Genomic DNA, 279,153 nt, shown 5'->3' with positions numbered 1-279,153 from the left:
CATGCATATGTCTCTATGAAATAAGGTCCTTAAAGTTTTCAGAATAATTCAAGAATAATTTATAAAACTGTCTTGTTCATGTCACATTAGACACTTATTCATCCTTTATTTTTGCTTCATTACAAACAGGTGAGGCTATCAAACACATCAATCATCTCTTTTGGGCATTTACCTTTATGGGTATTCCTAAACAGATAAAATAGACAATATCCCTACTTATATTAGTAATACATTCTCATCCTTTTGTTTCTTCTATAACATTATTTTAATTACAAGAATCCCCTATAACTCCATGGATCAGGCTCTTGTTGAACAAAAAATAAATATATTAAAACTATTCTTTTTAAACAAAAAGGGGTACCTTGACTACCATCCTTTAGACAACAGGCTAGAAAATTGACTATTGCATTATATACTCTAAATTCTTTGAATCTCAATAAGAATGTTAAAATGTCTTTCAGCAGGGGTTTGTCCAAACATAAAAAGCCAAAAACCCAAGTAAGGTGGCTAAATCCCATGACAAGAAAATGGGAGGGTCCAGATCTGTTACTAACCTGGGGAAGAGGATATGCTTATGTTTTTCCAGAAAATTTCAACAAATCTATGTGGATCCCAAAGAAACATGTCCAAGCATTTTCTACAACTTGCCACCCAGATGCAGAAACTAAGAATTCAGAGAAAGAGGACAGTGAAATCCTGTGCACCAAGATGGACCCAAGAAGTCTACATCTCTACAAGCCCATTGCCATCTTTCTTAATAATCTTTCTGTTTCTTTAGAAAGTAAGATACAAACTGCTCAATTAGCAAATTAATTTGGAAAAAAAAAAGTTAGCCTGGCTTTACAAACCCAATAATCCATAATAACAGTTTATAAAATCAATCTGTTGGAACAGTCAGTTCTTAGGGATGATTTAAAACCAGACTTCTTTGATGTGATTATAGATATACCTATATATGTGTGACTCCTTTGCTTAAGATTCTGTTTTCTGGGACAAAAATATATACTTGGCTTTTTGGTATCTGGCACAATTCAAATGTAACTCTTGACTTAAAAACCCTTCATGATTTAACAGAATTTATAGAAAATAGCCCACATCCAAATATTGATCCAAACCCTGATAAAATTGCTGATACTATATGGTCTACATTTTGACAATTGTCTTCTTTTAATGTATAATCCATGATTTTTCATTTCTTGCCTTTTGTAATTGGATTATTATGTTTATGCTTTTATTTTCTCCTGCTTTCTCAAATACTAGTAGTCACAATTAAACCTATCATTACTCGGCTTCATGAAATAAAACTACATAATAAAAAGGGCAAGGGGAATGTGGAAGACCATGTCTGAGAATCCTTGAGCTCAGCTTGGATACGAGGAAAATGCAAGGTCTTTTCCCCACAGACATAAGTCCTTGGACACTCTCCCAAATACATAGCAAATAATAACCAAGGTTCAGAAGAGTAAGTACGTACATACATTGTAACTGCCAGTACTAAGAAAAGTACAGGAATCAGTCAAAATAATATGAAACATTAACTATCTTTGCACTACAGCTTTTCCCATGTGAAAGAGCAAGTTCTCTGTGATATAAGGACCTTACTTGCTTGAATAAACTAGTCAAGTCTAGTATTGCATCGTGACTCACCTACCCTGAGCTTTTTCTTTATTCTACTAGTTTTTCCTCACTGCTTCACCCTATACCCCGTGCCAGTTGCTGGCACATACAGAAAGCTATCAAGAACCGTAGAATTTAAGGATTATTTGGGCCAGCCCATACATAGGCATGGTTGGGTTGCTGTCCATGAGATTTAATTCCAAGCAAATTCTCTTCTTTGAAAGCTTGAATTCCATGATGTCTCTGTTGGTAGTGCTTGTTTACAAGTAAATGTATAAGTCATCAGAGAGTCAAGAATTTGGTTACATGCAGAGGCCATTCATGTTTTAAAAGTCACAAGATCCTTTCACATATTATGCCATGAACTGGCTGTGAACTTCAGAAAGAATTGAGTTCAAATCCAGACATAACTAGATGAGTGATCCTGACTTACTTCACCCCTGTAAATCACTTAGCACATAGTAAATGCTATATAAATATTAGATGATTATTGAGGTCCTATCCCACTCTGAACTGTTACAACTATCATTTTACAATAACTTTCAGTCTAGGTATTTTGCATAAGTTTGAAGTGAGAAGGCAGCTATTGTGTTTATATTTTAAAGGTGACGAAACTGAAGTTCACAGAGAGTAGGTAAAGTGATAGGTAAAGTGATGACTGCTGGGATTGGGACTTGAATTCAAGCTCTACATTTTCTACTGCACAATGGTAAAAATATAAGTATGCCTTTGCTGGCCAATTCACTGAAACTAAAAATTCAGTGGGTTAAGTATTGACAATGTCGCCCCACCAAAGCAAACTCTGCTCTTAGAGATGGTCTGTTCCAGCTTCCCACAATCAGCTATTTGGCCCAAAGTATATTAGTTAGACACGTATCTTTTTTTCAACTGTATTTTATTTTTCTAAATTCATGCAGATAGCCAAGGGAAAATCAGAAACTTTATGAGCAAAATTACAGACCACTTTTAACACAAATTAAGTCTGATCTAACCAATTGGAAAAATATTAAATGCTCTTGGATAGGGCGAGCAAATATAATAAAGATGACAATATTACCTAAACTAATCTATTTATTTAGCGCTATACCAATCAGACTCCCAAAAAACTATTTTAATGACCTAGAAAAAATAACAACAAAGTTCATATGGAAAAACAAAAGGTCAAGAATTTCAAGGGAATTAATGAAAAAAAAATCAAATGATGGTGGCTTAGCTGTACCAGATCTAAAATTATACTATAGAGCAGCAGTTACCAAAACTATTTGGTATTGGCTAAGGAATAGATTAGTTGATCAGTGGAATAGATTAGGTTCAAGGGATAAAACAGTCAACAAATATAGCAACCTAGTCTTTGACAAACCCAAAGATCCCAGCTTTTGGGATAAGAACTTACTGTTTGATAAAAATTGCTGGGAAAATTGGAAACTAATATGGCAGAAACTAGGCATTGATCCATACTTAACGCCGTACACCAAGATAAGGTCAAAATGGGTTCATGACCTAGGCATAAAGAATGAAATTATTAATAAATTAGAGGAACATAGGATAGTTTACCTCTCAGACCTGTGGAAGGGGAAGGTCTTTATGACCAAAGCAGAACTAGAGATCATTACTGATCACAAAATAGAAAATTTCGATTATACCAAACTGAAAAGTTTTTGTACAAACAAAACTAATGCAGACAAGATTAGAAGGGAAGCAATAAACTGGGAAAATATTTTTACAGTCAAAGGTTCTGATAAAGGCCTCATTTCCAAAATATATAGAGAATTAACTCTAATTTATAAAAAATCAAGCCATTCTCCAATTGAAAAATGGTCAAAGGATATGAACAGACAATTCTCAGATGAAGAAATTGAAACTATTTCTAGTCATATGAAAAGATGCTTCAAGTCATTATTAATCAGAGAAATGCAAATTAAGACAACTCTAAGATACCACTACACACCTGTCAGATTGGCTAAGATGACAGGAAAAAATAATGATGATTGTTGGAGGGGATGTGGGAAAACTGGGACATTGATGCATTGTTGGTGGAGTTGTGAACGAATCCAACCATTTTGGAGAGTAGTTTGGAACTATGCTCAAAAAGTTATCAAACTGTGCATACCCTTTGATCCAGCAGTGTTACTACTGGGATTATATCCCAAAGAGATTATAAAGAAGGGAAAGGGACCTGTATGTGCACGAATGTTTGTGGCAGCCCTTTTTGTAGTGGCTAGAAACTGGAAACTGAATGGATGTCCATCAGTTGGAGAATGGCTGAATAAATTGTGGTATATGAAAATTATGGAATATTACTGTTCTGTAAGAAATGACCAACAGGATGATTTCAGAAAGGCCTGGAGAGACTTACACGAACAGATGCTGAGTGAAATGAGCAGGACCAGGAGATCATTATATACTTCAACAACAATACTAGATGATGACTAGTCCTGATGGATCAGGCCATCCTCAGCAACAAGATCAACCAAATCATTTCTAATGGAGCAGTAATGAACTGAACTAACTATACCCAGAAAAAGAACTCTGGGAGATGACTAAAAACCATTACATTGAATTCCCAGTCCCTATATTTATGCACACCTGCATCTTTGATTTCCTTCACAAGCTAATTGTACAATAATTCAGAGTCTGATTCTTTTTGTACAGCAAAATAATGTTGTGGTCATGTATACTTATTGTGTATCTAAGTTATATTTTAATATATTTAACATCTACTGGTCATCCTGCCATTTAGGGGAGGGGGTGGGGGGGGTGGGGTAAGAGGTGAAAAATTGGAACAAGAGGTTTGGCAATTGTTAATGCTGTAAAGTTACCCATGTATATATATCCTGTAAATTAAAGGCTATTAAATAAAAAAAAATAAATAAATAAAAAAAAATAAATTCATGCAGATAAAATTTCCAACACTCATTTTTGTAAGACTTTGAATTCCATATTTTTTCTCCCTTACCCCCCCACAGATAGCAGATAATCTGATATAGGTTATACATATACAATCCTTTTAAACATGTTTTTATATCTGTCATATTGTGTGAGAAAAAAATTAGAGAAAAATTTAAAAAAAGAAAAGAAAAAGCAAGCAACCCAAAAAAGGGGGTGTGTGTGAAAATACTACGCTTCAATCTATATTTAATCTCCATAATTCTCTCTCTGGGTATAAAAAAAATGGTACTTTCCATTCTAAGTCTATTGGAATTGTCTTGGATCACCAAATTATTGCAAAGAGCTAAATGGATAAATGCTTTCTTGCACTTTTCATCTGTAAAGAGTCCTCCTGCCTCTGGAGAAGCTGCTTGTGAGCAATCATGATGAAAGATATACTTGGCTTGAGATCCTCCTGTCATTGGTCAGACAAGTTAACTATTATACATAGATGGCTTTAGAGCTGGGAGGTACTGTTGAGATTATCTAATCCTGCCCAGATTCTACCAGTGAAGAAAGTGGAATGCAAAAATCAGAGGTCAGGCTGTGGGAGAACAGGAGTGAAAATCTAAAGCTTCCCACAGCAGGTTTAAAGACATTGAAGCGCAGAATTGTCCTTTGTGGATGTATCACAAATATTCAAAGTGAATCTACTCTCCTCTCCCTTTCTTTCCTACAAATAAGATTGCTTGTTCTCTCGTCTCAAGTAGAAATAACATGAAGATTCAACAAACATCTCTCTTTTTTTTTTAACTCTTTGCACCATGCACTAGGTGTTTGCTACATCCACTGGAATTGTCTTACTTTTTCTCCTAAAGATGAGTTCCTTGAGGGCAAAGACCATTAAAAAAAATCTTTGCATGGCAATGAGAGAGACATTTTAAAAATTGAATATCATAGTGGCTATGCTCACATGTGGGAAAGGGCTATTACATAACAATATCTCTGTGCTACAGGTAGGTATCTCAAAGGGAAATAAATATCTCTACTTTCTTTGTCTACCTTTCTCCAAAGGTAGGCAGATACCCTTAAGTTGAATTCAATTGCCTTAAATATTGTTAGGCTAAAGGATAGGTTCAAGCTAAGATCCCTAGTTTCTGTTTTCCTTTTGAAACAGTGATCACAAGATAAATAGGCCAGACAATAAAGAGTGAAGGAGCTTTCCTATGAGAAATGAGAACTCAGTCCACCAAGAAAGAGTCCATATCTCACCCAAAGGGAAAATGCCTAACCTTCCCTTGCTAATTTCTTAAAAGATGATGTCCAAGCACTTTTTTTTTAAAATCATGACTCTTAGACCAATAATTTTTAAATTATCTCTCCTGGATCTATTTCCCCAGGTCAGTTATTTTTCCAATGAAATATTTCAACTTTTTCTATTTTTTCATTTTTAAAAATTTTATTTTATTGTATCTTGATTTCTCATAAAGTTATTGGCTTCTATTTGTTCAATTCTAATTTTTAAGGAATTATTCTCCTCAGTGAGTTTTTGTACCTCCTTTCTCAATTGGCCAATTCTGCTTTTTAAGGCATTCTTCTTATTAGCCTTTTGTATTTCCTTTTGCACCACTCAATTCTTTTCCTGTTTTTCCCTCCATCTCTTTTATTTGATTTTCAAAATCCCTTTTAAACTCTTCCAAGGCCTCAGTCCATTTCTTATTTTTCTTGGAGGCTTTGGATGTAGGAGCTTTGACTTTATCTTCTGAGTATGTGTTTTGACCTTCCTTGTCCCATAACAACTTTCTATGGTCAGAAAGATAATCATCTACTCATTTTCCTAGCCTATTACTCGGTTTTTAACTTTGTTAAAGTGGGGCTCTGTTTCCAGGGTGAAGGGTGCACTGGAAAACAAAACTGTTTTCAAAGATCTTCTAGGGAGACTTTACCACAAGCCCCTTTTTCTGCCCTGGAACCCTTAGGAGTGGCCCTGCTCCACTGTGGCTGTAAGAGGAGTGTGCTTAAGCAAAGTCCTGCTTAGCTGGGGCTGAGTCTAGCATTATGTTCTAGGCTCCCACCCTGGTTCCACAGATCTTTTCTACTGCCTTTCCAAGTCATCTTTGGTGTCTTGGCTGAGTAGTTTAGAAACCACCAGTACTGACATTGACTCAGAGGTCCCTAAACCCATTCCTACTTCGTTGGCTGGACTGATACTTCCAGCACTGGGCTCCCACACGGGCTTTACAGACTTTTTCTGCTGACTTAAGTTGTCTTCAGCTGGAAAATGTTCTATTCTATCTTTTTTAGTGTTCGGATCTCTAAAATGTCTAGAGTTACTATTTAAAGGAATTTGGAGCAATTTGGGCAAAAAGTTGGATGAGTTCGTACCTTTATTCTGCCATATTGGCTCCACCTCTTGATTCCTGAAGTCCCTAAAGCAGCATTAGAACAAATTTTTCTCATCTATTCATTCCATCAGGGTAAAGTCTTTACATGCTTAGGATAGATATGCTCTTAATTCATCCACAAGTTTGAAGCTAAGTTGAGAGTAGCTAAGAGAGAGCTTCTCAACTTAGGTTAGCCCAAGACATGTGGTTCCTGTACATGCTACAGTTTCTTGAAGGCAGGTGAGATCTGGGTGGATGGACACCAAAGCTGAATGAACAGCTCTGAAAAGGGCTCAAGATCACCAGAGGTGCTAGTCCTCCTGAAACAATGAGCCTTTTTCACCCATTTTCCCCTCTCACCTTCTTAGCCTCTCTCACTATCCCTCAATTGGTGGGCACTCTTCAGTATTCTATTCTTTGCTACTGCAAAAAGAGTGCTATAAACATTTTTAAAAATGATAGGTCAACAGGATCACTAGTTTGATGAAACGAGGAATATCTTTACTGACTAAATGGTCACAAGATGGATGGGCTTCTCTTTAGGTTAGGCAAGAGGAAATGGTACAAGCATGGGGCATCTCCATTATGTGGTCATAGGAAGATCACGTGCTTGTGTTGGATGAGAGAGAGGTCCAGAATTACAAAACTCTATTAGAGGACTTCCAGCTCAACCACACTAGACTTGGTCACCATGACAAGGAAAAACAAGAGTGGAGAGCCTCTAGTTAACTTCCTATGATTAAGCAAGTGAACTTACTCTCTACAGCTCTTAGCTCCGAGGCTTGACATACAGACTTTATAATCACTTCCCCTACGGAGTATGAAATTGATTAATATCTATTGCAATAGAGTATGAGTCCAAATAAGTTATTTCTCATGTTTCCTCCTCATCTCCTTCATTTCACAGAAGGGCTCAAGTCTCTTTGGATCATTACACTCTAAATGCATGGAAGGCAATCCTCCATGGGAGATGAAAAAACCAGAAGAGGGCAGATCCTTAGTAAAGGACAAAGGTGTCAAAAAGGGAGAAACTGCCACAACTTATAAGGTATTGATTATGTTCCATTTGATTAAACATTGACTTGATAAATGTCTGAGGTGACTCAATGACCAATAACGAGAGACAGGCATCTCCTAGTAAAACATGCCCTACAAGATAAGTTTGGAGACCAATGCCATTTATTGAAATGCAGCAACACAAGCATTATCTGCTCTACATACTGTTTCTGCAAGATTTTTTTTTTATTTTGTGAAAATGATTCAAGCAATTTTGACAAACTGCCATTTCATTATAGTGATGAGAGGCAATGTCCCCACAGCTCTAAATAGCTATAGCATATATAATGGAAGAAAATAAGGAATTGGTAGAGTTCTATACACTGTCATTCCTGTTGTGATAGAGCAAAAGCTAAAGTACAAGACTGAAAAAGAGGATGCAAGATTCCACTCACTGCAGGCTCAAGAGCTAGATTAGGAATCATTTGTGGAGGGAATGATGTTGAAGGTGTTGTGCTTACTGATTGCATCAGTTTTCCTGTCTCTGAAACATCCTCAGTCATAGTTATATGACCCTCTGGAGAGGCCTCCTCATAGGAAAACTGGAATGAGTGGAGCTTTAGAGCAGCTTCTAAGTAGATTTGCTTCTCCACTTTAACCACTTGCAGATTCCCTTCTATTTTGTCAGTTTTTTTTAAGGACATATTAATACAATTCTCATCTCCTATTACAATAACCAGGCCAAGTTGCAAGAGTTAGCTCAAATCTTAACAGCACTAATATGAACATCATTAAATCAAAAAATTTACATATTTAGAATGGCAAATTTAATAGCTGAAAAGTTAAGAAATTCTGAATCCAAATTTTATATATAGTATATAATCACCTAAAATTGTTACTATTTATTAAAAGCAAATGAAAAACATCATTCTAGTTATTTTCTTTTCTGATAGTTCATTTTTTCTTTTGGCTGCTCATCCCTACCCTAAGGGGATGAGATTTTTTCCGAGGAAACTAGTAACTATTTTTTTTAAATATGATGATGACCCCTGATACACAACTGAATTCACTTAAGTTAGCCAAAATAATGTAACTCAGAAAAAGTTCTAGGATGGGATGTATAACTACATTGAATAGTCATTTTCAAGATAGAGTTCAAGGCAAAACTTATTGCCTTTCAAGACATGCTTAGCATTCGGGTCATAATGATAAACCAAATAAAATTGACTTCACATTTAAATAACACAAAATAGTTTAACATCTTTTTCTTCAAACCCAAACTGAAGATATTTGTTTTAGGCTTAACTAATGAACAAAAGACTAAGATTTTAGACCGAATTGCTCAAGTCTTATCTCCAGTATTAACCTATGAAATAAATATTTAATATTGTATTTTGCTAATAACCTGCCATGATTATAGAAATTTTCCACAAAAAGAAAATAGACATTAAGAGGAAAATGCTTTTATAAAGTAAATAAGCCACCGGTTGTAAGGCTTCATGGTTCCTATTTTTAATTCTAATGACAACTGAAAATAATCCCTCAATATAACAATCAAAAATTGTCAGTAGGGTTCATCCCCCCACCCCCATACACACACATCCTTATTAATGGAATTTGCTATGTGAGGAGAAAGACAGGAACATAACAGCATTAGTTGTTTGATTTCAAATATGAGTCATAGCCAGCCTCAGAATTAAGCAGATGGGAAAATGTCTTATTTACCAAAATGGGGAGAGGTCAAAAGAATCTACTTTTTCTTCTTGAGGTATTCTGATCAGTTCTCCAGAAATAGACATCCACCTATCTTAGTCCTCAAACTATAAGGGCATGTGGCATTTCCTTTGAATGATGAACCTGCAGCCTTATTCAGGGTTAAGACACTTATACCTGGATTCAAGACTTAGAATAACAGCAAATTGAAGTCCAGGAGACCTCAAACAGCAAAATTTCACTAATTACAGTTTAGGATTAAATAACTGGTATTTTTCTCAGAGGATAAATTTAATCTAGCAAGAGTGGGTTATTCCAGACATCACCCCAGTGACAACTTGTACAACAGCTACTTGTCCAGCTTGTATAGCTTTTAATCAGTTTGCCTTTTAATTCACACCTTTCTTTGGCAGCCTGCTTCCTTATACACCTTTTTGAGCATTTAAGGGGAAAAAAGGTACTGGCACAAATTAACCCTGACCATGGTTAAACTGTTCCCTAATTCTAAAGGCTCAGCTACCTACAGGGATTTCTGTTGGAGGAAATTTTATCTCATTCATCTCATCCCATTGCATTCTAGAGACTTAGGTATCCCTTCGGCTTTATCTGCCGAGCAAGAGCCAAAAAGAGAAAGATAATTTTGAATAGATGGAATTTGTAAACAATTTTAAAAATTCTAGATGCATTTGAGGATAACATGAGAAAAATAAATTTGCTGAAAATAAAAATGTAGTTGTTGGTTGTTTCCCACACCCAGCCCACAACCAAGTTCCTGGACCTTCTGCAATCTCCACTGGAAAAGAGTTTATAAAACCTTCATCTACAAAAAAGATTGTAAAGAAGATACTAACTTCTGAATCATATTGCCCCATCTATTAAAAAAAATCATGAAACATTTTCTAAATGGGCTTATTTGAAAGAACGATATTGAGAAGATTGGCTTTGATTTTTTAAAAACAGTCCTGAAATCATTTTAAATTAGTTCTCCAGAAAGGCCTATTATCCCTACTGCAATTAAAGAATGAGCTTTAATCATAGATTGTAAAAATTTGCCATCAATTCCCACTAACCTGAAATTGTCCTCCTAAAAGAGCAAGGAGCTAGGGGCTATCGGCTGAGACCACGGTGCTGACCTCTTGGGGGAATGGGGAGAGCAGGGGGAGCACTGGAGGTTTCCTGCCATCCATACTCTGGGGGCTCTTCTTCGTGCGCTTCCGGCGCCAACTGGTCGAAGATCCTTCCACCGGCTGACCCTAAAAATCCAGCAGACCCCCACAACCAGGGACAGCCCGAGGTCCCATTCACCGCCTTGGGGTTACAGGGGTTTCCGGCAGCAGTACTGGCTGAGGTGAGGTTGTAGTGGAACTCGGTGAGGGAATGGGGAAAAAGGGCTCACCCCGGGGGAGAATCGAGGTTCTGAGGGGTTTGGGGATGGACCTCAGGCTACTCTGGCGTCTTCTTCCAGAGCCTCCCAGTCTTCTCTTCGTCCCTGACTTATTGAGGTCTGAACATAAATGCGCTTTTAAAATACAAACTATTACGGACGCAAAGGGTTTCACGTTATTTGTATCAATTAGTCACCCTGATGTAATACAAGGGGAATCAAACCAGTCTTTGGAGAAGCAGTCCCCGGAGAGCGGGGAGCCCCCGGACGCTTTAGGATTGGGGATGCCAAGGTGGAGAGGGAAGCAGATGAGGCAGAATCTGCCCGAAGTTCCTTAGGGGCCAGGCCTGTCGGAGACGGTACAGAACAGACGAAAAGCCTAACCCCAGCTCCCTACAGCCTCAATTTATCCCAGCCCCGTGGCGGTGGGGGCAATTTTAATTGAAATTGATAGCCTCTCTTTTATTCTAAACCGCGTGGCCCGGGGGAGGAGGGATTCCCATTAAATGTCAATTAAACTGAAAGACTGACCGAAAATTTCTCTATGTCTAACCAAGGTAGAGTGATTTTAATTAGACGATACAAACCTTTCGTGCCTTCTGCTCTTTCCCCTTCCAAGTAAGGAAGTTTCAAGGAAAGACTACAAGGAGAAGACGAGAATTTTAATCATTTTTGCAATAGGCTGTGCAAACGTGCTAAGCTCGGCGTAAGTTTTGACCCCTTTAGTTTACTTTTTGTTTATTTTTCCCCCTAATAATCCAAAGAGAGTAAAATCCTATCCTATGTTTGTTGTCAGTCAAGAGAGAGCCTAACAGGATGATTTCAACTCAAACACTTCTTTGTTATTTTTGTCATGTTATCGATTTTTAAAATCAAATTAGCTGTTTCCTGACGCCACTCTTACTTACACACCTTTGAATGTTTTCTGTTTGTCCATTAACCTATAGGTCTGTTTGTGAGCTTCTATTCCTTCTGAGAACTTGTGTGAATGTAATTGTTCCCACTTTTGTTAACTCACTCCGGGAAGCTGTGAGCTTTCAAAACGATCTTTCCTTTCTCTTTTCTTCAATGAAGTGGTCGAGTTTGGAAATGATTGGATTGACAAGAGAAAAATTAGCTTGTAAGGAAGTGTTAGAAATTTTTACATGGAAATTTTGCTAATTAAAGTGAAGTGGGAATCGATTTAGGAATAATGTTTGCATTGATGTGTTTTTTTTTAACTTAGAAATTTTGGGTTAAAATATGACTTTACTTATTTTAATTTTTTCTAGGCACATGTTAAATCATTTTTTAAACTTTTTTTTAAAGTTTCGAGTCCCAAATTCTATGCCTGCTTCCCTCCCTTCCCCATATAGATACATATATGTATGTGTGTGTAGTTACATATATATTATAACAGATTCTGATTTATTATTTTATTGCTAAGAAGGAGACTTCTAAATGTAGACGCCCCTTGTCCTTGTGTCCTGTACCTTAATATTAATTGAGATGAATTGATAGCCTCCATTCATCCTTAGTCATGTGGTCCTTCAGAGGGAATGTCGGCTAAATTTAAATTAAACTGAAAGATTTACTAAAAACTTCTTTTCTTTGTCTAACCAGGCTAGTATGATTTATATTAAGTAATACAAATCTTTCTTGCCTTCTGATCCCTTTACTTGAGGAAATAAGGAAGTTTCCAGAAATAGTACAGGAAGAAACCAAAAATCCTAATCATTTTTATAACAGGCTATGCAAAGTGCTAAACTATATGTAAGGCTAGATCCTCTAGTCTACTATTTGTTAAATGAAACAAAACAAAAAACAAAAACCACATTTCTTTAAGGAATTCTCTGGTTGGTATAGAATGTCTATTGAAACAGGAGAAAGAAAAGATGGACAGGAACTGGAAAAAGATGAGAACCTAAGATCCCAGCCCTAGACTTTCTGTCCAGATGGGATCCCTTCACCATATTTAAAAGTGACTACTCCAAGTTTAATTGGATGTCAAAACTAATGTTTGTAGATCATGTTCAGTTTAAATATGGAGGGCTGGCTGGTTTTGCTTATCCACTATCTAACATCAGAGCAATGTATTTAAAATTGCAAAATCAAGTTTTTGTTCTTTAAAACAAATTTGATCAAGGATTTTCTGCAGTGGCCCTAAATGCAATCACTTTAGAATTTCAGCAATTTATGTTTAAAATGTCTATTACCATTGTGAAAGCTGTTTGAATACAAATATTGGTAAGAATTAAAAAAAAAAAACCTCTCGACTTATAAATTACTCTCTTCAGATTCTGAAAAGTGAAGAGTTAAGCAGAAGAGAGGTGAGGAAATATGATTTAATTTGGAAAACTGCTTTGAACTTGTTCTCTGTAAACAACATAATAGATCAACTCTCAACAGGATTGAGAGAAGTCAGAACCCCCCTTCTAGGCTTCGATAGGCCTCTTTAAAGTTTTTGTAATTACTTATAAATAAATGAAAATTAATAGATCCTTTAAAAATCTTTGTCTCACAAACTTCTTCCATATTGGAAATAGAAATAGGCAGTATAGATTTCTATCTCATTTTGGGGGGGGGGGAATGAGAAAGACTTGGAGCCCTGTAATCTAACCAGAACATTTGAATTATAGTTAATCAAGCAACAAGTTATAATTTGGCTGAATAAATTGATGAAGAGATCACATGGGTTGAAATTAATTATACAATTTGGGAAGATTAACAATATGTGCTAAAATTATGAAGAAAATATTCAGCTGAATGAATACAGTGGTTGGAATATGAATTAAATGAAAAGGAAAGTTGAGTAGTCTAATGGGTTTGGAAAATTTGTAAAGAGATGAAACATGAAAGATAGGTGAGATCTGGGAATCGAGGACACACTCTGCATAAGGCAAGCAGGCAGTTGGAAACTCATGTGCTCCAACCCTTGCTGTCCCTGGACAGTTGTTCTGGGTACCTTGTGCCACAATTTAAACTTATTTAGAGGATGTGAGGAAGTTTAACTTTGATTTAAGTAGAAAAGTTGAGAGTGAAGTTTTTGTAGCTTGATTTGAAAGTCATTAGACAAAGTTATAGAGAATTACAAAAAATTCTATAAGCAAGGTGTTCCTTGAATGTAAAAATTGGGGAAAATAATTGTCACTTTAGAAGTCTCTGGCAGTGGATTAGCTGGAATTAGGGAATCCTATAATAAGAATAAATGGAATAAAAAACCCTTGTGCAAACTCTAATAATAATTGAAATGAGAAATTGAAATTCTGTGTGATATCATTTGAAAAAAAATTACATCCAGAGTTATTTAATTTATTCTGGTCTAGTTTTAAATGAAATATATCCTTCCTAGAATTTATTATACTATATGAATCTGCAAGTTTTTCAGCTGTGTGGTTTTAAGCCAAGTTATTTTAGTATTGTAGAATATTTTATTTTATTTGGACTTTAATGATGAGAAAATTGATTGAATATCTTCATTACTCTGGTGAAGTGTTTGTTTTACTACCTGCTCCCAAACCCGTCTGTCTATGTCCCTTCCCTGGTCTGTCTTCCTTTTTCTCTCCCTCTCCTGTCTCTGTATATCTCTGTCATCCCGTCTGCATGTCTGTCTGTCTCACTCCTTTCTTGCTTCCTGGATATCTCCCAGCCAGTCAGGAAGTAAGCCTTTCTGCAGGGAGTTAGTGCAGCTTCAACTACTCACTCCTAGGGTTCCAAGAGCAGAATGAGAAGGAGTTTGGAAACTCTCTTAGCCTCAAAGAAAGGCTTGAAGGGATTGAAGGAAGAATTATTTCCCAAATAGGGCTGGACATGGATTCAGAAATCAATTGCTCTACCCTGATACTTACTTGTCTACCTGTCTTATTCCACCCAGCACAGGCCAGCTCTCTGAAAAGTTCAAGTAAATGGTGGTTCAGTGATTGCATGGATGGATGACTTCTATGTTTTAAACATGGCGCTCCTTTACCGCACCCAAACAGAGAAACAACCTGGTGCCTGGATTGAGACCTGGGGCCCTTGGGGTTTAGGTATGCAGACGTGAAACTGCTCCTTAATGCTACATGAGGAGGTGTGGGAGAGAGCTCCAGAAGGGAAGAGGATGAAAGGACAGGAACAGAAACCCAGAGACAGAAGATCCCAGAGATTTCAGGGGTGCAGGTAGTGCTAGTGGGATTCTGATTTTCACCTGACCTCTCCATCATGTCTGAAGGCCAGAAGGGATCCCCAGTTTTGCAGGTGGATAGCCTGGATCAGAATATTCAGGGTCCCAGTGGACACTGACTCCAACCCCGCCCCCCAACAGCCAACAAAGAAACCCCGGGGCTTCCCACTTCTCCTGAGTCACTTGGGTGTACTCCTCAACCCCCAAGACTTGTCTCAGGAGTCTGCATATTTAGAGATGCCTTGGCCCCAGCCAGTGCCAGTCCCTCCAGCTCTTAGTCTGTCCCACCTATTAAAGAAAAGGACACCCTGGCCCCACCCCCTCATCCTTTAGGAGTCACGCCCACATAGCCTAAACCAGACTTGGTCATTCCTGCTTCTCGCCTGGAAACTGCCTGACTAACTAAGACTGGTCAGACCTTTCGCAAGCACCAAAACTGCTTGTCGCTTGGCCCACTTATTTCTGTCCCTCTTCCCCCTCCCAAATCTTCCAGGTTCACTGTTCACTCTTTCCATCGTTTCTGTCCTCTCAGGCTATTTCCAGGGATATCAGACTTTTTAGGGTCCATTCTTCCATCTTCATTCAGTCCTTGATAGAATAGATCAGGCAGAGAACAAAGACCTCTTTAATTCATTGAATTCTTCTTCTCTTTATTTTTCTTCTCTTTTCCACCTCAACCCCTTCTCAGATTTTCCAGTTGCTCCTTTCCATTTCTCTCGTCCCATCACAAATGGATTTAAAAGGCTGTAACCACCTACACACACAAATAGTGGGACCATAATAAATCTGAAAAGATTCCTTCTAGGAAATGGTAGACCTCGATCTGGTAATGAACTGTTTCTGCAACCTGCTCTCAGAATTTCTCTCTTCCAAATGCAGACTAGATCACTGAATGGCAACTGAGTTTACAAGGATTTGAGTGATAAAGAACAGTGTCCATGCATGGTTAGGAGTAGGCAGGCAAGCAGGCCGGTACCAATCACCTCTTTTCAACCAAGCCCATCTGGCACATGAATGCTTATTCTCTCCCCAGCACATACTTCTCCATGAATTTCTTACACGGGGGCAAATCTCTGTTTCTATTGTCATAGTGTGTGAATGCTTTATTTGACTGCTTGCCATTACTGTATCATTTCCTGAGTATCAATTTTCTAGCACCCAGTGGACTGGAGAAAGGGTATGAAATCAGAGGATCTTTTGAGATACCAGGAAAACAAAATTGAATAAAAGCCCTAGCCAGGAAAGTGTCATTTTCTGAGGGAACTATGGGCTGCAGGGCCCTAAGGGAGTTCAATGGGAAGGGTCAAGATGGCTAAGAAGGAATGGGATCTGCAGTTCAGGGCTCTGGGAGAAATGGATGGAAAGGACACTAAACTGTTAATGTTCCTTCCAAGTCCTAAAGGGAAACAAAGGTAAGATGGCCTACTTTAACCAATGGACCAGCTAGTCAGCCATAGTTTATTTGGCCCTCCTGGTTTCCATTAGATTGAATATCTGGGTTCTAGAAAATCGATACTCAGGAAATAATACAATAATTAGGCAAGCAGGAAAAAGAAAGAACAAAAAAGTGCCAGGTTAGTGTTTTTGTTGACTTGTGTAAAAGAGGAAGAACACATAGGAATCCTCAGAGATACTTTGGGGTTTCCAATCCAAAGGGTAAGCCCAAGCTGCTTAAACTGGGCCATGACATCAGGTCCTAGGATCCTGGAGGCATGAAGGTAAAGAGTCTGACTGGTAAACTAGTTGCAGACTCCAAAACAGCCTAGGCTTTTCTGAGGAGGAAGCATGAATGGAAAGAATTGCATCTGGTCTCCAAACATTAAATTTTTATAATTTACAAAAATTTATTTCAATTAAAAAAAGAAGAAATTTGGACCCAAAGGAGCCTATGTATTGGAGAATCCTAACAGAGACTACCTGGTTCAAATCTGAGGGGAAGAGCCCATCTTTGGGTTGGGGGCAGTCAGGAAAAGGGAATCCAACTTGGGTCCTAGTGCCTAGGAGGATGAGCACAGGGAGGAAAAGGGTCTGACTGTCTGACAAGCTTCATTGTGTGCCCCCACACCAAAGCATTTCTGACTAGGAGGAACTGACAGAAAGAGTTGCCTCTGGTCCCCCAAAGACAGACTTTGTAACAGATTGAAGTTAAATTAAAAATAAAGTCACTGAGCCCATGTTACCAATGGAGTCCTTTGTATCAAGGGGATTTAAAGCTCCACAATACTTGAAGGTACTGCCAAATTCTGAATGGGAAATTTTAGGTAGAATCTCTTAGGTCTGAAGAATGAGAAGGTAAGGGCTTTGTAGGCCCTCTAGGTCTTCTAGAAAAGGGGAATGGAAGGAAAGTAATGCTTCTGGTCCCCTAACACAAGGTTTATAATGTATGTATATGTGTATATATATGTATGTATGTATATTTATATGTGTATACATAATATTAGTATATTAATGTTATATATAATTACCAATTTTAAGGTTTTCTTGATTTAATTTAATATTAATATTATATATTAATACATTAAAGGCAGAGATACAATTTGAGACAGGGTTAGAATCAATGGAAATGTACAATGAGGTAAAATGCATTGAGGTAAAAAAGTGTTTCATTAGGATTTTTTACTTTTTTTTAAAAAAGCAGCTCAGGTCAGAAAAGAGATTACATTTGCACTTTAGTTACAAAGAAATGAAAAATTATATATATGTATATGTGTATATATATATATATATATATATCTTCACACACATGTGAAAGACATAGAATATAGTTTGAGTTAAAGGGGAGGGGTGAGTATTAAAGAAAAAATATTAGGAGAGATATTCCAGAGAGAGGGGATGGGGAAGAACTGGAAGATTTTAATTTTCTTTCTCTTAGCTAGCTCCTCCCCCACTCACAGAAAGCAAGAAATATATCTACTCATATATAAAATATAGCCAATATTATACATATGAAGAGTCATGTAAAACAATTTGTTGATCTGCTCTTTCTCTCTTGTACTGATGTTTTTAGAGAGAGGTATAATTTTTTCCCCTAACTACCATTTTGGCTGCATCCTCATCAGTTTTGACATGTTGCATTATGGTCATTCTCTTTAATGCCTTGATTGTGACTCAGATTTATACTTTGACCCTCTCATTTTTTAGGATTAGATTATCTAGTTTCCAATTCATTTTTCAACTATGCTGCTAAGATCCTTTATTGAATATAACTTTTGTAGCATCATGGTCCAAAAAGAATGATTTAATATTTCTGCTTTTCTATATTTGTCCTGATTTTATGCCTTAATATATGTTCAATTTTATGAAGTTGCCATAAGCAACTGAGAAAAACATTGAGTAAACATTGATAGGTGTAATATAAACATATACACATATGTGAGTGTGCACATATACACTTCTCAGTCTTTTCAGAGGTCTATCATATCTAATTTCACTAAAATTCTATTTGTTTATGATTTCATGAGTATTTATGTATGTGGTAAAATGAGTTCCTAGTTTATTTTTATAGCTTATTCCTCCCCTAACTCATATCACTTTTCCTTCAAGAACTTGGACATGCTTTTTGATGCTTATATATTCAGCACTATCATTGTCTATAGGACATTTGAGCAAAATATTTCTCTGATCACTTTTAATTAGGTCTGTTTTTGCTTTTACTCTGAATGAGATCATTATTGCTATTCAGATCTATTTACTCTAGCTGAAGCTCAGTAGACTGTTCCAACCCCTTCTTTGAATAGTTTTTTTCTATTTGTGGGAGCAGAAGGAGTCCATTCCATTCACGGCTGTATTTCCTGCATCCTATACTCTTCTATCCTTTTCTTTTATACATATACACATAATGCATACTAGCAAGAAAACTGTGTATATATAGTAGATATATAATGTGTGTGTATATGTTTATTTGTTTTTGAGTCAGTTCAGGTAAGAGTAAGATTCAAACATTTTCTGCTCCCCTCCATAGTAAAAATATCTTCCTAGCTTCTGTTGTGATATAATTTTTCTCATTCTTCTCTCCACCTCCTTCCATTGTATCTCCTCTTTCTCAATCTCCCATTTTCTTACGAGATTATCTGAACTCCTGCCACTGAAATCCGTGGGCACTCTAGGAAGAATGGCACCAAGACCAGTGGATATCTCATAATACACTTATGGAGGTCTATCAAAAAAATAACTTTTAAAGAAATTTAAGAAAAATAAATGATTTTCCTGTAATGGGAGGGGTGGGGCTGAAGGTGGAAAGGGTAGTGAAGAAGCCATTACAAAGAAACACTCTGGGGAGAATGCCACCGAGAAAGGTGGGCATCCTGGTAGAAGTCTGCAGAAAAAAAAGGTTTTGTTTTTAAGATTTTTAAAAAGTGTACACGGTTATCTGTCCCAGAGAGATTTGGTTGAGATTTCCGGATACAGAAGTGAAGTGTTCCTCCCTCCCTGGTAATAGAAGGAAAGAAGTTGAGGTTTTGTGAGAAAAGAGCAGAAGTTGGAAGGAGGTTTTCACGACAATCTTTGAGCTTTCCCATGTGTAGGTGTCTGTTCCTGTCTTGTGTGGAAGGATGCTGTAAAAAATGCCAAGATTGCAGATTCACCGGGTTATTGAGAGGAGGGGATGTGTGCGTCTTGTGTGAAAGGCAAGTAATCTGGCAAGAGAACAGACTAGACACTAGTCTCTTGGACAAAGTCCCCAGCCTTCCCGGATGGGGTGGTTCCGGTTGACTGCCTCGGGACCTAGTCAAACCCGGCTAGGGCTTGGGTTCCGATGCTCGGGATGAACCTAAGGACGCTTTCTGGGCGGTTCCCCAACACAGGGAAACCTAATCCCCCATGTCCAAGCAGCAAAGCACCCAGTCCCTGGAGTTAAGGTTCTCCAGTACTGAGGGATGGAGATATGTGTATGTGATATTCGTATGTGATATATAGAGAGAGATATAGACATATCTATATCTCTCTATATATTTGTATCTATCTCTAGCCATCATCTATCTCGATCTATCCATCAATCCACCTACCTACCTGGCTATAGATTGATCTATCTATCAATCATCTATACATCTATATGTAGACCAACTTCATACCGTCACTACTCCCAAATCGAAGGTTCTGTGAGGAGAGAAGTCCGGAATCGAGCATGCTGTGCAAAATAAAGCCTAGAGTGACTCTTGCAGCATCGGGGGAGTGGAGGACTATTTACAAGGGAGGTCGAACCCGTAGCCTGAGAGCAATTACAACAGAGCCCTACCTCAGATGAGGGACCAGAGGTGGAAAAGAGTGGGAGAGATCCAGACACCGAACCAGGAACCAGGTTTTTTACCCACTTTTCCTTCCTCCCTCCCTGTCCCTCACCCCGCCGCCACCACCCGGGCCATTGTATGCGTGTAACAGAGTAGGTAACAAGGGACGCTACCCGAGAAAAGAACTAGCATGAGAGCCTGCACACCCTTTGGGGTTTCAGAAGTTCACAGCACTACTGCTCTCTCCCACTGAGTGAAAGCGACAGAAAGTCGAACCAAGACCAACGTTACTGCCGAAGAAAACGGAAAACCTCTCCCCCTTTTTTTTCCTCCTCGGGTATCGTGTCCCTCAGCACTATGTCCACGTTTATGCAGAGGGTCGAGGTGCAGTTTTCCCGAGTTTGTTTATTCCCCCCGGCCTCTCCAACTGGGGGGAGGAAAGGATGATTTCGTTTGTCTCAGCCACGAGCCAAAATCCAATCGAAGGAGGAAAGGTAAAGATGTGTAAATGAGAAACTTTTCGTTTTCTTTTCTCTTGGGACGGCAAAAGCTCGAGTCAAGGACTGATTTTTAATAGACCGCAGCAGAGGCAGATGGTCTACGATAGCTCGAGATGCCCGACGAACATGCTCCGGGGAAGAAGCTGGTCCCCTTCATTGCAGCTCCCTGGCCCCAGTACAAACTGCCCTCAGGTCCTCCCCGGCGCGAGGTGAAGTTCCTGGGCGCTGCGGGATTGTCACGCTGAGGGAGGATTGTGACTTCATGATGACGTCACTATGAACGCTTAGCAACCACAACGCAGTTATCCCTGCAGTAACTTTTCTGACATCTCCGGCTTAAAACCCCCAAAGTCAGAAAGAAGAAGATCAAGCAAGTGTTTGCTCTTCTGTTCCATGGAAAGTTTCTCTCCTCCTTGATCTGAGTTATATTCTGACATGTACCAGCCCCAGTCCAATTCCACTCGTACCAGCCCCGGTCCAATTGCACCTCACACTGTCCCTGAAGCTGGCTGTGCCCGATAGAGAGTCCCACAAGGCTCGCCTCACCTTCCCTTCCGAGCAATGAAAAAACCCATCAAAGTAGCCTAATTTCATCTGAGGCCACCGGTGTCTGGAGGCGAGGAAAGGAAGGGGGGAGAAGCGGGAAGGGAGATTTAGAGCTGGCACAGGGGGGCAAATCTGAACCCCTGTTGTGTCAGCGCCCAATTGGACTTGGATTGCCCAGTCGCGGACACTCCCCCGTCCCCTAAGACCCGGGTGGGAGAGGAGCAATGGTGAGGGATAAGGTAGAGAGGAAGGGTGCTGCAGATGCGGAAGGAAGAGAGGAGAAGCTGCTGCAGGTGCCGTGTGGGATGGGGGAGGCTGGGGAGGCTAACCGAGAGAGCCCGGGGGCTGTCGGGAAACGCAGACTGCGGAGAACATGGAGTAGGGAGGTCAAAGCCAGGAGCTTTGGCAGTCCAGCCGCCGGCTCAGTGCCCCAAACATTTTAGCCACCCTTATCCCAAAGCACCCCATAGACCAGTATTTCCCTTATCTATTTTGTTCCAACAAGCCAGAGCCGTTTTACCTGAGAGATCTGCCGCTAATTTAGATGCCTCCAGGCAGATTCTCAGGGGCTGAGCGAAAGAGTATTCCTGGCCAGATCAGTCCTTCATCAATTGAATAGAGCTTTTCGGGATTCTTGTGGACTTCTCCAGGATCTATCCAATGACTGCACCGGATCCCAAGGACTCTCTCCGCCACTCTGGATTCGGGATCCGAACCTACCACCTTTCAATCGGCTGAGGGCAACAGAAGCCAGGCTCCCGGACCTTCGGAACTCCGGTCGCCCATCTCTCGGGACGACAGCTATTGTCCAGGAACAATCCATGTTCAACTGCTGTTCAGGTGGGACACTTATCTACTTCTGCTGTCAAAGTTCTCGTTTAATATTTGCTACTACTCCTGAAACCTGAAAGCACACTGCTCCACGGCTCTCCTGCCCCAGGCTTTGCAGACCCCCTGCGGTGGCTCTCCACCCCCACGGTCTAACACCCCAGTAGCGAGTTGGAACTTTCTTCCCACAAGCCGAATAGGTTCTTGGGAAATAAATTGACACTTTTCCTGGACACTCACCGAGTTCTGGGGAATCTACCTGGCTACCTACCCGAGGCTTTCATTGAGGTTGTTCCAGATTTTCGTCTAGTATCTCTGGGCTAGATCCTTTCAGGTTTTCATCAGGCCTGCCGATTGAGGGCTAGTATCTACAAAATGCTAGAAAAAATATTTGGGGGATGGAAGGAGGAGGAGCTGAGGTCTGACCTAGGCTTGCCTGGCGGCCTTCTCCCATACCTTGAAAATGGAAAATACACGTTTTATCTATTTATCTAATTCCAACTCTAAAACGAATCCTAACCCTAAACCTATCCCTCTAAGTCTTAACTTTTAACACTAATACTAATTAGGTCCCTGAGTATAATTCTACCTCTGATCCCAACTCCAATTTATTAATTTATGATTTTCAAGAATCAATATTATTTCCTTTTTATCATAAAAATGGATTTCTTTTTTTTCAAAAACTCTTTTCTTCCCAGAAGTCCCTACTCCATGGAAGAAAACTGAAGGGAAATATATATATACACACTACAAAAGTAAATCCAAATCCATATTACAGTACATCTTGGGCAAGAAAAAACTACTGGACAATTTGGCCATGCTCCAAATAATATGTGCCTTCAATATCAAAGAATGACATCCTGGGAACCAAAACTGGCACAGTTAACATTCAATATTCAGTTTGTTGGGTTTGACTTTGTAAAACCTCATAGTATGAGTGGAAATTCTGACAAGAGGCTAGTTTCCCTTGAACATTTCTGGGAAGTTGCTAGGAATTATCCTTGTGCCATTCAGTACCGAGATCAAGATAACCAGTTTTCAAAGGCAAACTTTGGGCTTTTGCAGCCTTTTTTTCTCCCCTAATCCTAACTCCAGTTATTTATTAACAGTCTTTATTATATTTCAGACTAATTCCAATCCAATAAAATTTATTAAGCTACTATTATGTGCTTACCACTATGGTAAACACTAGGGATAGAATTAATTTTTAAAAAATTCTTTGTCCTTAAGGAACTTAAATCTAATGGAAGGAGGGAAAGAGGGAATAGTACTCAAATAGAAGGAGAAAGAGAAGCAGGGTGGAAGTTGGGGACAACTCAAATTACTCAGGGCGAGGGCATCTTATTCCAGGAAAGGAAACCAGCAAATTCAAAGTGGAGTGGGATGAAAGTCTAGTTTCTGCTATCCAGTTCTGAATTCAGAGGGGAGAGGAAGTTGAGGGAGATAGTATCAAAAAAGAATTGAGGAAGCAGTATAGTGATGAAATTAGAAATAATGAAATTGTCCTGGAAGGGGCATTTTGTTTCATGAAGTTGAAACCAGGCAGAGCAAAGGTGCAAATATAATTCCTAAACTCAGCTTAATTTTGCCTCTGACTGTAAGCATAATTCTGCCTTTGAATCCAAATCTAAGATCAATTTATCCATTTAGTTTTTCAAATATAAAACCATCCACTTATTTTTACAAAGAGATGGATATATTTTTTACATAATGTTTTTCAAAAATCTGTGCCTTCAGGCACCTGTGGTCCTATGCAAAAAAAAATTTTAATGGAAAAATTTTTTTAAATATTCAGTACAAAATTAAGTCCAATACCAAGGGGAAAAAAATCTTGTGCAAGAAAAAAAATTGGACTATTTGGCCAGGCTCTAAATTTTAAATTTTTAATCTCTATCAATTTGGTTTAAGTCCCCATTTCTATGTATTTTGTAGAAGATAGGAGATATGAATTTGCATCAAGAAAGGTACAGATTAGCTTTCAGTCACTAATTCCATGAGATTAATCTTGTCAAATCTCTTATTACTGATGTCCCCATAAATGAGAAAAGAAATAAACTCTAGGATACAAGATTCTTGGAATCATTTTTGTACCCCCCAGTGTCTGGATCTCAAATAACTCAAGCTCAAGGCTACCGGGAATGCTGATCTAATCCCACCTTTCATTGGAACCAGTGGACATATGGACATATGAACAAATGTATTGATTCTCCCTTTCTCCCAGTAAATACAATTATGCCAGTATTTTAATAGATTTATCTATTTTTGTAACTTTTTTCAAAATGGCTTTTAAAAGTTGCTGTTTTCCTTGAAAGAGAATATAAAAAAAAATTCTAAAAATAGCTACTGAAAAAAATCCAAATTCACATTAATAAGTGTTTTAAGCAAAGAAAAATCTTTAGACAATTTGACTAGGTCCCCACTTGTAAGTATTTTGCAGAATATAAGAAATGTAAATTCCATTGCACCAGGGTTTAGAATTAGCTTTCAATCTCTGGTTCTATGGGTTTAACTCTGCAAAACATGATCTTACTAGTGTTAAAATAAAATAAAAAAATAAAAAAAGAGTCGGAAAAGGAGGTGGTCAGAAGTACACTTAAGGTCATCTATGAAGGTGCTCAAAATTACTCGAGTTCAAGATGCTCAACTCCCAGACACCAGCAGATGGTGATCTAATTCCATGAGATGGATCCATTCCAGAAAAAATTCTTTCTGATATTAGATGAATAAATGTATTGATTCATCCTTAATAAATTGATAAATTTGTTCATTTTTTTCAGCAAACACAACTATAGCCATATTTTGATGATGACATTGATTGTTCTATAGAGGGAGGGGACCACTTTTCAAAAATGGTGCTTTACAGCTTTTGCAACACCTTGAAGAGAATATGAAAAATTCTAAAAATACATACTTCAAGCATGATAATTGTGGAAATATGTATAGAAGAACTGCACATATTTAACAGACATTGAATTGCTTGACATCTAGGGGAGAGGATGGAGGGAAGGGAGAGAAAAAAATTTGGAATACAAGAATTTTCTTTTTTTTTTTTTTTGTTAATTTATTTAATAGCCTTTTATTTACAGGATATATACATGGGTAACTTTACAGCATTAACAATTGCCAAACCTCTTGTTCCAATTTTTCACCTCTTACCCCCCCTCACCCCCTCCCTAGATGGCAGGATGACCAGTAGATGTTAAATATATTAAAATATAAATTAGATACACAATAAGTATACCTGACCAAAACGTTATTTTGCTGGAATACAAGAATTTTCAAGGTTGAATGTTGAAAATTATCTGTTCACATGTTTTGAAAAGAAAAGGACTTAATAAAATGACTAAAAATAACAAATAAAAATACATATTGCAAAATTCAATCCAAATATAAAATTTGGCTGACGTTTGCAGAATATATGAAATATGATGAATTCTCTTCCACCAAAAAAAGTGTAGAGTTAGCTTTCAATGGGTTTAACTTTAAAAAATTTGCAGTCATCATACTGGTGCCCCAAAAGACAAGGAAGAATTAAAAGTACATTTTAGATCCCTAGGAGGGTGCCTGGAATCATTCTTGTGCCCCCAGGTTTGGACCTCAAAATGCTTAACTCTCAGGTGCCAGAGGATGCTAAATTAATTCCTTGGGGTTTTTTTGAACCAATCGACTTTTGCCTTTATGATTTTAAATAAACAAATTTATCAATTCATTCAAATAAGTTGATAAATGTGTTCATTTATCTTTTTTCAGTAAACACATTTTTTTTCCAGAATGGTTCTTCACAGTTCTGGTAAATAATGGAAAAAAAGTTGAAAAAATTCTAAAAATGCCCACTGCAAAATTAAATCCAACCTTATGTTCCTAAGCACTTTACAAATTTGTCCATAGCTTTTTCTTATCAAAGCCCTGAGTTCTGTGAATTTTGCTGAATTTTCAAAATATTAGCCCCGGTAGACTAAGAAATGTCCAAGGTAACCTTTCAGGCTCTGATTCATTGGATTTTAATATTCTAAACCTCAGTATAAGAGAAAAAAGTAAAAATAAGGAGGGGGGAAACATCCCTTAGCACAATGATTGGACCAGTAAATAACTCCACCAATAATGTATTAGTGTCTCTATTCTTCTATGTCTCCAGCATTTGCCATTTCCTTTTTTTTTTTTTTTTTTTTTTTTTTTTTTTTTTTTTTTTTTTTTTTGGCTGAGGCAATTGGGATTAAGTGATTTGCCCAGGGTCCCACAGCTAGGAAGTGTTAAGTGTCTGAGACCTCCATTTGAACTCATATGATTTAAAGATTTTTGCTCTATCCACTGTGCCATCTAGCTGCCCCTCCCATTTCCCTTTTCTGTCATGTTAGTCAATATGATAGATTTGATGTGGTACCTCAAATTTGTTTGTGTTGCTTTAATCAATAATGATTTAGAACATTTTTGTGACTATAACAGATTTCTTTGGAAAATTGACTATTGAAATCCTCTGACCTTTTATTGATTGAGGAATTATTATAAATTATTATTATAAATTTGGCTCCATTCCATATAAATTAGAGAAATGAGGCCTTTACAGTAGAAACTTGCTGTAACTCCTGCCCCTTGTTTCCTTCTTTCCTTCTAATTTTGGCTGCTTTGGTTTTGTTTGTGCAAAAAAAAAAAAATTTATTTCATGTAATCATAATGGGTCCATTATACTTCCCATGATCCTCTCTATCTCTTGTTCTCTTACCATAGGTCTGACAAGTAAAATACTACAGTCCTCTTAAAATATTTTGTTTATGATGCCTCTCTTTATGTCTAAATCATATAGCCATTTTGACCTTCTCTGTTGGTCCATGCCTAGTTTCTAGCAAACTACTTACCAGTTTTACCAGCAATTTTTGTCAAATGATAAATTCTTGTCCTAAAAGCTTGAATCTATGGGTTCATGAAACACTAGATTACCATGGTCATGTAATACTGTATATTGTGCACCTAATCCATTTCACTGATCCAGCATTCTATTTCCTACTTATTACAAATTGTTTAGATGATTACCAATGTATAATACAGTTTGAAATCTGTTAGAATTCTTACAAAATTATGTCAGTTGGCTAATTTAGCATGGTACTTAGCAAATTCTCTAGCTCACTAATGTATTTAAGTACTCATTGGAGTTCACACTTTTGGGAGATTCAGAAGTCAGTATTCAGTATGAGATTCACAAGTCAGAAACCCATAATCCCACTCTCGAAGGAGGAGTCAACCTTTTACAAGGAGCATAAAAAGATCTTCAGTGGGTCAGTCAGAGTCAGTTCAGAACATTGCCAGGAACATTGTCAGTTCAAAGAGGAGCACTCTGGGAGATACAGAAGCCCACTAGCCCACTCTCGGAGGCGGAGTCAGATTCATTCCATCTTCCACCTTTGTGCTGGCTGGAGGCTGAAGAAAGCAGAGGCAAAGGACAAGCTGCAAGAGGTCTTGGAGAAAATAAAGGTTTGGATTTTATCAGCTGCCTGTATTTTGGAGTGATTATTACTCTGAACCAAAACTAAAGCTGCCTCCAGAAAACCTCCCCAAGAAACCTGCTTTCAGAGAACCATTATATATTTTAGAAAAAGAAAAAGAACATCACAGAAATCCAGTAAGTTAGGCTATCAGTTTTTTTTTTTCACTGATCCTTGATGCTCTTGACCTTTCCTTCTTCTAGATCAAATTTTTTTTCTAGAGCTATAAAATGATTCCCTGATAATTTGATTAGTATGGTGCTAAACAAGTAAATTTTATTTAGGTAAAATTGCATTTTTGTCATATTGGCTCAACTCACCTATGAGCAATGAATATTTGTCCAATTGTTTCTATCTGTTTTTAGTTGTGTAAAAAGTAGTTTTGTAATTATGTTCATGTAGGTCCTGGGTGTTGTCATGATATGTAGACTCTCAAGTCCTTTATGTTGGTTGCATTACTTTAAATGGAATTTCTGTCTCTTCCTACTGGGTTTTGTTGATGGCTTATATAGGTTTATCTTATATTCTGCAACTTTGTTTAAGTTGTTTTTTAACTTTGTTAACTTTTTAAAATTGGTTCTGTAGAGTTACTATCATAATATTTACAAAGATAATTCTGTTTTCTCATTGCCTATTCTTATTCATTCAATTTCTTTTTATTATCTTATTGCTATGACTACTATTCCTTTTTTTTTACTGAAACAATTGAGGTTAAGTGACTTGCCCAGGGTCACACAGCTAGAAAGTGTAAGTGTCTAAGATCACATTTGAACTCAGGTCCTCTTGACTTCAGGGCTAGTGCTCTTTCCATTACGCCACCTAGCTGCCCTCATGACTAGTATTTCTAATACAATTTTGAATAATAGTAGTGATAATGAACATCCTTCATCCCTGATTGAAAACACTTCTATTATCCCCAGTACAGACTGAAAAAAAAAACTTCTTCTTGGTTTTAGATACTATTTATTATTTTAAGAAAAGCTCCATTTATTCCTATGCTTTCTCTATTGAAGTGCTCATATAATTTTGTTATTTTTGTTATTGATGTGGTCAATTATGCTGATAGTTTTCTTAATATTGAACCAGTCCTGCATTTCTGTTTTAAACTCACCTGGTCATAGTGTATAATCTTTCTGATATATTGCTGTAATTTTCTTACTATAATTTTATTGAAAAATTTTTGCATCAATATTCATTAAGGGAATTGGCCTGTAGTTTTCTTTCTTTTTGCTCTACTGATTAAATTATCAAAACTAGATTATTTCATAAAAGGAATTTGGTAGGACTCCTTTCTTAAAAAAAAAAAAAAGAGGTTACATAGTATGGGAATTAATTGTACTTTAAATGTTTAGTAGAATTCATTTATAATTCCATCTGTCCTAAAAGATTTTCTTCCTAGAAAAACCTTCTTAAGTATGCTATTTCTTCTTCTGTTGATTTGAGTAATTTATATTTTTGCAAATATTTATCCATTTTACTTAAATTGTCAGATTTGTTGACATACAGTTGGGAAAAATAGTACCTAATTATTGCTTTAATTTCCTTTTCATGGGTAATAGATTCATCCTTTTCATTTTTGAGACTATTACCTGGTTTTCTTCTTTAAAAAAAAAACAAATTGATCAATGGTTTTTTTCACTGGTTTTTTTTTTCTTTCATAAAATCAAGTTCTATTTTCATTTATTCAATGTTGTGTTATGATTTTTAATTTTAATTTTATCAATCTCCTTTAATTTTAAAAATTTCAATTTTGGTGTTTAATTTGGGATTTTTAATTTGTTTCTTTTCTATTTTTTTAAGATTATATGCCCAATTCATTGATCTACTCTTTCTCTCTCTTTTTTAAAATTGATGTAAACATTTGAAGACACAAACTTTTCCTTAAGTATTATTTGGCTTCATCCCACAAATGTTTACATATTCTCGTATTGTGTCATTATTTTTAATCTCATTATTTATTATTTGTTCTTTGACCTCATTCTTTTGTCTTAAATTTCTTAGCTTTCAATTAATTTTTAATCTCTGCTTCCAAAAACTCCTTATTCAATGTAATTCTAATTTCATTATAATCTGAAAAGGATGCACTTAATATTTCTGCTTTCCTACATTTGTCTGGGAGGCTTTTGTGCCCTGATAAAAGATCAATTTTTGTGAAGGTTCCATGTACAAGTGAGAAAAAAATATCTATCTACCTTTCCATTATCATTCAATTTTCTCCAGAGATCTAACATGTGTAACCTCTCTAAGAGTCTATTTATCGCCTTTATTTTATGGTTAGATTTATCTAGTTCTGAGAAAGGAAAATTGAGGTCTCCCACTAATATAGTTTTATTGTCTATTTCCTCCTGCAATTTATTTAACTTCCCTTTGAAAATGTGGATGCTCATATTTATGTTGGGCCGATATCCCAAAGAGATATTAAAGGTAGGAAAGGGACCCATATGTGCAAAAATATTTGTGACAGCCCTTATCATAGTGGCTAGAAACTGGAAACTGAGTGGATGCCCATCAGTTGGAGAATGGCTGAATAAGTTGTGGTATATGAATGTTACGGAATATTATTGTTCTATAAGAAATGATCAGGAGGATGATTTTAGAAAGGCCTGGAGAGACTTACATGAACTGATGCTAAGTGAAATGAGCAGAACCAGTAGATCATTGTACACGGCAACATCAATATTATATGATGATCAATTCTGATGAATATGACTTTCCAACAATGAGATGATTGATGCCAGTTCCAATGATCTTGTGATGAAGAAAGCCATATACACCCAGAGAGAGAACTATGGGAACTGAATATAGAGCACAACATAATATTGTCACTCTTTTTGTTGTTGTTCACTTGCATTTTGTTTTCTTACTCATTTACTTTCTTTTTTGATCTGATTTTTCTTGTGCAACAAGAAAACTGTATAAATATATTTATACATGTTGTATTTAACATATATTTTAACATGTTTAACATATATTGGATTGCTTGCCGTCTAGAGGAGGAGGTAGGGGGAAGGAGAGGAAAACGTAAAACACAAGGCTATTATGCAAGCGTTGATGTTGAAAAATTATCCGTGCATATGTTTTGAAAATAAAAAGCTCTATATAAAAAAAAGAGAAAAAAAATGTGGATGTTCTCATTTCTAGTCATATATATGGGGAAAATAATCTAAATCACTATTTATTAGAGAAATGCAAATTAAGACAATTCTGAGGTAGTACTTTATGCCTCTTAAATTGAATAAGATGACAGGAATAAATAATGATAAATGTTAGAGGGGATGTGAGAAAACTGAGACACTAATGCCTTGCTGGTGAAATTGTGAATGATCCAATTATTCTGGAGAGTAATTTGGAACTATTCCCAAAGGGCCATAAAATTATATGTCCTTTGATCCAGCAGCCTAACTCCTGAGTCTGTATCCAAAAGAGATAATATAAGAGGGGAAAGGGCACACATGTGAAAAAAAATATTTATAACAGCTTTTTTTGTACTGGCAAAGAACTAGAAATTGAGAAAAATGGCCATCAGTTAGGGAATGGCTGAATAAGTGATGATGAGCAAGCTGATTTCACAAAAGTCTGGAAAGACTTACATAAACTGATGTGAGTGAAGTGAGCAGAACTAAGAGAACACTGTACACAGTAATAAGATTATGTGATAATCAATTATGATAGAGCTGGCTCTTCTCAATGATGTGGTGATTCAAAACAATTCCAATAGACTTGGGATAGAAAATGCCATCTGCATCCAGAGACAGAAATATGGAAACTGAATGTGAATTAAAGCATAGTGTTTTAATTTTTGGTTTGTTTGTTTCTTATATTTTTTCCCTTTTGATCTGTTTTTTGTTTGCCTGCTTTTTGTACAACATAACAAATATGAAAATGTGTTTAAAAGGATTGCACACATTTAATCTATATCAGATTGCTTGCTGTGTTGGGGAGGGAGTGAAAGAGAAAAATTTGGAACACAGTCTTACAAAAATTAATGTTAAAAACTATTTTTATGTATTTGGAAAAATAAAATACTATTGAGGGACAAAAAAGAATTTGGATACTCTGCCATTTAGTGCATATATTTTAGTATTGATTTATGGTCTATGGCAATGGTTTTTAAACTTTGGTTCTCAGTATGTCACACTGAGAACATAAAAAGTAATCATGGGAGTAAATAAAGAAATTCTAAAAACTGATTATACTGGAAATGATGAATATGAAGAAGACATAGGAAGATGCATATGAATTAGTTCAAAGTAAACAGAAGCAGGAAACAATATACACAATAACTTTTTTAACTCAACGTATATGATTTCATTGATGTGGGGAAATCCTATTGAGAAATCTCCTTCCTCAATGAGCATTTTCTCCCCCCCAAATAATGTAGTATAATAAAATATATATAATAGATATATAAAATATAACATTATAATAATATATAGTAAAGATATAAACTATAATAATGATATATAATATATAATAAAAAGATGATTGCACATGAAATTATAAATCTGTTATGTACAACTTGTTATTCTTTTCAAATGTATTATAAAATTATCATGTAAATTTCTTTTTCTTTTTTCTTCCCTTCCCCCTGCCCTAGAATGGCTACCATTTAGACACAAAAAACTAGATAGATATAAAATTATTCTATACATACTTCTATTTATCAGTTCTTTCTCTGGTCAAAAATGGTGTCTTTCTTCAAATGTCCTTTATAAAAGACAAAATAACTTATTCAGTCAAAGTTTTTATTAAAACAACATTGCTGTAATTGTGTAATTAAAACTATTGCTATTACTGTGTATAATGTTCTTTTGGGTCTGTTCATTTTACTCTTCTTTTTTTGTGCAAGTCATTCCATACTTTTCTATGATGATTAAGCTCATCATTTCTTACAGCACAGTATAACATTTTCTTTGCTGCTTACAAATTGTCTGGCATACTGAGAGGTTAAATGGCATCTAGAAAATATCAGAAAATTCTTCAACCCCAGATCTCCCTGACTTGAAGACCATTTCTCTATATATTGCCTCTTTCATTTGATATAAGGGTTAGATAACTAAAGAAATAATGTATGACTTTGCTAAGGAAGGGCTAGGCAAGGTATATTTATCTAGCAGCAGACACTGTGATAAGTACTGGGGATACAATTAGGAGCAAAGACTAAAACAGTCTCTACCCTCAAAGGGCATACATTCTAATGGGGAAAACCCCCAAAGAAGGAGCTAAAAATAGAGATTAAATTACCTTAGTGGGAGCAAGTTATTAAAGTCCAGAAAGTCAAAAGCACAACTGGAATGAGGTGAGGGGAATAAAGTTTGGCCCATCTGAGTCCTTCCCCAAACAGAAGCCTTGGGAGAAACAATTGGAGGAATCCAGCTGGGCAGATGGATGTTTCAGTGTCAAGAGAACTTGAATACTGGAGGAGGTTTCAGGGTGAGACTGTAGCTGGAGCTATTTAATTCTAGAAAGTTGGAAATACAGCCAAGAATAGAATGATGCAAGGATGCATCTGTCCCCTGTCATCTGTTTATTATAAGTATGAATGAGTTCTTTGAATCACACACACACACACACACACAAAATTGACCTTTGGCTAGGAAAAAAAAACAACTGGTAAACTGGTTCTATCCTGGGTGGCCTTTAAAAGACAAGCCTGCTAATCCTAATCAATATTTTCGTGAGCCGAGCTGCTCAGAGAGCAGCTATGCAGAGTGTGAACCCTCTCCCTAAAAAAAGGTAGCTAGGGGCAAGAATTATTTTTTCTACTTTCTTCCCATCTGTTAGGGCATCTACATGAAACAATGGATAGAATGCAGGTTTGGAGTCAGGAAGATTCATTCCCCTGAATTTAAACCCGTCTTCAGACACTTATGTTACCTTAGTTTCCTCAACTCTAAAATGGGAATCATATTAGCACTTAGGGTTGTTATAAGAATCAACTAAGATAATAATTGTAGCAAAGTGCCTGGGACTTAAAGGTACTATATAAATGTTAGCTATTATTAATTATAGGAGCTAGAATTCTAGGCTCGGAATCATCTTCATGAGTTGAAATCTAGCTTCAAACACTTACTAGCTGTGTGACTCTGGTCAAATCACTTAACACTGATTGCCTCAGTTTCCTCATCTGTCAAATGATTTGGAGAAAGAAACGGAAAGCCACTTCAATATCTTGCCAAGAAAACCTCCAATGGAGTCACAATAAGTTGGATAGGACTGAAAATAACTAAACAGCAACCCATCAGTTTTCTGAGACAATTGGGGTTAAGTGACTTGCCCAGGGTAGCACAGCTAGGAAGTGTTAAGTGTCTGAGATCAGATTTTGAACTCAGGTCCTCCTGACTTCAGGGCTGGTGCTCTATCAAGCCACCTAGCTGCCCCAAGTGTATAACTCTTAAAAGTGACCTCACTGGAGACAGATCTTTATAACTTTAGAGAACCAGACAGGACAGAGAGCTCTTGAAATCTCTAGGAGTTACTTTCTGCGGGACCAGACTACAAGTAAAGGAGTAGGAAGTTAGTTAAATAAGGTGCCACCAAATGATGAAGCTCATCCTCAAAGAAAAGAGGAGAAAATAAACCTCATACCTTTCTTTACAGGGGGGAACTACACCTGTGGATTTAGTATGCTCTGCAGACATTGTTGATACTAAGTCCTTCATGATTGATTATCTTTTCAATATTGCTTTTACTGTAGAAATTGCTCTCCTGGTGCTGCTCACTTTGCTTTGCATCAATTTATACAGGTTTTCTCAGTTTTTCTGCATCAGTTCATAAAGACGGGTTGAGTTTTCTGACATTCCTTTTATTGTCACTTACATCACAACAGTGTTCTTTCACATTCATAGATCCTAGCTTGTTCAGCCATTCCCTAAATAATGGAAATCCATGAAAGTGGAGTTTTTTAAAGACCTAAATATGATTAGGAATTGACATTCTGATTGATATTCTGTGTTTGCTAGGGGTTTTTTATGTGATATCTCAGCACATAATTCAGTAACATAGCACGCGCTATATGAATTTTAGATGTTATAGTGAGGTGTGTCAGAATCTCAAATGAATACACTGAAGTTTTCCTGTTTCTGCATCCTGTGCTGGAATATTTATTGATAGTAGCTATCTAGAAAAGATCTAAAGACATTCATACAGTATTTCTTAGTACAAGAAATGGCTCTCTCAGAGGGTATAGAAATAAACATGATATAGAAAGAGAATGGTATTGTAGCTACATTTATATAAGAAGGTTTGCAAAACACTTTACATAACTATGTTAACTCATTTTATCTCACAACTCCAATAGATGCTGTTATAATCCTCCTTTTACAGAGGAAAAATATTGAGATACAGAGGGGTTAAGTGACTTAGTCTTTGAGGTAGGATTTCAATTCATATCTTCCTCACTTAACAATCTGTTAAGTTGAAGCCTGTTGTTATTTTTGTGTCAAACTCTTCATGCCCTCATTTGGGATATTCTTGGTAAAGATACTGGAGTGATTTGCCATTTTCTCCTCCAACTCATTTTATAGATGTGGATACTGAGGTAAACATGATTAAGTGACTTACCCAACTTCATACAGCTAATAAGTGTTTGAGGCCAGATTGAATTCAAAGAAATAAGTCTCCTGGGCCATCTAGGTAGCTCAGTGGATAGAGTACCAGCCCTGAAGTCAGGAGGACCTGAGTTCAAATGTGATCTCAGACACAACACTTCCTAGCTGTGTGATCCTGGGCAAGTCACTTAATCCCAATTGCCTCAGCAAAAAAAGTCTCCTGATTCCAGGCCTAGAATTCTATCCACTGCTCTACTTAACTGTCCTTGCCTTTAGTTTACTTTAAATTTTTTGAAGTTAAACAAGGCATGAGTTCAGATATTATTCCACTTAAATTTCATCTTAACATATTTGGTTGATTATTCTGTCATGAAAGATATTTTTGGATGCTAATTCTTCTGTCATTCAATGTCAGCTATCTTTCCAAACTTGACAAGCACATCTGGGTATATTCTTCTCTAAAACACTGATTGGAACATTAAACAAGACTGTTCCAAGTGTACTAGGTATTTGTAATTCACTTAGACTACCATGAGGAAAGAAAGACTTGAAATGTGATCCATTTGACCTCTGAAAGTAATTAACTCATAGGCTCCCCAGGGGAGCTTTGAGGTTCAAAAGAGACATTGAAGACTTTTTTTTAATGCTATAGAAATGTCAGCTATTGTTATTTCTAGTTATGACATTTTAAGTGTCATTTTACTTGAATCAGACTTAGATTTCCAAAGAGATCAAAAACTACATTGCATGACATTGTTTTTTTGTTTGTGTTTTTTAAAGAAACGAGAAATTACTGTTTCTTTTTATGGTGGCAAGGAACTGGAAACTGAGGGAATGCCCATCAGATGAGGAATAGTTGAACAAATTATAGTATATGAATGTAATGGAATATTATTGCTCTATAAGAAATGATGAGCAGTTCTCCAATTGATAAATGGTCAAAGGATATGAACAGACAATTTTCAGATGAAGAAATTAAAACTATCTGTAGCCACATTAAAAGGTGTTCCAAATCACTATTAATCAGAGAAATGTAAATTAAGACAACTCTGAGATACCACTACACACACCTGTCAGATTGGCTAAGATGACAGGAAAAGATAATGATGAATGTTGGAGGGGATGTGGGAAAACTGGGACACTGATACATTGTTGGTGGAACTGTGAACAGATACAACCATTCTGGAGAGCAATTTGGAACTATGGTCAAAAAGTTATCAAACTGTACATACCCTTTGATCCAGCAGTGTTTCTACTGGGCTTATATCCCAAAGAGATCTTAAAGAAGGGCAAGGGACCTGTATGTGCAAACATTCTTGCAGCCCTCTTTGTAGTGGTCAGAAACTGGAAACTGAGTGGTGCCCATCAATTGGAGAATGGCTGAATAAATCATGGTATATGAATGCTATGGCATATTGTTGTTCTGTAAGAAATGACCAACAGGATGATTTCAGAGAGGCTTGGAGAGACTTACACAAACTGATGATGCAAAATGAAATGAGCAGAACTAAGAGATCATGATACACAGCAACAAGATTATATGATGATCAATTCTGATGGACATGGCTCTCTTCAACATTGAGATGATTCAAATTAGTTCCACTTGTTCAGTGATGAAAGGTGCCGTCTGCACCCAGAGAGAGAACCATGGGAACAGAGTGTGGAACACAACATAGCATTCTCACTTTTTCTGTTGTTATTTTGCTTGCGTTTTGTTTTCTTTCTCAATTTTTCCTTTTCTTCCTTCTTGATGTGATTTTTCTTGCACAACAAGATAACTGTATAAATATGTATACATATATTGGATCTAATATGTATTTTAACATATTTAACATGTATTGGACTACCTGTCCACTAGGGGAGGTGTAGTGGGGGGGAAGGAGAAGAAAATTTGCAACAAAAAGTTGTGCAAGGATCAATGTTGAAAAAATTACCCATGCATATGCTTTGTAAATAAAAAGCTTTAATAAAAAAAAGAAAGAAAGAAAAAGAAATGATGAACAGGCTGATTTCAGAAAAACCTGTAAAGACTTACGAGAACTGACTGAGTAAAGTAAGGAGAACATTGTCCATAGTAACAACAAAATTGTGTGATAATCACCTGTGACGGACAGCTTTTCTCAGCAATGCAATGATCCAGGATAATTCCAATAGATTTGGGATGGAAAATGCCATTCTCAGGCGGAGAAAGAACAATGGAGACTGAATCAGGGTGGAAGCATACTATTTTCCTTCTTTCTTTTTTCCCCTGAAGCAATTGGGGTAAAGTAACTTTGCCCAGGATCACACAGCTAGGAAGTGTTAAATGTCTGAAGCTGGATTTGAACTCAAGTCCTCCTGATTTCAAGGCTAGTGCCCTATCCACTGTACCATCTAGCTGCCTTGGAAGCATACTATTTTAACTGTGTTTTGTTGTTGTTTGCATTTTTTCCCTTTTGTTCGGATTTTTCTTTCACCACTTGACTAATATAGAAATGTTTTAAAGGATTGTACATTGGTAACCTATATCGATCTGCTTGCTGTCTTGGGAGGGGGAAGCCAGGGGAAAGAAAGAAAAAATTGAAACTCAAAATCTTACAAAAATGAATGTTGAAAACTATTTTTACGTGTAATTGGACAAATAAAAAAAAAACTTAAGGAAAAAAAAAAAAGAGAAACATTTGAATGTGTAGAGATTTTTGAATTCTTCACCCATCTCCAGCCAGCTCCACTCCAACTTAGCAGTAAGAAAGTACACGGAGAGGAAGAAAAGTTAACTGACTTTAAATGGACAAAAGATTTCCAGGTAATTTCTCGAGTGTCAATAAGCCACCTGGAGACGCGCCAAGAGAGGCGGTGAGCTTCTGGATTGTCGAAATCCAGAACCGCCCCTCGCTTGGTGAAGCAGCCCCCGGTGCTCTACACACTAGGCAGTGGCCAGTGGTGGGATGGGAAGAAGCTGGAATGGCTGTGCGTTAACGTGGTAAGCTGTCCGGACCCCCCAGACTGGATGCAGGTAAGGACAGGTGCTTAGCCAGATGTAGACTCTTTTAGCCCCCTCCCAGCCACCAGCTCTGGTCTCAACCTTTGTCCAAGGCAATGGGGAGGAGCAAGCAAGGGCGGGGCTGAACCCAGCCAGGGCCCAGTGGTTGCTTCCTGTTGGGCCCTTACCGGGTCAGCCCCTCCCGAGCCGGGCGGACTCTTGCGCTCTCTCAGTTTCGGTGAGACTGCCGGGGATCTGGTTTCCCTTGGGGACGGGCGGAGCTTTGCGCTGTAGGAAGTCGAGGAGAGGGATGGGCGAACGGCAAAACAGAAGGGAAAGACTGAGGAGAAGGAGAAGGTGGGAGGCGCCGAGCAGATCCGGACTGAGCTTGATCGCCCTGATCTGGACACTGGGATCGCCAGAGGCATCTCGATGCCTGGGGCATATCGGCCCTCCTTAGGGAAGCTTTCATCCGGGTGGAGAGCAGTGAGTAAGAGGAGGGACCAGGAGAGAGGAGCGGGACACACCAGCTCCGAGACAGCGGGAAGTCCACATTCTCTCCGCTGGATTTCGCAGGTCGCGCGGGTATAGAGGTGCCAATTTCGCCAAAGTGAGGGACCCGTCACCCCCCGGCCGCCGAGATGAGGACGCCCGTGGTCATGACTCTGGGTTTAGTGCTGGCCCCCTGCGGCTTGTTACTGTGCCTGGTCTGCACGCTGACGCCGGGTTGGCGGCAGGCAACAGGTTTCCTCGATCAGCCGGTGGACTTGCTGGTGACCCAGGGACTCTGGGACATGTGTAGAGAGCAGAGCAGCCGCGAAAGCCAGTGCGGGCTGCCGGATGAGCTGGGGTATTTCTCCGCGGAGCCGGTGCGGGCGGCTCGCGCTCTGACCGTCACGGGACTGGCCACCACAGCCGTGGGGCTGCTGCTGGCCTCCCTGGGGGTGCGCTGCTGGCACAACAAGCCCCGCGCCTGGCTGGCCGGAGCCTCGGGGCTCGTGCTCTTTGCCGCTGGCCTCCTCGGACTCATCCCGGTGGCTTGGTACAGGCACGTCCTGCAAAACCGCACCGTTCTTCCCGCGCAGCCCAGCCCCGTCCAGCTGCGAGTTGGCTACAGCTTAGTGCTAGGCTTTCTGGGCAGTTGCCTGCTGCTAGTGGGGGGCTTCTCCCTGGCACTCAGCTTCGCCCAGGTCTGCGAAGAGTGTGCCCACCGTCCCAAGGCGTACCCGGCTACGCGCCGCAGCAGTCTTAATACGGTGCAGATACAATGGCCTGAAGCTCCCACGGTTCCATCGATCTTGTCCCAGCGCAACCAGAACCGGCTTCAGCCTCAGGGTGGCCCGAAGCCCCGAGTGGGCTTCAGGATGCCTCGGCCGGCAGCCTATACGAACCCAGAAGATGTACTGAAGGGGGAGCAAAGCAGCAGCCGGCATCCCGGCTCTGTTAGCACGCTGCCCTGTGACTCGGACCTCTAACTAGCCAGGTCCCTCCTTTTGCCTGGATTTCTGATCCTGGTCTGCTCAAATGAATGCGATGGAACCCACTGAGAGACACTAGGGCTGCTTGGGATCCATCATTGCTGACAGGTTCCCGCTCTGGCTCCTACTGCTTTCGAAAGGATTGCCGTTTTAAGGTGCTTAGGGTTTTATTGAACGTTAAGCCTAGAAGGGACTTTAAGTAAGTCAAAGCATTTCCTAGAAGCAACTAGGTGGAACTGTGGATAAAGTACTGGACTTGAACTCAGGAAAACCTGAATTGAAATCAGGCCCCTGACACTTCTAGCTCTGAAACCCTGGTCAAGTCACTTAATGGTCAAGTGGAGATAAAAATAACACCACCTACCTCCCAGGGTTGTTGTGGGAATCGAATAAGATAATATTTTTTTTTTTACATTTTTATTTAAAGTTTTGAGCTCCAAATTTTATCCCTCCTCCTTCCCCCTCACTGAGATGGTAAGCAATCAGATATAGGTTATACATGTGAAATCATGTAAAACGTTTCCATATTAGTCATTTTGTACAAGAGGACTCAAATAAAAGAAAAAGTGAATGAAAAGGGGGAAAAGTAACATGCTTCAGTTTGTGTTCAATGGATGTCAGTTCTTTCTGTAGAGGTGGAGAGTGTGCTTCATCATTAATCCATTGGGATTGTCTTGGATCACTGTATTTCTGAGAATGGCTGTCATTTACAATTCTTAAACAATATTGATATCACTGTGTACAACAGTTTCTTCTTCTATTCACTTCACTCAGCATAAGTTGATATAAGTTTTTCTAGGTTTTCCTGAAATCATCGGGTTTGTCATTTCTTATAGGACAATAATTACAATCATATATCAAAGCTTGTTTAGCTACTCCCTGATTAATGGGCATCCTTTTGATTTCCAATTCTTAGCCACCACAAAAAGAACAGTTTGTACAAATAAGTTCTTCCCCCGCCCTTTTTTTTGTATGTCTTTAGGATATAGACTTAGCAGTACTATTTATTGCTGGATCAAAGGGTATACACAGTGGTTGGATCGGTTCATATCCTCTTCAACCTCTATCATTTTCCTTTTTTGGTGGGGAGGGGGGTGTCATAATAACCACTGTTAATAGGTATAAGGTGATACCTCAAAGTTGTTTTAATTTGCATTTCCCAATAGTGATTTCTTTGTCTGAAAATTTCCTGTTCCATGTTCTTTGACCATTTATCAATTGGAGAATGATTTGTATTTTTATAAATCAAACTCAGTTTTATATATATATGTGTGTGTATGTATATATATATATATATATTTATATATTCTTTCTTTTTCTTTTTACTAAGGAAACTAGGGGGTTAGGTGACTTGCCTAGAGTCACACAGCTAGAAGTGTTATGTGTCTGAGGCCAGATTTGCATTCAACTCCTCCTGATTCAGGCTGGTGCTGTACCAACTAGCTGCTCCTATGAAGTTAGCTGTTATATATATATTTGAGAAATAAGGCTTTATCAGATTTATTTCTGGCAATAATGTCCCCATTCCAGTTTTCTTCTTTCCTTATAATTTTAGTTGCATTGGTTTTGTTTATGTAAAAACTTTAAGAATGTTATATAATGAAAATTACCTGTTACATATTCTAATGCTCTATAAATTTAAATCTATTCCATTGATCCACCACTCTATTTCTTTGCCAGTACCAGATTTTTTTCTATTATCATTTTAAGATATATTTTGAAATTTGGTATGGCTAGATTATCTTCCTTCATAATTTTTCCCATTAATTCCTTTGATATCCTTGAGCTTTTGCTTTTTCAGATGAATTTTGTATAGCTCTAAAAAATAATTTTTGATAGTTTTAACTGGTATGGCATTGAATAGACATTAATTTAGGTACAGTTGTCACTTTCATTATGTTGGCTCAGCTTTTCCATGAGGAATTAATATTTATCCAAGTATTTAGATCTAAGTTTATTTGTATGAAAAGTTTTTTTTGTACTTGTGTTCAGATAGTACCTGGGTTTGTTTAGCCCAGTAGACTCCCAAATATTTTATATTGTCTACAGTTTTTTAAGTGAAATTTCTCTTTCTTTCTCTTGCTGCTGGATTTCATTGACAACATATAGAAATGCTGATAATTTATGTGGAATTATTTTGCATCCTAGTATTTTTAAGAACTTTTCAAAGCTTAAAGCTCTCTATAAATGCTAGCTATGATTAATATCACTTCCTCATTTTAAGAGAAGTCCAGAAACTGGAACAGTTCCTAGGTGACAGATTAGAAGCTAAAACCTAGGAGTGTGAGTAATCACCTTCCTGGAGCAATGAGTCTTTGTTGTTCAAGAATTATTTGAAACTTTTAAAAGCAACTACAATGAGCCAGGGACTACTGAACACCTTTAGAATACACTAGATCTAATTGTGGTAATTTGAGCCATCATATCATTTGGAATCCTCCTGTTGTTTGACAGCTCAAAGTTGATACTGTACAGAATAAAAGAATGACTATAATGTTTATGTATCGTGAAGAACAACAGTGAATCTCAGAGTCACACATAGCTGGTGAGATCGAATCACAGAACTCAAATTCGAACCCAGAGATCCTGACACCCAGATTGGTGATTATAGTTAGGCTTAAATTAAGGAATATTATGGCATTGGGCTTTAAGTCAGGAATACTTACATTCACAGCTCACCTTAGACAACTACTAGCTGGGTGACTCTGGGCAAAATGCATAATGATTCTCCACTGTAAAATAAAAGGATTGGACTCAGCAGCTTCTGAGGTCTCTGGCAAGCATTAAATCCATGATCTAATGATTAAAGTTAACCAAGAATACTGGCAAGCTGACAAACTGTGGATCACGACACAGACTAGCTTAACTCACTTCTCTATAGCCCTGCTTAACTCAGGCTTCTCTTCCCATCATCCACTGGAATCATTGCAGTAGAAATAATAGCAATTTATTTTATGGAAATCATATGACAGTTGCTGAGGAGAGTAGATGATAGATTTTTTAATGCATTCTTTTCCTTGTAGAACTAGGGGTTCAATCCACTGGAATTACAAAATACAGATAAATCTGTCATTCATATCTCAATATTGATATTTTATAAACCAAATCTGTTCCACCCAAAATGTGCCAACATGAACTTTGTTCTCATCTGGTATGTCAACATTTGTACTTTCTCCCTTACAACCTGTACTATGTCTTGTTCTTTTCATTCAGGCTTTTTTCTTCTGTATCTATATAAAAGGTGCCCTGGAAAGGAAGGTGGGACATAGTCCCATCATTCTGAAGTTGTTGTTTTGGCACCAGGTTTCATATGAATTTCTATTCAAAACAAAGGCAGCCATTTAGGGAGGGAAATGATACAAACATGTTTAGAAATTGGGGGTAAGGTACAAAAAGAATTTTGTCTGGAAATCTGCCACACTGCCTTCAATCCTAAATCACCATCTCCACATTAGTGGGAGGGACCAGGAAATTAAGGCAGAGCTGATCCAAGACATAAGAGATATCAGCCCTCCTTCTTTCTGACACAGATAATAGTCTCTAACTGGAGTTTAACTGCCAAGAAGTCACTCCCTTTGATAATTTGACAACAGAAGCTGAAACACTGTCTCTTATACACAAATGCTACTTAGAAATTAAGATACTAATCAGGTTATCTAGTTGTTCTCCTGAAAATGAGAAAGCAGAGCCCCTAGAAGATAGGCTACTAGAACTTATAGATCAACAAGCCAGATCTTGTGCCAAGAAGGCTTTTCTGGGTTCTTCTCCAGTCCTATGCTGTTCTGCTTTGAGTCTTGGTCAGATTATATATTCATCTATGGAAAAAGAACAGAATTCTTTTTAACTTTCTTCTCACATCCAAAATGTACCTAGACAGGTACAAAACAGGACAGTTTGTCCAGGTATGGATGTGCTGGGAAGGAATAGTTTAGCAGAGAGAATTAAGACAGCATGTTGTCCAAACAAGGCTGGATGAAAGGATGATGATCTGTGCCTCAACAGATACTTCAATAGCTAAGGCCTTTTTTACACCTAACAATTCAGGAAACTACACCCAGTGGAAACAGTAGCACAGGATCAGACAGAATCTGCAGAATTATAAAATTCTGGGAGACCATTTAGACCAACCCAAGATGTGAAAAAAAAAATCCCCCTTACATCAAATGGGAAAAATGATCATCCATCCTCTGCTTGAAGAGTTGAAGAACCAAATTATTCTCTCCCTTTCTCTTTGTTTCTCTGTATTTATCTTTTACTGTTAAAGTCTGTGGCTTCTTTACAATGCTTCTCTATCTTGTCCTTATTGGAAAGCATCCCTCTAGCCATAGAGGCACTGTATTCTAATGTAGGAGATCAAGTTTTCCTATTCTCCCATTCCCCAGAATTAGTTGGTACTTGGAATAAGATGTGACCTCAGTCTACCCCAGTCTCTCTCAAATTCCAGGCCTGCATTATCAACTGCCTTCTGGCCATTTTTCAACTGGATATCCTATAGGCATTTTAAATTCAGCACAACTCATCATTTTTTGCCCTAAACCTAATGTCCTAACTTTTCTATGCTAGTTGAGGGCACCATCCTTCCAGTTACCCAGGATGGCAACCTTGGTGTTATTTTCAATTCCCCTCTCTAATCTCAGTACCCCATCCCCATTCAAAAATTTATCTGGTCTTTTTTCCACTTCCACTCTCCACTCAATCCCATGGCCCTTTCTTTCTACATATCAATCTACCTCCTTAATTCAGGACTTTAATACTTCTGACCTACACTTTTGCAGTTGCCTTTTAAAATTACTGTTAACTTTTGCATGTTTGTATTTAAATAAATCCCCTTTCCTACCCCATCCCAGTGAGATATCCTTTTAACAAAGACTAAAAACAATTCAACAAAAATAACCAGAATATCATTTAGATCTAAAGGTACATAAATTGTTCCATTGCCCTAGTTTCACTTCACCATAAAGAAAAGAAAATTAATTTTCTCACCTCATTCCCATCAGTATTGTAAACAATATAAAGTATTTGGAAATCTACCTGCAAAGACAAATCCAGGAACTATCTGATCACAAATACAAAATACTTTTCACACAAATGAAGTCAGATCTAAGCAATGGGGAAAATATCAATTGCTCATGAGCAGGTTGAATCAATATAATAAAAATGACAATTCTACCTAAATTAATCTATTTATTCAGTGCCATACCAATCAAATTATCAAAAAATGTATATAAAATTGGAAAAAATAATAACAAAATTTATCTGGAAAAGCAAAAAGCTCAAGGATATCGAGGGAGTCAGTGAAAAAAAAGTATGAAGAAAGGTGATTTAGCCACACCAATTCTCAAAATGTATTTTTAAATGATAATTACAATAAAAACAATCTGATACTGCCTAAGAAATAGAGTGGTAGATCAATGGAATAGATTTGGTACAAATCACCTTACAGAAAATGACCATAATAATCTAGTGTATGATAAACCCAAAGGTCCAAGCTTTTGGAACAAAAATTCATTTCACGGCCAAAAAAAAATTTACATGTAAACTATGTACCCATTTTGAATATACTCCGGTATATGGTATGAGACCTAGTTTCGGCCATACAGATAGGTGTGGTTTTTTCGTCACATAATGAGTTTGGATTATATAAAATTGAAAAGTTTTTGCACAAACAAAAGCAATGTAACTAGAAACATAAGAAAAGTAGAAAACTGCAGGGGAGGGGTGGGGGACATTTTGCAATAAGTATCTTTGATGAAGCCTCATTTCTCAAATATGTAGAGAATAGAATATTTATAAAAATACAAATCATTTCCAAATGATAAATGGTCAAAGAATATGAACAGGCAGTTTTCAGATAATCAAAGCTATCTATAGACATATGAAAAAATATTCCAAATCATTACTGATCAGAGAAATGAAATAAAAAAAAAAACTCTGGGATATATTAGAGGGGCTAATATGACCAAAAAAAAAAGGGAAAATGATAGATATTGGAGGGAATGTGGGAAAACTGGGACACTAATGTGAACTAATCCAACCATTCTGGAGAGCAATTTGAAGCTCTAACCAAAGGGCTATAAAACTGTGCATATCTTTTGTTTCAGCAATACTTTTGCTAGCTTATATTCCAAAGTCATACAATATTTGTCTATTTGTACAATAATATTTATAGCAGCTCTTTTTATGTAGCTAAGAATTGGAAATCAAAGGGATGCCCGTTAATTGGGCAATGCCTAAACAAGCTGTGGATGTAATTGTAATGAAATATTTTTGTATTATAAAAAATGACAAACAAGATGATTTCAGAAAAACTTGGAAAGATTTACATGAAACGAAGTGAACAGAATCATACATAAAAAGAGCAACATTGTTTGATGAAAAATTGTGAATGCCTTAGCTATTCTCAACAATATAAAGACCCAAGAAAATCCCACAGAACTAATGATGAAACATACTATCCACCTTAGGAGAAAAACTTATATTGTTTGAATACAGACTGAAGCATGCTACTTTTCACTTTCTTTTTCTCTTTTTCTTTTATTCAAGTCTTCTTGTACAGCATGACTAATATGGAAATGTTTTACATGACTGCATATTTATAACCTATAGCTGATTTCTTACCATCTCTGGGAGCAGGGAGAGAAAGGTAAATGGGAAAGAAGGATAGAATTTGGAACTCAAAACTTAAAAAGAAAAATAAGTGTTAAAAAGTTTTAAAATATAATTGGGGGAAAAGAAAAAATATTTTAAAAATTTAATCAACATACTTTGTTAAGCTATTCTTCTATCGATGGACAGTTATTTTGGCTCCCCTTCCTTGCTATCCTATGGCACCATTTGCCAAATATTACTAAGGATATTTTGTTCTTTATGGTGACGTTACTTTTGTCTTTGACTTTCTTGGGTTATATATTTAGTAATGGGTTCTCTGAATCCAAGTATAGGGGCATTTTGATTATATTTTTAAAAGAATAATTTCAGTTTACTATAAAAGAATGTTTATATCAATTTATTTATACTCCATTTAGTATATTTATGTATCTGTCTTTCTGAAGTCTCTCCCACATTGAGTATTATCTTTGTAGGGTTTCTAGAACTTGTGACAAATTAGAACTGTTTTGACTTACATTTCTCTTATTATTAGTAATTTACAGAAATCTTCCATATATTTATCAATAGATTGTAATTCTTCTTTTGCAATCAGTGTCTTTTATCCTTTTATCCATTGGGAAATAATTCTTGGTCACATACACATACTTGCATTAGTTCCATAAATATCTTGGTCATCTGATCCTTATCAGACGTATTTGATGCAAAGATTTTTCTCCCCAATTAACATCTTTCCTAATTCAAGATGCACTGATTTGTTCAGGTAAAAGAGTTCCACTTTCACTACCAATAGCTTTCTACATGGCCTTTCTGCTTGAAACTATCCTCCACCAATCTATTCTGTATATCCCAGCTTCTTAACCTGTGATTTGAGACCCCATGTGGGTTCTTGTAACTGAATGTGGGGTTGGGAAATTATGATTTATTATCAGTAAGTGTTTGATTTGTATATCTATTTTATATACCTATATACACTAGGTCATGTAAAAATTTCTCAGGTGAAAAGGGGTAACAAGTGGAAAAAGTTTAAGAAGCCCTGCTCTATATAGTTATTAAAATAATGCTCCTAAAGCACAAATCTAAATTTGTCAATCCCCTGCTCAGAAGTCCGTGAGCCTCTCTTGATAAAATGTAAACTCCATTGTTGGACACTAATCATTCTTCACAATCTGATTCCAGGCTACTTTTAGACTTATTCTTATAACTTTATACACTGTACAGATCAACTAAACCAGTTTCTTGCTGTTCTGCATAAATTACATTCCATCTCTTAACTCCCTACCTTTGCCCAGGCTGTCTCTCATACAGGCATTTCCTGTGGCTTCACCTCCGCCTCACAAATAATCTAGCTTCCTTCAAAGCTTATCTCTAAGTGTCACTTTCTACATGAGACCTATCCTGATCCTTTCAGTATCTAGTGCTCTTCTGGAATTACCTTTTGTCTACTTTGTTTGTATTTTTCATTTTTATACACCCTAAATTTGAGATACCACCACTCTTGCCCCTAATCCTCCCCTCTCCCAAGAAATTCTAAACTCTTATTTTCACCAGATTTTGATCTTGATTGTCCTGACCCATAGAGGGGTCAGATCCTCTTTTTGTCTCTCCTCATCAAGAAATATGTTAAACAAAGATTAGCTATGACTCGTGTAGACAAGAGTTCTCCTATGTAGTAAGATTACTCACAAAGTCATTCAATGTATAGGATGGGTATTAGGAATAAGGCAGCTTATTTTCTCTACCCCAGCCAGTAAACTACATAAGACTCAGTATATAATATAATACTCAGTGACATTTCTTTGGATGACCCTCAGACATTCAAAAAGCTGATTATGTTTCTGTTAGAAGGTGGACATTTATTAGTCAACAAACATAGTAGTGATTATGGAGGATTGTAAAAGTCCAGATATCCTGGTCTGGTCCCTTTTGGGAGAACATGAATTTTCCCACTGCAAAATGGGTCCACTGAAATCTAGCTCTCTCTGGAACTCAGGAGACTTTCAAATTTGGGATTATTGGTAGTGAAACCCCCAAAGCATTTTTCATTATCAATGTTGGCTAATTTCTCATTTATGCCCAGAAAAGGAAATGAAAAGGCAAAAAGGGAGATCTAGGAATACCTAGGTTTCTCATCCCCAATTTCTTGTGGGAAATCAACAAGAGAGAGAACCTGTGAAAAGGCCAGAGAGTTCAAAAAGAAAGCACATTCTTATAGACCAAAGTTCGTAGGGTGGAATGCAGATTCTTTCGAAATAGCCCAGCACAGTTACTGGGGATAAGAGTTATTGTCTTTTATCTTAGTCAAGGACTCTAAGGGAGGTGCCTTTTTTTTTTTTTTTTTTTTTAACAAAGCTCTAGATCTTATAATCTGATAGGGATTTGTAGGGATGCATCAAGTTAAGTGGATGACTGGTGTTATTATAACTGTTATTTCTTCCCTATTAGAATATAAGCTTTTTGAACACAGAATTTTTTTTCCCTTTTTTCTTCTTTTTATAAAAAAAATAAGGAACTTGACAAACACCACCATTTCCACATACAAAGAACTAACATCTTTATTATGCTTTAAAAATGTCATAAATTAAGCCTGGTGACATCAATCAACACTGCCCTGTCTGTGATGATGGCATATGAAATGGAATTTTTTTATTATAGCTTTTTATTTACAAGACATATGCATGGGTAATTTTTCAGCATTGACAATTGCAAAACCTTTTGTTCCAATTTTTCCTCTCCTTCCTTCCACCTCCTCCCCCCAGATGGCAGGTTGACGAATACAAGTTAAATATATTAAATTATAATTAAATGCATTTTAGCTAATCTGACAGGTATGTAGTAGTGTCTCAGAGTTGTTTTAATTTGCATTTCTCTGATAAATAATGACTTGGAGCATCTTTTCATATGGCTAGAAATAGTTTCAGTTTCTTCATCTGAGAATTGTCTGTTCATATCCTTTGACCATTTATCAATTGGAGAATGGATTGATTTCTTATAAATTAGAGTCAATTCTCTATGTATTTTGGAAATGAGGCCTTTATCAGAACATTTGACTGTAAAAATATTTACCCATTTATTGCTTCCCTTCTAATCTTGTCTGCATAGGCTTTGTTTGTACAAAAATTTTTCCATTTGATATAATCAAAATTTTCTATTTTGTAATCAATAATGCTCTCTAGTTCTTCTTTGGTCTGAAATGGAATTTTTAATGTATTTTTAGGGGTATGTTAAATTTAATATGATAGTAAACAGGCAAGTGGAGCAATTTGTCTTCTGAGTTGTTAATTGGTTACTGTTTCATACTTTTTTCTTTTGCAACATTAGCACTAATTCAGCACCTCCTCAAAATATTCCCCCTTGATGTGGCTCTCTTCAACAATGAGTTGATTCAAACCAGTTCCAATTGTCCAGTAATGAAGAGAGCTATCTACACCCAGAGAGAGGACTGTGGGAACTGAGTATGGACCACAACATAGCATTTTCACTCTTTCTGTTATTGTTTGCTTGCATTTTTGTTTTCCTTCTCAGGTTTTTTGTTTTTCCTCCACCTTTAGCTCCATACTTTGAAACTCAAGTGATCTCCCAACCTTCAGCCTTCCTTGTGGCAGGGATTATAAACAGGCCTGGATCACCCTTTCTAAGTTTAAGCAACTCTTTTTTTCTAGGCCCTGTGCTAAGGCTTTAGGAGCCAAAAAAGACTCTACTTTTAAGGAGCATACATTCCAATGGGAGTAAATTAGATATTTTAATTAGAATAACAGATAATTAGAAAACAAGATAGATATAACTTATCTTCATGAGTTCAAATCCAGCCTCAGATTCTTACCAGCTGTGTGATTAGGCAAGTCATTTAAACTCATCTGTAAAATAGCAAAGCACTACAGTATCTTTGCTAAGAAAACCTGACAGCAACAATAATTGTTTTGTACCTATTAAGCTGTGACAATCTTGTCCTTCCTCTGCCAGAGGTTAAGCTCCACCCAAGATCAAAAACTGGACTGATTTTCCTTTTCACACTTTGCCCCACACCTTGTCTAGAATCTGACTTGTTTTTAGGAGTTTAGTAAATGCTTAATGGATTGGTCTACTTCCTAGTTGAGTAATGTTACAGTCACCTTTTCTCTCTCAGGCCTTGGTTTCTTAACTATAGAATGAGGGACTAGACTGGTCTCTCAAGCCTCTGACCCTTTACTATGTAAATGAATACCACAAATCCATGAATAGTAATAAAGTAAAAATATAAGGGGACCAGAAGTCTGCAGGAAGGGATAGTCCCACAAGTTAAGATGACATAAGATGGGAACTTATTTCTTTAGATACCAGCAGAGTTAGGCAGGATCCAGAATGAGAAGGTAAAAAATAACTTTTTGTTTGATTTATTAGCACCCCCTAGAGATATTATTGGAAGTTTTGTCATTTTTGATGAAACATTAACTTACTGTTTTATTGGATTAAAAATGGGGCCTGAGAATTAATTTGAAAGTGGACCAATAGATATTAGAAGAGAGACCATCTTGATAGGGGGTGAATAAGATTCCAGCAAAAAGCCATGTCCCTGCTAGTAATCCAGTATCTAGATAGGCCATAGGGAGGTGATTAACAGGATTATTTTGACACTAAAAGAGCCTTGGTTTCTTTGGGTCCTATTTGAATTCCCTCAGTTACACCTCTGCAGTGCCAGACAGGATCTTATCCTTAATAGGGCCCCTTTATCCTTTTTTTTTTTTACTGAGGCAATTGGGGTTAAGTGACTTGCCCAGGGTCACACAGCTAGGAAGTGTTAAGTGTCTGAGATCAGATTTGAACTCAGGTTCTCCTGACTTCAGGGCTGGTGCTATATCCACTGTACCACCTAGCTGCTCCTGGGCCCCTTTATCCTTAAGTGGGCCTTTTGTTCCTTGTAGAATTTCTTGCATTGACAAAATTATCATGACCATAAGGTCAATTTATGATATCAACCCCTGAGTTTATTTTTCTCCTATTAAAGAACTTACTGATATCCACTTCTTTGCTAAAACACCTAATAAGGGTCACAATTTTTAACTCTTTTTAGAGTTATATTGCTTACTAAGCAGCACAATAGCTAATTTCTTTAGGAATTTGGCTTACCTTATAGCATCACAGGTTCATTAGGAACTTCCCACCTTATGGCAGCAAGTTCACTAGGAACTTTGCCTTCCTTGTGGCATCTTTCTCCTTGTTATAGCTTGTAGAGAACCAGAACTCTGGAGAAGTATACCTGAAACAAGGTGTTAACTCAGTATGATTGATGGGATGATGGTTCTCTAGTTCACATATATACTTAGTACTTAGTATGGTGATATAATGGCTCTCTGGTTCACACATATTCAGTATACTGTAATGATGTAATTATAATAGGGTATTTAAACTGGGGACAAAGTCAGACTCAGAGAGAAACTGGTTGAGACTGGCAGACTGTCCGACTGCTGGAAGAGACTGGGTCAGACTATAACAGACGCAGACTGTGTAAGAGATAATAAAGACTTTGAACTCTATTCTTGTACATTCTCATGGTATCTATCCTGCAGGGACCAAGGCACTTCCAGAGGATCTTCAGAAAGCTAACCTGGAATTACAACAGCTAAGGCCTTTTAGGGTTAGCCCGCCAGACAATAGTGTAATCCCTAACTTCTTCAGGAATTTAGCCCATCTGATGGCATGGCTAGTTCCTTAGGAATTTGCCCTGTCTTGTGGTATCTTCCTCTTTATGAATGGTGATTCTACTAGGGAAATTAGTTCATGTCTTTCCCCTTGTTCATAGCTAACTCATTTTTGGAAATTTAGCCTGCAAGTCAATGGCATGATAATAAAATTTTTACCTTTTGATTTGGAAATGGCCTAACCATACAAATTATTTTAAGACATCTTGTGACACCAGCACAAACCTCAAATATATCATTGGCATCCAATTTCCATTCCCCAATATTTAGTGGACCTTATGGGGAGAAACCCCAATATATTTTTGGGGTTCACGCTTTTGTAACTCCACCATATACCATCAATCCCACACAGAAGAATAAACCTAAAACCCCTGCTTTACTTTATATGTTTAACTAGTTTTCTATGGGCATATATATGTGTATGTTACAAACATGGTGTCCCAAAAATCTTAGGGTAGTTTTACATTTTAATAGCTTAAGCTTTTAATTTAAATATATGTATACACACTTGCCTCTAGTCTCTAAATTTAAACAACAAAGGTAATGGCTACATAATGGCTATATAACTGATTAACAATGTCCCAAGCTATGTAATTTATTAACAATGCTGACAATTATTTCACACTGTATCTGGCATGAGAAAGAAAGCAGCCTCTAATCACTGAAAGTGTCTTCCCAGTTCTGAAATGATATCTGTATTCGTTTCTCTCAAGAACAAAAGCTTATCAAGTATTCTCTTCATGTTTCCTTGAAAGATAAAGATTGATTATATAAACTTGCTGTCTAGGGGAGAGGGTGAGGAAAAGGAAGGGAGAAAAAAATTTGGAACACAAGGTTTTTGCAAGGGTGAATGTTGAAAATTATCTATGCATATGTTTTGAAAATAAAAAGCTTTAAAAAAAAAAAAGATAAAGGTTGAACCAACTTTGCTAAGGAGATGAGATCAGATTTTCTTCAGCTATTGCAGAATGAGAGACTCCAGTCTCTTGAAATTAAAAATATAATAATAACTAGTTTCTGTGAGAAAAGCTAAAGAATTGGTGTTACCACCTATAACACAAATTTAATTAAAGAATTGCTATGGGTTCCACTGGGGTAGGAGCTTATAGCACTCTAAAATTTCTCCTGGTGGAATGGGTAGATAAGAACCATTTGTTCCAATAGCCATGAAGGTGACGGAAGCAGCAGCTATGGAATGCTTAGAGCTTGGTCAGGCAGTGAAGATTCCAAGGTTATCTACTGCATCCTGAACCATTGCCAGTCATCTCGAATTTTATCTTGCTACTAGACTTTGGTAGTTCTAGAGGAAAGAGTGAGGCTGGTGACTTTGTGCCACTTTGCCTCACTTAAATCCAATTCATGCACAAGTCAAGACATCAAAGACACATCTTTGGTCCTCTTTGAAAACAAAAGACAAACAACAACAAACAATTCTCTACTTAAGGCTTCCTTTGCTCTATACCCAATATGGTTTGGATTCGGTTTCATCCCAAGAAATCCTGACACTAATTAAGGGATTCTTTACCTTTTTTGTTTAATCCCTTTGGCAGTCTGCTGAAGCTTAGGATCACTTCTAAAAATAATATTGTCAAATGCATAAAAATACCCCAAAAAAATCTTACTTATCTGGAAGTTTAGTTATACATTTTTCTCCCATGTAATTTACAGGCCCCTGATTTAGAATACTGCTCTAATTAGAGAGGTTAGGATTCTTATTCTCTTGACACTTATAGGTCATTACAGGTCATTACTCATAGGTACTTACAGGTCATTATATTCCCCACCCCAGTGTTTCCAGGACTTCCATTTAGGGTCTCCTTAAAAAGGGATGGGGACAATAAGATATTAAATGTACATTACACCTCAGAATTTATTCCTACACACAATAGGAAAGCTAAAACAGACCTCATAAGTGAATATTATCAAAATGGAGCTCACTAACTTAGTATAATGTTAAGAGTCTCCTGCAAGGATGATAATTCCACTTGAAAGCCAAACCTCCTCTGAACTTTATGCTTGGCTGCTTTGAGGTCAACTGCTTTTCACCACTCCAGTGGACATTCTTTTGTTGTTGAGTAGTTTCAGTTGTGCAATTCTTTGTGACCCCTTTGGGTATTTCTTGACATATATACTAGAGCAGTGTGCCATTTTCTTCTCCAGCTCATTTTAAAGATGAGGAACTGAGGCAAGCAGGTAAAGTGACTTGCCAGTGTCCACAACTAGTAAGTGTTTGATGTCAGATTTGAACTCAGAAAGATAAGTCCCAAGCTTAATGCTCTGACCACTGCATTAGTAGCCATCTCTAGTGGACACTATCGCCACTCTTAGACTTTTTAACATCACAAAGTCATTGCTAGGCTTTCATAAGATGTCCGATTTGTCACTTATTCAAGTTAACACAAGAGACAGCCCTCAAACAGGCTCAGGAGTGCCAATGTAGGACATATGTTTTGGTTGTCATGTGCTCAGTCCTCCGTTCCTTCCTCCACTTGTTATCTATGATTCAAAACAGACACACACACACACACATCTCAACAGAAAAGAAGAAAAAAAAAAAAAAGGATAAGGAACCTGGCCCTTCTGAGATTCTCTGGAACACATTGGCCTGTGATTTTCTTTCTAGTTGTGTTCTGAATAGGCTTTTGTTCTTGACTATGGCTGTTTGAAAGATAAGGGTGGAGGAGTGCAATAATGTACAGGGAGGAACCTATAAAGTAGTCAGGGCTTTAAATTAATTACTGTCAATTAATTACTCAGAAACTAGGTGAGTATCAATTAAGCCGCAAAGATTTTGTAAATAGTTTTTATTGAAATTTTAAAATCATTATGTAATTTTCAGACTTGCCAACTCCTGTACATAGAAAAAGTTATAGAGAAGTTAAGAATGTTCACCCTTTAAAGAGTCAAGTCTTCATTATATCTCACATCATATACAATATTACAAACCAACCCATAAGGATTGAATCACATGGGTCTGCTTTGCATGAGGAATTAAATTCCAGCTGTGAAAGTGGAAAGAGATGGTAATGCCCTATAGTCATACAATTGAAAGGAATTCCCCATTATAACAAATCTGACAATATCCCAACTTATACCTGAAAATCTTTAAGGTGGGGAACCTGTAAGAGGAAGACTATTTGACTACTTTGGACAGCTCAGAATTTTTTTTTCCCTTTCAACTTCTTTACAACATCTACTTCTTGATTCATGTTCAACCCTCTCTAGACAAGAAGCCCAGTCTCTTCTCCATCTATCCATCTTTCAAATGCTTAAGAGCAGATAGAAGGTACCTTTGAAGTTTTGTTTCTGGACACTAAAAATCCCTACTTCCTTTACTTGCTTCTTAAAGTACATGGTTTTAAAGAACATCATGCAGATCCTCTTCTGGATACTCTCTAGCTTCTCTGATCTTTGTAAACGGTGATGTCTCAATTTGGTCTGACCACAGCAGAATCTGCGGAAGCTATGCTTTTCTTTTAAAAATATATATTTATTTTATTTTTTAATTTATGAAATACATTTTTCATAACATAATATAATAAAAAAAGATTTCACATAAAACTACAAATCTATTTTCTAAAACTTGCTATTCTTTCAAATATATAAAAAAGTTATCATGTAATTTTTTTCCCTTTTCTTTCTTCTTTTTCCCCAACCTTGACCTAGAGATAGTTACTAGCAGACATAAATGTGTATATATCATTCTATGCACATTTTTATTTATCAATTCTTCTTTTATATGTCCCTTGTAGTTAATTTGGGTATTAATAATAATCAAAATACCTCTCAATACAGCTTTGGATTCCATTAGCTTCTCTAGCTGCCACATATTGAATTTGTGGTCAATTACAAACAGTTTTCTAATCATACCTTCTCCATTTATGAAGCTTATTATATTAATCCAAATGAGTGAATTTAACCCTTATACCTGGTAAATTTTGCTTTAGTAGATTTATCCATGATCATTGAGACCACACAATCATGAAAGTATGGAGGGACCAATATATGTCTTTAAAGGAGATAACAAAACAAATGGGAGAAAAACTGGATCTTACTATGAACATATATTATATATCCAGTATACAAATATTGTTCATAGCTGCTGCTATGGAATCATGAAGAGTTGGACATGACTGAAATGATTCAAGAACAACAAAATGGATTCTCTGATGTCAAAATGAGGAGAGAATGTTGTCTAGACATGCAAAGGCATGGAGATAAGAGATAATATATTCTATGTAGGGGAAACAGTAGTAAGTTTGACCTGCAATAGAAAGTTCATGGAGGAAAGTAGCATACACTAAGCCTGGAAAGGGATGCAGGAATTTGATTGTGAAGAGATATCGATGCCAAAGTAATTTATATTTGATCTTAGAGGCAAAAAAGAGCCACAGAAGGTTCCTGAACAGGATAGTTCATCAGAACTGTGATTTAAGAATCTGGCAATAACATGGAACATGGATGGGTTAAAGGATAGGGAAAGACTTGAAGCTGAAAGGCCAATTAGAAAAAGATCAAATGGGAAAACTAAATAAGAAGGGATAAGAAAATTAACTAGAATGATGACTACATAAATAAGAGAGAAGGGAAGAGATGGGAAATTGTATTGTGGTGGTCAAAGATAAAAAGCAGTTTTGACCATAAATAATGGGGAAAGAGTTGAGGATGATTGAGGTTGGAACCCCAAGTGTCTAAAAAGATGGGAATATAAATAGAGATAGTTTTTTGGAGAGACTGGAGAAAAAAATGAGTTCCATTTGGAGAAAGTTCAGTTGCCATCCCAGAATTCAGTTTATCATTTAATCCTCTCCCTCACCTCTGCTCCCCACCCCCAGTGGCTTTACAAATACATAGTCAGTGGCAGTAGATTTCAGGAATTCTATGTTATACATTGTTAGCAATCATAATAGCAACTTTGAGTCCATAAGCCTGTTTTGAACACTTGATGGGGACAATCCTGTTCTTGCCAGTTATGTTCTTTACTTTTTGTACTATTCTTCTTTTTATCCGAGGCCAAAGGATTTTGCTTTCAAATGTAGCAACTGAGAAGGGGCTCAATTTGTGACAGCTTAAAAATCTAACCAAGATAGACAGCCTTTTAGGACTTTAAAACAGCAGTCAGTGCCAGAAGGTATAAGCCACAAGAGAGAGATTTACCTTAATTCCTGTTCCATGCAGATTGGTAGAGCCAATGCAAAATTTATCATTACATCAAAATAACTTCCAGCTAAGATGATCCAGCACTATGCTTACTGGCCACTCACAATCTTTGTTGGGAGCACTTTTCTTCTACTGTCATCCTTGTCAGCTCATTCTATTTGGGGCTTTCTTATAACATCAGACCAGTACATTAACCTATATTAACATCAGCATTTTCAGAGAATTCCATGACCATCTGGTCCTATTCATTCTTCAAACAATAATGGCATGAGCTTTTACTTTAAGGAAATGTCCAAGCAGAACAGAAACTCAGATCTTCTTGACTCTAAGACCCATATGCTATCCACTTCACCATAGATCCCTTGGATAATACCTGAATGAAGCCATTCGGTCTTGCTTTGAGAAACTCCAATGAAGAAGGATAGGCTGCCTACATAGAGAGCTCATTATACTTTTGGCTAGTTCTAATTGCTAACAAGTTTTTCTTTACAACAAACCTGAATCTTCGGAACAACTTCTACCCATTGATCCTAGATCTACTTTCTGGAACCAAACAGGGCAAGATTTCTCCTTCCATCTATGTACCCTTCAGCTATCTATACATCTCAATTGCTTCCTCTTCCAGTTTCTTCATCCTCATGAGGACCTGTTTGCCATCTCCTATAGGGTCTCCCCAGATTGTAAATATCTTTCTAAATATATGCCATCCAGAACCGAACACAACATATATAAGGATTATCAACTTAAATGAAGAAACTATACTTTTAATGTAACCTCCTAAAATTGAATTAGCTTCTTTCACTACCAAATTATACTAATGACTCCTATTGAGCTTGCAGTCCTCTAAAGAACCTCAACCTACCTCTTTTAAAAATTTTTTATCTTTTTTTCCCCTGAGGCAATTAGGGTTAAGTGATTTGCCCAGAGTTGCACAGCTAAGAAGTATTAAGTGTCTGAGACTGACTTGAACTCAGGTCTCCTGACTTCAGTGCCAGTGCTCCATCCAATACACCATCTAGCTGTCCCTCCCCCCACACCTCTTTTTCCAAAAAAAAGAAAACCCAATGTAAGTAAACTTTCCTCATCTTGTATTTATGAAAATGATTTTTATACCAAACACTAAAATTCTATATTAATAATTCTTCTACATTTATTATTAGCCCAGTGTTCTAGTCTATATCATGTAGCACCCAGCTCTGTTCCACCCACAGTTTTGAGAAGTATATAATCATATCTTTATCCAAGTCTCTGATCAAGATGTTAAATGGTACAGGGCCAAACACAATTCAGGAACACTCTGTTGAATACTGGAAACCTCCTTCAATGCTGATATCCAATAGAGATTGACTATTCTTTGATGTCAACCATTCAAACAATTCCACGTGGCTTAATTGTGAATTCTATTGTCTAACTAATATCACCTTACTTCAAACGATTCCAGAAGATAATTGGGAACCACAAGAGTACAGTGAAACATTAAGACACAGAGTAATTACATTTCAATTTTCTTCATTGCTGCCTACCACTGAGTGGACCCTTAAATAATAGGATCTTACAATTTTATAGAAGCTAGGCAGGTACAGCAAAGATCTATGATGTTGGAGTCAAAAAGATTTGGCCTTCATTACTTCTGGCCTTGTTTATTATAATAACTTCCTAACTGGTTTCCCTGCTTCTCGTTTCACTTTTTTTTTATTCCTTACACAGCTGCCAAAATACACAAGTCTGACCCTGTTTTTAACCTACATAAGCTACCTTCAGAGACTATTATCTATAACAAATCAATCCCAGAGTCCAGCACAATCAAGTCCACTATAGTCTGGCTCCAGCATATTAATAGCAGATTAACACCCATAAGGAAGTTCTCATTATTGAGTTAGGAATATGAGGAATTTGGGAAGAGCTGACTCTATCTGACAGTCTGGTATTTTATATTAAATTGTCTCTGCAGCCTGAACCAAGTACTATACAGAATAGGAATGGACTAAAGAGCAGCTGATTGCTAAAAGATCTGCAGATATTCTAAAAAACAGATGACCACTTTCTGAATGCTTCAGAGGACCCTCTCTTTAAAGAACCAGTTGGCTATAAGATCTTTGAGGACCCTTCCAAATAAGAGCCATCTAATATGTTCCATTTGTTAGTTTATTGATATATTAATAGCTTTAAAGGAGTTATATGAAATGATGCAAAGTGGAGTGAATAGAACCAGAACATTTTGTACAATAAAACAATTTTATAAAGATGTTAAACTTTGGAATTATGATTGGTTATTGTATTAATCAGTTACTAAGTGTTTCAAAGAACTCAGGATGAAATATCCAGATAGATAGCAGATAAATCTAATGAAGTTTGAAGCAATTTTTTTTTGGACATAACCCAATATGGGAATTTGCTTGTTTTACTAAATATAGCTGGATATAGTAGAGCATAATATATAATAGATATTCAATATAGATATCATATAGTATACAAATTTTAACTTTCTTGCTTTCCCTGTGTTTAATGAAGGAAAGAGAAGAAGGGATTTGAAACAAAATTTTAAAATTAGAATTTTTTTTAAAAGTGTGTATGAAGTAAATTTATTTCTTCTATTTCATGGTGACTTTTAACTTCCCTTGTGTGGGAAGAATTCTCCTTCCAAGCAGCAGGAGAGGAGAGGTTAAGTTATCTAAGTTTCTTCAACACCATAGATATGGGCCAGAGACCTTTGTCTAGAAACTATAAGATCCGCGCTCTTTATTGTTAAAGAATCGCATTAGGAAGATCACCATTCAGCAAGGAACTCTTATTCTAAAATAGGAACTGGTAAAGTCAAAAGAAGGAATTGTTGAATCTGAGAAATAGGGTAAAGAAATAGGGAAGGCTTTATGTTATGGGCCAGAATTCTGAAACAAGGATTTTTACAAGATGTTAAGTCAGTGGAATTAATGAGACAATGGTTATCTAGTTTAGCATGGTGCTTAATCGTTCTCTAAGTTTGGTATGATTGATTCAACCTTACAACAAATAATGGTTTCCTAGTGATAAAATGATTGGTTTATACTCAGTGTAGAACATATAAGCTGGGAGCCTCAGCCAGATTCATTCAGAGCTAAGGAAGACAAGCTCTTGGACTCAGATTCATTCATCCCATCTCATACCCTGTGGTGGCTGGCCTGCCCTCCTGCATTTTCTTCACTGAAACCAAGTCCTCTCTGAAGGCCACGAGAAAGCCAGCTGAGCACCAGGAGAAGGAGACAATAAAGACTTTTGGACTTTAACACCTGGCTATTCTTGTGGTGATTACTTGGCTGAAAAGAAGGCTGCCCAGAGACCTCCAGAAAACCAAACAAGAACATAACAGCTTTAGATTCAGAATAAGCCAAATACACCTTTAAATTCCAGAGTGACCCTGGGCAAGTTACATAGAGCCTCTGTTTCCTTATCAATGAAAGGTTAGACTTATCACATTCTAAAGTGTCTCATGTCTCATTCTATGAATGAGCACAATTGTAGTTCTGTTGTTCCCTGCCCTGATGTTGTAAGAGTTCTAATGAAAAGTAGTAAATAGTGACTTAAGTGGTTTATTATTTAGCCATCTTCCTCGGCTAGCCACAAGGACTTCTCCATCTCCCTTCTCCACTGCCCTCTCTCTTTTTTTTCTCATTCACACAGTGGATATAAGTGAAAGAGAGCTATGTTATCACCAGTACTGAAGCTGCAATATCTCTGACTGTCCCCTACACCTTGACTCTCCAAAGGGAATCCTAGTGTGTTCCATTAAAAGATCATGGGCTCATTTGTGTTGATACATTCAAAGTTTGTTCTTTCTGAACTGAAGCCAAGCCACATTTTTGTTCTTTGCCAGTGTAAACAGACACACAGCACCTCCCTGCCAGTTCCAGAAGGCCCAGATGGGTGACTTGCTTCTCTGTGGACAAGAGAAAGGAGTTTTCTAGACATTTACAAAGGTACTAGAATGGTCGACCCAAATCAATTGGGGGAGGAAGGAGAGAGCAAAGTTAAATCATCAATCTGGATTCCTTTTAGATTGACTGCAGAAAGCCAGCTATCAAAACTAGATTTGGATTAAGGAAGAATGAAATCCAACAGTTGTTTCGAGATTCTTATTTAGAATCCAGGAGAGATAAATCACGGAGTTGGACTTTACCCATTATGTGGGTCCAAAGCCAGGGACTAAGTCTGATTCATATAATCCACAACAATGGCATGACCCTTTGCCCCTCCAAAAACATTCAACTGAATGACCAGGACTTTACCAGCAGCATCGTTTGCCCAGTAAAGAATCTTCCCTAGCCAGACTTCAGCTATGCAATCAGATTTGGTTCCTACAGGAAGTGAAAACCCATTCAGCTGGCAGAAGTTCAGGTTATGAGGTAGTTACTCACAGGAATGTCTCCACATCATGTAATAAACAAATAAACCCAATGTTTTCTTCTGTGATGACAATCTAAGAGACTTGGGAGTAACATTTATTTTTAGCCATCATTACCTATCATAATTTCATGGAGCCAACAGATGGTCCTGTCATGCAACTTGCTATACCTCTGCCCTTGTTGGAGCTGAGATTGTTCAAAGAAATGAGCTTGAAGAGACTTGAACTTTGTGTAGTTAGATTTTCTCCAACTCTCCTCATCTACATGTATTCAAAGGTGACTCTTCCATTTCCAAATTAGACATGCTACCTTTAGAATAGTGGCTTAAGAGCAAGAGTAGCTATAGTTGTATTCTTACACATCTAAGTTAATGTGCAAATTCAGAATGGGAATAAATGAAAGACCTAAGAGTCAGGCCTGGTTTCTAGTTCTGACCTTTTTGCTAACTTTTTTTTTTAGTCATATCTGACTCTCAGACCTCATTTGGGCAAAGACACTGGGATGGTTTGCTATTTCCTTCTCCAGTTCATTTAACAGATAAAGAAACTGAGGCAAACAGGTTTAAGTGACTTGCCCAGAATCACATACCTAGTGTTTGAGGCTGAATTTGGATTCAGAAATATGAATCTTTCTGACTCCCGGTCTGTTGTTAAATCTACTGCACCATCTAGCAGCCCTTTCACTAAGTAGCAGGGTTAATTTGAAAAGTTGCTTCCTTCTCTGGGTTTCAGTTGCCTTAAGTTTAGGAAAGAGAGTTGGACTAAATGGCTACTTGGTTCCCTTTCGACTCTACAGGATTTCGAGGAGTTTAGAATTTTAAACAGGAATGTGATGAAGCCTCTAGATAAAAGTCACATCTTCATTGCTTTTAAGGCACACAAACTACTTCTCCCCTACTCCAAGTAGTCCTTATGTGGTAGGTAGATTAACACTCCTGACTTTACTTTGGAGCCTTCTTTCCATCCAACAAATCAGTTATCTCAGATGAATCAGTAAGTATAAATAAAATTATGAGTTAAGACAAAGACTCTGGGATATCTTCCTTATAGTAAATTTTGCACATGCATATTAATGCACTATTGGTAGAGCCATTTTGGAAAGCAACCTGGACATATTCATAGAAAGTTATTAAAAAATTTATCCTGTAATCCAATAGCACCAAATAGCCCCTCAGAAATCCCAGTTTCAAAATCAGATTTGGCCATTTAGATCTCTAACTTATTAGATCTCTAACTAATATTCTAATTACCAAGTGATATTTACTATTGAGTTGATAGTGAGGGAGATAGAAGTGGCAAAAACAAGATCTGTAACTTGCTGCCACCTAATGTACAAGGTGATATTTAAGAATTAAGAGATTTCCATATCAGCCACTTAGAGGAGAAAAGTTATGAGAATATATATGACTGAAGTCCAATTTGGGGAATGACAAGTTTTTCTTTTTTCTTTTTCTTTTTTTTATTTAATAACTTTTTATTGACAGAACCCATGCCTGGGTAATTTTTTTACATTATCCCTCGCACTCACTTCTATTCCAACTTTTCCCCTCCCTCCCTTCACCCCCTTCTCCAGATGGCAAGCAGTCCTATACATGTTAAATATGGAATGACAAGTTTTTCAATCAGTGTTGCATGATTCCTACTGTAGTGGCAAAGTAAAGAAATTTTGAGGAACTTAGGGTTCTATTAGAGAAATGATAAAAAAAAAAAAAGCCATCACAACAACAACAAAATATCACAGAATATTAAGGAAAGTGCTTTATATCTCTTCAAGTGCTATAGAAAGTAGTAGTAGTAGATCTATAGATCCTTGTCTAACATGGTCAGGATCTCTTTTGTACTCCTCAGTCTATATTGCAGCAGATTAAGCTAAATTGCAACCAGAGGTATTGGTTCAGTACTTGTGAAACAAAAAAGCCCACTTGGATTTAGTATGGTCTTCTTCCATAATTTTACTGATGGCTTGTTTGGTATTCCATGCCCTCAGGGCCACACTTTCTGCTAGTCACCTGCAACTCTGAATTAGTCTTCTCCAACAACCTCTCCAAAAAAAAAAAAAAGACTTTAGTTTAAATAATTAGACATTTCAGCTGCTCTCTTCATGATAGTAGGAAAGTGACAGAATTATATTTTATAATGTGAAGTCCCTCTTCCTCTTTCAAATGAGATAATGTTTGTAAAGTGCTTAAAAGCATGCCTGACAGGTGGAGTTGTGAACTGATCCAGCCATTCTGAAGAGCAATACTCAAATGGCTATCAAGCTGTGCTACCCTTTTACTCAGCAACATATATATGTGTGTGGGACAAGACCACTGGCTCAAATAAATTAAGGAGATTTCTCAAGGTAAAAGCAGAAAGGAATTTTATTACCATCTTGAGAGAAAGGCATCTCCCTCCCCACAAGCATTTAGGCAAGGAGAGTTGAAGGCTCAGTTAACAGATAAGAATTATATAGGGGCCCTGATTGGTCAGGACAAATGACCTCACATTCTAAGTCATAAATGAGGAAAAACTTTTAACCCAACAACATCTCTAGATTACTAAATTACCTTATATGGGAGTTTAAATGCCAAGGTGACCCCAACTTAGTCTCTCAAAGAAAAGGTCCCACTCCTTGTGAACCACATCATTTCTGGAGAAAGAAACCTGGCCCCGGGGCACAGCCGACCTTCAGTCAGTTTTTAGAACACTGTCTCCATCTTGTGAGATAGCTTTCACAGTTTACTTCATTGATATGTAATATGTATGTAGTAGTAGTAGCCATAATGGGGGGAAGAAAGAAAAAAGGAAATAAAAGAAATTTTCATGATAACTTTATTATGACTTTTTAAAGGAACAGCAAGTTATATATGAGAGTTGCAGTTTCATGTGCAATCATCTTTTCAAAATTATACTTTGTGATGGAAATGTTTTATTCTATAAATTAAAAATAAAATAAAGACATTTAAAAAATAAAATGTGGAATTTCAGAATCTGCTCCTAGAAACTAGATTGTTTATGCTAGTTAGATGAATAGTTGATTATGAAATTCAAACTCTCTATAAGGCAGACTGGAAATTTGTTAAACATAATTCAAAGACCTTTCACAATTTACAAGTGCTATGAACCAAGATTATTGGAGACCTGAAGACTTTTCTTCATTCAAATCATCCCCACTTTCCTCTCCCAATTACAGAAGTAATCTCAGGAAATGTATTCCTTCCCACACCTGCAAGAAATGAAAGACAATCATCAGTGGAACAAAGGCACTCTAGGGGTGAAGTGGGAGCACTCTTAGGCTCATTTGCTCAAAGTTGTATCATTAAGATGACTTGTTGCTTTCCAACAAATAATCTCCTAAAGCATTGATTTAAGCACATATCATGTGCCAAGCCCTATATTGAGTCCTGATGACAAAATTCAACAAAATAGCATGCATTTATTAAATGCTTATTATAGACCAGATTGTTTGCTCAACTCTAATGATATAAAATGCAAAGAAAGAAACAAGTAATACTCCTCTAAGGACAACTGAATTGAACTACTTAACGGCTACTGGGGTGAACACACGCAAGAGTTATTCACATTGAAAAATGCCAGGTGTATTTACTTAGGGATTTACTTCCAGAGTTTTTGAGGCATGGGCTCCGATCCAGGAAATATGTGAGTATTAAGCCAAACCTCCTTAAAAAAAAAAAAAAAAAGAACAAAAAAACAACTATTTCTTACTAGCACCTGTGTCAAGAGTAAAATCGCCAGTTATCACTCTAAGAATATTTGCTGCTGAATTGAGTAAATAAAAAAAAAAAAAAAAAAAAGGAAATCAGGAAAAATACACCTCTTATTCACACACACGCCCTATTCGTGAAATATGTAATATTTCTTTCAGAAGCAAAAACTAGTACTTAATATGAATGCTTTAAAATTTGCTAAGTACTTTACAAATATTATCTCATTTGATCCTCACACCAACCCTAGAAGGTGGGTGCTATTATTATCCCCATTTTTACTGTTATGCCACAGTTCTCTTTAACTATTCTGACTCAGTTTCCCTGCACGAGTTTCCCTTATCTCAGTCTCCCTAACTATTTACTTAGTCGTAAAAACCCACTCTGGTCCATTAAGATTGGGAACCGTTTACTCTAAGGTTATAAATTGTTAGCAAGATAAACAAGAGAGCAGAAAACTCCTGATTTTTCCCTTTCCTCAAGAATTTACAATATCCCTCTAAAATATCCCAAGATACTTCACTGACATCTTTATCTCTGGGTATTCAGACATCCTGTCTCTGGGCTTTTAGGATTTATGGTTTCCCTCCATCCTGACAGAAGTTTTCCCGGGCTTCTTACCCTTCTTTGTCTCTAGAGGATATTTAAGAGTTGGTTTTCTCCTATTCATTTGCTGGAGGCTGTATGACAGTCTCCTCCAGCCCTGGGACCAACATGGATTCCTTGGTCCCAGTACATTTATATCTTTATCTGACTGGATAATTTGAGACAAGAGTTCTGTCCAATCAATTATACTCTCCAATTAATAAGATACTGAAAACTCTCTAATCTCTCTCCTGACTTAGTTTCTCCGGCATTACATTACAAATAAAGAAACTGAGGCAAAGAGTGGAGAAATAGCTTGATCACACAGGTATGTTGTGTCTGAGGCAGAATTTGAATTTATAGCTTCCCAACTCCAGGTCTGTGCACTGTAGCACCCTCTAGATGCTTGACATTACCCATCAAGTTACCTATAAATTATGCCTCTCAGATGATGGTATTATTACCTGGGTACAAGGAATAGGCTGATTTGCCTACTTTTATAATATAAAAGAATCTTTTATGAAAGAGCTAGAAAAATAACCTCTGCTCTTAACCCAATTTATTCTATATCTAACTGATGTAAACTGTGTCCCCTTTAATCTTTGGGAGGGGGATTGTTGGAAAGAGATCTTTGGGGGCATGGTGGTCCTGACTCTCAAACCCTCATGGCCTCTGGGAGGGGCTCCACTATCCTAGGGGAATCTCTCAGATAAGTAATCTCATTTGATTGGAAATCTTGGCCTGAGGCATTGCCAACCTTCTCTATTGAATTGAAGATTAGTCCCTCCAATTGTTCCTCAGCTCCGGGCCAGAGCAAATCTGATATAAGCAGAGACCTGTCAATCCATAGCTCCTAACAGGAATTTGCCCGATAAGAAAGCTGTTTTCTTAGCATAATAAATCCATTCTTGCCACAAACCTCAAGCCTCAAATTCATTGAGATTTCTGAATTTTTTCCCAAAGCCTGCAGACTGGCCAAGGGGATTCCATTGATGTCAGGAGATCTCTTAGCCCTCATTTCTCACATCTCAACATAACCATATCTCACCCTTAAAATGTAAGCTCCTTGACAACACAGATTTGTTGTTGTTTTTTGTTTATTAATTTCACTGGTGTCTGAGTCTTCGTCATCCCATTTGAGGTATTCTTGGCAGATAAAGTGGTTTTCTATTTCCTTCTTCAACTCATTTTATAGTTGAGTTGAGGCAAACTCAAGTTTGCCTCAAACTCAAACTGAGGCAAACAAAGTTAAGTGACTTGCCCAGAATCACCCAGATAATAATTGTCTAAGGTCAGATTTGAATTCGGGAAGATAAGTCTAAATGACTCCTTGCCAAGCACTCTATGCACTATAGTGTCACCTACATGCCCTTTAGAAAGTTTAATTATTTGTTTTTTATTCAAACAACATGCATTTATTTAGGACCTACCATATTCCAGGTCCTGGGGATAAAGTCTGGGTATTAATGCTAGTAAATGTTTAAGAACAGTCTGGGAGACAGAGTAAGGGGGGGGGGATGATGTATGTGGGACATACTTTTTTAAAAAAAATTTTTTTAATAACTTTTTATTGACAAAACCCATGCCAGGGTAATTTTTTACAACATTATCCCTTGCACTCACTTCTGTTCCTATTTTTCTCCTCCCTCCCTCCACCCTCTCCCCCAGATGGCAAGCAGTCCTATACATGTTAAATAGGTTACAGTAGATCTTGGATACAATATATGTGTGCAGAACCGAAGTTTTCTTGTTGCTCAGGGAGAATAGGATTTAGAAGGTATAAATAACCCAGGAAGAAGAATGCAAGCAGTTTACATTCATTTCCTAGTGTTCTTTCTTTGTAGGACATACTTTTTAAAAAATCATATTCCCCTCCAATTACATGTCAGGAAAATCTTTAACTTTCATTTTTTACAAGATCTTGAATTCCAAATTTTCCTCCTTCCCTCCTTTCCTCCCTTCTTATGAAGATAGTAGGCAGTTTGATATAATTTATACATGTACTATCATATAAAACACATATCCAGAATAGTCACAGTTATGAAAAAAGAAACAGATCAAACGGAGAAAAAAAAAGGAAAAAGAATAAAGTAAATAAAAAATTATTCTTCTATCCACATCTGAATCCATCAGTTCTTTATTTGGCTATGGATAGTATTTTCCTTCATAAATCTTTATATTTGTCTTGGATCATTGTGTTGCTAAGAAAGACACACTTTTAATTTAATCTGAATTATTAATATCTTCCCAACACTTCAAGTTTGAACAACTATCAATAACTCAAGCCCTGATTTATATAATTTGCCTATTTCCAAGGTATAAATAGTAACACTGAACATTTAACAATCAGCTCTTCAGAACTGTCTTGAGCCACCTTCATATATCTCCCCAGATCTAAGAATCATGTAAATTTTAGACAGTAATGTGAATTTCTTTACCGTATAACAATTTTAAAGAGGTAAGCACCTGTTTTTATTTGATGAATTCTTGGGATTGGGGTAAAGTTAAGAAGATGACTTTATAAAGGTCTTGTAAGGATGCTCTGCTTGTTTTCTCCTTGTTGGAGAGCTGTACCCATCATAATTATAGCACCTTTAGAGAAGGTAGCAAGGCAGGGTCCCAAGTGAACCAGAACAGGGTCTCAAGAATCATAGCAAGCCTGTTAAAAGAAATTCACCTGCTGACTTGTGGTTTGTCATCAGGACAATTCCATTTCCTATATAAGGCTGCCAGAAAGGGCTCTTCCACAGCCTAAGAATATTTTGTTCACTGTTACCAAGTAGGGCTTGTCAGTAGCAACCATCCCATAAAGTCAAGTTTTGTACACAAAATACGATTTGTCTTTCTGAAAACTCAGAACTTGTAATTGTAGAGGAGACAGAGTTCCTGAGTGTTTGGCTGGAATAGTTAATGCTTAATGGGGCATATAGACCAAACATGTTCTTGACTTAAACTAAATCTACATATTCAGCTTTCCTGGGAGTTGAAGAGGGAAAGGGCAGGGGGACTATGATAGTACATTAAATTCTGCTATTAAAACTACCTTCATTTGACAATTCAAAAGGCTCAGAGTGTGTTTTATAGCTTTTTACTAAGACTTTACAACACTCTCACTTCACAGGAAGCTTTCCTATGCTTGCAAAATCTAAGGTCTAACATCCTGTAGGTCACTTTTGGCAGAGAAGTTACAGTTCGTAAAACATTTAACAAAGAAAGACCAGCTTGTGATTCAAGATGCCGAGCATGTAGAGCAGGAAGCTTTACCTCAGAAGCAATAGAAGCAAGCATCATCAATAGAAAATAACTGGTGACATTAATGAGTTTTCCTTTCTTTGCAGTCAGAGCAGTTCGGATCCCTAACTGGGGACAATAGGAACACAATAGGCATTTCAATCAGATTTCCATTTTTTGAAGTCATGAGGGGAATGATGTCAAATGGTTTAATTAAGTTTAAATCACTGAGCACCCAAAATGTTTGTGGCAGCCCTTTGTGTGGTGGCTAGAAACTGGAAAATGAATGGATGCCCATCAATTGGAGAATGGTTGAGTAAATTGTGGTATATGAATGTTATGGAATATTATTGTTCTGTAAGAAATGACCAGCAGGATGAATACAGAGAGGCTTGGAGAGATTTACATGAACTGATGCTGAGTGAAATGATCAGAACTAGGAGATCGTTATATACTTCAACAACAATACTGTATGAGGATGTATTCTGATGGAAGTAGATACCTTTGACAAAGAGAAGATCTAATTCAGTTCCAATTGATCAATGATTGACAGAATCAGCTACACCCAGAGAAGGAACACTGGGAAATTAGTGTGAACTGTTTGCATTTTTGTTTTTCTTCCCGGATTATTTTTACCTTCTGAATTCAATTCTTCCTGTGCAATAAGAGAACTGTTCGGTTCTGCACACATATATTGTAGTTAGGATATACTGTGCCATATTTAACATATATAGTACTGCTTGCCATCTGGGGGAGGGGGTGGAGGGAGGGAAGGGAAAAATCGGAACAGAAGTGAGTACAAGGGATAATACTGTAAAAAATTACCCATGCATATGTACTGTCATTAAAAAGTTATTTTTTAAAAAATCACTGAGCACCTGGGTTAAAACAAGGCCTCTTAAAAATAGACTGAAGAGAATTTATTCCCTTTTTTAATCTTATAAGAGCCTTATTTTTTAATGAGTTGGGATCCCATGCAACTTGAAGATGAATTTATTGATTTGTATGAGCAGATAAATATTTTTGTCTCTTCTGTGACATACCTCATCAGTATAGGAATTACCTACATAATCATGTCTGAAACAAACAAAAAAAAAATTAAACTGATAAACTATTTCTTCCCAGCTGATTCTAGAGTACTGGCTAATCATTTTCATTTTGCCTTAAGTCTGGTGATCCAAAGAATGCTGCTTGATGTGTCTGAGGACACTTCTACTGTCCTTGAATCATGTTTCATTCCAAACTTTTTGTGTGTTCATGACAATAAGGTACACACTTTGTAAGGATCTTACACACTACTCAGCAGAGCATCTTCTTGGTCCCAACCAAGAAAAGATGAAGGATCACTGTCTTGGAATGATACAGCACACTCATATCTCTGGGAGTAATTATAGTCAAAAGACTGGCACTTCTGTCACAAGGCAAACAGTGCAGGTTTCCAGATGATGTGTCTATACTAAGAAGTTAGGAGAGGAGAAAGAAAAAGTCAAAGGTGCCAGAGGTCACACTGGACTACCATGATGAAGGAAGACTTCTTGAATAAGAGGGAGCATGAGCTAATTTTTAAAATTTAAATTTACTTCTTTCAATAAGCAAAAACTATACCCCTTTCCTCTCATCATCAAATAATCCTTGTAATAAATATATAGTCAAACAAAACACATTTTTATATTGGTCTTGTCCAAGAAATATATATTTTGGCTGTCTCTTAAAGAATGTGTGGGAGACAGAGAAAAAAGGACTTCTTTCTAAGAAATGGGGACAATATGAGTCCAGGGCTGAAGGTAAGAATTAGCAAAGCTTGGTCTGAAAAAAAATGGAATTAGAAAGAACAGGAAAGGAGAAAAGAAGGATGAGAAAGGAAAATGAAGATAAAATTTCTCTTCTAGAAAGTCATGCAATATTACAATTGTAATTCATGGAGGGCTCATATCCACAAATGGTGAATACCAGCAACTTCACATCCAGGATTATGGTTATTATTATGAGGCTTGCCTTGGTGCCTTAATTTGTAGTCTAAAAGAACAAGGTTGGAATCTTTGCCCAGTGGCTCACTGCCTAGATGACCTTGGCGAGACCATTTTTCCTCTTGCTCTCCCTCTGTTGATATGAGGCAGCATGGTACAGTGTTGTGAACACTGGATTTGAAATGTAAGGACCTGGGTTCAATCCCAGCTTTGCCCCAGAAGAACTGTGCAATTTTGAGCAAGTGATTCAAATTTTCTGGACCTTTATTGTTTTGTTTATAAAAAATAAAGGAGCATAATAACATGGCCCTTAAGGTTCCTTTCCCAGTCTAAACCTATAATCTTTTAGTTGTGAAAATGAGGGAACTGGACAAGCTTGTGCAATTCTCTTCCAACTCTATGAGCTATGCTAATTAATCTTTGGATGGTATGAGGGCAGAGGTAGGAAATAAAGAAACAACTTAATCTATAATAATTAAAATGTGCTAAACTGACTAGAATTCATTCCCAAGAAAAGGAAAGTAAATCAAATAGGCTATTAATAAGTCACACAAGTTAAGAAGTGTTTTTGAGTAGGCTTTAGAATGGATAAAGACATTAACCTAATGGCTAAGCTCATTAACCTCACCCAATATAATTGCATTCCAATATCTTTTTCCTATAAGGGATAATTCAGGCACTTTTCTTTACTCATTCCTCAAGTCAGTTGAGACATTATCAGATGTAAGTAGAATGGAAGTTATTTTGGGATCAATTGTAAACCTTAAGACTTAGGCATCTTTAAAAACTTATATCCTTTTTCAGCTGCTTAATCATGCAACCATGAAAAGGATTCAAAATCACAGTGTTCAGAATCACCAAGTTGAACTCTTTTTTTCTTTCCTGCTGTGTACTCATTTTGTAGAGGCTACAGAATACTATACTGCCTTGTAAAGTCAATTTATATACTAATGTTGAAGACAGAAAAACTTTAGGTGGTTGGTTTTTTTTTTTAAAGGCCAATGATTTTATTACTAGATGGTTGTCTTGATGCTCAGTCATAATGGATATAAATAACCATCCATAATGTGAGTAGATCTCTACTCAACTTTTGCTTGAAGTCCTACAAAAAAAAAAAAAAAAGGAACACTATCTCTCAAGTAGCCTACCCTGGCTTTGATTTACTCCCATTACTAGGAAATATTTTGATTTCAGCCTAAATCTGTATTTTTACAATTTCTCCCCATTGCTTCTTGTTCTAACTTCAGGGAATAAACAGAAGAAATCTCATTCTATTTTACAACTATCCAGTCCCTCATTTTAAAAGTCCTTTCTTCTCCAGATCCTAATCACCAGTTTCCTTAAGCTACCTTATGATTGGAGCAAGTAGATGGCCCAGTGGATAAAGTGCCAGAACTGGAGTCAGGAAGACTCAAAAGTTCAAATCTGACAGTTATCAGCTTTATAACCCTAGGAAAGTCAGTTCAACCTGTTTGCTTCAGTTTCCTCATCTGTTAAATGAGCTAGAGAAGGAAATGGTAAACCACTCAAGATCTTTGCCAAGAAAACTCCAAATGGGGTTGTGAAGAGCCAGACAGGACTGAAAATGATTGAACAATGAACATCTTATTGTCATGTATTTAGGGGGCCTCACATGCTATCTTTATCCCCTCATGAGATTGAATCTCAGAGAGGTTCCCATCACCTCATCTGTGATCACATGGTTCTTAAGTACTACAGTGGGATTCAAACCTGTGTTGCTCCCATTTGGGTCCAGAACTCTCTCCATGAGCTTAGAACACTTCATATCAGTTATTCTCTTCTCAGCACTCTCTAGATTATCAGTGTTTTTCTATACCTATTTATTACATATCACCTGACTTCCAAGTCACATTTTACTCTTTGGCCAAACGGTGCCTACCCCACAGATGAGTGGATTAAATAAAACCATGGATGGCAACATGATACAGCAGAAAGTATTTTGCATTTGGAGTCTGATTTTTCATTCAATTCCAGCTGTCACTTAATTCCTCATTTCTAAGATTTTCATCTTAGGGTTGGACATGAGAATCTTCTCTAAGTGATAGATAGTTAATTGATAGTGATAGATGATTAATTGATAGGTGGTTAATTGAAGCCCTATTTTATTGCAACCAGTATTAATCAGTTTAATATGAATCTATAGTGGTAATGATTATAAACTCTATATTATAAATTAGGCAGCAAAGCTGTGAACTGCAGATTGTAGATTTACCTGCTTAATCACAGGAAGCTAAATAGAGGATCTCCATTCTTATTTTTGCCTCCTTATGATGACCAAGCCCAGCATGGCAGAGGCGATTCAATGACATGAAAGTCTCTCAGCTATTTTTGTTGTCCTTCAGTCGCTCATCATCCCTCTGCTGCCCAACATGGGAAGGTGGCTGTGAGTATTTGACCAACAAGTGGCACTGTTTACTATCCTATTTACTGGCCCATCAGCCCAGGTTTTCTTTCTCCTAGTAAATAGCAAGTTCCACTAGAGAACTCACCCTTTCCATAAAACCGCTTTCTATACTCTCCCAAATATTTCACGCTTACCATTTCTGATATCTAATACATCTCTTCATTTTGTCTGTAACCTCTTGTCCTAAATAAACCTACTCTTTTACCAGAGAATAGTCATTGTGAATTCTTCACCTAACCGAACCCTAACATTTGGTACCTACCATCACTAACAACACTTGGTGCTACATCAGCCACATCAATCCCTGTTCCAGTCAACAATACACCAAGTATAGATAATATGGATGTTCCCAGACTAGAATGCTCGTGAACCCATTTTCAGCAAGAAGATATTGTTTTATCCTTTAACATATTTAACATGGATGGGACTACCTGCCATCTAGGGGAGGGAGTGGAGGGAAGGAGGGAAAAAGTTGAAACAGATGTTTTTGCAAGCATCAATATTGAAAAATTACCCATGCGTGTGTTTTGTCAATAAAAAGCTATAATAATAATAAATAAAAAGAAATAATCAGGAGTATGATTTCAGAAGGCCTGGAGAGACTTACATGAACTGATGCTAACTAAGTGAAATGAGCAGAACCAGGAGATTATTATACCCGGCAACAAGAAGACTATATGAAGATCAATTCTGATGGACATGACTCTCTTCAACAATGAGATGATTGATCTATACCCAGAGAGCGGACTGTGGGAACTGAATGTGGATCACAACATAACATTCTCATTCTTTTTGTTGTTGTTGGCTTGCATTTTGTTTTCTTATTTACTTTCTTTTTTTGATCTGATTTCTCTTGAACAGCAAGAGAATTGTATAAATATGTTTATACATATTGGATTTAACATTTTAACATGTATAATATATATTGCATTGCTTGCCATCTAGGAGAAGGGGTGGGGGGAAGAAAGAGAAAATCTGAAACACAAGGCTATGCAAGGGTCAATGTTATCAAATTATCTATGCATGTGTTTTGAAAATAAAAAGCTTTAGGGAAAAAAAAGAAGATATTGTTTGCAGATGCCAAGAGAAGATATGCCATAAAGGAGAAGACCAGGGTTTGCTAAGTAGTCCTTTGACCAGAACTATAATTCCTTGATCTCTACTCTTTTTAGGAAACATCCACCTGTATTCTAGCAGAAGGTACTAAGTACTTTTTATGTACCAGGCACCAAGCTAAGTGCTGGGGACACAAATACAAGCAAAAAGAGAGTCAATCTCTGTCCTCAAGGAGCTTACAGTTTAATATGGAAAAACAGTACAGAAAATGGAGAGAAAAGAGAATGAAGTGACTCTTTACTGGCAAAACTATATAGAGCTCTTTCCTTCTCAAACAGGTTTAAATAGAGTTTTGGGATGCTACTATTCTCCAAAAGGAAGAGAAAAACTATGCAGGAGAGACTGCTGAGCTTCTCCCTAGTTTATATCTTCTCTTTCAGATTCAGTTTGAGATGACTTCCAGTTCCACTGCTCACCAGATGTTGGCAGTGAGTGAATGCTCAAGACTAGTTTGAGCTGCGTCAGCAGTTATTTGAAAGATCATGGCAAATGAGACAGGTGTCACAAAATCAGAAAAGAGCAAATGCTCAGATTAACAAAAGATTAGAGTTTGCAAAATATAAGCTAGTAGGACTTCACTTGGAATTTTTTTTTTTAAATGGATAATTGAAGAAGTAATTAGTGGCCTTCTAGAAAAGGGAAGTGGTGATTCTAAGGAGCTCGTGTGGCCTTTTCAACAACTGGTCATGGAAGACTAACTTAATTTTCTTTTTGAACAGGGTTTAGTTAATAGATGAAATAGAAACCTATGGAAATAGTTTACCTAGAATTCAGCAAAGCTTTGGATACATCATCCTTATGAAGAAGATAGAGATCTACATGAGCTAAATGATAGGATTTAGAGGGATTCAGAGCTGTTTGGATGGTCAGACTCTGAGAATCAATAGTAGTTCAGTGTTAACATAGCAAAAGATCTCAGTGGAGTACCAAGAGATCTGTACTTGGCTTTGTAATGCTCCACATTTCTACCAATGTCTTGGATAAAGGCAGAGGTGACATTCTCATCAAATTTGAAGATGACTCTAAGTTACAAGGACTAGCTAACACAGCCAGCATCCACAAAGATGTGGACAGACTAAATCTAGCAAGATGAAACTCAACAAGAACAAATTTAAAGTCTTTCACCAAGATAGAAAAATTAAATGCAGAAGTGAAAGATGGAAGAGACTTAGAGAACAGTGGTGAACAAAAATCTGGGAGATTAGGGACAGCTGGATGGCACAGTGGGTACAGCACCAGCCCTGAAGTCAGGAGGACCTGAGTTCAAATTTGATCTCAGATACTTAACACTTCCTAGCTGTGTGATCCTGGGCAAGTCACTTAATCCCAATTGCCTCAGGAAAAAAAATTGGGGGGGGGGTTAATAAGTTGAGAGTTCAACACAATTAATTGTGCTGTGGCACCTGCATAAACTAATGCAATCTTGGGCTTTACTAAACACAAATTCCTGGAATATGAAAGCAATGATCCCAATGTGATTTATCTTCATCAGTCCTCATCTAGAATATCATGATCAGTGCCACAACTTAAACACAAAAACCAAGTTAGATAGCACCCAGAGGATGGGAACCAGAATGATAAAGGGCCACTAGTCCATGGAAAGAAATGCACATCTTTACTCCAGAGAAGAAAAGACTCAGGGGAACTCGGAGATAAATAGATTCTAATTATAAATGTATCTGAAGGGCTTATTATGCAATTGAAACAATTATACCTGTTCAATTTGGTCCCACAAGGCGGAACTAGCAGAAATGGGGGGGGGGGGGAATTGACAAGAGGACAGTGTTGAGTTGATGTCAGAAAAAACTTCCTAACTTCTCGGGTTCTCCCAAAGTACAGTGTGCCCACCTGAGGGAGTCCCCCTTGATGAGTTATTCTATGGGTTCCTTTCAGATATTGACATGAGTGAACTCTGTAAAAATTGTGTAAAATCACAAAAACCATGTCCCCTTTAATCTGCAAAAACCCAGACTCCAAATTGTTTCACATCCTCTCAAAAGCCAGATAAGCAATACCATTCAAGGGCAAATCAAACTCCTATTGATCTTTTAGGAAGTCACATTCTCAGGAAAAACTTCACATTCAATTGAGAAATCCTGGTCTGATTATCCCCAAGACTTATAAAATAGGTCTTCTGGAAACCAATATTTGCAGATTCTCCACATTGAGAAATAGGCTGGTTAAGGGAAAAGCCTCTTAGTGTAAAACAAAACTCCTACTTTTGTCACAGCCTCTGAAGTTAGGGAATTCTTTCCCTTCAAAACCTGTGTCTTGTCTCAGAGCAGAAGGAATCAGACTCATTCACACATCTTATCAGATGAACATTGAAGTCCTTTCCACTTTCTAATTCTGTGAATTTAGGAGTGTTGCCAAATACTTTGACAGAAAGTTGTACCTTTTTTTCTTTTCTTCCTCTCTTCCTTCTTTCCTTCCTTCTTTCCTTTCTCCCTCTCTTCCTCCATTCTTCCTTCCCTCCCTTCCTAATTTCCTCTCTCTCTCTTTTCCTTCTGTTTAGGACAAAAAGACTTATCCAAATTGACCACTCAGAGATCACTCATAGAAAGCAGAATTATTTATTAGAATCTCGAGGAGCGGACCTCATCCTGGTCTGCGAGCCAAATTCACAGCAGGATAGGGCCACTCCCATGAAAATGCTTACAGATTTTATACCTTTCAGACAAAGAACTTCCAAAATCCCACTCTCTATATGTTGTGATCTGTCACATAAGTCTACTGTTCTCCTGGTTGGTCAGTGGAATGCAGTAGACAAGGTGATATACAGCTTCTTCTCTCTAATCCCTCCTTTGGACAATGGAATGCAGTTCAGGCCTTATCTAAAATCACATGACGGGCCTATAGGCCTGATTTACTTTAGTTAACAGTCTCTGATCAATATGTGCTTAATCTGTAAGTTCTTCATCTTCCCACACACTTCCTTCCTTCTTTCCTTCCTTCCTTCTTTCCTCCACCTTTACCTGTGACTTCATTGGCATAGGGAATTCCTGGTGAGGAAAAAAACCTCTGGTACATTTCTGCCATTCAGTCTTCAGGAGCTGCATATATTGCTCCTCCTTCCCCCTACTCCCTACCAGCATTATGAGATTAGTTAAATTTACTAGGATTAAACAGCTAATATGTGTAGACACAGAGGCTGCCTTTCTAGCTAATATCTGGAAATGCTTCTCATTATGTTTAAAAAACAAAACAAAACAAGACAAACGTTTTCTCCTTTGGAGCTTTGTCTAAATAGGTAAGTCTAAAGAGCTATTTCCATAGGGTATGAGATTTAAATCCAAAGCTAAGATTTGATGCTTCAGCACAGACCTGGTTTTAAAATACCCAATAAAATTAAAATCTTTAGAACCCTGATCTGTCCTTCACATCTGCTCTGGGATCACAGCCAGATTCAAAACTAGTGACCACCTATTGTCCAAATGAAATACTGTATAATAAGCTACTTTATACCATGCAAAAGATTTCCTAGTTTGATAAACTAGTGTAATGTGATAGAAGGTTGAGTTTTAATAGTAAAAGGGAGTGGGGGGGGGGAGTGGAGTGGTTAAGCAGATGCTCACAGCATACACACACACACTTAAAAGTGGGAGGGAAGCTCTTGGGGCCTCAGAAATTTTACCCAACATTTATGAGACCACTAAGCTAAAGGAATTCAAGCCACTGGCCTGTTTTATCTAACACTCATCTACATGTGCTTGCTCCCTCTGGGCAAACATATTTATAGCTTTTTGGGTGAATAGGTAGTATAGAAGTGGCTACAAGAATCCGGAAGACAAACCAGAATGCTAAGGGCTATTTCAAAGGAACACAGTTGATTTAGGTAATTCCCTTTCCCTTTGTATAGATATATATAAGTGACACGTGCCAAATGCTAATTTAATGCCACTTCTGAAAGCACCAGGTACTTTTCTTTCTTCATGTGACTTTTTAAACAACCCAAAAACCATTTGGTGAAACCAAATCCCTTAATCAGAGGGAAAGATAACAAACATAGTGCTAGAGAAATTACTTTTTTTTTTTCAATTAACAAAAATCTATTTTCTCTACCAACCCCATTTAAAAGAAAAAAATGAGGAAGAAAACTTGTATAAAAATCCTTATTTTTCAAGCAAAGCAGATTTCTGCATTAATTATGATTTTAAAAAATCTCGGTATGTACCATGAGTGCATCACTTCTCCTTCAGGATGGAGATACCATGTTTTATCAATAAGCCCTCTGGAATTGTGGCTAGTCATTGCCTCAATTAGAATTACTTTTTTCAGAGTTGGTTGTCTTTACAATGTTATGGTATAAATCATTCTCCTAGTTCTGCTTATTTCACACAAATCTTCTCTGATTTCTTTGATACTGTCCCTTGATATTTTCTTTACAGCATATTAGTACTTTATTAAATTCATATGCCATGATTCATTCAGCTATCTGATATATTCTGATGGCCTCCTGATTCATCTTGTTCTAATTGTGGCAAGGCTGCCTATATTCTACCCCAAATTGCCTTACCAGAGTAATATTCAGCCAGGAACATGGTTAGCCCTGAGTTACTCTTGGTGACTTCCCAGATCCTGTGAGTTTAATTGTCTATATACTAAAAAGTGTCAGATCTCTAGCCTGCCCTACTCACCCAGTACTCTGAACATTTCCAACTCAATATGTTCAGAACAAAACTCTGCATGTCCCATCCAAAACCATCCTTCTTCACTTCCCTGTTCCTCTCTAATCCCCAATCATCCTCCTGGTTAGCAGTGGTTTGCAACTCACCACTTTCCTTTACTGTTTACACTTCTTCACCCAAAGTATCTATTCAGCTACCAAATATTCTTCTATCTCCTTCATCTGTCTCATTATTTCTTCCCTTTTCCCTTTTTCCACCTGTGTGGCACAGCAAATCCTAACTCAAAATGACTTCTCAGAGGTCTCTCAAAATGAAGAATAGAAGCTTTATTTAGGATCTCATGAGAAACAGAATCCAATAAACTGGTGTTCCCCAATAAAGAGGAGATCACCTCTTCATAAATCAGGGTGATGAGGTCTAGATTTAGGGAACCAAAATGAGATTAGAGTTCCTGGTGTTCAGGGAGTTAAATCAGGGGTCCTCAAACTTTTTAAATAGGGGGCTAGTTCACTGTCCCTCAGACTGTTGGAGGGCCGGACTATAAAAAAACTTTTGTGGGCCTTTAAATAAAGAAACTTCATAGCCCTGAGTGAAGGGGATAAACGTCCTCAGCTGCTGCATCTGGCTGCAGGCCATAGTTTGAGGACCCCTGAGTTAAATGATGAGGTCTAGTGGCAGGTTTAGGGTTCAGGGAACCAGATGAAGAGGTTTGGCTTCCCTACACCCCCTTGGGATTCAGCGCAAAGTAGGGAGTTTGGGGGAACCCCTTTCTGGTGGCGCAGAAATTCTCTAAAGGAATTTACAAACCTGAAAACCTAGATTGATAAAAGAGGTTTATTATAAGCATTGGGAAGTAAAGTTTCTAGTAGAGAAATCTTGACAGAGAGGCATAAAGTCTCGTTAGGGAAATGGGTGAGGATAAAGAGAGGGTAACACTGGAAGAGAATATTATTCCAGTGGGCAGAGGTTTCCTTGGCATAGAATGGCATGTTAGGACCTCTGCAAGGAAATGAGTTTAAAATTGGCTCCTTTATAAGAGGAGTTTTGGCTACAAGTTAGGCTTGCTCTATAGAGGATGGGCTAATGGGTGGAGCTCCAAGTTGGCTCTTTTTATCTACAAGCTGGATTTCAGCTTGAGTTGGAATTGAGAATTGAATGAGTGTTTCTCCATTTTAATAGGATTGATATCTCCACCTAAGTTACAGAATGAAACTGTTTGTCTTTGGTGGGGTCCCCATAGACACAGGGTTCAAGGAGAGTCTCTCCTTCAAGGAGTTTTAGAGTTTTGGGGTTTCTTCAAGGGGAAATTATATAGTCACAAGCCACAAGAAACCACGACAGCCCCTCTCCCCCTTATCTGATCAATTCTCATTATCTTGCTTAATCCTTTGAAGTAACATAAACTTGTTAAATTTGGACGTGATTTTTATGATGGTCAGTTTCACTGTTTGCAGGTATGTTTTATGGTGGTCAGTTTTGCAACTGTTTACTTTAGCCAATATGAGCACCTTATTTCCCAAATTCCCCAGATAAACTGAATCTAAATTATAAATTAAATCTACCATAGTTATTGATTTTATAAGAAACCATATAATCTCCCACAAAGAGAAGATTTGTTTAGAGGTAAGTAATCCATTAAGCTAGAATAACCAATGAGATTTAGTTTACCTCAGGCTTCCTCCACAAATAGAGATCACCCAGTTTATAGACCTCTTAGAATATAATATCTCTGGGTCATTAAATAGTTAGATTCTTCCCTAAGCAGTTAAGCAAAGGTCCAGGAGATCAGTATTTCTACTAGAAGAGCAAGCCTTTTGTTCTCTTTCCCACAGCCTTAATGATTAACAGACCTTTGAAATTGGGTCTGGAATTATCAAGTGAGAACTCCTCAGTTTCCTCTTATACTCACACCTTAATTGAGACCCTCATTGTTTTTGGCCTGGACCATTACAATAGTTTTCTAATTGGTCTTGCTGACTCAACTCTCTCCTAACTCATATCCAATCTCTCCACTCAGTTGCCAAAGTGAGTTCCCAAAAGCACAGTCTATATAACCAGTAGATTCTTATTATCTTGAGGATCAAAAATAAGTTCTGTTTCACATTTAACATTCGTCACAACCTGGCTGTAACCTACCTGTCCAGTCTTCTTACCTGTTATTCCCCTTACCTTCAAGATTTGATTCAAGCACTGGCTTCTATAAGAACCCTCCAGATTCCACAATTTACTTCACAAACAACCTTATGTGCATTTCATGCTTGTCTTTGATTGCAAATGTTAAATCTACTGATAGCATTTAAGTTTCATAAGAGCGGGAACTATTTTTTAAAAATTGTATCCCAATGTCTGCCACATAATTAAATAAATTGTCATTGATCAGTCCCACTTTAGAAACTCTATTTCGATTACTGATCTAGAAGCAGGGCAGGGATGGTCTAATTAGTGATAAAGGTTTAAATTCTACTTTGTTTGGATTGATATCCAATATTCTAGATCACTTACATCTACTGAACTACTAATTTTGAGATTTCAACAAGCAAGGAAAGAAAGAAGCATTTATAATGCACTTATTTTATGACATATGATGCACTTATTTTTATTTTATATTTTATATTATTTAATTTGATTGCCCAACAACTATAGAAGGTGCTATTATTATCCCCATTTTATACCTGACAAACTAAGTCAGACAGAGGTTGCATCTTTTGCCCAGGGTTACATACCTAGTAAATGTTGGACGCTGGCTATGAAGTCAAAGTTTTCCTGATTCCAAGCCCAGCACTCTATCTACTGTACCACATATCTGGAATGTCATATTTCACATCTGTTTCAGAACAGCAAGGTCAGTCTCATGTTTTATTACTCAACATAAAATATTGGCATGATGGCTATACCACAGGCTCCTAGAATGTGTCTACCAAAGGAACTTTGGTATAGAGTTGCATGGTCCCTCCTTGGTCATCTAGTCCCATGTCATTTTAGAGAAGAGGATCAAAGAAATTAAATGGCTTGCAAAAGTTCAGATAGTAATAAGTTGTGGGGCAACTAGGTGGCTCAGTGAATAGAGTGCCTGGTCTGGAAACAGGAAACTTATCTTTGTGAGATAGAATCTGACCTCGGGCATTTACTGTATGACTCTGAGGAATCATTCAGTCCTCAGTTTCCTCATCTGTAAAATGAGATAGAGAAAGAAATGGCAAACCATTCTAGTGACAACTGAACAAGTGATAGAACTTAATTTCTTTTCTTTTCTTTTCTTTCTTTTTTCTTTCTTTCTTTCTTTCTTTCTTTCTTTCTTTCTTTCTTTCTTTCTTTTCTTTTCTTTTCTTTTCTTTTCTTTTCTTTCTTTCTTTCTTTCTTTTCTTTTCTTTCTTTCTTTCTTTCTTTCTTTCTTTCTTTCTTTCTTTCTTTCTTTCTTTCTTTCTTTCGAGGCAATTGGGGTAAAGTGACTTACCAAGGTCATACAGCTAGTAAGTGTCTGAGGTCAAATTTGAATTCAAGTCCTTCTGACGCTAGAGCCTCTGTTTTATTCATTGTATGATCTAACTGCTCCAGAATTGGGTTTCAAACAGGTTCTGACTGTAAATCCAATCCTTCCTCAGAATAGGGGACATATTTACTTGTCTCAGGCTACCAAGTTCAATGAGTAGATAGGGATGTCAGACAAGGTTGCAGCCATGTGGATCACTGGAACATTAAAGTTACTCTTGGGCTGCCAGAATTTGTACAGAATGAAGACAGTGTCTATCCAGATGTTCACCAATAATCACTTATCATTTGGAGAGCTATGGGAAATGGACAAGAGCTCCATCTTGTACTCAAACACATTCAAATTAACTGGGCCTTCCAGCAACATCTCTACAAAAAATGTAATCCGCCACCTTCTGATAGATTGGAAAGCACTGCAGATTATGTCTGGGTAAAACTAAAGAACAACAGAGCTTCTATTAAACTGGTGACTAATTTGGTTAATAATGCAATAAGAAGACATTTTATTTACTGGATAGAATTCATAGTGAGAAGAAAAATCTTCTCATCTAGAAGTCCTGTCATTTTTCTTGGGCCTGTCTACTTCTGTTTTATTTTACTTAGTCTTTGATTAAGCCTAACTTGGCTTTCTGGGAGTTTTTAGACCCTATTGTTCTTGTTGTCCATCCTTTCTAGGTTTGTCTCTTTTTCTCAAATTATTGACAAGGTCACATAGCCTCTGACCAAGCAGAAATCTTTACAGCACCCCACTAATCTTCTTCCTGAGTTGTCATGAATATATTAACAAGTAGTGTCTAGTCACAAAGGCTTCTTCTTGTGATATATTGGGTAAGTCTCTTTGTCTAACTGGGATTCATCTGTAAAATAAAAGATGAATTATGTTTTCTAAGACCCTGCTTCTTAAACTGTAGTGATTCCATCTGGGGCCATGCAATTGAATGGGGGGATCACAAAATTAAGATTTATTATGAGTAAATGTTTGATTTGTATAACTATTTAATATGTCTATATACCTAGAGTTATATAAAAATTTCAGGGGCAAAAAAATGATCGCAGTGGAAAAAGTTTAAGAAATCCTGGTTTAAGGCTCCTTCTAGCTCTAAATCTTGGAAGCTGGGAAATGTCCATTGAATCCCAAAACTAATCATATGCAGTACTATTAGAAGAATATTTGTATTGAAGGCACAGGCCCATGTCAGGGAGCAGCTTGGAATCGCTACATGAAAACTGGAAAATTAGCCAAATTCCCCAAGTGTATGTAATTCTTGGCCTTATTCAATGTACATCCATAGCACCTGTCTAAGCTAGATGGACAGGTGGCTCATCCAGATCATCCATTCAACTACAGGTCACCATCTGGACTAGCACTCATGGCCCAATTCATTTTTCCTGATTTTGGATAGTTAAGCCAATCTTGTAAGTGGTTGCCAGGGGTCTGATGCTCCTGTTTGAAGATATTGGAATGCTCTAGAAGATCTTACCATTTGAAGTATGTTAGTTTCTAAGACAGTAGCCAACATCTTGGATACAAACGATACCATTTTGTGCCTAGTTGAAATGCAATCACCTGCAGTCTCATGGGATCTTAGTACATGCTTGATCATATTGGACATCAATGGTGCCCAAAGGTGCCCTACTCATCCAAAGCTTGTTTCTTGATAAAATCTGGTAGGAACAAAGAATAAAAGGAGAGGTTAACCCTGGAAACAACTACATAAACTGGCAAAAAGTGAAATAAGGTAAACCAAGAAAGCAATTTATTTTCTAACAGTACATTTATCACATTGATGAAGATCCAAAGAAGTGGCCACGTTGATATTTAGTACAGAAATTGTTTAGAGAACAATTAGACGTTTGTATGGCTTTTTTGTTAAAGTGTAGAATTAAGTTTTATAAACTAAATATATATATATGTGTGTGTGAGTGTGTGTGTATGGGTGTAGATGTGTGTGTATATGTATGGACCCAGTATGGACCCAGTAATGTGCTGATAGATGTTTAATAATATATGCATGACCCACTTTAAGCTTAATCTCCATTATTAACATTTCTTAAGTTTAGACAGTCAACAAAACAATAAATCAATTCCTGATCTGTAGCATTTATTGATTTTCAAAAGGTAAATGCCCACAATGAAAATTTACAGTTGGCTCTTAAACCAGTGTACATGGGACCCTGAAAACCTCCTCACCTCTGTTTTTCCATCAATCATTTCTTAATGTTGTACAGATCTCCCCACACACACTTTGTAAACAAATAATCAAAAACTGGCAATAACCACATATAGCAGCATATTCCTTTCCATGCCTTTAGTCCAGCACCTGGCTACAAGAGGACAAAGGGAGGTACCATCTGCTCCTTGGAATCAAGATGAGCCCTTCTAAATTGTAGGGGACATACCAGATGCTCAAACTTCCCCTCCATTTCATAGTAAAAGATCCTTGTGGAACCAGTATCTTTGAATGCAATTGCACCTCTAAGAATTCACAGGGTTGTGGCATAGCTAGCCAGAAGGATTGTATACCAGGGCACATTCATCTACATCTACATGGAGGACACAGGCACAGGACTTTATTCTTCACGTTGTTTGCCTCAAACCCACACTGGATTCTAGTTAGATGGGGAACTATTAGTTTAAAAGATCAGAACCACAATTATGTTCTTTATTTAATCATTTCAGTCATGCTCAACTCATTGTTACCATATTTGAGATTTCCTTGGCAGAAATACTAGAGTAGTTTGCCATTTCCTTTTCCACCTCATTTTACAGATGAGGAAACTGAGGCAAACAGAGTTAAGTAACCTGTTCAGGGTCACATTGCTTGAAACTGGATTTGAACTCAGAAAGATGAGTCTTCCTGACACTAGGTCTGGAAGTCAAATGTGAGCTCCCATTATAGATGTATTCCCACCCATGCTCCCTGATCAGGCCTTTCTAGGCTTCCTACTCCTAGAGTGTGAAGGTCTTTTTTCAACATCAAAGATTTGTGTACTTTCAACATATTTGTACAGTTAGTCCCTTTAAGAAGCTGTTGACTAAAGGTCCCTTGCAGTAACTCCACAGATCTAGTTGGATAGTACTACATTCAGGAGGACATATAGATATTCCAGATGACTAGCACCTCTGATGTGGGGGCTTGCTGAACCCTTTTTGGGGCTGCTCATCTATCTTTGGTGTCATGCTTAACTGTCACTTGTATCTGTAGCATATGCAATGACTATAGCCTAGTAAACCCTGTCAACACACAAGCTAAATCAGCTTGAGAGTAACTGATGGGCCACAAACACATTGATGAGTTAGAGAGAAGTGTACCCCAAACATATGAAGATTTCCCTTAATGGAATATGTGAATGAGAACAATTTGTTCCAATGGCCATGGAGGCAGCTGAAGCTGGGACTATCAAGCACTTTGAGCTTGGTTAGACATTGAAGATATCAAGGTACTCCACTGCATCCCTGCCCATCATCAGTTGTCCTGATTTTTGTCTTGCCACTAGACTTGATGATTATGAAAGAGAGAGTGAGGCTGACAATTATGTGCAACTACTTCACTTAAAGCCAATTCATGCTCAAGCCAAGCCATAACCCTTGATGGCATTTGTTTTCTTTGAAAACAAAGGACAAACAATTCATCTCATCATGGCCCTGCAGAAAAAAATCAGCTGGTAGAGTTCACAGATTCTATAGAGTTCATAGATTCATAGAATCTATGCTGAACCATAGATTCAGAGCTGGAAAGGACCTTAGAGGTAATCTAGGTTAATGCCTTTTTTCTACAATTGAGGAAATTGAGGGAAGCACAGAGTTATATGACTGTCCTATATCACACAAGTAGTTAAGTGTCTGAATTTCAAGTTCCCTGGTTCTAAGGTCTTATCTACTTTTCTCCCATCTCACTTTCTATCACTAAGTAAGGAGAGGAAAAACAAAACCCATTTAACAAATATGTATAGTCAAGCAAAACAAATAACCAAAATATCCACTTAAAAAAAAATCCCATTCTTTACTGAGCCTATTATCTCTCGGTTAAGAGATTCATTATCTGCAATCATGATTGGCCATTGCATTGATGTGAGTTCCTAAATCTTTTTTTTCCTTTTTTTTTTTAAATAAAAAGTAATTACAAAATACAATCATTGTCAGGTCCCTTAATTCCATATCTAATGTTCTTTCTAAAGATATACTACCTTTAGGAAACATTTTCTAAAATAACTCTTTTATGTACATATATATTACTTTCAAATTTTATAAAAATGTGTAATTTTCTTACAGCATTTAAAGTCATATTCATAATCATTTCATCCTTGGTATCAGATCAAGTAGCCTTTTGATTTTCCTAAGTCTTTCAAAATGGTTTATCTTTACAATCTTATTGTTACACAAATTATCCTGCTCTGTTGCTTTTCTGCATAGGTTCATGCAAATCTTTTCAAATTTCTCTAAAACTGTCCCCTTCATCATTTCTCTCAGCACGATGCTATTCCATCATATACATATGCCCTGATTTGTTTTATTTTGAAAAATCAACGGCCATTGTGATCTACCTAAAGGAACTGGAACTGAAGTAACAGAAGGATTATCTCTTCCTTGAAAATAGTTATACTGTAGTTATGCTTTAAAATTCAGGCAATATGAGGCATTGAAAGGAATACTCATTAAGGAAATCCAGGTTAATGGCTACCTTTTCTACTATACTAATGTACCTCATATATCAATTGTTGATCTACATTGCACAGGATGTCTTTCTTAATGAGCCTATGCCCGCTAAAAAAGGAAAAGGGACATACCTATATAACTCAGCCCATCTGCTTGTAATTGCTATCCAGTGCCACATGTACACTTAGTCCCCAGTTTGTACCTTCAACACCATCCCACACAATTACCATTCTTCAAAGAGTATAGAAGAAAAAAAGAGAAGATATTTTATTTTACCACATAGCTTACACTTAAATGTGTTAATGGTGTTTCTACTTTAGTTAAGCAAATATTTGAATGAGATACAAATGTCAGACAAAGTTGTGAAGAGACAGAGCTCCCCACTGCCTTTGCCCTCTTCACCAGCTCATGCTCCTCCACACTGGCCCATTGCCTGATCCACTAGCTCTTTTCCCCATCCATAAAAAAGAGACAGATTTCTCACCACCTGTTCATGGCTTACCGGTTCCCTTTAAACAGTCTGTGACCTCGTTACATATTAAGGATTTTAGGAGGTGCTTTCCTCAATTATACTACTCAGCCACTTTGGGCAGGTGGCTGAGCACAAGGAAGACAAGTTAACACATGTTGTTAAGCATGGCCTGTGTACAAGATGGTAGGATTTGGAATCATCTGTGTGAAGGACTTTAAGCACTTAGATTCTAAAGTAGTTGAGAAGCGGTATGTTATGTAGTTGAATGAAATCCCACTAAAGCTACTTAAAAGCTATGTGACCCTGATCTAATAATTTAATCTCCTTATCTTTCCATTTGTTCAGAAGGGTATCCCTTGTGACATCCATGACATCACACTGCAGGAGAGGAATGACAGTATAGTATGCTGGATCTGGAGTCTTCAGACACTTAATAATTTTGTAATTCTGGACAAATCATTTAAACTCTGTGCCTCAGTTTATTCTATGAAATATCACTTAGCATGTATACATAGCTTTAGGATTTGCAAAGTCCTTTAAATCTGTGATCTCCTTCCTTTCTTATAATAACCCTGCAAGGTTGGTAAAATTATTACCCTCATTTTACAGAGGAGGAAACTGAGGCTGACAGAGATTAAGTAACTTGCCCAGATTACACTTCTAAGTATCTGAAACAACATTTAAACTCAGCTCTTCATGGACTTCAAATCCAGTGCTCTATGATGAAACTTATTATTAAATAAATAAATGAGGAAGCTGGGCTCAGTGACCTCCTAAGTTTCTTCCAGATCACAAATCTATCATGCTATGATACTACTATAATATTCTATAAAGTCTCTTTAGCAGTTGTTGCTAAGCTAAATCCTAGTTCCTCAGAAATGTAAGAGAAACAATAGCTCTGAGAAACAGTTTCTGAAGCACTCACTCTGACTCAGATTTCTAAGACAATTTGTTTCTAAATTTTGAACTGTGACTGATTATAGTAAACTGGGGAGAGATGGACAGAACTCTTGTATGATTATGGGACAAACATAATTCACCTGATTATATACAATAAATAAAAATATGACTTATACTCTAAGCCAAGGTGGGATCATTTGCAGAAAGGTTTCAGAGTTTGATCCAAGAAAGAGAAGAGAACCATGAAAGGACAGATTTCAGAAGTTCATCTTCTATGCTTGTGGCTTAAAGTGATAGATACAATAATTGCTATTCAGGAATAAGGCTACATGAATAGAGGAAGAGTTTGGAAATAGGGAATCAGAAAAGTCAATCAAGGATCAACTCATTTGACTGAAATGTTGCGTCCAATAAGCCGACAATTGAACATGGTGTGCCGAGCTCAGCACTCAGAGTATCTATATAAAGCAGAAGTTTCATTAATCAAGGAACTCTTTCTGGAGGGTATTTTTTTTTTTAGTTTTTAAAAAAAATTTAAAATTTTTTATTTAACACATTTTTAAAAAACACAATAGAAAACAGAGAAAAGAAAAACAAAACAGAACAGAGCAGAACATTGTCATGTGCCCAGCAGAACATCAGGGGGGATTCAAAATATATAATTCTAAATTACCAGTTCAAAAAAGAATATATAACAGTAGAAGAAATTATAACCATGAGTGTCCATTTTTTCTTTGTTTCTCTATAAATTGTTCTTTTGTTCTCTGGTGCACACATGTTTTACTTTATTCTTTCCCCTCCCCTTTCATCTTCCCTGAGGGGAAGTAATTTGCCCAGATTACACTTCTAAGTATCTGAAACAAGATTCAAGCAGGATATAGTTAAGTGCAGATATACACAATGTATACACACACATACACACACACACATATACATATTCTTTCATATCTACCCACAGCCCACACAATATACATATATCTATATATACATATACATAGAGGAACATGCATACATATCTATGTATGCTCAGACATATTTATACATACATTTATCTATGTATAAATATGCATCTAACACAATATTAGTATGACTGACACATAATGTATGGATTTCTCTCAATTGAATCTTTAAGTTTGACTTTGTCTAAGATCAATGATTACTAGGCATATTTTTAAAAAATAAATTCTACTCCTGATCCTTTTACAGTGTTTATATATCTCTTCTTTCCTATCCCTAACTCTTCTGCTTTAAAATCTACTCCTTAACTTGCCTTACTATTACTTAATCTTTCTCCCTCAAATGTATCCCTACCTTGCCTTGTTCTTCCATCCTTTACTTATCTCCCTCCTCTCATCCCTCTGGTCTTATTTCTGTATAGATTTGTAGGGTGCTATACTCTTCATAGTGTATATGTAGTGTTGCCTATTTAACCCATTCTGAAAGTGAGTAGGTTTTCAGAACTACAAGCCTTCCTCCTCCCTCTAATGCCTCTCTGTCTATTCTTCCTCTGCACCTCATTTGCATAACATAATTACTATTTTTACTTTTTCTTAGGTGGTTTTGCTTGTTGGAATCAGACAGATCATACTCAACTCTGCCACAATCTTTCTTGTGAGCTACCCAATTGCTTAGACATATGGTATATATTTCCATGTAAAAATATAAACAATTTGTCCATGTTAAGTTACTTGAAACTGATCTTTGATATTGGCTCTTATATGTTAAATTTCTAGTGAGTTCAGGTTTGGTTGATAGAAAGTCCTGAAAAACTGCAAGTTCAGTTGAATTTCCTGGGTTTCACCAAATCCTAGCTAAAATCTCACTTTCTATGAGCAGCCTTTGATGATCCTCTCCAATGCCAGTGCCTTCTCTCTGTGGATTATCTCTGTCCTGGATTGAGCTTGTTTGTCCACAATTGTCTGCACATCATTTCCTCGGTTAAGACCATGAGCTCCTTGAAGAGATTATCTATCTTTTGCCTTTCTTTGTAGCCCCAGTATTTAGCACAGTACCAAGCACACAGTAGGTGCTTAATAAGTGCTCACTGATAGGTTGAATGATTCGCCTATGATCAAATAGCAAATATATCTGAGTCAGCATGTGAATATGAGTCTTTCTGACTTTAAGATCAGCTCTCTGTAGATTTGTTACATCGTCTATCCACAAGATAAACTTTCCCAAATTGGAGCTCCCTTAGTGTTGAATGGACTTCCTTAGAGAATTTCTTCATGATCTGAAATCATCAAATGGGAGAGGAAGTTGAGAAATTAATTATCAGGAATATTCCAGATTAGATCCCTGCTCAGACTAAGTGACTACTAGGATCCCTGAGGAGGAATGATTCAATAGATTCATTTTCTGTTTATTTTATAGTTTAGCTCTTTGGGGACAAGCAAACAAGTGGAATCCTCCCTAATTGCAATTATTCCCCTAGTAAGTTTTTAGGTAAATGCCTCTGATTTCTTCAATGTACTACCATATAGGATGTCTGCAAGTCCTCCTATCATCATGGTGCCATTTCTCTAGATATTCTCTGACTTGTCAGTGTCTTTTTAACATGAAGTCCCAGAACTTAATATAGCATGCACCAGGCTAAAACAGAGTGGACTATCATGTTCCTTCATCTAGAAACTACATCTCCTCCTAAGACTGCATACATCTTTAATTTTTTTGGTCTGTTTTCTTTCACAACATGACTAAACTGGAAGTATCCTTTGCATGATTGGCCATATAAAATTACTTATCATCTCAAGGAAAGGGAAAGGGAGAGATAAAGAGAATTTGGGACTCAATTTTAAAATTTTACAAAATTGAAAAAATATATTAAAAATTGTTTTCCATATAATTGGAAAAATAAGATTATTTTTAAGTGATTTGAGAGCAAAAGAAAAAATTGTTTTCAAAGAACCTTTAAAAAATTAGTAAATTCCCTAGCTACTGAAGGTCTGCCTGGAAGTTTCTTAAAGTGCAAATTGGCTGTTGCAATACAGAGACATATTGGGTATCTTTTATGATCATATAACAAGTTTATAGGGATTATGCCTCTCTTGATAGCCACAGTGCATGTTTAATGACTCCACTGAGCAGAGAATGTTTAGCTCTAGTTTCCCTTCATGCTTGGGGAAAACTTTGAGTGGACATTGAAAAGAAAACGTTGACTTTTCTTCCCCTCCCATATTCTCCCACCCAGATTTATCCCTGAATCTCCTCTACAACATCACTGATGAGTGGTCATTCCTCTTTTAGGGGACTCAGTTTTCTTATCTGTAAAATGAAGGCATTAGGCTTTCATCCTTAAGCTTTCTTTTTTGAAAATGAATGTTACTTGAATCCTAACTCAGCTACTTGGCGCCTGAATATGGGTTAGAAGATAAGAAGAATTATAAAAAGAACCAGAGCTGTTTGTGAGAAGAGCTTCCTTCCAGAGCTAAGGAAGAAGAGTCCCGGTAAGACATTTTTAGTTGGGGTAATTAAATGGGCTAATACATTAAAGGGCCGAGCCAGGAGACTGATAAGAGACTTAAATGCCAGTTCCGACTACAGTCCTCTTCTCCATTGGAAAGTTTGCCTTGATCAACACCTGCTACAACCATCCAAAAGCAATAGTGCTGTTTGTATTCCTTAGTGTGCAGACCATGCTGTGGGGGGAAAATAACAGCAAACAGCAAAAAACAAAAAACGGGGAATTGTTAAGAAACAGGTCAATTCTCCAAAAGCCTCCACAGATGTGGATCATAACGTCTGAAGGAGTTGTAAGGCAGGCTTTGCTGATACAAGTGTTGCAGACTAGAAACGAGATAAATTGGAGGCAGAGGGAAGAGGAGGGAGGTTAGACAATGTAATGGCCTCTCAGTCAGAGAGTTCAGAGAACAGCAACTGCCTCTCAGTCTCCTTGTATCATCCTCTCACAAGAAGAAATCCATTGTCAAGGGGCTCCTGTGTATTCCAACAGCTCTCCTGGGTATTCCAACACTTATTTCCCATGTGACCTAGGGCAAATCTCACATCTTGGAGCCACACTTTTCTTTGCTCAAAAATAAGGATCATTATTATTATATATTATTCTTAGTTCATTAAGTGAACTCTGAGGTCCCTTGCATTCTGCATTTTGTGAATGTAAGACTGTATATTTGCCAAGAGTTCATCTGAAAAACTCAGAAAATCGATTTAAATAAAAAAAATTAAGACTGGGCCTGGCATTGAAGTATTTTGGCTTTAATTTCTTACAATGAACTTAGTGAAGAACCCCAAGACAGAGCAAAGCAGGGTGGGAAGGACTGGGTATTGTTCATTTCTTCAATGTGGGCAAATATCTTATTTATGAAGGAGGATGGGAAAAGCTGGCATGTAAAGTTTTTAAATGATGACTCAAAAGTCAGTTTAAAGATAAATGAATGAAAAAGCATTTATTATGCACTTAGGTAATGTAAACTGTGCTAAGTGCTGAGGACACAAACAGAAAAGACAATCCCTGCCCTCAAGGAGCTCACATTTTAATTGGAAAAGACAATATATAAATGAGGTGTAAGGCAGATGGCAAGGCCCAGGAATCCTTGGGGATGCATCACAGTGTCTGCCCCACCAGTACTGGTAAAGGGAAACTAGAATTGAGTTAGAGTAGAGGGATTCTGTTCTATTAAGGAGTGGGGGTGGGGTGAACCATGTCTGGGAAGGAAAGGAAAAAAAGAGCTCAGGATGTCTGGGGGTGGCCTTTGAGATGGGGAAGGGGGAAGGAAGTTCTGCTTGGCACCAGTGGGAGTCCTTTAGACACCCCTGTGAGGTTTGGGGGGGGCAGAATGAACAACTTTCCTCCTTCCTCTTAACAATAGTAACATAGATACACAGTAAAACAGCCTGGACTGGCACAGCCCCAATCAACTTGCTGGGTATTTTATCTGTACACAATAGACAACTTCTTCCTGTCCTCTAAAGACCATATGCTTCTTGAGCTCTATAGGTTTTCGTCACTAGTATCCAGATATGACAAGCTTCCATGGGTCTCTAGGACCTCCAATTCTCCCTCACCTCATTCAGGGATGAAGCTAGGAGTGTCCATCTCTGCTATTGCTCAGGAGCCACAACCCCAACAACTTCTCTCCTGATCCAGGTCAACATGAAGCCCTGAATTATGGCCTTACTGTTGCTTCTTTTCCTGTTGTATCTATTCTTTCCTGCCTTGGGTTGGGAATATTGAAGAACAGAATAGATTAGTATAGAAGCCTTGTGAACTACGAAAGGTAGAGAGAAAGAGAATTGGAGTCCATGCCAGGGCTTGCAGAAAGCCAAGCCCAATCCACTAGCACAGGCTAGATGAGTTACCAGGACCTCAAAGTGAAGATTCTAGATAAGATAAATAAGGGATGAACCCTGTTCTTTGTCTACACTGCACTGAAAAATGGACTTGGTGAGGTTAGAAGTGGGGATATGTTGAAACATCTAAGTTTGATCCCATTATCCTCAGGGAATGAAGTATCATGAAGGGAAGGTTTCTACTTCTGTTCTTGCCATATTAGTAAATATCCCTTTATAAAAGTTATAAAAATCCTCCATAATTCCAACATCTATAGCATCTTAGGACTTTCAAAGGGAAGCCTCTGATCGACATTGCCAGTACTTTATTACTAAACTTCACTTTACAAATAAAGGAACAGGTTTAAAGTGGGCAAGTATGTATTTACAGTCAACAGCAAAATCAGGTCTCCTAATGTTGGACCCAGTCCTCTGTCCACTCCTACAATGCCTCTTTGAAATTGGTCACAGTTGAGGTTCAGAACTAGAAATTTATTTACACATGTTTTAAAATTCATTCCACAGATATGGGGAGCTTCACAAACCTTAAAGTGATATGTAAACACTAGCTATCAATGTTGTAAAAAAAAAAAAAAAAAAAAAAATTGTAGACATGGGAATTCCTCTCAGCCAATGGCTTTGTAGGAATTGAGGAAATTGCCCAGAAAAAGGAAGTGCCTTGTCTGCCATCACCTGGTTAGTAAAGAGCAGACTTGGTTCTTTTCTCTCCTAATCAAATTAATCTCTTGAGTTCTGTTCTCAAGTGTAACAAGAAGGGAATTGTTTTTGATGAAGATGCCAGGCCCAGCAGGAACTAGACAGCAAGAAATCATATACCCTGCAAGGCCTCTTCCTAGAAAGTAAATTTTCTTTAAACACAGCTCATGACCACGTAAAGACCCTACTTGATCAAATATTCCAGTTGCCTCTAATATAAAATATAAAATTCTGTTTAGTTTTTAAAGATCTCCATATGGCCTCAATTTTTCCAGCTCATTGGAAATTACTCTTCCCTCTGAGTCAACCAAACTAGCCTTCGCTCTTTTCCTCTCTCATGCATGCTCCATCTACCATCTCCATGCATTTGTATTGGCTGTGCCCCCTCCCTGGAATGTACTCTCTCCTTCCTTTCATGTCTTCTTTCAAGATATGCCTTAAACATCACCTTTTACATGAAGCCTTCTCTGATCCTCTAGGTGCTAGAACTCTCTGTCATCCCTCTCCCCCAACTACCTTGTAATTAAGAGTTGCAACCATTCATTTCAAATGTATTTTGTATTTTTAAAAATGTATTTCTTGTCCCATCCATTGGAATGTCAGGTCCTTGTGAATAGAGATTATTTTTCTTTTTTTTTCCTGGCTTCCTGAGGTGGACAAATGAGAATGTAGAAAAGAATCCCAGATTCAGGCAAGGAGACCTGAATTCTGGACCAAGCTTTACCACTAATCCAATATCCTGTTATAGGAAAATTACGTTGTGGAAAACATTAGTGGGATGTGGATACAAATCTTGGTTGTGTTGCCAGGGTGAGCCAGGAGGAAGGAGGCTCCTTTGGCCAGTGACTTGCTCTCTCTACCGCACTTTGGATCTTGAAGGATCATGGATTCAGAGGTGGAAGGGACTCAGAAGCCATCTCATGCAATCTCTTCATTTTAGAGAGAAGGAAACCAAGACCAGAGTCTACTCCCTGAAAAGAAAGGTGACTTCTCCAAGACCACGCAAGCAGTAAGTGGCTAAGTTGGGATCCAAACTGACTCTTACTCTGTCAGCCTGCTTGCCTCTTTCTTGGTGAGTAGGTGACCTCCATGTCTCTTTTTAGCTCTAAATCTTAGAATACGCTAGGGCCAGGAAATCCCAAAAAGCATAATCTTTCAGCTTTACCAAGAGTATCCAAATTTTTTTCTGGGGGGATGAGGCAGGGATTAATAATAATGGATGTTCCTGTAACATTTTAAAGTTAACATATACAAGCTTATCTGACCCTTACAACAACACTGTGAAATAGGTATTATTATCCCCAATTTATAGACAAGGAGCTGGAAGCTTTGAGAAGTGGTTGAGGGACATAGAACTAAAAGTTTCAGAAACAGGATCTGATTCTAGGACTTCCTAATTTCAGGTCCAGTGCTCTCTTTATCATATCACTTGGGGTTCTTAAGGTGACCACTAGTACAAATCACTCACACCCACATAGAGCTTGGAGGCTTCCTGAAGGCAAGATTGTGAGTTGACTTTGCTCATTCTCTGGATAGCAGAGAGGGACTTCCCAGGACCGAGCTCTCATGCTTCTCTCTTTCATGCTTGGCTGACAGAAAGGTTGCTACCCAGTGACCATGAAATGGTCTTTCTGAGGGTAGGAACATCTGACACAGAATGTGCAAAACACGTCCACATGCCATCTGTCCCAGGCACTGAAATGGACACTGTCCATTGACATGGATCTTAATATAAAGGCAGCAGGAATTTTAATCTAGCCATTTAAAGTGGATAAAATTAATGTCTACTAGAAATATTTTTTAAATATAAAAATATAGGGTGACTTCTAAGAGTACTTCATGGGAATTATCTGATAGAGCTTATTGTGAATACTGCACCAATTAATTCCTATCCTAGAGGATAAGTCAACAAAACAACTTTCTTATCATTATTGACTTAAAATGTTATTAAGGCAACCTAAAGAGCAGCGTCCCACACCCATGAGGCAAACAACATCAATTCTGTGGCTCGTGTCTGGGCAGGGCCTAAAGCTATAATATAGTAGCTCTAAATCAATGATCCTAAGGGCTTGTTGAAGTCAGTCTTTGAATACTAGGGCCCAGAACTCTTGTGCAGTGAAATTCTGATTCCTCTCCACCAAATGCCGCAGGGCTCGGGCTTCCTTCTTGGACTGCTCAAAGCTCGGGATCCACATCTCACGCAGAGAGGTCCATTGTAGAGCTGGAATAGGGAAGGCAAAAGCCTGGGGTTTGGGGCAGCTCAGGTGTGTCACGTCTGCATTCCACCTTTTAGGGAGAAAGCCCTAAGAGCAGAAAAGGAAAAGAAAGGCACATGATGAACAAACCCAATATAAGGTAGCTCTTTTAAGAAAGACTAAATCCTAAGATTGAGGGGGAGGGGTAGAAAAGGTGAGATTTGATAATAGCCTAAGAGCAGGGAATGATTGGTGGACAGAGGGAGAATTGTCTAATTTAGTTAAACCCACAAGAGATTTTATTTTTTCAAAAATAAAATTTAAAAAAAGCCCGAAAATAAATTTTTAGAAGGAAAATCTGGTCTGTTTCTTAAACTTTCAATTCAATTCAAAAAGTATCAGTTTTATAAATACCTGTTATGTGACAGCCACTGTGTGTTGGGTCCTGAGGAGATAAGATAAGAACAAAACTATCCTAACATCAAGTATTTGGTTTATTAAATTGATAGCACTTCTGTGGGAAGACACTGAACAAGATGAGGTGAGCTCTCTCAAGACAGTTGTGAAAATCGAATAAGGCTTCATCTACTTCAGAGTTTGAGTAGGCCTGAAGGTCCTTGAGCTTTGACTCAAGGGCATACCTAAGTCCCCCCCCCCCCTTCCTGCTATCCTTCCATGACATCATTTTCTCTCTACTTCGATCAAATATGGGCAACTATGTACTTATTGGCCAAGTTCAATTTCTTGGGTAGTCCCTGAGTTTAGAATGTAAGACCCACTGCCAATGAGGATGATGGTCAGTGGTGGGAGGGGTGTTTATGTTAGGGACTATTTAATGTGTAAAGCCTGTCCCAAAGGTGCCTCCCCTCTTCCATTGCCTGCTCGATGGGTGGGACACCCGCTTCATGCAAGAATGTACATAAAATTTTATTTTGCTCCTAGAGATCTCTCCAGCTTTTTATTAAATGGTGACCACTCACCATTCTGAGCCATACAGCACTAACCCTCAAGGAGACCCTAACTGGCCTTCAAAGGAGGCAGCATTTTCACTGAGCTCTGAGGGAGCTAAGGATTCTTCAAGATGGACTGAGAAGGGAGGGCACACACAGTCTCTGGCAAGCTATGGAGGGGGGAGAAAGAACCACCAGGAGGCCAATTTTCATGGAATGTAGAGTGGGAGAAAAATAATGATAGCTACTCTTGGAAGTTGGCAAAACACTTTAAAATAGTATCTTCTTGCGACAATCCTGGAAGACAGGTACTACAATTATTTCCATTTTACAGAAAACTGAAGCAAATACAGGTAAAGATGATAGGATACAGCTTCTAGGGGAAATATAACAGTAATCCTGAGGTCCTCTGACCTTAGAGTGCTTTTGATCTAACAATCTGTCTGTCAATGATTCTAAGGTCTTCTAGTTTTAGGATAGTCTTACAAATAAGACAATCTGCTGGTTAGTCATAAACAAGTTCCTGAGACAATAATGAAAAAAAAAAACCACTACTCAGTTCTGCCTCTGGGCCATAAAATTAGCATATCAGTGACATGAAGAACCAGATCTTTTTGTCTTTCCCAATAAATTTGTCTTCTTGCTCCTACTTCTTTGTTAAATCCTTTTGGAACTTAGCTTAATTAAAATGGCTTTACAATAAACTTTGCCCTTTGACTTGGAGATGGGTTTAAGCCTGCAAATTCTTTTGAGACACCTTATGCTGGTCTGCAACCCCAACTTTTGGGGATTTATTTAGGGAATGCCCTAGCGTTACTATGTAACCTTTACATTGCCAGTCTCTCCTAATTCCCAGGGCGTCAGAGAATCCTCTGGCCACTGATTTTTGCAGTGTCAACTAACTTTAACCTGACTTGTCTCTTCTGAGGCCTCCAGAGGTCTCTGGCTACGATTTCTTGAATCGTAGTTTAATAACCAATAGCGTACTCAATAACAGCCATGTGCAAACTTAAAAGTCTTTATTATACTTGCTCACATAATGCCCTGACCTGTTAATTCCCAAGTGAACACCAGGTCTGCGAGAGAACTACGTGTTCACTATCAAGTTCCTTACCTCTCTTGGCTATCCATCCACTTGGTTCAGCTACCCCAGAATAAAGAGATTGACTTCTTGCTGTACTAGGCTTAAGAAGGGTCTGTGAGGTCACACCCACAGCCAATCAGAGAGGGAGCTGTCTCCCATTAAGAAGCTATCTCAATATGACGAGGGTCCTGCCCATTAGGCAGTCTCTGGCCACAAAAATTACTTCCGGGCCACTCAACAACCTCCTGTTTGCATTGGGTTGACTCACTGTAAAAAGACCCTAACAGTTGGGGTATGTCTTTAGCTGACAGGCTAAATCCTGAAAGGGACTTAGCACCTTAAAAGAATTAGCTGTAAGGAGAAGTGGGGTTGGAAGCATATGGGAGTTAGGGGAGATAAAATGTGGCATTGGGAGGAGAGGAGATAAAGATACCATGAGACAAGAGTACCGTGGTGGCTGACCCAAAAGAAGGTAGCAGCAAAGCCATGGGCCATAAATTGCTTTATAGGGAAAATTTATCTTTAAGGTCTTGACATAACTTGGATTTCTGACTGGATTACCTTTAGAAGGTGGTTCCAAGTAACTAAACTGATCTCCATTATCAAAGCTTTTTTCCTGCCTGCCTAAGAAATTAATTTTTATCAATTTCTCTGCTAACATTGTGTTAGGTGTGGTTCATCAAAGGGATTTGCCCAAGATGATCAAGCTATTAAGTGCTGGAGTTGGGATCAGAACTCAAGCCTTCCCAGCTGTACCCCCTAGCTGATAAAAAGTGATATGTAACAGAGAGCAAGGAAAGGCAAGCTAAATTCAAACTATGGAAGGTTTGAAAAGCCCAATGAGAAGCTTGTAATATATTCCAAAGGCATAAAAAGGGCCATGTCAGAGTTGTGGTTCATGGTTCAGGATGATCACTTGGTAGTTGTGGGGATGGGCAGGGAGATCAAAGAGGAGGCTATTAGAAAAGTGCAGAAGAAAAAGGATGAAGATCTGCATGGTGAGAGTAGCAGCCATGGGAATGAAAAGGAGATGGTTTGCCATAGAAGTAGAACCGCAATATGTGGAGGACTTAGCAAGTAATTTTGTGATGGATAAAGGAGTGGAAGAAACAAAAGATGGTTCTGAGGTTGTAATCCTGGGTGACTGGAAGAATGGTGATACCTTCCTCAGAAAAAAGGAAGCTGGAGGTCACAAAATTGACAAGATGGTAGAGGAGTTGTCTTCAAGTCTCTCTGTCCCTCAATCCTTCCACATCAGCAGAGGGGAGTTTATTGACCACTAAGCCAATAGAGGTAGCATCTTCATGATGACCAGACTAAGAATAGGCATATCTTTATTTTTCCTAAAGGCACAAGGATGACTTGGTACACTTACTGTTACTCTTGAGTTATCTCACAAGTATTTTGTTTTTCCAAATATATGTAAAGATAGTTTTCAACATTCATTTTTGTAAAACTTTGTATTATAAATTTTTTTCTTCCCTCCTTTAGCCTAAAGCCCTAAGAGTTTAGATGATTTGCCTGGGACCATATTACTAAGACCTATTCTTTGCAAACCAAACCCATCCTTGTCTTTTGCACAGGCAGAAGGACCCACCTCCTGAGTTCTCAATTAGTTACCTTCTCTTGCAGCCTGATGTTTTCCCACACCTTGTTACACACCATGCATTCAAAGGCATCAATGTAGTTGTCTTGTGTGATGTCCTGTACACCCCACCTGCGCTCCTTCAAAGTCGTGAGAAGCCGGTGGTTGGAGATCTCACCCTTCAGTTTCCATTCTATGTAGGCCTCGTATTCTTTGTCATTGTTATCCAGCTGTTTGATGAAGCCTGCCAGCTCCCGAGGGTGAGAAAACCCATTTACCAAAATGGCACTTTTGTTGCTGGGAAGCCAGTCAGTGATGCTGGGTGAGCCGTAGTACACAGGGACCACGCCCAGCTTCAGAGGTCGCCAGAACTTCTCTGTGATGTAGTCATCACAGACTGCATTCTCAAACGCAAGGATGAACTTGTACTGTGCAAGGATCCGGTAGAAGCCATCATCATCCATAGAAGCTGGGTTTTTCAGCTGTGGAGGGAGGTCTCGGTTTCGCAGACATTCACCGTAAGAGTCCACTTGGATGTGACTCATCAGCTCCCGCACATAACTGTCCCGGTCTGAAGGTGGGTCGCAGTCAGACTGCACGTACACCAGTGGGGCCAGGCGCTGTCTCAGGCTGTTTTTGGTGTGCAGAGGAACCATGTACCTTAGTGACTTCAGAGCATCTACACTTTCTAGATACTGAGTGGTTAATGGCAAGTGGGAATGGCGGCTGAAGGTAGCCGTATGATTAAACAGTGTGATGACAGGCTCATGGAAGAGCTTGTAGTTGTTTTTAGGAGACTCTTCATGAAAGAGAGCCCAGTCATGATGGACTTTCCGAGGCAGAGGCAAGCTGTCTATGCTAAAATCAGTACCTAGAAAAGACAAGCAGCAAATATTGTAATCTCAGCTGGAGGGGATTTTGGAGAATGTCTCCCAGACTACCTTACTCATGAAGATATTGGGGCTTTTTTGCTCCAGGTGTCCCAACACACTATTTTTATTGTTTTTTTCTAGACTCTTAGAATAATTTAAATGGGCAAAATTGTCACAAATCTTCAAATAGGGAAAAAAAAGGTAAGTTAATTTTTTTCAATATATAAATCTTGTTTCCAATGTGAGGATAAAATAACTATAACAAAAAATGAAATCTCGGGTAAAAAACACATATTATTCCACAGCAGGGACTAATGAATGTTTATTGATTGACTATTACTAAATCAAGTAAGATAATTATGTAAAATGGTCTGCAAATCTAAAAGTGCTTTAAAATATCTGCTATCATTAACAGGAGAAAATAGCAAATTACTCCAATATTTTTGCCAATGTGATGGGAAGTCAGACACAACGGAAATGGTTCAACAACCACAAAATTAATGTTACTTTTTTACATTCCTCAGAGAAATAAGTCATGTGCAGGCAGGAACTCTACATGGTAAGTGGTTCCTTCTCATGTGCTTGGCATATAAACAAGGAGACTTTGTTGTTATGATGAAAAATAAGAATTCACATACTACCATATTCCAAAAGGATATAATGCTAGTTTACTGGAATGAACATGATTTTTTCTTTTGGATCTGTGATTTCTTTGATATTTGGAAATATAAGTGGATCTTTCTTTAATCTGATAAAGAATATCTCTAAAATCAAGAGTCAGCATTATATACAGTAAAGAATCCTTTCCACTAATATCAGGGGAAAACAAAATATTAATTATTACCACTACTAGGAATACTGGCAATAGCAGTAAGACAAGAAAAAGAAATAGAGGGAATTAGCACAGGCAAAAAGGAAACCAAAGTATCCCCATTTGCAGATGATATGATGCTTTACTTAAAGACCCTAGAAATTCAACTAAAATTAATTGAGGCAATTAAGAACTTTGGCAAAACTTCAGGATATAAAATATATCCATATAAATCCATCAGTATTTTTATATATTTTCAGCAAAATAAAGCAAGGAGAGATAGAGAAATTCCATGCAAAATAACTACAGAATGTACAAAATATTTGGGAGTTTACATCTCTATTCAGCAACTAGATAACATAAAACATTTTAAAATATAGACCTAAATAAGTAAAGAAATATTAAATGCACATAGTCTGAGCCAATATAACAAAAATTATAATACCACCTAAATTAATTGACTTATTCTGTGTCACATTACCAAAGGACTGTTTTATAAATTTAAAAAGAAAAACTCATCTGGAGAAATAAAAAGTTTGTCATCTCAAGGGAAATAATGGAAAAAACTGGGCCGAAATGCTACAAAGCAGTAATCATCAAAATAATTTGGTCCTGAATTAAAAAAAGAGAGGCTGATTAGTAGAACAGATGGGGTATACATCGTATTGATGCAAACAAAACTACTAGCTCAATGTTTGATAAAGCAAAAGACCCCAGTCTCTGGTGGAGTAAGGACTCACTATTAAACAACAATAACAACAAAATTACAGGAAACTAGAAGAGTCTGGTAGAAATTAGATTAAGACCAATATCTAACATAATAACACAAGATAAGTTATACATATTTTAGATATAAAAGGTCATCTTATTCACAAATTGGAAGAGCAATGAAGAACATATCTTTGGCAACAATTAAAGCATTTACAATTTTACAACAAATCTTAGAAAAGGTCCCAGAAGATGATAGTGATACTTTTTAATAAATAAATAAATAAAATTTTTGAACAAACAAAACCATATGTTATTCAGTTGTTTTAGTCATATCCAACTCTTCATGACTCCATTTATAGTTTTCTTAATAGAAATACTGGAGTGGTTGGCTTTTTCCTTCTTCGGCTAATTTTATAGATGAGGAAACTAAAGCAAACAGGGTTAATTTTCTTATACAGGGTTATATGGTTAGTAAATGTTTGCGGCCAGATTTGAACTCATGGATATGAATCTTCCTAACTCCAAAAGACTGGCTCTCTATCCACTGTACCACTTAACTATCCCTATTAAATTGGGGGAAAAAAAGATTTTAAAGCAACTTTCTCTGATGGAAATCTGAAACTCATGATATGTAAATGATTGATTCAAATTTATAACCACAAGAGCCATTTCCCAACAAAAAAAAATTGGTTGAAGGATATGAACAGGTAGTTTTCAAAACAAGAAATGTAAGTTATCAATAAATAATTTTTAAATACTCTAAATTACTAATAACTAGAAAAATACAAATCAAGGCAGTTTTTATGTTCTATCTGGCAACCTACTAAAACGGCAAAAATGACTAAAGGAAAATGGCAATTGTTGGGGGAACTGTGGAAAATAGGCACATGTTGTGTATGCTGTGAATTAGCTAATTCTTTTGGAAAGTAACTTGGAACTATATCCCCAAACTAAACTACATTGATACTAATATACTCTACCTGTGTATATACTCTGACCAAATGATATCATTAATAGGCCTATGCCTCAAAAAGATTAAAGAAGGAAAAAAAGGAAAACATATATTAGAAAAATATTTATAGGAGCTCATTTTTAGTGGCAAAGAACTGTAAACTAATGGTTGGTGAATGGCTGCACAAATGATATAATGGAATATTATTTACTGGAAAAAAAAATGAAAGAGAAACCTGGGGAGATTTATATGAAGTTGTTTATTCTTCATTTTCAAAGGGGACCAAGGACATCATGATGTTGAAATGACAGAGTGGATGATGGGTGATGTCTTCACTTGCCATCTGTACCAGAGAGAACTATGGAGACTGAATGTGGATTGAAGCACACTATTTTTATCTTTTTTGTTTGTCTGTTTTCTTTCTCATAGTTTTTTCCCTTTTGGTCTGATTTTTTGTGCAAAACATGACAAATATGGAATTATGTTTAAAAAGATTATACATATTTAATCTATATCAGATTGCTTGCTATCTTGGGGAGGAGGGAGATAAGGAAGTGAGGGAGAAAAATTTGGAACTCAAAATCTTACAAAAATGAATATTGAGAATTATCTTTACATGTATTTGGAAAAGTAAAATAGTATTGAAAATTTAAAAAAAATTTTTTTAAAGTTACTATATTTTAAAAGAAAATCAAAGTACGGATACTAGAGATTCAGTTTCATATCTTTTTTTCTGTTCCATGTACATGAAAACATTCATTTTATTTAATGATAAAGTTCATAATTAAAAAAATTTTTTTTAACATATTAAAGTAACTTCTATGCAAAGCATTAGCACTATTTCCTAAGTCAGGGACTTCTTAGCTACTTCATGTCCTACAAAGACCTCAGGCTCTCCTGCTCAGATCAAGATTCAGAACCATTTAAAGTTAGACTCATGAAGTCTACAGACCCTTTCTCAAATATAATAACTTAAAATATATAAAATACATAGGATTAAGGAGGAAACTAATCATAAAATAAAGTCATCAAAAAAACAATTTTTAAATGTTTCCAAACAAGAGGGTAACTTGCTCTAGAATGTCCAAAGGATACCAGACCCTTGGAATATGACTTGGGCCCATGGCCTTTCAAGAAGACAATGAACAAAAATTATTTTGACCCTTATCTCATCATTATAAAGGGTTAGCATGGCCTTAGAGATAGTTCTGGGCTCAAGTCTCTGACACTAGTTTACATCTAGCTTCTGGTACTGTAGCTGTGTGACCCTGGTAACCAATCATTGTGAGCCTATGGCAATCCCTAAACCTTAGTTCCAAAGTCATAAATAGGATGAGTTCAGCACTGGTGAAGAGAGTTCCCATACCTAGGAATCAGAAACACATTGATGATACAAAATTTTATTTTCCCTTCTCTGACTAATTCATCAGTAATGAAATAGCAAAAATATCTGGGTAATGTTCATGGCAAAGAACTACATCTGAGACAAAAATCTCCTGTCTCAGAGACATTCACATGTTAAATTCTACTATCTGAACTGAGTGCATCCATTCAGCTTGCTGAATTGTTATCTGCACTGACTACCTAATTCCCTGAGATATTTAATTCACATAATGTCTTCCTCTCCATCTATGCCAAAGTGAGATAGTAGAGAGAGACATCATTTGTCTCTACTCCCCTGTCCAGTTAATGGATAAGGGTTCAACCAATACTAGGTAGATCCAGAGTAGATGATGGGTGATGTCTTCACTTGCCATCTGTACCAGAGAGAACTATGGAGACTGAATGTAGATTGAAGCACACTATTTTCACCTTTTTTGGTGACCGAAATGCCTTGACTTTCAGCACCTGAGGGACTAAATAAGGCTGCATCTGATCAGATCCATCTCACACCGCAGTCGTTCTAGTAACTCCTGTGGCTAGCATGTAACTAGTCATTAAAAAATTAGAGTAATAAAGAAGAAACATTTTTAGAAAGACAAACCTACTACTTACCATAGAACAGGAATGCTTTGGTCAGATGGTGATGCTGGTAGCTCCGATTGATGGTAAAAAAGCAGCTATCTGCTCCACAGTGACCTAATCTCCCTGTTTCCCCAGTCAGTGGGGACCACCAGAGCATGATAGGATAGCTGTCTGCTTTGGATATCTTCTTCTTATTCTGGTACAGTCCTTTCTTAAGAAATAGATGGAGATGTTTGGTGGCTTCTTCAGGTTTTTGCTGCCCATCTTTCAGATTAGAGTTTTCTATCTTCAGTCTTTCAAATTTGCCAAGCTCACTGACTACCTGGGAAAGAATAATAATAGCTTGAATTTGCATGGTTATTCAAGATTTGCAAAGTACTCTGAATACATTAACTTTAATTAGAGTTTTAACTTTAACTGGAGTTAAAGTGAAGTGGGCACTACAAAAAGCACAATCCCCATTAAAAAGGGGAGACAGTCTCCCAGGAATTAAACTGCTTGTCCATAATCACTAAGCAGTTAGTGTAAAGGGTGAGAGGTGAGATCTATACCTGGTCTTCCTGCCTCCAAGTCTAGACATCTTTCCTCTACACTAAGCTGGCTCTCAAAGACTCAGTACAGTGTTATCTGTCTGTCAGATCATAGGGTTAAAACATGCTGATTGGGAAATCACCTTGTTTTAGCAATCTTTCCACTTGAATATCTTTCAGAAAGAATGCAGGACCATTTTATGACAAATAACTACATTGGCCTTGGGAGAGGTGAATTTAAGTCTATTTTATTACACAACTGCAGAAGCAGGTGTTTCATAGAATAGACATACTTGGAGTACAAATGCAATACCATTTAAAGGTCTGTATCCTGAGGAAATCAAAGAGAAACCTATACATACAAAAGTCTTTATAGCAGTTCTTCTTGTGGTGGCATTGAGGGGATGCCCATTAAATGGGGGAATGATTGAACAAGTTATGATATATGATTGTGATGCTATATTATTGTGCTATAAGAAAGAATGAGTGCATTGGTTTCAGAAAAACCTGGGAAGACTATTAACTGATGCAAAGTAAAATGACCAGAATCAGAACATTGTACATGGTAAAAGCAATATTGTATGATGATTTGAACTGATGCTAAGTGAAATGAGCAGAACCAGGAGATCATTATATACTTCAACAACAATACTGTATGAGGAGGTATTCTGATGGAAATGGATTTCTTCGACAAAGAGAAGATCTAACTCAGTTTCAATTGATCAAGGATGGACAGAAGCAGCTACACCCAAAGAAAGAACACTGGGACATGAATGTAAACTGTTTGCATTTTTGTTTTTCTTCCTGGGTTATTTTTACCTTCTGAATCCAATTCTCCCTATGCAACAAGAGAACTGTTTGGTTCTGCACACATATATTGTATCTAGGATATACTGTGACCTATTTAACATGTACAGGACTGCTTGCCATCTCGGGGAGGGGGTGGAGGAAGGGAGGGGAAAAGTCAAAACAGAAGTGAGTGCAAGGAATAATGTTGTAAAAAATTACCCAGGCATGGGTTCTGTCAATAAAAAGTTATAATTAAAAAATATATATATTTATGATGATTAACTGTGAAGGACTTGCTATTCTGATCAAGACAATAATCAAAGCCAATTCCAAAGTATCCATCAGAGAGAGAACTGACAAACTCTGAATACAGATTGAAGCAGATTTTGTTTTTTTACGTTTTGTTGTTTTACTTTGTGTGCCTTTTTTGCCATATGGCTAATATGAAAGAATATTTTACATGATATGACACACAAAATTGATATATTGCTTGCCTTCACAATAGGTAGAGGAGGGCTTGGAAAGTATTCAAATTTTTTTCAAAAACTGAATATCAGAAAGAAAAACAGAAATAAAGAAGGGAGAAAAATAAATGAAGGAGTAGAATTATTATCAATATATCAATAGAGAGTCAAATGGATTGCTAGCTGAGAGGGCCTTGGCTTTGACTGGGGATGCTTTTTGCTGAGGGTTCAGAGAACAATGAGGAAGTTAGATAATGTAGAGGTAGATAATGTAGAGGGGTTAGATAATGCAGAGGCTCCAATAGGGTGTCTTTGTATCAGTCTGCCAATAAGAACAGCTGGGGATTTCATTCTTTGGCCAAATGATTTCCTAGTAGTTCCTTGGAAGGCCAATATAACAGTACTAACATTGACGCTTTGAGTGTCAGCTCCCTCGTTGGTAAAATGAAAGGACTGGATTAGAAGATCTCAATAGTCTCTTCTAGACCCAAGCCTCTTCCCAACCCTCTACAGCAGTCAGGATAAGGACTAGGATCTGTGGTATTGATGTAAGAGAAGACAGAGTCCAGAGAAATTAAGGACTTGTCTAAGACCACAGACATGAAGTGGCAGAGTCTGGAGTCAGAAAGACCCAAGTTCAAATCCAGCCTCAGACCTATACAGGCTGTGTGACCCTGTCTGCCTCAGTTTCCTCATGTATAAAATAGAATAACATCATCCCCCTCTCAGTATTTTTGTGATGTATACATAGTAGGCACTTAATAAATCCTTTCTTCTTCCTTTTCCATTATATCAAAATTTCCCAAATTGTGCTCTTCACAAATCTGGCTCTGTATAATATGAAGAATTGTTTGAGGAGAAAACAATGAAGCTACCCATTTTATCCTTCCATAATAATCATTAAATGCCAAGTTTTGAAAATACTGGCTCAAAATTTAGCCATTTTGAGATATGAAACTCTTCTCCATGAACCTCAGATCCTGTCCTGTACAGCTCTACCTACAATCCTGTACACAGGATACTCCATCTCTTATCTGGCCCTGGTACTGGTAGGACCTCAAGCCTGGAACGCATCCTCTCCTCATCTCTGTCTCCTGGAATCCCTGGCTTCCCTCAGGACTCAACTAGAGCACTGCCTGCCACACAAACCCTTTATCAATACCTCCATCACTGCTACTAGTGTTCCTCCTAAAGCCTACGCTTTATTCATGTTATATACTCTCCTGTAAATATATTCTACTGCCCTCATTACATGTCCATGAGCATTTATTGTGGGCTTACTATGTGTCAAGCTCTGGAGATGAAAAGGGAAAAAGAGGGCCCCTGACCTCAAGTAGCTCCATTAGAAAGTAATTTCTTTGAGGACAGGAATAGCACTTTTTTTTTTTTTTTTTGGTGCAACTATGTCTAGCCCATAGTAAGTCAGTCAATTGGTATTAAATTCTTGCTATGTGTCGAACACTATGCTCAGTCTTTAATAAATCCTTGATCATTTGTTAAATTTTTTGCCCCCAAATTTCATAATTATCGCTTTATCAAAGAGGTGGTTTCAATGTATTTCAAGCCCAAGAGAATTTGAGCCAAACAAGTTTCAGAAATGCTGAGCTACAATAAATTACCAGAGGAATCTAGACAGATGAAACATTTTACTGGGTTTTCTCCAAACTGAGAAGCATGGCTGGACTTCAGGCCTAATACCTTCCTTCCTTCACTGCAAGAGCAGAGAATTGGAAAGGACTTCGGAAAGCATCTAGTGTGACCTCTTCATTTTATATATCAGGACCCTAATGTCAAGAAAAAGGAAAGAAGTAGATTCGCTAGAGACAGAGTTTATATCCATTTATATCCATCATATTTATTGTTTATTTCCTTTTTTAAAAAATGCAAAGGCATTTGTGAGCCATGAAATCAGACTTAAAATCCAATTAACTTGACTTTAATCACTGAATCTGAAATAGAATGCATAGTACAGGAATAATGAGATAAAAGAGATAAAATACAATTCAGGCTCTACTTTTATAATTCAAGCCACCAAGGATGCAAAGGCCCAAATGAGACAGAAAGACCAGCAGTGACCACAACGACAGCAAGAGACCTAGGAGTCTGGCTTAGCTCCCATTATATCTGAGAATTCTTCTGGGTGTGTCTGCACAATTACAATTATATTTGTATGAATTGCCAGTCTTTCTAGATTTTCTGGGAAGTTGAGGATAGAGATAGATTGCTACCCCTCACACAAAACGTTCTTATTTCCTAACCCTCAGTGTATTTTCATTATTTGACCCCAGATATGTAATATTCCCCTTATCCTCACCTCCTGGCTTCTTTCAACTCCCAGATAAAATCTCAACTGCTAAAAGAAATCTTGCTTGATCCCCTTTCAAGCCAGACCCTTTCCTCCAATTTATCCTATCTTGTTTGTATATAATTGTTGCATATGTCTCTGAGTTAGACTATGAGCTTCTGGAGAAAAAGGCTGTTCTTTACCTTTCTCTGTATTCCCCAAGTTATCATAGTGCCTAGCACATAGCAGATGCTGCTTAATAAATACTTACTGCCTCCTCTGTTTAGCTTTTAAAGTCCCTCACAACCTGATCCCAACCTCTCCTTCTCAACCTCATGACCCATTACTTCTCCTACTTCACTGTAATCTAGCCAAAATGGCCTTCCCTCTATTCCTTACACATGATAGGCCATCTCCCATTTCCAGGCCTTTGCATTGGCTAGTCTTCATGTGTGGAAAGCACTCCCCCCTACTTTACAGAAGTGCTGTCTTTCTTTAAGACAAACATCACAAAGTGAAGTAAGCAGAAACAGAACAATCTACACAGGCACAGCAAAATTCTAAGGATAATCAACAGTGAAAGACTTGGCAACTGTGATCAATTCAATGAGGCATCATCAAACTCATTCATAATGAAAAATGCTCTTAACTCAAGATACAGAACTGATGGATTCATAGTACAGATGGAAGCAGATTTTTCTTTTTTTTTTTTTTTTAATTCCTTGAACATAGTAGGAAAATAAGTTTTACACAAATTCATATAAATAATGGATATTTTTTGTTTTCTCAATGGAACAGGGAGGGAAAGAATTTGAAACTAAAAATAAAAATAAAATAAATTTCTAAAATATGTCTATACAATTCTTTTCCTGATTCCCCATCTTAACCCCTAGTATTTCACTTCTTCATATTCTTTTGATATTTATTCTGAATATTCTTACTATATATACTTGATTATTCCCAGTTATGATCATTTCAATGAGTATTGAGTTTCATTTCTGCACAATATACTCCCAGCCCCAAGCACAGTGCCCAATATAGAGGAGGCACATAATAAATGCTGACTGACTAACTGATAGAAAAGAAAACCAAATCTTCAAAACAACATTTTGAACAACATTGTAAGCCAAGTTCATTAAGCCTCCATAACTTCTCATCAAACCCATATTTTCATTTGCTCTCCTATACAGTTGACAACCATGGCAGTCACACATTCTCTCTCCCTTTCTGTCTCTCTTTCTCTGTTTCCCTCCTTCTTCCTTTTTCTCTCTCTCTTTCCCTCCTCCTTCTTCTCCTCTTTCTCCTCCTCCTCCTCCTCCTCTCTATAGTTAGGTGACTTGCCCAGTGTCACACAGCTAGGAAGTGTTAAGTGTCTGAGGTTGACTTTGAATTCTGGTGCACCCACCTAGCTACCCCTCACTTTCTCTCTCTTAAAAATAAATTTATCATTTATTTTTAAAAACATTTATATATATATATATATATATATATTTTAAATTGAGTTCTGAATTGCTTCCTCCAGGGGCCCACCCACTGAGAAGGCAAGAAATGTTATAAATTGTACATGTGAAATCACACAAAATACATTTTCATACTAGCCATGTTGAACAAAAAATCCAACAAAAATAAATTAAAATAAATGATGCTTCAAGACTTCAGACTCCATCAGTTTTCTTTCAGGAGGTAGACAGCATTTTCATTGAGTCCTTCAAATGGACTCATTATATTGCTGAAAATAGCTAAGTCAGTCACAATTGATCATTTTGCTGTTATTGTGTGCATTGTTTTCTTGGTGAAGTGAGCAGAACCTGTTCACTTCACTTTGCATAAGTTATTATGTCTTTCTAGGTTTTTTTGAAACCATGCTGCTCTTCACTTATTGCAGCATGACAGTATTCCATCACAATCATATACCACGCTTGCTGAGTCCTTCCTTAACTGATTAAATAGAACCATTAATGGGTTTACAGAAGAATAGAAAGGAAATCCTATCACAACAAATATTTCAAAAATTTGTCCTTGTATGAATATACTCTCTTCTTTTGAGGCTATCCCTGATACCAATCCTGTTAGTCTCCGAAGTTGTTTCACTGGAAAAATTCATCACCTGGCAGGTCATAGAAAAGAGATGCAACACTGGGACAGTAATTTAAGTTTTGGGAAAGGATGAGAATATGCGCTGCTTTGGGACATATGCCTAGAGCTCAGACTCACTTCCACACCATCTTGAGGCACTGGTGGAGGACTTTAATACAGAATGGAAATTCCAAAGACTGTTAAACTGCAGTCAGTAGCCTATATATTTTATTGTTTTAGAAGAGGAGGGCCAGATCCTGGAGTTCAAGGTAGTGTGGTACCACCTGATGTTTTAGGATCTCAGGATATCATATATTGTTCTGGGTTGGGCCTGACTCAGACCAGCTGGACAACAGAGTAAAATGAAATACTCACAGAGGTCATTCAATAGTTAAACAAGAAGAGGCTGACTTAGCCATTAGAAAGGGCTATTCAATAACTGTAGGCAATTAGGGTATCCTAAACTTATTTGGCTAAGGAAGGCTCCCCTTCCTCAGAGGCTGCCCTTCAGAGCCCACTAGTCAAACATCAAAATTATCCTGGAGCCTCAGTTGCTCTCTGCTTTCTAATCTGTAAACCAGCAAGAGCTCTGGCCTCTGGTCCCTGTAGCAAATATGTCTCTGATGGGGTGAATAAGACCTCTAAAGAGAGGCTTGAAATGAAGTTTTCTGACTCCATTCCCAGCACTTTTTCCAATGTGACATACATGGTTCACCCATTTTAAAAATCTTAAAATCTTTGATTTCCTGGTAAAGTTCTAGCAATTTGTATTAAATAATTCTACAAGTAGTTCATGTGGCTATATTGATTCTGCACTTACAAGTTCTTAAACTCCTGTGGTGTTACTAGGATCTACTCTAACAAAGCATACAATTAACATAATTTGCCTCTGGCATCTTCTAAAGTGGAAGCTAGGGGCTGCAGGAAGGCAATTCATGCTTGGATGGGAAGGACTCTGTTAGGGAAGAGGAGAATGGGCTTTTGTTTCTGTTGGCCTTGAGTCCGGTCCTGAATTTGGGCTCTTGGTCTGATTTACTTTATTTTCTAGAAGATGTATCCAAAGAGCCTTGGTTTTCTCACCATAAAATGAAGATGATAAGATTCATTCTTTGCCTTTTTCCTGCATCAGATTCTTGAAGCATAAAATTAAATTCATTAAGTACCTACTCTGTGCACCAGGGATTGAGATAAGATATAATATCTCTTCCTCTATCCCTCCATCTAATAGGAGGACTACACAAACACACACACACACACACACACACACAAATTATTATTACACACAATAATACAAGTGGGAGGAAGCTTGACACAGTGGATAAAGACCTGGCCTCAGAGCTGGGTTAATGTTCTACCTATACCATATACTGTTTGCTATCACTTTAGGCAAATCATTTAAATACTAGGTAACCCAGGCCACCCAGAGAAGATGCCAACCTGCATTCAGAGAGGAGGTCCCTGCACTGATAAAAGCAAATTTTGGGAGGGAAAAAAAAATCCCAATAATGTAAATGAACTGAAGAAATATGAAGAAAGAAATGCAAGAGGGCACATTTTAAAGTAAGCATTTAAAGGTAGCGGTAAAGCATTTTAGAGACACCAGAATTCAGCTAATCTACAATACCTGGAATGAAATGAGAAGAAAGGATGCTACTGTGATACACAGGCAGGATGCCCAGAGCTGCTTCTTCCGGATTCTCACCATGCTGCACTACCTGGGAGGAGAGATGGAAGTTGAGACTTCCTACCAGGTGTTTCCTCTGCAGTCCACGCTCTGATCCAGCCTCCAGTGAGGGGACCATCTGCAAGTCATTCTCCTCCACTGCCATTCTGGCTGGAAGATGGTCTCCATGAAGGACTAAGCTCTGGTGTACTGAGTGTGGCTGGCTCCACATCTAGGAGATCCTGAGTGGTCTTTTTTCCAGCTTCTCTCCCAGCAGCTTGCACTAGGTACTCCTATAAAGGAAAGAGGACAGGAGCAGACAATTAAAAGGGAATGCAAAATCCTTGGCAAGAAAGAGGAGTCTTATGGGTTTACCAAGGAAGAGACAAAGATTTGTGATCTCTTTCTGCCTTCATGAAGATGAGGCTGAGTGAAAGAGCTCCTCACAGTTTGGAAAGGTTAACCAGACTGCTCACAGAATCCAGGCTGGATTTAAGAAATTTGTCTTTGTGTGAGAGTTGTTCCACATTGAACTGTTTGTAGTTTTTCATCAGCTGAAGAGACAGTATGAGTATCCAGAGGCCTAAATGAAGCAAGATGAACTGAGTGTTCTCTGAAGGGCTCAATACTGTTCCAGGTGAATGTGAATGTCTGACCCCACAGCATCTCAGAGTCTACGGATGAACACATTTCAAAGTTCTCCAGGTGGGGCTTTGAATTACAGATGTAAAAAGAATATAAAATCCTCATAGCCCCTTTCTGGACACAAATTTTAGCATATTTTAAAATAGAGAGTGCTATTTTCAGTTTGTCCCCCACCTCTGGTCTCAGGTATCATGGCCCAAATGTTCTTTACTTCCTCCATCCCAAGTATTTCACTGAAAAAGAACCTGTGGCTTCATCTCTGTTAGTAATCCCTCCCAATACAAATCCAACTCTTCTATGGCTTAGTAAAAGCCTTTGGATGTTACTGTGGCCAAAAAGATTTTAATATATGGTGTCCAACCTTCTGATTGGGGGAAATTATAAAAAAACAAAGGCAGTGTAGGAACCCATTCCGTATGATCACCAGCCATCTATAATTTAATTTTAGAAAGTAGCCTCAGGTTCAGAGAGAAAATATATATGAATAACTGTAATACAATACAAATGAGTAGTATAATTACTTGTAAATGACTTATGCGTGGACACATAGCTAATATGAGTCAAAGGGTAAGATCTGACTCCTGAACTTCCAGCCTCCCTTGCACAAACCCTAGAACTTTAAGACTCCAAGGCATTGTGATATATTTCCTTTCCTAAATAATATTAAATACCATTATTATTACACTTCTAAGAAAAGGGGGCAGGATAATCAAAGAAGGAAAGGACCATTGGGCAACAATGAAACCAAATCAGACAGCAAAAAACTGCTGCCCTTGAGAAGGCAAATTCATTGATCTGACCAAAAGTAGAATATAAGATCCTCCAACATTATATCCTTGATGGCAGGAATTGCTTCTTTCTATCCAGTGTTAGGAGCAGCAGTTAGGAATTTAAGTAATAAAACTGAAAGGTACTCCCCTCCCCCATTGGCCTTTCCCTAAAAAAAGTAAGGAATCACCAAAGATCAAAGAATATGATCAGGCAGTTTCCAAAGTAAGACATCTATGCAATCAATGGCAAAATGAAAAAATACTCCAAATTACTAATAATTGAGAAATGAACATTGAAATAATAATTGAAAAGACAAAGATGATTTTTTTTTTAAAAAGGAAAATGAGAATAGTTGGTGGAGCTATGAGAAGCCAGGTACATTACTGTGCTGTTTGTGGAGATATAAATTGGTTCAGTCATTTTGGAATGGAATCTAGAACCCTACCACAAAAAGTCATTCTACTGTCATATTCCTGACGCAGTGATAGAACTACACCCCAAAGACATTTTTTTTTAAAGGCCACATGTTAAAAAATATCTATAGCATCTATTTTTATAGTATCTATGAACTAGAAAAAAACCTGAGAGGGAAGAAACGAACAGGGCATTAAGACAATACCAAATTTGAACCCCAATAACCTCAGAGCCAATATCCTTACCAATATATCTTGTATAGAAAAAAAGTATAAAATCCAGGGGCATCTCACAATTAGTGGCCAGTAGAGAGGGCAAGTGACAGAAGGAATTCTCATTCCCAGAAAATAAATACTCCCAACTTTCTAATTTCCCCCAAGGTTGGCAGTTTCAAGAGGCAAATGAAAAAGCACTATTATTCTATGGATGGCATACAAGATAACAAAAAACGTCCATCAATACCAAGCAGGCACTTCATACAGCCCTGTTTGATTAAATGGATTTGAGTTGAATCCCTTATATATACACAGGAAGTGCTGGTCTAAAGTTGCCACTCTACTCCAGTAGCTTGATGAACAAGGCAGTTAGGTGGTAGTGTGGCTAGAGTGCCATGCCCTGAGTTCAGAAGACTCCTCTTAAGAATTCAAATCTGGGCTCAGACATGTAGTAGTTGTATGACCTTGACCTATTTACCTCAATTTCTTCATCTGTAAAATGAGTAGCAGAAGGAAATGTACTTTCCCTCTCTAGATCCTAAATTAACAGGCAGACAAGATGATCTTTAAAGATTCCTTCCACACTAAATCCTATGTTCCATGAGAAATAAGAAGCTTAATTAAAACAACTCTGAAGTACCACCTCACACATCTTAAATTGGCTAAGATGACCAAAAAAAAAAATAATGATGTTGGAGGGAATGTGGGAAAACTGGGACATTAATGCATTTTGGTGGAGTTGTGAAATGATTCAACTATTCTAAAGAACGATTTGGAACTATGCCCAAAGGGCTATGAAACTGTGAATATCCTTTGACCCAGCAGTGTTACTACTGAGTTTGTATTCCAAGGAAGAAAAATTTGCCCCACATGGGCAAAAATGTTTGTAGCAGCTTTTTCTGGTAGCAAAGAATTTGAAAATGAATAGATGCCTATCAACTGGGGAACTGCTGAACAAGTTGTAGTAAATATGATTATTCCGTTATTATATAAAAAATGTTGAACAAGTTGATTTTAGAAAGACCTGGATTTACACAAACTAATCCTAAGCAAAACAAGCAGAATGTGGAATACACTGTACATAGTAATAGCAAGAATGTGCAATGATCAATTATGAAAGTTCTTGATAGTTCAATGATCCCAAGGAATCCCAATAGACTTTGGACAGAAGCCATTTGCATCCAGAATAAGAACTAAGGAGATTGAATGTAAATCAACCCATGTTATTTTCACTTTTTAAAAAAATCTCTCCTATGGTTTTCCCTTTTGCTCTGATTTTTCTCTCCCAATATGATTCATAAAACAATGTGTATTAAAAATAAATAAATTATTTGGGAAATAAGATGCTTACACATAAGGGATTTTCTCCTCAAAAGCTGAAGGTGCACCTTTGCTTACATAATCTCAAAATAGTATTTGTTTCAGAGACAAGAAAATTTTGGGGAGATGGGGAGGGGACATAGCTGAGAATTAGCCACAAAACATAGGAGCAATGAGTGGCTTTCTGGTGATTAGACTTCCTCCATCATGGCAGCCAGTCCCGTATACGTGTTCCTTTCTATCCCATGTCTTTCAGGAGACTATGGAACAATCCTTTTCTTCCCTTTCTTCTTCAAAACACCCAGTCCTATAGCCAAGGCAGCCTCTGAGCCATTCATGTTCCCCCAACAAAAATCACTTCCACCATACTTCCCCAAATCTCATTCACTAGTTTTAGAAAATTGCTTAATGAAACTTTAAAAACCATCTAGTGCCAACATCATTTTTTTTTTTTTTTTTTTTTTTTTTTTTTACAGATGAAAACTAAAGTCTGATAGGGTAAAAGAATTAGCTTCCTCAGCCTATAACTATTGAGAGACTCCTTAGGCAAATAAAAGGGTGAAAAGGTTCTGGAGTTTCCCAGCGCAAGGGAAATATTCCTAAATACTGCTAGGCTCCCAATATGATTCATAAAGAAATGTGTTATTAAATAAATAAAAAAACTGCTAGGCTGCCTGTATCCCTTCTCCTCCTGTTAGTGAGGCTTGCCTGGAAAAAGCCCCAATCAAGACTGTTTTGCCTTTTACCTTACACCCATTATACTTATTACAAAGTATGCTCTTTTAGGTGGCTCATACTAATGCAGGTTCTGCTCCAAGCTCTAGCCTTACTTCCAGTTTACTAATTTCATCTCATGACCCTTGGAAGAGAACTGGAAGAGAACTGGAAAAGGCTGGCAAGTGTTCCCAAGCTAGCTTTGCAAGGTCTCAGCCAGCAGTCCTGTTTCAGAGCTTTCCCTGATGCTAATAGAAAAGCCTTTCTGCTCTCCCAGAATACTGAGGCTCCCTCCTTCAGGTTTTCTTAAAAGGCAGCAGCTAAAAGCAACTCCAAAGGGGAGAAGTTGACTATGTTCCCCTGCTGCAGCTTCCAACAAGTTAGAAAGGCTCTGGGAACTCAAAGTCAAAGGATGTAAGAAGCAGCTTTAATCCAGCATTATGCAAAAATATGCCAGGGCTGTTGCCTGTATCACAGAATTTCTCATGATTTGCGGCATAAATGAACTTCAAGAAAATAGGGTTACTGGACCAGTGATATCATTAATATCAGTAACTCCAGATGAAGACCCTTCTTGTATCAGGGCAAGTCAGCACCTTCTCTGCAATAGCCACAGTCAGTACATGAGCCAGGCAGGATGGAATCCAAGTCTTTCTGGCTCCAAGGAAGGGAGGGCTTGGCACATACAGACGAAGCACTTTATAAATGAATGCTGACTTCACTTCAAGGTCAGCTCTCTTCTTGGAATGAGGCCCTGAAGGATACTCAGAGGTCATCTAGTCTAACCTGTTATTTTTATAAATGAAGAAATTAGGACCCAGGTAGGGTCAGTGTCCCACGGGTAATAACCATCAGGATTTGAACTCGGGTCCTCTGACTTGTGTAATCTGATTCTCCATTATGACTGCTTACTCGGAGAATGATACAAAAATGAAATCCTCCTTATCCCTCAGGAATCTTACATACTACTGGGGAAGGGGAAGGAATGGGAAAAGATAAAAGGCTGGATCTTCCAACTCTCTCCTCTCTTCTGAAGACCTCTAGTAAGGGGTACCTCACTATCCTCAGAGGTTACCATTATAGCTTTTGTATTTCCTTAGGCTCGGCTGAAATCTGTCTCCTTATAACATTCCTCTAATTGCTACCAGTTCTACCTTTCTTTCAGGGGACATTTTTTCAAAAATCCCTTGAAATCTCCTCTTTTCAAAAAGAAATTTCAACAGTTTCTTCAACCAATCTTTGTATGGCATGGTTTGGAATCCTCTTGTTGTACTGATGTGCAATTCAGCATGCATGTCAATGTGGGCCCAAGACTAGAAGTCACATCAGTTTAATTCAATGTTTATTACAGGCTTATGTGCTAGGTACCAGGGATATAATCATGAACAAAATGGCATATAGTCCCTACCCTGAAGGCCTTTGTACTTTGCAGAGGCATAAGAAAATTTCACAGGTAAGTTAATAGAACACAATTTGAGGCAGGGAGTATGGACACCTAGGAGAGTTGTCTTTCTCATTTCTAAGAAGGTGACCCTGAATTCTGAAGGAAGCTAGGAATTCTAAGAAAAGGAGGTAAGAAAGGATGGCATTCAAGGAATGGGAGTGAAAGATGAAATGACATAGTTTTGTTTTTTTTTCTCTTTTAAAATGTCTTACTGGTAATATATTCAAGCAGAATAAATAACACTAGCAAGTCTTAAAACATGGTTTATTCAGCAGCTACAGTGCTCCACCCATCGACTGAGAGGCTCCAGGGCATCAGTCTTCTGAAGTCATGATTGACCCTACCCCCTGGAACAGCAACAGCAGAAAATAGGTCAGTGAGGCCAGAGTGTAAAGTCCTTTAAGGAAAGAAATATGAAATTAATTTGGGAAGGAGACACAACATTAAGGATTTTAAAAATCCAAATGAGAAGTTTGCATCTGATCTGATACTGGTAGCCCATGGAGAATCTTGGAAAGAAAAGTGAAATGATCAGAACTGTGTTTTAGAAAGTGCTTTTTGGCAATTGTGCACAATGGATTGGTGACTAGAAGCAGAATAGGTAAAAGGTGAACTCTGATGCTCAGACAAATTTGGTGCTTGTGAGAGAAGGGGAAGAATAGGATTCCTACTGCACAGATACAACTGATTGGGGAGGGGAAAATGAGAAAGTCAATGACAAGACCAATGTTAAAAACAAGTATGACTAGAGGGATGATAGTGTCCTCCCCAGAAAGAGAAGTTTAGAAGATGAACAGATTAGGGAAGATAGACAGGGATGTCCATGAGGCAGTTAGTGAGGCAGCCTTGGCACATGAGCACTACCATTTCCTTTGATTAGGATTCAATATTTCTAATCACATATTTTTTTTGGCAGATGACTCATACTGAGCTTGCAGTCTTTTCTAATGACATATCCCTTCACCTTGGTCTTGTGCCATTAATTAAAAAAAAAAAAAAAAAACAACCTAACTGTAGGACTTTACATTAATCTCTATTAAATTCTGGGGTTATGTTTGTTTTTTAATATGTACTAATAAAAGAAAGAGAATGTGCTAGATTACACAGGGAAACTTATGGCGTTTTTAAGCAATATAAATCTGCTCCCAAATGCCTCAGTTCCTCTTCTGATCTTAATATCCTGCCAATGATGCTTCAGAGTTGTGAATCACAAACAGATCTCATTCTCTCAGAAGAATCCAAATTGCAATAACCCAAATGGCAGTAGAAAGAGATGTGCTCAGTATAGGGAAGCTGAAAAATGTCTCTATTGGTGACTGACTATAAGAAACGGCAAAAAAGGCATAGTAAAAGTTATATATGGCCAAAAAAGTTAGCAGGAGCCTGTAAACTACCAAGAAATCAGTCATATAGCAAGATTCATGGATAAGCGGTAATAACCTAGCTAAGCAATAGTAAAAGGCACAGAAGGCCTTAGTTGTGAGCTGAAGATACTCTGTGGAAAATTTACAGGACAGAATCATATGAAAATATTTGGATCTGTCCTTCTCAAATCAACACATAAAATTGTGAATTATGTATCTGTGGATATATTGAAGTTAACACCCATTATAAATGTGTATATTCAAACAAAACATTGGCCAAGACTAGATATTTACATATTTATGTACATATATATACATATTAAAAACAGAAATAGATCTATTTATTTATTCAGCTATATACCTCAATCTTTATATATCTTTATGCCTCCAGTTATAGGAGTTAATCTTAATAGCATCATTCATGGGATCAATTACCTAGGAGCTGGAAGGAACCTCAGGGTCATAAGAGGACCAAAGTCTACCATGATTTCCTCCCATCACAGGTTAGGATACGTTTTCCATGAAAAGTGATGATGTAGGTCCAGGGAATGAAGTCTTAAGCTATGCCTGGAATCCTCTGACCATGGACACCTAGGAGATGTGGCTTCCTGATATCCTAAAGGTATGAAAAGGGTCACCATGGAGTCAGAGCCCCTCACCCTTGTCCATCTGGCAGATGGGGATGCCCAAGGAGAGGTGAATAACCACACCTGGACCTGCTAACTGGACAGGATTCCACATGGAGGAGGAGATTGGCCTGCTTAAGTTGTTAAGCATCTTTTCTATGTTATGATAAAGTGAATCTCATTTTGTTAACTGTTGAATAATGAATTTTGTTTCAATGCCAATGATATCATGAGAGTGATATTTTGACTAAACAGGGTACCAGATAGAACTAGGCCTACCCGTACAGAAGCCACTCTACTGAACCAAATGTCCATTCTCAAGCAGAGACTAGACCACCCATATTTTGAGAAAGTCAACAGAAACTTATGAACTACATGGAATTTTCTGAAAAAAAAAAAAAAATGGAGAACAGAAGAGAAAAAGAATTTAGGCCCAAGTTCCCTAACTAGAGGCTTCTAAATCTAAACTGGATTGACTATATTCCATCTCCATTTGTGCTAGATAGGCACAAATGAAATAACATAGGTTTTTATTGAGTTATGAAAATAGCAGTTATTATCTTCCATGCAACAAATTCCAAAGATAATTTCTCATCTGTCCCCTTAAATGCCACCTTCCTTTTTGTCTGGACCTGGTATTTCCCTATTTCACAGGTTCTGTATTCTCTAAGTCCCCTTCTCCCACTTAAGACCCATTTACTTCTCTTATAATAAGTCTGGTGCTTCTCTATATTCAGTTCTCTGAATAAATGATGTCCCCACCTGTAACTTCCTGGATAGAAGCACCTGAGCAGGATTCCGTCTTTTTCTATAAAACATCTTTCCAAATCTGAGCTTGCCTGATTCTGGAAAGGTCATGAGTCACAAACACTTCTGAAGCAAGGACCTAGAGCTTGCAGTGAAAAAGGAGTATGATGGTGTGCTAGTTCTTGGAGCAGACACTTGCTAGGCTTCATCTTTCTAACAAAAACCTGAAGACACTGTGCCTAAGACTCGCTAACAACTTTTCTGATTATATCCTTTCCCTGCTTCACTCTGAGAGGTGTCAGTTCCGGTCGCACTAAGTTTGATGTGGAGTGCAGTGTGGAGGTGTCAGTTTTAGCCCCAACATGAGGGGACTGCAGGGATGCCCCAGTTTGGAGATACCAGTCTTGGCTTCATTGTTAAGGTGAGGTCAGTAGGTTGCCTTGCATCCATTCCCCTGCTCATCCTGCCTACTGATCCTAGCCACCGACACTGACAGCGGGCCATTGCTCCGGGGCTTCCATCGGTCCTCCCTTGGGGAGGAGGGTGTCACAGGGCCTGAACAGAGGTACCACAGACCGCGCCACAACTTACACTGAGGCCCCAGGGGGTGAGCAGGATTTAGCCCGTTCCTCCACCACTGGCTGGCCATTCCTCGGCCCCGAACCCCCTTTACGACCCTGGCTGCCTTTTGTTAGTTGCATTAGGAGCCAAGTTCACCAACATTGCGATACACACAGGTGGCATTTAATAAGTGCACGTTCATTTAGTCCGCGGGTGCTCACCGGCGCAAGGAAGCTGACACAGCAATCCCTCCGTCGTCCCTCGCCCTTCAGGTCCCCAGGACGCGCCACGCTGCTCCAGCAGGACGCCCCACAGGCTGCAGGTGGTCGTCAGGGTCCGGCGAGCAATGAGGCGCGCCCCGCCCCCAATAAAAGAATAACACCGCCCGCGCTACCCACCTCGGGGCTTAGAGAGACGTCAGCGGGGCTCCCCACCCCCGGCGGCCACCCGAGGGGAGCCGCCTCTAGGCTCTCCCAGCCCCAAGGATGTCGCGAGCCAGAATGCGCGGAGCATCGGGGTAGACCAGAAAGAAGAACGTCGCCCAGAAGCTGCGGTGGATACTCCAGCCGCCAGCCCTGCGCAGCCGCAGAGACGTGTTGTCCAAACCACGCCTCCCGCGGGCACGGAGAAGCCAGCCCTGCGCAGCCGCAGAGACGTGTTGTCCAAACCACGCCTCCCGCGGGCACGGAGAAGCTAGCCCTGCGCAGCCGCAGAGACGTGTTGTCCAAACCACGCCTCCCGCGGGCACGGAGAAGCCAGCCCTGCGCAGCCGCAGAGACGCTGTTGTCCAAACCACGCCTCCCGCGGGCACGGAGAAACCGGCCTTACGCAGCCGCAGAGACATTGCGTCTCAAGTTGACTAAAAGGAACGGCCCGCCTCTCTTAGTCCCCGTGCGGTGGCAAAAACGTAGCAACTGAGAAGAGCTGCAAGTCACGTCCCTTCCTCACCCCTCACAACTACTTAACAAGAATACAGCTCCCCAGGCTCGCCCTTGCCCGCTTCCAAGAACTCGCTGAGGAAGCTCACCCAACCATAGTCCGCTCCGCCCCTTCAAGCCACGCCTTTCCTCAGATTCAGCTTCCCCAACCACGCCTCCTAGTCCCCCAAGATGTAACTTTCCAAGCCACGCCCACGTCCCATTCCTGCGCAGTCGCAGCGAAGCCTTAGGCGCCGCCCACGTCGAGTGCAGCCTCTAAAAAGTTCCAAGCCTCTTTCCTTCCCCCCTCAAATTCATTCCTCCAAGCTCCGCCCACCAAGGCGCCTTCCAGAATAAACGACAGGAGATTGGCGGAAGACAGACCCGCCCTCCACAGGCCGGAAGTACGTCACCTTAGTTATAAAAGCGTGCGCGAAAGCGTGCTCGGTCTTTCTATGGCGGGAGTAGCTGCTGGCTGTTTTACTGCTGTGGAGGGTGCGGGACTGGCCGCGTCTGGCCGACCTGGGTGAGGGAGCGGCTGGGTACGGGATCCATCCGGGCCGGTTGGGGGGGGGGGGAGTAGGGGTGATTCATTAGCACGCGAGAAAGTGAGGAGGCCATGCACTCTTATCTGCGTTCGCGTGGGGAGGATCTGCGGGGGCGCATGCGCTATGAAGCGATCCTGGTTAGCCTCACGTGGCGGTGCTGGAAAACCCTCAACTTGGGCACTCTAGACCTTGGCAAAGGAAAAACTGAGGCAAGAGGTAGCTTGGAGGTACGCGGCGGGTTTCTCTGTATTTGTTGTGGTTCTTTGTCGTACGAAGGGGTGACAAAAGACCCGAGTGGCGCGGCCCTGCCTAGGGAGAGGCCTGTTGGTGGCCCCCTCGCCCCCGGGCCCCACGAGGAGGAAGTTGGAACCCTCCCAAGAATCTCCATGAATCCTTGGGCCCTGCCAGCTGTGGCAGTCTCCCTTCCTAGCCATGGAAGAGCATTATCTTGCTTATTGGCAAAGCTGTCACCATTTAATTGGTATCAGATTCTGACTTGTGCAAGTAACATGCGGTTTTTAAAAGCTGTGTTCGAAAATTATGGTATGCAATTACAACTAGTGCTTAGCAAACTAATTTTATACTAAAATTCCTAGGTGCCTGGACAAAAAGGGAAATGGAAGTAAAGACACAAAGTAAGTGGTTCTTTAATAGTTTTTGCTGTAAAAAACAGGAGAGACTCAATTTGTCTCAAGCTAGCTTTTTAAGTAAATTCTAGCATGTGTGTCATTATTGAGATCACAAAATTCTGCATTAATAAAGTTTTGAAAAGCTTTTGAAAGTATATTAAGTTTATTCATATTAAGTTTCGTGTTAATCTTTTCCTGCAGGCTTCACGGTATTGGAAGTGGTAAGAATGAAGGGTCCTGTCTTTGATAACTATGGCACCGCTGGCTAGAAGACCTTAACTTTGTTTTGTATCTATCAAGAACATATAAAATTGTATGTTTTAGGTATGTTAATCTGTACATTGTAGAGCATTAAAACAAGGTGCCCTAGATCTGGAAATAGAGCTCCTGCCTTTGTTTAACCATAATTGTTTTCTCTCTGTTACAATGTGCCACTCATTGGCTGTATGCTAAATGCCGAACCCCAGGGGAACACATTTTGCAGCAACTCTTCTGCTAGCTAACTTTGAATAAATGTGACATAGCCTTTTTTCAGCTAGTAACTGACTTTGTCTTTAGAGTCAGCCGATTAGTGCTATTCTCTCTGGGGTATGCCCCAGAATTTGGTGTCAGAATTGGAAAAACTAACTCTTCTGAGATCAAATTCTTAGCCCCTTTCAAACTTCACTTATCAAGCTCTCTCTTGACTTAAAAAGGTGTTACATCTTACCAAAAGCTGTCTCCTGAAGTCACTGTGAAATTGGGTCAGACAAAATTGTTGCTTTTTCTGACAAACTTTGAGACCTGGCTTTTCACATTTGTCTAAGCTAATTGAGAAATCTGTCTCTATCTACCTCTTGAACTAAACCCGAGAAAGCCATTTACAATGGCATTTATTTACTTCTTTCAAACACTTTGCATTTCTGCATTCTGGCTCTGATCTCATTCAAGTAAACTAGAGTTATCAATAATATTAATATTTTAATTGAAAAGTCTAATGGATTTCCCCAATCTTGCTCTCTGTAAAAGTTGACCTTGCTGATCATCCACTAGGATACTCTTCTGGGGTTTTATGGCTGCTTTCTTGGTTTTTCATTTGTCTAATCACTTAGGCCTTTTTCCCCTCCTTCCATAGCCCATCCTAGAGAAGACTGCCATTAGACATAGAATGTGAATGTGTGTGTGTGTGTATATATATAAATCCACACTTCACATTTTTCATAGGTTCTTTTTGTTGATTTTCAATATAATTCTCCAAATTACTCTAGTCCTTCAAAATTACTTTTAGAAAAATACTGTTACTGTGCAAGTACAGCATTCTCTTGGTTCCTGCTCATTTTGCTCTTCATTTCATACACAATTTTCCAGGTTTTTTTCAAAAACGACTCATAATTTCTTACAATAGTATTCGATCACAATCATGGTATTCCCAATTCATAGTCCAATTTCCAGTTCCACTACAAAGAGCTATTTTAGCATTTACATAAAATTCTTTTCCTTTGGAAATAGACCTTCTGTAACTTGGCAAACTGTTAAATACAAAGCAAAATCCAAAGTTTCACTTTAAATTTCTCAAATCAGTAATGATTTTAGAGCATTTCATATGACAGTACTTTGGTTTCTTGGTTGAAAAACTTCATATCCTTTGACCATTTATGAGGTAAGACATTTTTATGAGAAACTCTAAAAAAAATTTTTTTCTTTGACCTTATATTCTGATAAATGATATAAGATAATTGGCTTGTGCCTAATTTATGCTAGATTCTTTCTAGGCTTCTCAATCATTGATTAAATAATGAATTGCCCCAAAAGCTTAAAACTTGCTGCTGTGTATTATATCTACTATTCCATTGTGATACTTTTCACTTTCTTGGTCATTACCAGATAATTAGTGCCTTAGAATGTAGTTTAAAATCTGGCACTAATGAATTTCCTTTTTTTAAAATTAGTTCTTTTAATATTTTTAACATTTTGTTTTTCCAAATGAGTTTTTTCAACATAGTAAAAATTTGTTATTTGGAAATAGCATTGAATAAATCAGTTTAGATAAAAGCTTTAATATTTCTCCAGTTATTTAAATGTGGTAATTTGTATTAAATGTTTTATAATTGTTTATGTAGTATTCTGGGTTTGTTGTGGTAGGTATACTTTCAAGTATGTACAGTTATTTTAAATGGAGTATCTTACTACCTTTTCTTGCAGGGTTTTGTTGGTGGTATAGAAATGCTAATTATTTGGATTTATGTTTATACTAAAGTTATTATTTCCAGTATTTAGTTGAATTGTTAGGATTTTCCAAGTATATCATAGTTTTATTACCTAATTGCCCATTCTGATTCTGTTTATAGCTATTGCTAAAATTTCTAGCACATTGCTGAATAATATTGGTGACAGTGGGCAACTTGTTTCCTGCCTAATCTTACTGGAAATATTTCTAGCTTATCACCATTACAAATCATGCTTCCTGATGATTTTATGGTAGAGTTTCTTACAGTTTTAAGGAAAGATGTTTTTAAAATTATTTAATATTGGAATTGAATACTACTAATTATTTGTAAATCTATGCTCCTGATACCTTTTTTAAGGGAGTACATTTATGACCTGTCCAATTTATATTTTTTTTTCCTAAAATAGGGTTTATTTAAATATTCCCTCCCCCCCAAAAAAAAATCAACCCCTAATTTTATTTACTAATTCAATGGCTTTCTTTCAATTTAACTACTTTGAAGATTTTCAGTTTGGTATTTAACAGGATTTTCATTCTAGTATTTTTAATTTCATACACAATTCAGTGGTCTGTTCTATTTTATTGAGTAAGCATTAGAGATAGAAATTTTCCTCCAATTTTTTCTGCTTCCATGTTGACTTACTGAATATAATTTCATTTCATTGTGATCTAGAAAAGATATTTCATTTCATTGTGATCTAGAAACCATTTTTCTGACATTTTTAAGGTCCTAAGATTATAGTTTTTATAAAGGTGTACCATGTGTTGCTATGGTGTATTCCTTTTTATTTTCATTTCTTAGTAGCTTATATAAAATTGTTCACCTTAATTATTTTTTGGTTAGATTTATCTAATTCTGAGATGAAGGTTGAAATTCTCTACTTATATTTCCATCTGTAATTTGTTTAACTTTTAAATGTAGATGATATAATATTTGGTATAGAGTATTGACATTGGTTCATTGTGGTTCTTTATCATAATATAGTTTCCTTGTATATTTTGTTTAAATTAAATCTACTTGTAGTTTTTGCTTTGAAATCATTGCTAGCCCGACTTTTTTTTAACATCAACTGAAACAATAAATTCTATCTAGTCCTTTATTTTAACTCTGTGTATCTCATTTTTAAGTGTGTTCCTTGTAAAAAATGTATTGTCAAAATTTGGGTTTTTTTTTAATTCATTCTGCCAGCTGATTTCATTTTATGGGGAATTCATTCTACTCACATTCACATTCAAAGTTATAATCACCAGTTGAGTATTTCTCTATTATCTTTCTCACCTTTTTACACTATCACTTCTCACAAGTCTTAATTTATTTCTATCTCTAATTGATAGTTATATCTTTTACTTTTTCTGCCTACCTGAGTCCTTTATCCTCCTACTTCATCTACACTCTTATAAAAATTCATCCCTTATTCCTAAACCTTTGCCCTCTTTATAAATTTGAAAATTTCATATTTTCTGTTCTCTTTCATTCACCCAATTTTGATAGAATAAGGTACTAGAGTTAGCTCTATACCTACCTTCCTCTGTAGCAGTTCTTTTGTATTACATCCCTAGCCAGTTTTATTTATTTTTTTTTTTCAATTTCATCATAGTGGACCCTAAGCCTTCTATGTATGCCGGTTCAAACTAACAAAGTAATTGGTTTCTGTTCTTGTCACATTAATGTGTCATTAAATATCTGTCCTATTTCCCCCATTCAGGATTATACTTGGCTTTGCTGAGTAAGTTATTTTTGGTTGCAAATCTCATCTCCTTTGCTCTTAGAAGTAGAATGTTCCAAGTCTTTTAGCCTTTGAATATAGAAGCTGCTAGCGATATTTCTGTGAATTTTTTTGAAATGGTTATAGGTACTTTTTTTTTTCTAGTTTTACCTTCTAGTTCAGGGCAGTTTTCCTTAATTCTTTGTAATGTAACTAGTCTTTAATAACTTTCTGGTAATCCTGCAATTTTTGTCTCTTTGATTTGTTCTCCAGAGATATTTTACATTCACTTGATATGGGGGTGGGGTCTTTTTTTTGTTTTTATCGCTTTCTGTTGATTCTAGTTTTCAAGGAGTTAACTTTCTCAAATTTTCTTGAACTGTATTTTTTCTTCTATTTATTTTTCTTTTTCTATTTTTTCTCTCGATCTTTTTAGCTCTTGCAAGAAATGCTTTTGGGTTTGTGACCATTTGACATTTTTCTTTAAAAAATTAACTTTCATCCAGATCTTGTCCATCCCCATATTACATATGTATGATTGGCTTCTTTCTCCTTTGCTTTATTTTTATAGCAGTCAGGTTCTAATAGTTGTGGGGGTAGTCCCTCAAACTTTGGGTGGATTTTTGTGTTTTCTGAGTTTTGTCAAAAGGCCCAACCTTGGCTCAGCCATGTTAGTGAAGGCTTGGCTTTTGTGGTTCTTAAAGCTATGAATTCTATCACTCCTCTGTCCTGGAACTAAAACCAGGGATTTCAGTCTTATGCAAATGCCTACAGCCACAGGGTCCCTACCTCTGCATGGGCTCACAGGTCCTTGATCTTTTCCTACAGATATAGGCATTGGGTCTGACCTTCATTCTTTCCTTGCTTGGCTCATTTCATCTTTGTGGAAAGGATTTTAGAGTGCTGTATTTCTAGTCTCTTTTTTATTCCCTATTATCTCACTTGATTTCATCACTTCCCATGTTTTCACTTCTCTTGGCATAGATGAGTCTCAACATTTATTTATTAAACCCTAATTTTAGATTTCAAGCTTAAAATGACTAGAACAGAATCATTTTCCTTCCCCAAAATGTCATCGTCTGAATTTCGTTATTGTTGAAGGTGGCGTAGTAATCACACAGGCTCGTGACATTCTATGGTACTGATGCCAAAGGGAACTGAGTGTTTTTATGTACTTTCTTAGCTCATAGCTGTCACCCTAGTGCAGGTCCTCATCACATCTTAGCTGTACAAACTCTGGCATCATTTAATCTCTCAAGTTGCAGTAGTTCCCTATCAACTTTGAAATCTTGTTTGGCTCTTAATCTGGCCATTTCTAGTCATTCTACTTTGTATATTCCTGTTTTACTTGGCATTTTTTCTTATAATTGCTCTTGGATTTGCAAAAATTTCCTAGGCAGACACACCCACCACCTGGAATATTTTCCCTTCACATCTGCTTCCCTGTCTACCTAATAAAACTGAAATCTTAAACCTTCAAGAAGCCTTTCTTAGACTCCAGTATCCCTTCATTTACTCCATGCTTTGTTTACATGTTTCACCATTGGAATGTGAACTTTTTAAGGGCAGAGAATTTCTTTATATTCTCCAACACTTAAATACAGTGCTTAATAAGTGTTTGACTTCACTTGGCTTTATTCTGTTGACTTCTGGATGTGAATATCTGGAGTACTGCCAGTTAATGGTGACAGAATGACCAGGTGCCTGGTAAGATTTTGTCAGGATAGATTCAACAGAAATCATTTTAGTTTTCCCTAGAAAAACAGCCCCTTTAGATAGGTGTCTTTGTTCTTAACATGTTAAACTGGGAGAATGGAGGGGTGATGGGAAGAGAAAGAGGTGCTTTGCAATTGGAATTGCTTATTGGGGATTCCATTGGCACAAATGATTAAAATAGACAATTGGCTAGTAGGACTCCTGGCCAGACACTCATGGAATGTGTATGTATACCAAAAATGATTTCGATGACCTACTTTTTGAAGATCAACTCGAGACAAATGAATTATGGGGTATTTTGGAGAGGCTACATTCTAGGCATGAATTGGATAGAATATTACTAATGAACAGAAGGATTTCCTAACAAGTCAAATACATTTATAGCAAAAATTAGTAAGTTGCAGAGACATCCATCCCATGAAACACCTTTAAAACCTTTACAGGAAACCCTTACCCTCTACCCTTTTCCCTACAGAAGACTTTGGTTTTCTCTGCCACTCCCACTTCATTTTCTCATGCCCTTTTCTGTAACCTAGAAAGCTGAGGCAAATATGAATAAAGGTTAAAGGGAATCCAAGTAATGTGCATGAAGAATCATTTTTGGAGAAAAAAGTTTCTAAGAAAAGGTTATCTAGTAAAACTATTCAATCTACTGTGTTAATGTTACATAGCACTGGTATGTCTGTTGCCCCAGACAGTAACAGTATAAAAATCTGGTTCAATCAGTAACAGTCCATAATCCATAATTTAGACTAGTCTGCTTTACATCAGATAACAGACCCATTGTTCCTTATTTCCTGACTGAAGAAAGATAGGTGGCTAGAATAACAACTTGGCTAAATGCAGAGATCAAAGAACAATGACATCACAGTGATGTCTTGAATATCATCAGTGAGACATTGACGGCTTCACTGTCTAAAATCATGGAAATTTGGTGGAAAAGTCAGGACAAACTATGTACATCTTGGTTGAACATCTGTTCCCAAACACCAACTACCATGAAATTTGTGATTGATAAGAGGATCACACATGAAGGTAAATGGGACAAACTGCAGTCTTATGGAAATGTTCAAGAAGCTGAGGGGAAAAAGCACTTGAAAGAAAAATGGTGGGTGCAATGGGTAGAGCACTGGGGCTGGAGGCAGACCTGAATTTGATTCCAGACAATACTGTGTCCCCAATCTTTATCAAAATCTGTTGAAGTTAGAGCATGATTGCTATGAGGATCAAAAGAAGAATTGGGCATGATAATAACTTGAAGATTAAAAAAATCATTGGGAGTCATAACCAATGAGGCTCTCTAATTCAGTTTTCTTCACAAGTCCCATAATGTCTTTTTAGACTTTTGGTGAGGACTCCACCCATCCCACCATTTAACCTAAAACTGAGGACTAGGAACAATTTCTTAAGTTTTCTTAACCTATTTTGAAGAATCATAAATAGCACTCAACACATCACCTTAAAGTAATCTCTGGAATTTCGTGATTTGTGATTTCAAAATTATCCACTATAGGCCTGGAACACCTTAGTAGCCCATGTTTCCCCTCAGCATCATCTGTAACCCTTTTCCCGAGATAAGTTGCCAGTTAATCAAATTACACTATCTAAAAGCATTACTGAAGTCCCTTTTCTCCCAGATCCTCAAGCTAGTGAGGCAGAATTTGTACCAAGTCATTTCACTACCATTGCCCTCCACTTTTACTTTTCTTACATTGCCCAGAGATGGCATTCCCATGAACCTGCTTTCCCAAACAAAAGGCTTAAAACAAGCTATACCCATGTTTAGTACTGGGAATCTACAATAAAAGGTATTCTATTGATTATATCTACCAATATATCGCATTGAAGCCCCATTTCGTGTAAGAGATTATCTACTTGGCGTAGCAAATTGGGCATTAAGGGAAATTCCCAGCATTGGCATTGTAAAGCTACTTGCTCCATTGTCCAAGAGCTTATGTCATATTTGAGGGACAAGGTATGATCACAATTCAAATCCTTCACTAATGCCAAAAAGTAGGGTGGCATTAGGCCCTTCTATGCCGACCCTTTGGTCCCAATATGTAGTTCTTTTGCTACTTTTCACAAAACCAAATGTTAGCCCAAACTGTAGTTTCCCTCTTAATAAGAAAAGTCACAAATCAGACATCCTAATCATTAGTGTTTGCTCTGTTAACACCTATCTGGAGACAGATCCCGTCTTTGGTCAGGCATTTAAAAGCATCTCGTTTCCAAAAAATCTAGTTACAAAGCTATATATCTTTGCTAATTGGGATTCGATCCTTTTCTGTGATCTGTCCTGCAAGTGTAGTTTCCTTATTGCCCTGGCTGTATCCTATATGTGATTACTTAGTTTTCAAGATGGGACTGCCAAAGTGGCAGAACCTATTTCCCTAATGCATGTCTGTCACCTTGCAAGTCTGATGTTTCTGTTCACCTTTGCAACAATAGACAAGATCTGGAAGGACTAGATTCCTTATTTTTGCTGTTACCTACACATCCTTGTGCCATCTAGTAGCCTGAGGCCATCCATCTACCCATAGCATTTGTGAGCTCTGTCCCACCAACACCACCACGTTGCACCAGGAAATTCCAGGATAGATGGTTGTCAATGGTACTACTGATATGAGCATTCCCTTGCTTTTCATCCTCACTGCTATGTTTCTTTGTCTTTGAGGGACCATATCTCTGCCCAACAACCCACCCCTGATTCAAAACATGAGAATTGGAAATCCATGGTTGGCCTCCTATCCACATAGTCTAAATAAGCTTTCTGCCACTCAATGCTCCCTTCTCTGTTGAAGTGTATTTGTGTCACATTTCATGGGAGTATGTGAAAAGGGAGAAGAGTGATGAATATAATAGGAATGATTTGGTCATAAGAATCATTTTTCTGTTTTTCATTACAAAACAATGGGCAAGTGAAAATCCACCTTGAGCCAAGGGAAAGGATTGGTGAAAACCGCCTGAACAAAAACACCCTTAAAAGAACTCCAGATCAGTTTCATTTAACACTTCTGCCATCCTTAGTACTTGTGTATTTCCTAGTAATTGTTTTCATATTTAGTAGGTGATAGAATGTTATCTTATTAGGGTTGATTCTCTTTACATTAGCAAAGAAATGGATCTCTTAATTTGTTGATTTGGGATTCACTGAGGAACTTACTTCACCTCCAATCTTAATCACAAGATAGCTAAAGTCCTTGTATTCCCAACTCACCCATAGCATCCCTAATTTTCTAGACTGGTAGACTAAAAGGACTTGGATATTAAATGAGTACTATGAAAAGTCTGTAATGATTCTGAAATGGCTTGAAGCTTAAAATGCGTGGCTTTTTTGAGGTTGTGAAATACCCAATGTAGAGAACATGCTTTGTTACCTTATGAGATAATATTTAGAAAGTCCATGCTAACTGGCCTACAGTTGGGGTATGAATTGAGAGAGTAATTTGAAGAAGCCACTGAATACAATCTAACCAGAATTCTTTCTTGTTTGTGCAGAAAAGCCTAGGATGCCTGGATGACGCCTAAAACACAACTTTGTCCCAGTATCTGACCCAGAGATCAAGTCCATGTCAAAATTCACCTTTGGAAGTCCTCTGTAGGTCTGGTGGGAAAGGTCCTTATCAAGTTTTGACAAGTCACACTTCAATAATAGCCAAAGGAAAGGCTATATATAGATACATGTGAGCCAAGGCCAAAGCTTTCTTTTTTTGGATGCATTGTCAGTAGAAATTGGATCATATGGAATCCCTCCCTTCAAAGCTGGGATGTTGTATGCTTTATTTTCTTAACTATTAATTCTAATTAACATTTATTGTGGTCCTGTGACTAAACTGTAGACTAATGTAAATGTCATCTATGCCCATAATGAAACAAGAGATGATGACCATACTCCCCGTTGTCATCGCAGTGCTCCTACGATTTGGCCTGGCAGGTCATGCCCTTCCACAGCATCCATTTATCACATCTATACAAAGGGCCGTTACTGCAGCAAATTTAACAGATTGTTGGGTCTGTTATAAAGTGGGTAACATGGAAAGTGAGGTTTCCCTAATCCCCATACCAGCTCCAATTTCCCACTGGATCAATGAATCCATATATGGAGTATACTATTCTTCCTCCTATTCTAAATATCAATATCTGTGGAAATATACAGGCCGGCCCCTCTCCCCTGAATACGGAAAAGGACTGAAATACAAAGTACATGTAAGCCGCTCCTTTTATACTTACCAAGTTGCAGGACGTCCACAGTACCGAATACAACACCGAGGTCAGTATCCATTGTGTATCCAAAATGACAATGGAACTGTATACTTGGGCGATGTTCCAGAAGAGAGATGTGCCCAGACCCTGTGGTTTGACACTGATGATGGCACATGGGAAGTGGACCCTGGATCAAATAGTGGAAGAAATCTAAAATGTGGGAAGACCTCACCAATGACATTCTGGGGAAAAGAGAGCTACTCCAATTTCACCATCCTCCCCCTCAATTATACCTCTGTCAGCTGGGAAAGTGAAACAAAGAACTATCATAATGACACTTTATATGTTCTTGCTGAAGGGGGAGAGATTGTCCAGACAAGCTTTAATATGTCAAGTTGCCCTGGTGAAGGATCTTTTGTCAATTTCACACTTTTATACCAGATATTTGAGTCCATATTTTGTGCCTATAATGACACCTCTTGGCATCATTTGACCCGTTTGTGGAAGAATTTTGAGAAGCGATGCCCTTGGTACTTTGAAACAGGTACTTTGATGATACACGGGAAAGAACAGTGGTCACCCAATTCCACTTGGGCTCAGTATTCTGGTAATAGACTCACTTTATCCCTTGCACACACGCCAGGGCTTTATTTCATATGTGGTGATTATGCTTATAAGGCTTTACCTCCAGGGTGGGGAGGAACATGCACCATAGCCTATCTAGTCCCTGATCTGCAGATACATAAAACTTTGACCTCTACATCTATCTCCAACTCCGGGAGCTTCATTAATCGATTTCACAAACGTACCACTAATCCATTGGCTGAGAAACCCTCAGGATTCCATGCTTTTGCCCGAGCTTTGTTTCCATGGCTTGGGATTTTGGAAATTGAGAAGGCAATAGTGAATATGTCTGCGGCTGTGGAAGAAGGTTTTAGTGCCACTCTAGATGCTATTTCCAACCTCCGCCTAGAGGTAGACCCCCTTTCTCAGGTGGTGGTTCAGAGCCGAATGGCATTAGATATGAAACGAGCGCAACAAGGAGGAGTTTGTGCATTTATCAACACCATGTGTTGTTTCTATGTCGATAAAAAGAATCAGATAAGTCAGAATGTTACCAAGTTGAAAAACTTAATGAACACTGACCCTGAGTAGCTCTGACTTGGCAAGACTCCAAAGGAACTTGGGGGAAATGGTGCTGGATACAAATGAGTGCCATACCTTCCAGGGAGAGCCCTAGGGAGTGCCTTAATGTGGATAGCCTTAGAATAAACTCAGATTGGTTTCTGTTTCTTGGAGTATGCTGCCTATTGGCTGTCATCTCTGCTATGGTGCTGAACCCTATATGTGCTATAGCACAAGGGCTATTTAAAAAAAATAAAAAACAACCCTTGTTTGAAGAGTCATTTTCTAGACAGTCGTTCCCCTACTTAGCTTTGAATAAACTTAACTTTTTCAGCTGGTCCCTGAAGTCTGTGGACCCAGCTGGGAGATGAGATTCTCCCTGAACTCTTCTGGACTTTAGGTTGAAAGATTTCTCAATATCCTTATTAGACTGTAAGCTTCATGAAAGGGATGCCATATACATTTTGTAGCTTCCACAGCATTCAGCAGGGCACTCTAGTGCCTGCTTAACAAGTACTGTACTGTATTGTTCAATTGTGGATTTTTTCCTAATGATTGTCAGTGAATAATGTAAAGGGACATACATTTTGACTTAAATACTTCTGAAACTTGTAACGATTTTATAAGTAAAAAGTTGTTTTCAAAATGAAATATTTTCACTCTTAATCAAAAGATCAGTTTTAGAGCAATAAAGGACATAGAAGTTGTCTAGTCCAAGTCTGCCCTCCCTTCTCTCTCTTCGCCTACGTCCCCAAATTTTTAGAGAAGAGACTGTTGAAATTGCCCATAAGGAGTGAACCCAATAGAACCTGAACAAGAACACAGGTCCTCTGACTCCAAATTCAATTATTCCCCTAATTACTTTGTGTCCTATTTATATATATATAAACTAATGAGGAGCTTTCCACACTATATCTCAGGTGGTCAAAGGTCAGGGAAATTTTTAGTCAAAATAGAGTAAATTATCCTTCTACATGGTGAAAAGTGCTACCCCCAAATATTTCTGATACAGAATTTAATATGTAATATTTTAGAACGAATGACACCAACAACAGTATATTCTTTTGGAGCCCCTTAGTCACAACCCTTTGATCATCAGGTTTCACAGGACACTTAGGAATGTTGCACTAAGGAAAAATTCTCTTACCTAGTGAGATATTGTAAGAACCAAATTCAAGTCAACATTACAAATACTTCAGATATAAGGACAGGGAATTGCACTGTGGCTCTCACTGTGATTTTGAACAGCTCCCTTCTGGGGATGGGCTGGCTGGAAGCTTAAATGCATTTTCTCTGAGGAATTGCCATGACTTGACAAATGGTTTAATGGACACATTTACAAGAATCTTCAGGAAGAAATGTGGAATAGAGTTGAACAGCAGGTTTTGAGGCCAAGATCCTCTTTCCTCATAGTTTTGCAGGTGTGAATGTGAGCTTACACAGATCTGCTTTCCATCATTTTCCCCCTCTCCATGTATTAGTGGGAAAATATAGAGTGATCTTGAATACTAGGGATGTTGATCTTTGACTTCATTGCTTTAAGGAAATCTCAAGTTAGGAAATGATTTCTACCAATATGTATAGGTTGGCAACTTATTGGGAATTTTCCAAGAATACTAACAAAAGAAGGGGCTTGCCTTAGGATCTGACAGCCAGGATGTGTCAGAAGATGGGCTTGAAAATGCCTACTCCTGCTTTCAGGTTTAGTTGTCTTTTCTGCCATGCCATATTTGGGAATAGTAAGGAAAAAGTAAATTGTTTACTCTATTCAAGCAGAATACTTTTATGTACTTTGAATCAAAGTCACATTGACACTTAAGAATTGGTGATTTTTAAATATAAAAAGCCACTCCAAAATCTAAATTTTGAATTATACAGAAATAAGGCCTGAACTGTCATATCTTGTTCATCTTGAGGAAAATGCTCTCGAATAAAATGAAATCATAAGTAAGGCTCAGATTATCAAATGGCAAAGTAGAGAATTTACTCTACCAAGGTGAGACAAATTGGAAAACTCATGCCAGTTTAGTCAGTGCTGAAATGAAGGCATTCCTGAAATTGCCAACATCCCCAACACTGTCAGTGACTTGTAAAATTTGTCTCAATTTGATGTGATTTCACCTTTTTTTGTGCATAAGAAACCTCAAACAAAAGTAATGCATATATAGCCTACATTCAATTGTTAAAAATTAAAATCATAACACCAAGCAGAAAAGTGTGCATGGAGTGGCCACAGGTTTAAACTGTGGACTGGCTGTTCAGTTCAAATGCCACAGAAGTCCAGTGTTCTTTTCTCTTGAAGGTCTCAGTGCTGAACTCTTCAAAGTTTAGTGACACTTTTTATCCAGGGTACAAAGGCTGAGACTTTGGTATAAACACCTGGAGAATCTTTAACACCACAGCCATAACCCCAGGAAGTAACTCCATATACAGCCCAGCTTTCTCCAGGCCGTTGGCACATCAGGGGGCCACCACTGTCTCCCTGGCAGCTGTCCACATGGTTCTGCTCCTGCAGACTTCCAGCACATAGCATCCTCCCTGTGAACCGACTCTGGTAACGCTCTTCACAAAACCTCTTGGGAAGTAAGGGGATGGCTGCTTGCTGCAGGGTCCTCGAATAAGCTTGTCCTGTCCAGACAGACCAAACAGCAAGTTGAGTAAATATCTGTGCTACAAAGAGCAATGCTCCAAAACTATGTGCCCATTAGACACTTCTTACCCTCTTTAGACTATTAGGATAACATATTCCTGCCCATCTTTGTGATGGGCAGTGCCAAAGGACAATGAGATGCTATAAATTCGCGCTGGCCAGTTTGTTCCACAAGAGAAGCCATACAGAAATTATCTGTACCAGACTGTGCATAAAAAGGAAACAATCAAATAAGTGAGAAGTCCTCTCCCAAATTCTTGTATATCACCTGAGAACCTCTGCCACACTGCTACACTGACGTTCCTCAGCCTAAGAAGTAGCCAGGAGCCTTCCAGAATGGTCCTGCACCCTTTGTATAAACCCACCCTTACCTGTGTCTCCCCATCCAGTGATATAACAATTAGGAGCAGTCTTCTGTGGCCTTTCTCTTCGGAGGGGCAGGCAGGCAGGCAGAACATGGCTGTTGAACGTGGCACATTGTTCCTCTGGTCCCTGCAGCCTCACCAAGGCAATGTCATAGTCACTGCTGTCCGGCCTGTATAGCCGGTGAATCACAATCTGCTGGACCCCAAGCTCTTCTTCAAACTCCTCTGGCACCAGAGTGTGATAATCCCCAACTCTAACAATGTAGTTCCGAGTGTTGTTACCATACCTGAAAGACAGGGAAGAAAGACTAATCAAGCAATTAGTCTGTGAAGTTGGGGGTCTGACTTCTAGGAGCTTTCATTCTAGTGGGAAAACAACATGCATACTAACTGGCCAATCAAAATACAAATATAGACTAGATACCAATTCACATGAGGTCACATGCATTCAAATTCACACAATTTGAAGTCATGGTTTTGTAAAATATGGTCATTAGTTCTGGCTCAATGGGAATATACAGTGAGAATTTAAATTATATTCTCTTCCTTTTCTTCTGTAATGCTTCCCATTCAGCTCAGATTTAGGCCATTCAGCTCAGATTTAGGCACAAACTAAGGGCTACGGTAGAAGTTCATCCAGCCTGGAGTAGTGGATTGAGTTTTAGACTTGAGCCAGAAATCCAATCTTCGATTCTTACTAGTTGTCTTATCCTAGGCAAGTCAATTTATTTCTCTCGTCTTCAATTTCCTCTTTTGTAAAATGAGGGAGTAGGATTTGATGATTTATAAGCCCCCTTTGTTGTTGTTTAGTCCTGTCTGAGTCTTCCTAACCCTAATGGGTGTTTTCTTAGCAGAGATCCTGGAGTGATTTGTCATTTCCTTCTCCAGCTCATTTTATAATTGAGGAAATTGAGGTCCACAGGATTAAGTGACTTGCCCAGGTTCACCCCAGCTAATACATATCTGAGCCTAATTTGAACTGAGGAAGAAGAGTCTTCCTGATTCCAAGCCTAACTCTGTCTTCTGTGCCAGCTATGTTTCATGATTCCCTCACAACAAATGTTCAATTTAAGTACTTCAGAGCTTACGCTAGAATTCTAGCTTTTCAGAACTGATGTTCCTTGAAGGCTGTCCCTACAATTCCTGGCATACCACTAAATACAAAGGAAAAGATGCCAAACCAAGCCTTTCTGTAGGCATCAACACACAAACTATGTCCAGGTAGTCACGGCAAAGAAATAGGTTACAATGAGCTAAAAAGCAATAGGAGCATTGGGACGTTTTAGAGAGCTGGCCTTGGGTTGGGAAGATCCCAAGCCAGGCTGGCTGTGCATCCTCAGTTTCCATTCCCTTCCGAGTTCAGCCGCCAGTCTGCATTGGCAGAGGCAATTTTGTGAACCAAGTTCCTCATGACAACAAAATCACAGGCTCAGCACAGGCTCAGCACAACAAATACTGTGAGGAAGTGAGACAAAAAAGTTACTAAGTAAGTAAATATGCTGCTGAATTAAACACTTACTTTAGGTTAAAAAGAAGAAAAACAAAACCTTTCCAGGATGCACATTGCCTATGTTGAGTTTAAACTTAATATGCAAGCAATTAAATCTTATAACATCTGGGGAGAATTTTGTCCACAATCTACCAGAAGGGAAAAAAATAAAACAAAAAAATTTCTTATAAGTAGGTAGTGGGATGTGGGATCATGTCATAACATAAGCAAGATGACAAAATAGTTTTTTTTTCTTTTATGCAAAGTAATCATGGAATTTTCTATGACAAGAAAACACAGCAAAAAAAAAACACCTAATCGAATATATATTGTATAAAAAATTGTGATTTTCATAATAATTGATCTGATATGTGTAATGAATATACTAATAATCTAGATTTTTCAGAATTACCATTTTCCAAAAGATTGACTTGGGAGCCAGAGTCTCACAATGCAACTTGAAATGATCAATCAGTTCTTGACAGTGCTCTCCTGTGTATGTTAAGTGAAGTGAATCAAAGATCCTGTCTCATCACAGAACTGTAGTCCTGTCCCTCACCAAGTAACAACTTTGGGATTTGAAACAATCTTTTAAGAACAGTTCCCACAGGACTGGAGAACTCCCATATTGTCCTGCACTAGTGGGCTTGTCCTGGGAAACCACTCAGGCTCTGAAAATGATTCTATTGTAATCTACATCCTCCCTTCATTCCCACTCTCTTCAATCAACAGGCAAGGTCTCCTTCCCAGGAGAGCTTCCAGTTTGCAAACTGCATCCCTCTCAAAATGATTAATTATTTGATTTAATTTGAATTAATTACTTGATCTCTAAAAACTTGTCTCTAGGCCTGCTTTGTACAGCTCAAGCAATTTCCAGTTCAGAGACCAATACAGTAAAATTATGTTAACTGCTTCAAAGTTGGCAAAGCAGCTTATAAGTATTCTCTCATGTTATCATTAAAACAACACTGCAAGATAAATATTGTTATCCTCCTGTTACAGATGAGGAAATTAAGGTGGAAAGAGATAAAGTGATTTGTCCAGGTTCACAGCTACTAAGTGCCTAAGGCCAGTCAGATTTGAAATCTGGGTTTCCTGACTTCTCCAGTCCCAGCACTATATCCACTGTACCTGGGCTGCTATAGTGATACTCTTATCTGATTCCTTCTTCTACATCCATGTCCATCCCCAAGGTTTTCTCTGGAGCCTTCTTCCCATTTTACTCTACTATCTCACCAATCTCACGGAATTTTTAGGAGTTCACTTATCATCTTCATTTGGGAGATATTTATATCCATTTCAACTGTTACTTGAGCTACTATTATGCATCTTTCAATGCCTTTTGGACTGTGATCCGGATGTCCCATGAGCATCTCATCTCATTCAAAATAGAGATCATTATATTTCTTTCTTTTTTTTTTTAATCAATCGGCAAGCATTTATTTCTTTGGTTCTTTGTTTTGTTTTAATAGCTTTTTTTTTGACTGAGGCAATTGGGATTAAGTGACTTGCCTAGAGTCATACAGCTAGGAAGTGTTAAGTGTCTGAGGTCAGATTTGATCTCAGATCTTCCTGACTTCAGGGCTGGTGCTCTATCCACTGCGCCACTTAGCTGCCCCTAGCATTTTATTTTTCAAAATACATGCAGATAATTTTCAACATTCACCTCTGCAAAACCTGTGTTCCAAATTTTTCTCCCTCTCTCCCTCCTTCCCCAAGACAGCAAGCAATCCAATCTAGGTTAAACATATGCAATTCTTCTAGATTTCGGTAATCATCATATTGCACAAGAAAAATCAGATCAAAAGGGGAAAAAACTATGAAGCTCATTATATTTTTTCTCAAACCATCTTCCCTTCCAAAATTCCTCTGTTATTATCAAGGGAGCCACCATCCTCCCAGGCACCCAGGCTCACAAGCTTCACAGTTCTTCCCCTTCATTATTCCTGTATAGCCTGTCCAGTACCAAATCATATCATTTCTACCTCAACAATACATTTTGTTTGTGTTGTCATCTTTCCATTCGCATGGCCACAACCCTCGTTCAGACCCATATCACCTCTTGCCTGGACCCCTGAATTAATCTTCTGACTCATCTCTGCACCTCAAATGCAGCCCCACTCTAATCCATCTTCCATTCAGCTGTCAAGGTGATTTTCCTAAAGTGCCAGTCAGACCACATCACCTTCCCTTATTCACTGAATTCTAAAGGTTTCCTATTACCTCCATGATCAAATATATACTTCTTTGACATTTGAGACTCTTCCTAACATGGACCCTTCTTATCTTTCTCTCTTTATTCCCTTTGTATGTGCTTGAAAAAAGCGACTATTTCACTTTTATATTAATAGCCAGTTACTGAATTAGGGCTATGATTTTCCCTCTTTTGTACTTCCTCAATTCAGGAATCAGTCCCTGTAAATTATTCAGGTAGTATTTGAAGTACAAAGCTGATAAGGAAAGGGAAAAGAAATTTTGGTTTAGATAAAACTGATGGATTTTGGCCCATTGTGTTTTTACTTATGTCTGAGTAAAAGTGGATTGTCCCTTTGGTCTAGATTACCCTAGATGAAGTGATATGGGTATAGATAAATCTCTGTGACCAAGACTGAGTGATCAGAGTCAGGTCCCCCAGACTCTTGTTAGAATAAGTTCTCATCAATTCTCATTATAACATTTGTTCTTATTGTTAATCAATCAGTGTTAATTGCCACTCGCTTCCAAGGGCAGATGATAATTTGAATAGGTTCCATGTAGGGTCATTCCATTGACCTCTTTTATCATTTACTAGCATGACTAATAAAGTGATTAATTACAATTAATTGTAATTGACTCTTAAACTTTTTATACATAACATACTCTAGAATGCAGTTCTGGCCATCTTCCTCTTCCTCACATACAACATACTATCTCCCTTTACAGACCCTTTGTACTGGCTGTCCCTTCTTTGTGAATGCTCTGCCTCTTTACCTCTTCCTGGCTTCTTTCAAGATTCAGCTCACATCCTACCTTCTGCAGAAGATCTTTCCCAGAATACCCCCATCCTGTTAATACCTTCTCTTTTTTATTACCTTCATAATCTATCTCTCTCTTCTCTTCTCTTCTCTTCTCTCTCTCTCTCTCTCTCTCTCTCTCGCACATTTTTTGTTGTTAAGCCATTTCAGTTGTATCTTTGTGACACTATTGGTGTTTTCTTGGCAAAAACATTAGAGTGGCTTGTCATTTCCTTCTCCAGCCCATTTTACAAATGGAAACTGATAAAAACAGGGTTAAATGATTAGTGTAGGGTCACAGCTAATAAGTATCTGAAGCTGGAAAAGATCTCAGGTCTTCCTGACTCTAGACCTAGAACTCTATCCATTGTGTCATACAACTGCCTGGCACATAGTAAGCACTTAATAAATGCTCATTGACTGTTTGTTGATTATATTCCAGTATGAACAAATGCATGAATAAATAAAAAAAACAATTTTAATAACTAGAATTGTCCCTCACTGCCCCTTCCTTCACTGCCTTCACCTTCTTGCAGCAAGAAACACAAGCAATCTATGAGTCTCTGGCAAAGGGGCCCTGCCTATGGTAGGGACTCTCATAGCTACAGTGCCTCAGTCTGGAAACCACCCACACTCTAAGAGGGATAGACATTGGTTCTCCCCAGGTAAGTGAAGGCCAAGAGGGAAGCAGAAGAAGAATCAGGCAGTCTGAAAACATGCCACCTTGTTACAGAAGACAGCCTAGGATAGGGTTCTCCTTCAGCTGCAATGATACTTTCTGAATACCTCTTTTCTCAGAAGAACCAGCAATTCTGACTCTGCTAAGCTCCCCAAAACAAAGGAGGAAAATGAAAGGAGGAATCAGATGGGCTGAAAATGTGCAAGAATGAGCTGCTGATTGAAGCCTAAAAGAAAAGGGACTAAAAAACTTTCTGGGACTAGTCTTGCTATCAAGAAGATCCAAAGGCAAGGCCTCAGGCCATGACTTTCATATTCCCCAAGGAAGTTGAGACTGCTCAAATAAAGAAATGGGCTGCTCTTAAGCTAGCCCTGGAGAATGTCCTTCTATCATTTTTTTCCCCCTGACTAGCACATGAGCATTTGTCCTGTGTGAATTCTCCAGAAAATATTTTTTTTGGCATTCGAACAATGTGACCAGCCCAAGTGAGCTGTGCTCTTTGCAGTTTAAACTTGGCCGTTTAGTTTGAGAAAAGACTTCAATGTCTGGTATCTTATCCTGCCAGGTGATCTTCAGAATCTTCCTAAAACAATTCAAATGGAAGTGATTCAGTTTCCTGGAATAGAACTGGTATTCTGTCCAGGTGTCACAGACATTAAATAATGGAGTCAGCAAATGGTTTTGTAGACCTTCAGTTTGGTAGTTTAATATCTCTCCCGCCCTGTTCAGAACTTCCCAAACACTGAGCTAGCTCTGGCAATGCATGTGTCAGTCTCATTATCAATGTGGACATCCCTGAAAATATGCTGCCAAGGTAAGTGAACTTATCCAGAGCATATGGATGGTGTGGTGCTGGCTAATGGAGTAACTGTGTTTTCTTAGTTTGTTAGGCCAAAATTAGCACCAACAGCAGAGAATCAATCCATACTTGGTTGCATCTGAGTTTTGGAGGCTATACCAAGTGCACAATCATCTGCAAATAAAAATCATGCACCAATACAACTACTTTAGTTTCAGCTCGTAGCCTTTTCAAATTGAAGAATTTACCATCAGTGCAGTAGCTGACTTTGATGCCATGTTCATTCCCATGGAAAGCATTTGACAATATTGCTGAAAATATCATGCTAAAAAGCATGGGAGCAAGCATACAGCCTTGTTTCACTCCATTGGTAACTGACTGGAAAAGCATAAGAGCATCATTGTCCATTATCCAGAACCTTAGGCAAACATGCCATCATGAAATTGGCATACAATACTTTTTTTTTAAAAAAGTAAACTATACATAATAGAGATGTATATTTTCATGAAAATCATTTTCTGTTACACTTTATTGAAATATTCATTTTTATGTTATGTGTATTAGCTTCTGAGTAATAATAACAAAAAAAGAAAAATTTTAAGTAGATCACACAAAAGTAGGATATTATCAGAAGTGAGATTTAAACCCATAGACTGCAAAGCAATGCTACTTGAAGCACTTGTGGGAAACAGGTCAGAATTCTGGCAGTAGCCTGAACTAGAAGAGAGCACTACTAAACTAGATTCATTTTCTTCCAAACATAGTCTGATCCCTGGTATCTTGGATACCACAGTGCTTGGAAGGGTTCTATACCCACACCCAATATTTACAGGTATGATTATTTCTATGACTAACTTGTTCCTTAAAACTAAAGGCTTTGAAAAAACTTACATGAACCTCTAAGTGAAGTGAACCAGAACCAAGAAAACATTGTACACAGTAACAACTAGATTATGTGATGGACTTGGTTCTTTTCAACAATGAGGTGATTCAGGTCAATTCCCATAGGCTTGTTATGGAAAGAGCCATCTGCATCCAGAGAGACGACTATGAGAATTGACTATTAATCAAAGCATAACATTTTCATCTTTTGTTGTTGTTGTTTGTTTGTTTGCTTAATTTTTTTCTTGTGTGTTTTTTCCCCTTTGATCTGATTTTTCTTGAGCAGCATGACGAACATGGAAATATATATTTTTTCTTTTTTTATTATAGCTTTTTATTTGCAAGATATATGCATGGGTAACTTTTCAGCATTGACAATTGTAAAACCTTTTGTAATGGAAATATATTTAGAAGAATTGCAAATATTTAACCTATATTTGATTGCTTGCTGTCTTGGGGAGGGAGAAAAATTTGAAACATAAGGTTTTGCAAAGGTGAATGTTGAAAACTATTTTTGCATATCTTTGGAAAAGCAAAATACTATTAAAAAAAAAAACACCTAAAATCTTCCTGCAGACAACATAATGTCCTTAGAAAAACAGTCCTGGAGTCCAGAAGTCCTGAGTTCTACTCCTGATGCTGACCTTCTGGTCCAGCCCTGGATAGGTCGCTTAATTCAACACTGAGCAGTGGAAGAATAGCAGACCTACACTGGTATAGGGAGCTTTCACAACCTCCAGAAATCATAGGGCCAGCCCTCAACCAAACGCCAGACTTCCTGTATCATACCCGCAGAAAGTAGAAAGCCTATGCATAGCCAATACTAAGAATGAAGGATTTTCTTTGAGAGCTCAGTCACAAAGGCCTAATGGCATTCGTTGTATGAGCTCTTGCAGGTGGTGGGTGAGGAACACCACTGACCCATAGGGCATCCATCACCCTCCCTGTCATTCCCAAAGTTTGCAAACTAGAAGCAGCTAAGTTCAGGAGTAGATTGCAGAGGCCAATCCTACGGATGGCAGGATTTTTCCTAAGATGCCAAAGAGTATGGAACTTCTTAAACTGTGGGTCACAACCCTATATAAAGTCATGAAAAATTTGGCAACAATAAAAGGTATCAAATATTCTATCAAGATTTAATTCTTTATGTAAAAATAAATAAGCACATCCATCTCATTAGTATGCAAATTTGCTTTCTTTAATAAATAGAAAAATTATATGTATGTCAAAGAATTATTTTAAAGAAATTTCTTTATGATTATCAGTGAAGGTTTGATTTGTATGCCTATTTTATATACCTGGGGTACATAAAAATTTCTTGGGCAAAGAGGGGTTGTGAGTAAAGGAAGTTTAAGCCCAGGTTTAGGAGTAGCTAGCACTGAACACATTCTTTAAAGTTTCAAAGTGCTTTACAAGAATCATCTCATTTGGCCCTTATAACAATTCTAGGAAGCAGATACTCTTCTTATTCCCATTTTTTTTAATAGTTGAAGGTCACACAGCTGGTAAGTTATTTGAGGATACATTTGAACACAGGTATTCCTGACTCTGAACCCAGAACTCTATCCAGTGAGCCACCTGCTATGTGAATACCTCTCCCTTCTTATCTCCTATCATTCCAAGTATGGATCTGCTTTCACCAGACTCCTCATCAAATTGATGAGAATTAACAGTATTTCTTTAAAAAAAAATCTTTTGTTGTCTCCTATACTATCAAAATGAAGTTCCCCTTTCTATTCTTGCATATTCTGTGTATTCAGTGCAATGGAACTAACTTGCCAAACCCATCCCTCCGTTTACTGCAATTATAAATGGAACAAATGTCATGCTTGGAATTTGAAGGGCATGATATTGGATTAGGTGGGGCTACTGACCAAATATTTGTCGTCTGGTTTCAGCAATCCCAGGAGATGTGATTACATGTAAATAAGGACCGCATTCTGGCTGAGATTACTAATCTGTTCGACAGCGTTTAAAGTCTTCATTAGTGTGTCTGAGAGTTATAAAGGAAACTTGCAAAAGATTCCTTCCTGCCATGTAATTTATGAGAGACTTTCTGGCTATTTTAATAGCCACTATTTTAATAACCTTTATTTATTAAGGTAAAAAATGTCCCTAAAACAAATATGGTAATTTTGGGCTATTCTTGCTTTCATGCTGGTGTGGCCTTTGTCCAAAGGAGTAAAAGAGTGAGTGAATGAATGGGAGAAAACAAACAAACAAACATTTCTTAAGCATTTACTGGAGGTTGAGCACTGGGCTAAGCCCTGGAGATACCAAAAGTTGCCTGACATTTCCAAACAGATTTTGGCAAGAAAACACCTGACACAGCACCCTTGCAAAAGTCAGTATCCCTGTTACTTACTCCTTGGGCTTGGGACTAAAATAGATGCAAATTATTAGCATTTCCAGTTCAAGCATTTTCACACGAGTAGCAGGGCTAAATTGTCTCAACTTGTTCATTTTCTAGCATGCTACTAACAGCACCCAGGACCACGGCCACCTGCCAGACTCCAAAGTTGTTCTAGTACACATCAGGAGGCCTTCTTTCCATGGCATTTCAAAATTCTGTTAAATAGGGAGTTCTCCAGGCTTAAATGATGAGAGGTACTGAGCCTGTCTCACATCCCAGCTTGCATATAATCAGGATAAACATTTGTTAGTGGCTGAATGGGAGAGTAAATGAGTGGAAAGTTTTGAGGCTTGAAGTCTGTAGCTATGGCAGCATGCAGGTTTCCCTGACTGGCAGATGGGTGAGCAGAAGGAGGGCACACAATAAGATGCTTCCATCACCATGGTGATCATTCTACTTTTATAGTGACAGAAGTTTGGAGAAAGTCTGGGAGAGGAGAGGAGGATATAAACTATTGGGTACTTGGCTACAACTCTCAGAAGTTAGTTCCTCCTTTTTATCTGGCAAAATGATAGGCTGCTCTGGGACCATATCCCATTTTAGATATTTGCAATCTGTGTGAACTTGATCAAATTAATTCACCTTGCAGGGCCTCAGTTTCCCTTTAAAAATATGCTTGTGTATGTATAAAATACATGCATATGTATATATACAAATTATATAAGATAAAAAGTGAAATATATATTATATCTATCTGTATAAAGTATTCCAAACTTAAGAAACATCAAATAATGTATCTTAAATTTTATCTATTTATTCTTAATTTAGGAAACACCCCACACCCCACAACCACAAAAAGAAAAAAGTGAGCAGAATAGGAGGGCATCACTATTAAATAGTGAGGCTCTTTTATGTAGCACATGCCTTTCTTTTTAAGTACTATCTCCATAGTCAATTCAAGAGGTTACTTCTTGCTTATCTGTGAGTCCTTTTTTTTTATTAAAGTTTTTAATTTCCAAAACATATGCATGAATAATTTTCAACATTTACCCTTGTAAAACCTTGTGTTCCAATTTTTTTCCTTCTTTTCTCTTATCCCCACTCCTAGACAGCAAGTAATCTAATATATGTTAAACATGTGCAATACACATTTCCACAAATATGAAAGAAAAATCAGATCAAAAAGGAAAAAAAATGAGAAAGAAAACAAAATGCAAGCAAACAACAAAAAAGGTGAAAATACTATGGTCATGATCTACACTCAGTTCCCACAGTCCTCTCTCTGGGTGTATATGGCTCTTTTCATCACTAGATCATTGGAACTGGCCTGAATCACCTCACTGCTAAAGATGGCCACGTCCATCAGAATTGAGCATCATATGATCTCCTTGCTGCAGGCTACAATGATCTCCTGGTTCTGTTTACTTCACTTAGCATCAGTTCATGTAAGTCTGTGAATCTTTTTATAGGCCTCAGTTTCCTTTTGTAAAAACAAGGGGTAATACTAAGCCTCTGAAGGCTCTTCCAACATTAGATCTATGATCTTATGAATCAATACATCTTCCCTTCCCCAACACCACTTCTTCTTCAAGATTGTTGATTTTCTAAAGGACAATTTTTTTTCAATTTTATTTAATTTACTTGTCACCTAGGGGAAGGAGTGGGGAGAAGGGAAGGAGAAAAATTTCATAAGGTTTTGTAAGGATGAATGTTAAAAACTATCTTTGCATATATTTTAAAAATAAAAAGCTATTATTTCAAAAAAGAAAAGAAAAAAATATAGTTCATTGGAATACTGGCCTGGATCTGTGCATGCAAGAAGTAGAGACAGAATAAAATTCAATAAAACCCATTTGTCATGCATGATAGCTCTTCTTCATATAATGAGCATGACAGGTTGGTGAAGTTTTCATAGGACTGCAGTGTATGCATCCCCAGCCATCATTGCTGGCATTTTCTAGATCTAAGAATAAATGAATCATCTGGGAGGAATAAAGCAAATCAAAGTCCTTGTCCTCCCTATTTAAATCATAGTGACACTAGTATCTCTGACACAAATGGTACAGAAGCCATCAGGAAACTGGGATGCAAACCTCAGGTAATGGAGAGAATTGGAATTGAAGTTAGGAAGAACTGGATTCAAATGTTGCTTTGGACAAGTTACGTGACTTCTCTAGCCCTCACTTTCTCATCCTATGGTCCTTTCCAGCTGTAAGTCCCAGAGCATATGACCACCTCCCTGCAATACTGTTAGTGACACTGCTGGCCGCCCCTAGTTTATAGACTGATCCTGGCTGACAGCATTAGTTAAGCAAATCAAAATAAAAAAGATATCTGTTTTCTTTTCTATAGGTGGCTGCCCTAAATGACTGAGGATCTAGAAACAGAGAATTTGGAGCTAAAAAGAGCTCATCATTTTATAGCTGAGATGAGGCCCAGGGAGGAGAAATGACTTGCTTGAGACCACACGGTGAGGAGGTGTTTGAATCTGGAATCAAATCCAGATCATCCCACCCTCTATGCAGGCTCCTTCCACAAGCAATAAAGTGAAGGCAAGCTCCCAGTACTGGCTGTCCTTGATGCCTATGCTTAAATCACATGCTTATGAGGCAAAGATGAAGTCTGAGAATTAGGCAGACAAAATCTTACCTCAGACATTTAGTAGCTGTGTGTCTTGGAGCATTTTTGTGGATTTTTTTCCCTTTTGGTCTGATTTTTCTTGCACAACATGACAAATATGGAAATTTGATAGCACATATTTAATCAATATCAGATTGCTGTGTTGGGAAGGGGGAGAGAAGGGAAGGAGGGAGAAAAATTGGAACACAAAGTCTTATAAAATGAATGTTGAAAACTATCTTTACATGTATTTGGGAAAATAAAATAACATCGAAAATTAAAAAAAAAACTTTTTATAAAAGTGCATTGAACTCTCATAGCACAATAAAAAGAGCAAGAGTTTAGAGTCAGGAGGACCTGGCTTTAGATCTCACCTCTGACATTATCCATGTGGCTTTGGGCAAATGACTCATCTTCTCTGGGTCTCAGTTTCCTTCTCTATAAAATAAAGGGTTGAACTACATGACTTCTAGGGAATCTTCTATCTTTAAATCTATGGCCTTATAATTAATTTGCCTTTTGCTTTCAAGTAGAATGTCTTCAATGCAATTAAATAGTTTCAGAAAATCAAACATATATATGATTTTTGCATTATTTTAAACAAATACCAATCAATTACACAAATTAATATCTGTTGAATTAAATATTTTGGTGAAGTTAGGTAGGCAATTTATTGCACTAATTTTGTCCATATTGGCAAAAACAAACAAAAAAAAAAGCCTTTTTTTTTTTTTTTTTTTTTTTTTTAAAGCAACACTAAATACCTAAGGGGAACTTTATGAAGACTCCACAAAGGGAATAGTAGTCTTCCGGCAACTAAGAGCTATGAATTACCTTACCTTTTTGTCACATGTTCTCTCTAAGCTCAAGCCCACTTTCTTTTGGACTCTAAATGTCCTTGTAGGAAAGTATATTCCCATTTTAGAGGCATGTTTTATTTTAGGGCTTCTTAAACTTTTTCCACTCATGACCCCTTTTTGTCCGAGAAATTTTGCATAACCCCAGATACATAGCATTTAAAATAGGTATAAAAATCAAACATTTACTGATAATAAATCATAATTTCACAACCCCTACAGTCATTTATGAAATCCCACACAGGGTCACGAACCATAGTTTAAGAAGCTGATTTTACACCAACTGTTCTTACTATATCACTTAGTAAATATCTATTTTTAAAAAATAATTAAATTTGTCTGGTTAATTGATGTCAATTGATAATCAATGATGAGCATGCCAGTAGGGAAGGGAACTCTGGACTAACATCTTCCATTCCTCCAGATTTGCCCTAGAACTTTGAATGGAGAAGTTGTCAGTCAGTAGGTTCTAGGATCCTGGATCCATCAGTGGAAGCAGGAGCTGGAAAAGTGAATCCAGAGCCTATATTACCAAGAAAACACAATACTAGGTTCACTTTTCATGGGTAATCTTGTCTTATGACTATTTACAAATTTCCTGTTCATAATATTTGTTGACCTACCTCCTTAGAAATTACAAAACAGGAAGTCACAAGAAATCTGAGACAGGCTTCAAACCCAGTGGGATATATCTCAGGAATAATCTTCCTCTCCTTGGAGTTTATTAAAAGAGTCTTGTATCATATTTAAGGACCCATTAACATCTTATTGAATATTATTATCTGCTTGTCTTCTTTCCAGTTGGTATTTTCATCATCTTATGCAGACTATAAAAGAGATATTCTGAGCTGCACATGATTGACATTAGGAAGGTGCATATCTGGTATATTAATATGAACAATGTATTTCAGACATTCCAATGGAGTCATTCTCCAATGGTGACAAAAAGGTGACTCTGACTTACCTAAAGCTTGGCCAGGTTGCTGGCAAAGCTTGGTCAGCTCTACCAAGACGGAAAGGCTACCCATCTGTGCATACCTAGCTATGGCTTCCAGTCTCACTACCTCTGGAGACAATGAGAATATATGCCACAGAAATTCATGAAATCACTAATGAATGTGCACACACCAATGTCTGTCTTGCTACAAGTACAGGACAAAGAGAGCTAGATTTGGAGTCACATCCCCTTTTTGGGGCTTCAGTTTTTTCTCACTTGTAGAACAAGAACCCAATGATCTGTTTTTGTGGGGAGATTACCGATCTCAGAGAAACTGCAGGTGCTTTACTGGTGTTAATAGGAGTATATTAGCAATGAGCAATTGGTTAATTAACAAGTATGAATCAATTGTTAAGTTTATAATTTTAAAATTGACATATTATTCTGACCAGCAAGACGATTTGGATCCTGACTCTCTCATACACCGTATCAGCAATCTCTACCAGGCTTATGCAACCTGTAGATTTCACAAACATGCCATATATATCTACATTCAAAACACCTAATCTTTCATCAAAGAAAGATTCCCTGAAGCACTTTGCTAGAGACCTACTACCAGGATAACATCAAACTAGCTGCTTCTGGAGCTGACCATGCAATTATTTCTGAATCTGCTTAACTGTGCTGACATCTCTGTATCCTCTTTCACAAACATAACAGGAGAAATTTATTCAGATATTTTGCTGAAACGCAGATTAACTGTAACCACAGAATTCTTCTGAACCTGCTAGTCTAACTCTCACAAAAACAAAAATGAAGTTAGTCTGGATGGAGTTATAATGCTGCTTTTTGTGCTGCTTCCCTTTCTAAATGCACATAAATTATCCCCTTTAATATCTGACATATATTTAACATCTGGCAATAATTAACACTTTAATATTTGTTACTAATAATTTAACAAGCTAACATTTTGTTGGAAATAAAAGTGAGATTCACTGATCTTGAATTTATAAATTCCAAACTATAAATTTTGAGAAATTGGGAAATTTTTCCTCCTAAATCCTATGGCATCTCCTTCATTCTCTTCACAATCTCAAGATCCTTGATAGTGGTTGTTCAGAAATCACATTCATCAGTTATTTAAGTAACCTGGTATGTCCTTTGTTTGGCTTTTGAGACAAGCTTACTAAAGGCAATCGGGTTTCAATTCCTTATTAAACACCTTGTTTCCTGATCTTTCCCACCTAGAAGTCTTTTTCATTGCAGAGGAAACTGAAGAAACTTTTGCAAAAGTTGAATTCTTTTGCATACTTTTGGCCATCTGTTATTATGTCATCCATCCCAAGCTGTGGTCCTAATATCTTTTTTTTTTTTTTTTTTTTTTGGTTCTAATATCTTAGATCCTTCCCCAGGAGAGATTTTAAAAAGGTTTTTGTTGTACCTAGCTTTCCTGAGCTTCACCATCGCTGACACTATTTTTTCAAGAATAGTGCAATCACCTTCAATTTCATGCCCTTAGTTTCATTGCCCATGAATATCTCATTTTGTTCTTGAATTACCTGTTAGGGTCAAAGGACAAAGGTCCTTTACCTGTACCAGGAGGTATTACTTGAGAGCCCCAGAAGTAACTTCTGTGTGCCGAAAGAGACTGCATCATGAGCAATATTACCTCCTGATTGCACTGAATGTAACCTTTGTCCTTTGACCTTAACAATTAGCCATCCTTCTCAAACTGGATTATTCTGTAAAAATTTTAGCCATGGAAACCCTTCTTCTTCTCTTGAGTCCTTTGAAATCTGTTTTCCATAATTCTAGGAAATATTTCAAATTCTGACTAGCTTTCCTCTCCTTTTCCATTCCAAGGAAATGGAGTAAGGCTGGCAATCAATTTCTTTTAGTGTGCCCATTCTTTCTACTTCAGTCACCTGGTTCGTTTTGTATCATCAGCTTCAACCAAAAAACTCCCCTTGTTTTCCCCTTAAATTATTAAGGGAAATTAAAAGTTGATTTGTTGTTTGGCTTTGGGTAGAGAGAGCTCTTGCAGCTGTCAAGAGAACTGAGACCTCCATAACTCAGACATCATCCCTCTGTGCCAGGTTTATGATCTCTCTCCAGAATCCCTTGTTTGTTTGCTCAACCTATCCAAGTGGTCTATGGCAAACTCCCAGAACAGAATCATCTCTGTTTCCCTCCACTGATCCTCACCCAAATGTGTTCCATCATGTTTCTCTCCCAGATTCCTAAAATTCCTCATAGGAATCTATCTTCTGACTTTTCTGCTCTATTCTCTCTGCCTACCCCCTTATAAATCAACCTGTTCCTTTTAAATATTATGTATCTTCTACAGATATTCTAGTCACGAGACCCAATGACAGAACAATTTTAATTTCCCTCCTCAAATCAAATAAACAAGCACTTATTAAGTATCTACTGTATGCTGCATTCTCTGCAAAGAGCTAAAGATACAAAGAAAGGCAAAGGCTCCCTGCTGTCACTGAGTTCACAGTCTAATGGAGGAAGACAACATGCTGTTTCAAGCTAGAGATAGAGAGGATGAATTGGAAATGATTTCAAAGAGAAGGCACTAGAATTGAGGGGAATAAGGGTAGTTTTCTCCCTTCTCTCTTCTTGGTTTAAGTTGATCAGATTTACAAGAACTAGGCTGGCTCTCTTAGGTGCTTCTGTCCCTATTTGAATAGGAGACATCTCCGAGTGCTTCCTCTTACTCATTCCCTTCACAGTCAGTCAGTGACCCATTCCTGTTAATTCTTACTTCACAACAGACCCTATCCCTGGCCAGGTGTATCATTAGCATCAGTAGCCTCCTCTTGTCTTACCTTGCCTCCTCATGAGACTGACCTTTATCTATCACTACATCACTATGACAACAGATCCAGAGGCCTCTCATTAGATCCTGATTCACTATCTGGCACCTGGAGAGTGGAAAATGACTGGAGCAACAAGGAGTCTAAGCTGTTCAAGGGAAGTCAACATAGCCAAGGGGAGTCTGGCAAGGGGGATAGAATGCTGGAGAGGGAAGCAGGCAAGCAAAGATATAAACCCTGCCTCCAGTGCTTAGTCATTGTGTGACCAGGAAAAGTCACTGATACTCTGTGAACTTCAGTTTCCTCGTCTGCAAAATGAACTTGACTCCCAGGGTTGTTATGCAGTTCAAGTGAGATGTTTGAAAAGTACTTTGTAAACAGAAAAATACTATAAATTACTATTCTATGAACACAAGATTTTGCAACGATGAATGTTGAAAACCTATCTTTGCATGTATTTTGAAAATAAAAAGCTATTATTAAAAATAAATTATTATTCCATGTTACTATGTTAAATATGTTTCATCGATGCCTTTTGTTAATGACCTTATCTCTTATCAGAAAGCAAAAATAATCCAGCAACAACTTTTGACAACGTATATACAATTTTCCCCCACACTATGTCAAGAGGGGGAAGGCATATTTCTAAAATTACTTAGTACAATTTTTCAGTCCGATTTCTTTAGGGTATTATTTCCACATATAGTTGTAATTCAATGACAAAACCTAGTTTTATAGTTATTAAATACAATGTTCTGCTCCTTCCACTCTATATTATTAGTGTTTTTTTAATTGTTTTATTGGTTACATAACAGGGAACACTTACCTCTTGAAGCAGTGAGCTGCAGTAAGCACCCAGCAGCTGCTAATAAGTGTGGCCCCACAAAGAAGTCTGCGGTCTCCATGGGATAGCTTCAGCCGCAGGGCCACCTGCCAGGGCCAGCCGCCCCTAAGGACCAGAAATGCCAAATGTGTCTGTATTTGTGTCCTTTATCAAATCATCCAGAAAGGGGGAAGGGGACAGGAATAGAGAGGAAAGTTCTCTCAGGACCAGAGCCAAGAGTCAAGTGACTGGAATGTCTCGGAGGTGTCTGGCCCTGTGGTTGGAGCATGGGGGTTGGAACATTATTTAATCTCCTTGCTGCTGCCAACCTGAGAATGTCACCCATTAGTAACCTCTGAGATTTGCTTACAGGCTCCTGCCCTCCCTGCTTCCTCCAGCCTACTTGAAAACACATTTAATCCTCTCTCAAGTTGCTCTTTCTTTATTTTGTGCCTCTTGCCTAAGCCTGAATAAGCAATCTGACAGCATACAGGCCCCTATCATTGTAAGGAAGCTGAACCCTTCCAAATCGCCCCATTAGAAGGGCTTCTATTTCTGTAGGGGTTTTCACTTTACAAAGTCTTTTTCTCATAGTAAATCTATGAAATCTGGAGTAAAAGAACTATCATTCTCATTTCACAGGGAGTGGACTGAGGATTCCACAAAGGAACAATGTGGTGCCGGAACAACTGCATTATTCATTATTTGAGCATAGGCTCACTATAGAGTGACAAATCTTGAACATCCTCTGCTATGTCACGTTAGTCCTGTCACATAAGTTTTGGGAAACCTTAATTTCATAAATCAAGGGATACCTGCATAGAGTAGGACAAAGCTGCAGTAGAGAAATCCCCAAATCTGTTGTCAGAAGACCTGGGTACAAAGCCTGCCACTCACTTGTTAACTTGATCTTTGACAAAGCACTGGGGCTCAATTTTCTTATCTATAAAGGAAGGATAATGATGCCTCTACTATTGTAGGACTATTGTGAGAAAAATGCACTGTGAGCTTTTAGGACTGTAGAGACTTCGCTTGTTAGTTTATATACTACAATACTTAAATATGAAATCCAGGATTTCTTTGGAATGGAAATTTCCTTCGCTGACTCAGATCACAACTCCTTTCTCTGTCCTAGGCAGAAAGCCATAGTACAGGAAAAAAAACATTGATTTTTCTTGCCAGAGGACCTGGGTTCAAATCTTGCCTCTGATGCTAGTTCCCTGAATGACTCTGGGCAAAGTCATTGGTCACCTCCCTGAGTCTTAGTTTCTACATCTGCAAAAGAAGGAATTGACCAGATGGCCTTTGAGGTCCCTTCTAGTCCTTGATCTGTCTTTTTATGACTTTACAGTAGTTGTCAAGAATATTTGTGGTCAAACACGGTATCACTCTGAGACCAGTGTAGATACTTGTCATGCCAAATTAAGTAGGGTAGATCCTGGGATGACAGATAAAATCTGTCACCCAAAACTTTTTCATTAAGGAGAGAAACTAGTAGTGACAGGGGCCAGCCCTGGAGAACGCAGCGTCCTAGCACTCCTTGATGACAGGAAGCCCAGAGCAATATAGTTCATTAACCATCAATACTGCCATGGCTCCTTTCTTTATGTTTACTATAGAAAACACAATGCCAAAGGTAGAACTAACTAACTTAACTGGAGAGATAAGGGCCATGTGTAACTCTGAGAACATTATTTTTTTAAATTGGCACCTAGGGACAATTCCTCTGTTAAGTATCATTTTACCGTAAAGAGTTTTTCCCACCAATGATCCTCTTCTGCCTTCTGTGGAGTAACCTCAGACCACAAACAGATGAAAGGGAATCTAGAGTAGAAACAGGCCATTCATTAAACTCTCATATTACTGTTGGAGGGCCCCTCAGGCCAGGGACATACATGTTCCCACACATTTAAAACTACAAACTGGACTGTCTTTCCTGGAAAAAATGACTCCTTTTCTAATCTTAAGTGCCTACATTTTTCTAACTCAGCCAAGGTGCTTTGTGTGTCTCCTAACCCCTTCTTCCTCCTTGTCACAGTCCTCCTCCTTCTTCTCCTCTTTTGCCTTCTCTTTCACCTCCTCTTTCTCCTTCTCCTCCTCCCCCAAAATCACAAAAACAGTAAATGCCCAAGATGGGATATAAATCTGGCATTTTGGTCTTCTAGATCCTATTCACTTTGCTTTTATCCCACAGACCTTAGAGGTAGATAGAATGATGACTTTGGGAAGTAGTGAAATTATCCAGTTTGATTGACATTTACAATTTACTTAGGAAAATAACTTGCAATAAGTCTAGAAAGGTAAGATAGAGTCAAAATGAAGGAGATTTGAAAAGTTTGTATTTATCCTTAAGGCAATAGGGGACCACAGATTTGAAAGCAGGGGATTGGCAAGGTGAGATGTTGGTGCAAGGTGAGACCTTAGGGAAATGATCTGTCGGCTGCCAGGGGGATAGATTAAGGAAACACAATGGGACAGCAAAACTAACTGCAAAAATGTCGAAAAAAGAACCAATATCCATCTCTGGAAGGATCAACTGGATTTGGCAACTGGATGGATGTGAGGAGAAGGACAGGTGGGAGTCACTGATGCCTGGGTGGCCTTTAAGAGACGGAAGGAGATTTGGGGGAGGGCAGTTTAAGTCAGGCCAGATGATGAGTTCAGTGTTGGACTTAAAGGGTTCCAGGCGCAGCTGCAAATCTCCAGCAAGCAGAAGGGGTGTAGGATTTGAGTTCCTGAGAGAAACTAGGACTAGATAGATAGATCTGGCAGCTATCTGCCTAGGAAGGAGAAGAATTTGGGAAGAGAAATAGCCCTGGATTTGGAGTCAGAAAAGTCAGGTTTGAACCCTTTCTATGGAAAGCACCCTAGAAATGATAGCTATTATTCATGAAACTTTGGGCTAGTCTCAATGCCTCAGTGGGCTTCAGTTTCAGCGTTTGTAAAATGAGGGAGGTAGATGAAATTACATCCAGCATCTTTTATTATCCCTAATCCATAATTCTGTGATCTTGAATATTGGCTTCACAGTTTATTCTGCTCTTTTCTGCCTATATAAATTCATTTTCTACCTGTATAACCTCTCTAAACCTCGGTTTTCTTAAACTACAAAATGAAAGATTTATATGTCCCTTAAAGTGCCATCTGGTTCTAAATCTATGCTATGCTTTCATGACTCATTGATGGACTTGAGGTCTGTTGGATGCCCTCAGCCTCGTGAAGTCCACCTGCTGAGTTGATTTTATTGGAAAGCAAAGTGAAGTGAGCAGAACCAGGAAAACATTGTACATGATTATAGCAATGATTAACTGTGTTCTTCTTCAACTAAGTAATTATTAAGCTATTTTCAGCAATACAATGATCCAAGATAATTTTTTAAGGCTTATGATGAAAAATACTATCCATCTCCAGAGACAGAACTGATAGAGTCTAAATCAGATTGAAACATACTTTTAGTTGTTTCTTTTTCTTTTTTGTGTTTTCTTTCACAACGTGTCTAATATGGAAATCTGTTTTTCCTGACTGCACATGTATAACCTATATCTAATTGCTTACCTACTCAAGGAAGGAGGGGGGGGAGAGAAAAAATTTAGAACTCAAAATTTTAAAAAACTAATATTAAATGTGAAAATTGTTTTTTACATGTAATTGGGAGAAATACAATATACAAATTTTCAAAAAGAAAAAAGATAGTTCTTGCCCTCAAGGAGCTTATAAGAGAGGCATTATATGAGGGAAATTATAAGATGGACCTAAAAAATGAAGGATTGGGAGAAATGCCCACCAAAGTCTGCAGATACAGAAACAGAAGTAGAAGAGGAATGAAGAATGGTCAGTATCCCCTCCCCGCAACCCCTAAAAATGGATACCCTGGGAGAAACTCAAATGTTATAGTCAAATAAGAGGTTATTACTGAGAGCGATGTGGAAGTGGAACAGAGGGAAGGAAGAGAAGGACAAGGATTACACAGGATGAGAAAGTGTAAAAGATAATCTATACTAGTGGAGGGAGCAATCATAGGATTCTAGATCTAGAGTTAGCCATATTATAGAAGAGAAAACAGGTTTATGGTGGCTAAGTTACTTGTTCAAAGTCACACAGGCAGGAAGCATTAGAAGTGGGATTTGAACCTGGTCTTCTGAATACAGAGCTATGGAAATACAAGGGAAATTTTCATGATATTTATTTCCACGTTTTCAACTCTGATTGCAAAACACAAAAAGAGAATGCTAATGATAATTTTTATCAAAGGATGACAACATCATCATCATTAATGATTATGTTTGGTTAAATAACAAATTATTGGGGAGATCGCTGACCTTTTTCAAAAATTTATCCCATCTAGACTATCTTATCTAGATGGAGTTGTCTCATCCAATTAGAAAACCTTATAAAGAATTGAATCTAAAGTGAATTCTGGCCCACTGTGTTCCACTTGGGTAGGTTTGGGCAGAGGGTAGATGTTTTATCTAGATCACACAAGGTTGGGGATGATTTGGAAGTAAATGACACGATCAAAGCCATATCCTTCGTCCCCTCATTAGAATGGATTCACCTCTTATGATATTCATTCTCTCTCACTACTTATTAATCAATTAGAATTGATTGCCCCCTTCAGGAATACCCAGTCTTCTAAAGGCACATAAGCATTGAGTGGATTCCATGAGAGGCATTTGAATGTCACTGACTCCTTTTATTAATTATATGCTAGAATAATCAATAAAATGATTAATTACCCACAAACCATGTCTCTTGGATTTTTTATATGTCACACTACTTAGAAGGATCAAAATGCAAATCTGTTTTTCCAAATGAAGAAATTTATGCAGAATAGTTAAATCCAAATATAGAAAATGCATCTAGGGATTTGTGTAGAACTTGGTTTTATCTCTTCAAGGGCAATGAAAGAACAGAATTAACAGAAGATTCTCAGCACATAGTCTTCTCCCTACATTATCAGCTCCCTGCAAACTGCCCCCATACAGATACCAAGGACAGTATCAGAATAAGTCTGTGGGATATGTCATGGCCACAGATAAGTTAACAGAAAGCAGCCTGAGACAGGAAAGAGCACTGATGTTCAGCTCTAAAGGAAGAAAAGCTTTCTGGAAGGTAGAGATGAGGAGCGTAGGCATGCCAAACATGGGGCACAGCCTTTGGGAACATACAGAATTGACAGATGGTATACCAAGGTCAAAGAACAATTTACAATGCAATTTGGTTGAAAGAGAGATTCCATGAAAGAAAGTCATGTGAACCGAGGCAGGAAAGGGGTGAACTGGAGCCAGACTTTGGAGGATTTTGGTTCTTAATGGATTGAGAAGTTTATTTTATCATAGGGGTAATGGAGAACCATTAAAGGATATGTCAAGAGTCAAGTCAAAAATAAATTATTCTTAGAAGTCATTCTTCACTTTGTGGGAAAAAAGTTTGTGCCATAAAAATGAAAAACATGAAGGATGCCAAGAAATTCAGAAAGACTTGCATGAAGTAATGCAAAATGAGGTGAGCAGAACAAAAGCAGCATGCAAATAAACAGAACTAGAGACTAAGAGAATGACCAAAATGTTCATAGCCATTGACCTAGAGATCTCATTGCTGGACATATAACCAAAGGAGATGATGATAAAAGGAAAGGTCCTAAATGCACTAAGATGCTGGAGCTGCCCTTTTTGTGACAGCATAGAACTGGAAACAAAGTAGATGCCTATCAATAGAGGAATGACAAACAAAATGTGGTCCACAATGTCACTGATTATTACTGTGCTTCAAGAAATGGTGAAGAGGATGAAGACAAAGGAACATGAGAAGATTCATATGAACTGATACAAAGGGCAGCTAAGTGATGCAATGGATGGAGTGCTAGGCCTGGAGGTGACCTGAGTTCAAATATGATCTTGCACACTTAGGAGCTATATGACCCTGGTCAAGTCACTTAACCGTGTGTGCTTCAGTTTCTTTATCTGCAAAATTAACTGGAAAAGAAAATAACAGACCACTCCAGTATCTCTGCCAAGAAAACCCCAAATGGGGTTGCAAAGAGTTGGACACAACTAAAATGACTGAACAAGAATAATGAGAGCAGAATCATGAATGCAAAGTTCATAATATCTACAATAATATAAATGGAAACACCAACAATAACAAGAAAATCAAACCCACATGACCAGCTAACCTCTTTTTTCCAATAATAATAATAATAATAATAATAATAATAATAATAATTGGCATTTATGTAGCACTTAAGATTTGCAAAGTGCTTCACAGGTAATCTAAGCTGACCATCACAACAACTCTGGGAAGTGACTGCTATTCTTAATCCTCATTTTCACAGATGAAGAAACTGAGGCGGTGAGAAATTCAGTGACTTTTCCAGGGTCCCACAGCCAGTAAGTATCTGAGGCAAAATTTAAACATGGGTCTGTCTAACTCTACTGCAACCCTTAATACTGAGATTGCCCTCAAAGGTGTTAAACATAAATAGATCCTTGTGAGAAACATAGTAGGCTTAGAGAACCACAAATTGACATTATTTATGTTATATTGCAATCTGAGAACCACAAATTGACATTATTTATGTTATATTGCAATCTTCTTCATTTTGTTAGATGTTCCTAATGACATTTTAATCTAGCTCCACTTGCTTCTACTTTACACTACTGAGGAGATTAAAATTTTGCCACAAATGGCCACCATTTCTTCTCCCTTTTACTTATGCAGTTGTATGATCATCAGACCTGCCTTTGATAGGTGTTGGCTGCATGAGTGCTTGGGGCAACTCAAGAAGACCAGAAGTAGTAAAGGGGCTGCTCTGAATTGATGGAGGGAATTTTCCCACTCAGGGAGTCTCTGTATTCATGAAATCACCAGTCCAGGCCCTTACATGACTTCAGGTCACTTACCTTTATTCCTATTCCCTGAAGCTTTTTTGCCAAAGTAGTCACAGATCACTCCAGCATCCTCACTGTGACGACAATTGTGCTTTCCGATGTCTTGTTTGATGCAATCTGCGAGGTTCCTCTCACGCCCAGTGCACTTTACATTGTCTGCATGGATTGGCCCTTTTCCTTCCCCAAAATAGGCCATGGTTCTTGCTCTGGCAGGACCCCTGGAAATATAGTAGCATCATCACATTGGGCTTTTCTTTTCTAAATGACATGCAACCTTACTTAATAAATAATCATAGTGCGTTATTTTCATTTCATAATTCATTACTAATCTACCATCTTCTGAATTAACTTTCATGATTTCAATCAGCACAGTTGCTTGTTAAAATAATTTATTTTTCCAGTAGATTCTCGATTCCAGGTTCAAGTCCTGCCTCTCATGCATAGTGTCTGTGGAGCGCTGGACAAATCACTTAATTCTTTTGGTCTATGAGATATAAATAAGTCACTGATATGAATTCAGGTAAAAACTTTCTATCCAAGGAATTCCTTACAAAAATGAGATCACAAGTCCAGATTAAATTCAAACAAAATTCTACTGAAAAACTTGTCATTAGATAAATAAGAGAGGGAATGATAACAATTTAGTTATCCAATTCACTTGAACAGAGAAGGTTCCGATGACCATTTTTGTTCAAAGCCAGAGTAGTACAATCCTGAAAATCTCTTTTCTTTTTTAATAGGCAATTTTTTTTTGCCAAAGAAGTCAGAACTTAAAGAGATATGAAGATGTGTTAAATTTCAAAATATTGAGTGAAAGGAAAGCAGAGAAGGGAAAGTCCATTGGGGACCTGTAAAATGATGCCCTCTAAACTTTCCTTTAGTTTTCATAATTAGTTGATAAACATTTATTGATCACCTATTATTTGTCAATCACTGCACTAAGCACTGGAATTACAAATATGAAAAAGAAAGTCTTTTTCCTCAATAAAATTTCAATTTAATGGAATAAGACAGAAAAAAGGAAGTAGAAAAAAAGTAGGAGGAGATTCCTGGAGCAGAGACATAATGAAAAAGTTCCAAGAAATCTAAAAGATTAATTTCCTCATCTGTTAAAGTGGGTATAATAATAATACCTACCTCTCAGAATTGTTGCAATGATGATGTCAGATATTTGTAGAGTTCTTAGCACAATACCTATCACCTAGTAAGCACTATAAGCACTTATTAATTTTGCAACCCTGGGAGGTAGATGCTTTCATGATCCTATGTTATGAATGGGAAAACTGAAGCAAGTTTGCAATTTATTCAGGATCATACAGCCAGTCGGATCTTCCTGATTCTAGACTCAGCATGTTAGTCACTGTACCACCTTGATACCTATTATATATAAATATCCTTTTTAATGTGTCAAAGTATATCACAGTTGGGACCCAGTCCTGGGCTTCCATCCTCTAGATTCATAAGTTTCTGTTCTTTTGTCTGCCCTATTACTTTATTACTTCTTCCCATGTTCATAAAATAAATTAGTACCCCCCCCAAAAAATATGGCCCTGCTATTAAACTGTGTGTTTATTGTCCCAAGAGAAGCCTATCTAAAAATGGGAAGACATCATCAGAAGGGTGAAGAAGTGATGATTTTTTTTTGACACTTCAGCTCTTAAAGATTCTGTACAAAGGCAGAGAAAGAAAGAACTATATTCTGAGCCACTCTCCATGCAATGAAATTAAAAATCATTAAGAATTAAAATATTCATTATAACTGTTAGAAAATAATGCAAACTTGACAATACCTCTTTTCCTTGAATTTGAGACTATATAAAGAAATCAAAGTTCAGTAGGTAAACATACAAAAATGTTTTTTGAAAAGAAAAAAATAAATTTTAAAGGACAAAATGTCTCTTCAGACTTCCTGTCTCTCCCTACTCCTGACATGTTTTTGCTCTGTGATCTATCCATCATTTTCCATTTAAGCAGCCTAAGGAAAAAAATATTTTTAAGAGGTACAATTTGACTTTTGCCCATGGGGGTAACATTAGGCAGGTCAGGTCATGAAATAAAGAATATTCCAAGTGATATATCTGAAAGAAGAAATCAGAAGATAAAGCTACAGATAAAAGCCCTTTGTTTTGGGGAGGGGAGGTTAGGTATTAAGACTATATTTCTATAAAGCCATTCCCCAAATGTTAAATGGTCAAAGGATATAAACGCTTTTCCAATGAAGAAATTAAAGCCATTTCTAGTAATATGAAAAAACGTTCTGAATCACTATTGATATTAGAGTTGTGAATTGATCCAACCATTCTGGACAGTAATTTGGAACTATACCCAAAGGTCTATCAAACTATTTATACCCTTTGATCCAGCACTGTTTCTACTGGGTCTGTATTACAAAGAGATCATAGGGAAAAGAACCTATATGTGCAGAAATGTTTATAGCAATTCTTTTTGTAGTAGCAAGGAACTAGAAATTAAATGGATGTCCATGAGATAAGGAATGGTTGAATAAATTATGGTATACGAAGGTAATGGAATATTATTGTTCTATAAGAAATTATGAGCAGGTTGATTTCAGAAAAGCCTGGAAAAACTTACATAAGAATTGAGCAGAACCAAGAGAACATTATACACAGTGAGTGAAGATTAGGTGATCATTACTTCTTGGACCTTCTGGTGATGTCTTCCCATTTTTAGGTAGGATCTCATCTTTTCCTATTTTTTCCAAACAGTTTATATGCTATTAGAATTAGTCATTCATTAAATGTTTGATTATAAATCTACTTGGTTCTAAGTTACCTTTGTTTTGCCCAAGTAGGAGGTGGGCATTATATTGTAGGAAGCATATAGACAAGCTAAAGTGAGCCCAGAGGAGGGTGACCAGAATAATGGGAGGACTGGGAAAAAGGCCATATGAGGATCTGTTGAAAGATTTTTAGACTGGATATGACAGTTGTCTTTAAGCATTTGAAGGATGATTATGTGGAGAAGGAACTAATCTTGTTTTGTTTGACCAGAATTAGGAGCAACAAACAGATGGAAGTTGTAGAGGCAGATTTCAACTTGACAGAAAATTTTTCCTTACAACAGTCAGAGCTGTCCACAAGGGTAAAAAGCTGAACCATAGTTGTCAAAAGTGAGAACATTTGAATATTAACAAAAGAATCCCTTACTTGTAGCCAAGCTGCCGACAAACCACAGTAGCATCTTTATCAGTCCATCCATCATCACAGATTGTTCCCCATTGCCCATTGACAAAGATCTCCACTCGTCCTTCTTTCTTGTTCTCTCCATCCATCAGCCTGATGGGGAGACCTGAAATAAGCCCCAGAAGTATGAAGGTCAAAATTGGAGTCAAATATAAGAGAACTAATATGACAGCCAAGAACTAAATTGCTATATTCTTTTTCTTTTTTGTAATCAAATTATACATTCAAGTCAATAAATTCTACTAAACACCTACTGTATGTAGAACATTATGTGAATGAGTATATTAGCTATTCCCCACACTTGAAACATCCTCTTTCCTTTCTGGGTCTTTGTATTTTTCATGGATGGCATGCTATTTTTTCTTATCCCCACAATTCAGAGTCATTCTCTTTTCCCAAGGTTCAGCTTCTCCCTGAAGCTTCTCCCCTGAACCTCTATCACTAAAGTTGACTCTCTCCTCAGTTGTCCTTATATTCTGTAATCTGTGCATGTGGCATCCAACAGTGGAATGGCAAGTTCGTTGTATGCAGGATGATTTTTTTTTGTTTCTGTATACCCAGCATCTTGCACAGGGTTTTATACAAAGGAGGTGGTTAGTAAATGCTCGCTGAATTGATTTTAGGTAAGGGATATAAATATTATTCCCATCAACAATCTCTCTGGAAAAATCTTATAACCTTTTTGATTCTATTTCCTCATATACATAAACACTGTCATAAATATAATGGGAAAATGAATATTTCAAACTAACACTTTCTGAAATAGGACAAGAAAACTTTGTCCTCACAGACAAAACAATTATACCTGGAATTCATTCTTAGATCATCATATTTTACAGGTTAGGGTTTTTATTTGGTACTGCTCTCTCCTTAATTAGGAAGACATATGCACAATAAATTATAACATCTTCATGATAGAATTCTTTGTAAGACAGGTGCCTATTGATGCATCCATTTGGCATTATTTCTGGACAAATATCCACATTCTGACTCCACCCTATCTGCTTTGGCTTGTCTTAGAGAGCTCAGATCCCATAACTGGCCACGACCCAGTGGCCATCTAGTTCAATCTCAGCCTGAACAAGAATCCACTCAAGAGCCTTACACTCTGTTGTATCCTAATTTAAGGAGCTAATTTGGGCTTATAACTATCACAAAAGCAGGGTGGTATAGAATTTATGATAGGAATTTAATTGCCCTTGATTATGTAGAATAGTATAGTGTCTAGACAGGGGTCGTTAACCTGGGGCCCCCAGTCCATGACTGTTTTTTAAATACTTGGGAACTGCATTTCAATGTAATTCTTTTCCTTTGTAATCCCAAGTGTTTTATTTTATGCATTTAAAAATATCCATGACCTAAAAATGAAAATTAGGAAGCCCAATTGGATGAGAAAAGTATAAATTTAATTATATGTTGGCTTAGCCAAGATGACATTGGATACCTGCCTTCTGTTCTGGGGTCCATATTTTGAGCAGAGCAAAAACAAGATGGAGAGCATCTATAAGAGAATGTCTGATAGGTGAAAGGTCTGAAATATATTCCATATGAGAATCATTTGAATCAGCAATCAGGATGTTGAGCCTGGAAGATAGACTTGGAATAGGGAAAGGGAAGGGAGGACATGAGAATTGTGCTCAAGGGTGTGAAGGGCTGTCATGTGGAAAAAGAATTCATCTTGTTTTTCTTGGCTAAAAGGCAAGAAGTGGGAACTATGGAGATGTTGGCAAAGAGGCATATTTGAGTGTGATGTGAGGAGAATAGCTCAAAATGAGAGGTATACAAAAGTGGAATAGTTACTTCAGAAAACACTGAGGTTTCTCCTTACTGGAAATCTTAAAGCAAAGCCTATATGACCACTAATCCAGACAGTCATAAAGGGAACTTCTGTTCAGAGTCCAATGGAACTAGGTGCCCACTAAGATCCCTTCCTATGTTCACATTTTGTGACTGGATTAGTATGAAAAACTGTTCAGTCACTTTTTAAAGTCATGCCTGACTTTTCATAGTCCCTTGGTTTGATTTTGTTTTGTTTTGTTGTTTTGCAAAGACACAAGAATAGTTGGCCATTTCCTTTTCCAGATCATTTTACAGATGGAAACTGAAACAAAAAGATTAAGTGACTTGTCCAGGATCACACAGCTAATGTCTGAGATTGGATTTGAACTCAGATCTTCCTGATTCCAAGTCCAGTGTTCCATTTACTGCACCATGCAGCTGTCCCTTGTCTATGAAAAAACTATACTCTGATAAATCTGAAAGGCTGAAATGTGTGTCTAAGGATCTTTCATACCTTTCAGCATTAATATATGAGGACCTTACATTATGGAAGACAAAGTAAAGAAATTTTAGTTTTCAATATTTGAAAATATGTTATAACCTCAGGCCCTCATCGCTTCTCACCTGAAATGCAATTTTTTATGGGTCTCTCTGCTTTGCGCCTTCCCTCTGTCTTCCAGATACCAAAGTAACTTTCCCAAGGCACAGCTTTCATCATGCCATTCTCTTACTCAAAAACTTTTACTGTTCTTTTTTTTATCTTTAGAATAAAATAGAAATCCCCCATACTAATATTTAGGCTCCTCCATAATTTGGTTCCAACATACCTTTCAATCAGTTACTTTTGTTCAGAGTTACATTGAAGTTTACCTCATGAAGCAATGAGCTCCTCTGGCAGCTACTGGGGACACATGTGACTCATCATTGTAAGAGTTATTGCTTTAGGATAAGACAATAAACTCTGTATAGTCCTTGGTATCTCCCACCCCAGCAAATGACAGATAAAAGTGGTGGTGGGGAAGGTTGCTGCACTAAAGTTGCATCAGAGAACTTGCCTGTTGAACTATAAGAACAACCCACTCACTAGGTTTACAGTGTCAGTCACAATGGCAGAGGCAATCTCAACTAATCACTCCATAATAGTCAGATATTTGCCAAGCATTGATGTTTCTATCTCCACAGTTCTTAAGTAGTTTTAGAGCTGCCTTCTTTCAATGGGAGACTTTTTCTGAGCTTATCAACACGTAATGCCTTCCCTTCCTCTCTAAAATGATTATTATTTATTTTGTAAAAATGTTGTCTATGCTTGTAATTGTATCTGTTTTCTCCCTTGATATCTCCTTTGATATCAGGGAATGTCTTTCTTTTATCTTTGTACTCCATAGCTCTTAGTAGAGGGCCCGACATCTTATACCTGAGTTTTATTAAATATTGATTGACTGATGGATTGAGACATGAAAAGCTTTATCTTGGAGCTGTGTCTTGACTTCCATGGAACCTTCTGTCCTGAGGTTTAAGATCTCTATCTTGTTGCAATGGAATTTGTCTTTAAAATATGAATTGCTGCCAAAACAAATTAAAGTACATAAATATGATGGAACATTATTGTGTTGTAAGAAGTGATTAAGGAGTCAATTTTACAGAAAACTAGGATGACGTGCATGAGCTGATGCAGAGGGAAGCAATTTAAACTATAATGACACCAAAAATGAGCAATTTTGAAAGACTTTAGAACTCTGGCCAATGTAAAGACCAGCCATGATTCTAGGGGATGATGAAGAAGGTTACCCATCGCCTGACCAAAGTGATCAACCAATATGCAGAACAAGACATATTCTTTGGATATGGACAGTATGGGAATATGTTTTAATTGACTATGTAAACTTGTTACAAGGGTTTTTTTCTTTCTTTTTTAATTGTGGGGGAAGAGAAAATAAATGCTTATTATTTAGAAAACAATAAAATTAAGTTTTTAAAAAAGTGAATTCTCTTTAGTGGTACTTAGCCCTAGTGCCAGGATTTATAATTCCTACTCTGCAGGACACACACAATATTTAGTCCTTAACATGAGCCACTGTAGTTAGTAATGTGATTATGCTGAAAGTAAGAGAAACTCATTGAAAGTCAATACAAAGAAAAATCTGATGGTCAGAGGAAAGAAAAGCTAACATACCCAGAGAGAATTTGTGCACATCATTGTCTGGCTGGCAAGTAATGTGAATGTCCTCTTGGTGACTACAGTCATGCTCTCCCCACTTTCCTCTGGAGCACTGAAGGAAAGTTGTCTCCTTTCCTGAACAGCTGACCTCATCCAACCAGATGGGTCCCAGGCTTTCTTCAAAATGACGATTGGAGGCTTGTTTGCCATACCTGAGATTAGAAAATAAGACTGTTTTTATATCTGCTTCCTCTTGTGAAGCCCAAACTTTAATGAGCATTAATTTGATTTCATGCTACTCAGATGGGTTAAATATTCATCCTCTTCCAATCAGCAAACAAATCTAAGAGGAAGAAACCCCTCAGATCATACAATCTGTTATCAACAATGTATAACTACTGTAGGGATGGATTAGGCACTTCGTGCAAAATCCCTTTTTTTCTTTCTCAATTTTGGAAAACATCTAGATCCTAATCTGCTTTCATAGTTGCTTCATCTACCAGAAAAACATAAAAGAATGAGAGATAAATCTCAAATTAATTTATGAATATTGATTCATCATGCTGACAGATTTCTACTCTGTTAGCAATTATAGTTATCAAATGAGATAAGAGCCAGTAAGAATAATTATTAATGAGATAAATAATAAATAAGAGAAATTTGCAAACTATGGGAGTTATATAAAAAGCTATTGCTTTTTATATATTGCTATTAATAGTATTACCATTGCAATGTTTTTTAGATTATTCTGCACCTGTATCTAAACTGTTCCATATGGATCAGACTAGCTACTTTCCATCTCCCTACATCCCACGGTCACTGCAGCCACAGAGTGAATAATGTTATGTTAGAATGACTATCATTTCTCATGGGAATAATAAACAGGCATTTCACTCAAGGCTAAAAATTGCTCCCCATTTTCTAATGGGAAAAATGTATGTTTCAGAATAATCTACTCCCTAAATTATCAAGAATGAGTTAAATAATTCTCACTGGAAATGACTGGGCTTGTTTCCTCTTTATGATCACCTTACATAACCTTTTTATTTTTTTGGTCATCTGGTATTGTTGATCTTTATCTGTCTTTACTTTCCCTTCATCATTAAAAAGAAAAATCAACAATTTTCAGGAATTGGGCCCCTTGGTTTGAATTGGAGAAAATCATCTGCCTCTTATGAAATCTCTGATAAGGAAAAAGGAATGTGACTCAAGGGAATGAGAACAGCTGTTGCTGACCTGCCTTCCAAAATGGTCCTGTTCCAGATAGTGGGATAAATGGGAAGTGAGGAACTCCTATTGATCATTCTGTAGCATTTGTAACAAAGAAAGTAACAAGTGCTATTCCCATAGTAGTTTATGGTTTCCAAAGCATTCATAGCTATTATTTTATCTGATTCCCACAATAATCATGTGAAACTATGATCTATGAAATCTCAGATCTATGGAGAAGGAAGAAATTTATGGTCAAAGAAGAACTAGAGAACATTATGAAATACAAAATGTATAATTTTGATTATATTAAATTAAAAAGCTTTTGTACAAACAAAACCAATGCAGTCAAAATTAGAAGGGAAGCAGAAAACTAAGACAAAGTTTTTACATCCAAGGGTTCTGATAAAGATTTCATTTCTAAAATATATGGAAAACTGACTCAAATTTATAAGAATACAAATCATTCTCTAAATGATAAATGGTCATAAGAGATGAACAATTTTCAGAAGAAAAATGCTCTAAATCACTATTGATTAGACAAATACAAATTAAGACAACTCTGAGATACCACTACACACCTCTTGAATTTGCTAAAATGATAGGAAAATATAATGATTAATGTTGGAGGGGAAATGGGAAAACTGGGGCATGATGTGAACTGATCCATCCATTCTGGAAAGCAATTTGAAACTATGCCCAAAGGACTATCAAACTGTCCTTTTCCTTTAATCTGGCAGTGTATCTACTGAATCTTTATCCCTCAGAGATCATAAAAAGGGGATAAAGGATACATATGTACAAAAATGTTTTAGTAACCCTTTTTGTAGTGGCAAGGAACTGGAAATTAAGTGGATGCCCATCCATTAGGGAATGATTGAATAAGTTATTAGGATGATTTCAGAAAAGCCTGGAGAGACTTCTGGAACTAATGCTAAGTGAAATGAGTAGAACCAAGATAACATTGTACACAGCAACAAGATTATGTGATGATTAACTGTGATAGACTTGGTTCTTTTCAGCAATGAGGTGACTCAAGTAGATTCCCAAAAACTTGTGATGGAGAGAACCAAAGAGAGGACTAGGGGACTGAATGTGGATCATGATATATTTCCACCTTTGTTGTTGTTACACAATAATTTTTTTAAAAGCACTGGTGGCTCTTTCTAAATCTGTTTTTCTTGTGTGATAAATGTGGAAATATGTTTAAAAGAATTGCACATGTTTAACCTATATTGGATTATTTGGTATCTAAGGAAGGGAGAAGGTTTGGAAGAAGGGAGAAAAATTTGGAATACAAGTTTTTGCAAGGGTGAATGTTGAAAACTCTTTGCATATATTTTGAAAAATAAAAAGATACTATTAAAAAGGAATAACTATGAAATACATTTTCATTCCCATTTTATAGATGAAGAAACAGAGTAAGAGATTTATGAATTTGTTAAATGAATTTATGATGATCATACAGATAGAAAGTGTTTGAGGAAGGATTCAAATCTTGGACTTCTTGATTTCAAGCCTGGTCCTTTAACCACTGTACCACACGATTTCTCTAAGGTAAACAGATTTAGACAGAGCCACTAGAGCTTTAAAAAATTTCCCTTTCTTTTTCTGCTAAGAGAGAGTGCAAGTAGACAACAATTAATGCAAAAAGGAACACTCACTAATCATTTTCTATGCTCCAGACACAGCTCTAGAAACTGGAGATACAACTATAAAGAATGAAAAAATCCCTACTTACACTAGTCTACATTTTTAAAGGGGACAGAGAGAAAGCCACAACCTCTAAGTAAATAAAGATTAAATGTAAGGAGAATATGTGTAAAAAAATTGAAGTAATTAGATACAATGTGTTGTTATATGTCCTCTATTCCCAAAGAGGACCCATCAGAAGGGTGGTGAATTGGATTTGTGAGGTAGAGCTGTGCAGACAACAGCCTCACTCTCTCCTCCTGAATCATTGGAGTGGAAAGACTAGGGTCAAAACAACTAGACAAGTCCCTAGATATAAGGTAATTTGAGAAGAAGGGGACTAATACTTGCAAAGCTCAGGAAAGGCTTTGCATAGAAGGTAACAAAAGATATGGGTCTGATTGTTATGTTTCTGCTATCTATACCCTTGAAAAATTGTGTTCATTGCTCAGGGTGTGCCCAAGTAGGTGGCTTCAAAAATTGAAATCTATGTAGTGACAATGTTTAACACATTGAATGTGTTTCAGATTTAGATCCTTTTATTTTAAAGGAATCATAAAGATTCATCTCCCTGAATTTAAATCTGTCCTCAGACACTTACTAGAAGTGTGATGATGAATAAGTCACTTCACCCTGTTTGCCTCAATTTCCTCATCTGTAAAATGAAGTTGAAAAGGAAATGGAAAACCTCTCCAGGATTTCTGCCAAGAAAACCCCAAATGAAGTCATAAAGAGTTGGACATGACTGAAAAATTATTTAATGAGCTACTGATTTGAGCACAATTATTGAAATAACATTTTAAATGATTGTCTTTGAAAAAAATATTTCTATCTAATTTATCTTTCAAGCATAAGGCAGGGAGATACAGAAAAGGAAGAGACAAAAATGACTCAAAAATTTGCATCCCATTCAGGAATTTGGAATGTGTGAGCCATGAAACATTTTTCCATAGAAGCATGACTGATGGCTTTCAGACTTCCAGATTGGGAACCTAAGGGGAAATTCTGAAGGTCACTTTTATGATAAGGAGAACTGTTTTCCTGAACCAAAAGTGGCCATCATCATCCAATTCTGAGACCAAGGATAATGTATAATCAAATGGTGAATTCTGCCTTTTTCTCTAGCTCTAATAACCCTGTGGCATCAGGTCTTCCCTTAGTGGTCAAGAACCAGCCACAAGAGATGTTCTTTTAGAATAATCTCTGCCAGTCATGTTAGCAACTCCAGGAAAAGCCAACAAGTGGTATTAATGTGGCCCAGGTCCAAGAGATTAAGTCTTCTTATGATCAGTGGTGTTGGGGATGGGGCGGGGGGAGGAAAAGGATAAAAGAAAGGGAAAAATGTCCTCTCTATAAATATGCTTGTTCTCTTGCTCCACTTTTTCTCCTAGAATTCTGGGACTTGGAGAGAGAAGGCTCCTCCTTACAGATCATTTAATGCAAGAGCCTTATTTACATAGAAAAGAAAGGTAAAGCCTGGGGACAGAAGTGACTTGCCCAAGATTACATGGGTAGTAAGGAGCAGGGGGACTCAGAATTTGAACCCAGTGCTTTTCCTCCAAACCCAGGGCTCTGGTTTGGGGCATGTACGTTTTCTTACTACCAATGAGATGACTCAGAGTAGACATGCCATAATGAAAGGTTGGGAATTTCAGCAGCTAATACATGATGGTCACCAGTTTCATTCAACAGTAAGAAGAATAAGAAGAACTCTTACTTAAATCCCAGCTGCCGACAAGCCACCTGGCTGTTCTTCTCTGTCCACCCATCATCACAGATGGTACCCCATCGTCCACGGTAATGTACTTCCAGCCGTCCCTCATGACTGCCCTTCCCACCTGCTAGTCTCAGGGTTCCATCTGTGGAAAGAAACAAGAATCAGGCCTTGCCCAGAAAACCCAAATGGGCCTTTTTATTTCATCAAAAGGATTTAAAGGAATTTTGTTTATTCACATGCTACCCCAGTCTAGGGTGAAAAAGATAGATATTAAATTGTTTTGTCCATCTAGTCACAAATAGATGGGAAGGCCTGTCACTGAGGCCTGTTCTCATCAATCCTGTATTAGGAAGTAAAGAAGGCTTTTGACCTTGTTTGTTGGTCCGTTTCCCTCCTTATGATGATTCTGATAAAATAGTCTTTCCTATTTGTTTATCTTCTTCTAAATATCAAAGATTACAGATGATCTAAGACAACTACACTTTTTCCCCCCTAGGAATAAACTGTAAATCAAGAAAAATTTGCATCCTCTTTATTCTGTCCTCATCCATCCTAACCCCAGACACACGCTATTTCTACTCCAAAGGAAAAAGTTAGAGGAGTTTAGTAATCATTCAAAGTTTCAAATGAAAAAGATAAGAAATGATTATTCTAGGGAGAGGGACAGACATAACAAAGAAGGATTTCAAAGCAGTCACAAGAAATTCCTCAGAAACCTCAGGCATCTGTTTGTGTCTCAGATCCCCAAATGATGTATAAGTGAAGTCTTTGTTCTTCAGTAAATAAATCCTGGGACAAGAGTGACAACACTATCCATTGCATTTAATCCCATGATCCCATTATTATTTATGTACCCCAAGTAGGTAAGAAATAGAAATGATGATCCAATATAAAACAAAATATTTCTAGCAACACTATAGTGGCAAAGAATTGAAAAAACATGGCTTTTAAAAAGTAATGTATGAATGTAATTGAATATAATTGTGCAACAAAAATGATCAATGAACAATTCAGAGAAGTATAGGAAAATTCATATGATCTAATGCAAAGTAAAATGAACAGAGCCAAAAGAACATACCAATATGACAATTTTTTTTGACTGAGGCATTTGGGGTTAAGTGACTTGCCCAGGGTCACATAACTAGGAAGAGTTAAGTATCTGAGGCCAGATTTGAACTCATGTCCTCCTGACTTCAGGGCTGGTGCTCTATCCACTGTACCACTTAATTGCCCCCCAATATGACAATTTAATTGAAAAAGAACAGTCTTTCAACAAGCTACAAAACAGAAGGAGATACATAGTTGTATTAGGGTCATCTGAAATCTTTGATATTCAGGAGATAAATGGGACAAAAATGAAGAATACTGCAGTCTTACAAAAAAGCACAAACAGAAAGAACTCTTTTTTTAATATGTCTTTTTAAAAATCTTTTTATGCTTCTCTCTTTTTTTCATAATTATAACTTTTTATTGACAGAACCCATGCCTGGGTAATTTTTTACAACATTATCCCTTGCACTCACTACAGAAAGAACTCTTAATGGAACTTGCAATAATTTTGGACAGAAGAAACACTTTGTAAGAAATGATTAAAACTCTAACAACTTTCTAAAGTGAACTCTATTCAATTCAATAAATATTAATTAAGTGTACAGAAGACACCACTGCTCTAGCCTTCATCTCATCAGTGTTGGTAATCTCTCCAGAGAAGAAAATTGTAGTTCATAGATGCTTTGCTGTTTTGAGCACTTCCAGGTCCTGAGGGGATTGTGTCAGGGAGAAGGGGTCCTTCCTCTAGTTCCATTGTTATGGTGGGAATAATACTGGAGCCTAATGGCAATTCATTGGTTATTCTTGCATTTCTCTACATCAAAAACCCGTTTTTTTCTAACCTAAACTCTCTGAAATGTCCTTTAAACCGCTTGTCTTGAGGAATTCTTGACTGGCAACGTATCACGGATTCCACAATCCCACCACCTGTTTCTTGGTCATACTTTGGGTGAGCCTAAATTTGAAATCTTCAGACCTTTCTTTCGTATTCCACAACTTGTAGTCACTGAGTATATGAAGACATAATAAAAACATTCTGGGTTTCAAGGGGGTAATTCTTCTGGTAGGATCCAATGTGTATACACATAAATATAATACAAGGGGAACCATTAGGTGGCACTGGCAAGCAAGGAAGGCCTAGCTGTCAAATCCCCTGAGTCTGGACCCAAGTCTAAAGGCTGTAGGAACTTACTTCCACTCTAGGTTTTCCATTTACACACATTGAATACAGCTTTTCAGGGGGAAGGGGGAAAATGACTGTGTAGGTCAACCTGCTTTCCCACCTCCATATTTATACTAGCTCAAATCTAAAGATATTATTACAAGGATTTTTCTTCCTCAGTTTCTCAAAAATCATTAAAAACTAACTAATAAGTTCTCATCTCTATTAAATGGGTATCTCCAAACCTGTAGCTAGTTTTCATTGGCAAAATACAAATCTGACTTAAAAAAACTTCAGTAATTCAAATCTTTCTCTTCCAAGTTTGTCTTCCTTTCCAGTTTCTCAGTATAGCACACACTTACTAGCTATTTTCTTAAAAAAAAAACAACAACCTTTTATTGACATTCTTTTTGGGTTTTTAATATTATCATAGTTTTCCACAATATCCTTCTCTCTCTCCCTCCCAGAACCACATCATATAACATATAGTATTTTCTAAGACCAAAAAAAAAAAAAAAGAAAGAAAGAAAAGAAAAAAAATCAACATAATCTATCAATATTTTGAAAAAGTTCAGAAAAACATGCATTTTGCAAACCTATGGGTCTCCCATCTCCATGAGGGATGGACTTTTAATTCAAGTTCAAATGTGTAGCAAGGAACCCAAAATATCAATTTAAAGAAATGATAATCAGCATACTCATTCTGCAGCTGAAACAAGTGATATGAGAACTTTAGAAAAGTTTAGCTGTAAAATACTAATACCTAGAAACTGTTTGAGGACTATGGGGAAATTGTATATTGCCTATTTGCTATTGGACTTTCATTCTTTCTTTTCTCCCTCTCTTCCTTGTCCTTTTCAGGTATAGAAAAGTAAAAATAGATGAAGAATGATAAAAACAGTGAGTCTCTTTTCCCAGAAAAATGCAAGGGGAACCCAAGCTAGTGTGAGCATGGCATGGGTGTGAGACCCAGAACCTGACCATCCCCACTCTTTTCTCTTGTCTGGTTTGTTTACCTTTCCTGTACTGGCAAATGGGGGTTTGTGTGGGGAGATGGCCACACCTACAACTCACTTTGGGGCTTCAGGAGATAACTCCAGTGTAGAAGGAACTATAAATTTTTGCTTGCAATTATAGCTTTTGAGCCTCCACTGGAATTCTTTCCATTTAACAAATCATGCAAGATGGCAACATTAATCCCCAAAATTTGCTAAACTAAATTTACAAAATGAGAATAATTAACTCATAACATTCCACCAATGAACTTGGGGAAAAGCTCTTCCACTAATGTACACAGTATTCATGGTGGGAAGTACATATAAACTTAGAAAACCACAGCACATAGGGACCACACATTCCTGGAAGGACTTAATTCTGGGCTGCTCAAACCTTGGTACGTTGATGTCCTGGTGCCTCAGGAACAGTTTGCACAACCATTCACTGATGGACAGGGACATTCCTCTGCTGAGCTTCTGTGCCCTGCTCTGTTGACTACCTCAGGACGCTTCTCTCTGGCCCTGCTGAGCCAGTCTTACACTCAGTAAAATAAAAATCTCAGCCAGAAGATTCCAGCCCTCTTCCAAGTCTGCTTCTTTGGTCGAATTCTGAAGGATTTTCTCTTTTGAGCCACTGTAGGGAAAGGCAAAAGTAGATCTTTCTCCAATCAGCTCTACCTAGCAGCAAAGCTCCTTCAATCAGATTTTCTAAGAAGTAATTGATTGACAGTATAAGATCTTAGGCCTTGTTGTGTCCTAGTGCTGAGGATTCTTTTTGCATCTGTTCAGAAATCTAGTTTTGACCTTCAAAGATCTTCTGTCAACCAGGCCTACTGAGCTAAAGCTGGGTTTCTTCTGAGAAATGACTCACTTCAACCTTATAGTGAGAAACCAAAATCCACTTTTCTATCAACTACAACTTGACAATATTCAATTTACCTATAATTCCCAAACAATTCTATGTATTAGAATTACCTAGCTACATCTCTGAATTTTTCATATCATTTGTATGTAAATTACATGTTAGGACACTTCACATTTGAACCATCTTCATTTTGGATGATTATCTTTTTCCATTCACAACAATTCATTTAATGCCCTTTTCTATTAACAAAAGTGTTCAAATCAGAAAGCAGTATCACCTTATCCTAGTTTCACCAAAAGACACTTGTTGCTCCTTGATTGGTTCTAAAAGTCTCTAGGGTATCCCTTCTCTACATCAAAATGTCTTCAGTTCCTTGAGACCTTCTGATTGCAGTAGAAAAGCAAAGGTCCATGCTTGAACCTAGCATATAAAGCTCAATGTAAGTTCAATAAAATCCATAGAGAGCTCTTCTCTATCTTGGCCCCCAATTTCCCTGCATCACTGCCATTCTTGTCTATCTTCAGAGTTAACATGTCTTCTCTTCCATGTAGGTGTGGAGGAAATTCTATTACTCTCCCTAAATTAGGAAGAATCACTTCACGTAAATGGGCCCAGTTTCTGTCTAGCTCTCAGTTCACACTGATACTTAAAAACATTATACAAAGAAAACAGTGATGGAGAGACTGGGGATGTTTGAGGGAAGGATTCAAGTAGAAGATAATACCTGACAAATATTCTGAGAAGTGGTTGCAAGGAGTGAATGCATTCCAGGTATGGAACACAGCCTATGGAAAAGCAATAAGGCTAAACATTACTTGTTGAGGAACAGTGTAGTTTGGTTAAAATATAAATTGAGTGAAGAAGAGGAAGGAGAAATAAGTCTGGAAAGTTAGGTTATAAACAGATTATGGAGAGCCTTAATTGTAGACTTCATTGTTTATAGTTTATCAGAGAAACAAAAGAGAGATGCTGAAGACTTGTTTTAGATTATTTTGGAGCTACGTTTAGGGAGAATAAACTAGAGAAAAATATGTTTTTAGAAGCAGGGAGGTCAGTTTATTATCCAGTTTTTCAACTGTGTTTGATCCTTCATGACATTATTTGGGGTTTTCTTTTTTCTTATGAGTTTTTATCCACTTAATAGCATTTTATTTTTTTCCAATTATATGTAAAGATAGTCTTCAACATTTCAGGGAAGGCAGACAAACATAGACTATTCTTTCCAAGAGTTTGATGGTACAAAGGAGAAATATAAGATGCTTGAGTAGCAGGGTCAAATGAAAACTTTTTTTAGGGATGGGGAAGACTTAGACTTGTTTGTAGTTAGAGGGTTAGGTTGATAGGAAGAGACTGAAGATGAAAAAAAGAAAGAGAAATAACTCTGAAGGAAGCTTGTAGAGGAGGAGAGAAGAAATAGGCTCAAAGACTCAAGTAGAAGTCAAGGGGGAAAATCTCCCAAAGATGATGGGCCACCTTTTTTTTTAGAAAAAGAAATAGAGGAGGAAACAGTATGAAAGAGACTCTTTTCTTGGGATGGTGATAAATATTAAATATAGGATAGGAAATGGATCAATCCTCAATTTATTACAGCAACATACATCATTGGATTGAAAAAAAAAAAAAACAAAGTTTTAGGAACATCCAACATACAAATTATTTTCATTAGTCTTTATAACACTGATGATTTGGGCTGATCCCTACCTGCCCTTCAGCTCATCCACTCTATAACATTCAAGGCATACTTCTCAAACTTTAGCTGCTATGAATAATGAAACTTCCTATTTGTCTACCTCTCTAAGGCTTGTAGAGCACTTACCCCTGGAGATTGTGTGATGGGGAGGGCAGGGATTATTACTATGTGTTTTACAAATGGGGAAGGCAAGAGTCAGAAAAGTGAGCTGACAGTTCTGTGCTCACACAGATGGTATGTGCCAGGGCTAGGCCTTGAACTGGCAGCTAGATGGTCCAGTGATTAGAGCATTGAACCTAGAGTCAGGAAGTCCTAAGTTCAAATCTGGCCCTCAGACCCCATGCAAGTCATTTAACTTCTGTTTGCTGCAGTTTCCTCATCTTTAAAACGGAGTTAATAGGGGCAGCTAGATGGTGCAGTGCATAGAACATCAACCCCTAAGTCAGGAAGACCCGAGTTCAAATCTTGTCTCAGATACTTAAGACTTCCTACCTATATGACCCTGGGCAAGTCACTTAAACTCAATTGCATCAGCAAAAATAAAATAAAATAAAATGAAGTTAATAACAGCATGTCTCTCCCAAAGTTGTGATGAGGATCAAGTGACACAATAATTATAAAACTCTTAGCTCAATGCCTTGTCACATCATGGGAGCTTAATTTTAATGCTTGCTTATCTTTTCCTTCCTCCATGAGCGAGGTCTTCTGAATGTATGAAAATGGCTCCATCTACTCTATGATTGTCTTCTAGTCTGTGATAATGACTCTGTCCCTTACAAACTGAGTGACTGTAGACGAGTCACCTTACCTGTTCAGTTCTTATTTTTCTCATTTTTAAGTAGAGGCTTAAACTCAAGGACCTCCCTTGGTGCTCTAAGTACAGCGATCCTAGTTGACCCCAAGTCAAAATGAGCTATTAACAACCAGCATTTATTAAGTACACATTAAGGGCCAGGCATTGTATAAGGAATGATAATAAAAAGATAAAAGCAAACCCATCCCCTGCTCTCGAGAGTTGATATATTTTAATAAGAGATAGGGTGAGGGGCACAGAACTATTCAAAAATAATATTGATAGAACACATGCAAAGCAGAAACAAGGCAACCTTGGGTTGTGAGAGACACTAGAAGCTGGAGTAGTGAAGGTAGGGGACCAGAAAAGATCAACTGGAGAAGATGGTTCTTGAGCTCAGTTTTGAAGGAAACTGGAGATTCAAGAGAAAGATAAAAGAAGAAATATGTTCCAAGCACAGCAACAATCAGTGCAAAAACATGGAGGAAATGGATAGTGTTGCATGTGAGGAACTGCAAGGAAAAAAGTACGTTTGGCTGAGTCACAGAGAGTAAGAAGGCTGGAAAAGGAGAAAGGGGCCATGTGGTGAAGAGCTCTACATGTCAAAAATTGGAGTTTATGTTTGCTCCAAGAAGAAATAGATAGCCACTAGAATTGATTGATAAGGGGATGACATAGGCAGACTTGCACTTTAGAAAAATCCCTTTGATATCTGTGTGGAAAATGGATTGAACAGGGAAGATTGAAGGTTCTTCCTCATTAGACTATGAGTTCTTCAAAGTCAGGGATTATCTTTTGCCATTCTTTGTAGCCCCAACATTTAGCATAATGCTGGACATATTGTGTAGGTGCTTAATAAATTTTTGTTGACTGAGTGACTAGAGGTAGAGACAAAATAAGAGGCAACTTCAAAATTCAGGTAAGAGGTGATGAAGAACTGAATTATAGTGGTGACTGTGTAAGTTGGGAAAAGGAGACATAATAAAAATAATAATAATAGATGACTAGCATTTATATAGTGCTTTAGTACTGACAGATTGCTTTACAATTATCTCATTTTATCCCCACAATAACTTTGTGAGATAGATGCTATTATTAGCCCCATTTTACAGAGAAGGAAACTGAGGCTAAGAAATATTAAATGATTCTCCAGGATTACATAGGATTACATACAATAAATTCAGGATTTATTATTTCAGGACTCTGTCCACTGTGCTATCTCATTGCCTCTAATATGAGAAAAAAGTGTGGAGGAAGGAATGAGATTTATCAACTGACTAGATATATGGAGAGCGAGGAGTCAAAGAGAACACCATGGTAGCTAACTTCAGGGAGGGGAATGATGGTGGTGCCCTTGACAGACATAGGGGAAGTTTGGAAAAGAAGCATATCTAGAGAAATAAAGAATGAGCTCTGCTTCTCACTCACTGACTCTGAGATGTGTCTGGCACATGAGTATGTTGTCCAATAGGCAGTTAGTGACATTAGACTAGAGCCTAGGAGAGAAACCAGGAATATGGAGTCTGGGAATTAACATGTTGGAGATTATAACCAAACATACGGGTGCTAATGAGGTCACCAAGGGAAGTCATCTGTGATCAGCTGTTACTCAGTGAATGTGGAAATTAGGCTCCTACCAAAGTCTACCTATCATTTCTCTGAAGGCAAAAGTCCTACTGGACGGTCTAAGATCTGCCTTTTAACACATGGGAGCAGATGAATGAACATTTTATAATTATTAACACTGCTCTTTGGTGTTGCTTGTTCAGCATGCAACAAAGTAATAACATTCCCTTCAATCACGTCCAGTCTGATAAGTCAATACTAATGGCTTACTGCATGCAGGATACTGTGTTAAACATAGAGTTAAAATTGAAATAACAGTTGCCATCTTAAAAAACTGATTTCCTTTGAACCCAAAGACCAACCATCTTCATGGCCAGAAAAACAGATACAGTAGCTGTTGGACCAATCAAAACTCACTTTTATGCATAGATTCTTGGAAGATTTGTTTTCTCCCATGTTTGATGAGAAGGGGTGGGAAGAACAAGGATGGTATCAAGTGGTGAAACTTGGCTTGCATTGCTGGCCTGCATACCTGTCAGAGGGGTGCATGAGACCCCCGCATCCTCCCGGTGGTCACAGTTGTGTTCTCTCCAGGAACTCTTGGGACACTCCTCTAGGGAAAGCTCATTTCCTGTACATTGTACTTCATCCAATATGATGGAGCCTGATCCTTGCCCAAAATGGGCCCGGGACCAAGCTTTGGCAACCCCGCTAAATCAACCAACAAACAAAACAATCAAGAATTACAAGTGTGACCCAGGCATGTGCTCAAGCAACAGTGTTTTTGACAGAGACATCAATCATGTGCAGAAGAAGGGTCCTGGATGTTTGTTGTAAAGGTTTATGGCATTTGTTCACATGTCCTCATTTAACAAGACTACATTCCACGGGAGTAACCTGTTAGGCAGCTGGTGGTGTAGTGGATAGAGTAAAAGACTTGGAGTACAGAAGATCTACTCCTGTTTCAGACACCTAACCAGCTATGTAACCCTGGAAAGTTACTTAACCTTCCCCACCCTCAATTTCCTCGCCTGTAAATTGAAGACAATAATAATATCTACTTCATATAAGGTAGTTGTGAGGATCAAATGAGGTAACATAGGTAAAACACTTTGTAAACTTCAAAGTGCTATGTAAGTGTTAACATAATGAATTTCACTTTTCCTAGTATTTAATAATTCTTAATTATATCCAGGGTTGTGATGGTAAATGTTTAACAATTGACTTTCTCCCAAAATGTTTATACAACATAGATTTCTTTCATCACTTTCTTTTTTTTATTTTACATTTTATTTAATTTTTAATTTTTTTAGATTATATATGTATGTTCATTTTTTCACATATTTCCAGATGAGTCATATTGAGACAGAAAAATCCTTCTCTCACTTTTTAAAGTTTAGACAGTCAATAAAATTAGAAACCAAGCCCTGATTTCTAGCCTTTGCTGATGATGTCCCAGATGTAAATGCTCACATTGTCATCTTAACAATGGGCTTTCAGGAGATGGTACACCCTGGCTCTAGTACCTCCTGGTTATATTTATCCTAAACTTATCTAAGCACCAGATGCTGTAGATTTGGGACAGATTTAGGGATCATAGCATCAAAGGTTCATAGATGAGGGCTGGGAGGGATGTTAATCAAGAATTAAGTCCAATCCTCTCATTTTATAAATAAAAAATCCCGAGATTCAGAGAAATTAAGTGATTTGATCAGGGTCACAATCATCTGGTTGATTCTGACTCCTTCATTTTACAGGGAAGGAAGTCAAGGCCCAGAAGTGAAAATGATCTGTTCAACATCACATAACCCTCACAACACTGAATCTCAACTATCCAGACTTTTCTCAAATTTTAGAACACCCCCCACTCTAGGCTCTGGAAATATAAGTCCATTTTACTGTCAGCAGTATAACTTGTGGTTCTAATGTATGCCTTCTCTATCTTTATCCTGTCTGACTGAAGGTACTGATAGTTTATTTGCCCATGTTCTCCTCAGTGAACATTTGCATCCCCTCTAGCATTTTCTAACTTCTATAATGGTTTATTGGAATGAAATCTTGGAACTTTAGAGGGTCACAGAGCAAAAACTGGAAAAGAGGCCATTTTATCCAATGTTCTCATTTAACAGATGAGAAAACTTGAGGCCCAAGGAGAGGAAATGATTTAGGATTATAGGTCTAGAGTTAGAATAGATCTTAAAAGTCCTCATTTTATAGGTAGTCAAAATGAGGCTAGACAAAGTTAAGAGATTTGCTTAAAGTCATACTGGTAGTACAGTGAAGAGAACACTAGACTTAGGGTCAGAGGGACCCGAGTTCAAATGTGGCCTTTGACACTGATTACCTGTGTGATCTTCAGAAATCATTTAAACAGTCTCTGTCTCAATTTACTAGTAAAATGGTGAATCACAGCACAGGAAAGATGACTGATGTTAATTTGCGGGATAAAGAGACAAAGATGTTGTATGTGGGGATTGCAGGGTGTGTGAGAGAAATAATACTTAGTAAAGCTGGGAAAATAGGTTAGGACTGCAGCGTGAAATGCCAACAGAGAGGTAATTCTAAAGGTAATAGGGAATTTTCAGGAAGAAAGGAAAAAAATAAGCATTTATTAAGCACCCACTATCTACTATGTGCCTGGCACTTTGCTAGGTGCCAGGGATACAAATAAAAGCAAAAGAAGACAGGCTCTGTGCTTAAGGAACTTACATTTTAATTAAGACAGCACACAAAGGAAACCTGAAAATTGAGGGAGAGGGTGAAGAGTACAATAAACGGATAGTTTTAAAATCTGGAACTAGGAGCAGGAACAGTAGGGGAATGAGGACCACTTGAGATCTTTTCCTGAAAAGGAGAACCCATAAAGAACTTACTAGTGTAAAAAGGAGAATATCTAACAGAGAGTTATTCCAGGTTGAAAAGACCACAGGTATTTGATGTTCCAGGGTCAAAAAGCCAAGAGGAAATTGGGGAAAGTTCCAAAATGGGACAGTGTTAGAGTCAGGATTTTGAAGTCCAGAATGCAAGAGCAGGTTCAGAAAGGAGGGGCCCACATCAGAGTCCTTATAGCAAGGATGACTGATAACTGATTTTTAAATAAGAGCATTGGGTTTTTTAAATAGTCTGTTTTTCATTTTTTAAATTTATTTTTAGCTTTTAAAAAAATTCAAATTCTCTACCTCCATTTTTTTTTTTTGGTTGTTGTTGTTTACTTGTTTGTTTGTTTTTTTATGAATAACCTACAATCAGAACAACTATTCATTGCTAAGAGTCATATGCAGTTACTCAAGGACCCTCTCATTCTCTAAAAGCCAAAAGGGATTTAGACAAGAGAATTACCCACAGCTCCAGAAAGATGTCTGGTGTTAATGTGGCTGATAAAGGATGGATAATAGCACCCCAAAGCTCCAAGGGATGGCTTGCATTCCAGCCTGTAGCTCTGCCTCATGTTTATTCTAAGAAACATTTAAAACATTAAGAACTACTGTCGATGTGCAGAAACATGTGGCTTAAAATAATGGCCAAAATGTTTTCTGAAGCCTTCTTTTCTTTTTGGAGCGACTTCAAACACAACCTTCTCCAAGAAACTTTTCCTCAACTTCCCAGCTACTTGTGCCTCCTCCTCTCCCTCACCTAGATTATCTGGCATTTCTTTGTGGACGTATACACACATATTCATTATCTTCCCCACTTATCTGGTGGGTCTTAGAGAGCAGGGACTATTTTAATTTCATTTCTATGTGCCTTAGCAAAGTCTTGGTGCCCAGCAGGTGCTTAATAAATGTTGTGGAATGATTGATTGATAAAAAAGTAATCAGGTTCTTAGAACCTAAGTTCTAAGTGGGTATAGAATTGATCTCATCAGTCCCATCTTTGACACACTGGCACTGAGACACTGACAAGTCTCTAGCCCTCTAAAGGTACTATAGAGTTCTCTCCTTAGTTTAAAAAGGCCAAGGTCTCCCATTGCATCTGGGGCCATCTCCAGTCATTCTGGCCACTGGACCCAGAGGGTTCTGAAGGGGAAAGTGAGGCAGATGACCTTGCCCAGCCCTCTATCATTTCAATCCAATTCTCTTTGAGAACTAAGGACAAACAACAACAACCAGCTTGCAGGGGAGGTGCTGCCCTTGCATTGGAAGAAAAGTAAACCCCTCCCCCATTGAAATTACAACTCAGTCACTAGCATTTTGGCAAATATTTTCACTGCACAAAGGAATCTCACCATTTGTTCTTCAATGCAATCACTGGGCTGTTAATACAGCTGAATATTTTAAAGTTCTTTTCACTGTTTTCTTCCAGTGGACAAGAGACTCCCTGGAGACAATATTTTCACATAATATTTAGGAGAACAAGGCAAAAATGGATATTTTGATGACTGTGGGAGGAGAGATAAATAAGCATTCCTTACACCCCCAAGTCACCTATGAATTCAGAGTAATTCCATCTGTTGGGAATTGAGAATAATTGAATGCATGCTAAATATGTTTACACTTAGTGCTATGGTGAAATTAAGCAAAAGAAGTTTAGTTTAGATCCAGTTTAGAGAAACAAAAGATCAAAAGACCTGAGAAATCAGAGAGCTGAAAAGGCAGCTGGGTAATTCTGATAAAGTATGAAGGAGGAATGAGAGGCTGCTAGGAACAGCCATCCATCAAAAAGCATTCATTAAACACCTACTATGATTCAACCACTATTCTGAGTACTGGGGAGTCCAAGTAAAAGACAAAAGTAATCTCTACTGAGAAAAAAAAATCTACATTCTAACAGTGGAGCCAAACAAGTATCTAGTACATGCAGAACACTTTGAAAGACAATAAATACAAATACATGGAAATGATATAAATATGAGCTAATTGGCAGGAAGAAGCACTTGCAATGAGGTTTCAAGAAAGGTCTCCAGCAGCAGAAGATGGTGCTTGGGCTTCATCTTGAAGAAATAGAGGGAGACTTCATATTAAATGGGTATGAGAAGAGAGCAGACTCCAATGTGAACCAGGAAAGCTCAGTTGGGAAGATGGAATGGTTCTCAGGGGCCCAGAGAAAGCCTGATCTCAGAAAAGACACAGAGAAAAGTACCCCTTCATGCAATCCAAAGGCCAGCGAGTGCAGCAGAAGGAACAAAGGGGGCAATGTGTGTCAAAAGGTCAGAGTTCAGATGCCTCAAATGCAATGTGCATACTGTGTGAACATGGACAAGTCATGATCCTTCCCTCGGCCTCAGCTTCTTCCCCTATAAAATAAGATTGGACCAGATGATCTCATGGATCTGTGAATCTGGTCTTTTGTAGCAGATTGGAAAAGAACAGCCCTTGGATTTGAATTTCCAACATACAAACGAACAAACAAAGAAAGCAAGGAGCCAAACCTCAGGCCAAGCTGGCGGCAGACCACTTCAGCATCCGCGTCATCCCACTGGTCATCACACACTGTGCCCCACTGCCCAGCATGGTAAAGTTCCACTCGGCCCTCATGGCTGCTGCGCCCACCAACAAGCCGCACCAGTGTCCAGGAAGGAGCTGTGGATCCAAAGACAGAGAAAGGACAGCAGCGTCACAGTGAGCAGGAGCCTGTCACCCTCACAGAAGGATGACAGAGCACTCGAGAGCGGCAACAGGAGCCAGGTGAGAGCAGAGTCAGACCTGGGCAAGGGAAGCATTCCTTATTTCAGGGACGATGACTCAAGTGGTTCTGAAGCAGGCAGGACACAGACCATTCTTAGAAGCCTAGAGCAACTATGGGAGCAGGAAGAGGACCCATAATCAGAAGAGCTGAAGCTCATGGAATGGCAGAGAAGAAAGGAACCCCAGACTTATCTAAAGTCAGCCTCTCATTAAAGATGACTCAGGCTCAGAGAGGGGAAGGAAAGCCTCTTGGGTATGGTAGTAAGTGGCAGGACTGGGATTGAAGCCTTGTCTTCTAACTCTAAACCCAATGCTCTTTTTATTATTAGCCTATATATATATGTATATATATATATTTTTTTTCTTTCTTCTCTTTTTTGGTAAGGCAATTGGGGTTAAATGACATTAGAAAGTGTTAGTGTCTGAGACCGGATTTGAGCTCAAGGCTTCCTGACTTCAGAGCTGGTACTCTATTCACTCTGCTATTCTAGTTGTTTCCAAAATATATCTTCTTTACTTTAACAAGAGAATTCAATTCCTAGACTTTTTTTTACCTGCACTGTTATTATGATGGTGATAACATTTCTATCCATGACAGTCCATTCACCCAATATACTATTATTAATTATGCCATTTGTCTTATTAGTCCTGATGCTTTCAAAGCTGTCTCATTTCCAGGAAGTGTTTTATTAATGAGACCAGTCAGAATTCTAAATCAGAAGAGGATAAGGACTCAACCCATGATTTCATTGATAAAGAGAACTCTTGGAGTAAGAAACTCCCTCTACAAATGTAGGTAGGACTTGAACTCTGGTCTTCCTAACCCTCTCATCCTTTACCAGACCTCATGCCCCATACCTTTGGGCTCTTTTCCTTCTCCTCTTTATGGGCTACTAAATAGAGCTGGAGAAAGTTACTGAATGATGCTGATGAAATACATTATAAAATTCATGCTACCCATCTTTAATTGGGCCCTCATTTACTATGATAATGCTGTTATTGTTCCCTATTTGATTCCCTATTTTACTCCCTGCAAAAGCTATTTTAAATGTTTTATTCCTGTTTCAAGTCTCTCATATCTCACTCTTTCTGATGAGATTCTTACCTCTTGAGGCAGCTAGGTAGTGCAGTGAATAGAGCACCAGCCCTGAAGACAGGAGGACCCGAATTCAAATTTGGCTTCAGACACTAACCACATCCTAGCTGTGTGACCCTAGCCAAGACACTTAACCCCAATTGCCTCAGCAAAAAAATAAATAAATAAATAAATAAATAAATAAAAAAAAATTAAGAAAATTGAAGTCACTCTCTATGAGATGCCCCTTTTCCTCTTCTCTTCATTTCAAAACCACTTGATATTATTTCCCACTCTCATCTCTTTTCCCGTTTTTTCTTCACTACTTCCAGCAGCAGCAGCAGCAGCAACAATAGCAGCAGCAGCAGCTTAGCTTAGTACAGTGCCAAGGACATAGTAATATAAATTGTTATGGCTGGATTAATTGATTGATTGGTAACCTCAACAATTTCCATAGGCTCAGTTATTCTCTTTATATAGATGACTCCCACATCTACATATCAAGCCCCAGTATCTCCCTTGAAAGTCAGTCTTGCACCACCAATTTTAATAGCCCACTGAAACTATCGTTCAATATGGACGTTCAGAGACATGTTAAACCTACCAGATCCAAAATGGAGCTCATCTTTCCCCTCAACCTTCCTTTCTTCCAAACTTCCCCCATTTTCAAATCTCCTACATTCATAGTATGTTATCTTCAACTCATCCCTTTCCCTCACTCCATATATCCAGCCAATGACCAAATCTCACCATTTCTATCTCTCCAAACTCTCTCTCCTCAAGTCTCTTTTCACTATTCACATAGTCATCCCTTTAGTTCAGGCTCCCAACCCCTGGATTATTGCAACAGACTCTGAAGTGGTCACCTTACCTTAAGTCACTGACTATTCCAGTCCACCTTGCACATGCTATTATGAGTGATTTTCCTTAAGCACAGATTTGGTTGTGTCATTCCCCTGCTTAAGAACTTCCAGTGGCTCCCTATTATCTCTAAGATCAAACATCAGCTCATCTGCTTACATTTTAAAGACTTTCACCACCTACAATCTACCTTTTCAACCACATTGTACATAACTGTAAAATACTCACTCTATGAGCTAGACCAACTGGAATTCTTTGTGTTCCACCCACACATCATTCTGCTCTCCATAATTATATCTGTTTGTAGACTGTCCCCAAAACCTGGATCCCACTTCTTTGCTTCTGCAGCAGAGTCCCTCTTTTTCTTCTACATATAGTTCAAGCACTATCTCTGATATAAGGCCCTTCCTTATGCACCCAAGGCCCAGCACCCCCAACTATGCCATATTTATATATATTTTCTTCATATTTATTCTACATGTAATTACAAAAATCCCAGTTTAACTATTCCTTGAGAGTAGGGAAGATTAATTCTTTGAATTTGAATTCCTAAAACATTATACAGTGCCTCATACAGTGCCACTTAGGAGACAAGCAATAAATTTTTGTTGATTGATGATTCCTGATACGTAGATTGCATTTCCAGTAATAACATAATGAGTAATTCTAATAAATTATAACAGGTTGGTGGAAATCACTTACATGATTCTTTTTAAAGGCATAGAAAGGAATAACAAATCTAATAATAATTAGATATAGTTCACTCTTAAATGCTAGTAGTGTTTCATTTATTGATTGAAGCAATATTGGAAAATTTTCACTAAAATATATTTTTTTTAAAAAAGACAATAAAAATCTTAGAACTATAAAGTGTCTGAAAAGTCTCAGTGATATACAGGTCATCTGGGTTTCCCAAGTCTAAATCAACTGAGATCTCAATTGATCTTCCTATTAATTATTTTAATTAAAGCCTTGAACACCTAGACTATATTTGCCTTCCTCTCCCCTAAAATCTTCCTCCAACGTCTCACCCTAGATGGAGTTGATTGTAAGCTCCAAAAAGAGCTCTGTTCAACTTGGTTTTGGCAAGTGTTACTGAGAACTGAAAGGGCATAAAGCCCGGGTACAGTGAAAAGCTGCCCATCGATGTCATTTCTCTGAGCTTCATAAATGGGGACAATAATACCTATTCACCAAAGGGTTGTAAGCCTCAAATGAGATTGCATTGCTCATACAATATTATTTATTATTATAGGAATGGGGTGGGGTTTAAAACATGCAAAGGCATAAGAAATTGATGATTATTTCTAGGTGTAGGACTGGATCAAGAAAGACTGCATAGAGAAGTGGGACTTGATCTAGGTTTTGAAGGGAGAGAAAAAGTTCAACCAGTTGAAATGGGAAAGGAGTGTGGTCCATATACAAGGACTTATATAAATACATATTTATATAATATAATTATATAAAATAATAATAAATAATGTAATATAATAAATAAATATAAATTCAAGGAATCAACAAAAGCCAAAATGGGACTGGCTACTTATAGTGTGTCTGAAACAGAGATCATATGAGTAGGAATATTGTGAAATAAATATAGAAATTTTGGTCTGAGCCTCAATGTAGGTAGGCTTTAAGATCATGCTAAAGAGTCTGCATTTTATATTACTGATCAATGCCTACTTAAGAGTGTAGAGTGCATATGTGTAAATGCATATGTATATATTGTATGCATGTAGGCATACATATCTGTGTATATAGATATGTATGTTTGTGAATATATGTTTTTATGTATATATAAATTATACCTGTGCTTAACTTAGCTTCTTTGAGAGAAGTGAGGGGGGACAAAAGCGGGGGGGGAAGAATAAAGTAAAAATTGCACAGCAAAGAACAAAAGAATAACCTACAAGGAAGCAAAGAAAAGATGGACAGTTATGAATATAATCTCTTCCATTATTTTTATATATGCTCTCTTGAAATGGAAACTTATTGTTATATATTTTGAATTCTCTTTCATGTTCTGCTGGGCACATGATAATGTTTTTTTTTTTTCTTTTCTGTCTCTTTTTCTGTTTTATTTCTTCTTATTTTGTGTTTAATTTTAAATAAATAAATATATATATATATATATATATTTAAAAGAGCATAAATTGGCAAAATATCAAAAAAGTATCAAAACTTTTAACAAGTTATTTTAACAAATTAACCAGCTTTAATAAGATTATCTTGGCAGCTATATGAAGAGTAGTTTGAAGAAAAAAGAGAATGGAGGCAAGAAGACCAATTAGGAATATTCTGTTGACTAGACAAGAGGAGATGAGTACCCATACTCCAGTTATAGGAAGGAGGGAAGGAGATTGTTTTCAGAGATGCTATAAATACAAAAGGGTAATGCACTGGCAGTTGATGAGATGTGGGGGATGAAGGGTCAAGGATTATAGGATTTAAAAATGGTAGGCATCTTGGAGACCAGTGAGTCCAACCTCCTCGTTTTATAAAAGAAATTAAAGATGAGAGGGGGGAAAAGTGACCTGTCTAAATTCACACAGGAAGTCAGTGGCAGAGCTAAGATTTAAATCCAGGTCTTTAGATTCCAAAAATGCTCTTCTCATGATGCCAAGCTTCCAAAAGAAAGACTGTCTATGATTTTTTTTAATCTGTTGAAAAGAAAATATTCTGAAAATAACTTTATAAAAACCAAGGAAATTGTGGTTCAACTCTTAGAAATACTATGAGGAAGATTTCAGAAGACTATAAATTTTGACATTTCAAAATTATACTGCATTTAAAGTAACTATTCTAAGAAAAGAACCAAGACAAATCTAGTTATTTGTAATTATAACAATAGCTTAAATGTATATTATGTATATATATATGTACAGATATAACATTTTAGCTATTGTTATACGTGTATATATGAATACATATTTTAGCAATTGTTATACATCTATATACATACAGAATATATATTTCAGCAGTTGTTATATATGTATGCTATATATGACATATCATATATTAGCAATATATTATTAATCATATATTAGTGATATATAATGTGTAGAATATTATATAAACACATATATAATCTCATTTTAAGGTTCATGAAGCACTCTACCCACCTTATCTCAATTAACTCAGTGAGTTACTTACTAAAGGTATTCTTATCCCCATTTACAGCTGAGCAGCCTGAGTCTCAGAGAGGTTAGGTAATTTGCTGGTGATATTGCTAGTAAGCATCAGTGACAGGATTAGAAATCTGGTCCCTCCTGATTCCATATCATCTGTTCTTTTTGCTAAATATGGCTGCTTCCCTGTGCTGAAGACACATTAAAATTGAAAGAAGAAAATCCTTGGATATCATTGTGGTACCCTGGTAAAAACTGCACAAGACTGCAGCTGCCATCTTCTGTGGACATGTCCCCTGGGGCCCGGTGGTGTCTCGTTCACAAAGTAGGATGTTGTCTTCATCCCCTTGGCAGTGGATGTTGCTCCAGTGAATGGGAATGAGTCCCAGTTCAGAAATTGGGGTCTGTTTGGCTGTCCCTTTGGCCCTGGGAGGGAGAAAGCCACAGTTAAGTTATGAAATAAACCTCCAAGCATGTGGGTTTGGGAACATGAGAAGGATGGGGAGGAGGAGAAGGAAAGGGGAAAGAGCTTCCAAGGAAATTAAGATGTCAGATCAAAGCTTGGGCAAACTAACCACAATAACTTCATTCTTTTCACTGGTTCTGCAAGACTTTTAATTTTTACAGACCTTTTAAAATAATACTAGCTCTTTAATTTGGTGCTGAAAGAGATCCTTGCCAATAGCCTCTAATTAAAGAGGAGAAATCAGCATGGTTCTCAAAGCACAGTGCTAACCACAGTCCCCTCCTACTCAATAAACTTCAGTGGCTCCCTACATATTACCTCTACTATTCAATAGAAACTGCCCCATCTGGTAGTGAAAGTTCTTCTTCCTACCTTTCCCTTCCATGGTCCAGCCAAACTGGACTGCTCAGTAATTGTCCCATGCAACAGTTCATCTTTTGTCTTTATGCCTTAACACAGGCTGTCTCCCTAGGCCTGAAATGTATTCCTTCCTTGTGTCTGCAGCTTTAAATCCCTAGTTTCTTTTGCAATTCACCTCAAACACCAACTTCTCTCTGATAGCTATTCCTACTTCCCCCAACCCCCTCTCTACCTTTACATGTTTTCTGTTTTACATGTATTTGTATACACACACACACACACACACACACACACACACAGTGTTTCCCCTATTAGAGTATAATCTGCCCAAGGGCAGGAACTATTTCACCTTCCCCTGTTACCTAAGCACCTGTCACATAGTAGGTGCTTTGTCAGCACTTGATTTATAATCAAGTTTCATTTTTCTTTTAATGCATCTGTGATTTCATTAGCATAAAGAAATTCTTCTACCAATGCAGACTGACAGGTGCTTTCTGATACACTTGTAGAGCAGCTGAGGACACTGAAAGACAAATAAGTCACATAGCCACTGTGTGGGACAGGCTAGTTTGGAACCCAGATTTTCCTGACTCCTAGCTGGCCCTCCCTGTATGATCTCATGTTGCCTCCTACTCCACTATGTCACTGCTTGCTCAATGTCCTTTGTGTCACAGGGTAAAAGAAAAATTAATTCATAAGTTACCTAAAAGCAGGAACTGCCTTTTGCCTTTGTTTGTATTCCCAGAATTCAGTACAGTGCCTAGCACATAGTAGGTGCTTAATAAATATATATTGACTGATGAAGTGAAGAAGTGACTTAGGTGGTTTCATATCTACAAAGCAGCCCTACCCTATATCTATGTACTATTGGGTATTGGTCTCATTGGCCCCCAACCAAACTCGTGTCCTTGTCTTAAACAAGAAATGGTGGGAGTAGCACTGGCAAAGCCTTGCCCCTAGGAGGGAAGGATAGAAATGGATAGCTTCACACATTGTACCAATTTCATCTTCAGGAACAAGTTAAGAAAAACAAAACAGAATTATTGGTATGAGAGAAAGAAACAATTTAGATTGGCACGATAGAATGATCATGGATTTAGAGTTAGAAGGGACATTATGGACCATCATGGTCCAAGGACTTCATTTATAGCTGAGGAAGAGATGCCCAGAGCAGCTAGAGACTTGCCTGGGGTCACACAGTTGGCATGTGTCCCAGATAAGATTTGTATCTAGATTTTCTTGATTCCACAACCAGTGCCCATTATATCATACTACCTCTCATTGAGACCTTTAGTCTCACTTAATAGTGTCACTAACTAGCTCTAGGACCTTGGACAAATGACAGTATCTTTTGGCTTCAGTTTTGCCATCAGTAAAATAATTGGGTTTTAAAGAGATCTTAAAGGAGGGAAAGGGACCCACATGTGCAAAACTGTTTGTGGCAGCCCTGTTTGTAGTGGCAAAAAACTGGAAACTTAGTGGATGCTCATCAGTTGGGAAATGACATGAATGTTAGGGAATATTATTGTTCTGTAAGAAAGAATCAGCAGGATGATTTCAAAGAGGTCTGGAGAGACTTACATCAAGTGAAATGAGCAGAATCAGTAGATCATTATACATGGCAACAAGACTATACAATGATCAGTTCTGATGGATGTGGCTCTCTTCAACAATGAGATGAAAGATAACAGTTCCAATGGTCTTATGATGAAGAGAGCCATCTGCACTCAGAGAGAGAACCGTGGGAACTGAGTGTGGACCACAACATAGCATTTTCACTCTTTTCATTGTTGCTTGCTTGCATCTTCTTCTTCTTTTTTTTTTGTTTTTTGCTGGTTCGATTTGATTTTTCTTGTGCAGCACAATAATTGTATAATTATGTATGCATATATTGAATTTAACATATATTTCTATCATGGTTAATATATATTGGACTACTTGCCATCTAGGGGAGGGTGTGTGGGAAAGGAGGGAAAATTGGAACACAAGGTTTTACAAGGGCTAATGTTGAAGAATTGCCCATGCATATGTGTTGAAAAATAAAAAGCTTTAATTAAAAAAAATGGGTTTATATCAGGTGATCTCTGAATTCTTTTCCAGCTTGTAACACTGGGTAAATGACTTAACCCCTCTGGGGTTTAGCTACCTCCTCTGGAAATTGAGGGTTTTGGACTTGAGAGTATCTAAAGGCCCTGCCTGCTTTAAATTTATATTCCTATAATCCTTGAGCTGTTATAGGGTTGTTAAAGAGCTCTAATTATCCCTCACATTTCACTAGGGCTGAAAGAGCTTTTCTGTAACATCAGTACCCCCAATGCACAGATGATGAAACTGAGGCTTAAGGATATTCAACAAGTCACCCATAGGCACAGTCTTGGTTCAAGTTAAACATCCTTTTTGCTCCATCCTCCTCCAACATCCTATGACTATAGGAACATAGAGTACTGGAGTTCTACATTTCCAAAGTCCTTTCCAACATTACATTTTTGAGAGAATTGTATATAATTACTGTGAAAGCTAAATGTTAAATAAATGATCTGAGAGATGATCAGTTCCTGATTAAAATAACAAGCCTTGGCAGGAAGAATGTGAAGCTGATTACCCAAGAATGGAATCCAGATGGATCCCACTCATCTCATCTAATCCACAGATTTTTAGAAGTTGTTTTGAATGAATCCAGACTGATATTAATATTCTAAATACTTATTCTAATAGGCAAGGTGTCTCTGGAAATCCACCCACCAGATGCCATTCTGGATCCTACCAGCAAATCCAGGAATATATTGAAGTCCTTGAACAGATGCCATGACTATCCATTATAGCAGCAACAAAGACAGATTAGCCTGAGTGATGAAGCAAGGAAAGAGATGGTATACAGAGGGATAATGAGCAATGCGACTGACTTCTGGGAACTTCATGCTTTTCCAAGTGATAATGATATTAAAAAAAAAAAACACTCCTAGCCATTACAAAGCTCCTCATTATTTTATGGACAACTCGCCCAAGGCAAGAACTCACAAGATGGTCAGAAAAAGCAATGCAAGGACACTCTCAAGGTCTCTCGTAAGAGCTTTAGAATCAATTGTATGACATGGGAGACACCGCACAGGACTGACCAGCATGGGCCCTCATCAGAGAAGGTACTGTGCTCTCTGAACAAAGTAGGACTGAATTAGCTCAGAAGATATGCAAGATGCTCAAAGTTGGAGAAGTCACCCCAAATGTTCATAGGGACTATTTGTGCCCAGTCTGTGGTACAGCATTCTGAATTAATCTGGCCAGCCACAGTTGGACATACTGTATCGCAACTCTAATATACTGATGTAACTTTGGTCCTCTTTGGGAAGAAAGGACAATAACCAACTAACCAGGCTTGCAGAAAGAGTCGACTTGCCCTGAATCACACAACTGTTAAGTATCTGAGGAAAGATTTGAACTTGGACCTCTCTAAGTCGAAGGCCTGTGCTCTATGCACTATGCTATGATCTCTTTCTTCTCTAAAAGTCTCCAGTTGTCTTAGTATTTTTCTCTTTTTTCTTTCATGCCTCAATTCATCAGATGGGTTTTTCCCCTTCAGAAATGAATTTTTTAAAAGGAAATAATTTATAAACATCTCATTTATGCACAGGCTCACGGCTGGAAGGGACTTCAGTGATCATTTAGTTCAATCTTTTTACATTTAAGAAAAACTGGAGTTTGGGGAAGGTCCAGAGTCTAGCTCAAGGTCATAAAGGGAATAAATGTAAAAATGATAATAATAATAATAATAAATAGAAACAAGAACTACAAACACTAAGGATTCATACTAAGATATAGCACTCTCTGCTCTCAAAGGACTTAAATACTCCCTAGAGTATACAGTAGACACACAGATAAGTACTCTGATCTTATTGATATGATCTTCTAAATCTACTGGAGGCTGTTTGCCCATCTGTAAAATGAAAGGGTTTGATATCTAGATCTATGCCTATATAAGCCTGGGATTACAATCTTTTTTTTAAATTATTATAACTTTTTATTGACAGAGCCCATGCCTGGATAATTTTTTTACAACATTATCCCTTGCATTCACTTCTGTTCTGACTTTTCCCTTCCCTCCCTTCACCCCCTCTCCTTGATGGCAGGCAGTCTTATATATGTTAAGTATGTTATAGTATATCCTAGATACAATATATGTGTGGAGAACTGTACAGTTCTCTTGTTGCACAGGAAGCATTGGATTCAGAAGGTAAAAATAACCTAGGAAGAAAAACAAAAATGCAAACAGTTCACACTCATTTCCCAGTGTTCCTTCTTTGGATGTAGCTGATTCTGTCCATCATTGATCAATTGGAACTGAATTAGATCTCTTTGTTGAAGGAATCCACTTCCATCAGATTACATCTTCATACAGTATCGTTGTTGATGTATATAATGATCTCTTGGTTCTGCTCATTTCACTTAGCATCAGTTCATGTAGGTCTCTCCAAGGCTCTCTTGTATTCATCCTGCTGGTCATTTCTTACAGAACAATAATATTCCATAACATTCATATACCACAATTTACCCAACCATTCTCCAATTGATGGGCATCCATTCATTTTCCAGTTTCTAGCCACTGCAAACAGGGCTGCCACAAACATTTTTGGCAAATATAGGTCCCTTTCCCTTCTTTAGTATCTCTTTGAGATATAAGCACAGTAGTAACACTGAAGGATCAAAGGGTATGCACAGTTTGATACCTTTTTGGGCATAATTCCAGGATTGTTCTCCGGGGTGGTTGGATTCATTCACAACTCCACCAACAATGCATCAGTGTCCCAGTTTTCCCGCATCCCCTCCAACATTCGTCATAATTTTTTCCTATCATTCTAGCCAATCTGACAGGTATGTAGTGGTATCTCAGAGTTGTCTTAATTTGCATTTCTCTGATCAATAGTGATTTGGAACACTTTTTCATAGAAGTGGAAATAGTTTCAATTTCATCATCTGAAAATTGTCTGTTCATATCCTTTGACCATTTATCAGTTGGAGAATGGCTTGAATTTTTATAAATTGTGGTCAATTCTCTATATATTTTGGAAATGAGGCCTTTATGAGAACTTTTAACTATAAAAATGTTTTCCCAATTTATTGCTTCCCTTCTAATCTTGTCTGCATTAATTTTGATTGTACAAAGGCTTTTTAATTTGATATAATCAAATTTTTTTCTTTTGGGATCAGTAATGATCTCTAGTTCTTTTACAAATTCCTTCCTCCTCCACAAGTCTGAGAGGTAAACTATTCTATGTTCCTCTAATTTATTTACAATCTCGTTCTTAATGCCTACATCATGGACCCATTTTGATCTTATCTTGTGTATGCTGTTAAGTGTGGGTCCATGCTAGTATTACAATCTATCCAAGCCTGCATATCCTGGGTGATGCTTGTTCACATACCCCTACAATATGTTTAGTGGTAGGGTTGGGGAGGCAATCAAGATGAAATGACTCAATATGCATAGGCCTTCCTTACTTTCTGTTGAAATCATGAAGATATTATTGGAACACATGGGCCATCCACTGGACCATCATCCCCTTTTGTCACTTGACCAAGCATTCTTCTCTTTTGATTATAAATTAAAGTGAGAATCCTAGTAACTGGTGAATTAGGGGATGCTTTGCAAAAGGGTAGCAGGAACTGAGCCCTGAAGGAAGATCAGCATTCTGATAAGCAAAGGTAATAAGGAAATACATTCCAGGAATGAGGACAGTGTAGATCAATACAAATAAACATGGAATGGGGTGCTGACGATGGTGTCAGTTACCAGAAATGTTGATTTCAGGGATGAAGGCCCAGATGGAATGGGGGCCACAAGAGAATGTAGATGTGGCCTCTTCTTCTTCAGAAGTCTTTAAGCAGAGGGTAGGTGACCATTTGTTGGGTACGTTATTCTGGGGATTTCTTTTGTGCATGAGTTGGACTAGATAGTTCCTTAGGTCCTTTCCAACTCCCAGATTCTGTGGTTCTGGGGATGGGTGCCAAATATGTGGTAGATGTGCAGTTGATTCAGTGGAGGCAGGGTAGGAATCAGCTCCCCCAGACTCCAAATCCAGGGTTCTTTAGCATGCAAAAGCCTGGGGGATTTTATAAATCTCTCCCTACTCCATTCTCAGGAAGTAAACCAGTAAGTCTGCTTTCCTAGGTCAGCATCAATTGTCATTTGTCCACACACAACTGGTAATTGGCAAGAAGCATCTGGGAAGCATCTCTCAGCTGTGACTGACTAAAAGGATCAGCCCTTACTGTCTCCTCTTTCCTGAGCAGTAATTATGTTTTTTCTTTTAATATTTTGTTTATCACAGTTAAATGTAAAAAATGTTTTACATGTATTTTTAAAACTTTGAGTTCCGGATTCTCTCCCTTACTCCCTCCTCACCCTACTCCCATTGAGAAGGCACATGTGAAGTTATGCAAAACATTTTTATAAGTCATGTTGCCAAAAAAACATAGATCCCTCTTCCCCCAAAAAAGAATTCTCAAGAAAAAGAAGGCAAAAAAGGGAAGTTATGTTTCAATCTGTATTCAGACACAATCAGTTCTTCCTCTGACTATGGATAATATTTTTCATCATAAATCCTTCGGAGTATTCTTGGATCATTGTATTGCCGAGTACTTAGCAAAGTCATTCACAGCTGATTATCCCACAAGATTGCTTTTACTTCATACATAGTACATTTCACTTTGCATGAGCTTATGGAGGACTTTCCAGGTATTTCTGAGGGTATCCTGCTCTCAGCAGTAATTCTAAGGGGGAAAGTCTATACTAATTTGGCATTCAATTAATTAACTCTGTTCCTTGCTTCCATGAGTCCACTAATCGCAAAGTATAATTAGAAATCTATTCTTGAAGTTAAAAGTTAATCATTCAGAGATAAACATCACTAAAAAGATCTCAAGGGCTCACATCTTCAGTCTTTCATGTGGTTGTCATCAGAAACCTGAAAATTTTATTGGATCTTACATCCAGAAATGCAAATTCTAGTCAGTCAATCAAGAAGCACTGATTATGAACTTAGCACATGTAGATACAAAGAAATGCATCCATCCCCAAAACTACAAAGTTTAGGAGTTGGAAGGATCTAAGGAGCTATCTGATCCCATCCATGCACAAAAGAAATCCTCACTGTAATGTATCCAACAAATAGTCTTCCAGCTTCTGCTTAAAGACTTCCAAAGAAGAGGAGGCCACATCTCCACTCTCTTGTGGCCATCATTCTACCTGGGCCTTCATCCCTGGAATCAACACTCCTGGAAATTGACAAAGTTCTTCTCAGTTGCTGATCTTCTATAGGGGAAGCAACATGTCAATAATTAGTTATATACTAGCTATATACAGAATACATAGGAAACAATCTGAGAAGAGGCCTTTTAATTTTAATTTAATTGCCTGTCCATTAATAGGCACCATGTTACCCACTCTCATTTTACAGATGAGGAATCTGAAGTTCCTTTGAATAATTTGCCCAAGGTTACTCAAGTAATTGGGACTCCAGACAATTGCTCTTAGCATTTAAGTCCTAGTCATTTTAAGTAAATTTGGCAAACCTATTGAGTTTTAGCATTGGAAAAAAAAAAATTCTCACTTCTAGAAATTAATCTTTAAAAAATTTCCAGGCATACTACTTACCTTTAGTAATTCCAGGATTCCCACTCCAATCCTTACTTGTCTCTTTGTGATCATCAACCATTATAGAATGAACTTTTAGTCCATACCTGTCTTGGATAGAAGTAGGGGGCAGTATTGATGGAGGCTTGGGACCACAGTCAGGAGATTGAGGCCATGAATTTCTGCCTACATACTTTGTGGAGCAGATTTAGGGATCATTCTCCTTGTTCCAAATGTTTTATGTGTGCAAATAGCTCAGTGGAAGCAGGTTACACAGAAAGTCTGGCATCCCAGGATTATGTGGAATAATGGGTAGTAAAAGAAATGCAAGCTTTTAAGTCCTGAAAAATGTACTTTTTCTTCAAAAAGACCAGAAAAAGCCCCAGATAATGCAGTTCCTAGCACTTCCTTCATTTTCTGGCTTTCTAGATAACTGATGTTATCTGAGATATGTTTGTCTAGGGGTCTTTTCCATTTAGAGATCTTGTTTTTATAGTGGTGTTTTATAGTGGTGGACAATGGAAAGATGAAATTTTAATTTTCCATAGCAAAAGAATCCTCTAAATTTAACTTAGGATCATACAGTTGGAAAGTCATGCAGTCCAACCTCTTCATTTTATAAATAAGAAAACCAAGGTCCAGAGAGGATAAATAGTTTGCCCATGGTCATTCAGCTAAGCGTTTCAGAGGCAGGATCTGAATTCTGACTAGTCACTCTATACCTTTAGGCTTCATACCATATCTCACAAGGTCTTTCCTCATCCCTCCAGGAGTCCTATCTATCTCACTCTATTTGTGTCTCTGTCTCTCTGTGTCTCTCTGTGCCTCTCTGTGTTTTGTGTCTCTGTCTCTCTGTGCCTCTCTGTGTTTTGTGTCTCTGTCTCTCTGTGCCTCTCTGTGTTTTGTGTCTCTGTCTCTCTGTGCCTCTCTGTGTTTTGTGTCTCTGTCTCTCTGTGCCTCTCTGTGTTTTGTGTCTCTGTCTCTCTGTGCCTCTCTGTGTTTTGTGTCTCTGTCTCTCTGTGCCTCTCTGTGTTTTGTGTCTCTGTCTCTCTGTGCCTCTCTGTGTTTTGTGTCTCTGTCTCTCTGTGCCTCTCTGTGTTTTGTGTCTCTGTCTCTCTGTGCCTCTCTGTGTTTTGTGTCTCTGTCTCTCTGTGCCTCTCTGTGTTTTGTGTCTCTGTCTCTCTGTGCCTCTCTGTGTTTTGTGTCTCTGTCTCTCTGTGCCTCTCTGTGTTTTGTGTCCAATCAAATGTAAACCCTCTAAGGATAGGGTTTATTTCATTATTACCTTTGCCTTCTCCCATGCCTGGCACACAAAAAGCATTTAATGTTTGTTGAATTAAATTGACTTGGAAACTCACCCAAGCTGCAGCTGGCGACAGATGACAGCCGCGGCACCGTCATCCCAGTTACTGCTACAGATTGCTCCCCAAACTCCTCTGGAATATACTTCCACGGTACCTTCAAATTCATTTTTCCCACCTCGGAGACGCACTGACCCTAAAAAGAAAAAAAAGGGCCAAATCCCTTAATAAAAGAACCTTTTTGAATGCCTGAGTCAGGCTTTGGTAGACACTTAATAAGTGCCTGTCAATCGATTGACTATTTGATTGACCATAGCTGTGTGATTTCTGTGCAATGGTGGTGACCCCAAATCTGACTGATTCTAAGACATCCTTTCTTCTTCCCACCCTTCATAGCACGAGGCAATGGCTTTAAATAAGGATTCAAAAAGCAGCTGCTACTTAGTATGCTGATGATGGAACTCATGACACCTGACAGCAATTAGACATGCAATAGTTGAATTCAAATTTAGTGCATGGTGGTGATGAGCAGATTTCTGTGTACATTCACAGTCCTAGAAGGGACATTGGGCCATCTTTAAGCAAGGAGGACAGTAGCCCTGAGGAGGAAGTCAGGGCTCCACTTCTAGACCTATAACTAATTATGGGACTTTGAAGCTGGTCATTTTACATACCCAGGACCTCAGTTCTCCTACATATTAAGTTAGAGGTATAAAGCTTTTCATAGTATAATTGAATGTAATGCACTCAAGCCCCCATTAGCTTGCTTGGATGATCTGATGCCATCTCTACACATGGAAGGCAACAGGGAGCTTTCTTTTAGATCATCATGATGCATAAGAGAAATGTGCTATGGGTAGACCTTCTCAAATAGACTCCAATTGGTTAACTGGGAAAAAAAAAACTTTTAAGACTGATTCTGTACAAAGAACACTGGGCATATTCTAAAAGGTCAGTTAATTTCATCTACTTGGTCTTTGTTTCATTCGTGTCTGGGTGAGCACAATGATCTTGCTCATGGTATTCAGGGAGAGACCATGTAGTCAAAAGCGACAGCCTTAGGGCCTTCTTTCTGTCTAATGCCATATTTTCACTACCTCACCTCCTGGGAATGGGCTCTCAATTCTTGATCTTGTAATTTGTCTGCTTCTATTATAAGTAGAGGGAATGGAATCTCCACAACCTTATGAATTGATGAGATCTTCAGTGTATCTTGACCCCTGGGAGTTCCAGGCTGGGTTTTGCAGCCAGGATGACTTCAATTTCTCAAGAAGCAAGGAGCAATTTTTAGAGTGACTTTTGAAATTCCTAGCCCAGTGGAAAGATTCGCTCGTCCTCCTGAGGATAACAGCAGCTTCAGGGATTGTGATCCTTCAGGAGGAAGAGAAATGGTGCTGACTATGAATTGACCATGAACTTGGCAGGGTGTTCTGCTGGTAATGTAGGAACTGAGCTAAATCTCAGAGACCTAAGTGGTGTAGGGGAGATTATGCCCCAGAGATGTTTGGGAAAATGTTTGTCCCTTTGTCCTTAAAATAGCTTTGAAGGAAATATCACTTTATAAAAACCAATTAATGTTAAATGGATAAATGGAAATGGATTGCAAGTCCTGGGCCCTTAACAAAAGGGACACAGCTGCTTGGGTTGAACCCAATGCAAATTAAGAAAGATTCCTGATCCTAAAAGTATACTAATAGCCTAAGTGGGAGTTAAGGCAGGCCTGGTTTTGGGAGAGAAGGCCAAGATAACTGCTTAGAATAGAACAGATTTAGGGCCAGACAAGGAAAGTGAATAACTGACTGAACCACTCAAATTGTCTGTGTTCAGTGAATTAACCCTGTCCTTTCCCCCATGGAACCAAAATATAGAAATCCATTCTTGAAGCTGAAAGTTAGGAATCTAGAGTTAAAATTTATGGAAAAGCTGTTTATCACATTCTAAATCTTTTAAGTGTCCTTATCCTTTTAAAGACAAGATCTATCTAGAAATCCAAAAGATTTCAGAGTCCAGTTAGTCACTCAATAAGCATTTATTAATCATTTAGAGTTAATACATGAGGAAAGCAAAAATAGATTCTTCCCTTAAGGCCCTTTTTTTATAATAAGGGAGACAGTGTAAATAAAGGGCTACATGCTGGCTATATTGGAAAAAAGGAAGACCAATTGAGGATAGTTTCATCCTACTAGGATTAGCTAGTGAAGGTACCAGGTTAGACTAACCTCCTTATTTACAGACAAGGAAATTGATGCCTGAGGTGGTCAAGTGACTTGTCTTAAGATCATACAGCATAGATCTAGAAGAGCCTCAGGGGGTACCTAGTCACTCCCTGTCATTTCACAAAAGAGGAAACTTACTGGAAGAGAATCCTATGTGTTAAAAGCAAAACTTCTGGACTTTTGATTTCAAGTGCTCTATTCTTTCTATTTCATGCAACCTATGAATCAAAACATACACACATATGCACACACATACACATAAATGTGCAGTATGTATGGTTTTTGTGGGTGCATATATATATATATTGTCTCAAAGTAATTTTTAAAAGTCACTGTAGTGATATGTGTTGTCTATAAAACTTGTATTAATGTAGTAAATATTTACCTCTCTTTTCCACATTATTTTGAGATAGATCCTCAGCCAGTGCTTAACTCATACCTTTTCCAGATTCTTTTCAAATAGAATCTCGGGTCAAAATAAAATAAATTTATTGTTTTTCAACTGTGAGCAATTCTTTGTATTCCCATTTGAGGTGTTCTTGGCAAAGATATTGGAGTTCATTTTACAGATGATAAACTATGCAAACAAGGTTAAGTGACTTGACCAAGGTCTTACTAACTAGTTAAGTTTCTGAGGCTGGATATGAACTCATGAAGTTTAGTCTTCCAAACTCCAGGTTTGATACTCAATGCACTATGGCACCACCATCAAACAAAGGGGCTAATCAACATCTCTGATCTCATACTATATTCTCTCTTAATTCTACCCCAAAGAAGAACAAAGACACATATAAATAAAAACACATGTCACCCAAACATTGATATCTTTAGAACCTCATTAATTTGGAGAGACTGGCCAATCTTAATGACTGATGCTTTTAAAGAACAGTTTTTGTAATTGGGGTAGGGACCAATCAACAAGTCCTTAGAATGCCTGCTTCCAATCTGATATCCAAAGGCCATGACCAGCTAAGGAGCTGATGACAACAATAACAATTAGCTAGCCATCTAAAGGCTACATAGCCCAACAACCCTGTGAGAAAGGTGCTATTATTATCTCCATTTTACACAGGGAAAAACTGAGACCTGAGAGGTTAAATGATGTTTCTCAAGTCACACAATTAATAAGTATCTGAGGAAGGATGGAAACTTAAGTCCAAAGGAAGCCTTTTGATTGGCTGAGGAAAAGGAAGAGTTGATGGCTCTTAAGTTGCTGAGCCAGAACTCAGTGGGCAGGGGAGCCAGATGCCAGCTGATGCCATTGCTAAGCTACCATATCTTCCAATGGTCAATATATGTCAGTTAACACATCCTGCTTCTGTTTCTTTTATGTTCATTCTTTCCTGATTTTAGGCAGATGGTGATTGTTAAAGGGGAATGGTCAAGTGACCAGCAGCAGATCCATCAGAGGTCCCACGAGCAACTGGAGTCAGTAAGTAGCAGAGTTAAGAAAGAAGCAATGGTTAATGAAAAAGGAAATACTCTCAGACAGTGGAGAAAAGGCAGCCTCTTAAGGATAGCAGCAACTTCAGGGATTGGGATCCTTCATGATGAAGAGAAGAGACCTCTTCTCCAGAAAGATATTAATCTTCAGAGCTCAGCCAGGTGGGAGCATGGGTGGGAACATTCATGAGGACTTCATGAAAAGGGAAAAGTCTTCTAGGAATAGGGAGATACCCCTGGCTACATACATTCCCTAGACTGTACCTGACTACTTTTGTACAGTACTTTAAATTCAAGCTCACTCTTTCCAAGTTCTTGTGTGTGTAAGAGGAAAATCTGCCCTGGGATGGGGGAGGAATTGTTGTTGTAACTCCTGTTCTTGCTATACCTTCTCAATAGTTTACTTTTCTAAAACTAGTAGGCTTGATTCCTTTATTTGAAAACAGAGAACACAGAATGGGGACTTGTGAATTACATTAACTAGGAATCCCAGGCCCTCAGGGTCACCCCTGAGCTTTAACTAGGAATAGGCAGCAAGTTTTTGGGGTTGGGGCCTGTAAATGCAAGTGAGAGTTAGGGAAGAAACCCAGAGGGGTTGCTACACTTTGAACTAAATTGGTTCAAAGTTAGAAATTTAGTAAAAACAAGAATACCTTTAATTTCTCCTCCCCACATTTCAGATTTCAAAATCTGAAAGGGATTTTGCAACCTCCCTCAAGCTAGCGTCTTCAGTGAAATAAATAAGCTAATGCATATCAGATGCCAACACTGCATCAAACCAAAGAATGTACATGTTTTTCAAATAAAATTTTATTGACATCTTATTTTCTTACACAATTTCCCATTTCCTTCTGTATTTTTCTACCCTTTTAAGTTATTCCTTATAATAAAGATCTTCTCTTTATTAGAAAATAGGTCAGTAAAACTACTGACCAAAACCACTGACCAAAGTCTGACATCATGTGCAATGTTCTATCTCCATGCAAGGATGCAGGAATACAGCAAAGGAGGAGTTGGGGACTCCTCTTCCTGGGGATAAAGTTTAGTTAAATAGGTGGCACAGGGGATAGGGCACCAGGATACTTAGTAACTATGTGATACTGAGCAAGTCACTTAACCCCATTTGCCTCAGTTTTCTCATCTGTGAAAAGAATAAGAGGAAAAAATGGCACACCATATGGGGTCCCAGCGAGCAGGAAAATGGTTCAACAACAACAAAAGTCTTGCTTAGATTTTTTTTCTAATTCTGCTTATTTTACTCTGCCTCAGGTCATAGGCTCATTAGATTATGGATTAATTGCTGGAAAGGTCAAGGATTCTAACTCCCTTATTTTAGGAAAAAAGGAAATTAAGGCCCAGAATTCAGAGGTTTAAATAATCTATTTGCCCAGCATCACACAACATATTTGAATCCTGTTCTTCCTGGTTCTAGTTCAGTATCCTATCCACTACACTTCCCCTGCTTCTCTGGATTCATCCTAATATTTCTTGTCACATATTCATGTACCTCAGTTTGCTTAGCTACTCCCCAATCAATGGGCACTGACTTTGTTTCTAGTAAAGAATGTCCTTGTTATTTGGAAAAGCACGTATGGTTCAATGTAAGTTCCCTGAGGACAAGTAAAGATCATAGATTTCGATCTAGAAGAAATGAACAAGTAAGTTGTCTCTTAAGTCTGAGGATAAAGAATCTGTGGCAGAGCTCCAATGATCTTGTGATGAAGAAAGCCATCTACACCCAGAGAGAGGACTGTGGGAACTGAATGTGGATCACAACCTAGCATTCTCACTCACATCTATTTAATGTTGTTTGCTTGTATTTTGTTTTTTTTATTTATTTTCTTTACTTTTGGATCTGATGTTTCTTGTACAGCAAGAGAATTGTATAAATATGTTTATACATATTGGATTTAACATATATTTTAATATGTATAACATATATTGGATTGCTTGCCATTTAGGGGGAGGGTTGGAAGGAGGGGGGAAATTTGGAACACAAGGCTACATAAAGGTCAATCCTTGAAAAATTATCCATGCATATGTTTTGAAAATAAAAAGCTTTAAATAAAAAAAAATCTGTGGCAGAATGAGGAAAGAAGTAACTTGTCCAGAGTTATCTAGGTAAGACTACAATCCATATCTCCCCAATTCCAAGTCCTGGTCCTAGAAGTATCAAACACAGGTCAGGCATATTGCTTCCTGCAATACTTTTGAGTACCACAACCAGAATAAAACATAATTGGGAAATATTTAACAAAACAAATATAAATATAGGCATACCTTGTTTTGTTGCACTTTGCCTTATTGTGCTTTGAAGATTTTGCATTTTTTACAAATTGAAAGTTTGTGGCAGTTTTGCATTGAGTATCAGAGCCATTTTTCCAACAGCAAATACTCACATTGTGTGTCTGCATCACATTTTGCGAATACTAGCAATATTTCAAACTTCTTCATTTTTATCTCTTATGATGATCTGTGATCAATGATCAATCCTCTTATTATTATAATTATATTTCAACCATTTATACCTACACACATAATTGATAAATGTTGTGTTCTGACTGTTCCAGAGACCAACTGTTCCCCATCTCTTGCCCTCTCCTTGGGCCTCCTTATTCTCTGAGACATAACAATATTGACATTTTTCATGTTATTCAGTCATTTCAGTCACCTCTGACTCTTCATGGCACTACATGGGGGTTTCTTAGCTAAGATATTGGAGTGGTTTGCTCTTTCCTTCTCTAGCTTATTTAACAGATGAAGACTTGGATAAGGTCACATGGCTAATAAGTGCCTAAAACTTGAGTTTAAGTCAGGATGATAAATTTTCCTGACTCCAAACCTTGTGGTCTATCCACTGTGCCACCTTGTTCCCTCAATATTGAAATGAGACCAATTAATAACCCTAAAATGCTTCTGTGTGTTCAAGTGAAAAGAAGTCAATTGATGCAGTATAAGTTATCTTAGTTTTATTTTAAGAAATTGCTCCAGTCACCCCAACTTTCAGCAGCCAATACCCTGATCAGCCAGCAGGCATCAACATTGAGGCAAGACCCTCCACCAAGAAAGATTAAGACTTACTGAAGGCCTTCACTTAATCATCAATACCTAAGATGGTGATTAGTATTTTCAGCACTAAAATATATTTTAATTCAGGTATGTACATATTTTTAGATATAATGTTATCACTTTTTTAATAGATTACAGCATAGTATAAATATAATTTTATATGCATTGAGAAACCAAAAATTTCCTATGCTTTATTGTGATATTTGCTTTATTGTGGTGTCTGAAATCAAATATTCAATATCTCTGGGTTATGCCTGTACAGTAAAGCATAGATAATGTTAACATGTGGTTTTTCTAAGTCAGTATGCAGTCTGCAGAGATCAGGAATCCTTATATCAGATTTAGTAGCCCCTGCTTCTATTTGAGTTTCTATACCTGAACCAAAGTATATCCCTCGATTAATTCATCTATAAAATGAGGGTAAAGATCTCACTCACCTCCCAGGATTGTTAAGAGTATTGAATAAGATGATATTTGTAAGATTTGCTCTGCTCATCATAAGCTTCTATATAGATGCTAACAATTATTATTATTACTAAGTTGGAAGATCATCTAGTTCAATGCCCTCATTTTATAAATGAGGAAACTGAGGTCCAGGGAAGATAATTAACTTTCCTAAAGTCACCAAGTAGTTAGTAGTAGGTACAGATCTTGAATTCAGGTCTCCAACTGACTGGCCTTATGATCTCATCTCTGGGCATACCCTATCCACTTATGTCAGTTGTGTCATTCCCCTCTGAGTTCACTTTATTCATATCTTTTTATAAAGCCTTCATAGGATAGACTATGATACTACCAGCCTTTTTACTAACATTCATGGATGTCCATACACTGCAGGAAAGCTACCCATCATCCTTGCTTCTTTGGCAGTCATATTTATTCTCAATCTTGTCTTCTCTGCTGTCTCCCATGTTCAAGTCAACCTTGTTAAGATCCTGTGGTACAATCTTTCTTTGGATTATCTACAACAGTGAGCCTTCTGCGATGGTATTAATCTCTCACTTGTGGCCACAGAGCATCCCCAGGAAAATGATGATTTGGAGTCAGAGAGCAGTGGAAGAGCCCTGAAAGTCCTTACCCATGAATAAAAAATGATTCAACCCATCTTCATCCTTCTGCTAAATACTGGGTTCAGCTCACTGGACATCTGCAGCCCTAGGCATGTATGGATGAAATAGCACAATTGGCGGTCTATCCAACTACATGTCATAACCTGGTCAAGAGCCATCTTTATCCACTTGTTGTTTCCTTTGTGGATTACTAGGCTAATCTCTTTTGAATGACCATGGACCTCAGAGGGGCTATCTATTCTAGATTTTGGTCAGCCAAATAACATTGGCAAAAATAAAGAGCATCTGGAATACTTCTCCATCTATGGTCATCTCACATGTTAACATAAAAAAAAAAGATCTCCTGTGAGATCTGCAACCAACAGATAATTTTGCTCACTCATCCTTTAGGTATTTATATCAAGTTAGGCAAAAAACAGAGGAAATAGTAGAGAGTTGAGGAAGCAGCAGCAGCACCATTTTTATAATTCTTTAAAGTCTGCAAAGGATTTTAGAGATGTTACCTCATTTGATCCTTACAACATAGTAGATAAATAGCTGACCTTGGAATAAGGAGGATGAAAATTTGAGTTCCTCTGACACAAAGCTGATGGTTGGTGCTCAAAGAGAACCAAAATGATATCACTACATCTAGGTGCAAGTACAGTATATCCAAATGTGGCTGATCAGAATAATACAAGCTCGGAAGACTCCACCATAACTCAGATACAAATAATCCATATGAACAACTGGCGTGGAGATGGCTTTAAATTTGCACATCTCACATTTCTTTTGATGTACTACAATTCTACTTTGCTAATAGAACACAGCACCTTCTTCGATGAGGGAATGCCATACTGGGTGCTACTGTGTCAGTGTTGCCCATATTTCACCATCGACTCCCAAGTTCTTCAGAGAGATCTTGAGTGTACTTGTTTTACTTTTTCTGACCTCCATGTGAGTGTTTGCCTTGAGCTCTCTGTAAAATAGTCTTTTAGATAAATACACATTTGGCAGTGGAACAATGTGGTCAGCCCTTCAAAGCTGTGCTCTCTGCAATAGAGTTTGACTCAAGAGAGGATCTCAATGTCTGGTACAACACTTATAGCTCTAGAATCCTGGATTATTACTTTATTCCTGGGGCTCTGGAATTTCTAAGAGTCTAAGACCCCCCAGTCAGAGTTGCATGGGATGAGGGAATTTACAGACCAGAAAGGCTCAGAATGAAATTAAAAGTCTAGACAAAAGGGGGAAAAAAGGTATCCTGGATAACTATACAGTCTCCAGATGCTGTATAAACAAATGCAGGAAAAATTAACAAAGAACCTACATTCTCCTGGGAAGAAATAAAAAAACATATACAATCTAAGTATAACACAAAGTAAAGAGAGGAAAGAGAGAATGCTGGGGGAATCAGCATATTTTCCTTCAAAACATCTAAATGAAAGAAATAAAATAATATTTTCAAGTTTTCACTTGGTTTCCTATGGTCAAAAGTAATAAAGACTAAACCATTGATTTCACTGATATAGGGAATTCCCAAAAGAAGAAACTTTCTTCACCAGTGGAGGTCAGCACTCCTCTGCAACTTTTCACCTTAGAGATTTCCCCAAGACTACTAAAATGAAGTCACTTGTCCATAGCGTACTTGTGTCAAAGGAAAGACTAGAACTCAAATCTTCCTGGTTGGAGCAGAAGCTATCTGGTCACCACACCATGACTGCTTCTCATGGTTAATGATACTTAGCTATAGAAATGCCAGATGATTCTGAAGATGCAACTATCCTTAGGCTCAAAGACTATGTGTTCATTCATTCTAAACAAAGCTAAGAGGTCCATAATGCTTCAAATGACTTGAAAAAAAATCACCTTGACCCTAAAACATGTCCCCAGGACTTCTACTTTGAGGTAAGAGGGCAGAATTAGAGGCCATAGAACAGCCCATGTTTTCCATATCCCAGCAAGAACACTCACACAAAGGTCAACTCAAGGAAGCAGTGGTTTCTTTGAACAAAAAAGCCTCAAAAAAAAATTCTCAGAAGAGAAGGGACAAAAAATGAGCAGACAAAATGCTCCAACATAATAAGTCACTAGAAGATATACAATAAATTAACACCAGTGATGTCCCAAAAACAAATCTCTGACTAATGAAAGACATACCAGGGAGGATAGTAAATACACTGAAAGAAATAAAGGGAGAAATAAAATTAGTGAAGAGGAAACAAGACAAAATAATGACTTAGCTCAACAACCTGGAAAAATCTGTGGAAAATATTTTTTCACGACAATGATTCATGCTGAAATTGTTCTTTTGGAAGACAACTAGTAGAAACTGCTAAAGAAATCAGCAAAACATGCTAGAAAAACAACACAGTTGAACTTCCTGCCAAAATGGCTGCCTGGTAGAAGGCAGGGTACCCAGCTTCCACATTTCTGCTCTGACAAAAACCATTAAGTACACACTGGACTGAATTTTTTAAATCTAATAGAAAACTACAGAAGGTGATGTCTTCTGCCCCTGAGCTGAACAAAATGTTAACCAGAAGCCCATTGATAAGAGAAAAGGAAGGTCCTCCAGCAAAGTGAACCTGGCCAGACACAGGGAAGATGTAGCTACAAAGGTTCATGTCCAGAGGCAGCAAGAATAGAGGACTGCACTGAGAGATACAATAGGAGTCAGAAAGCCCTACACTGGGGATTCCAGAAAACCCAGAAAGTGGTAGAAAGCAGCACCCAGCACTCAGCAAGATGATGCAAGGCTCAAACCAGGGTATACCAAAGCCAGAGCTTGGGAAGTCCCTAACACTGTACTTAGATGCCAGAGAGTGAACAAGAATTGATAGACCATAGGGTGAGACCAAGTAGGAGTTTATTGGGTTGTTCACATGTGTATCACATTAAGATAGTAATAGAAACTGGAGAAGGAGGTGCAGACTTGAGATTTTATCAGTGGAAGGTACTCCTAATATAGAAAAACCCTCCTCTGATGCAGATAAGAAATAAGATTAATTCTAGTGAAATGAAATGGATTGAATTGTGTGCAGAGAAAACAATCATTTGCAGACTATAGGAAATGAAAAATCAAATGTGACAATTATAATCTCTAATTTAAGTTAATAGAACGCTCTCTTAAGTGAATTTGCTAGCAGATTGGGCTTGGCCCTTGGCTCTTCTTGAGACCTTTCCAGCTTGGAAGCACATTTCAGGTCCTATCCTTATGGCTTCAAGGCTGCTTCCACAGTACAATAAGGTAGAGGATTAAGACTTTGTATTGGATGGCTCTAAAAACACCTTTCGAATGTTTAATCTGAAGACCAAAGGAGAAGGATAAAGAGTGGACCTTCGGTCTTTGCTAGTTTAGTGGGTTTGTGGGAAATCTGGGCTCTTTTTATAGCCTCTCAAATTGTCTAATCTTAACTCAAAATGTCACTTTATTTTTTTTCACCAATTAATTCACTCATTAATTTAACCAGTGGTTGTATAGCATCTAGTTCAGCTGGGGCTCCATACTACCCATGTGACCTTCACTAATAAAGAAAACTCCCAAATGTGTAAATTCCCTCTTCTAGTGAAGGCTGAAGGTCCCGCAAATCTCTTCCATTCCACTATGCCTTATACTGTGTGTGTCCCCTAACCATTTGTCTTGTCTAGGGCTATGGGAGAATGCCATGTGGATGAGATTATCTTATTGTTCGGATCATGAGAAAAACAAGAGACTTTTGAGAGATGTCCAATAGCTGGCCAAATGAAATTTCTACAAGAGTAATAGAAAAGTTCCCGTTACCACACATCTGTTAAGCAATAATTATAATTCTTTGTACCCAACACCAGCTGTGAAGGATGACGGGCTGCGTTTCTCCATGAATTATGAAATTTCCAAAACCACTTATTGAAAAAAATATAAAAATAATTGAATTTTGAACCTTGTGATGAATACTTGGAAGATTTTCAGGGGTCCTCAAACTTTTTAAATAGGGGACCAGTTCACTGTCCCTCGGACTGTTGGAGGGCCAGACTATAGTAAAAACAAAAACTTTGTTTTGTGGGCTTTGAAATAAAGAAACTTCATAGCCCTGGGTGAGGGGGATAAACGTCCTTAGCTGCAGCATCTGGCCCACGGGCCGTAGTTTGAGGACCCCTGATTTAGGTATTGGTTTATACTAGTGCTAATAGTGAAAGAAACAATTTATATGATGGGGTATGTCACTTTAAATTATATTTAATAGGTAAAAACCTCCATTTTGCCATCATGAAATGGCTATTTTTATTCAACTCATCCAAAGTTTTAAAAAAAAATGAAATTTAATCATATGTGACAGTCACACCATTTCATAAGCATTTCACTGAAGAGGCCCCATTTGCTCATAGTGAATTGACCCTTGATTATTCATGAAATGCCTTTTATTTCAGAGTACTAATAGCTGCCTCATCTTAGGAGAGGCCTTCTCACATGACTCATCTTAAACATTTAAATTGGGTTTAAAATGTTTATGAATTGTATTCAATATTTATTGAAATGGTTAAACATAGGAAAAATGAGTATCAAACCCTATTTTTCTTTTTTGGCTCTTAGAAAGTACAAGTTAAGAGCCCCAAAGTTCTGCCAAAAAACACCCCCCCATCTCTCTGTCTCTCTGTCTCTTTCCCTCCCTCCATTCTTTTCTCCCCCTCCCTCCCATCTCTTTTTCTTACATCTCTCCATCTCTCTCTCTCCTGTGTCTCTCTCCATCTCTCCTCCCCACCTCAGTATAGTGTAGGCACATAGTAGAAGTTTATTAAATGTTTGTTGACTTCATCTCTCAGTAACCCAGGCAGCTCTTTTAAGATTGGATTGGTGATATGCTTAGAAAGCAGGAGTTTTCACACTAGGAGTATCCTACCTTTTCCTCTACCTCTTCCTAAATCCTCTCTATCTCTCTGTCTCTTCACTCACTCTCATCTCTGAGACTCTCTCTATGTTTCTATCTCTTTGTCTTTATGTGTCTCCCTCTCTCCCCCCTCTTTCTTTCTTTCTGTATGTCTGTCCCTCTGTTTCTGTCTCTCTGTTTCTTTCCTCCCTCACCCATTTTGTCACTGTTTCTTTCTGTGTGTCTCTCTTTTTCTCTCTGTACACTCTCTCTTAGTGAACTATCAGCTCCCACAGATCCTATAACCTTTTTTTTTTCAGACAACATCAAGAGATAGATATCCAGCCTTAAACTCTAATGGCCTCCAAACCCATATCACCAATTGCCTTTTGGATATTTCAAACTGCATGTCCTGTAGGAATCTCAAACTCAGTGTATACAAATGAAAACTTATTGTCCTTCTTCACAAACTCATCAGGCATGCAGGGTTTGTGCTTTTGCATATTATACATATGATTTAAACCTAGAAGGGACCTTAGAGATTATCTCACGCAATTCCCTCCTTTGATATATAGAGAAACTGAGAATCAAGGAAAGTTCCTAATTTAAGGTCACACAGATGGTATGAAGCACCTAAAGATTTGAGCAGAGGTCTTTGTAAACCCCCCAGCTGAACTAATGTTTTGCAAACACTGGTTGAATTAATGAATTTGTAGAAAGAAAACTTCAACACTTCAAGTTAAAGTTGTAAAAGAGCCTAGCTTTCCCACATACCTATCCACCTAGCAAAGCTCAAATATGAAGTCTTTCCTGATCCCCTGAACAAAGTCAAAACACTGAAAATATTAAAAAAAATCATGAGGCATTTACTACCAAATTTTCTGACCTTGGGGAAAGGAAAAAGAGAAACAATTTAAGAACTTTTATCCAACTTTTTAAAAACTATAACCAAACCAAAATACCACATTTCAAGAAATCATTAAAGAAAACAAACCAGACATATTAGAACTGGAAGCCAAAGTGGAAATAAAACCCACTGGTCACCCCTGAAAGAAACTCCAAACTGAAAACACCCCAGAAGATCATAGCCAAAATCCAGAGGTTCCAGGTCCAAGAAAAAGTAGTGTAAGGAGCCAAGAAGAGAATGTAAGTACTAATGAACCACAAATAGGATCATTAAAAATTACTAGTATAAAACTAGTATAAAGGATCAAACAATTTATATAATGACATTCTGAAAGAAAAACTATAAAGACTTACAAGAATAACTTTCCCTTTCAGCATAATCTCACAGGCCGAATTGGATTTATATTAAAAGAAAGGACCTTCAGATGTTCCTGATTAAAAGTCATAGAGTCTTTGAAACACAAATACAGAAAGACAGAAAAACCTAGAAAGGTAAGCACATTTTTTAGAAATTAGAAAGAGTTAAATGATGATGAAATACATATTTTCTGAAGGGTGGGGGGAAAAGAAAAAAAGTCTCACTTCAGAAACCTATAGTCAACAAGGGTCATGGAGTTAAGAAAGTCAGTCAAAATTACTAGGGCTGTTTTTATTCTCTTTTATTGTTTTTAAGAGAGTAATGAAAAGGGAGTGAAAGTAATATGTTGAGGGAGAAATGATAGAGAAGGGGAGTAAATTGTTATTTGGCATAATTGAGATATATGAGAGGAAAAGCATATAAACCTAGAGGAAGGAGTAGAGAACATGCATCTTATTAGTTTCACTCATCTAAACTAAGTAAAAACAGATTGAAGATACACAGTTTGGTATAGAAATATATTAAAAGTCAATAGGGAACCACAAAGAGAGAGAAGGTAGTTTATGAAAATGATAGATACAAGAAGGACATAGTCACAACCAAAACAAATTCCATTATCAAATGTGGATCATAAATGATAGAGTAAAAGGGGGAGAGAGGGGATGGAAGAGTCAGGGATAAGAGATCCAGACAGGGGAAGAGAAGAGCAGGGGAACTAAGAAAGCTGCATAGAACACATTCCTTTTTTTTTTTTTTCATTTCTTCTTCCTTCTTTGTAAAGAGGGGGATAATTGGCAAAAAGAGGAAAAATATAATAAGATATGATGACAGAAAATACATAATTAATAATCATAATCACAAAATGAATGGGATTGATTTACCCATAAAAATAGAGGATAGTAGGAAAAAATAAAACCAAAATTTCAATAATTGTGTTATTTATTTATAAGAAACACACACAGAAACATAAAAAACATGAAGATTCACAAAGTCAAAATGAAGGTCTAGAACAGAATTTATTATGCCTTACGTGAACTTTTATTTTTATCTTTTTTGCCCTTTTTATTATTTTTTTATTTTGAAAAAAATTTCTTTACAACATTATCCCTTGCACTCACTTCTGTTCCGACTTTTTCCCTCCCTCCCTGTACCCCTTCCCCCAGATGGCAAGCAGTCCTATACATGTTAAATATGTCTTACGTGAACTTTTAAAAGCAGAAATAGTGATTGTGTCTGAGAAGACAAGGCAAGAGTAAAAAACAGATATTATTAAAGGTGATGATTAGGGAAACCACTATCCCTAAAGTATCTTTAGACAATAAAATAATTATCTATCTATCTATTTATCTATTGGCACTAAATAGTATAGAATCTATTTAAAGGAAAAGCTAATTGAATTATAGGGAGAAATAGAGAACAAAATCATAATAATTTGGAATGTGCACACTTCAGAGCTGGATAAATCTAACAAAAAAAAGTAAGAAAGAAGTGGAGAACTTGAATGTAATTTTAGAAAAGTTAAATATCATAGATCTCTGGTGATCACTGAATATAAATAGAAAGGAAAATTCCATTTCTTAGCCCTTAGGAACATCTTTGAGAAAAAATAAATAAATACAAATTCATAAAAACCTCATAAATAAATGAAGTAAAGCAGAAATATTTTAATAATTGGAAAGATATTAACAGTTCATGGCTAGGCTTTGCCAGTATAATAAAAACAATTTACAGATTTGGTCAAATCACCAAAGTTTATGTTATAAAATTATAAAAATAGTAACAAAATTCATCTAAGGATAACAGTCAAAATCTAAAAGGGACAATAAGGAGAAAAAACCCAAAGCAAAGTGACAGGGCACAGTGGTACCAAATCCCAAACCAGATTATAAGTTAGAAATCATCAAAAATATTTAATACTACTTAAAAACCAGGAAAGTGATCACTAGAAAGATTAGTAATACAAGAAGCAATCAAACATGGTAGCACAGTGTTCAAGAAACCCAAGGACTACAACTACAAGGTTAAGGACTCCTACCATACAAAAACTACTAAGAAAACTAGCAAGTATTCTGACAGAAAATAGGTTTTAGATTAATGTTTCATATCATATAGTATAATATTTTCCAAATCGATATGTGATCTAGATATAAAAAGTCATATCATCAACAAATTAGAATAGAAAAGAAAAAAATACCATCCACAGTGTTAGATATTGGAAGAGTTATTGATCAAGTAAGGGACTGAGAAGGTCACAGTAGATAAAATGGATAATTTTAATCACATAAAATTGAAAAGTTTTTAAATAAATAAAATCAAGGTAGTTAGAATTAGCAGGGAATTGTAGCATAATTTTCTCAACAATAACAATATAGTAAAGTAGAGAATTAGGACTTAAAAGCATATCTTTCTGCTAATGATCTGTACCCAGAATATATAAAGCTTACAGCTTGACAGTGATTGTTAAATAGTGCAATTTTTGCAGTCCTGATGTTTTTCATTTCTTGTTTTTTTATTTCTTCTTTTTAATTTTTTAAGTCCTGATATTTTTCAAGGAAGAAATTGCATAGAAACAAATTTGAAATTCCCATTATGCTCAAATTGTTTCTTAATCACATTGACATAATCTTATTTTCATAACCTATGTTAGAGCAGAATTGACCTACTGTTTATTGGTGGAGTTGTGAAGTGGTTTCCCATTCTTAAATGTCACTGAAACTGTGAATATGTGGTAACCCACTGAAACCACTGCTAGATTTATACTCCAAAGAGATCAAAGAAGGAAATGACTCTTATGTAAAACATATTTATAACAGGTTTTTGTTGTAGCCAAGAAGTGCAAACACAGTAGATGCCCATCGACTGTCAAACGGCAGAACAAATTATGATATATAAATGTAATGGAATATTATTGTTCCATAAGAAATTATATAACAGATGGATTCAGAGAAACCTGGGAAGACTTCTATGTACTGATTCCAAGGAAAATAAGCAAAATCAGGAGAATCATTATACAAAGATATTGACTACAAAGAAAAAATAATTTAAAAAGACTTAAAAGTTCTGATGAATACAGTAACTGAAAATTACTTCAAAAGACTGAGAAGAAAGCATAATCCCAGATATCACAGCAGAGAGGTAATAGATTAGAGGTATAATATAGGACATATTGGGGGGGGAGGCATGACAAATGTATGAATTTGTTTTGTTTGACTATACTTAAGCATTTCAAAAGAGAGCTTGGAGAGGGGGAGTTAGGAGAAGAATTATGGGGTAGAGTTGAGGGTTAGTAATAATGATGCAAAAAAGGGAAGAAAATAAAGAAATATTAATAAAACATTTTTTAAAATACACAAGACAACAGAAGTAAGAAGGAATATAGTGACAAACTGACAGTAATACCAATTTAATATATATCTCAAAAAATAAGATCTATATAACTGAGAGTCACAGTTTCATTTGCAATCATTTTTTTCTGGTCTTCTTTGTATATGGAAAAGGTCATGTTTGTTGATATTTGTCAAGTTCATGATGGGGGAGGGGGCAGGGAAGATAGTGGCAGAGCTAATTCAGTTGCCAAGGATGAGATCAGCATTGCTTATTTCCCTGAATGGCAATGCTGTACTCACAGAGCAGATGGAAACACCCACTCAGAAGCTGTCTTACCCTAACAGAAGCAATTCTTAAATTCATTCTGATTTCTTATTCCCTGTTGTAAGAAGCATCCAGTAAAATGGGGAGGGAAACCCAAAACGCAGAAGGATTTCAGCTGCATTAAGACTGAGTTGAGCTGGTACAGTTTATTAAGTATTTTCAGATTCCCAAGATCATTTGCTGAATGGCCATGACACATCAAGAGACAGCATATATCAGGCAAGAGGTCCCAAATGACACTCTGTGTAGTCCCACTGTTTTCCATTCATTTATATATCCTTAAAGTAAATGACTCACCACTCCCCATCTTCCCACCCCTGTCAAAAGGGACAGGATAAGAATAGGGTTCATGGCTTAGTTGTCCATTTCAGAATAAAAATTCTGTGACAGAGGATTAAAACCCGTCAAAGTTCATAGTTATGGGAGTTCAAGGCCATGGAAGCTATGACATGCTCTGCTTCCATCCTAAGCTAATTTCCCCCTTCTTGATCATAAACTGGTGCCCCTTCCCTTTAATCCCCACCATACTGGTGTGAGACTTAGTATGGACAGAGATTGGCTTGGGCCACTGAAACTCAGAACTTTTCATATATCACAATTTATTCAATTTATTCAGCCATTCTCCAATCGATGGGCATCCACTCAGTTTCCAGTGTCTGGCCATTACAAAGAGGGCTGGCTCAGAACTCCTGAACTCAAAAAATATACCAACCTCAGCCTCCTCAGTAACTGGAATTACAAGCATGTACCACTGGGAGTCTGGCTTATTGAGATCTTTTGACTTCAAATCCAGGACTCTTTCCTTTCCACTGGACCTCCCTACCTGTAGCAGAGACACAAGTTTTGATACTGGGATCTCAAAAAAACAAACCAAAACTGAACAACTAAAGTCATGACATATGGTAGGTGTTTAACAAATTCTTATTGAGTGGCTGCCTGCCTGCCTGCCTGCCTGCCTGCCTGTAAAGGTAAGGAAGATGTAGCATATTTCCCAAGGTTGTATCTCTACTATCCCTTACTAAATAGAAATAGATTCAACAACAACAAAAAATAAGCATCAATAACACTTATAAAGGAGCAGCTAGGTGACACAGTGGATAGAATACCAGGCCTGAAGTTAAGAAGACATCCTCATGAGTTCAAAAGTGGCTGTAGACACTTCCTACCTGTGTGATCTTGGACAAGCCAATTAACCCAGTTTGCCTTAGTTTGCTCACCTGTCAAATTAGCTGCAGAAGAAAATGACAAAACACTCCAATATCTTTGCCAAGAAATCCCAAATGATGACTACTGCATTAATTTGATGTATGTTTAAAAAAAAGTATATAATAACTTTTCAGTTTCTTATACAAATACCTTTTTTTGCTTTTTATATACTGTTCATATTGGTTAATGATATCTAAAATTCATAATTAAAAACACTTTAAAAGAAATAAAACTGACAAGAGTAAGGAGAGTTTAACTAGAAAGAGGAAGTATGCTGGTCATGTCATAAGACCAACTCTTTCTAGTCAACAATTCCTGATTGATACTTCGTTTGCTTCCAGCTGGTCAATGCCCAGAATTCAAAGTGTTTTTTATCTGCCAATGGCCTTAACAATAGGCAAGAATTAAGAATTTTGTAAAATCTGTAAGAGAGAACAGAAAGTTCAGTACCTGTTTTGAGAGGCCGCCAACCTCAGTTCAAATCCCATTGTGATGTGTTATGTCATTTAACCACTTTGGCTCTCAGTTTTATCACATTTAAAATGAGATGTTTGAATTTATGACCTATAAATCTGTGTGATCTCATGAGCACCTACAACATAGAGACAAGATGGAACAGAAAGGAAGGGGGGGAAGCAGAAGTCAGGCCAATCCTCTGGGTCAACTCGGTCATTAAAACCATTTCAGACAAGAGATGGACTTCCAAGAGCACAGCTTGTCAATGGTAGGCCTGTTCCAGATGTCTTCTTTTTATACCAAAATGCAAATGTTTACAATTCCTGAAACTACTGTTTACTTCAGTATTAAGCTTCTTTTTTAGCAGCACCACATGGCTTACAAAGCACGGTCTCCACAACAGCCCAATTGGCAGTCCCAGTATCATTATTCCAATCTACAGATGAGTAAAATTGAGTCTCAAAAATATAAATAAATACCATATTATAATTCAAAGCTAGGTCTCCAAACTCCAAGCCCAATGTGCTCACAAATCTTCCATTCAATACACTATACTCAGCATGAATTAGCACAGTAAATCAGAAATATGAATGATTCTTTTGGGGGAAAATCTTAAATATTACAGAGAATATTACAGAGAATATTTATTCTGCCACAGCTAAGTACATAGTGTGTACTTTCATTGTTTCTCTCTCTAGTGTGATGGAAAGAGTAGCGAATTTGGAACCAGGAAAACTTATATTCAAATTTTGTCTCTGACGCTTACTAGCTGGGCAATCTTGGGGAATTTTGGACCTCAGTTCCTTCCTCTGTAAAATTAGAGAACTGGACTTGATGGCACCTGAAGTCCCTTCCAGCGCAATATCTATGATCTTCTGACTTCAACATTTCTCTCTTCGTGTGTCTCTCCCTCTGTCTCTGTCTCTCTGTGTATCTTTCTCTGTCTCTCAGACTCTCTGTCTCTCTCTGTATGTCTCTGTCTCTCTCTCCTTTCCTCCTTCCTTCCCTCCCTCTCTCTCCCCTACTCCTCCTCCTGAGCTTCAAAATATATATTATTAGCAGCCTCCTAGATAGCTCCATCTTTTTTTTTAAGAGAGGAAACTTTTTTTAAAATTATAACTTTTTATTGACAGAACATATGCCTGGGCTATTTTTTTTTTTACAACATTATCCCTTGCACTCACTTTTGTTCCGACTTTTCCCTTCCCTCCCTCGACTGCCTCCCCTAGATGGCAAGAAGTCTTATATATGTTAAATATGTTATAATTTATCCTAGATACAATACATGTGTGCAGAACCGAAGTTCTCTTGTTGCACAGGAAGAATTGGATTCAGAAGGTAAAAATAACCTGGGAAGAAAAACAAAAATTCAAACAGTTCACACTCATTTCCCAGTGTTCCTTCTCTGGGTGTAGCTGTGGATAGCTCCATCTTAAACTCAAACTCAGTACATTCAAGAAAGAACTCACCAATTTCTACAAAATTCATTGTTCCTCTAAATGAACCTTTTTCCGTTAAGGGTGTCATTATTCTAGCAGACCCCCAAATTCAAAACCTTAGTACCATCCTTGAATCTTTATGTTCTCTCATCCTCCATATCTTTTCAGCTCCCAAATTTTGTCCCATTTGTCCATTTGTCCTCCATTTCTTTCTCTTTGCTTGGAAAGCTAACACTTTTGGTCAGGATCTCTATCACCTGATATGTATCCTTTCATAGTATACTCCTCTCTGGCTTCTCAGCCTCCAGCCTTTTCCCTTTATATCCCATTCTCCACAAAGCTGGCCCAAATAATTTCTCTAAAGGCTCATGTTAATCCCTAGCCCCCAGATCTTCAGGGACTTACTGTTGCCTCTAGGATAAAAACCAAACTTCTCAGCCTGGCATTTAAAGCCCTCCACACTTGAGCTCTGACCTACTTTTTCTGATTTAACATTTAATCTCCTTCAAAGTTTTTACATTCCAGTCAAACTATGACTTTGGCATCCCAGTTTACCACATTTAAGTTTTTGCAAAAGTTGTTCTCTATGCCTAGAATACACTCTTTTTCCACCTTTACTTTTTAGCATCCATCCCTGGCTTCCTTCTAGGCTCAGCTCAGATATCAACTTAAACCTAAGATTTTTCATGATCCTCTTCTTTGTTAGTGCTCTCTCCATCTTCAAATTACTTTATATATCCTTATCTTTGTATGTGTTATATTCTTCCTCACCACCAGTAGAATGTAATCTTGTTTCCTTTTATTAAAGTATTATTTTTTTTTCAAACAAAGATTGTCCTTTCCCTCTCAATTCTTTTCCATCCCCAACAAACTGAGAGAGGAGGAAAAAAAACCATAATCCTCTGTTATGGAAACACATATAACCAAATAAAACAAATTCCCATGGTGGCCATTTCTAAAAACTACATCTTAATCAGTACTCTGAGTCTAATTGCAAGGTGAGTAGTCTGTTTCATCACAAGCTTCTGGAATCATGATTGGTCATTGAGTTGTTCAGAGTTCCTAAGTTTCTGAAACTTGCTTATCTTTCCAATAGTGTTGTTATTGTATAAATTGTTCTTCTGGTTCTGCTTACTTCACTGTGTATCATGTCTTACTGTTCCCAGGTTTCTTACAGCATAATTATAATTCCATCATATTCATAGAATGTAAGCTTGAGGATAAGGACTCTGTAATGCCAGAGAAACTGAGGCAAGATAGAGACTGGTTTTTAATCTTTTTTAATGTGGAAAGTTTTTTAAACTAGCTGACCGAATGGAACTCATGTTCAAAAGTTATTTGCCACTGAAGAACAGAAGCAGGGAACTTTTATGGCTAAGTAGGGTTTGCAAACAGAATAACCTGAGTATACAATCTTATAGGGGAAACAAAGGCAGATAAAGGTGGGTGAGGACACAGAAAGATCGTGCAGGCCATAATTCCAGAAAAGGACCATAACTAAATCTGCCAGATAAGAGTCAAGATAAGATAATGCACCTAGACTTTAAATGATACAATGAAATGTAAAGTGGCCAGAGCTTCAAGATTTTTCCTGACTCAGTTTTCCCAGTCCTAATAGCAAGGAAGGGGGATGGCCATAATAATTTTATTCAGGGAATAACAACTCCTTAAATCAGCTATTTATGTGTATTCAGACCATTTACTTATTAAAGCAAAGATCAAATTTAATAAAAAGCATGAGGAAATAATGATTCAGAAAAAGGATTACAGTCAATGAAATAATACTCATTCCTGATGTATTTAAACAAGTTATTAATAATGAACCATAGTAAAGGGGGACAAAAAGTAAAAATTACATAATACCAATTATAGAGAAATTTAACTAATATACATCAAATCCCATAATAAAGAGGCCAAAAAAGATCCTAAAATAGGATCTTTATGCCTTAGCCAGCATATACTTGAATTACTCTCCAATTAAAAGAAACAGTAACTAAACAGAGAATAAGAGAGAGAAATGGTGTTCAAAGGAAATACTTATTTAGGACATAAATCAATTTTTAAAAAGCTTAGGAAGAATGATAAAAACAACTCTAATTACGTATATAAGCTCATTTGTAAAATTTTATCCTGGAAAATGGATGATCAGGACAAGTATCAGAACAGAGAGAAGCATTAGAGGTTGAGGTTAGAACCAGATATTTAAAAGCTTGGCAGAATCCAGCTTGGTCAAAGTTAACAAGGTTGGGGTACTCTGTCAATGAATGATTATTGCTAGAACTTGATTGGGATCAAGGTTCGGGGTTCTTTCATGGGTTTCACGTCAGTTTTAGGACAGAGAATCCCCAATATATATTCCCTTCCATAATATATACCCCTCCAGATATCATCTCTTTCTTTTGACTTTGCCGTCTCACCTTCATTGTGGCATAGAGAATGGATTGGATTTTGAAGGGGTCTTAATGGTAATAGTGGTGATTGTGGTGGTATTCAGCTGTTGTTACTGGTGTTGCTCTATGTGAGAATTTTAATACTGAAGTCATAGATATATGCCTTATAGTAAATAGCAAGGAAATTCTAGAGCTCCCAGCTGGGGCCAGCTCCAGGCCATTACAAGCCCATCAACATTCTTGCCATGGAATACAAAAGTAGTAGTGATGACTTCATTCCCGGGCAGAAGAAATCTTTGGTCTTAACCCTGCTACTACTTCTCTATAACCCAAAGGACTCCATCAACCAAAGGCAGAGATAAAAGGCACTTGGGCAGAACACTTGACAAACTGAGGTAGCCTCAAAGGGAGACAAAAAGAGGTATACCCAGGAGATCATTATATACCTCAACAACGATACTGTATGAGGATGTATTCTGATGGAAGTGGGTTTCTTCGACAAAGAGAAGATCTAACTCAGTTCCAATTCATCAAGGATTGACAGAAGCAGCTACACCCAAAGAAAGAACACTGGGAAATGAATGTAAACTGCTTGCATTTTTGTTTTTCTTCCCGGGTTATTTATACCTCCTAAATCCAATTCTCCCTGTGCAACAAGAAAACTGTTCGGTTCTGCACACATATTGTGTCTAGGATATACTATGCCATATTTAACATGTATAGGACTGCTTGCCATCTGGGGGAGGGGGTGGAGGGAGGGAGGGAGAAAATCGGAACGGAAGTGAGTGCAAGGGATAATGTTGTAAAAAATTACCCTGGCATGGGTTCTGTCAATAAAAAGTTATTAAATAAAAAAAATTAAAATTAAAAAAAAGAGAGATATCTCAGGTCCCAAATAAAAGAAAATGGATTACCATCCTATTCCTTCTTCCCTTCAATGGGCAGGAAGGGCAATCAAATGTAAAAGGTGAAGTTAAGAGCCCAAAGAAGAAAATGGGGCCTTTCAGTAATTGTACAACAATACTGAGATAAGTAACATTTACATAGCTTTTAAACATTTGGAAGAAATTTATATATCTTATTTTGGCTTCACTACAGATATCTCACAATTAACAGGATAATGGTTCAAGTTTCTTTGTTCAGTCTGCCTTCTGGCTGACATCATAGACATGGTAATTGTACTGACATTCAAAGAGAAATAAAGAAATTGAGCTTCCCAATTTATAAGAGTAATTAAGTGATTGGTCCTGGGATACACAGCTAGTATCAGAGGCCAGTTTTGAGCTCAAGTCTTCCAAATTCTAAGTTCAGTATTCTAAGTCAAGTGAATAGCCCAGGGACACACAGCTGTCAAGTATCTGAGGCAGAATTTCTGATTATTCCTCATTTCAAGTTTGACCCTGTAATCCATTAGGCATACCTGTGCAGACATTCTAATATTTAAAGGGAACTGAGAGACCATAAGGCCCAACCCTCACGTTTTAAAGTGGAGGAAATCCGTGGGGAGAAAGAGATGAAATTACTTGGGCAAAGTCATACAATTAGTTTCAAAGTTACACAATATTCTAAAAAACATTAAAATCACTGAGAGAACCCTGGTGTAGAAAAAAAAAAAAACTGCTATAAAATCCCACGTCTAAGAGGTGGAGTTCAAGGTGGGGCTGGGGGTATCATGTTTTTGGTTTTGTTGCTGTACTTGTTTAACATGAAAAGTAACTGGAAACTAGTCTTTACTGAGTCCTAAATTGATCTCTCCCATCAATGTCGCCCAGTGGTAGATTAAAATGAAAGTAAATAGCTAGGTATCTAATACAACTAGATTCTCCCATACCTACAAGGACTTATAGTTTGTTCACAAAGGATTTTCTTTGGGCTTCCTTTGTTCTTACTCCAGTGAAGAAACAAATCGATTGTCTCCAGTACTTTGGCTGGAATAAGATGTTGGCTCAGCTAAGGGGCTTTCTAGGATCCTAAGCAAGGAGGAAATGCCCCTGTCTCATTCTTGAACTGAACTAGGACCAACTACTGGGATTCTGGGCAAGAAATCTCACCAGGATAAAGAATGTTATTCTTCCTAAAAGCAATGAACAAGAAGATCAGATGGAAGAAGGGATTCGGGTTATGAAAAAAACATAAACTGTCACTGCTGAATAAAGTCTTTGGAAAAACTCTCCCATTAAACATCAACTCTCAACCAACAGAGCATCCCAGCATTGCTACAGACAGCGCCAAGCACAGAGCCCTCCCACTCTTTCAGCCAGTTGTGATACTCCAAGCAATCTCACAATCCACATCTCTCCCACTCAGTTACACAACCAATATACCTGACAATCCAGACAGTGGAGCAGTTGCAACATACACACAGGGAATCACTGTAAGTTCTATCTGGAAGAATCAGGTGTGTTTCAGAAGAGAAAATTAAGATTCGAAAGTGACTGACTCAAGAGTCCCAAAGTAAAATGGTTTGGCACAGTGAAAACTCACTAGGTAGCAGGGAATCTCAGGACCTAAGTTTGAATCTCGACTTGGCTATTCTGTGGTAGCTTGGATAAATCTTTTCCCTCATTGGGCCTTAGTGTCCTTAGCTGAAAAACTGAGAGGGAGATATGGAAGTGGGATAGGAAGAAGAGGGGATAACTAGATGTTTCTCCAGGCTTGGGTCTTTCCAGGACTCCAGGAAGTTATCTCCATCCCCAACCACGCCAGCCCACCACATTCACCTTATCCACACACGTGCTCACCTGTCCACACTCCCACACGTGCTCACCTGTCCACACTCATATCCAGACTCGGATTCGGTGTGTACTCACCGTGTCTGCAGTCGCATCGGTCTCGAGGGTCTCCAGGGAAGCAACACTGTCCGTCTTCTGCACCCACGTCCAGGCTTTTGCCGGAGAAGCGGTGTTGCCCCAGGCCGAGGACTGGGGCGGAGAGCAGCTGCAGAGGCGCGGAGGCAGGGGACTGGCGGCGTTGGAAGGGCAAACTGGGCGGCCGTCGAGCCACTCCGAGCGCCAGTGATATGGAGCCAGGGGGCCGGGGGAGCGCAGCAGGGAGCGAGGACCGGCGCAGCCCGGGGGACTTCGGGCTCCTTTCCACGCCGCTCACTCCGAGGAGCGTCCCCAGCATCAGAACTACCACGAAGGTGCTGACAGTCATGGTGCCCGCAGGTCCCGCCACCGCCGCCGCAGCAGCAGCTTCGACCTCTGAGCCATTCTACTCAGCTCAGAAAAGTGAGATGCGGAGGGAGGGAGGCGGGCCGGCACAAACGAGAGGAGCGGGCGGGGCCTCCCCATCCCGGGAATGCCCCGCCTTCTCCCCCCTCCCGGCAGGACCCTAGATATGGGCGGAGACTTCGGGTGGCTGGCAGGGAGGGGGCGGTGCCGTAAAACTGGGAGGTGGGCTTGGGGCAGGACAGCCAGGTATTAGGAGGGGCTGCCACCTGGCGGGGCAAGAGCCGCCGCACAGCTAGGACCTCACCCCATCTCACCCCAAGGTCAGTCCCTGGGCGCGGGGCCCCTCGGGGCACCCAAGCGCTGGGCTCCAGTCCGGCTCAGCTGGGACAGAGCTCATAGGAAGAGTAGCTGTCGACCCGGAGTCACCCAGAGCCAACAGGGTAGTAGAGTGCAGAGACTAAGAGCCCTAGCGGGAGAGGCAGAGCACCTGGACCAAGTCAAGCTCTGCTTTAAAAAAAAATTTTAAACTACCTTTAATCTCTCATTGCCTTAGTTTCCTCCTTTGTAAAACAGGGAGGAGAGCTGTGTCACAATCATGATCATCCCTGAAAGGAAATTGGATTCTGAATAGCTGAAAAACCAGTAATGATCCGGGGGAACAGATAAATGAAATATACCTCTTTCCCCTGCTCAGAGAGATGAGGCGGGAGATGGAGGTGGTGGTGAGGTAAGGGGTGTAGGGGGGAGGGGAGGGGAGACTACAAAGGAAGAGCTTCACACACAGTCGGAAGGCGGTAGCTGAATGAGTTCTTTTTGTTTAACTGGTTTTCTTAAAGCGTGTGTACACAGGATCAGATTCTGATGAAAAATAGTAAAGGTATCAGTAAAATTTCCTTCTCTTCTTCGGAATTCCCTCCGAACTTACCATCCGCAAACTCTATGGCTTTCTCTAAGAACTCTGAAATTTGAATAATTAAATCAACTGCACTATTGTCTGGGGAAAGAATTTGTTCAAGAATCTCACTGCCCGCCACACATATTGTTCCACTGACCATCACTATGACTATGCAGACAAAAACATCCTTCGGGAACCACTGACTCCTTTCTCTAAATGTCTCCACTAGGAAATAAACTCTTCTAAGGGAGAGACAGCTTGCTTTTATTATTGAACCCTTAGCATTCAGCACAGTGTTTGGGACATAGTAAACCCTTATAAATGGTTTTCCTTCATCTCCACCAACATCTACCACTATCTCCAACCAAACCATCGTTTTGGCACCTTACCAAGGACCCCAAAATTGGGCTTCCCTGCCTGAATCCTAGGACTGGCACAGAGTTCATTATGGCTCTTTTGTTTCTTTCCTTGTTGCACTATTTACAGATGAAATGGAGCCAAAGGTGAGTACATCCTCCCTTCCAAGCCAGGACTCCAAGTTCCCACATGCAAGGGGAGGTTGAAGGCAATCCCAAATTAGCCATGGGGGATGGGCACCCCTGGAGAAGGAGCAGCTGTTGAGTTTGCTGCTTCCTTCCTAGCCTCCCACTCTACACCCAGTGTCCTAGGTAAACAACAACTGTTTGGTTATTAGGGGGATTCAATGAGCCATTACTAGTACCAAGTCTCCTCTCTATCCTGAGCAGACTGTGGCCATTTCTCTATCCCCAAGAAAACACTATTCATAACATCTGCTCCTAGATCTTCTCATTAAGATGGTGGTGTGAAAAGTATCAGCAAAACCTGAGTGTCCAACTTTTACTCCAAGAGATGGCAAAAGATCCCATTCTTAAAAACAACAAAAAATCATCAGGAAACTCCTAGATCCAGCCCAGGATTGGACTTAAAGGGATCCAAAAGCATCTGACTGTCCTACTTTTCCTTCAATAGATGCCAAAAGATCCAAGACTTAAAAGAAACCTAAAAAGCCTAAAAACCATCAGGAAACTCCTGGATCCAGCCCAGAATTGAACTTAAAGGGATCCAAATGCATCTGGTGTTAAAAGAAGGTCCTGTGAGTGCAGCCAATACCAGCAGCCTGGAAGTACATGATGGCAACCAAAATGGGAAAGCTTTGGCAGTGCCTGGACCAGAGAAGCCCTAGAAAGCCAGAATGCCATAGTACCATCTTGACAAGAGGCAACCAACTCCATTCCTATAAGTCAGGGCATGAAAGTTTCCAGTACTCTGGGCCCAGGTACACAAAGGGAAGGGGAAACCAACTTCCAGAAAACGGGAAAACGGAGGTTAGAACCAAAGTATACCATTCTAGAAGGAGAGAGAGTATGAATCTTGTGCTGTCACAAAGTCCTAAATCAGGTAATCAGGTAATGAGGCTGGAGATATGAGCAAATGGAAAAAGACACCAAAGACTCTTAAGAGGCATTTTGTATCCAAAGATGCCCAGGAGATAAAAGAGAGAGTAAGTCCATAACAGCTACAAGCAGAGCCTCAGAGAAAGGAAAAAATAAAGTTCTATATCAGAAAATAAAATGATTTTATCAATGGAAAATGACATTAAAGAAAAGGCTTTACCATCTATTTTTGTTGCTTAACCCTAAGCACCATGGGTCTTGATTTTCACTTAATGTTGTTTCTTAAATTATTAAAATTAAAATTTTGAAAATATCATTAATAAAATATAAAATTAAAATATTATTCTTAGCACAATTTGCACATGGTGGACATTCTATTAAGCAGTTTTTTTCATTCATTCATTAGAAAAAATAAACAATGACTTGGCCACAAGGATTTCAGATATAACTGGAAGAAATGAAGCAAGGCATTTTTAAAATGGGATTGTGAGAGAGATAAAAGTTATAGAGGCAATGATCCAAAGGAGAATAAATAGCTTAGAAGAGAAGGCCGGAAACATTACCCAATTAATAGAATCTTTCAAAGTAAGAATGGACCAGAGCTCAATGACAATACTTTACAAACAAATGAGAAAGAATAGGATAAAAGAAAAGACAACAACAATAATAAGGTATATAGCATTAAAAACAAATGGCCCAGAAAAGACATCAGAAAGATTTAAGAATCATCAGGCTCAATTGATAAATGGTCAAAAGATATGAACACACAATTTTCAGATGAAGAAATTGAAACTATTTCTAGTCATATGAAAAGGTGCTCCAAATGACTATTGATTGCAGAAATGCAAATTAAGACAACTCTGAGATACTACTACGTGCCTCTCAGATTGCCTAAGATAACAGGAAAAGATAATGATGAATGTTGGAGGGGATGTGGGAAAACTGGGACACTGATACATTGTTGGTGGAACTGTGAACAGATACAACCATTCTGAAGAACAATTTGGAACTAAGCTCAAAAAGTTATCAAACTGCACATACCTTTTGACCCAGCAGTGTTTCTACAGGGCTTATATCCAAAAGAGATCTTAAAGGAGGGAAAGGGACCCACATGTACAAAAATGTTTGTGGCAGCCCTTTTTGTAGTGGTAAGAAACCGAAAACTAAGTGGATGCCCATCAATTGGAGAATGGCTGAGTAAATTATGGCATAGGAATGTTATGGAATATTATTGTTCTGTAAGAAACGACCAATAGGATAATTTCAAAGAGGCCTGGAGAGACTTAGATGAACTGATGCAAAGTGAAATGAGCAGAACCCAGAGATCATTATACACGGCAACAACAAGACTACATGATGATTAATTCTGATGAATGTGGCTCTCTTCAACAATGAGATGATTCAAACCAGTTCCAATTGTTCAGTGATAAAGAGAGCCATCTACACTCAGAGAGAGGATTGTGGGAACTGAATATGGTTCACAACATAGCATTTTCACTCTTTTCATTGTTGCTTGCTTGCATTTTCTTTTTCTCCTTCCCCTCCTTCTTTTACTGGTTTGATTTGATTTTTCCTGTGCAACACAATAATTGTATAAATATCTATGCATACATTGAATTTAACATATATTTCTACCATGTATAACACATATTGGACTACTTGCCATCTAAGGGAGAGGATGGGGGGAAGAGGGAAAACTGGAACACAAGGTTTTGCAAGAGCTAATGTTAAAGAATTGTCCATGCATATGTTTTGAAAAATAAAAAGCTTTAATTTTTAAAAATTCCACATGACAAAAAAAACTTGAAAACTGTGACATTCTCTTCCACTGATGTCTCATGATGAGTTTGTGCTGATGAGTTGTCTTATGAGAGACAATGCTGCATAATACTTGGACCCCCTACACCTTGAGGTTGATAATTAGCACTGTAAAAATAAACCTCTATCCTTGGTTTCTGTTTGTTCTTCTGTTTTAATTAAAGGAAATTAACCTGGAGGTTCTGAACTTATGAATTCCAAAAGGTCTGGGGAGCCACTTGTCCAGGTAGATGAATGTCTAGCAGTCTAGCAAGTCTAGGAGTCCAGGAAATATTGGGTTTTGTCAGATGCCCAGGATCAATGTCCCAGCAACTTCAAAGACCAGAGTAGCAATAATGACAATGAGTTCTCTTCCAGTTGCAGCATTGCATTTAGACTTAACTTGGTGAGACCAAGCCAAATAGCAATTACTAAGTCTGAAGGTACTCTTCCCAGAGACTGAAGTGATGATCATAAGGGAGAGAATCTTTAGAATAATGGAAAGCAAGGTGCATGCTTTTGCACTTGCCATATCTTTAAAGTAAAAGCTTAAAATATCATAAATGAAAATTATCCCAATTTTTTTGGAAACAGAGAACAAAGTAAAAATACAATTCAGTGATAATTTCATTAAAGAAATTAAAACTATCAAAGGCATCATAGTTAAAACACAAGACTTCTAGGTTAAAGAAAAAAAAGACAAAGAAAGAGTTCTACAAAACAAGAGTCAGAATCACAAAAGACCCGACAGCTACTCCTTTAAGAAGAAAATCTTGGTATGGGATATTCCAAAAAACAAAAGATAAAGGTTTATAATCAAGAATAAAAGACAGAGCATAATCCCACCAGTTGGGGCAATGGATCTTTAGTGGATTAGAGAACTTTCAAACATTTTAAATGAAAGGGCTAGAACTATGTAAGAACTTTGAAATACCAACACAGGAGTCTAGAAAAGCAGTGTCACAAGTATGTTCTGGATGCATTCTTTCAAGGGCAAGCTTTTCACATCACCCCTCAGGGCTCCAGGATAACTGGAAAGTTTTTGAATGTCTCTTCTCTATTAACCATGAATTCAATCACTACAATCTCTGTTCTCCCTATTGGCTGGAAGCCAGTAATTAACAGTCCCAGTGCCATTTAGTCATTTAATATCATGTTTCTTATGTTTCTTTCACAATGGGCTATTTACATTTTTTCCCCCTGAGGCAACTGGGGCTAAGTGACTGGCCCAGGGTCACTCAGCTAGGAAGTGTTAAGTGTCTGAGGTCAAATTTGAACTCAGGTCCTCTTAGCTTCACCGCTGGTACTCTATCCACTGTGCCACCTAGCTGCCCCTCTGGGCTATTTACTTTCCAGAAATAATAAGAATACAGCATTTCCCCCAATTATTCTAGGACAATTATTCTCCTAAACTATCTCAGTCTCTAGAGAAGTAAGTCAGAATAGCCTAATTCCTTCATGGTATTTGGTTATCAGTCTTGTCCAAAATAAGTCTTGCTGAGCACCCAGAGGTTACTTTCAAAGATTGCTTCTTGCTTTTTAGAGTATTGATCCTAGGTGGGCTGAAACTCCAGCCTGCATTCTGATTCCTCCAATTCCCATAGCTCATCCTTCCATAATTGAAATCCTTGTTTTTTACACTAGAGTAGAAAAAATTAATTACAACAACAGCAACAGTAAAAAGGACAAGGACTCAGACACATATCTCTAGGACAATATGACATCAGAGGGAAAGAAGGCCTGAGATCTTTCCCTATTCAGCATAGTCACTTCAAGACAGTATGAACAAAAAACTCACTGAGATCTCTCAGATAAGAATAAAAAAAGAACTAGCCACTGCAGACTCTAGCATTTTTAAGGATGCTTTCAGTTCCAGTTATGGAACCAATTCAAAACTATTCTTCCCAAACATACACTTGAGCAACTGGAAGCTATTAGAGACTGCCTAGTATCTCCAAGGCACTTCCTTTGCATGATAGCATAATTCTCCTGGTAATCACTCCCTTCTGACCTCCACATGGACATACCATCTGAAGTCCCTCTACAGGTACTAGACTCCTTTCCCATTATATTAAGAAGGTTAACATTTATGAGCATTTGGAAGTAGTGTGAGCATTTATACCCCAGAAATCACAAAGTTATATAAACCAGGGCTCAATTTATGGTTTTGTTGATTGTCTAGACTTAAGAAAATATTAATAATACAGATTAAATTTATAAGTATTTCTTGTACTTTTTTCCTTGAGAGCCAATTGTTAAACATTTATCAGCAGATCACTGATTATAAATACATTAGTGCATAAAGGAGGAAGAAGGATTTGGATTCTGTTATTTCTCATAATTGGGATGCAGGGGAAGAAGAGTATACAAATATGGAGGAAGGTACAATGAGTGTAACCATCAAATGAATTTCACTTTTAACTGAAACAAAGGAGGGTTGAACACATTCCCAAAAAATTGTTTGGTATAGAAACGAGAATTATAAAATGAAACAAGTGCATTTTAAGATGTGTGTTTTAAGAATTTGTTTTGCTTGAGTGTACTTATTTTTTTGAAGAGATAGCACTGAGAAGAAGAGAGGACTGGTGCTAGTGATACAAAAAGAGAGAGAGAGAAAAACACACAGAGAGAGAAACAAAGAGACACAGAGAGAGAGAGAGAGAGACAGACAGAGACAGAGACAGAGAGGGAGAGAGGGAGGGAGGGAGACTGACAGACAGAGAAAGAAGGAAGGAGAGAGACAGGCATGATGTGCATCAATGGAACATTAAACATGCACAAAAAGGAGGCTTAATCAATCAATCAACATTCATTAAGCACCTATGTACCAGACACTGTGCTAATAACTGAGAGACTAAGAGGGAAGCCCTGAAGAATAGGATACCTGTGGAAATTATTTGAATTTATTATTTGCTGAAGTTATTATTTACTATTTTAAATGTATATAATGAATGCTTTTAATGTAAAATTCTCTTTTTCTATTCTTCCTGGAATGTGGAAACACTAATATTTGATGATGTTTGTCTAGTTCAGAAAGAAAAAGATAACATAATTAAAACTCTCCAATATGCTTTCTGCCAATTAGCCAAAAGTGTTTACAAACAGTTACACTATTTGTTTTCCTTGCCTCACCTTATTAAGGTCCTTTACTCCTTACCTCAACATGAACCTCTTACTGAGAATCTGCCCTTTCAGTATATTATGATTAAAGTCCTAAAATTGAGAGAAAAAAAACAATTTTAGGAAAGCAGAATCCTAAAATTTAAAATTAGAAGGAACTTATGGTGGGGAAGGTCAATGGGGGAGGTCATTTTCACACTCAGAACTTACTCCTAAAATCTAGAGACTAAATGTGTATAGAATTTAAGGATATCTTTTACATGATTTTAATAGATGGGTCCTCTATTAATTTGGATACAGTATTAGAATGAAACAAGACATTTGTGGACCATTCAGCAGTTAAAAAATAGAAATTTACTTAGCCATAGTGTAGAAAGTATATTAAAAAAAAAATACTGTCACATTTAGTTTGAGTGTTTGGTCACCAGGATGGGGTTTGATAATCTGACCTTGGGACATGACCAAGGTGCTGATTACATGTGGAGGATTTTTTTTTTATGTCCCTTAGTAACTGGGAAGCCACATCAATGCAGCCACCATGAATCTGCAGACAAATGAGGCATTATCTGAGCCTTTATCTCCTAAATCAGTTTCATCTGGACTACAGTTATGACATCCTTAAGGAAAAAAAGTTTCACCTATTTGTAAATCCAGGGGAGGACCCAGGTGGATGGGGGTCCCATCACACATGATAATAGTTTACAAACATCACCTTCCATTTTTGTTCAAGTATCCAAAAAAATATTCAGCAAATGTCAAACCACATAATAAATGTGTAACAAAAGAGTCAAGCAATGGTGGCTTATGATTAAGATGCAACAATAATACTGTAAGACAAGTATGCAAATTAGTAACACTCTAAAGGGACTTGAACAAAATCATGCAAATGTAGATGACTTCACTGAATAAATATAAAGAAAATTAACATGTGAATAGACTGTTAGCTCAGAACAGCATGCTAATGAGCAGGAGCCAATATATTGAACCAATATACTAAATCAATCATTCCAGCAATAACAATCTACATTTGTAATCCTAATCCTATTAAATACAGAGGATTGATTACGATTTATAGAATATACATGGGACAATGTAGCAAAATAATATAAGAAAGCTAGATAAAAATAAAATAAAGACAATTCCAAGAAAATGTTTCTAAAATGAGCATCTGAAAGAAAAGAAAGAGAAGAAAAATTCCAGAAAAAAGAGAAAGGAAACGAATTAAAATTCTACTTAAAACTCATAATCATTGAGGAAAATATTTTTATAAGGTGATTATCATCAGTTATTATGTTTGTACTACTGAGACAGACCTGCTTAAAAGAAAAATGAGTAATAAAAGGGAAAAAAAATTCTCCTCCCATTTCAAGCTAGAAAGTGTCCTTATCTAAATTATTCTGTGTTTGGTGGTATGATGCTACAATTTAAAAATATATATCTTTCAATCATTTCAAACAATTTTTTCTCATGTCCCAATTTTTTCTCAGATAATATTTTCTCTAATTGATTTGGATCTCCTGAATCATAAACTCTCATAGCTATAGAATTCAATAATTTATTGCTAATGGTTATGTGATGTGCTTGTTTATTTTGGATGGTAAGCATTTGATATAGCTTTACTCAGTTTTTGGGTGGAGTTCCAGAAGGAACAGATCAGGGCATAATGCAAACTCAATGAAATTTAGTCCTCACTATCCCTCAGCACATTGCAGACACCTCCTAAACAACATCCCCCCCCCCCACTTATTTGTTTCAGATAACCTAGACAGATTATTTCTTTCTAGAATTCTACACACACGTGTATAGAAATGCACTTCACTGTTCATCCATGAGTACTACCGATTTATATGTTTCTTCCACTACAAGTTTAATTATTTTAATTTTATTGTTATATTGTTTTTATGTCACTACTATTAGAATTATCTCTTATAAAAGAGAATAAAAATAGAAAATCAGTTTTTTGAAACTAATTAATACCTTAACCAAATGGTATATATAGTGATCTTTACCCATAGTCTTTGGCAATACAAAGGAGAGACAAATGTCTTTTTATAGCTGTTATTCAGAGCCAAAGTTAAACATGACAATTACAAAGTATTCAGTTTTTACTTTTTTTTCCCTTCCCATTATATTGTTGCAGTCATTGTGTACATTATTTCTCTGATTTGATTAAACAAAAAACCTCTTTCTCTATTTACTCTTATTTTGTTTACTCTATTTCATGAAGCAACTAAGTAGCAAAGTAAATAGAACGTTGCCTTGGAATCAGGAAAACTCATCTTCCTTAGGTCAAATCTAGCCTCAGACATTTACTAGCTTTATGACCCTGGGAAAATCACTTAATCCTGTTTCTCTCAGTTTCTTTATTTGTCAAATGAGCTGGAGAAGTAAATGGCAAACCACTCTAATTAGTATTTTTGGGAAGAAAACTTCAAATGGAGTCATGAAGAGTCAGACAAGAATGAAATAAATAAACAACAAGAGCATCTTTTCATAATTCTATCCATATTGTTCCTTATAGTACACTAAATCAATGTATTATAATTATTTAACCACACCCCATTTGATAGGCATGTACTTTGCTTTCAGTTCTTTGCCACCACTAAATATGCCACTATAAATATTCCGATATAGATGGGAGCTATTTTCTGTCTTTGACCTTCTTAGAGACATATGCCTAGTAATGGTAACTCTGGATCAAAGACTTTGAACATTTTAGTTGTTTTCATTCTTAATTCTCGTTTTCCTAAATGGTTGGATCAATTCAGAGCTCACCAGTGGTGTATTATTGTGCTTTTATTTTCACAGTTCCTCCAATAATTTCTGTTCCCATCTTTTGTTATTTTTGTGGATGTCATAAACAGCATTAGAAATTTCAAATAAACATTTCAAAACAATGTTCAAGTAGCAGAATGCACCAACATTGCAGTTTGGGTTGATTTGTCCTCTTCCTCTCTCTTATTCTACTCTCTCCCTCTTCCCAATTAATCTGAAAAGAATGAGAAGAAATGGAAATTGAATAGTTTTGTTTTGTTTTTAAATAGCAAGAGCTTCTTTAGCAGAGCAGTCTATGGGAATAGAAGAAGAAAAAAGATGTGGGCTTGTAGTCCATTTGATCTCATTAACAGCAATCACTAGTTTCAGCCTAATATAATCTTGATTGTGTAGCTAGGTTTAGCTACACCCTGATTCCTCCAGGGACCTTGTATCTACTGCTATTCAATCCACATTTTGAATCTCCTTATCTTAATATTTCTGCATTTGTGTGAGATTTTTATATTCCATTAAAATATGTGGTCATTTTTTGTGAGGTTGCCATATATAACTGAAAAGATATCTATTCCCATCCTATATCCTCCAGAGGTCTATTTTATCTAACTTTTCTAAGATTCCATTCATCTCTTTAATTTCTGTCTTATTTATTTTATGGTTATATTTATCTAGATATGAGAGGGATAAATTGAAGTCCACTATACTAATATAGTTTTATTATATATTTCTTCCTGTAACTTATTTAAATTTTCCTTCAAGAATTTGGATATTATGCTGTTTGTTGGATTTGGCTGTAATCTTTTATTTAAATTCCTTGAGAGCATGTGTTTTTGGTTGAATCTGATTCAGGCCACTCTACCTTGAATACTGGGACAAAAATGATACCCTCATATGTTATTCAATAGATAAGAAAAAGAAATTTGTAGCCAGAAAATAATATTCAACAAGGTTAAGCACTGAGGCTCCCCAACTACTCCACACTCTGATCTCTGAATATGATGGTCAGCAGTCAGTCTTTAAGGAGAGTTTATGAAATTTCTAACAGCTGTTTTATACTTGGCTAACTAGGAAATTATGTCAATAGGAAGAACCATTAGTGACCCAATTCAATCAAGTCTGGAGGATGATTTCAAAACTTTTCAAGAAAAAATTAGCCTATCTTGGATAGGCATAGGGTGGTAAAATATTCCTTCCAAAAAAGCATGGATTGTTTCATTTTGCCTTTGTACCATTAGTACAGTGCTTGGTCCATAGTAGTCACTTTTTGAATGGATTGCTTTTAAACAGCTTATTTGGTATTCTTATAGAGGTAGAAAGCCAGTAAGTAATGAGAACCTAATAAAATTAGCCTTTTTGCATAGAAAATGCACTTCATTTGTCTTTTAAATAAATGGTCAAGGGAATTTTTAAAACATTAAGATTTCTAAGAGTCATATAACCAAGCCAGTAAAACACAGGGTTCAGTCTAAGGACCAATCTATGTATTGCTGCCTTCTTTTGTGTTCAGAATTATAGTTTTATTTTAATTTATTTAAATGATAAATTCAAAATAGTATTACAGGTAGATAATTATTCATACAAATTTAGTGGAAATCTTAAGCACCATCTGCATCATCCATTATTACTGCTACCATCATACCATTATCATTGTCATGGTTCTTATCACCATTTCTTTCTCCATCATTGTCACCACTACCTTCATCACCATTGTCACCATCATCATAATTGTCACCATATCTTTCACATCAATGCCATTTTTACCATCTCCACCTCTATTATCATCATCAACATTACTTCAGTCATCATTGTCAATATTACCTCTATTACCACCAGCGTCATCAGAAGCAGCAGCAACATAATCAATACTCCTCCATCATTTCTATCATAGATGATTTCAGATTTTGAAAGTGTCTTAATCCATTTGAATCTTGTAACAAGGTTAGGTCAGAATTATAGTGTATTATTGTACCACATAAAACTGACCAAGTTACAGCTTAGATAGACTTAGGGACTTATCAATGGTTATACTGCTAGTAAGAGCTAGTAGGGGCACCGACCCGCCTGAAAGTCAAGAGGAACGGAGTTCAAATCTGGCCTCAAACATTTAACACTTCCTAGCTGTGTGACGCTGGGCAAGTCACTTAAACCCAATTGCCTCAGCAAAATTAAAAAAAAATTTTTTTCAAAAAAGAAAAAAAAAAGAGTTATAGTAGAATTTGAACCTGGGTCCCACTGACTCCAAATCAGGGTTTCCCAATTTGGGTGTGGCATCCGTTGTTCAGATTCTTTGTGATTAGTCAGTACAAGGGACCACTTGAAATTATATTTAAACTGAGGCTGACACAAAGGAAGATTCAAATTGAATCCAGGTCTGTTTTCTTGGCATCCATCTTCCTTTATGAGATGGGTAGTAAGAGAATCTTTTCTTTTTTCTTCTTTTTTTTTCCTCCCTGTTTTTCTCTTTCCTCCTCTTTTTTTTTCTCCCCTCTTTCTTCCCAGATCAAAGCCATTTTAGGAAAGTAGATTTTGCTACAACTCCCTCTTCCTGATAAACTGTCCATTATCCTCCCTCTCCTTTCACTCAACATTTATTGAACTATAATGTATTCTAATGGTGGCCTTTTGGAGATCATGCACATATTGTTGAACTGAAAGGTATGACTCTAATACTGGAAAATTTATGAAAAAAAGAAAGGTAAACACTTTTGCAGCAAAATATGTTTGCTTGAGTACTTTGTTGGATAGATCAAACCACAATGAGTTGGTCCAACCTGCTTTAATCCAAAGGTTTATTATTCAATTTGGTCAAACTTGGAACCAGATGAGGGGAAGGGAAGTACTCAAGTCTGCATAGGCAGTTAAGTAAGTGAAGAGCCAGGATTCAAGTCTAGGTTCTAAATTCAGGGGTCTATCCATGGTACCAACAAATTATCCCTAATTTCCCCTGAAATGCTAATGGTATAAAATTCATCATTTATTTTTCCATGTTAATACCTTAACATAAAAAAATTCTTATTTTAAAATTTAAGGCCTCTGTGAAGTATTTATACCTTTACAAAGTCCTCTTTCAAGGAGGAACATAGGGAAGGAGGGAAAGAAAAGATGAAAGCAATAAAATATCTGTTTCTCATTTTATGCTTCTGGGTAAAGAGGGAGGGAGACAAAAAAGAGATTCTGTAAGAAGAAAGCTTGAACCTCTGATGTTTCTGCAGCTGCATTAGTGGTTTTATTTCTTAATTATATGTCCAAATTAGGCTGGGAACAAACGACCTTTCTATCTTATATCTGGTATACTGTGCCACTATATTATTCATTTTTGCAACACAGACTTTTTATATTCTAATGAAACTTTTATGGAATAGAGATTTCATGAATGCATATGTACCATCCACCAGTGCAGATTACAATCTCTCTAGGCCTTCTTATCCTGTGTGATCTCCCTTCAAGTCCTCCTGGAAACATTCCATAGAGGATCAAACTAACATACTGAGGTTTTTCCTTTTTTATTATTATATGCAAACTAGCACAGCTATACTGTGCTTATCCACCCTGAAGCCAACTCAGTTTGAAGAATCCCTTCCTAGAACTTCCACATCATGAGAAGGCCCAGCCATAAGGCTCACTCTTCTTTCCCAGCTCCTCCTCCAGTATCATATGCCTGTCCCATACTTTTCTTACTCCCCCTTTTGTTTGTCTCTTTATATTAGAATATAAATTTCTTGAGAGTATAGAGGAGCAACAGTACTGTTTTCTTGTTTTTGTATCCCCAGTACTTAGCATAGTTCCTAGAATAATCAGGACTTGGAATGTTTGGGGAGGAATATTTCTTCCTCCCAATCCTCCATCTCTTGCAACCTTCCAATTCAATACCTTTCTTACTTTGAAGTTCACCAGATCCACCTTTATCACCAAATCTACATTCTGATAGTATCATATTTTCATTCTTTTCTCAATGAGTTCAGTGCCCAGATCACTCTTTCACTATACCCTAATTTCTCCCCCATTCTAGATTACTAGAATATGTTCCCTTAAATGCCAAAAGTTTCTATTTCCTTAATGTACTCAACTCCATTCAGTTACACAGAGAGACCATCACATCCTCCATCTTACCATTACCCACAATTGTTTCACTTCCATGTTCAAGAACTCTGGCTATACTTTGTCTCATTGCATTATTTAAAAACCTCATCATTTCCTTCATTCCCTACACTCTTCAATTCTGTCCCAGGTCATCTTCCCCTCCCCCCTGCTCTGACTATACTCTTCTCCTTTTTCAATTTTAACTTATTGATGAATCAGTTCAAATCTACATTGTCTCTTACTCTTGAATTTTTTGCTTCTTTTTCCTATGCCCAGTCATACTTTGTTAAACTCTAGCCTTGGATTACTCCCACCATCCACCTCCTTTGCTTCTATTCATGTGCTACTGGAACTGAAGGAAATCCTGAAACCAAGCTGATTGTGTCCACTACAAATTTATTCAAGCTAATTTCAACTATGCTCTCAATATAGCAAGGCAAATATTCTCTTACTACCTAGAAGATTGCCTAACCCATTCACCACAGCAGGTGTTCCAAAATCTTCTATCTTCAAGCCATTCCTACCTATCATTCCTTCCATTCACCTTCTCTGCTAAGAACTTTACCTCTTATTTCACTGAGACATATTGAGGCTAATTGCCAAAGGCTGCCTCTTTACCCCTCCTCCTCTTCACATCCCTCTGACATCATTCCTGCTCCTATCCCTTCTCCCCCCATCTCCTTCATTCTAATATCTAATGATGAGGTAGCTCTTCTGCTTGCCAAGGCCAACCCCTTGATCTCATTCCTACCCACGTGATTCAGTAGATTATGTCATTTCTTCCTGTCTTTTTCAGTAGATTGCTCCCACCATAAAAACACATTCTCTTCCTTTTCTGCTGTCTACATATTCATGTCCCCCTCCATTCTTTTTTAAAAATAAATTTATATTGATTCATTTGCTAAAAATTTTTCTTAATACCCTACAACATTATCTCCACCCCCTAAACTATCCTATATAACAAGTAATCTTTTTAAGGAAACAAAGATAGAAAAAGGAAGGGAAAAAATTAGCAAAACTGGTCAATGCATCAAAGAAGTTTTAAAATAAATGTGACATTCCACATCTGTGGACCTCTTACTACTACAAAGAAGTACAAGGCAGAGGGAGTATGCCTTCTCTTATTTCTTCCTTGGGGCTGAGCTTGTTCTTTGTAATTTTGAAACATTCAGTCTTGCTTGTCTAGTAGCATTTATTCTTTCAGTTTCCATTGTTGTAATTATTGCGTATGTTGTTTCCTTTGCTGTACTTCATTCTCCATTTGTACACTTTAATTTTTCCATGGTTCTGCATATTCATCATATCTGTCAGCACAGTAATATTCCATTATATCCATGTACTACCGTTTAATCATTCCCTAATTGATGGGAATGATTCTTTCAATTCTTCGCTACTACCAAAGTCTTATTATAAATATTTGGGGAAATATAGACACTTTCTTCTTTTTTCTTTTCTTTCAGTATTTAATTTTTTCCCCTTACATCTAAAACAATTTTTAACATTTTACATTTTACATAACAAAAATTTTAAATTCTGAATTCTAAATTCTCTCTTTTTTTTCTCTCTTTTCTACCTTCATTGAGACAGCAAGTGATTTGATGTAGGTCATATATATATAGTCATGTAAAACATTTCCATATTAGTCATGTTGTAAAAGATTTAAAAAACACACACACAAAAGTAAAACAATACTATGATTTGATCTGTATTCAGACTCCATCAATTCTTTTTTCTCAAAATAGAAGCATTTTTTCATCATAAGTCCTTCAGAATTATTTTGGATTATTGTATTGTTGAGAATATCTAAGTCATTCACAGTTGATCATCATATCATATTGCTGTTATTGTGTACAATGTTCTCCTGATTCTCCTTACTTCACTTTGTATCAATTCATATAAATTTTTCCAAGTTTTTCTGAAAGTATCTTGCTCATTATTTCTTAACACAATAGAATTCCTTTATAGTCTCGTACCAAAACTTGCTTAATCATCCCCCAAATGATGGCATCTCCTTAATTTCAAATTCTTTGTCATCACAAAAAAAGCTGCTATAAATATTTTTGTACAAATAGGTCCTTTTTCCTTTTTAGATTTTTTTTTATCTCTTTGAGATACAAACCTATTAATGCTATTGCTAGGACAAAAGTATATGCAAGTAAGCCTATAATTGTATTGCCAGTGCATATACTAAAATTGGAATGATAAGGGGAAGATTAACATGGCCTCTGGGCAAGGATGACATGCAAATTTGTGAATTGGTCCCTATTTTTTGTACTGTTGGTAAAGTTGTGAACTAATCCAACCATTCTAAAGAACAGTTTGGAACTAGATCCAAAGAGCAACCAAACTGCATATACTTTTGTATATGTATTTTGTTGGTTTGTTTGTTTTTCTGATCAGTAACCTTGAGATATATGTCTGATAATGAGATCTCTGGGTTAAAGAATATAGATATTTAATTACTTTGTTTTATTACTTTACAAAATGGTTGCACTGATTCACAGTTTCATCAACAACGCACTTCGAGTGCTTATCTTCCCACAACCCAACATTAACTATTCCTATTTTTTGTCATCACCAATTTGATGGATTTGAAGTGAAATCTCAGGGTTGTTTTGATTTGCATTTTACTAATTATTAATGACTTGGAGAATTCTTTCTTACAGTTCCTAACAATTTTACAAGTCTTTTGAGACATATTTGTTCATATCCTTTGATCTTTAATTTAGTAGAGAATGACTTTTGGTTTCAGATACACACACATGCACACATATACACATATGATACACAACATGCCCACCAGCTGTTGTCTCACTTTTCTCCTCACCTTCTCTTAATCTCTTTTAAATTCTCTTCAATCTTTCTTCCAGACTTATTTAACTGAAGCTGCTCTCTCCAAAGTTACCAATGACCTTTTAATTGTCAAATCTAATGGCCATGTACCAATTTTTATTCCTCTTGACCTCCTTGAAGCATTGGACACAGCTGATCACTTTTTCTATTTTCTTTTTTTTCCCCACTTTTTCTTTATGAATGGTTTTTGCTGACACTATGCCTCTTCTTGGTTCTTCTCTTACTTGTCTCTTCAGCCTCTTTTACTATATTTTCTTTAATTGAAGATCTTCCCCAAGGCTCTGTCCTATACCCTTTTCTCTGCTTTCTCTCTACTATTTTCCTTGTAATTACATCAATTTCCGTGGAATCATCTCTATACTGATGATTACAGCTATTCATCCATCTGGAGTCTCTCTTCAGAACTTCAGACACATATCTGCAAATGTCTGTTAGTATTTCAGAGTGAATGTCCTTCATTTGTTCTAAACTCAACACATCTCCAAAAAGAATTCGTCCACTTCCCTGATCCCTAATCTTCTCCTCACCCCCAACTTCACTATTATTGTTGAGATTATCACCATTCTTCCTGTTATCCAGATTCCATTTGGATGTCCACCTTGGTGTTATCCTCTACTCCTTTCTCTCATACATCCTACATATCCAGTCAAATTTTGTCATTTCTTTCTTGATACCATCTCTTTCACTTGATTTTTTTTTCTGTTCATATACCCAATATGACAGCCCAGGCTCTCTTAACTTTACCTGGACTATTACAAAAATCTTTTCAATGAATTCTCTCCCTCAAGTCTCTCTCCACTGCAAACTGCTCTCTACCAATATGATTTTCCTAAAATGAAACTCTGATTTTATCATCCTCCTACTCAATAAATTATAATGGCTTCTCATCAAATGTCAAGTCCTTTTTAAGGGGAGAAAAGGTAGGGCACTTAGCCATTTTTACAATCTGACCACTTCTTACTTTTCAGTCTTCTTCCATTCGATTCCCTTTTTTCCACTCTGTAATTCAGCCTTACTTGAGTATTTGAAGATTCTTTCACACAATATCTCTCATCTTTTTGCTTTTACACCAGCTGTTCCCCATGCCTGTTAGCCTCTCCCTCCCAACCTTTAATTCTTAGAATTTTGTCTTCTTTTAAGACTCTGCTACACCCTCCAGGAGGCCTTTCCAAGTCCCCCAGGTGCTAGTGCCATCTCCTCTAAAGTTACCTTGCATCTGCTCCATATAAATCAAATGGTCTGATTTATATGTGATAAACTCACTCCTACTCTCTTTTAGAATGTAAACTCCATGAAGGTAAGGACTGTTTTTTTTTTACAATTTTTAGGGGGAATCTATGTATCCCTAGCTCTTAGCATATATCTCTGAAATATAAGAAGTGCTTTATAAATGCTTGAGGATTGGTTGATTGTTACTTATTATAATAAAATTAATACTTTGCTAGCAACTGTCCTTAATATGGTATGACTGGTGATGTCCTAAAGTCAGGACAGAGCGCATATATATGAATAATATAATTGTATGTATATTATTATAATAATATTTTAGGATACTTTTAGTATAGCAGAAAAACCCCACTACACCTTGATATAACCCATGGCCCGGTACCACAGCTCTGAGTTTATATTGTTTCAGCCTTGGTGATAGGTATCTCTTATCAAAATTATTCATCAGCTCTTGTCACCATCCAGTGTTTCTCTTGGGAGCATCAAAATTTCTTTCTTGTTTAGATCTATTTTAACCTATCTAAAACAGTCATGTTAAAAAGAATGAGACTTACCAAAGGACGATCTTGTAAACTTCTAAAGGCAATTGACCTTTTTAACACCAATGTTCTCTTGGTAATGTTAAATGGTGGGGAACCATACAAATCTACAATCTGAGAAAAAGTGAAGTTTCCTTTGATCCAAAGAACAACAGACAGATACATGTGGGCTTAAATTTTATTGCTACTCATTTCTATCAGTGAAGGATGCAAAAGATGTGACAAAATGGCATCAAGCTGGGAAAGTGATTAGAAATGGAAAAGGGAGCAGTTATGTTTGAAGAATTAAATCTAAGAGAAGACCTAGAAGGCTTCCAGTATGTTTGATCAACAGTCTGTCACCAGGCATTGGTGAAGCACTTACTAATGGCAATTCTGTATTAAGTGCTGAGTTGAATAGGTACTGAGCCTGTGATGTCACTGCTATAGGGAACTCCCTCCACCAAATCAGCTTGACACTTTCTCTACAATTTATAATCCTAGAGAGCTGCCTAGGACACTGAGAATTTGGGGGACTTGTCCAGGGTTCAACAAGTTGGAAATAGGACCTTATTCCAGACCTGTGCTGACTTGGAGGGACAGATCTCTATTTACAATGTCATACTGCCTCTCAGGATGCTAGGAATATGAGAAAAAAGTGAAAAGAGTCCCTGCCTTTATACAGAGAAGATACAGGGAAGCCTGAGAGGGGAAGTCTCAGGATTCATGGGAAAATATATTAAAGCCACACAGATTGGGGTTTGGTAAGCCTATGATGAGCACCACTAAAGAATACAACTAAATCAATGAAATAATGTTCCCATTAAAGCAAAATTATCATGAGAACAATACTAGAAATAATAGAACAAGATTTTTTAAAATAAGTATCTAGCAACTACATCATTTGACTCAAGTATATGAATCAGGCTGTAACTAGTATGTTTATGAAATACTTTATTTCTAATCTAACTTTTTACGCAAGTAAAATGCCTATATAGTATTTCCTCCTTTCTCAATGCAATAATTAAGTTCATAAAATATTGAGGGCATAAACCTCTAGGTTAGCAATAATATTATTTGATTCTGGCATCTTTTTTTAAAGAAAAAAAAAGCCTAGATAATTTGTTTTGCCTGCCCTTGTGACAATGGAGTTTTTGAGAGAAAGAGCCCCATAAGTAGACTGCAACCTGCTTCAAAGGATGGGCTGTGAATCAGAAGAGGCCTCTCTTCTCTAAGGAAAAGCAGGGTGAAGTAGCCAGTTATGCCTCCATTATCAGCATCAGGGAGACAGGCTGGGAAATGGAATTCAGGTGATTCTTAAGATTCACTGAGTGTGACAATGAAGACACAAAAGAATGAAAAACAAAGAGTGATAGGTTTTTAATAGACACCTGGGCATTCAGCGGAGATAATGAAAACGTCTTAACACAGTGGGAAGACTAGCTTTAGAATTGAGGATATGGGTTCAAAATCCAACTTTGACATTGACCACTTGTTTGAACTTGGTCAAGTCACTCACCCTGTGAATCCCAGTTTCCTGCTCTATAATGATGGTCTATGATACTGACTCAGAGGTCTCAGTGGGATATGACTGCTTAGCCAGAGTGATGAAAGCAAGCATAGAAAGATAATTTTGATAAGAGATACCTATCACCAAGGCTGAAACAATATAAACTCAGAGCTGTGATACTGGGCCATGGGTTATATCAAGGTGTAGTGGGGTTTTTCTGCTATACTAAAAGTATCCTAAAATATTATTATAATAATATACATACTATGTACTGTGTACTGTGTACTAGTTATTATATTGTACTCCTGCTGGCCAGCAGCTAGGAGATGCATCAGAGTCAGGAATATCTGAATTTGAATTTTGCCTCACAAACTAGTTATATGACCCATGGCCAAGTAACTTGGACAAGCCAATTTCAGATTCAGTTTTCCCCCTTGTAAAATAAAGATAATAAGAGCACCTGATTCATAGGCTTGTTGAACTTCAAATGAAATTACATATGTAAAGTTCTTTGTATGGCATAAATATATATAGCACATCTATATAATATAAGTATATTTATATTAACTGTATATTATAATGCATACATATTTATTAAATATATTTAATAGTTAATTAACATTTATTAACTACCTACTTAGCACAGGAGTTGTGCTGATATCTGAAAATAAAATACAAAAGATACATTCCCTGTCCTCAAAGAGCTATCTTTCTCTTTCTGTCTCTTTTTGTCTCTGTCGCTCTTTCTATATCTTTGTCTGTTTCTCCATCTCTGAATCTCCTTGTCTCTATTTTTCTGTCTCTGTTGCTCTTTGTCTCTCTGTTTCTTTATCTTTGTCTCACTTTCTTTTTATCTGTCTTCATATCTCTGCATCTGTCTCTCTATACCTGCACATACATATACATACATGCATTCACATGTTATACATCATACATTACAAATGGATTTCTATCACCTAAAGAATGTACTATATATAAAGAATAATTATTGTTCTAGTCTTTTTAATACTTCCCTGATTTGAAATTTCACTGTTGTGCTCATATATGTGCTCATACCATGCCTCTATCATGTAGCAAATGGCCTTTGTGGGTTTCTTGTGGCCAAAAGATTTATCAGTCTGAATTCAGCCTGACATGAAACAATCCACTTTTAGCTAGGCTGGTCCTGAGATACTGGATGTACCTCTCCAGATCTCTACTTGAAGGTTTTCTAGTCTAAGAAAACCTGCAGGAGCTTGTGATGTGTGTGTGATCTGAGTCTTTAAGAGTCCAGGCTCATCTCCACCCTAAATTGGGGCACTGGGATCATTTGGGCCATTTCCTAATATCAGGAATAAGGAACAACCCCCACCCAAAGCACTCTGATTGTATTTGTCCTTACTTAGGACCAGAGAACGGATGGTAGCATCACAGCTGTCAAACCAGAAAATACCTCAGAGGTGCTAGAGTCCAATGCTTCTTAAACTTTTTCCACTGGCAACCTTTTTTTGTCCAAGAAATTTTTATATGACCCTCAGAATATAGGTATATAAATCAAACATTTACTGATAACAAATCATAATTTTGCGACCCTCATTTTCAGTTATGAGATCCCATATGGGGCTGCAAACTACAGTTTAAGAAGCTGGGCTACAAAGGGCTATAAAACTGTGCCTATCCTTTGACCCAGCAGTGCCATTATTACTGGGTCTATACCTCAAAGAAATCATAAAAGGGGGGAAAGATCCACATGAGCAAAAATATTTGTAACAACTCTTTTTGTGGTGGCAAAGAATTGGAAAATGAGTCTATGTCCACCAATTGGGGAATGGCTGATTAAATTGTGGTATATGAAAGTAATGGAATATTATTATTCTAAAAAAAATAATTAACAGGTTGATTTTAGAAAAGCCTGGAAAGATTTATATGAACTGATACTGAGTGAAATGAGCAGAACCAGGAGAACATTGCATATACACAGCAACAAGATTGTGTTATGATCAACTATGACAGGCTTGGTTTTTCTCAGCTGTTCAGTGATACAAGGTAATCCCAATAAACTTTGGATGGAAAATACCATCGGCATCCAGAAAGAGAACGGTAGAGACTGAATGCCAATCAACACACGCTGTGTTCATTTTTTCCCCCTTTTTCTTCTGTTTATTTTTTCTTGTGATTTTTCTCTTTTGTTCTACTTTTTCTTTCCCAACATGATTCATGATGAAATATGTAAAAAAAATGAATGTATATGTATAACAAAAAAAATATTGTTTTCACATGGAACTAAGGAAAAGAAAAATTTTTTGAATAAAAAAAATTAAGAAGAAGCTGATCTAGGCCATTCCTCTCCTTTTGCAGTTCAAGAAATGAAGACACAAAGAAGAAAAATAATTTGCCATTATCAGGGCAGATAGGTGGCATAATGGTTAGAACTCTAGCCCTGAAGTCAGGATGACCTGAATTCAAATTTGACCTCAAACACTTACCATCTCCTAGCTGTGTGACCCTAGGCAAGTCACTTACTCCAATTGCCTCAGCAAAATAATAATAATAATAATAATTTGCCATTATCATATAGTTAGCAAATAATGGATTTCAAATTCAAATCTAGGTTTTCTGACTTTAAATCCTGGGTTCATATATATGTTGCTGAGGCAGTTGAAAGAAAATTGAATTGCAGAGATGTAACTGAATAAATGAAGCTAGGGAGAATCCAGTTGGGGTAAGCAGTGGAGGACACACTGGGGTTAGGGTGTCCAGAAGGTTAAAGTCACCAACCAAGCTTACCCACTTCCCATCCTGATTTGGCGGTAGGGGAAGTGATAGAGATATGCGGCTATAAGAGAGGGATTTTATAGCTCAGCTGATAGGTGGCACCAGAGCCAATAGAACACTAAACCTACAATCAAAAAGGCTTGAGTTTAACTCCAGCCTTTATTTCTCATTTGTAAACTTGGGATAATAACACTTACCTCCTGCATGATTGTAAGGATCAAATAGGATGTTTGTAAAGTGCTTTGTACTTTAAAGTGCCTCATAAATACTAGCTATTATTTTTATTAGTAGTAATATCATCATCATCACCACTACTACTACCACTACTACCACTATTATTGTCACTATTATTATTTATTGAAAAAGAATAGTAAAGGGCAGCTAGATGGCATAGTTGACAGAGCATCAGCCTTGAAGTCAGGAGGACCTGAGTTCAAATCCAGCCTCAGACACTTAATATTCCCTAGCTGTGTGACCCTGGGCAAGTCATTTAACCCCAATTGCCTCAGGGGAAAAAAAGGATAGTGAATCAGAATTCTAAACTAAAAAGTAGCTCATTAGTCCTATTTTTTTTTTTTTATTTGACTTCCACAGAACCAAGACAAATGAAGAAATAGATGTTAGTCTTTCAGGATGTAAAGACAAAATTTCTGTCTCTTTAGGTCTGTCTGACTTCCTTGCTTATTGATAAAATATAATTAAACTTGTAAACCAAAAAAAGAGAACTAAGTTAGGGTGGAGATTAAGGGCAAGGAGAGTAGAACAAGTGAGTTCATTGGATAAAAAGGGTCCTTACAAAATACAGCCTGTCTCTCCCAAAATGGGAGGTCTGACATTAACTATGCTATATACATTCTTTTCAAAACACATCATGGAGTCCATTTAAAATGGCAAATTCCTCACTCTAGCACAGAAATAGTCACATTCGTTTCTATCACCAGTTCAGTTGTCTCCTGGCAGATGTCCTTGGGAAAGCTGCCAGTTTCACAAGCAGAACTTCTGAAGACACACAATTACAGTCTGTGATCAGTGAGACAGGCCTGGGATAGATGGATGGATAGGAGAATGAAAGAATGCGTGAAAGAAAAAAGCATTTGTGAAGTGCTTACTATATACTAGGCATTGTGCTAGGTGCTGGAGATAATAAAACAAATAAGCAATATAGCCTGTTCTCAAGGAGTTTATACTCTAATGGAAAGACAAGGCACATTATGGGAAGAGATGGTGTGAGGAGAAGGGAAGGAGAGGGTGCATGTACTGTGGCATGACTTGGTGATAACCCTGAAGTGGTATAGTGGGCCAAAGTCAGGCATATGCTGGTAAATGTTTAACAACCATGTGTCTGTGTGGGAGGGAGAGAAGAGAGGGGAAAAGAAGTTTGACACATTTCTAAATTTACTCTGCATTGGTTATATTTTCTCCATCACTTTCTTAAGTCTATTTCTAAGGCCAGGTCTGCCTGCTTTCTCTGGCTCCACATTTCTTCTTCTTCTCTTCTTTATCATCCCTTCTCTCTTTCCCTACTTCAGTCTCTATCCACTCAATTCTTCTCCTCAGTCTGAAAATAAATCCAGACACTCCTCATTCCTTAAAAACAAGATAAGAAACTTGTACTTGAACAGCTCTGGCTCTTAGTACCTGTGTGATCTTGAATGAGGCATGACCCATCACTTGGCAGTAGTTTTCTCATCTGAAAAGTGAGCGGGGTAAAGTTTCTTTCCTCTAAAGTAGGATCTAGTATCATTCTCTTGTCTCCCTTTCATTTGTAAGCTCCTAGAAATAGCTTGGTTTTTCAAAGAATATAAAATGACAATTTTCAGATGAAAAAATTATAGCCATCTATGAAAAAATGCTCTAAATAATTATTGATTAGAAAAATGAAGATTAAAAATAACTCTGAGATACCACTTCACACCTATAAGATTGGCTAAAAGGACAGGAAAAGATAATGATAAATGTTGGAGGGGATGTAGAAAAACTGGGACACTAATGTGTTGTTGTTGGAGTTGTGAAATGTTCTAACCATTCTGGAGAGTAAATTGGAACTATGCCCAAAGGACTATAAAACTACATACACCCTTTGACCCAGCACTGCCACTACTGGGTCTTTATCTCAAGGAAATCATAAAGGAGGGAAAAGGACCCATTTGTGCAAAAATGTTTGCAGCAACTCTTTTTGTAGTGGCAAAGAGGTGAAAAATGAGCAGATGTCCATCAGTTGGGGAGTGGCTGAATAAGTTATGGTATATGAAAGTAATGGAATATTATTGTTCTATAAAAATTATGAATCAGTTCAATCAGAGCTCAGAGTCCCAGTTCTGATAGGAAGAAAAAAGAACAGTTGGAAGAACTCTTGACATTAATTTCCTGGGGATGTGAGGAGGTCACTTTCTTTGGATCTCAGTTCCCCATTGGTTTCTCTTTGTGACTCACTCTTCTTGATCTTTTTCCTTCCCATGATACTTGTTTCCTCCATCTCCTTCTAGTCTCCCAGTACATCATTTTTTCCCCTTCCTAGTCTTGATGTGATTGTTAACCAGTTCAGCCATACATTGCCCTCTACTTCTGACTTCTTTGCCCAGCCTGGCCTTTCACTGCTGATGCCAAATAAACTCCAACTTTGGGTTACTCCCACCATCTTTGTCTCTGATCCCATGAACTGATGCTAAGTGAAGCAAGCAGAACCAGGAAAACATTGTATATAGCAGCAAGATTGTATGATGATCAACTATGACAGACTTGGTTCTTCTCAGAAGTTCAGTGATCCAAGGCAATCTTAATAAACTTTAGATGGAAAACGCCACCTGCATCCAGAGAGAGACTCATGGAGACTGAATGCGAATCAATTTTCACCTTTTTTCCCCCTTTCTCAGGGTTTTTCCTTTTTGTTCTGATTTTTCTCTCCCAATCTGACTCATATAGAAACATGTTTAAAAAAATGAATGTATATGTATAACCTAAAAAAGAGAGAGAGAAAGAAAAAAAAAAGAAATAGCCTGTTTTTTTTTGTACAGTGCAAATAACTGCTGGTTCAACTCTTTTTATAAAACAGCTAGCCTAGACTTGCCCAATCTTCTTGTTGGTAGCAGTCATCTCCAAGAGCTCTGAAGTAGTTGTTGGGGACTCCTCCCTTGCTATAGGGAGATTGGAGCATGAGACCTGAGACTTTCAGACCTTTCAGAATCACCTCTAAGCCTGGAGATATCCCTTTTGGGGTGTTATTTGCTTAAAAGGAAAAGACAAACAGAAAAGATGCAGCTCCAATCCAGGCTTGGGCTAACCAAGACAGGATATGTATTCTATATGTCATGTGATCAGCTATAAGGAGGCTGGGATAGTGATAGGGCAGTCGCTTATCCTGATTGCCTCTTAGGAAGCCATTTGAAAGAGTTCTGACACAATACACTTCTGGAAAGGAAGAGAGGCTTGAGATAGGAAGGTGATTCTTTTTAAACATCCACTGAGTTATCATCATCATCATTGTAACCAGTAAGGGAACTCCTTATTTCAAAGGATAATACAGAAAGTTGGTACAGGTAGATAGGACTCTGTACTTGGAGTAAAAACAAAACAAATAAAGCAAAAAAGAAAAAAAATTGAGTTCAAATCCAACCTCAGGCTCTTGCTATTTGTGTGACTTACTATTTGTCTGCTTCAGTGTCCTCATCTGTAAAAGGGCAATAATAAAGGCACCTAATTCCAATAAACATTTATTAAGTGCCTATCAAATGCCAAGAATAATGCTCAGCACTGGGAATTTAATTAAAAATAACACAGTCCCTATCCTCAAGAAGCTTACAGTCTAAAGGTGGAGACAACATACAAAAAGATTCAGGAACAGGGGAACTTGGTCAGGGATATATTGTTCTGTGAAGTTGAAAGCAGGAAGAAGAGCAGATATAAAGTGGACAGACCAGTTCTGTTTTCTATAAAGAAAAGCATTAGGTGGAATTTAGTATTTTGCCTTCCAGCTCTCTAAACAGAGGGGAGAAGAGGTTAAGGGAAGTGAAGTCAATTAAGGCTTGCATTAGTACCAAGTTTAGAAGTAAGTTGCAACCAAGCAGAGAATCAGATGTAAGTTAGATGGTTTTCATCACACTGGATGCAATCCCCTCATTTCTGCTTATTGAAATCCTTATCTTTTGTCAAGCCTCAGCATAGAGACCACTTCCTCCATGAAGTCACCCTATTGGTAGCAAATTTCCTTCTTTAAATTACCTTGCATTTACTTATATTTGCACCTTCTCCCCAATAGAATACAAACTCCTTGATAATGAGGATTGTCTTGACTTTTTTCTTTTACTGTGGTTACCTGGCAGGTGCTTATTGGTTATTTACATGAAATTATTGAAGGCATTTTAATTTTTCCCTAAACACATATTAGCTGACATTCTGATGGGAAAAAAAGTTTTATAAATTGTGACATAATTTCCTGTTATATGTCAGTTCTACAACATCATCTTTCATTATCCTCAAGACTACAAAGACAATGTAATGATATAATGGGTCACACTGGAAGACTTATCCCATAGCCAGGGGAAGAACAGATTCATCCCACCTTACGTCCCTTTCAAAATCCAACTGTTTACAACCTATCAGTGACAATTGGGGAGGGCACTTTTAGTATTTGCTGTATAAATCTTCAGGAATTATAAGAGAAAACTGATATAAATTCCCTTAGCAAATGAAGTTAATTTGTACTGCATGCTGCCCATTAAGTATTCCCTTCAGATAACAAAATATTAACTTTATCATAAATATATCCTATGCTGCTATGTAAATATATACAACTTCTTTCTCAGTGCTTATTCATCTTCTTTTCTTTCTTTTACGAAGCACAGCTAGTAGATGGTAATATTTATATATTTCAAATGTTCAAAACTTTTAAGAAATGTACTGAATGGCAAAAGTACATGTTTCACACCACAGGAGAAATGAGAAAATAAATCTCCTTCCTTTCCTTGGAGACATAGAGGATCATGAGTGGAGAATGTTGCATACCAGTTAGGAATTTCAATTGCTTTTTATTGTTGTTGTTAAAAAAAATTATGATATTTTGTAGAGGGCACAATGTATATTGGGAAATGACTGCAATGTAAAAACAAAAGGCATTTTTTTTCTCAATAGTATTTTATTTTTCCAACTACATGTAAAGATAATCTTTAAAAATTATTAAAGCTTTTTATTTACAAAATATATGGATGTTTTCAATATTGACCCTTGCAAAACCTGTTCCAAATTTTCCCCTTCTTTCTCCCACCCCCTCCCCTAGATGTCAGGTAGTCCATTACATATATATTAAATATGTTAAAATATATGTTAAATCCAATATATGTATATATATATATATATATATATTTATATATTTATCTTGATTCACAAGAAAAATAGGATCAAGAAGGGAAAAACCTGAGAAAGAAAACAAAATGGAAGCAAACAACAACAAAGTGTGGTCCACACTCAGTTCCCACAGTTCTTATAAAGATAATTTTCAACACCCATTTTTGTAAGATTTTAAATTCCAATTTTTTTCTCATTACTTCTCCTATCTCCTTTCTCCCCAAGAAAGCAAGCAATTCAATATAGGGTACAAAAAAAAAGATATTAGGGGAAAAAAAACCTTTTTAAAAGTTCATATTGCTACTACATATAGAATGAGGACTTTGCTTCATATTTTATTAAGGACCAGAACATTTGAAGCAAAGTCCCTTTTCTCTTGGGCAGCTAGGGGGCACAGTGGATAGAATGAGAAGAAAATGGCAAACCACTCCAATACCTTTTCTTTCTTTTTTTTTTTATTTAAAGCTTTTTATTTTTTAAAACATATATATGAACAATTCTTCAACATTAGGCCTTGCAAAACCTTGTGTTCCAATTCCCTCCCCACCCTTCCCCCATGCCCTCCCCTAGATGGCAATACATATTAATCATGGTAGAAATATATGTTGAATCTAATATATGCATAGTTTTTTTTAAATAATTATAACTTTTTATTGACAGAACCCATACTTGGGTAATTTTTTGCAACATTATCCCTTGCACTCACTTTTGTTCCGACTTTTCCCCTCCCTTCCTCCACCCCTTTCCCCAGATGGCAAGGAGGCCTATACATGTTAAATATGTCATAGAATATCCTAGATGCAATATATGTGTATACATACATTTTTATACAATTATTGTGCCGCACAAGAAAAATCCAATCAAACCAGTTGTTTTTTTTTAAAGGAGAAACAAAATAAAATGCAAGCAAACAACAACAAAAAAAGTGAAAATGCTATGTTGTTCTCTCCAATACCTTTTCAAAGAAAATCCCAAATGGGATCATAAAGAAGCAGATAAGACTGAACCACAACCACCCTTTTTTCTCCCTGTCCTCATCTCAAAGTTTCAAAATCTCAAACTAGTTTGCTTCTTTTTCCCCACAAATAATATTCTATCTTCTTTCTCCATGCTTTTGCATCTCCCATGGCCACAATTCATCTCCTCTTTGCTTCTTGGAACCCTAGTTTCTCTAGTTCAATTCAAGCATCATTTGAATACCTTTCTTGATACTCCTCATCCCTCATGCTAGAGTTCCTCACTCTCTCTATTACCGTTTATTTTATATATTTACTATTTGTAGATTTAATATAGACTTATATGTATTTCTCCTTAGAGAATGTAATAGCGATTGTTTCTCTTCTGGTCAAAAACTTGGAGGCTTTCCCTTCCCGATAGATTTTTTTTTTCTTTTTGCTGAAGCAACTGGGGTAAGTGACTTGCCCAGGGTCACACAGCTAGGAAATGTTAAGCGCCTGAGGCTAGATTTGAACTCAGGTCCTCCTGACTTCAGGGATGGTGCTCTATCCACTGTACCACCTAGCTGCCCCTGATTCTTTTAGACAGTCAAAAAAGACATCTTTTGCCTCAGTTGTTACATAGTTTTTCAATACTGAATGGGTGTGGTCTTCTTTAATCTGAGGAAAAGACTAGTTTAAAAATTTAATCTGGGGTTACAGTCAATGGTCTTGACTTATGTCTTGCCACTGGACCCTAATGATTTTGGAGGAGAGGATGAAGTTGGTGACTGTACAACCCTGCCTCACTTAAATCCAATTCACTTTCAAGTCAAGATATCATCTTCCTGATGTAATTGCTCCTCTTACAGAACAAGGGATGAACAGCAACAACAAGGGCAGAGGCTGTTGTATCTCTGTCTTTTTTGTCCCCAGTGCTTGGCACAACACTTGTTTTGTAGTTGTGATGGGATACAGCTTCTAGGGGAAATATAGCAGTGATCCTGAGATTCCCTGACCTTAGACTGCTATTGTTCTAACAATCTCTTTGTCAATGATTCTAAAGTCTTCTGGCTATAGTATAGTCTTAGAAACTATGTAGACTGCAAGATAAGAATCTGTTGGTCTGTGATAACAGGGTTTCTGAGACAAATGGATGAAGTGCATAGCAGACCACTCCTCAGTTCTATTTTGGGCCATAAAATTAGCATATCAGTGCCTTGAAGAATCAAATTGTTCTGTCTTTTCCTATAAATTTGTCTTCTTGCTCCTGCTTCTTTGCTAAATCCTTTTGGAACTTAGCCCACTTCAATTGGTGTTACAATTACAATAAATTTTGTCCCTTGACTGGAGATAGGTTCAAGTCTGCAAATTCTTTTGAGATATCTTACAACACCAGTCAGCAATCCCAACCTTTTGGGGTCTCCTGATGAACCTCAGCAGTAAGAGCTTAATAAACACTTGTTGATTGATTTTCCAAGATATTCTGATGCCAAGTTCTGCACTTATTCCATGACACAATAGTATTTTTGTATCTCTAAATGAACTTTAATCGACAGCAAGGCTTTTTTTTTTTTTTTTTTTTTTTTTAATGGTGTGGGTGGTTTTCTAAAAAGTTTCAATGACTCAGTAAGCTGTTTTGTTCAAAATGCAGAAATCACATAAGGAAAGCAGGACTGTCCTCCCCCATGGGAAATGCCTATTCTTTCTACTATGATTACTTTAATTATGCTGGCCAATCAAAAACTACGTGAAAGGAAGAGCTGTAACTGACATCTGACATAAAAGCTTCAAATAGTTTCCTTTCATCTTACTCCAAAATCTGCAAAGAGTGAATGCTTCACTTAAGACACCAGTGTCTGGGGAAGTTACAAAGATTCTCTTCTGTCTGACTGAGCCTTGCAATCTGGGATTCTAGCCCCCAGACCTCCCTGAAAACTCTTGCCTGAGGGTCTCCATCAAGGGCATGCACAGAAAAGTAATGTCACAGGCTAAGTGACCTTGCCCTGTTCAACTAGCTCAGAACAATGCCAGACATTGTCTACTTCAAGGCCATGTACAGTAGAAAGTAAGATTAGCAGCAAATGGGTCAAGTGTTCACAGGACCATCATATTATAGGATCATGGGCTTAGATTTGAATGGTATCTTGCAAGCCATTTTTCCAATCCCATTATTTTACAAATGAAAAAGCTGAGCCACAAAGAAGTTAAATGACTTGCTTATGGTCACACAAACACTAAGTGGCAGGTTTTTTAGCTGTTCATTTTGTAAGCTTTGCAAGACAAAGAAAGGCTAAATCTATGAGATCTACAAGCAGAAAGTAATTTCTGGTCATGTAATACAGGTCATGTAATTTATTTATTTTTTACTTAATTTGGGTTAAGAGACTTTCACACAGCATGCAAGTATTACGTTTCTGAGTCTGAATTTGAATTCAAGTCTTCATAATTCCAGGGCCAGTACTCTATTCATTGTGCCATGTAGCAGCCCCCACATAATTTTCTACATCCTCTTCACTGAAGAATCTATGTAGCCATCAAAAAGATATACAAATTAACCAACTTCTTATGTAATGTTACAGTACCTGGTTGGAAATACAGGGTAAGTTTCCTAGGGCTGCCTGGGAAGTACAGAATGATAGAGAGAAATAATCATGTATGTTTCTTTAAATATGTCATTTATCTGTATCTAAGAGTATATGGGATGTTCGGGAAGGGCACACATCTGAGTCCTTTTCAGAGTTACTCAGCTACCTTTGCTGTTCACCTACCACCTAATTCTCACCTGTGACTCTAAAAAGCTGTAGTATGAGTAGCAGCCATATCCTCATGAGACAGACTAAACCAGGTTAAGTGTTAGTAATGCCATCCTTTTGGAACTTAGCCTGCTGCCAACAGAATAATAAAATCTTAGTCTCTTAATTTGGAAATGGTCTAAGTCTACAAAAATTTTTGAGATACTTAGTGACACCAGCCCCAAACCCCAATATTTTTGGTTTAGTTGGACTGAAACCCCATCAAAGTTACAACATTTATTTGCCTTAATCCATTGGAGAAGGAAATGGCAAACCACTCTGCTATCTTTGCTAAGAAAATCCCATGGACAGTCTGATGCATTGAATCTTTGGTCCATGGGGTCACAAAGAGTTGATCATGATCGAATGACAATCTATGCAGTAGGTAGTTTTCTTATACTTTGCTTTTGGGAGCACCACAAATCAAAGTCTTTCTAAACAAACAAAAACAAAATATCTTAATATATTGTTACATCCTCCTTGCTGGTATTAAGAGATATCGGTTGATAATTTTCTTACCTTACCCTATGTTTCCCTGGTTTAGGAATAAAAATAAATTTATTTCAAAAAAAGAAATTTCACAGGATCTCTTCTGTTCTTATTCTTACAAAAAAGGTAATATTAGTATTAATTGTTATCTGAATTTTTGAAAGAATTTATTTGTAAATCTAATAGGTCTTACTGTTTTGGGGGGAATTCTTTTATGTTCTCTGAATTTCTTTTTTCTGAAATAGAGCTATTTAAAATTGCATATTTCTTTTTCTGTTAAATTGGTTATTTTATATTTTTTATAAATATACGAGCATTTTATTTGTTATTAATTTGTTGGAATGTAATTGGACAAAGCTTTGCATCCATTTTAAAATTTCTTCTCTATTTGTTAATTGTTCACTTTCATTTTTGATACTGGTAATTTGGTTGACTAACTATTAGCTTTATCAATTCAGTGTTATTATTGTTCTTTAGTTTCAGTTTTGCTTATCTCTTCTTTGATTTTCAGACTAAATTTTTGTATTTATTTAGGAGTTTCATATTTGTTGCTCATTTAGATTGTTTGATTGTAAATATGTATTACTTATCTCTTCTTTCTCTTTTGTACTGATGAAAATATTTAGAGATATAAATTCTACCCTAAGGTCTGTTTTGGATGTGTCCCAAGAGTCTTGATATGTTGTCTCATTTTTTTTCATTTTCTTAACTATAATTATCTATTGTGTCTATGATTTATTTTTGACATCAAACTTTTTTAAGGATCTAATTTTTTTGTTTCTATTTATATTTGAATCCTCTCTTGAAAAGGCCCTTTAGTGATTATGATTTTCTTATTTTAGTAACAAAATACGTTTTAATCCATTAGCTTTACTTTTAATCCTTTTCTGTACTAGCAGATGGTCAGTTTTATAAAAGTGCCATGGCTGCTTGAAAAAGATGTATATCACTTTCTATTCATCTTCATTAATCTCCAGAGACCCCTCCTTGCTAATTTTTCTAAAATTCTATTCATACTTTCAATTTCTTTCTTATTACATTTGCCTCAGTTTGAAAAGGGCAAAATTAGATCTCCCATTAATACAGTTTTCCTGACTTTTTCCTCCATGTAATTCAATTATATTGTCCTTTAAATACTTCAATTCTATGTTGTTTGGTGCACATCTTAAGCACTGATATAGCACTGATGGCTTTAAGTTTAATATAATTTTGTTGCTCCTCTCTTTTAACCATATCTATTTTTACTGTTGCCCAGTCTGAGATCATGACCACCAACTTTTTGTTTTTTGTCAGACTCTTTTATCTGACTCATAATAAATTCTGGTCCAGACAGTCATTTTAGCTCTGTGTACATCTATTTTTGAAAAACAGCATGTTGTTGGATTGTTTTCTAAGCATTTGGCTGTTCTCCTCTACTTTATCCCATCCCCATTCACTATTATAACTGTTACTTATATATTTCCTTCCATCATATCCTTTTATATACTTTCTTTTTATTCCATCACTCTGCATTACAAAGAACAAGAAAGTGGCAAGACAGAGGAAATATGACCAACCCCAATAATGTATAATTGAGTGATCAGTGTCAGTTTCATTCATCTTCTCTGCACCTTGCTTAGACCCTAGTCATGGCTTCTTATGAGATAGCTTGAGCACCTGGTTTTGAAGTCAGGAAGATTAATCTTTCTAAGCTCAAATCTTACCTCACACCCTTAAGAGCTTTGTGATCTTGGGTAAGTCCCTTAATCCTGTTTGCTCTTTCCTCATTTGTAAAATGAATTCTAAAAGGAAATGGTAAATCACTGCACTTTGTCAAGAATACCCCAAATAGGTCACAAAGAGTTAAGACATGACTCAAAGGAGTGAACAATGATTTTTTAAAGTTTTGTGAGATGTAAGATATTTGTAAAGCACTTAGCACTAAGCCTGGTACATAGTAGATACTATATAAATGCTAGCTTTTCTTAAGAAATTGGTTCTCTCAAGGCTAAGCTAGCCAAATCTTCCCTCAGAGTTTCAAAGTACCCTAGGGTATTGTGGGTATTTCTCATCTATTATCAGCTCAAACCCCCAAGTCCTTCCATTTACCTTGCTCTGCTTTCTTTCCCAATAAATGGACCTATCTTACCCCTTGTTAATTGTGAGTTCATTAGAAACTTTGCCCATTTGCTAAGCATCATAATAAAACTTTGTCCCTTGACCTGGAAGATGGGTTGAGCCTGTGAATTCACTCTAGACAGCTTCCTACTTTTGTGACTTGTATCTTATCATGAGATACATATTTATTTGTTTTATTTAAACCCCACCTGCTGCTCTCTGTTTCCTTCTGAATTTCCTTCTATTTGTCTCTGTGCTTTTCTTGTAAATATTTACATAACTCTTTTCTTTCTTTTATTTTTAGCAATATATCAATATTCTTCCTTTCCAAAGGCCCCCCAGTTTAAAAAAGAGAGAAACAAAACCCTTTTTAATATGCATATTTATGAAAAACCAATTCATATATTTAGTCCATGCATTTGAATACAGCAGCCACCTTTCTGCCTTGAAGTACATAGTTTGGTTCATTGTCAGTACACTCAAGTTGATCTTTATGCCTTTTGAAATTATTTTTCTTTAAAGTGTCATTGTAGTAATTGTTCTCTTGGCTCTATTCATTTACTCTGCAGAAGTTCATACAAGTCTTCTCTTTTGTCATTTCTTACAGAGTAGTAATATACCATTATACTGATATTCCATAATTTGTTCAGTTATCACATAAATGATTATTTCCTTAATTTCTAGTTATTTGCTATAACAAAAAAAACTGCTTTTTAAAAATATTTTAAACACGGGGTCTTTTTTCTTCATTCTTTAATTACTCTGGAATATAGATCTAGTAGCTATATTGCTATGCCAAAAAAAAAAAAACATGCACAATTTAGTGACTTTCTGGTTATGTTTCTAAATTGTTTGAAAGACTAGGTTGTCCTTCATTCTTGAAGAGAACCATTAGAGTTAAGCCAGCCATGGCTAATCAGACCAATATGAGCTTAGAATGCTGTTCCACAGTTGGGCACAAAGAGTATATATGAACATTTGGGATGAATTCTCCAGCTTTGCACATATCCTGTTTCTTTTGAGTTATTTCAATTATTCTTTGCTCATAGAGCATAGCACTTTCTCTGATGAGGGCTCACTATGCTGGGCAATCTCCCATGTCAGACAATCAATTCTAAAATTCTTAAAATAGACCTTAAGAATGGGCTTGTATTGCTTTTTCTGACCACCATGTCTGTACATGCCTTGTGTGAGTTCTCCAGAAGATAGTCTTTTTAGTAAGTACATTTGAACAATGCAGCCAACCTAACAGAGTTGCACTATGTGCAGTAGAGTTTGAATGCTTGGCAGTTTAATTCAAGAAAAATTCAAGATACCAGTGTCTGGTATCTTTTCTTGCCAGGTGATTTTCAGAATCTTTCTAAGGCAATTCAAATAGAAGTGATTCTGTTTCCTGGTACAGCGCCAATATATTGTCCAGGTTTCATAGGTGTACAGCAATGAAGTCAACAGAATAGCTCTAGATCTTCAGTTTGGTAGTCAGTCTAATGTTTTTTCTCTCCTATACTTTCTTTTGGAGCCTCCCAAACATTAAAATATCATGTTTCAACCTCATTATTCATGTGGACATCACATCCCAAGATAAGTGAACTTCTCCATAGTATTCAAAACTTCTCCTTTTTGCTTGAACCAATGGTTTCACAATCTTCCCTGTAGTATGTTCTCGCTCTTTTCAACCAACATTTTCCTTTCCTTTTAATTTAACAGAATCCTGACTTCTACCTTGAAGACACTGCATCTCTTAGAACCTTTCTCCTTATAGACAGCACTTCCCTTGGGCAGCTTATTTAACTTGCAAAAGTTAGAAGGTGGTGGGGGCAAACCTTTTGTACCTCATTGTCACTTGTGGGTCAATCCATTTTTTCATGGCTTTTTCTTTTTTGAAGTCTATACAATCCATCTCTATTGCCTTTTGCCCATTCTTAACTGCTGCCAAACACTAGCCTCTAAGTCAGAGCTTCTTAATGTAGATTCTATGAATTGTAGAGTTTGAAAAGTTAGAGAGACTTAATTTCTGGGTAATTAGTTATTTTATTGATAACACTAGTATAACAATAAAAAAGTGACACTCTCTGATGCCCAAAATCCTCAAGGCATTAGGCTCAAGGCTTATATGGCCTTGGAAAAGTAAATGTTTCCAGAAGGTAGCAATCAACTCTGTTTAGTTAATAAGTAATGTGAGAAAGAGTAAATATTACAAAGAGGGATTTGACCCATTCTAATGAACTTTATTATGTCATTTACTTCTAAATTACCCCCAGTCTTGGACAATCTATACAAATCTTTATCTATCTATATCCTTTCCCCAGCCAGAGTAAAAGACAATTGTCTGATACTTTTTCTTAGATTAGAAATCTGATCTAGTTGGGCAGAATAGTAATATCCAGAATGAAGGAAAATGTTAATTCTATCTTTTATCAGCCATTTCCTTGGGAGATTAGAAAGGGAAATGGAATAGGAGGGGGAAAAAAAAACTTGGGTTTCCCAAATTGTAATAATTGGTTATTAATATGAGAAAGAAACATTTCTCTCAGAATGTATTAGCATCTTGATAACTATTTAAATATAATTGATTTCTTTTGTAATCCTAGGCATTAGATTTTATGTATTTAAAAACATGATTCTGAGAAGTAGTCCATAGGCTTCACCAATTATCCTGTAATAGGCTCAAAGGGTCTATTACACACACTAATATAAAGGATTAAACACCTGCTCTAGGTCTTTCTACCAGCTTTCTTAACAATATCTGGTTCACAAATGTAATGCCGGAGAAACTGAGGCAGGAGAGAGATTAGAGAGTTTTCAGTATTTTATTAATTGGAGAGCATAATTGACTGGACAGGACTCTCGTCTCAAATTATCCAGTCAGATAAAGATATACTGGGACCACGGAATCCATGTTGGTCCCAGGGCTGGAGGAGACTGTCATAATCAGTAGCCATCCTCCAGCCCTGAATGGGCGTATTCCAAGCTCTTAAATACCTTTTAGAAACAAAGAACCAAGAATCGAGGGAAAACTTCTGTCAGGTTGGGGGGAGACCATAAATCCTAAAAGCCCAGAGACAGGATGTCTGAATACCCAGAGATACAGATGTCAGTGAAGTATCTTGGGATATTTTAGAGGGATATTGTAAATTCTTGAGGACAGGGGTCAGGCAGTCTGCTCTCTTGTTTATCTTGCTAACAATTTATAACCTTAGAGTAAACGGTTCCCAATCTTAATGGACCAGAAGGGGTTTTTACAGTTTTAAGGAATTGAGACAAAGGAAACTAGTTCAGGGAAACCGAGTCAGAACAGTTAAAGGGAACTGTGGCATAACACAATCTTCATTTTGTTATCCTCTTCCATTCCCTATCATCATCCTTAAGAATTTAAACTCTTCCTTCATCTTGACAGACCCTCTGGACAATCTCAATTCTATAGACTTCCTTTTCCACCCCTCTAGCTACCACTGATATTGACTAATGTTATAACTCTTTAGCTTTTGAAATTTAGCAATATTCAGATTTAGAATTTTGAAATCACTTCTGTAACCTCAGCCTCACCTTGTCCTACTTCCTTTTCCATTCTCTCCTAAATGAATTCTGCTGCTAAATGAATTTCCTAAATGAAACCTGCTCATTACTCTTTGTCATCTCTTTGTCCCATTCCTTTTTTCTGTCCATTTCCCCAACCTTGGCTCACTTGCTTCTATTCCTGTTCTTGACTTCATTGCTCACCTATTTATTGATTCACTACTTCTACTACCCTGTAGCTTCTTCCCTATGATTTTTCTCCTATTCCTGACCTGGGAATCTTTAACCCTTGGAGGTCCAGTTTCTATATTCCTCCTCCTGGGTTTTATTCATACATAGAAAACACAAGGCCTTTTAATATAATTAAAATATGCCCACCTGATGGTATCAGCAAATCTTTCCAAATCAACTCTTAATTTAGGATCATTTCTAGTGCAATTGTCTTTGAATTTTAAAGAATCCCCTCTTTCAAGAAACTGACTTTCATTACCCCTTAGATGGGGTTGCAAAAGAAGTCAAATCCCATAGTAATTGTGTTTATAATCCTCTTAAAGAGGATATATTTAAATCAAGAAAAAAAATTCAATAAAGCCCCCATCTGTCTTCTACATAAGCCTCCATTCAAAGACCCATAGGCTGTTTTCTGATCTGTGTGCTGTCTTTTGATGAGAATGCTATATTTAGATTTTCCCCCCCAATGAACCCTTGCATTCATTTATACTGAGACATATAGGCCCTCCATTGGTATAGTAAAGCTGCAATTAGTTTAGAGATGATCTCATACATAGTGAACTGTTAACAACAACAACAAAAATCCCCCACTTGCTCTCAAGTTACTGCTTATGTGCTGTAATAGTTCTAAATAGAGATCCTGGGCAAATTTCTTCTCTTGTCTCATTGATTTCTCATTTTAAGAAATGCCAGGTTGATGTATTCATCAATAACTATTTTATCTTTTATAAATTCCTCATCTCTTTCTCTGCAGAACAATATGAAAGAATATACTCCTATAAGACTCTCAAATTCTCTGGCTAAAAATTTGTCGTCTTCCAAACATAATCAAAATTCAATAGAGAAAATAGGAATCTTAATTATTATTAAGGAGGGAATAATTATAGTTTTCATTTCAATATGTCTCTGTGCTTTACAATAATTGTATCAGACATTTATTTATTATGTGTGCAAAGTCCTGAAGTAAAGGTTGGAGAAGTTGCAAGGTTTAGATGCAGCCTGCATTAGTTCTCATGGAGCTCACTAGTTCTTAGAGATTAAAGAACAGACAGATAACAATATTACATATTACATGAGAAATGCATTAGGGAGGTACAAATAAAATGCTGTGATAGGGGAAAGGTGAGACTTGGGCATCAAGGAAGTTTTCCTGATAGATGAGTTTTGAGTTGGGCTTTAAAAGGTAGGTTGAAAATCAACAGACAACTCAAAAGAGCAAGGTCATTCCAAGCACAAAGAATGCCGGAAACCAAAGGATAGATGCATGAGATCACCTTACATGTTGTTTAAGATGCAACATTTACTTGAAGTTGGTTGAGACTCATGCTGACAAGACTAAAGCCTTTCTACAGAGGCTTATTTGTCCCAAAAAGGTAATGGGAACATTACTTGTGATTTATGACATGAAATTATTTTAGGCCAAATAATATTTAAAAAGATAAGTTTCCTCAGCAGTAATATAAAGGATATTCAGCAAAGATTCAGCATTCAGTTAAGGGAAGCTCTCTTCTCCACTCAGACAGAAGAAGGTTGTGCTGGATCACATGGCAGTGGAAAGTACCTAAAGCCTGACAAGTTTTGATTGTTTGTGTCCCATTCACCTGAAATAATCAGGAACCTTTACCAGTAATAGAAAACTGAATTGCCAACATAAGGAAATGAAAACTGGGAACCTGACCCGCTTATAAAAGTCTTACTACCTGGGGCAGGAGGAGGGGAGTGACTTTCTGTATAGGAAGGCAGGGGGAGAGTATATTTTTACCACCAGGAATCTTGGGAAGTTAAAGGATGAATTTAAATGACAATCTGAGGAGCCACAAAAATAATAGCTAGTGAGGACATTGTAGTTTAGGGATCTCAGATGAGATTTACTTTTGAAAAGTGAAATTGGTAAGAACAGCTAGATGAGGACCATCCTTTGTCCCCTTTTAGGTAGCTGAGATGGAGAGTTGTGCATTCTTAGCTCAGTAGAGATGAATTCCCTTTGAAATTAGTTATACAATGTAGATCTTTCAAAAAGGAGGTGTTCCCACTCTGTCTCACATACACACAAAAGATAGATTTAGTGGACTGGCTTTGTGCTGCTTCATCAAATCATCTTCCCCCTATTCCTTATAAACAGGCTACTTGGGAAATTTGATTTTAAGTTGGGGACAGATGCAGTAGCTGCCTGCAATCAACGAAGTGAGGCACAGCACCAGCTTTCTGTCTCCTTAAAATTTCTGTGATGTTTGACACTGTTGAAGCCTTTCTTTTTCATTTTCTTTTTTTGACTTCCATTACTCTATGTTTGTCTAAGTCTCCTGTATCTCTAACTATTCCTTTTTTGTTTATTTCACTAATTCTTCATCTTTTTCCAACTTGCTTGTCCCATGCTTGCCCCCCAAGATTCTGTCCTTCATTGTACCCTTCCCTTTTCTCCATTTACCGCGGCAATCTCATCTATGCCCATGAATTCAATACATATAAATCCCAAATCTATAGATCTAGTTATAACTACTCTCTCAGATTCAACCCTGGAATCCTGCCTGGATATATGGCTGGCATCTCAAACTCAATACATTATGTCCAAGATGACATTAATTTCTCCCCCTAAAAACAAAGACATTATCTCTCCAATTAGCTTTTCTATTTCTAGTGATGATACTGTAATAGGTATTTGAACAGTTCCAGATGAATTTGGCAGACAGGGCAGGGTATTTGAATACTAGCTAAACATCCTGAGAAATGTAGTCCCATTTGCAACTTTTTGTGCCCTGAGGGAATAATATAAATTATATTGTACACATTAGAATTGAAGAGTGAGTGGGAAGAAACAGATGGGGAGAGGGGAGAGAGAGAAAGAATTGGGAAAGAGTGAATCTTAAGCAGCCAAAATGAGTGGTTGATTCTTCTACCCCTGCAGTATAGGAAAGCAAGGAAATAGAATGGCTCAACAATGACAGTAGATGCATTTTTATTTTTCAAGAGGAGAATGGCAATGTAGTGCTGAAAGACAGACAGACAATGGATGAATAGAAATGGATTTGAGGGCACCCAGGCTCCCCAGTGGCATCTTCATCTGCTACAATAGCATGGGAATATAAATCTCTTAAGTCGAGAACTTTTGTCTGTAGCTATGGATCCAGGAAGCTAAGGGAGATAGAATCTTCTTTCTTCTAATCTCTCCATCCTATTACCCCATTGTCATGTCAAATGGAAATTTAAAGCTAATGCCCTCCCTTAAGTTTTTTTTTAATTTAATATTTTATTTTCCCCTAATTACATGTAATAACAATGTTCAACATTCATTATTTTTAAAACTGAATTTCAAATTCTCTCCCTTCCTTCCCAACTCCATCATTGAGAAGGCAAGCTATTTTATATAGATTATTAAGAATTAAAAAAACCCCACAATATTTTAAGTCTGTTTTCTCTAGCTAAATGATAGAATTAATTCCAGTTGTTGTTTAAGTCTTTAATTATATGCCAAGTATGCAAGCAGTGCACACTCTAAACTCTGAGGGAGTTTAGAGCATAAAATATAATTAGCTAGACATCTCTTTTTCAGCTTGGTAGTTTAGATGTCACTTCAGAATTTACAAATTGATACTGATTTATCTATCTATATCATTAACTCTATAGCTCTCCTCAGAGAAAGAACCTTTGACCTCTGCGCCTTTTCTTTCTGATCCTTTGACTAGGTGAATCTGTTTTTCATGGTCCTTATGATCATAAAGAGGAGAGGATGATGCATGTAGGGCTTTGAGGCTAATATAAAGTTCTTTTCTAAACCCTTATTCAGAGAAGGGTAGGGAGGGAAGGGTGATAGAGAAAGTTCCACCCAAAGCCCTGCTTCTAGGCAGAAATAGCCTGGTTTGCAGCGTCTTGTTTCTACTGTTTTCTTGGTCTTGGTCTTGGTCTGAATTGAGTTCAGTCTCTGGCTAGCCCTCTTTGCTCTCTATAGTGACACCTCGTGGTTACCTCCCTATCTCACTCATACTTCAAATTTTCAAGTTATTTCTGCTCCTTTCTGATCTCTCACCTATATTCTTACTTCTTTTGAATCCCATTTTCACAATATTACTCCTACTGCAAAGAGCCTTTATTGATTTTTCATTTAGAAAAGAAGTTTTAACCTAGGATTTGTGAACTTAAAAGAAATGATAGATGATAGATAACTGGGCCTGGCATATACTAGACATCTAATAAATGTTTATTAATTGATTGATTTCAATGTAACTTATTCCTTTATAATCCCATATAATCGATATATTTAATATTATACATCTATGTATTATGTATTTATAATCATATTCTGAGGAGGGTCCATAAGCTTACTGGATTGCCAAAGGCTTTCATTATATAAATATACTCACACTTTATTAATTATTACATTAATATTTCTTGAACTTAGAATAGTGTAACAACCTTCCTAATGTTCTTCCTATCTTCATTGTGTCTCTGCTTACATTTCATCTTTCATGCTGCTACCAAAATGATCTTCCTAGGGAGCAAGACTGATCACCACATTTGGAAGATTCAGATTGCTCACAGGATATAATAATAATAAGAACAATCAATAACTAGCATTTATAGAGCACTTTAAAATTTGCAAACTATGTTCATTGTTTCCTTTGATCCTCAGTTTGGGATTTATTCTTTGTACAAGTATTCCCAGCAACTAGTATGGTGGCTGAAATATAGTAGATACTTAAAAAAAATTTTTTTTGACTGATTCCTAAATTCAGTTCAGGTCCCACTTTTACCAAAAAAAAAAAAAAAGCCTTCCTTGTTCTCTCCATGTGATACTCTACTTATCCAGATCCTCTCCTCTCTAACTTTTTCATTGCACTTTCCACACCCACCTAACATCCCATTCTGGACCTGTGATTATCAGTATGGAGAATTACCAGGTCAGAGTCTTAAGCATTTGTGTCATGGATAGTGTCAGAGTTTCCTGGAGACACTTCAAGGTACTGTGAATTTTCCAAAGTAAGTGAACTAGGAGAAAGGAAATTATGTCTATGTATACCTGGGATGGTCATTCCAAGGATGACTCCTCTCTCTACTACATTAGGCTGTAGGCTTTTCTATATTTATCTCATTTTCACTTATACTATCAAGGGGCCTATTTGACACAGCTTGTTTGAGATGTAATAAAGGCAACTAGAGAGAAGATATTGGAGTTCAATAGAAAGGTTGGGGCAAGATGGGTAGATTTGAGAATTATCAGCATAGAGATGTTAATTAAATCCATGTGAGCTGTTGAGGTCACCAAATGAAGACGTATACAAGGAAAAGAAAAGAGGGCACAGGACAGAACCCTGAGGGTTACATATGGTTAGGGATCATGATCTGGAGTAGAGTCCAGCAAAGGGGACAGAGAAAAAGCATTCAGAGAAGAGAACAACCAGGATCGAATGAGTATGGAGGAAAGGGTGATCAATAGTGCCAAAGGTTGCAGAGAGGTCAAGGAGAATGAGGACTGAGGAAAGGCCATTGGATTTGGCAGTCAAACTGGTTGAGGGAATTTTGAAAGCCCTTCAAGATCCTCAATAATTTTTACAGTATTAAGGGGTCCTGAGACCAAACAAAAAAAAAAAGATCATCCTTCTCTCTCATTACGTTTTCCTATATGATTTGGCTCACACAGCTGATGTTAAGGAAGCTATAGGTAAAATACATGTACTGGCAGAAAATGAGTTTGAAATTCTATTTGTGACAGCTGTGAAAACATATTTTAAGCAAAAACCCTTTTTTAGTTTCCTCTAGAAGTATTAAATAATATTCTTCCAACCTAAAACCTTTCCAGATTTTTTGCTTTAAAAAGGTAAGAAGAACAAAAGCTATGACTTTTCCTTTGAAGGAAGTAAGGAGGATAATCAAACTTAAAATTCTTATGTAGATGTGAGGTTTACCTTGCTACTCCCTAAAGTGGTTGGTGCCATGTCCCACTTAAAGACTGTCTGCTTTTGAAATTCAAGGTTAAAATATTGATCACAGAAAAGAATCCTTTTAAGACAAAGTGGTCTAGGAAGGAAAATAGCAGTAATTATTGTGCAATATTAACCCTAAACTTCCTCTCCCTGACCATATTATAATTGTTTTCTTGTTCAGAATTCCTATGAATTAAATCTTGAAACAGAGAATCATGTTGGAAGCCAATGGGGATTCTGCCTGTTTACAGATCTTTCTTTCTTTCCAAGCTTGAAATAGCTTGGCTACAGATTAATATTAAATTCAATAAAATGAGATTTGGATGAGTTGAGCCTAAAGTGCAAAATACATTCTTACTATTGTTTTCCTTTGAAACAGCTAAAATAACACATCCATTTCTTCATTCCCAGTGTTTCTTTTTTTTTCATAATTATAACTTTTTATTGACAGAACCCATGCCTGGGTAATTTTTTACAACATTATCTCTTGCACTCACTTCTGTTCCGCCAGTGTTTCATTAAGTGCCATATGTACAGTCAACAAAGAGCAGTATTCCCTATGCAATCTCTCTATTTTAAAAGATGGATGTCTGGTCTGCTTGCCTTTTTGCTAGAGATCCCATTAAGCTCTATTAAAAAATCATTTTCTATATATGCTGTGGCCTTGTCCTCTTATGTCTAAAATGCACATTCCAGTAATACCATTTAAAAATCTATTCTGGAGACAATTTTGTACGCTATCTATAGATAACATTCCTTTTAGATGCAGCCAACATATGACACCATAAGTCGATGTGTGGAAAATGATTCTCTAGATTTCTCTAATATCTCTAATGCTGGAGTGCTACACTTTGATCCTGTCATTAACTCTATCCTCCCTACCAGAATCACTCTGAACATGGGGAGTGAAGGGAAATCGAGGAAGGAAGAAAGAAGGAGGATACAAGTATCTCCATCTAGACTGAAGACAGACATCTCAACCTTTTTTTACATCAAACAGCCAGGAAGATTTTGTTGGGTTTTGTTGCCACCAACAAGATGGAGATTTATAAAGTTCTTAGGAGGAGATTAATGATCTGGAAAGGAAGAGATGATATGGACTTGGGCCTGTGGCATGGTGAGACAGTTCTTGGGAATCTTGCCTGAGAGGAGCCAAGCCAGGGCTTCACCAAGTATCTTTGCCTACCAGACAGCAGACACAGGCAGGAAGCAGCAAACCAAGGTTATTTGAAATACGGGTTTGATCATCTCAATCTGGCTGTAGATGGATTCCTCTGAGCTATTTTTTAAGTCTTAGAGGAACTCCTTTCTTTATAGAGGGAGACAGGTTTGTTGATGTAAATACAACATCAAAAAGATCAGGCTTTGCTATTGACTGGTCTGAATGCAGATGTATTCTCTGGACTCTTTTGTAAGTCTTGGAGTTCCTTTCTCAGTGGAGAAAAGATTTGTCTGTTGGTCTAAATTCAGCATCAAAGAGATTAGGCTTGCCATTGACTGTTCTGGGTAATAAAGACTGGGATGTGAGCCAAGTAGATAGAAAACAATGACAGGTCTCTTTAGCTGTCTTTTTTTCTTGGTTTTAAATTCATTTGTATACCAAGCCAGAGAAGACTTGGAAGTCCCTAGGAGAATTTAATTCCTAACTAAATAAATATCTACTTTAGATCTAAATTAGGTGGTACAGAGAGGACTTGTAAGAATACCCAAGTTCAAATCCTGCCTCAAACATTTACCAATTCTGTAAAATGAGAATAAAAAGAGATAACATGTATAAAGTGTTGTGTAAATCTTAAATCTTAGCTGTATAAATGATAAATATTATTTTTGGGGAGACAGCTAGGTGGAGTAGTGATTAGCGCATTAGGCTTGAAGTCAGGTCTGGAGTACTGAACAAGTCACTTAACTCTATTTGTCTGTGTCCTCATCTATAAAATGAGTTGAAGAAGGAAATGCCAAACCATTCCAGTAACCCTCAAATGGGATTACAAGAAGTCTGACATGACTGGATAATAACTGGAAAAAAAATACTTTATCAGATGGTGAAGTGGTTTGTAGGATTACATTTTACCTTTCATCTCTACCTGGTATTGCCTCCCTCAAAAATGTATGTCCTTTGGTATGCCAAATGAGACTCTTGAGCTTTTTCTTGTTGGCTGGTCTTTCCAGTGCAAAAACTTCCCTTGTCATTCATGTGATCATTGAACTTTTGGATCTCTCAAACCCAAAAAATCAACTCCAGGCCTAGGTTTATGTTCCTTGAGAATGATAGGGTAAGCACCATCCCTGAAGTCAGGAGGACTTGAGTTTAAATTTGGCCTCAGACATTTAACACTTGATAGCTGTGTGATCCTGGGAAAGTCACTTAATTTTAATTACTTTGGAGAGGGGGAGAAAGAGAGCGAGAAAGAGAGAGAGAGAAAAAAGAAGAAGAGGAAGAAGAAGAAGAAGAAGGGGAAGAAGAGGAAGAAGGGGAAGAAGAAGAAGAAGAAGGGGAGAAGAAGAAGAAGGGGAAGAAGAGGAGGAAGAAGAAGAGGAGGAAGAAGAAGAAGGAAGAAGAGGAGGAAGAAGAGGAGGACGAAGAAGAGGAGGAAGAAGAAGGGGAAGAAGAAGAAGGGGAAGAAGAAGAAGAAGAAGAAGAAGGGGAAGAAGAAGAAGGGGAAGAAGAAGAAGGGGAAGAAGAGGAGGAAGAAGAAGAGGAGGAAGAAGAGGAGGAAGAAGAAGAGGAGGAAGAAGAAGAGGAAGAGGAAGAAGAGGAAGAGGAAGAAGAAGAAGAAGAGGAAGAGGAAGAAGAGGAAGAAGAAGAAGAAGAGGAAGAGGAAGAAGGAGGAGGGGGAGGAGGAGGGGGAGAGAGAATGACAGCCATCCAGGTACTTTGGTGAGGGGGAAGGTACAACTCACCCTCCTTGCCCCTTAATGAAAAGTCTAGAAATACAAGGATCTTCTACTCTGAGTCATATATATACATTTATAACTATAAACATAATAAATACAAAATAAATACAAGGTAGTTTAGGAAGGAAGGGTACTAGAAGATAGAAGCTATGGAAAGACTTTACAGAGAAGGGGTGCTCAAGTTGAATTTTGAAAGCATTATGAGGTAGAGGTGAAAAATGGCTGCATTTCAGGTGATTCCATGGATAGAATACTGTAAAGAATAACAAGCAATAAGGTTGAACTATAGAATGCAGGGAGGAGAATAAAACATATAAGAAGTCCAGAAAGATGAATATTTCTGATACTGTGTGAAGTGAGAACCAAAATATTATACACAGTAACAGCAAGATTAAGTAATGATAAACTATGATAGATATATAGCTATTCTCAGCAATGTGATGATCCAAGACAGTTCTAATAGATTCATGATGGAAAATGCTATCCACATCAAGAGAGAACTATGGAGACTGAATGTGGATCAAAGCATAGTGTTTTCACTTTTTTGTTTGATTTTTGTTTTTCATGATTTTTCCCTTTTGGTCTGATTTTTCTTGCACAACATGACATGGAAATATGTTCTAAAGTATTGTACATGTATAACCTATATCAGATTGCTTGCTGTCTTGAGAAGGGGAGAAGGGAGGGAGGGAGAAAAAATTTGGAACACAAAATTTTACAGAAATGAATGTTGAAAACTATATTTGGAAGTATTTAGAAAGTAAAATATTGAGGGGGAAAAGAAAGATAGGTTTTCCCCAGTATTTACCTCCAACCAGCAGTTCTGGTTACAAAATTTACCAGCTATGGCTTTGGCTACATTGTTGAGATCATGGAGTCATTGAAATGTAAAAGTGAATGAGGAAATGTAAGTATAGACACAAAAAAAGGAATCTGCCAAACTTCAATCCTAATTAGAGCTTTTGGTTCACTTTCTATTATCTATCATTCTCCATTCAACTTTGATTTGTTGACCATCTAAATGATCCCTTCCTCATATTCTCTTGTCATCAGTCCATGCCCAGGCATCCTTTTTTCCTCTGGACACCAAATGAAATTTGGGTTCTCTCCCCACCTCTTTCAACCCATTTTTATACTGTTGCCAAAATAACCTTCCTTCCCCAACATGGTGCTCTGCTATTCTTATTGATGACTACCTCTCTCAGAGCATTATTTTTACACTGTTAGCTCCCTCAGACTTCAGAAATCAAACCCTTATCAGGGATATTGATCCAAACATTTTCCCAGTATCCTATTTTTCTAGTTGAACATATTTGCTATTTGATCAGGGCAAAAGCTTTTCAACTTAATATGATCAAAATAGTGTGTAATGTGTGTATGGTTTTTGATTAAGAATTCTTTTTACCTGTAGTTGTGAAGGCTTCCTAATCTTATTCTCTTTTCATTTTTTTTTTTTTTGTGTGTGTGTTGTGACCTTGAATATTTAGATAATGCACGTATCTGTGTTGAGTTTTTAGTATATGGTCTATGTCGTTTAGGCCATTTTTTTTTTTTGGTTGAATTTCCACCAGACTGCTTTCCACTTTTCCTAGTACTTCTTGTCAAATATAGAGTTCTTCCCCCAAGTAATTTATACTCTTGGTTGTATCAAACATTAGGTAATTGAGTTGAATTTTATTTGATTTTCCATATGTAACCTGTTCCAGTGATCTATTTGTCTAATTCTTAACCAGTATAAAATTGCCTTGATGATTATTGCTTTATAGTATAATCTGAAGTCTTGAATTCTCCCTTTATTCTTCTTTTTTTTTGGTCAGTATCCTCTTGACATTTTAGGCCTATTGTTTTTCCAAATAACTATTATTTTGTCTATCTTGTATCCTGTGATAGTGTTAGAGCATTAAATCTCTAGATTAATTTAAGCAGTATTGTCATTTTTTATTATATTGGCACTTTCCAACCATGGGCAACAAATATCCATGCAACTACTTTTCGCTTTAAAGAGTGTTTGTAATTGTATTAGTATAAATCTAGAGTGTACCTTGATTAATTTCCAGATAGTTTATGTATGTTATTTTGAATTGGACTTTCTTTTCTATTGTGTCCTTTTGCATTTTGCAATTGCCATATAGCCATACTCTATAAATTCTAGGAAGTGAGTTTCATTCCCTGAATGAGGGACAATATATGCAAGGGGGACAAGAATGGAAGATGGAATGTTTTATTTGGGGAACAATTAGTAGGACAATTTGACTAGAACACAGCTCATGAAAGGGACCAAGGAGTATAAATTGTAGAGTTTGTATTTTGCGGGAATTAAGAATGACTCAGAATTTCAAACCATGGCTACTAGAAAGATGATGATATCCTCAACAGAAAGAGAAATTTAGAGGAGAGAAAGGGTTGGGGAAGAGATAGAGTACAGTTGCATTTAGATATTTTGGAGTTTGAGATGATGATGTGGTATCCAGCTGGAACTTGTTGCAAGAACAGATTTCAGGAGAAAATAGAGCTATATAGATTTTTTTTCACTTAAATTCACTTAAAATAAATTCACAGCATTTATTAAGCAACTATTATGTGCCAAGCAATGGAGATACAACAAAGGACACTTGCCCTGAAGTCAAAAGGCAAACTGACTTAAAATCATACTTCTGATGGTCATTGATGAATATAGATCAGGCACCAAAATGATGTGGGTTAAGTAGATACCAGATGATGGTAGGCACCAAAAGTTGAGATTTGGTCATGTGAAGAATTCAGAATGGCCATTTTCTTTGGCAAAAGGTAGATTTGTTTAGGGAACAGGTTAAAGGCAAAATGAAGGGATACAAT

At 37.5% G+C, this 279,153-nt stretch overlaps 4 protein-coding genes, 1 non-coding gene and 1 pseudogene across 14 annotated transcripts; 4 read left to right on the top strand and 2 right to left on the bottom strand.

Moving 5' to 3' along the window:
• The first annotated feature begins 38,114 nt into the window (after positions 1–38,114).
• Positions 38,115–40,078, top strand: CLDN23 (claudin 23). The gene has a single exon (XM_031942144.1). It carries the CDS (start codon positions 38,833–38,835, stop codon positions 39,664–39,666), a length of 834 nt encoding a protein of 277 aa, XP_031798004.1. The 5' UTR covers positions 38,115–38,832; the 3' UTR covers positions 39,667–40,078.
• Positions 40,079–94,544: 54,466 nt separating this feature from the next.
• Positions 94,545–123,530, bottom strand: FUT10 (fucosyltransferase 10). Of its 3 annotated transcripts, none has more exons than XM_031942450.1 (5): positions 123,454–123,530; positions 113,567–113,898; positions 105,830–106,121; positions 100,524–101,359; positions 94,545–96,977 (listed from the first exon to the last, which is right to left on the bottom strand). In XM_031942450.1, exons 2-5 carry the CDS (start codon positions 113,645–113,647, stop codon positions 96,753–96,755), a joined length of 1,434 nt encoding a protein of 477 aa, XP_031798310.1. In that variant the 5' UTR covers positions 113,648–113,898; positions 123,454–123,530; the 3' UTR covers positions 94,545–96,752. The 3 variants fall into 3 exon arrangements, with proteins under 3 accessions (XP_031798310.1, XP_031798308.1, XP_031798309.1); XM_031942448.1 differs by lacking the exon at positions 123,454–123,530 and adding an exon at positions 122,648–123,081; XM_031942449.1 differs by lacking the exon at positions 123,454–123,530 and adding an exon at positions 122,825–123,081.
• Positions 123,531–123,771: 241 nt separating this feature from the next.
• LOC100918570 (endogenous retroviral envelope protein HEMO) lies at positions 123,772–136,187 on the top strand. Of its 8 annotated transcripts, none has more exons than XM_012551906.2 (4): positions 123,772–123,869; positions 124,488–124,526; positions 124,722–124,844; positions 133,647–136,187. In XM_012551906.2, exon 4 carries the CDS (start codon positions 133,998–134,000, stop codon positions 135,504–135,506), a length of 1,509 nt encoding a protein of 502 aa, XP_012407360.1. In that variant the 5' UTR covers positions 123,772–123,869; positions 124,488–124,526; positions 124,722–124,844; positions 133,647–133,997; the 3' UTR covers positions 135,507–136,187. The 8 variants fall into 8 exon arrangements, 7 of the variants coding, with proteins under 7 accessions (XP_012407360.1, XP_012407362.1, XP_031798304.1 ...); XM_012551908.3 differs by having other exon boundaries at positions 123,773–123,869; positions 124,722–124,741; XM_031942443.1 differs by having other exon boundaries at positions 123,785–123,885.
• LOC111721286 lies at positions 124,274–124,404 on the top strand. Its single transcript, XR_002770564.1, has one exon. It is a non-coding gene; the product is annotated as a small nucleolar RNA SNORA24 (small nucleolar RNA).
• A 1,056-nt stretch (positions 136,188–137,243) lies between the features above and the next one.
• Positions 137,244–229,242, bottom strand: PRSS12 (serine protease 12). Its single transcript, XM_023505642.2, has 13 exons — positions 228,799–229,242; positions 203,016–203,154; positions 193,449–193,630; positions 187,885–188,035; positions 183,049–183,227; positions 174,396–174,537; positions 169,793–169,989; positions 165,805–165,946; positions 162,650–162,855; positions 157,493–157,571; positions 155,751–155,873; positions 138,498–138,778; positions 137,244–138,104 (listed from the first exon to the last, which is right to left on the bottom strand). Exons 1-13 carry the CDS (start codon positions 229,142–229,144, stop codon positions 137,797–137,799), a joined length of 2,475 nt encoding a protein of 824 aa, XP_023361410.1. The 5' UTR covers positions 229,145–229,242; the 3' UTR covers positions 137,244–137,796.
• A 16,167-nt stretch (positions 229,243–245,409) lies between these two features.
• Positions 245,410–245,510, top strand: LOC111721285 (annotated as a pseudogene).
• The last annotated feature ends 33,643 nt before the right edge of the window (positions 245,511–279,153 follow it).

The sequence above is a fragment of the Sarcophilus harrisii genome, chromosome 6 (genome assembly GCF_902635505.1).
Source record: "Sarcophilus harrisii chromosome 6, mSarHar1.11, whole genome shotgun sequence".
Taxonomy (NCBI): Eukaryota; Metazoa; Chordata; class Mammalia; order Dasyuromorphia; family Dasyuridae; genus Sarcophilus; species Sarcophilus harrisii.
The sequence above is the reverse complement of the archived record's forward strand: the minus strand, read 5'-3'. Positions and strand labels throughout refer to the sequence as shown.

Bases quoted from the DNA above. Each gene is read 5' to 3' on its own strand.
- CLDN23 (XM_031942144.1), top strand. From the start codon at position 38,833: ATGAGGACGCCCGTGGTCATGACTCTGGGTTTAGTGCTGGCCCCCTGC.
- FUT10 (XM_031942450.1), bottom strand. From the start codon at position 113,647: ATGGTGAGAATCCGGAAGAAGCAGCTCTGGGCATCCTGCCTGTGTATC. The intron at 106,122-113,566 runs GTATTGTAGATT...ATTCTTTCCCAG, and splicing joins TTCTTCTCATTTCATTCCAG to GTAGTCAGTGAGCTTGGCAA. The intron at 101,360-105,829 runs GTAAGTAGTAGG...TGTCTTTTCTAG, and splicing joins CAAAGCATTCCTGTTCTATG to GTACTGATTTTAGCATAGAC.
- LOC100918570 (XM_012551906.2), top strand. From the start codon at position 133,998: ATGTCATCTATGCCCATAATGAAACAAGAGATGATGACCATACTCCCC.
- PRSS12 (XM_023505642.2), bottom strand. From the start codon at position 229,144: ATGACTGTCAGCACCTTCGTGGTAGTTCTGATGCTGGGGACGCTCCTC. The intron at 169,990-174,395 runs GTAAGAGTTCTT...TTCTAATCTCAG, and splicing joins TGTCGGCAGCTGGGATTTAA to GTATGGCAAACAAGCCTCCA. The intron at 138,779-155,750 runs GTAAGTGTTCCC...CCTGTCTTTCAG, and splicing joins GCAGCTCACTGCTTCAAGAG to GTATGGTAACAACACTCGGA.